This window comes from Gopherus evgoodei, chromosome 7 (genome assembly GCF_007399415.2).
Source record: "Gopherus evgoodei ecotype Sinaloan lineage chromosome 7, rGopEvg1_v1.p, whole genome shotgun sequence".
Lineage (NCBI taxonomy): Eukaryota > Metazoa > Chordata > Testudines > Testudinidae > Gopherus > Gopherus evgoodei.
This window is the reverse complement of record NC_044328.1, coordinates 70,617,057-70,905,414: the sequence shown is the minus strand read 5'-3', so window position 1 is coordinate 70,905,414 and position 288,358 is coordinate 70,617,057. Positions and strand designations below refer to the sequence as shown.

The 288,358-nt window shown below is 47.2% G+C and overlaps 5 protein-coding genes across 8 annotated transcripts; 2 read left to right on the top strand and 3 right to left on the bottom strand.

Moving 5' to 3' along the window:
* The first annotated feature begins 18,006 nt into the window (after window positions 1-18,006).
* Window positions 18,007-29,948, top strand: LOC115655498 (neuropeptide Y receptor type 4-like). The gene is given in 3 exon segments (XM_030571005.1): window positions 18,007-18,106; window positions 24,880-26,097; window positions 26,099-29,948. Coding segments are annotated over 2 exon segments (1,128 nt in total). The 5' UTR covers window positions 18,007-18,106; window positions 24,880-24,990; the 3' UTR covers window positions 26,120-29,948.
* Window positions 29,949-81,657: 51,709 nt separating this feature from the next.
* Window positions 81,658-118,589, bottom strand: ANXA8L1 (annexin A8 like 1). 3 transcript variants are annotated; one of them, XM_030569430.1, is made up of 14 exons: window positions 118,560-118,589; window positions 108,657-108,724; window positions 99,192-99,238; window positions 93,866-93,956; window positions 93,499-93,593; window positions 92,472-92,585; window positions 90,143-90,233; window positions 89,339-89,418; window positions 88,645-88,704; window positions 88,241-88,334; window positions 85,829-85,924; window positions 85,556-85,614; window positions 84,475-84,597; window positions 81,658-81,841 (listed from the first exon to the last, which is right to left on the bottom strand). In XM_030569430.1, the coding sequence occupies exons 3-14, from the start codon at window positions 99,210-99,212 to the stop codon at window positions 81,782-81,784; spliced, it is 984 nt and encodes a 327-aa protein (XP_030425290.1). In that variant the 5' UTR covers window positions 99,213-99,238; window positions 108,657-108,724; window positions 118,560-118,589; the 3' UTR covers window positions 81,658-81,781. The 3 variants fall into 3 exon arrangements, with proteins under 3 accessions (XP_030425290.1, XP_030425288.1, XP_030425289.1); XM_030569428.1 differs by lacking the exons at window positions 108,657-108,724; window positions 118,560-118,589 and adding an exon at window positions 101,281-101,601; XM_030569429.1 differs by lacking the exons at window positions 108,657-108,724; window positions 118,560-118,589 and adding an exon at window positions 99,335-99,457.
* Window positions 118,590-120,656: 2,067 nt separating this feature from the next.
* Window positions 120,657-200,457, bottom strand: ANTXRL (ANTXR like). Its single transcript, XM_030570681.1, has 18 exons — window positions 199,975-200,457; window positions 182,810-182,881; window positions 181,628-181,699; window positions 179,255-179,336; window positions 179,114-179,147; window positions 176,867-176,946; window positions 175,521-175,589; window positions 175,257-175,337; window positions 175,092-175,152; window positions 163,752-163,850; window positions 161,726-161,795; window positions 158,218-158,296; window positions 153,956-154,051; window positions 152,325-152,363; window positions 150,482-150,580; window positions 148,702-148,869; window positions 147,506-147,586; window positions 120,657-125,847 (listed from the first exon to the last, which is right to left on the bottom strand). Exons 1-18 carry the CDS (start codon window positions 200,136-200,138, stop codon window positions 125,626-125,628), a joined length of 1,668 nt encoding a protein of 555 aa, XP_030426541.1. The 5' UTR covers window positions 200,139-200,457; the 3' UTR covers window positions 120,657-125,625.
* Window positions 200,458-210,778: 10,321 nt separating this feature from the next.
* On the top strand, window positions 210,779-254,631 carry ZNF488 (zinc finger protein 488). 2 transcript variants are annotated; one of them, XM_030570123.1, is made up of 4 exons: window positions 210,779-210,860; window positions 235,857-236,079; window positions 250,360-250,588; window positions 253,437-254,631. In XM_030570123.1, the coding sequence occupies exons 2-4, from the start codon at window positions 235,864-235,866 to the stop codon at window positions 254,600-254,602; spliced, it is 1,611 nt and encodes a 536-aa protein (XP_030425983.1). In that variant the 5' UTR covers window positions 210,779-210,860; window positions 235,857-235,863; the 3' UTR covers window positions 254,603-254,631. The 2 variants fall into 2 exon arrangements, with proteins under 2 accessions (XP_030425983.1, XP_030425984.1); XM_030570124.1 differs by lacking the exon at window positions 210,779-210,860 and having other exon boundaries at window positions 236,041-236,079; window positions 250,364-250,588.
* A 9,127-nt stretch (window positions 254,632-263,758) lies between these two features.
* Window positions 263,759-285,567, bottom strand: RBP3 (retinol binding protein 3). The gene is made up of 4 exons (XM_030570589.1): window positions 282,520-285,567; window positions 274,905-275,095; window positions 266,034-266,176; window positions 263,759-264,442 (listed from the first exon to the last, which is right to left on the bottom strand). The coding sequence occupies exons 1-4, from the start codon at window positions 285,565-285,567 to the stop codon at window positions 264,114-264,116; spliced, it is 3,711 nt and encodes a 1,236-aa protein (XP_030426449.1). The 3' UTR covers window positions 263,759-264,113.
* Between the last annotated feature and the right edge of the window lie 2,791 nt (window positions 285,568-288,358).

The following is a 288,358-nucleotide window of genomic DNA, read 5'->3' as shown; positions in this document are numbered from 1 at the left end:
CCGAGGACCACGATGGACAGTTCAGAGCAGGGAGAGGAGGGGAGGTACAAGGGGGGGAGGAAACTGAGAGTGAAGGTACTGGGGTCGGGAGAGACACCCTGGAGTCCCAGGAGCCATGCAGCCAGGAGCTCTTCTCAAGCCAGGAGGAAGCTAGCTAGTCGCAGCAGTTGGAACTTGTTGGTGAAGAAGCAGAAGAGCGGGTTCCCGGTAAGCAGCTTTAATTTTCAGGATGGAAATGTTTCGGGAGAGGAGAGGGGGTTATGGCTGCATGCATGCATGCCTAGATGCGGAATAGCCCATTGATGTGGTCTATCACATTGCGGTAATCGGCCTCGGTAATCTCTTCAAAAGTTTCTGCCAGAGCATGGGCAACGCGCTTGCGCAAGTTTACAGGGAGAGCCACTGTGGTCCTTGTCCCAGTCAGGCTAACGTTCCACGCCACTGTGCCGTGAGGTGTGGGGGGACCACTGCTGTACACAGGCAAGCTGCATAGGGGCCAGGGCGGAATCCGCATTGCTGTGGAAGACCCTCCCTTGCTTCCCAGGTGACCCGCAGCAGTGAGATATCTTCCAGGATTAACTCCTGTGGAAAATGTAGGGATAGTGTTCGGTGCAGGTCCCCCCGCAGCTCTCTGTTTTCCCCAACGCACAGAAACCCCATTGCAGCCCTGAACCAATCAGTTCCCCTTCCCAGGTGAGCCACGGCAGCAAGACGGCTTCCAGGATTAATTAACTCCTGCACTCATTACCCCTTACTCACCATGTCTTCGCTGCTGTGGGCTCTCTGTGCTGTGTTTGGTATGTGGAAATTATGCTAAAGTGAGACTGTGAACTCCTTCACTGTGATTATACATAATGCTGCCTTTCTGTTAAATGTTTCAATTTTTGTCTTTTTTCTAATAACAGTGTCCTTGACTACTGCTAGAAATGGACTGGCCTTATCACGGACTGCTGAAAAGCTACAAAACCTGAGGAAAAAGCCACGAAAAAGCAAAGAAGATATGGTGAAAGCAGTTATGAATCAGTCTGCCAGAGAGAGTAAGAAGCTGCAGGACTGGAGGGAGAAAATGCAGCACTGGAGGGAAAGAGAAAACAGGAGAAAGGAACTGGCTATGAAGAAAAGCACAAAGCAGCTGATAAGCCTTCTGGCACGCCAAACAGACTGTATCCAGTCGCTCGTGGCCATGCAGGCAGAGCACTACCGTGCTGCCCCCCCGCACCCGTCACAAAGCTCTCTCCCTTGTGCCCCAATGTCAGCTCAAAACCCCCTTCGCCAACATCCAGGTTCTTACCACCACCAGCTGCCCCCAACACCTGTATGTTCACCCACCAGCCCTGAGAACTACGACCCTTACCTTCTGCACTCAACCCCCATCACCATGCAGCATTTTCATCCTGAAGTGCAGCAGTCATTGCACAGCACTCCAGGCAGGACATATTCAAACTCTGACTGTACAGTTCACCACCCTACCCCCCTGCCCTTTTACTTACTTGCTTTTCAATAAATGATTTCTTGGCTTTTAAAACAGTTTTTATTATTGCAGAAAGTGAAAGATACCATACCCCAAGCTAAAAACAGGCACTGCAAATCATTGTAACCATTGCACTTCAGTCCTGTGCAAGGCACCAAACATTACTGTTGGCTTTCAGCCTCAAATTCCTCCCTCAAGGCATCCCTAATCCTTGTAGCCCTGTGCTGGGCCTCTCTAGTAGCCCTGCTCTCTGGCTGTGCAAATTCAGCCTCCAGGCGTTGAACCTCGGAGGTCCATTCCTGACTGAATGTTTCACTCTTCCCTTCACAAATATTATGGAGGGTACAGCACGCGGATATAACCGCAGGGATGCTGCTTTCCCCCAAGTCTAGCTTCCCATAAAGAGAATGCCAGCGCCCTTTTAAATGGCCAAAAGCACACTCCACAGTCATTTGGCACCGGCTCAGCCTGTAGTTGAACCAGTCCTTGCTCCTGTCAAGCTTCCCTGTATACGGTTTCATGAGCCAAGGCATTAACGGGTAAGCGGGGTCTCCAAGGATCACAATGGACATTTCAACATCCCCTACTGGGATCTTTCGGTCTGGGAAAAAAGTCCTGGCCTGCAGCTTCCTGAACAGGCCACTGTTCCGAAGGATGCGTGCATCATGCACCTTTCCAGGCCAGCCTGTGTAAATGTCAATGAAATGCTCACGGTGATCCACAAGCTCCTGGAGAACCATAGAGAAATACCCCTTCCGATTAATGTACTCGGATGCTAGGTGGGGTGGTACCAGAATAGGCATATGCGTCCCATCTATCGCCCCTCCACAGTTAGGGAAACCCATTTGTACAAACCCATCCAGAATGTCCTGCACGTTCCCCAGAGTCATGGTTCTTCTTAGCAGGATGCGATTAATGGCCCTGCAAACTTGCATCAACACAATTCCAATGGTCAACTTTCCCACTCCAAACTGGTTCCCGACCGATTGGTAGCTGTCTGGAGTTGCCAGCTTCCAGATTGCAATAGCCACCCACTTCTCCACTGGCAGGGCAGCTCTCATTCCCATGGCCTTGTGCCGCAGGGTGGGGGCGAGCTCCTCACACAGTCCCACGAAAGTGGCTTTTCTCATTCGAAAGTTCTGCAGCCACTGCTCATCATCCCAGACTTCCATGACGATGTGATCCCACCACTCAGGGCTTGTTTCCCGAGCCCAAAAGCGGCGTTCCACAGTGCTGAGCATGTCCGTTACTGCCACAAGCAATTTAGTGTCACACGCGTCAGGTGACTTGATATCGTCGGACTCCTCAATGTCACTTTGGAGCTGAAGGAATAGCTCAACTGCCAAACGTGATGTGCTGGCGACACTCATCAGCAAAGTCCTCAGCAGCTCGGGCTCCATTTCCCACAGAAATCGCGCTGCACACAAATGGTTGGGAGACTCACGATGGCACCAAATGTGGACAGAAAAACAGTGACTGATGGGATGTGAAGCGTTGCACCACAGGGCGTTGGGACAGGAAGCAGAATGAACCGCACCCTTCCATCCCCTTCCCACAACCCACGGCGCAAAAATGGGACTACGTGCTCTGTGGGATAGCTGCCCACAATGCACCACTCCCAATAGCGCTGCAAATGCTGCTAATGTGGCCACACTGCAGCGCTGTCCCTACACAGCTGTACGAAGACAGCTGTAACTCCCAGCGCTGCACAACTCCAAGTGTAGCCAAGCCCTAAAACTCCATGAAAAAGCCGTGCATGCAATATCAGCTTTGGTGTTTCCTGACTTGTGTTTCACCCACAGTGCTCTGTACGAGATATTACTTCTGAAGTAGAGGGTGACTTGAACTAACTTGGGTTCCAGAGTGTGGAGGGAAGCAATACTAAGAAATTATAGATAAGAGCAAGTTATTTCTGCTAGCACCTGGCATTGTTCCACTAACATGACATTACTGTGATTGCAGAGGCAGAGGCATTAGGAAGCCCATGGCATGGTTCATTATTGCAGGGTCTCAGAGCACTCGGAAAACAACAACAGGAGGAGTGGTAGCATATAGTGGTTAAATCACAGAACTAGGAGTTGTAAGAGCTGGGTTCTAGAGCAGTATCTGCCACTGACTCCATGTGACCTTGAGCACGTCATTTCCACTCTCTGTGCCTCAGTTTCCTCATTAGCAAAATGGGAGTAATGATACTTGTCCCCCTTGTAAAGTGTGTTGAGATTTCTGATGAAAAACCCAGGAAGCATTATGGTATTGTCACCAACATGGACTAAGCCTCTGGATGACTGGGATGATCTTCCCCAGCATTACAAAGAACTGCTCTGGATAAGTGCCACAAACCAGTCTCGGTACATTTTAGACGACACTGGCAGAAGTCCTGGAGAATATGCTGAGGGAGAATTCTGCACTGGTGGGGCTGTGAGACAGATTAGGAACCCTGTTCAACTCCCCCGACATCAACAGGAGTCTTTCCATTGACTTCAGTGCAAGAGCTGAGCTGACCAAATAATGCTCACTGAGACAGAACAAAGTCAACAATAAAAGGCTCAAGCTGCATTTGGGCTGGACTCACAAATCATTTAGGATTTTCATTAAAGACAATTGTTCTGTTTCAGTGACAGCCTATTGAATGTTAGCAATGTTGGCATGGCCTGGCCCATTTGTTCCAACCCCCTGCATCCAGTGGAGTATGGAGAAATTACACATGTTGTACAATGTCAGGAGCAACAAGGTGGAGCACCCTCGACTCAGAAGTTCTTTGCTGTTATGGGTTGGTGCTGCTTCTCTCATATTAATATGCTGACTTGGGACGCAATCAAACGCTATAACATTGTTCCCCAGTATGCTCCATATCTAACTGCAGCAGACTTGCCACCCTTGCTTTCCAACAACCTGCTTGGAAGCCTGGACTAGCAGTGGTTTGAACAAAAGTTTTGGGAGCCAGAAGTGGCCAATCACACATTTAAGGATCCAGGCACATCACTAGATCAGGCCCTAGGCCAAAACATTTTCCTACAAACTTTTTGCTGCAACTGTTGCTTTGATAATTTGCTCTTAGTTTCTTTCTCATTTCTCAGAGAATCGCATTTGCGCGAGTCTCCTTTCTTTATCAGCAAACAAAATATCACTGGTATGAATGTCCATGGGAAAATTCCAGGTTTTTAGTGGAACAAATGTTCTCAGGGGTTTTCTCCCTGCCTCCCAGTATCTGCCCATCTCTAGTTTGGAATGAGAGGAGATCCTCACCCAGAAAGCCCAACCCCCTTTCCTCCCAGGCATGGGAGAAGCGATCCTGCCTCGAGGAGCCCAAATCATAGGCAGAGGCAAAGTGAGGGCCTTCCCCTATTACTCTGTATGGAGAGTCTTTTCTATCTTCAGGTGTGGAGCCCAGGCTCATCATGCTCCTCCTTTAGCCTTGGCCTCAGCCCAGACCCAACATGCTTCTTCTTTAGACCAGGGTCCTCTTCTCTCCTCCCCTCACAGCCAGGCCCCTCTGTTTACCCAGAAAGGTGAGGAAAGCCATACCATTCTCATAGGACGCCGATGGGGCACACACCACTGGAGGAGGTTGGGGGTGTAGCTTTGGTTTGAAAAAAGTTTGTGAAGCTCACATGGCCTCAGATATCTGCAAGTTCCCTGGTCTTCATCACCAACAAGAGGTGTGACCTGGAATAGCACCGCAGGCCTTGGCAAGATCCTGCTGCCCCAGGGAACAAGAGATATGATACTTTTCTACGAGAGAACAGTTTGGCAGCTGTTTCATTTGCTCAGCACTGGTTTTCATAGGAGCTTTGGCTTTAGGCTGTATATAAGCCTTCCCCACCCCAGGAGCAATGTTATTCCACGCAATGATCAGTTGAAGCATATTCTGTGTTTTCTACTGCCAAGGTAGTGGATGCAGCTGATAACTGATTCCATGTTTCCATCTTGTTTGATTTTAATTAAGGAAAGCTGACCAGCTATGGTATATGGCCCCTGTGAACAGGGGCAGCTCTAGGTATTTTGCTACCTCAAGCAGGGCAGGCAGGCTGCCTTCAGCTGCTGGCCTGCGGGAGGTCCCTGGTCCCGCAGATTCAGTGGCACGCCTGCGGGAGGTCCACCGAAGCTGCGGGACTATGCTGCCTAAGGCAACCTGCCTGCCGTCCTCGTGGCGACCGGCAGAGCACCCCCTGTGGCTTGCTTGGTGTGCTGGTGCCTGGAGTCGCACCTGCCTGTGAAATATCTCCCATTCGATTAGTCTATTGCCTAGGACAGAGGTCTCCAAAGTGTGGAGTGTGCCCCCCAGGGGGCTCAGAGGAATGCTAGGGGAGTGCAGCAGGGCTGGGACAACCCTCATGGGAGGTGGGGAGGAAACACCATCCATCCCCTCCCCACCCCCAACTCTGCTCCAGTCCCACCCCCAGCTGCATCCCTGGCTCCCGGCCCCACACCCCAGCCTTGGTGTGGCTCCACTCCTGGCCCCACACCAGACCCCACCCTCAGCTGCTGGCCATGGCTCTGTTTCCAGCTAAGGCTAGGAGTGGGGGTGGGGCCGGGAGCAGAGTTGCATCTGGCCTGGGGCCCAGCTGCTGGCCTCCACCACAGCCCGGCTGCAGCTCTGCTCCTGGTCTCTGTCCACAGCCTAAGCCCATGGCTGCAGCTTAATCCCTGGCCTGATCCCAGTCTGAGACCCACCCCCAGTTGTGGTCCCACCCTTGGCACCCTTACCCCTGCCTGTATCATCCTGCTCCTCTCCTGCCCTCCAAGCTGCAGCCCCACTCCGAGCCCCAGCTCCAGGAAGTGGGGGGCATGGACAGAGTTATGAGGAGGCATGTGTGACGGATTGGATCAAAGAAATTCCCTTGGGAACTGTCAACTGCTGTGCCAAGACTACTTCTGCCCCTGTTTTCCCTGCCAGTTCAGGATTCCAGCACCCTGTCCTGCTGAGCCAGACACGCCCGTCTGCTCCAACAGACCCAGGGTCTGAACCACATGCCCCAAAGCTGCAGGCTTAACTGAAAGCAGCTTACAGAAGTGTTCCTGTCTTTAACACTCAGATGCCCAACTCCCAATGGGGTCTAAACCCAAATAAATCTGTTTTACCCTGTATAAAGCTTATACAAGGTAAAACACTCAAATTGTTCACCTTCTATAACACTGATAGAGAGATGCACAGCTGTTTGCCCTCCCCCCAAGTATTTATACATACTCTGGGTTAATTAATAAGTAAAAAGTGAATTTATTAAATACTGAAAATAGGATTTAAGTGGTTAAGTAATAGCAGACAGAACAAAGTGAATTATCAAATAAAATAAAACATGCAAGTCTAATACAGTAAGAAAAACTGAGTACAGATAAAAACCTCACCTTTAGAGGAATTCCAGTAAGCTTCCTTTTACAAACTAGTCTCCTTCTAACCTGGGTCCAGCAATTACTCACACACCCTGTAATTACTGTCCTTTGTTCCAGTTTCTTTCAGGTATCCTTGGGGGTGGAGAGGCTCTCTCTTTAGCCAGCTGAAGACAAAATGGAGGTCTCCCACAGGCTTAAATAGACTCTCTTGTGGGTGGAGACCCCCTCCTCTCTCTTATGCAAAGTCCAGCTCCAAGATGGAGTTTTGGAGTCACATGTCCATGCATCACTCAGGGCTTGGCTACACTGGCACTTTACAGCACTGCAACTTTCACGCTCAGGGATGTGAAAAAACACCCCCCTGAGCGCTGCAAGATACAGCGCTGTAAAGCCTCAGTGTAATCAGTGCCGCAGTGTGGCTCCCAGCGCTGCAAGCTACACCTGTAAGGGATGTGGTTTACGTGCAGCGCTGGGAGAGCTCTCTCCCAGCGCTGGCGCTCCGACCACACTCACACTTCAAAGCGCTGCCGTAGCAGCGCTTTGAAATTTCAAGTGTAGCCATACCCTCAGTTTTTACAGGCAGCAGCCACTGCTTACCTGCTACCTCGAACATCCTCATGTAGACTTATGTGGATTGGAGCCTTCCAAGATCCATTGTCCCTTAAGTGCTTCTTGATTGGGCACTTAATTTGCACATTCCTTTCTCAAGAAGCTGACCAAATGCTTTACAAAGGCTGCTTAAAAGTCAAGCCAGTACACAGCCAATATTAATAACTTCAAATACAAAAATGATATATGCATACACGTAGGATTAATAGATTCAGTAGATCATAACCTTTATAAAGATGTGTTACATGGCATATGTAGCATAAAACATATTCTGGTTATGTCATATATACATTCACAAGCATATTTCCAGAAAGCCGTACAGGGGAACATCATCACAGCATGACACTCAAAAGTTTGGGGGACCACTGGCCTAGGGTCTACAGCACACCAAAAAAACACCACCATAACTGGCAGTATAGGCCATATAACAAGGACAAGACCTGAGTGGATTATGGAGCCCAAATTCCACATCCTCCCTTATGCAGTTTCTTTCCAAGTAAGTGAGGAGCTATATTGGCAGGAAAGAGGGGAGTGATGGCCAGTGCTGCTGTGTTTCATCTGTGGATCACAGCAGAATTATTATTAATCTAAAAGAAGAGGATACAGAGGGAAGGGGAGCACAAGAAAACAACAAGACCACTATGGAGATGACAACAATGGGGTTGTTACTTTTGCTTTTGAAACATAACAAGGAACATGTGGTTGTTTTGGAGCAGATTTATAGCATATGAAGAAATGGCTAGTTAAGATCAGTTTCAGCGCGGGAATTAAGTATCAGAGGGGTAGCCATATTAGACTGGATCTGTAAAAGCAGCAAAGAATCCTGTGGCACCTTATAGACTAACACACGTTTTGGAGCATGGGCTTTCGTGGGTGAATAACCACTTCGTCGGATGCTTTGTCATGCATCTGAAGAAGTGGGTATTCACCCACAAAAGCCCATGCTTCAAAACATCTGTTAGTCTATAAGGTGCCACAGGATTCTTTGCTGCTTTTAATGTGGGAATTATTCTTCTGAGATGTAGAGAAGAAACCCACAGGATGACTTCAGGCTGGCTCCTGGCCGACTACATATCTACTGGAGAGTAGTGAATATTTTTTTAAAACTCTAAAATGTCAACAATTTTTTGAATAAGAAGGTGGGTGAGGTAAGAACTTCTGGTCAACAAACTTCCATTAGTGAGAGAGACAAGCTTTTGTGCCACACAGAGCTGTTCTTCGGGTCTGGGCAAGGTACTCAAAGGGTATGCCTGCCAGCAAAGAAAAACCCGCAGCTGACCCGTACCAGCCGACTCGGGGGAGCAGGGCTTGGGTTATTTAATTGCAGTGTAGAAGTCTGGGCTGGAGCCTGGGCTCTAGGACTCTGCGAGGTGAGAGGGCCCAAGAAATGGGATGCAACACAGGCTTTTCTTTGCTGTGTAAACATACCCAGAGTGTCAGAAGGTGGAACAGTTTCTTTAGCATAAACAGCTGACACGTATTTCAAGGGACCATTCAAGGTGAAGTGGCTCATTACCACCTTTCAGTCAGAGGGGGTGCACTCACCTCTCATGAGCACCTCCCATTGGCTAAGTGCAATCCTGCACTCTTTTCCTTTCCTGGTGCCCCCTGTCGACTCTTGCCCTTGTCAGGCAGGTGTTCAGTGACCCAGCCCTCCAGTCAAGTCACACACAGTCTCTATGCATGAACAAACAAAGAGTCCAACAGGGCCTATCACTTCACCCTGATTGATACCTGCAGCCCTGTTTCTGGGCTCAGTTCTCAGCCTCTTCTGGGCCAGCTTTAAGTCCACCCCTGCCCTGCAATGGAGCAGTGTCCCCAGGACTTTAGTGGCGCTGTGATGTCCCCAGCTCTCCACCTGAGTCACTCCTTCACTTTAGTCCCCTTCTGGGGGAGAGGGTAACAAAGTTCAGTGAACAGTTGGCCCTCTCTAAGGTCTTCAGCCCCATCCCTGAGCCCTTTAAACTCCAGCCCTAGCCCTGGGCTTCTAAATTAAACTTGTCCCTTTCCTGGGGTTTGGCCACCCTGCCAATGGCTGGTAGGGGGGACCTGGGCATGCCCTCTACTCCAGGTCCTGACCCAGGGACCCTACAAATAGCAGCCCCCTGCTGCTTCCTTTAACTCCATCTACTGCTGCTATTCCCTGGGTTGCTTCCCACCTAGCCCCTTCCTCCTCACCCATGTCACAGGGTTCTCTGTCTACTCCCTGCTTGAGCAGAGTCTCTCCCAGGCCTCCTCTCCTGGAGAGTCCCACGGTCCTTCCTCACCCTTCTGGTCCCAGCCAGCAACTGACCTGCTCAAACCCCTGCAGCACCTTTAAAGTGAACCTGCTGTGCTCTGATAGGCTTCTTCCCTGTAGCCTTTCTAGGCAGGCCTGGAGGACCCACCTGCACTGCTCCTTTTCCCAGGGCAAGGTGTGGCAGGACTGGAAGGCCTCCAGCATGGGACCTCAAAGGGTCTGGCACACCTGCTCACAGGGGGGAAAGGAAGAGAGGGAGAAAGAAAAGGCATCTGGGGTGGGGTGGTTAGTGGGTTACAGATTGTTGTAATAAACCATAAATCCAGTGTCTCTGTTCAGTTTTAGTATCTGGCAAGGTTGTGAATTGAAGCTTCCAGGCTCATCTTTTGGAGGTGTTGTGCAGGTTTCCTTTGAGAATGAGGCCTGAGAGGTCAGATCTAAAATGATTGCTTTGTGAGAAGTGTTCACTCACATGTGACAGGGTGTTTTTGTCTTTTATCATTTTCCTTGTGAGTTCATGGGAGTGTGGTGATTGTCTGGTTTCACCCACATAGCTGTTGTTGGGGCATTTAGTGCACTAGATGAGGTAATCACATGTTATGATGGGCATGTGTAGGACCAAGAGATCGTGAAAAGTGTGTTGGGGCAAGGTGTTGATCATTATAGCAGTAGAGATATGTTTACAGGTTTTGCATCTGTTGTTCTGGCAGGGCCTGCTTCCACTTTGAGTTAGTGTGTCCTAGTCTGTGGGGAGCTTGCTTCTGATAATGAGCTTGGAGAAAGATTGGGAGGTTGAAGGTCCAGGAAAGATTTCTTTCATGATGTGGTCCCCACTGAATATGCATTATGATTGAGTAATGATATCCCATAGGGGTTCCAGTGCAGGGTGGGAGGTGATAACTCAGGATGTGCAGTCAGAGAGGGGTTAATTTCCAGATTGAAACAGGTTCTTTTGGGTAGCCTCTTCCATGATATCAGGAATGGGTCTGGAAGCTTGCCTGGTTTGGCTATGTGTAACCATTCCCACTCGCTTGGCCCGCTTCACCTGGTTGGCCAAGTCTTCCCCCAATAGCATGGGGATAGGATAATTGCCATAGACTGCAAAAGTCCACATTCCTGACCAGCCTTTGTACTGGACAGGCAGTTGAGCTGTAGGCAAGTCTACAGCTTGTGACATGAAGGGGTAAATTGTCACTTGGGCCTTTGGGTTGATGAATTTGGGGTCTACGAAGGATTGGTGGATAGCTGACACTTGTGCCCCCGTGTCTCTCCACGCAGTAACCTTCTTTCCACCCACTCTCAAATTTTTCCTTCGCTCCAAGGGTATTTGAGAGGCATCCGGGCCTGGGGATTTTTTGGGTGATGGTGGTGTAATGAACTGCACTCGGATGGCGTTCTTTGGACAGTTGGCCTTGATATGTCCCAGTTCGTTACACTTAAAGCATCTTCCATCTGATGGGTCACTGGGTCGAGGTGAGTTACTGGAGACTGGTGAGGTGGAAGAATAGGGCATCTGGGGCTTTACTTGGGTTGTATGTGGGGTCTTTGGCTGTCCTCGGTTGTAGGGTTTATGTTCGGTGTGCCCCCTGGGGTATTCGTTCCCCTTGACAGTAGCTTTCTTGCTTTCTGCCACTTCCATCCATCTGGCTCCAATCTCCCCCGCCTCGGTGAGATTTTTGGGGTTTCCATCTTGTATGTACTGTGTTATGTCCTCAGGAACACCATCCAAGAACTGCTCCATTTGTATGAGGAGGTGCAGTTCTTCCAAGGATTTAACATTGTGTCCTGATATCCAGGCCTCATAATTTTTCCCAACGTAGTAGGCGTGTTTGGGAAATGACACATCTGGTTTCCACTTTTGGGTTCTGAAACGCCAACGGGCATGATTCGGGGTTATCCCCATTCTGTATCTGGCCTTGGTTTGAAAAAGTTTATAGTCATTCATGTTCTCCTTAGGCATTTCAGCTGCCACCTCTGCTAAAGGTCCACTGAGCTGTGGCCTCAATTCTACCATGTATTGGTCTTCAGAGATGCGGTACCCAAGACAAGCTCTTTCAAAATTTTCCAAGAAGGCCTCGGTGTCATCACCTGCCTTGTAGGTGGGAAATTTCCTGTGCTGTGGAACCATAATTGGCAAAGGGTTGTTAGGATTGGCTGGCGCATGCAGCCCAGCTTGCGCTAAGTCCAGTTCATGTTTTCTCTGTTTTTCCTTCTCTTCACTTTCTTTTTGTTGTTTTTCCATTTCTCGGCAGTGGGCCATGTCTTCTTCTTCTTGTTTCCTTCTGTGGGCCACCTCTTCTTCTTCTTGTTTACGTCGGTGGGCCACCTCTTCTTCCTCTAGTTTTCTTTTGTGGGCTTCCTCTTTTGGCTGCTTGTTCTCTTTTGTAGGCTGCCAGTTTGATGCTTTCTTCCTTTTCTTTCAGCTCCACCTCTTTTTGTCTTTTTTCCAGTTGTCGCCTGTGTTCAGCCTCTTTGATTTGTTCTTCTGCCTCCCTTTTTTCCTTGGAAGTCATGGTTCCTGTTTTCTTGTGTTGGGGTGCCCTCCAGTGTTTATCTTCTGAACTGCAGGTTCTCTGTTGCCTCCTGGGGTCTGCCTAGCAACAGTGCCTTTTTCCCTTTCTTCCTCTAGCTAATCTTTTCAATGTAAAGGAAACCAGAAAAACCACTTTATTTGCATGTGTATAGTGCTGGTATTTGACTCCTAATGGGAGTGCTATTGTGTGACAAAAGACCCGTAATAGTCCCTTAATGGTTCCTTGCTTAATATGCAAGCCAAAAACTGCCAGAGAGAGCAGAAAAAAAATTCTCTCTGGTTCCTTTTAAAACCAAACCGTTCCTCTCTGCTTAAAAGCCCCTAGCAGAGAAAAGAAAAATATAATATTCCTACTGGCTTCTGGATTCTATCTTTCCCACAAACGCTGCCACTCATATCATAACCTAGTCCCAGATTTGGACCTTAGCATCCAAAATATGGGGGTTAGCATGAAAACCTCCAAGCTTAGTTACCAGCTTGGACCTGGTAAAGTTGCCACAACCCAAAAAATTACAGTCTTTTGGGGCACTCTGGTCCCCCAAAAAACCTTCCCTGGGGACCCCAAGACCCAAATCCCTTGAGTCTCACAACAACGGGAAATAAACCTTTTCCCTTCCCCCCTCCAGGTGTTCCTGGAGAGATACACAGAAGCAAACTCTGTGAATCTAAACAGAGGGATTTCACCCTCCCCGTTTCCAGCCTTGGAAAACAGAAGTACTGAGAGCTAATCTCTCTTCCCCCCTCACCCAGAGGGAATGCAAAGTCAGGCTAGTAAATCTAACACACACAGATTTCCCCCTGACTTCTTCCTCCCACCAATTCCCTGGTGAGCACAGACTCAATTCCCTGGAGTTCCCCACTAAAGAAAAACTCCAACAGGTCTTAAAAAGAAAGCTTTATGTAAAAAGAAAGAAAAATACATAAGAAATGGTCTCTCTGTATTAAGGTGACAAATACAGGGTCAATTGCTTAAAATAAATATGAATAAACAGCCTTATTAAAAAAGAATACAATTCAAAACACTCCAGTAACTATATTCATGTAAATACAAAAGAAAAAAACAATAACCGCTATTGTATTATGATCTCTGTACTCACAACTTGGAAACAGAAGATTAGAAAGCAGGAAATAGAGAAATCCTTCCCATAGCCGAGAGGGAGATAGGCACAAGACCAAGAACAAAGGACTCACACACAAACTTCCCTCCACCCAGATTTGAAAAAGTCCTGTTTCCTGATTGGTCCTCTGGTCAGGTGTTTCAGATTACTTCTTTCCAGGTGAAAGAGACGTTAACCCTTAGCTATCTGTTTATGACATATCCCATAGGGGTTCCAGTGTGGGGTGGGAGGTGATAACTCAGGGTGTGCAGTCAGAGATGGGTTAATTTTCAGACTGAAACAAGTTCTTTTGGGTAGCCTGTTCCATGATATCATTCTCTGCTTGAGTGTCCTTGTTTGGTGAAAGCAGTTTTAAGTGGATTAAGGTGTATATCCAGGACTTTCTCCTCAGAGAATATTCTGTGGTATCTGAATGCCTGGCTGTAGAGAACAGATTTCATAGTGTATTTGGGTGGTTACTGGATGTGCAAGATTGGTGTGGTGATCCGGGGGTTTCTTGTATAAAGTTGTCTGTAGCGTTCCATTACTGAAGTTGATTGTGGTGTCCAGGAAGTTGATGCTAGTGTGGGAGTGTTCCAGAGAGAGTTTAATGAATGGATGATGGTTGTGGGGGAGGATGAAAATATCACTGATGTATCTCAGGTATCGTTGTTTTCACGGTGCATTTATCCATAAATTCTTTCTTGAGGTGGCCTAAGAAGAGGCTGACATACTAGAGCCGTCCTAATATCCAGGGCTGTTCCCATGGTTTGGACAAAGTGTTTGTTGTTGAATGTAAAATTGTTATGGGTGAAGATGAAAGGGATGAGTTTGGTGATGTGTTTGGGATGGAGAGCTGAGGATTGTCTATTGTCTTGTAGATAGCTGAGGCAGGCAGCAGTACTGTCATTGTGAGGGATGTTGGTGTGTAGGGAGGTGACACCCACGGTGGCAAGGATGGCGTTCTGAAGAAGGTTGTTAACGTTGTGGTATTTATGGAGGAAGTAGGTTGTGTCCTGGAGGAAGCTGGTTCTGTGTGTGGTGAGTGGTTTAAGGAGGGTTTCTATGAGTCCTGATATTGCTTCAGTAAGATTGCTGTGGACAGATATGGTGAGTCTTTCTGGGTTCCCTTGTTTGTGTATCTTGGGAAGCATGTAGAAGGTCCCAGGGTGGGTTCATGTGGTTGAGGTTGTAAAGTTTCTCTTTGAGTCATTGTATTTAGCTGTGACACTCTGAGTCCATTTCCCAGACCTGAAAAGCTCTATGTAAGCTCAAAAGCGTCTCTCTCTCACCAATAGAAGTTGCTACAATAAAAGATATCACCTAACACACCTCGTCTCTCTAATATCTTGGGAACAACGTGGCTACAAGAACGCAGCACACAACATTTTTCCAGCATTTTCCTCACCAGCTCTAGCTACTATCCAGACTGTGTATTTGAAGGTATAACATGCTCATAGCTATAGAATGTGAGCACTGCCAAAGTTACCAAAAGGCCAAGCTCTCATCCTTATCTTCCAGGGAGTTGGTAGATGTCAGCAAATGCACATTTGGTTCGGGAGGTATAAGACCCATGACCATGCTAACATCTTGCGGAAGGAAGTTCCAAACCCAGTGCCAAGAAGGCTTGATTCCCCATAACATGCAAATTGTACCCCAGGACAGTGTCTGGGGAATGCAGCTGTCATACAGAGGAAATCACAGAGAAAGAGGGTCTGTTTCTGAATTCTCAGGTTCCAGAAACTCATGCAGTGTGCAGAGGACCAGGGTGATGTGTTCTCATTGCCTTGTGTTGGCTTCTTTTTCACATTCACCATCAGCTGCAACTAGGGCTGATCCATTACCCATTGAAGTTGATGAGAATCTTTCCAGTGATTTCAGTGAGGTTTGGATCAAGCCCAGGGCATGCATTGTAACAGCCAAGTCTATGGTACTTTCACTGTGCATCACAACAATGGTAGTCTGCAAACATTATTACGCTTGTAGTAACATACAAAATGGGAAATGACTGCCTAGGAAGGAGTACTGTGGAAAGGGATCTGGGGATCATCGTAGACCACAAGCTAAATGTGAGTCAACAGTTCAACACTGTTGCAAAACAAGCAAATATCATTCTTGGATGTATTAGCAGGAGTGTTATAAGCAAGACACAAGAAATAATTCTTCCACTCTACTTTGCACTGACTAGGCCTCAACTGGAGTATTGTGTCCAGTTCTGGGCACCATATTTCAGGAAAGATTAGGACAAATTGGAGAAGTCCAGAAAAGAGCAACAAAAATGATGAAAGGTCTAGAAAACATGACCTATGAGGGAAGATTGAAAAAACTGGGTTTGTTTAGTCTGGAAAAGAGAAGACTGAGAGGGGACACGATAACAGTTTTCAGTTACATAAAATGTTGTAACAAGGAGGAGGGAGAAGAATTGTACTTCTTAACCACTGAGGATAGGACAAGAAGCAATGGGGTTAAATTGCAGCAAGGGTGGTTTAGGTTGGACATTAGGAATAACTTCTTGGCAGGGTGGTTAAGCACTGGAATAAATTGCTTAGGGAGGTTGTAGAATCGCATCACTGGAGATTTTTAAGAGCAGGTTAGACAAACACGTGTCAGGGATAGTCTAGATAATACTTAGTCCTGCCATGAGTGCAAGGGATTGGACCAGACAACCTCATTGTCCCTCCAGTCCTATGATTCTTACACTGTCTGTACAAGGTCAGACTGTATAAACGATATACAGTGTAGGAATAATTTCATTCTCCACTCAAGCACAGCCCTGCATCAGCTGCTTAACGCACACTGCCACCCTATGCAGCAGGAAGTGGAGAAAATGCCATATTCCACTGAAAGGCGCAAGGGAGTGTGTGAGGAGGTTGGATGTATTACCCCAGTGAGAATGTGGCCAGGACACCAGGGTTAACACAACTGGCCTCACCAATAAGTGGTCAGGAGATGGACCTTGATTCTGCTAAGAGTTAAGTCCCCTGCAGCTGACTTTAAGAAGAGAGCAGATGCTAATGGCAGAGAATACAGGCAACATGGCAAACACCTTGCCAGGTGTGGACCCGGGGTGAGATATGATTAGTTAAGGAATAACTCAAGCAGACGGGGATAGAAAGAGAAGAACAAGTCAAAGAAACCCTCATGTCTGAAGACCAGCTTCCAAAGTCTCTTTTTACTCCCATAACAGGACAGCCTGTGCTCTAGAAGTGTTTCTCAAGGACCAGTCCCTGGACTGGCACTGGTCCCAGAGATCTCCCTAACACAGTTTAGGAAGGCAGCAAGCCAGTCCTGGGTTGCAAGAAGATTGAGAACTGCTCTAGAATATCTCCACTTTATTTATGGCTCTGATCAATAGCACAGATAAACAAACTGACAGTGAATAAATAAGGGCAGAAGTGAACAAGCCAGTTAAATAAACCATCTCATATTCTCTGGCTTCAGTATCTTTGGACAGGGCAAACAGGAAACCTCAGCTTTTTTAAAAGCCTGAAGGAGAGTCAGTATCTATCTGTCTATCACTGTGCCCAAACTACAGCACAGTGACAAGTGACTAAACCAGTGACAAGATCCTAGGACATTTTTATCATGACTCTACAGCTGCTAGACCTGAATTCACAACCGTGGCATTACTGTATTTGAATTGGCCTGGCTTAGAAGATTCGAGGATACTCCCTTTATTGTACATTGATTTGATCCAAAGCCCATTGAAGTCAACCGGCAGACTTCAGTGGTTTTGGATCAGACCCTATTTGCAACCATTGGACTCGAACCCATGAACTTCAGATATTCAGGGCTGGCTTATGTCGTGAAGAAGAATGTAATGTGATGGTCTGGTGTAAATGGTCCTGCCCCCTGCTAATGGCCAGTCCCAGAAAGCATAAGACCCTGCAACTTAATAACAGTTCCCATAGTTATCCTGTTAGCTCAAATAACAGAACCTTGTGTTTTTTTGCTGCTGAAAGTCTGTAGTTCACTCCCTGGTGCAAAACTACAGGGTCTGTATATGGAAACACAGAATAGCTACAATTCCTGTAATGTTCATTTATGAGGGTTGCCAGGTTAGTTGGCAGCCATAATGCCTGAGCTCTGATGGCCCAAACTACGCTGCTCTGGATGTAGTACCACCTCTGGCACTGGTTTTTGGTCAGAAGATGAAAAGAAGTCAGTGGAATCCGTGCTCTCAGTCCCTAAGGTGCTCTGAATCCCCATAATTTGCAATTCCTCAGGCCCCAAACCTACAGATACTTTACCTAAACAATCCCCTTTATACACACTGAATCATGTAGGCTTTGAAGCTTGGGTTTCTCTGTAGTCTGAATACACAGCCAGGCAGTAGCGGATTGTGAAATTGGAATGTGTCCAATACCTGGGGCCTAATCATGCACATTAGGCAAAATCCCCATCGAATCCAAAGAGAGGCTTGCCTCAGTAAGGAACACAGCATCAGGTTCCATAGCTTAATTTTTATTTCTTGTGTGTTAATATATCTGCCACTCATCGTGCAGGAGCCTGTATAGCGCACTTCAAATAGTTTCATATCTCTTTCGCACAGCTGCTGTTTGTCTTAACTATCAGTAGAATGCATACATTTCTAAATCAACAGAGGGAGCTAGCACTTCAAAGCTGGGCTGTCAGCAAAGAACAAAACTCATTGGCTAAGTTCCCTTTGCAGAGGGGGAGAGAGAGAGAGAGAGATGCCTTCCAAATCTCCCATCCCAACAGAGGGAGGACAGCAAATCTCTGCTGCTCTGGAGTTCCTCTATTCTGCTGTGGCACAGATACCCAGCACAAGCAGCAACCTTCTTAATCAGTGTGGATGTTACCAGGTGAGAATTTTCTGAATACTTTGTTTCAACTTTGCAGGAGGTCAGACTAGATATGGAGTTGGTAACCTTTCAGAAGTGTTGTGCTGATTCTTCATTTATTCACTCTAATTTAAGGTTTTGTGTGCCAGTAATACATTTTAATGGTTTTAGAAGGTCTCTTTCTATAAGTCTATAATATGTAACTAAACTATTGTTGTACATAACGTAAATAAGGTTTTTAAAATGTTTAAGAAGCTTCATTTAAACTTAAATTAAAATGCAGAGCCCCCCGGACCAGTGGCCAAGACCTGGGCAGTGTGAGTGCCACTGAAAATCAGCTCGCGTGCCGCCTTTGACACGCGTGCCATAGGTTGCCTACCCCTGGACTAGATGATCATACTGATCCCTGCTGGCCTTAGAATCGATGGATCTATTAAACTGCCACTCGGGAGGCTGTCAGTTTATGCTGTAATTATGATTTTGTTACTTGTGCTGATCTTCCTCTTTGTACTAGGTATTTCTGTCTGATTTCTTATCAGAAAACACTAACCAAGAGATCTAAACTCAAGTCCACGGGCAAGTGGTATTGTGTACGAGCATTATGATCTCTCTACCTGAGCGAAACGATTGGATTAGAAGTAGGAGTTGTTGCCATATTGGGCTATTGTTTTATTAGAGGCTTTTAAGAAAGAAAAAGTTTTAAAACAGGAGAATCCAATGGAAAATGTTAGAGTCTAGACTGCTTTGCAATACAGTGCTCCAGTGAGTGGCGTTTTTACCAGTCCAAGTGTACCTCTATGCCAGTTTGCTCCAGTTGTCTAATTCAATTTGTATTTCAGTTAGAAACAGAGCCGTGTTTGCTGGCTGGGGCGTGCAGCCTGAAATCAAGAGATGCTTGGGGAACGCAGGGTTTACTATGTCAGATTCCCAGAAACAAAAGATCCTTATGAAGCCCTTTAGTCCCTTGTGTATATGTTACAGGTTTTTTTAGGATTCAACTCCAATCCAGAGGCAAAGGTGAAAACCACTGGTGGTGCATGAACTACTGGCTCAGAGGGGCTAGCCTCTAGTCCTGCCCCTTCTGCCCGAGTCCCCACCCCTTCCATACCCACCGCTGGAGCCCAGAGCCATCCCCCTACCATGGCCACTGGCCCCTTCCCCAGCCCAGCCCCAGAGCACTGGGAGGGCAGGCAGCATGGCCCTAGCTTCCCCTATAGCAGCACTCCCCAGCCCCGGAGCACCGGGTAGGTGGACAGCGTGGCCCCAACCCCAGAGTGCCGGGAGGGCAGGCAGTGTAACCCCAGCCCCTCCCGCAGCCCCAGAAGGGCAAGCAGTGTGGCCCCAGCTCTGGAGCACCGGGTGGCCAAGTAGCACAGCCCCAGCCCCAGAGTGCCCAGAAGGCAGGTGGCCGGCCCAGTCCTGGAGCACCCAGAGGATGGGCGGTGCCGCACCGGGGAAAACGAGCAGCAGAGCTGGGACGGGAAGGAGGACTAGTGGGGTGGAATGTGGACCATGCTTGAAAAAATCTTCCAACACTAGAAGTAAATATTAGAATAAAAACAGACACAGTTAAAAGACAATGCCATGAAGAGTAAGCTTCTCATTTACCAAACATGCTTAAAAAATAGAAAACAAGGTTAAGCAGAAGTTTGGGGAGGCTCAGCCTTCCCCAGCCTATGATACCAGACACCCATGGTGAAAACACTCCTAGAGCCTGATCCAAAGCCCATTGCAGTCATTGGAAATACCCCCATTGGCTTCAGTTGGCTGTGAATCAGGTCGCAAGAGAGTGACATGAGTGGCAAAATGGCAGTAGATCTTCTTCTTCTATGTTACATCCCTTTCCTCTGGCCTTTGTCTGTCTTGCTCATTAGATGGTAAGGTCTTGGCAGTATGGACTATCTGTTACTCTCTATTTGAGCAACTTTTGAGCAATAGGGATATGTTCTTGGATGATCCCTAGGCACTACCGTAATAAACACGGATTATTAACACGAAGAAATAATGGTCCAAGCAGGCTTCTGATAGCACGGGAGTGCTTAGTTATAATTCTATGTGTGGTGCATGAAGCAAAGCTTGTGACTAGGTGATAGAGGTTTGAGATCCTTTGTGGGAGAAGGTAGGATATAAATATAAGGTCACCATATTATCCCTTATTTTCCTTGAACTACTTTTACATCATGGTCAGTGGAGGAAGATTGGAACAGAACAGTGAACGCAAGAGATACGGGTTTTATTCCTGGCTCTACTACACACGTCAGGCTGATGGGCATGTGAACCTGGATAGAATGAAACTGATGCCCTCTGGATAGTGGACAAATAATTTCTCACCTCCCTGTGCCTGAGTTCCCACCTCTGTGGAATGAGGGTAACAATTCCTCCTACCTCAAAGGAGTGTCGTGAGAGTAAATGTCTTGGAAGCGCTTTGATCCTCCAGAGGAAGGTGCTGTAGAAATGCAAAGTATTAAGAATATTGGACTTTTAACACAATAGACTGCGCTGCAGAGCCTTCTGATACACTCCATGATAACGTTCATTATCCCCATCTTACAGGCTCTCTGTCACAGATCTACAGGAGGTGCTTCGTCTCTGACCTTTGAATAGCCCCTCTGGGAGCATCCCACTCATAGGGTATGTCTGCATTGCAGTCAGAAGGTGCAAATGCAGCATGTATACACACATCTGAGCTAGTTTTAATCTAGCTAGTTCAAAGCTAGCTTGAGTAACAATAGCAGTGAAGCTGCAGCAGCTCAGTCAGTGGCATGGGCCAGCCCTGGATATGTATCTGAGTAAGTAACTCAGAAGTGTCTACACATGCTCCAATCACAAAGCTAACTAGGGTGTATCTACATGTGCTGCTATCACACTTCCCAATTGCTTTGCAAACATACCCTTAATCCTAGTCCTGGGCCTTCACTTTTTACAAGGGGAAGCCCTGTGTCCCAGCTATTCTAAAATTGGGGCCTTAGCTCCAACAATCCTGTTTCTCAACATATCTCTTTCAGCCTGTCCAGATAAACCTGGACCCCCACTGAAAACTTACCCTTTTGGGAGCTATGCAACCAGCAGATGGCTGCAGTGACACAGGACAGCCTTCTCAAAAATGAGACGTCATCTATTAGTCACCTGGAATACAGTATTTAGGGTCATTAGGTTAGAATGATAATGCAAGGCCTACAGACTCACGTGCATGCTGGAAGCATGACCTGCCTGTCTTGCTCAGACATCCACGATTGCATCCCTGCCCTGGTACGGCAGGATCTTCCATTCTATGATCTCAAGTCCTAGTCATGCTGTTTTCACATGTCCTGCTCCCCGTGGCCAATAGTTGTTAAAAATCAGTGGTCTGATGGTTGGCCTCCATTGCATCCACAAGGGAGCTGCATTCACAGGCTGTTTGCAGTGCTGTTGTAGCATGCTGGTCCCAGGATATTAGAGACAAGGTGGGTGAGGTCATATCTTTAATTGGACCAGCTTCTGTTGGTGAAAGAAAAGCTTTTGAGATACACAGAGCCCTTCTTCAGGTCGTGACTCGCACCCAATCACTGCCTTCCTTTATCCACGATCCCTGAAAGGAAATTAACCCATTCATACAAGTGGTAACAATACAGAGGGTAACAATACAAAAGTGAATGGGGGGAAACTGAGCCATATGTGTTCTTCCTAGAAAGAATATGGATATTTTCCATATTCTCCACTCACTCCAAGACTGAATTATCCAAACACCTAATATGTCAAAGAAAAGAAAGGGAGAGAGAGAGAAGGAAAAGGAGAGCGGGGAGGAGGGGAATCTAGATCAACCGTTAACATCGCTTTTAAGCCAAATCAGAATCAAGAACACCAACTCCTACATGTGTGATTGAATATCGCAGTTAGACACTCTTGCGTGCTTGTCTTATAGACCATTCTACTTTTTTGCTGCTTTAATTTTCTCGTATGAAGCGGAGAAAAGAGAATGAAGCTCCTTTTACTTTTAGATTGGTTTAGATTTTAGATCAAAACTTTTCTTTTGGGTTCTTGAGAGCAGCAACTTCTGACACAACTGATGCAATGAATAAAGATGAAAAAACCCAGCCCTCCTCTACACCACAGTGGGGCACCTGTGCACACGCTGTTCCTCAGCAATAAAAGCTACTCAAACAATGTGATAAGCTTGCAAAACCATTTTATTTACATGGTAATATTCCGATGATTGCTTTTTTGCAGGTGTAAAAAGTTTATCTCAGACTCACAAGCCTGTTTGGGTAGCAGTTATTGCAGAGTAAAGATTTATGCAATCAGTAAATACTGGTTTTCAGTGAGTATATATTTACCTTGCATGTTGCGAGCCTCAGTACTCCATGTAGCAGCCTGCTTGTTCAGGCGAGCTCCCTGAGGGGGTGATGTCTGCTCCTTCCCTGCCTGGATGCATCAGAAGTTTTGGACTCCAGTACAGGACATGGCACTGGCTCTGTGGAGAATAGGAGTAAATGCCTGCAGAAATGGAATGCACAGCCCTGTGCAAAGCCAGGGTAAATGGGCCTTGCTCTGGGGTTGTGGGGGGAAGGGCTGCGAGTGGAGTATCAGCAGAGATGGGCTACGGACACAACTGGAGCCTATGGCTGGGATTTCCATTGACTCTTAATGAGTGTTGTGTGCCCAGCTCCCCTTTGACAATAGGTTTCAGTAGTAGTCAAGAACCACAGTGCTCTGTCTATGCAATTATTACAATGTTGGGCCACCCTTGATTAGGGACTTCCCATTGTGCCAAATTATGTGGTCGTTTCAAAATGGGAACTAATATAAACCTCTGGAGCTGGGTAGGAAATTCCAAGATCTCGAAAACTGTTGTCATTCCAAATCAGGATGAAAAGTCAAAATACCATTTTTTTTCACATAATGGAAGGTCAGGTCAACACTGAACTTCAACTGCCTGAGTAGCTGCATTGCATCATGGGAGTTCTAGTTTGAGTTACACATACCCCTATTTTTCTTCTATAGGCAGAGCTCCCCAGCTAGAATTTATTTCCCATGATGCACCCTGATGGGATCATCCATCATGGGGGGGGAGACTGCTGTGCATCATGGGATATGCAGTGCAGCCATGGAGCCTAACTCATTGAGGAGAGTGGGGGCATAATGCACTTGAACTTAAACTCCCAGGAGGCACTGCAACAGCTCTAGAAGAAAAAGGTTAATGTAGAATTGCCCCAAAATAAAATGTTTGCATTTGATTGGACAAAGGAATGCTTCAGTTTGAGTTGGCCCATCCTGAAACAAGACATTTTATTTTGGTTTTCCTAATGGAACATTGAAAAATTCTGGCAAAATTGAAATTTTCCCACAGAAATTTGCAAAGGACAGAATGAAATCAGCTATGCAGCTCTTATTACTACAGACAAGAGTCCAATTACCTATGCAACTCACTGAAAAATATACCTTGATTGGCTTCTTTCTATTCTCTAAATAACAATGGGAAAGACAAGGAAAATCTAATGTATATTATTCCTTCAAATGAACAAATCTGATGGGAACTCCAGCTGTGCCAAAAATTAATTCCACCTTTGAATAAAAGATTTAGGGTCTGATTTTCAGAAGTACCAAGCAGCCAAACTCTTGCTGGAGTCAATAGGAGCAATGCATACTCAGTACCTCTGAAAATCGGGTCTTTATTGTCCACCTTTATTTGAAAATAAAATATTGATTGGATTAATAATAAAAAAATCCCTTCAGCATCCATTAGTTCATTAATCCCCTCTCTCTTTCTGACTTCAGTTGTGGTCAATTTTCCTTTGCAGCATCCAAAACTGACTAAGAACCTTTTACCAAGCTGCGTGAAAAAATATTCATAATTTCATTTGGATTTTGTGACTCAACAATTTCAGTCTTTGTGAAACTCTCACAAAATGGATGATTTGATACTAGACCCTGCACAAATTAAGGGCCATTTCCGCAGTCAGAGTAAATCACATAGTCCTTTTGACTTTGGTGGAGCAAGGCCAGTTTACACCAGGTGAGGATTTGGGTGTGAATATTTGTAAGGTGCTACTGTCCAGTTCACACCGGAGATAGGGGCCTTTAAGAATGTAATGGTGTGCTCCATTCATGTACAATTCATACCACATGATTTTTGACTACGCTTGATGGAGTTTGCACCCAGGGCCAGCTCCAGGCACCAGCTTATCAAGCAGGTGCTTGGGGCGGCAACTCCGGAGTGGGGTGGCACTTTAAAGTATTCGGTGGCAATTCGGCGGAGGCCCCTCACTCCCGCTTGGAGTGAAGGACTTCCTGCTAAATTGCCGCATATCCTGATCATGGCGATTTTTTTTTATTTTGGCTGCTTGGGGTGGCAAAATCCCTCGAGCTGGCCCTGTTTGCACCTCTTGGTTTTCACTTCAACTACTAGAGGTGAAATATGGCCAAAACCAACTAATTCAGCCTACTTTGGCATCAGAACTTTGCAACTCCAATGAGTTTCATGTGGTTTTCACCCCAAACCATCATTTGACCCTGGCTTACTTGAAGTGAAACTCTGCAGTTTTAATGACTTTCAGGAAATTATTTTGGTTAGCTGCCCTATTGGCCCATTCAGTCACAATACTACTGACTCCAGTGGAGTTGAACCTGCTTACTCCAGTAGTGCATTTGGTCCATTTCACTGTCCAGCAAGCTACTCCAGTTTATGGTCTAATTCAGTGAGCCAAAGGAAGATGGAAAAGTGTTCATCAGGGAAGAAAACACTCATCACCCCCAGAAAATTCTGTTTGTTTAATTTTGCTAGAAGAGATTAACTAATCTCTCTCTTTCCTTTGCAGGCATTTCCAGACTCTCTACATGACTGAACAGAAGAACTTATGGTAGGGCCCTGAAGACCCAGATCCTACTCATTTCCCTGCATATTTCTGGGCTCTCTTTCTGATTCCAGCATGAGCAAGACAGAAGATCTTAACATGGTCCTTCCTTTTCCATTCAATAAGAATTTGAGTTTAGAGCGAGGCGTCCTCACACATATCACAGGTTATTGCAGAAACACAACTGACCTTACTGTCTTTCTAGTTACCTCATATAGCTTAGAAACCATCCTAGGCATCATGGGAAATGTTTGCCTGATTAGTGTCATAGTCAGGCAGAAGGAGAGGACCAATGTCACCAGCATACTCATTACCAACTTGATAGTCTCTGACTTGTTCATGAGCATCGTCTGCCTGCCTTTCACCATCGTCTACACCCTGATGGACTACTGGATATTTGGTGAAGTCATGTGCAAAATGACTTCCTTCATCCAGTGTACTTCTGTGAGTGTGTCAATTCTCTCTCTTGTCCTCATTGGTCTGGAAAGACACCAGCTCATCATAAACCCAACTGGTTGGAGGCCAAGCATCCCCCAAGCCTATCTAGGGATTGTAGTCATTTGGACATTAGCTTGCCTCATGTCTCTGCCCTTTCTGATGACCTCCATCTTGACACATGACTTGTACAGGCAGTTCTCCTATATTACGGATTCTTCTGCCGACAAGGCCATATGCATGGACTTATGGCCATCTGACCAGCACCGACTCATCTACACCACCACCTTGCTGCTGTTCCAGTACTGCATCCCGCTTTTCGTCATCCTGGTTTGCTACCTGCGTATCTATTTACGCCTGCAGAAGAGAAAGGACATGTTTGAGAAGAGTGCATACAATGGCCGGGTGGTTCAGCTGAGGAGGATAAACATTTTATTAGTATCCATGGTGATCGCCTTTGCTGTTTGCTGGTTACCATTGCACGTTTTCAATAGCATTGAGGACTGGGATTACAAAGCCATTTCCCCTTGCCACCACAACCTGATCTTCTCATTGTGCCATCTAGTAGCCATGGCTTCCACCTGTGTCAACCCTGTTATCTATGGGTTCCTAAACAATAATTTCAAAAACGAAGTGAAGTTGCTGATACTGAGCTGCCAGCATAATTCATCTAGCTACCAGGGAACAGCTTCTGAAGTCTTCACTGAAGAGACTTCAGGAAGGTTATTATACATGGATGCTAAAAGCAACAGATGGCTCCATAGTCTGACTCCAACATATACACCATAGCTTGCTGCTGTCCAATTTTTGGAAGAACAGTCATTGACTGCAAGGAAAGATAATCAGTATAGATAAGTGAGGAAGATCAAAGGAGATACTATGTTGTATGTATCGATGAGGTGGCACAGCTCTGAAAACAGACTTCACGCAAACATGACATAGGCACAAGAAGTTGCTTTGTTTCTAACTACTTAATAGACATCTATGGTTGCACACGGACAGCAGAGTCATCAATTAAACTGCACACCGTTATCACTGAGGATAGAACCCAGGAATTCCAACTCAAACACTTGAGTTAGTGGAAATTCTCCTCTGTCAGTATTAGTAGGATACTTACATGCTATAGGCTGAGCACTAAGTTTACGAACAGAATTACAAGATGGTTGCCTGCAATAGCAGGGAACTGGACTCAGTGACCAGGAGGTTCCTTCCAGCCCTAGGTCCATTACCAACCCTCTCTCACTTACTATTAGGTAACACTCATCTTCTCAGCTGATGGGGTACACAGTAGTTCATATCCAGTAGATCTGTGACACATCTGTAACTACTCACATACAGATACTGGGGGTGGCAGTTCAACCTACCCATGCAGCATGAGGATACAACCATGAACCTGTCACTTCAAAACCCCCACAGGCTTCTACTGCTTGAGCTTCAAGGAAATCTCTGTTCATGCCAGGGCTTCTCGTGTACCCTCTTTTGGCCAGCTTCTTGATGGCAATATTCCAGAAAACTACACCACATGGCACACTAACCTAGCACAAACCAGAACCATGGTTCACTAACAAGGTGCATCGAGACCTAGCGCCATCTATGGATGACAGACAACAGTTGGAGGTGTTACTCTATTCGTTGCCTCTGTTACTCCTCTCAGAGACTATGCAGATCACTTCCCTTTTCAGATGATGCAAAACCAACAATCTCAGATTTACATGGGAACTTGGTCAGATTGACTTGACTGTCCTTCTCCTAAGCCTCTATGCTACTAAAGGTACAGTCACAAATGCTGGTGCTTTAAGATGTTTGCATCATTGGAGTCTTTGACAGATCTCAGATGGGGGACTGAGGTGAAACTTAGCCAGTGTCACACCCGTTCTTTGTTTAGCATCTCACTCTGCTCACAGGATCTCTCATGTGGAAGGACCAAATGGCTGGGGAGAAAAGCTTCTGATATAGAAATGCCAGCTGTAATGAGCCATGACACTTCCAGAGAAGTGAAGCACATTTTGAAAATAGGCACCAAGACTTCAGTTTTCCTCAAGAAGAGAAAGGACCTTGATGGAAGGAGTGATGCCAAAACTGTGAAAAGTCTATGGAAGAGCAATGAAAATACATGAAGGAGATTGAGTCACACACATTAAATCCAAGCCACATGTAAATCAAGTGGGTTGTCAATTGTGTCATGGAAGCGAGCTTTGTGCTTTCTCATGTCAGTGATATTTTTTACCCTTTGTCTGGGCAACTTACCTGCAAACCATAAGAAACATAATACTCATTCTTCATTAGAAAAGAACAGTACATCATACTTCTGGAGTCTAAGTTATTCTCTTTATCAAGACATTGCTCTGCAGATACTGCTGGGAAACCAAGAACCGGGTACTGACAAGATGAAAGCCAATATTAGGCACTGCTGAAAGTAAAAGGCAAATCAGAAAGGAGACCAATACTTTCATATAAAAGATACTAGGTCAATTTAAAAGACCTATATGGGGTCATGTTTTGTCATGACTTGACATCCTGTGAAATCTCATCCAAGTCAATGGGCTTGCACATGGTGGAAGGTATTCAGTGCAGAGTCCTAGAAATACAATAGCTAGGTAGATACCTCCCTAGACAAAGCGGTAGGTCCGGGCAGAATTTGACCCATGCATGTTTTCCCTCAGACCACAGCATGTGGGACAGATTTTGTGACTGCAGTGTACCTGTAGCCATGTCAGTCCAGGGTATTAGGGAGACAAGGTGGGTGAGGTCATAGCTTTGGTGGGACCAACTTCTGTTGGTGATAGAGACAAGTTCTGGAGCCACAGAACTCTTCTCCAGGTCAGATTTTGTGAAGACAGGAGCTAAACTATCTCATGCTACAAAATAGCAAGATCCATTAATATCCAGTGGGCTAGATCCTCAGGTGATGTAAATGGGAGCAGCCCATTGAGTTCAATGGAGCCAAGTTACGTCAGCTGAGAATCTCACTCATTGACGTCAGTGGAAGTTGAGGATGCTCCTCACCTTACGGGATTAGCCCCCAAATTCTTAACCATGCCTGAACTATCTGTCTGGCGGCAGCTATCCTTTCGATTCCATTCAGAATTCTGCGTGCTGCAGTCAGATGATCTGTGCATGATTTCATTTTGTATCTTTACCTATTGATCTGGCAATCTGTGAAAGACATACATTTCTGCTCCTTCCCGATGAGCTTTCTGCAATATTCTTCTGATGTAAGTTGACATGACAATGAGGGGAATTTGTTTCTTTTGATTAGCGTGTAGAAGATGCCACTTCTGGGCTAGAGGTTGAGTCCACTAGAAGACTTGGTACCCTTATAAACCAAGTGGGCTCTAGGCCACATCCCTAGATCAACCTCGGTACAGTAACTGAAACCAGAATGGTCCTATCAATCAGTGCTGAGAAGCACAAAATATATTCATTCTGACTGATCTCCTTGACTTACCGGAACTTTGCATAAACTGTGTTTTATTCAAGGGCTTAAGTGGGATTTGAGTAGTGGACTGGGCTTCTTCCTAGAGGTGAGTTTCTCCCAATTAGCCTTGAGTAATTCTGCTTCTTTCCTGCACTTGTTAGAATCCTAATATTTAATTAACAGCTGCATGTCAAGCTCTGATCACACATCAGCACAGAAGATATCTGATCTGTAACCGTTTGTAAATAGGTGATCTTGTGCTCACCAGTCTGTTAAAGGGAACACCACAATTAGTCATGGAAGTTTTGCTACCAAGCAGAGTGCATGTACATAAGGCTTGTGTTTGTCACTGATTAGCATGAAAAGCTCCAAGAACATAATGCTAAGTGAAGCCTATTTGACAGAGAACTTATTATATGGCTGTAACTGTGATACATCAGCTCAGCTATTTACATTGTACAGTATCATCAAGTTCAAGCTGTATTCTTAATGGGTGGAGTTAGCTGTTGGGTCTGATTCTCCTTTGCCCTGCACTTTGTTCAATCATTTACACCTGTGAGTGCAAAGCGTATGCAAAGGCTAACAGATTAGAGGGAGTAGCACAAGCCATGCTAACACACACTGGCTTTGTCCCACTCTAGTGGATAGATGAAGCATAGAGGTCTATGAGTCTGCTCTGAGCTAATGGACTTGGACTCAGATTCTCAAATGTATTTAGGCTCCTAGCTTCCTTGGTCCTTTAGCTCAGCCAGTAGCAGGGAATGCTTTTTGCTGCAGATGTCCTGGGTTCAGTTCTCAAAACCACCCTCTTGGGGTGTCATTACAGTAGTGTTTTAACTGACTCTGCACAGGTGTAAATGACTAATGAGGTTCAGGGTAATGGAGCATGGGGCCCTATTATGTTTGCTGAGTATTCTAGTGATGCTTTGGGAAATTATTACCAGCTTTATTACTGTGAGAATGGGGATGACGTGTGTACATGCCTTACTAAGTAACCATGAGCTATTATTGTCACCATTGTCCATCCTGTCCCTTGCCCCATTTGTCATTTTATGGCCCCGCTTATTGTGACACAATGAATATAAATAGTAAGCCCTTCAAGGAAAGGATAATATCTTTACATGTGTCTGAGAGATGCCTGGCACACTTTGGGGACCCCAAAATAACAAATAAAATAATAAGATTGGCTAAATCCCTTGCTCTCTGTGTGCCTCAGTTTGTCCATCTGTAAAAAGAGGATAATACTACTTACTTCATTAGCTTTTTGCTGCAGATGTCCTGGATTCAGTTCTCAAAACCACCCTCTTGGGGTGTCATTACAGTAGTGTTTTAACTGACTCTGCACAGGTGTAAATGACTAATGAGGTTCAGGGTAATGGAGCATGGGGCCCTATTATGTTTGCTGAGTATTCTAGTGATGCTTTGGGAAATTATTACCAGCTTTATTACTGTGAGAATGGGGATGACGTGTGTACATGCCTTACTAAGTAACCATGAGCTATTATTGTCACCATTGTCCATCCTGTCCCTTGCCCCATTTGTCATTTTATGGCCCCGCTTATTGTGACACAATGAATATAAATAGTAAGCCCTTCAAGGAAAGGATAATATCTTTACATGTGTCTGAGAGATGCCTGGCACACTTTGGGGACCCCAAAATAACAAATAAAATAATAAGATTGGCTAAATCCCTTGCTCTCTGTGTGCCTCAGTTTGTCCATCTGTAAAAAGAGGATAATACTACTTACTTCATTAGCTTAATTAGTGACAAACACCTGACTTGAGATCCTTGTATTAGTTAAGGGGGAATGTTATATATGGAAAGTGCCATTCACGTGCAGAGTATTCTGACTGATTCATTATAGCTAACTGCAAACAGTGTGCTTGACGCTGTATGAGACACCTCAGAAGGATGGTCCCTGCACCATCTCTGCAGTCTAGTGTCCCACTGCTAATGCTGGAAAAGTGGGAGTATCAGCTATTCAAAAGGTTTGCACACAGTGGCACTGACACAGATCACAGGCTGCTGGCTTCATCAAGGCCTTAATAGAAAATCAGTGAGGGGAGAAGCTAAGTAAGTTCAGGGGAAGAATACACCCAAAAGTCAGGGTGCTGGAACAGGTGGATGTGCCAGGGGGGAACTCACCAGTGTGCCCCCTCCATCCAAGAGGCAAACGCTATTTGCTGCTGTTGTGGTTTTCCAGCAGTGTGCAGCTTGCGTGGCCCAGGTTCTCTCTCAAGTTCAGTCCCTAGTAACAAGAGTCCAGTCAAAAGATCATCTAAACAAACGGTTCTTTTACTCCTGTTCAGCCTGCCATCTGGGCTCAGTTCTCAGCTCTTTCTGGGCTACCTTTAGGTCCTCCCCTGCCCTGCTACAGAGTACCAACTCCATGGCTGCTTTCCCTGACGTCCCTCTCGCAGTCCATCGCTTGCTGAAGTTCCCTTCTCTTCACCTTACTTGTGGGCCTCACCTGTTCTTCTTTGTTTCTTTAGCTGAGCACTGCCCCACTGCCCTCTGGACACTCTTTATCTTCCCAGATTTTCACTGCTTCCCCTCCCAGGGGACTCTAGCAGCTTCTCCCAGAGGCTTTTCTACAACTCCTGCCTTTGGGCCTCCTTCAGGAGCCCAGCCTACTCCCTGTTAGTTCTTCTCCTTTTACTGAGTGCTCGCAACCCTTTCTATGAGGCCCAGGTGTTCATCAGACTATGACCTGACCCTGCTAGTCCCGCCTCCTCAGGCTGGGAGGCAGCTAATTATGGCACAATGGGCCTGACTCCATTTTCCCTTCAGGGGGCTGGTCACCTTGTGGCCAGGAGGAATAGGCAAAGGTAGCTGTAAGTCGCTTTTCTGACTTTTCAGAACCTGCAGTAGCTCAGGCTCGGTTCAGTCCTCAGTGCAACTTAGAGCAGCCTTAGGGTTGCTACGTTGCATCTAGCTGCTTATGGCTGTTGGGGTCATTCTAGCAGCCAGGGATTGCCACATCTTGAGCACTCACCCCTATTCTGCTACACCAGCCAAGCAGTGTAATCCTCTGGGAGCCTGTGAAACTGGTAGCACAAAGAGGTTTGAAATCTATCCTAGGATGGTCATCTGAACCTCTTTGAGCCTCATGATGTGTCTGTGCTACTTCTTCTGGCTCTGTCTGGATCCTGGGAGCACAGAAATAGCCGTGACCCAAATTTTATTGAATGTTTTGTTTCTGGTTGTGCCTGAAGGGCTGGTGAAATTTTAGCCTGGTCTGTTTATCCCAACTAAGTCACCCATCCCTATTTGAAATACAACAAGGTGCTTCTAAAGGACTGCAGAGCCAAGCTGTCAATGGTTCTTGCTTCTTACAATGACACTGAGGAAGCCAGTGGCAGAGCTGTCTTGCCATGGATAGACCCTTGCAACTGCTGGGTAGCCTCTTGCCTACAGGCACTATGTCATCACTGTAGGCTGGTGGGAGTAATGTCAGAATGGGATCCAATCAGCATCTGCAATGTAATGCCATCTCCAGCGGCACTATGTTCCAGAGTTTGCAATTTCAAGAGGGACCTAGCATGGTCCTTACTGCAGGTAGGTAACTGGCAGAGATGGAAAATGAGGGGCTGTCTGATGGCTTTTAATGCCATGATACACACTTTGGGTTGGAGGAGGAGCAATGGGTTCTATACCAATAGTACATACCTGAATTCAGGGCATGCTAGGTGAGCACAGACCAAAGCAGAGTTGTTAGGATGCTCGTGTGCTCACCCATGCCACTCCCATGACCAGTGTGGTCATATCTGCCTCATCCTTTCCCGAGGCAACCTCCCACTGATATGACTCCCTCTGTCTCTCATCCTGTCTTTCCTCCCCTTGTGCATCCATGCAGGGCCAGACACAATTTCACCCTACACATTTACCATGGACTTATGGGCCCTCACGTTGTATTAGGAGGGACTTGAATGTACAGTTGTGATCATAGGGTGTGGTTGTCCGTTTCACCTGGAGCTCCATATTTCTCTGCTAGCTCCATTTTATGGGGTGGAGAAGTCAAGGATTGCCATGAGTCAGTCGCGCATCTGGGGCCAGCTGCCAAGTAAAGCAGAATGCTGCTGCACTGCTCCTTGGTTGAGATGGAAAGCCCAAATTCCATCAGGGAGGAGAGTCCCTTAGGAATGTGTTTAGACCCAGTAGCCCTGTGGCCACCATTTCCTCTTCACATTCCTGAAAGCGTTGAACAAGGCAGCTGGGTCTAAGGTGAATGTACAAGAGCAAAGCTACTTCCTTTCTGCACTTGCTTTAGTTTGGGGCTCACAGTTTCATCACAGCCCCAAGCGTATCTATAGCAAGGGAATCACGGGCAATTCAGGCCTTGGCCTATCTGTTCCATCTGCCAGGGTGGTGAGTTTGTGACGGACGAGCTGGAACTGAGACCCACCAAACTCATCTCCTCTGGGGCCACCAGATGTTCATTACATGGGAATCCCTGCTGAGCTGGTCTGGATTCCAACTAGTGACCTAGAGGTGAAAAGCTCATTAGCCCAGTCCAGAGGCAGCCAGTCCCAATAAGAGTTAAGGCTGCCTCCTTCGAGAATGAGGCCGCTTTCTGGTAAGGCGAACTTGTTGATTCAAGTTCTGAGCTTACCCAGACAGAAGGGCTTCCATTCTCTGCACATGAGAAATATCTGGAGAACAAAACTGCCCCAAGTACAGTCATCATCTATGAGCAAGGTAAGCTCCCTACACTCACTGGGATTTGGTCTACATCAAGAAGACATATGCTGAAGACCCACCAGAGAGATGATCTAAGACAGAGGTTCTCAAACAGTGGTCTTTGGACCACCAGTGGTCAGTGAGCTCCTTTCAGGTGGTCTGCAGATAGTTCCCTCTAAGGTGTGTGCCTGGGTGGCTGCACATGAGAGAATGAAGGGCCACCAACCTAATTAGTGGAGCCGCGCAGGCGTGGCTCCACTAATTAGGTGCCTGGACCCTGGAGAAGACGCACATGTAAGGTGAAGTGGTGGCCTTGCAGGGGGGAATAGGGGATAGGTGGGAGGGGGCAGTGGGGTAAGAAGAGGGGGTGTGGGGAATTTGGGATGTGCAGGGCTGCAGCGGCCAGAGAATGAGGCGACTTTCCCCAGCTCCAGGGCTGTGGCTGCTGGGGAGAAATGACCCTTCTTCCCAACCTCAGCTCAGGGGCAGCCATGGCAGGGGAGACCCCCCCTCCTTCCCAGCCCCAGCTTGGGGGCTGCCATGGCAGGGGGAAGAGGGCACATCCATTGCATTAGAAAGGTAAGACTACAGATATTAAAATATGAGTTATGCGCTTTTATTTGTAGAACAAAAATGTTAATTATTATTAAGGTTTTTTTATATAGCACTTTTATCCAAAGCGCTTTACAATAGTTAGTTAATGGTATAAACAATATTTGGAAAGATCATTAAGTGGTCCACCGAGACCCTCAGCAATTTTCAAGTGGTCCATGAAAAAAAAAAATTTGAGAACCACTGATCTAAGAGGCCTCTTCTATCCCCAGGACTGCTATGAAATATCTTCTCACATGTTCTGCAGTGATGTCCCTTCCCCAGAGCTTTCCAGTTCATGTAGTATTGGCCTGATTTTCAAAAGTGTCAAGCACCTGCAGCTTCCATGGACTTCAGTGGAAGCTGTTGCTCACCCCCTTTGAAAATCTGGTCCTAGATCTTTGTAAACCAACATCCATGTAACTTTTATTACTTTCCCCGCCGCTCTATCATAGTTTGTTTTCTAAAGGTGGTGGTTTGAATACCCTAATTCATAAAGAGGATAAGGTTGAGATTTGCACGTTGGTATGTTATGTTTTTCTGCTAGGCAATACCCACTAGGTCTATGAATCATAACTGTTTTGCTGTGTTCCTAATAGTCAGCAATCATGCAGTCCAGTCACAGTGCAGAGATTATTTGGTGGTTGCCTGGAATGGAACTAACCCTCAGTGTTTTCTGCTGGACTAAAATCGATAAAACTCTACAGGCCAATCTGAATGTTTACAAAAGTTGTCCAGCTGAATGATTTATATTATTAGCCACATACAATAGGAAATGTGTGGTTCCCTGACTATAACAACACAGGATAATAGTCTTAGTAACAACAAGTAAGCCACAGGATATATACACATGTGTAGTCCTACACACGTACTGTACTTATATGCAAAAAGTAGTGTGTTAAGTCACTTAAGCAGAAGTGTAGAAATAATAATAATATGAATGCAGATCTTTTGCATATGATTATGAATAAAGATCTGCTATCTTGTACTGGGCTAGATGGACCTTTGGTCTGACTCAGTGTATCCGTTCTCAGGTTCTTATGTACATTCATAGCCTGTTTCTACTAGGTTCAAGATTAAATGTCTGGCAGCAGACACACATCCTTCGTTATGTGAAAGCAAATGGAATGCAAAACTCTAAAGTTTAATATTTGAAAATCAGAATAATCTCTTGCAGCTTGAATTCCAGGTAAACGTCTCTGTATCCTTAGAATACACCAGCTTTAGTTCAAGTCTAATTAACTCCCTTGGCCAGAACATGGTGATAAGAAGCCTTCCTGCCAACTAGAGCTGAGTTAATGGTGTCCACAATCATTCATGACCATTTGTGTTGGTTACACTTTCTAATACAGTAGTTGTAATGACAGTGTAATTACACTGTTTATGATTTTTTTACAGCAATTACCATTAATTAATGTACCTGGAAGGTTAACTACATTCTTTCAGGTAACTGCAGAGAAAATTAACATACTGGGATTTTTTAATTCTGGACTTTGGTGTCCAAATCAGTACACTTTAAAAGGAGGCACTGGTTAAAATTCACTGGTCTGTGCTAGATGATCCCGATGGTCCCTTCTGGTCTTAAAATGTATAGATTTACGAAAATCTCTTGTTCCAAACTGAATCTTTCTTTCTTTTTTAGTAAACACAGAAATAGGTCCATACCTTGCAAGAAATCCCCAGGTGTATTTACACTCAAATACTGGGTCAAGTTCAGGTTTCAGTTACATGGAGGAAATCCAGAGTAACTCCAAAAAGTCAGTGGAACTACTGCAACGTCCTGGCACTGTAAAGAGAGCATTTGACCTGCAGTAGCAACCACTGCAGAGATCTAGCAAGAATATGTGTAAAGTGATCATGACCATTTATTAGAACAATATGGCTGAGACTGCCTAAGGGATTCAGAGCTGCCTAAGGGATTTGGATACTCATTTCCCTTTAAATCTCAGCCTACATCAAATTCCACATTAGACAGACAGCTAGACTGTTGCAATTATAAAAAAAGGTGTTGTCACATAATAAGTAAAAATTCCACAATGTTAATGTCTCATAAATCCCATCATGGCACAGACACCAGATATGTCAGAATGAGTACACATGTCCTATGAAGTACAACAATATCACTCCAGACAACATAAATTAATCTTCTGGATTCTTCTGGTTTATTAAGGTTGCAACTGGCAAATCTACTTCCTCTTTCTCAGGGATCCCCAATGGGCCATGGTATTACTGAGATGGTTTAGGGGCAACTTGATTACAGTCTGGGAAAAAATATTTAATAATGGGCTCTTCAGTCTAGTAGAGAAAGGTCTAACAAGAGCCAATGGCTGGAAGTTGAAGCTAGAAAAATTCAGAAAGGAAATAAGACCTACATTTTTAGTGGTGAGTGTAAATAACCACTCGAACAATTTACCAAGGGTTTGCTGGATTCTCTATCATTGACAATTTTAAAATCAAGACTGGATGTTTTCCTACAAGGTCTGCTCTACGAATTATTGTGCGGCAGTTCTCTGGCCCGCGTTAAACAGGAGAGGTCAGATTAGATGTTCGAATTAGCCCTAAGGCCTTTGAATCTATGCATCTAGGAGATGATTGTGTCCTCTATGCAAATGCCTGTATGGAAAGCTTTGCATTAACGTAATTGTGTTCTATATCTGAGTGAGTGACTGCTGCTGGCCAGACAGAGGATTACTAGCAATAGAGCTCACCTATGAGTATTCCCTTGTGCTCTGGAGGGAACCCACCATGAGCAGAATCAGAAGGCAGGTGCTTTGCCACTGTAATAAATAAATAATAATTATTAATAATAAATAATTAATAGTAATAAGCACCATGTCCAGAAGTAAGGCCCTCATTCTGCAGATGCTTAATTCTATGCACTGTGAGTAGGTCCATTGATTTCAATGTCTTTACAGGATCGGGCCCGCAGTGTTTCCTGGATTGAGTCCCTAGATGGCAAGCTTGTCTGGCAGAACATTATTCACTTCTATAGTTTTCTATAAATTACAAGTGGAACAACAACAATAAATAGGTTACTCTTATTATTACAAATCTAGCCAAGTTTTGAGTTTCTCTCACTATTTGGCCCAATAAATAGTATTTTAGAAATATTTATGTTTTTTATTTTGACTGTCCCCCAGGGATAAGTAGTAAGGAAGAAACAAAGTCCATCATTCAGCGAAAAGGTTGGACAGACTCAATCAAGTGTTCCCTAGAAAATAATGATGTGACACACAAACAACCTACCTCAATTTCAGCCAACCGACTGTACTGTAGTTTGTATGTTTAAAATGGTAAACATTTGCTTTCACTGGAAACAAAATCACAAAGACATTGGGAGACATTTATAATATTGTAGGATAAAAGGGATCTAAATGCATCATGTGCCTGGATTTTAAGTAAATGGTATGGTTTGGCGCACTGTAGCACAGCTAATCCGCATTCCCTTTACTACAATAAGATGGAATTTGCTTTTTGATTATTGCTATCTTAAGTAAATATCCATTTTACAAACACAAGTCATTACAAAAGCAATAGTTGAAAAAAAAAGTCACATTTGGTTACAGTTTTCTTTAGGATTAGTTAAGTGTAAGACACCGATTTAAGATCCTGTAAAAGACTCTCCTGTATCCAGGAGATTACACGGGTGCTTATTAGCTTTTAAGACCTGGAAACGAATTGATGCGGTTGCTATGATTCTGCCATCAGCTGGGCTGGCTGTGTTTGTGTTGATCTCAATAGTCTATTATTGCTAATAGGGAATGGAAATTTGCGCTGGCCTGGTTACCTCGAATATCCTTGTGACAAATCCCCATTTAACACTGAGAATAAAAAGGTGAAAGACTGCAAGTCATCTACACCGTAGGCTGCAATTCCCACCATCTCTTGCAGACAAAAGGATGCCAACAATGAAAAAGGTGAAGAACATTTATTTTTGCAGCTAAATAAATACCACAAATATTGCTACCAATACTTATTAATAAATATCAATAAATCCAAGAAATAATAGCAAATAATAAATAATAATATTCACTCTTCATAGACCATTTTTAATCCGTAGATATTATCTTGGTTTTAAAAGTGGAGAGCTATTATCTCCATTTTACAGATGGGGAAACTGAGGAACAAGAAGGCCAGGTCAAAGCTGCATAATCAAATTCAGGTGTCTGTTTTTCTGTGTTAGTCTCTACAGGGATGCACCTCTGCAGTCAGTTCTGTTTCACTGTCAGTCAAGAGGGACCCTTTGGATAACATTCTGGGGTGCATGGTCAGCTAGGGCACTGAGACCCAGCATGACTGGATTCTGTTCCCAGCTGTCACTGTGCCCTTGGTCAGTCCCTCAGGCCCAGATCCTTGTTGTTGCTCTGTGCAGTGCTGCAATGCCTAACCCCTCTGACCCCTCAGCCCCAAGCGAGGCGCCCCATACAATGCATAAAGAGTTAGGTGCCTAAGGAAGGGATCCCCAGAAGCCAGCAAATTGAGTGGGGAGCCACTGAAACAAGCCAAGAATGAAAAGCTGAGGAGAGGCACTTAGGTGCCTAAGTGGCTCACCTGGTTTGCCTGGCTGATGGGTCAGAGGGAAGTCACCTCAGCAGTGAGGAGTTTGGGTCCTAAGTGGCTGACCTGGCTTATGCAGTCCACGTCCTAGCAGCTGAAACAGTCTCTGTCTATCTCCTGCTTGCATTTGAGACCTCTCATGTTCACCTTACTTTTCCTTGTGCCCCCAGCTCTCCTTTGTGCAAGTGTTGTGCAGTTTCCTGGTGCCCCCATGCTTCCTGGTGACCAGCATCTGGCCCTCCTGCTGCAGGATCTGACGGGTACCAAACCCTAGGCCTGCCCAAAGCACACTTACAGGATAGGGCACCATTGGGGAGCTAGGCATTCCCCTGCCACATTTACAATTCTTGCGTCAGGGTCTCTTGGGCTTGCCCTGGAGCAAGGGCTCTGAGTAGCTCATTAGCTATAGGGTAGCATAGCTTGCTTTGAAAATTCTGACTGGTGAAAGCTTATTACACATCTACACTGCAATAAAAGACCCACAGCATGGCCGTGGCTGGCCTGGGGCAGCTGATTCAGGCTTACTGGGCTCAAGCTGCAGGACTATGAAATTGCAGGGTAGATGTTCAGGCTTGATCTGGAACCTGGGGTTTGAGACTTCACAAGAGGAGTGGGTTTCAGAGGCTGAGATCCAGCCTGAGCCCAAACATCCACACTGCAATTGTTAACCCCGTGAGGTTGAGTCAATTGATCTTGGCTTTGAGACATTGTGCCACAGGTTTTCTATTGCAGTGTAGACATACCCCAAGTACAGAGTTAGGCAGTAGCTTAGTGCTGGCTTTGAAAATATCAGGGGAGCCTAAACAGTGGACTTAGGTGCCTAAGGAGCCAGATAGGCACCTAAATACCTTTAAGGCTCTAAACCTTCACATCTCTCCATTTTAGTTTCCCCAGTTGTATAACCGGTACTGGAAAGAGGAGACAATTAATTGAATGCACATTTTGGGTTTTCAAATCAATGACCTGTTTGGAATGAACCTTATTATGCTAGCTCTTGCCTCCTCATGGCATTGCAAAGTGAAAATGCTTCAGCTTCAATAATTCCCAGACACTGATTCTCCCTAGCCACTTTAAAGATCGGACAATCCTTCATTTCTCTGTTGCTTGCTCTACTCTCTCAAAATAAAACCAGACAAGGACCATCTTGAAATTAAAAGAAAAAATACCAAACACCTTCCCCCTCCCCATACACGCTCTACTGAATAACTCCAAGCTGGACAAAACGCTAAGGAACAGCATGACAATGTCTTGTGTATCTTAGCAACTGGAAACTGTCCTGTTGGCTAAAAACCCATCCCACTTAGAGCAGGTAAAGAAAGTTGCAAAAATGTCACTGATCTTTTTCACCCTTCACTTCTCATTCATCAAAATTTCAAAAGATTTGCAAATTTCTGGCCAGTTGAATTCCCATCCAAGGTGCATTCTGATGCTAGATGGACCTTTCCCCTGCCTCTTGTTCCCTCTGTGTTTCAGGTGTGCGCTCTGCTCTTTGGACCAGCTGTCTCACCCACTTCACACCACAGAGCAAGGCACTGAGAGCCCAGATCTTTGGCTGGTGTCAGCCTGTTTAGCTCCTGTGGAGTCAACGGAGGTCTGATACTAGCATTTTCCTTGTGGGGTGGAGTCTTGGCCATATGTCGCCCTTGAGTCTGTGGTGCAGATTCTCTTGTGGAGTGGTCTCTTCTCCTGCCCCAATGAAATAGATCTCCCTCTCCACTGCATGGGCTCCTGCTAAGCGCATGTGCAGACCCCCAGCACTGATGCCGGATTCACTGACTAGTCAGTTCATCTGCTCATGATCTCCACCTCCACTCCAGCACCTACCACAGCATCAGGACTCAAAGGGGAATGGAGGAGCTGGAAAGAAAAGGACTGATCCAAAGTCCACTGAAATCAATGCAAAGACTCCCATTGATGTCAATGGGCTTTGGATCAGAGATGTTCAGAGCAGAGCTGTGCAGGGAATGGGGATGGAAGATCAGTAGGCACAATGCTGGGTCAAGGGGTAATGCCCCATGGGAGCTGCGGCAGGGATAGAGTGGGGAGCAAGAGCACTTGCTCCATGGCTAACAAGATGCAGCAAGCTGCCTGCCCTGCCTCATCCTTTCCTTCCTGCCCAGTGCTTGCTGTAACTTTCTCAGCCTGGTCAGCTGCCTAGGACTACAGGCTGAGTAGCTCTTTCAGGAAGATTCCCAGAGTCTCACAGCAAGGCAGAGAAGTCTCAGGGGAAGATTGTTGCTGTCCAAAGGCCTGGTACCCAAGTGACCTAGGACACACAGTTTGGGGTCTGTGGCTCAGTAATGTTCAGAAGAGAGACCAGGGCCAAACCGACAGCCCCAATCCAAACTTGGGCACAGTGCAGATCTGGATTCCAGTGTTGCAGATGGAAGCCATGGAAGGATGCTACTGATCTTTCCAATAATTCCACCCCCACCTTCCTGCCCCCTGGGTAATCCCATATCCCCCTGGTTGGAATCACCTTGACTGGAGACTGCTGCAGGCTCTACACTGGCTCTCAGTAGACTCTCCTCTTTTCAGCAAATTCAGAGTTCACACCCCTATGAATTCTTCTTATTTCAATTACTTTAGTGCCTAGAGACCCCTCTTCGGAATCAGGCCACCATTATACTAGGTGTTGTACAGTGATAGAATGAAAAGATGGTTCCACCCCCAAGAGAGTTTAAATATTTTAATCCCATCTGATTTCCGAGTTGGTTTGAGCCAGCCCTCCTGGGATCTCCCTTCTTTCAAAACCCTGAAGATCCAGGAACCATGGTTCTTCCTCCTCCCTCCACCCCCAATCCATGAGAGCAAGTGGGGTTCATGACCTTGAAATACAGTGGGTACTAGACTGTAAGTTTTTCCCAGTCATTCACTACTATCCATCTACACAATGGAGAGGCAGTGTGATCTAGTGGATAGGGCACTGCATGGAACTTGGCAGGAGGAGCACAGGTTGCAGGAGGGAAGGCTTTGGAAATGGGACCAGAAGGCCAGTCCGTGTGCACATGGCTGGAATGCCAACTGCAGTTGCAGCATCTCTGTAAATAGTTCTCCTCATACAGCCACAGTTTAATTTGACAAGCATGGAGTCATTTCACATTCTCCCCCAGCATACAGGATATAAAACACTACATTGGCGGTCTGAAGACATGGGTTCCATGCCTCTGACTTACTTGCTGTGTGACCTTGAGCAAAACACTTAGTTGTGCCTCACTTTCCTTTCCCTCTTTGCATCTGTCTTGCCTATGCAGATTGTAAACTCATCTGGGCAGTTGCTGTCCCTTCCTCTGCGAGGAAGACGGTGAGGGGGAAAAAAAAGACACAAAATCTTCAGCATATAGGGTCAGACCCTCAGTCAGCATCAAGCAACATTATAGCATTGAAGCCAATGGGACTATGCTAATTTACACCAGTTGAGGATCTGAGCCATGCTTGTTATGTCTCTGCACAAACAAAAGGGAAGGATGTAGAAAGCCCAGAGAGACACACTGTGAATGGGAGCCAACAGGGAGCTATAGAAATGTTAGCCCACGGTTTATATTTAGCTTTATTCTTAGCCCTGCAATTTCCCCCTCATTACTCATTAAAACCTGCCAGAAGCACAAACACAGTACAAAAAAACAACAGCGTTGAGTGACTTGAGCCTGCCTGGGATCTCTGGCAGCATGGAGGGCAGTGGAGCTGTAGAAGAATAGAACTGGAAAGGAAAGCATGTCCGCCTGCGAAGGCCTGGGACACTAATGCCTGAATTAGCTGCACGTTTTGTCCCATCGAGAGAGATCTGAGTGAAAAATACAAGGGAGAAGACATGGCGTGTGCCCATCATTCTGCAGCCCTGGCCTCAAAGTGCACCCCTGATACCAATAGTAAATAATAAGGAGGGTAAGAGAGAAGACGTGTTGGGGGAAAAGGAGGAAAAGATGACAAAATGAATGTCCATGTGGCTAGAGGGCCAGGCCCCCAGCTGGTGTGAATTGGCATAGCATCATTGACTTCAATGGAGCTACATGGAGTTGCTCCGGTTGAAGATCTGACCCGGATGGTTTAAATCAATGGAGACGGGCATCCATCTGGCCATCCATTTGCAGGGGACTGTCCGACCTGCTCTAAATGCAGCCCACACACCCTGATCTTTAAAGTCTAACAGATTTATTTGGGCATAAGCTTTCATGCATAAAAAACCCACTTCTTCAGATGCATGGCATGAAAATTACAGATTCAGCATAAATATACTGGCACATGAAGAGAAGGGAGCTACCTTACAAGTGGAGAACCAGGGTTGACAAGGCCAATTCAGGCAAGGTGGATGTGGTCCACTCCCAATAACTGATGAGGGAGAGGGAAAACTGCTTTTGCAGTGAGCCAGCCACAAGCCCAAATTAATGATGTTAAGCTTGCAAATGAATTGTAGCTCTGCAGCTTCTCTTTGAAATTTGTTTCTGAAGTTTGTTTGTTGAAGAATAGCTACTTTTAAATCTGTTATAGAATGTCCAGGGAGATTGAAGTGTTCTCCTACTGGCTTTTGTATGTTACCATTCCTGATGTCTGATTTGTGTCCATTTATTCTTTCACGTAGAAACTGTCCAGTTTGGCCAATGTACATAGCAGAGGGGCATGGCTGACACATGATGGCATATATCACATTAGTAGATGTGCAGGTGAATGAACCCCTGATGGGTGTGGCTGATGTGGTTGGGTCCTATAATGGTGTCCCTTTAATAGATATGGGGACAGAGTAGGCACCAGGGTTTGTTACAGGGATTGGTTTCTGGGGTAGTGTTTATGTTGTATGGTGTGCGGTTGCTGGTGAGTATTTGCTTCAGGTTAGGGGCCTATCTATAAGCGAGAACTGGCCTGTCTCCCATGGTCTGTGAGAGTGAGGGATCATTTTCCAGGATAGGTTGTAGATTGTTGATGATGTGCTGGAAAGGTTTTAGCTTGGGGCTGTATGTGATGGCCAGTGGTGTTCTGTTATTTTCCTTGTGGGCCCTGTCCTGTAGTAGGTGACTTCTGGGTACCTGTCTCGCTCTATCAATCTGTTTCATCACTTCCTCAGGTCGGTGTTGTAGTTTTAAGAATCCTTGATAAAGGTCTTGTAGGTGTTTGTCTCTGTCTGAGGGATTAGAGCAAATGTAGTTGTATTTTAGGGCTTGGCTGTTGACAATGGATTATGTGATGTGTCCCGGAAGGAAGCTGGAGGCATGTAGTTAAGTATAGCGGTCAGTAGGTTTCTGGTACAGGGTAGTGTTTATGTGACCATCACTTATTTGCATTGTAGTGTCCAGGAAGTGGCTCTCTTGCATGGAATTCTTCAAGGGCCTCAAATTCTTCAAGGGTTTTTTACCCATGAAATCTTATGCCCAAATAAATCTATTAGTCTTTAAGGTCCCACTGGACTCCTTGTTGTTTTTGTGGATACAGGCTAACACGGCTACCCCTCTGATACCCTGGGCTTACTTCACAAAAGGACTCAGTGCCTGCCACTTTAGGAACCTAAATCCCAGAATCAGGCCCTGCTGGGATTCAGCCACTGCCAAACCCTGTAGATGCCTGACGTCCCTTAGTGCCATGTTTCTGCCTCTGTGCACATGCACTGCAGCCCCACTAGAAGCGTCCAGACTCCAAAGCCTCAGAGCAATTCCTGAACTAGAGGAAGATAAGCATTCCTCTGCCTAGCTCACCTGATCCAGTAAGCCTGCTCAGAGCTCACCTCCTGGACCAGGCCTTGTAGACAAACTCAAACATAACATGGTGGTGGAGATGATTTCTAGCCCCGTGGTGAGGGTAATCACATGGGATGGGATGTGATGTGGCCCATCCTCATTCTCTCCTGTTAGAGCTGTTTTCACTGTGGATAAGCAACTTGAAGTGTCATTGGAGCAGGGGCCTATACCCCAGGTCTCCCACCTCTCAACAAGTGCTCTAACCACCAGCCACAGAGTCAGTCTCACACTTGCTTTCTCGACAGCTCTCTCCAGCCCAGTGATTCTTTCATTATTGATCCTGTATGGGATCCACAGTTGTGGGCTGTTTATTAGCAAAGAAATGGGATGTGAGGTGGGAGGGGTTTCACCCAGGAATCCTAACTAGCCCCCTCCTCCCAGTTGCCAGAGATACTTCTCACCACCCCCACGAAGCATCCATGTGTGCTCCCCTGACCCTCTTCCAAACTGCCAGTCCTAATGATGGAAGAAAATGAAAATGACCAGCAGTGGCAATGGGTAATCAAGGGGAACCCTTTTAGTGACCCTGAATGACGCTGGCTTGACAGTCCTGGAGACAGGATGCTTTTGTTTACTGGTCTGTGGTATTCCTCTGGCCCTCATTATTACCATATTAGCTCAACACCTCCAATCTCTAAGGTAGTTCTCTTTCCAACACCATCACCTTTTTCCACCCTTAGGAGTGGCTGGGAGGTGCTATTGTCTCCAAAGTACAGATGGGAAACTGAGGCACAGAGGTGATAACCCAAGAAGCCTGTAGCAGATTGGAGACTTGAACTCCAGTCCTAGGCTAGTGCTTTAACTACTTGAACCAGCCGGCCTCTACCTTACCCACAGACTGGTGCCTGCCAGTTTACAAACCAGAATTCAGCCTAGACACCAGGAGTGCGAGGATTACAAAGACAAGGCGGCAGTACAAGGTGACATTAATGAGCTCATGCAGTGACACAATTAGCCCAGGTGCATTTCTCGGGGAGTCATCTGATTTTGTAATTAACTTAGTTGGAGTTAGTTCACATCTTGTAGGCTTTGTAGCAGTAATGAGCCATCCAGTCCCCAAACAATGCATTCCTGTGCAATGCTTGCTGGTTATATTTCCAGTATGATTATTCCTATTCTGTTAACTACTAGACCTCCTTTACCTAACCGGGAAAGGCAGAGTTTTACATGCACTGTCTAGATCCATAGGAACAGTACTTAAGAAGTACTATTGAATAGCAATAATTGGCTGCATCTTTTAATTAAAAACAGGGTGCAGTTATTTTTGCTATTAATGGGCCATATTCTGACCTCAGCTCCACCAGTGTGAATCAATGCAAGGAAGTTGATAGAGTTACACTGGTGTAAATGAGATCAGATTCTTGCTCAAGTGAAGTATTACTGATTCACTTTACTGGCTAAGGGCCAGTGGTGTAAATCAGTGAACCTACACTGATTTCAATGGAACTACACTGATTTACATCAGCTGAAGTTTTGTCCCCAATTCAGACTCGTTGGCTCCAAATCTCTCAAAGATCTTTGAAATTCCAACCTGAATGGTAGCTCTGGTGCTGGTCAAAATATGGCATGTGCTGGGTAATAACATGGACTCCATGTTTCTAAAACTAATCTGACCCTTTATTAAGAGAACTACTTAACGAAGGTGCTGCAACTGCAGCTAATGTTCCAGCCATATGCACACAGACTGGCTTTCTGGTTCCTCCTCCAAACTCTGCCCTCTTGCCACCTGTGCTTCTCCCTCCTAGTTCCATGCAGGTTGTTCCAGCTATTGTTACCCATTTGGATTGTGTTAGCTCACTGGATCATACGGGCCATGATTCAGCAAGGTATTTAAGCATGTTCCTAACTTAAAGAATGTGAATAGTCCCATTGAAGTCAGTGCTTAAAGTTAGGCACATATTGAAGTACCTTGTTGAACTGAGACTAAGTGATAACATTTCATACTTTTTCATAGTGTCAAAAACAATACTAGTTAGATGGCTGCAGCTGAAGTGCCTAGCAAATAGAGATAATGGGATAAACAAAATGATTTGGAGAGAGATTTTTCAAAGGCACAATGAGAGATTGGTGCCCAACTCCCACTGGCTTTCAGTGAGAAAGGGCCATCTAACTGCCCTCTGTGCCTTTGAAATCTCCCCCTTTATGTCTTCATTCTCACCTGCAATTTTGTTCCTGAGCCTCATGAATATTTTTGTGGTTGAAACATGACTGTGTTTACAACTGTCATTTATATTGTTAGTGGAGACTTTTTCTCTTGGACTTAATATGAAGAATGGGCTGGATTCACCAGTTTTACCCTGGCAGAACTCCACTGAAATCAATACGTACAGATCAGGTGGCACTTGGCATATGAGCAGGTACACGAGGGGGAATGGATACAAATTTGTCCTGTGACTTCTTGGTGTGCACTGAACCCTGAATGGCCCGGGGCTGATTCTGGCAGGAGCTTGGGTGAACCTTTCCTCGGCCAGGACTTGATTTCCCCACTCCCCCATGTTAATAGTTTTAAAAAGCAGATTTTTTTCTAAGCTGTTCTGATTAAACAGCGCTATATAATTAGTTAACTCAGGTTCCTTGGGAAATGTCCCACTTAAATGACTATCCTGAGAAAACACATCCTCATTAAACAGAGGATGCTATAATTATAATAATAGCTTGTAATAAATACTTGCCCACTGTGTTTTTCAGCTAAAAACATTTTGAAACTTTAATTACAGGAATCACTGTACTCGTCACTGACATGCAGCCAACTCTGGGGTGACACACTGCAGCTGTTTAACAGAGCTCAGCAAAGCTGCACAAAAGTTTAGGGCAGGAACTGAAGAATATTGTATCCTACTGAAAATGCAGGGGGGATTATAGATAGGCAGAATGTAACCGCCCGGGTTGAAATTTGGACCAAACACAAGGACTAGTAAATCTAATTTGGGGGGAGCAGGGAATGATGTGGAATCTTTAATTGTTACAAATGGATAAGACCTCTCCAAAAAGAAGGCACCCACAGCAGCCTCTGAATCAATCCTCTTGCATTGATGCAACACTAAATGGTGGAAAAGCACCCGCTGCTGAATTCCCTTAGAATCCTTTTAGAGGTTTCCCATCCCACTACTAGCACAGGCAGCTTCTGCTCAGCAGGTTATAAAAGCCTCATAGCACCAGGTGGTATAAGGGTACATATACATGGCTTGCAATAGCTTTAATGTCACAGCTGGCCAGTCCTTCTTTCCAACAAGCTATAGACCTGAGGTCCCGCTCCCTTGTCGTCATTTTTTTGCCAGCTGTGTGTCTGGCAATCTGGTCATATTCCAGCTCAGCTAATCATGGAGCACTGACCTCAATTCCTCCATGGAGTGTCAGTGGGATTGGAGAGTGTTCTTTTTAACCTTCCCTCCTAAACTGTTGGGGAGATTTTAAACAGCTGCTACTGTCCATGAGGAGCTGGGGGGACAATTCAGAACAAGAAAATAAAGCTGGTGAAACTAGCCTTGTTTTCTGTTAACGAATCCTCTGCAAAGAGTTCACACTAAGCTCATGTTTCTTACTCATGAGGACTTGAATGAACTATGGAAGTATTTGTCATCAGGGCCTTTTATAAAACTATTAATGAACAGAAAAGTTAGCAAAGTTCACCTCAGTTTTCCCAAGCAATAACTCCATGAGCTCTACACATCTCTATCCAAGATCTGTAGTATCCTAGTACCTCAAACTTCTATCGTATTTATCCTTCAACATCCAGTGAAGCAGAGCAGTGCTAGTATCTCTGTTTTACAGGTGGAGAACTGAAGCACAGAGAGCCTAAGGCACAGATCTTCCGAATTGTTTTAGGTGCTTAACTCCCATTGAATTCAGTGACAGTTCAGAATTTACGTATCTGGGCCTAAATATCTCATCTACATTCATACAGGAATCTGGGGCACATCAGGGGCCTGAACTTAGGCCTCTACACCACCAACCCAACCACTGGATCATACTTTCTTCATTGTAAGCTGGTATTCACTGACTGGAGAGTAGCCCTCCAGCTGTGGCTATTGTTCACTAACCCCTACTGTTGCTTTCCCACATGGCTTGCTTTATTCGCACACCCATGGGATTCCTTCAGATGTGGGAATGCACAGATCCTGCCTTAGTTTACACTACTCATGACCCTTCTAACTTTTTTTAGTCCCTGCAGGAAGCCCTACCATTTAAAATGTCATTCAGTTGAACAGATTTGGAAGCTGTCAGTCCCAGGAAACCGGTCAATGGAAATGGCACTCGTACAGAACACAGATAAAAGTTATGAACCTTTAGCATATTGGAAAAAACAGGGCAGATCCAGTGAGCAGGCTTTGCATAGCAGATGAGCTCTACGGTATGTTGTCATTTGGTTAAGACTGAGAGCTGAAAGATCTGTGTGACATTCCCAGCCCTACCACTTTTAATCCTGTCCTTTAATCCTCTGTGCTTCAGTTCCTCCATTTGTATCATGTGGGTGATAAAATCAGCCCCTTCCCAGAGGTGCACAGACAACCAAGTTTTCAGAAGCATGCACTGACTGGGGGCGCCTTTGTGATCACGTTCCCTGCATGAGAAACCTCAGACCTGGTTTTCAGCAGTGCAGAGCAGCAGCAGCAGGAATCTTTTTCCATTCACAGAAACCATGGGAAATTTACTTGCTCAAAGAAAATACACCATCAGGCAGAGAGACCAGGCCATCATGTTTCCAGACCAACAGGTGAACGTCTCTAAAAGAAATAAGTTGCTGCAAATAAGGGGGTTAGAATTACTCAGGAATCCTGGGTTCTGGCTTGGTTTCCCATGATGAAAGAGAGAAAGCAGCAACCGATTATGCCAGTCCCACTCCTGTGGCTCCAGACCTTTCCTACTTTCAAAGATAGCTTCCCTGGAGCCTAAATTCTCTCTCTGCAGCAACTAAGTCAGAGGAGAAATCTTCAGGGATCTTCCTCAGCAATAATCACTCACGAGGGTCTCATTGCCTCATATGGGAACAATATCTGCGCTTTGTTATCCCATTCCCTACACTCCAACCTCAGAGCTGATGATTCTATGGCCACGTCTTACCACTGAGCCACTTCCTCATTTATGATGTTTGTGTCTTAAAAGTAGTAACAGTGTGTCATACTTATGTAGCAACTTCATAGAGGATCACCAGGTGTGTTGCAAATGTTAATGATGCCACACAACAGCCCTAGGAGCAAGGCCAAGACTATTATGGGGAAGCAGGACTGACCCCTGTAGGGAAGCTTGGAGTAGCATTTTCATTTGAAACTCTGGGCAAGTCACTTAGTCTCTTTGTGCCTCAGTTTCCCATCTATGCTGCCCTACCTCACAGGGGTGCTGTGAGGCTAAATACATTAAGACTGTGAAGACCTTTGAGATCTACCACTGAAAAACTCTATATACAAATCTAGGCATTATTATTTCAGTCACTCATAATTTTCCTAATCTTGGGTGCTGAAATTTTGTGGTGGTAGAGCCAGATCCATAGCCGGGGCAAATCAGCAGAGCTCCCCTGTAGTCAGTTAAATACTCCTCATCTGGCCTCAGCAGAGCCACCCTGATTCATAACAGTTGAAGATTTAGCCCTTAGGGCCTGTCTTCATTATAAAGTTGCTGGCACCGGGCAGTGTGGATGCAAGCTAGCACCACTCGAGTGCTGCTGGTCCTCTGCTGCCTTCCCACAATCTTCCCCCACTATGTGCCCTGCAAGGACAGGCAAGTTCTCCCACTATTCCCTGGGAAAGCAGTCAGAGCCACTCAGCCTGCTGCAGTGCAAAGACCAATGGGCTGTGTCCACAGAAATTGTAATGCCAGATGTGAGTGAGTGAGTGAGTGAAGTGTTAGTCTAGACACAGCAGCTCAAGGGTTATTTTGCAGTGGATCTGTCTACACTGCACAATAAGCCTGGGCTCTGACTCAGTTTTGAACCCTAGCCCATACTCCATTCTGCCTACACACAAATTAGTCTGACTCAGGTCAGCAAGCCTTCAGGATCCAGGTCCACGGACCCTGTTAGTGGGGTGGGTCAGAGCCCAAGTCTTGCTTAGACTCAGGTCCAAGCCCTGTCATTTTGCAGGGTGGACACAGCTCAAGCCACAGACTCTAGTCAGAAGGTCTGAGCAGTGCAGTCTGAGCGCGTTAGCACAGCTGTGAGACCCAAAATGGCTGGTTTGCAATACAGTGTGGCTGCTCAAGCATGGGCTTGGAACCAGTGAGGCCAGGAGCCTGGGTCCCACAGACCCGGTTTACAGTGCCCAGTGTGACTGCTCTCACTTGAGCTAGGCTAACTTCAGAGGAGTAACTGGAGCGTCAATACCTTGAGTGTGTCTTCCCATGCTTTTTATATCACTGAGCAAAATAAGGCCCCGATCCCTGACATGCCTTGACACTAATAATTAATAAGAGCTAACTCTACATAATGTGGAGAGCAGTGACGGTCACATGGGCTGCACACAGCTTCTCTCTCCCCTTCTGCTGCAGAGTTTAGGAGGGGTCCACAAGAGAGGGCCATCTTAGTCTACCTTACCCTGACCCAATGTTTAGTCTGTCCAGGTGGGGTTACTGTTAGGAAAAGGAAGAGAGATGGGGAGTGGGGGAAAAGGGTGTGTTTGTGAACCTGAGCCCGAGATTGTGAGCTTGAGCTGACGTTCATTCATGAACATGAACCCTGAATCCAGACTTATTTAATGGATTTGCAAAATCCCACATAACATACCCTCAAGTCACATGTTCAGAAAACATAGGGGGCTGGCGGCCAGCTAACCCGGGCTGTGTCAATGCAGCAGGGGAAGCAAATTCCAGGTCTGATGGCCAGAGGGTCTGTCTCTGGCTCTGTAAAGCTACAAGGCAGGGACTGTTAGGAAAAGCAGCTCTGCTCCCAGGACAGTCTGTTGGTGGGCAGAACAGCTCAAGGGCTTCAGACGATCCTTGCATTGCATGTGTATAACGTGATCTACAGGGCAACTGTCACTCAGTGAGCAATCAATCAGGTTCTGCACTTTCAAGGTGCTGAGCTCCCACCGCTCTCCCTGATGTCAGCAGGAACCACAGATGCTCGGCACCCCTTGGAATCAGACCCATAAGCCCCGATGCTACAAGCTGTCCCATGGCTGGACCCCTGCATGGCCCGATTAAAGTTACAGGGTCTCAGTGTGGTTGCAAGGTCTATCTGGGCAGAACGACTTGCAGGATCAGGGCCTATGCTCAATCCTTTTAAAGCCCATTGCTTGTATGATGGGCTTCAATTCCTGCTCTCCCTGACAAGCGTGTGCTAAAATAAGCATGGAATTCCAAGTTGTTCCAACAGGCTCAGCCCATAGGGAAATGGGGCATATTTTTAAGAGCTATGTGCCCAAGTTGGCCTCAATACCCTAGTTCTTGGCATGAGTCAGGCTTCAGCCCAGTTCCAAGAACTTGACCTTGTCCCACCACAGCAAAGCTCTTGTACTTGGCTGAATGCCCAAGTCAAAGTTCAAGCTTTGCAGCCATTGCAAGAAGCCACTAGCAGTGTTCCTGAGGTGGGGGCTTTCTGTTGATCATTTTTTCCGCTGCTGCAAAGGGAAGTTGAACTGACCCCGCAATAAACATTCTTGGAGATTTGTTTGCCTGACCTTTATAGGGCTCGGGCAACATGGGAGCTGCAGCATCATTAACATCTCAGCTTCTTGACTGGACGACCTCCAGACCCAGCAGGCTCATAGGCAGGCATGTGGCTTTGATGAACTGCCAGACTGTGCAGTCCTTCCTGCTCCATTTTGCAGGAGCCGTTTTGCAGAGCCAGAGAAGGGGTTGAGTTGGGAGAATCTGGTGGGTTATTTCTTAAGTTGCCTCTTTACCAAGCAATGGGTTATGTCAGGGCCAAAAAACAGTAGCACCAAATCTGAGCATATTTTTAGTGTAATTTGTATTATTTGCATTTTACACACGAGACCTTGAACAGAAGTGGTTACAAGCAGCACACGGGCAAATCCCTCTAAGGGATCTCAGCCCAGATACCAATTCCATTCCCAGGGAGAAACTTGTGACAAGAACTAGAGAGATTAAGGCAGGCAGCTAATGCCCTTGCTGCTTGCCACAGCTCCCCTGAAGAGAAGCACAGAAGAAACCCACCAATGATACAGCATTTTCTTCAAAGACTGAACACTGCTCGCTTGCTAAGAAAAAGAATCATAGAAATGGAAGACTGGAAGGGATCTCCAGAGGTCATCTAATTCAACCCCCTGTGCTGAAGTTGGACCAAGTAAATGTAGACTATCCCTGAAAGATATCTGTCCACCTGTACTTAATCTCCTGTGATAGGGATTCCACAACCTCCCATGTTAGCTTTTTCTAGTGTTTAACTATCCTTATACAGTACACCCTCGCTTTAACATCCAAGTCATTTGTTCAGTATAGCCAGGGGTTCGTTAAAGCAAGGGGGAAGAGACAGATCCTCCAGCCCCAGGGACACTGCAAGAGCTGACAGCCCTCTCCCAGACCCAGGGCTGCTGCAGGAGAAGACAGTGCTCCCCCTGGCAGTGGCCACAGAAGACCTGTCAGTCCTCCGCTTCATCCCCAGGCTGGAGGAGCTGTCAGCCCGCTCCCCCTTGCAGCCCTGGGATCGGAGAAGCTCTCAGCCACCTGCTGGAGCCCCAGGGCAGAGGGAGTTCTCAGCCCCCCCGCCACAGCAGGTGGGACTGGAGGTGGGATCCAGGGACCACATTTGCTATAGCCCAAGGTTTGCTATTGCAAAGGGTGTTATAGCAAGGGTCTACTGTAGTTAGAAGGATTTTCCTAAATCTCCCTTGCTGCAAATGTTTACTTCTTCTCCATACCTACCATGGCCAGGACAACAGTTGATCATGATTATTTTTATCAGAGGGGTAGCCGTGTTAGTCTGTATCCACAAAAACAACAAGGGACTCCAGTGGCACCCTAAAGACTAACCAATTTACTTGGGCATAAGCTTCTGTGGGTAAAAAACCCACTTCTTCAGATGCATGGAGTGAAAATTATGCCTGCATCTGTAATTTTCACTCGATGCATCTGAAGAAGTGAGTTTTTACCCACAAAAGCTTATGCCCAAATAAATTGGTTAGTCTTTAAGGTGCCACCAGACTCCTCGTTATTGTATTATATTTAGTTTTCAATATTTGAAGACTTACCATCTCCTCTCTCAGCCTTCTCTTCTGCAGACTAAACATGCCCACTTCTCTCAACCTTTCCTCATAGGTCATGTTTTCTAAGCCTCTTGTCATTCTTGTTGCTCTTCTCTGGACTTGCTCTAATTTGTTCCTGAAGTGTGCTGCCCCAGACTGGACACAGCACTCCAGCAGAGGCCTCATCAGTGCCAGTTACAGCAGAGCAGTTACCTTCTGTGTCTTACACATGACACGCCTGATGATAAACCCCAGAATATTAGTCTTTTTCACAGCTGCCCATTCATAGATTCATAGTTTAAGGCTAGAAGGGACCACTGTGATCATCTAGTCTGACTTCCTGTGTAATACAGACCAGACAACTCCCCCACAATAATTCTTCTTGATTTAAAAATTGCTAGTGATGGAGAATCCACCATGATCTGTGGTAAGTTGTTCCACTGGCTAGTTGTTGGTAAAATGTTAATTGCTGGCTCATACTCAGTTTGTGTTCCACTATTAGCCCCAGCTACTTTTTGGCAGTACTATCACCTAGCCAGTTAGTCCCCAATTTGTAGAATTTGATTTTTTCCATCCTAAGTGAAGTACTTTGCATCTGTCTTTACTGAATTTCATCTTAGTGCTTCAGACCAATTCTCCAATTTGTCAGGGTCATTTTGAATTCTTGCAACCCCTCCCAGCTTCAAGTCATCGACAGTTTTTATAAGCATACACTCCATTTGCAATACTACATGTAACCACGCTATCTGGGGACGTCGGCCATAATGGCTAGTTTTAAAAAGCATATTTACCTTTTACCTCACTTGGTGCTGGTAAGTGGTGCCAGAGAGATGGCTCTAGAACAGCAGTTTTCAAACTTTAGCAACTGGAGGATCCCCATTGCATGCAGGAGGCACTGGGAGGGAAGGGGAGGAGTGGCTGGCAGCCCCCCAGATATGACTCATGGACCCCCTGGAGTAGCCTTGCAGACCCCAGCTTGAGAAACCCTGCTCTAGAGAATAAAGCTCTCCATTTAGCCTCAGTTCAGATACAACATAGGCAGTGGCAGTGCAAGCTTCTGCCATACTGCCCTGTAACTGTCTCAGCCCTGACATGGGGAGACCACCTCTGCGTGCGTGCGTGTGTGTGTGTGTGGTGGTCTCTTCATCCTGTTCTATTTACTCCTTGACCTTTATTCTCTGTTCTGATGAAGAGATGCTTGGGAAATAGAAACTTTTAGCTGGAGTCATGAAAAGTGAGGATGGACCTTTGTGACCTGGGGTAGTCACATAGCCTCAAAGCCACACTGAATTCAATGGCAAAAACTTCCCCAAGAGGGAATGAATTTAATCTTCTGTGCCTCAGTTTCCCCATCTGTAACATGGGGATAATGCCTCAGAAGGGTATTGAGAAGATAATAAATGGCAGGCTGAGAGGTGCTCAGATGCTATGGTAATGGGGATCATGCAAGTACCTTAGATTGACAAAGGAGAGGGCTGTGTTCAGTGAATATGCTCATGACTTCCGAAACACCTTACTGCAGACTTACTTATCACCAAGACACAATCATAAATACACGATGCCTTTGGGGCACTATGACATTCCCTTCCTGCAGATGGCTGGAAATGTTCTGAGATGCAATAGTTGCAATTAGCTTGCTGATGAAATTAGTGCCCTGAAATGGTGGTTTTTTTAATGGATATTGATGTCATTCAATTTGTGGCTATTACAACTTTAACCTCTTTGTGAAAGCACTTTCCTACAGCTGCATTAGGAAAACAGCATGTTGTAAAGAAAAGAAAATGGTGTCATAAACAGAGGCAGCGTACTGGACAGGGAACCAGCAGACCGGAGTTCTCTAGCCTGCTGGGTCATCTTCTGTAAGTCATGTCCCTCAGTTTCCTCATATGTAAAATGGGGCTAATGAGCTTACTGTGCTTAAAGTGCTGAGAGAGCTACAGGTGAAAAGCTCTATTTAAAACCAAGTTGTTATCGTAGAGCCAAATTTTGTACCCCTCCTCCCACTCACAAAGTTTGGGGGTGTCTGGGTCCAAAATGTTGGCTCAACCCCATCAGAACATTTCCCTCCAGCTACAGCCCCTATACACTGTACTCAGGAGAATCCTCCTGGAACAAGTAGGGCTCAGGACAGCTGCAACTAGCCCCAGAATTCCAGGGATAGAAAAGGACCTGTTAGGGGTGGGAGGAGATAGGCTGCATAAGTTACACCAGGGAACATTTTAGCACCAATAACAGGCCAGAACTAGAAGGGCACAAAGGGACTCAAAACCACCATAGCTTCGCCGCTCCCTGGATGGCAAGCCCTGTACTGTGCCTCTGCGATGCCCAGAATCTCACTCACTGGGACCAGCTATGAAATTCAGATCTGAATAAGGGTTCAGATCCCAAACTCCTGGTCCCAAAAGTCTGGGGCTATCCCATTGCAAAGATTTAGTTTGGGCCTATTAGTAGCAAGAATGTTTACAGTAAAGGAATCTACTCACAAGAAACAGCATCCAGGATGGGCAACTCACTTAGGTGCTTTGTACAGCCCATCAGGTACCTGTCTGCATCATCAGGTGCCTAACAAGGTCTGTGCCTAAATACTTTAATAAATCTCACCCTTGGGTCCTGTGTCACACAGCTGCTTTTGAAATGTCTAGTCTCACTCTCCCTTAAGTCCAGCTGTAAACTGTGGATAATTATACTGTCTTGTTTCCCCCTTTACCTGCCTTGCTTATTTAGATGTAAGTTGTCCAAGGCAGGGGCTGTCTCATACCATTTGTGCATGTAGCTCCCAGCACAACTTGGCCCTAATCTTGGTTGGGGCAACTTTAATAATAATTGCTCTTTAAACTGCCCTGCAAAAAAGCACTCAGCTGGTGCCAGCAATCCTAGCCAGCCAGTAGCCCTGTTATTATTGCCATATTTACATTAAATGTTTCTGTCTTCTCCTGTTTCCTGCTGGGATATTATCTGTGCTCATGAGGATTTAATTAATGCCATCCGTGCAGCATGCTGACCCATTCACCACCAGTGTCTGCCTCTAATGAATAGGATAATTTCATTCTCCCCAAATGAATAGGACACCAAATTAAAAGGTACCACAGGCAGGGCCATCAATGGACTGATTTTGTTTCAATTTAGTACCTTTTAAATTACATTGGATCCCTCAAGTAGCAGTCCAGATGCTGGCAATGGAGTAATAACACTTGAGGGTTTATTATTGCTGATAGTGACCTCTGTTTAGACTAGAGTCTAGTATTAGGATCAGCTGGAGGAACAGCAAGAGGAAGGTCATCCAAATGCCACCAGTTTTTAGCCACAATATTTCTTAGCTAATGGGAGAGCTTTAAGACACAATGTCCTCGAGACAATTATTTTTTGCCCTGTTTGCTGCTGCTGTAACATTTTACAGAGGGATTTGGAGTTATGGCTAGAGCTGGCTGAAAAGTTTTACCCTAACTTTCTATCCAACCCTGGCTAGCCTGAAGCATGTTTGTAGGTAGATTGAATCATGGCTGTACCTATTCGCTGCATGCGGGATGGACTTCAGTCCCCTCAGTTGTCAGGCCAGAACCTTTCCCAGAAGAACAATGAGGTAGAAAAATATAAAGGCAAAGGAGAAAGGTTGCAGGTTCAGAACGGGATGATCAAGGTAAAACAGGGGGAGCTGCCCCTTAGTAACTTAGTTACAAGGCCTTGTGCCACAGGAACAGAGGATTTACATTACTGACCCACAAAGGTACACAGGCCCCCACACCCCAGATTGAAGTGCCCAGGTCCCAGTTTTAGGATCCACAATACTCCCACTTGGCTGCTGCCTAATCCTCTAGGTGCCTAAGTTTCTGCAGTGAAAGGTCCCTCAGTGCTTCCATTTCTGCTTCTGGGCATGAGAACTGCTGTCTCCCTAGGCACCCTAGCCCCAGAGTGATTCATGAACCAGGGCAAGAGAGGTGTTTCTCCACCGAACGTCCCTGTGAAACCCAATCTGGTAGGATCCCATTCTAAATCCAGGGGGTGCCCACCCTATAACTTTTAGTCCACTAGTTAGTGCACTCACCCCAGCCATGAGGCCCAGGTTCACTTCCCTGCTCTACCTAAAGGGAAGAAGGGATTTGATCAGGAGTCTCAAGCCCCTCAGGCAAGGACTCTAACCACAAGTCTGTGGGGTACTCTGAGGTGGGGATCCCTCAGTCTCTCCTGCTGAAGCCATTCCATGGTGAATAACTAATTAAAGAATGATTGGAGCAGGGGGACTGCACCCAGGGTCTCACCTCCTAGGGACAGGATGCCCTAGCTCCTGGACTACAGTCATTCTCACACACTTGCTCTCTGGCCCACTGCCTTGTTGGCTTAAGGCTTGTCTACACTACAAAGTTAAGCTGACATAAGGCAGCTTACATCGACCTAACTATGGAGGTGTGCACCCTACAATGCTCCTCCCACCACTTAACTCACCTCTTAGGGGACGTAGTTAGAGTGACGCAGCATCAGTGTAGACATGACATGGCTTATGTCGACGTAACTGGCCTCCAGGAGGTGTCCCACAATGCCCACCAAGACCACTGTTTTGAACTCCACTGCCCTGCAGCCACGTACACAGGTGAACGCCCCTCCTCAGGAAGGGTTAAAACCCCAGGAAGTTTTGAACTTGCCTTATCTCAGTGTGGAGAGCCCACATAGAACTGCCCAGCTGAGCATGCCAGGTCCGTGCAGCAAATATGGTCCTTTATGGGAGGTGGTAGATCTCCTGGGTGTATGGGCAGAAGAAGCTGTGCAGGCACAGATCCGCTCCAGCCTCAAGAACTTGCTTGGGGCATGGAGGGAAAGGGCTATGCTAGGGACACACAGCCGTGCCCTGTAAAATGATCAAAGACCTGGTACAGGCATAGCAGAAGGCAAGGGAGGCAAATACTCACTCTGGTGCAGAGCCCGTAGACCTGCTGCTTCTACAAGGAGAGGGCTGGGGTCACATGGTGTATAGGTGGGAGACTGGTGGGGGTGCAGTCAGGGTGGAGGCTGGGGTCAGGTGGTGGTATATGGGTTGGGGAGGGGGACCAGTTAAGATGGGGGTGAGGGTCCTTAGCCTTCAGCTGTGGGAAGAGAGGGCATGGTTTTAAGGAAGAATGAAAAGAAACAGAATTAAAACTTTTCTTAGACAAGTAAAAGCAGATATCACTAACTTTCACTTTTTCATATAGATGTAAACTGTGCATGGTTAAATTACTGATGGAAGGAGGGAAATGGGTACAAGTTTTGAAGAAAGGAGATTTAATTCTCCTGCGGTAAGCTTTGTGTGTTTAAAAAAAAAAAAGTTTCATTACAGCTTTACCTTCTCCAGTCATACAAAGTTTAATTAGAAAAGAAACAACCTTCCAGGACCTTCCTACATTCTCTCCCTCTCCTCTCTTTCCACATATCTTCCAGGGTCACAGCAGTACCCAAGGCACTCCTTCCCTGGAGATTGAACACAGTGACAGCCGCACATACACCCAGCTGAGAGAGTCTCTTTAGTGTATGTTCTTGTAAATTCCCTGTTCCATCCCCCATCTTCAAGGTTACTTTCCCCTGCATGTATGAAGTTTCCCTCAGCATTACATAGGTATGTCTGCATGGGTGTGGAATACAAATCTACTTTGGAAACTGAATTTATCTTCATTATTCTCCATCACACAGTGGCTGCTGCTAAGGATCCCCAACATATCTAGCTCAGTTGGTAGCGCATCAGGCTCTTAATTTGTGGGTCCAAGGTTCAAGTCCCTGTGTGGGCACTTCACTTTTGGGGGGAGGGATAGCTCAGTGGTTTGAGCATTAGCCTGCTAAACCCAGGGTTGTGAATTTAATCCTTCAGAGTGCCGCTTAAGGATCTGGGGGCAAAAATCTGTCTGGAGATTGGCCCTATCTTGAGCAAGGTGTTGGACTATATGACCTCCTGAGGTCCCTTCCAACTCCGAGACTCTATGCTGAATAGCAATAGATGTGTGTGCATTGTACAGTGGAGCCCTCAGAGCAATCATTACAAGGGTGATAGCAGGATGCAGACAAACAATGCCAGGGTCAGTATGCTACAGCAATAAACATTCCTGTAGCTCAGTGTTAAAATGCTTTTTCTAGGCCACAATACTCAATAGGGGACATGCTTCTTGACATAGACGGATGGCTTGCAGGTTACCAGGCCAGTAGAAAAGTGGCTGGCAATCTAGTAGGATGCCCATGGAACAATGGGATTGAGAAACCTGCATCATGTGATGCTGTACCCGCCCCCAGGAAGCATTCCAAAGCACCCTGTGAGACCAGTAGGACAGCTACCCACAGTGCACTGCTCTGTGTCCATTCAAGAGCTGCTATTGTGGATGCCCTAAGTCAGGAGTGTCCAACCTGAGAAGGAGCTAGAATGTACCAATGCACATTGCTAAAGAGCCACAGTAATACATCAGCAGCCCCCCATCAGTTCCTTCCCCCTGCTGCCAGCACCTTCCCCACACCTCCTGATCAGCTGTTTCATAGCATGTAGGAGGCTTGGGGGCAGGAGGGGGTGGAGTGGGGGCAGGGCCTGTGGCAGAGCCGGGGGTTGAACAGTGAGTACTCCCCAGCACATTGGAAAGTTGGCATCTGTAGCTCCAGCCTTGGAGTTGGTGCCTATACAAGAAGCTTCATCTTAACTTCTGAAGAGCCGCATGTGGCTCCGGAGCCACAGGTTGGCCATCCCTGCCCTAAGTAATTTGCCCAAGCATACCCTGGGAGCCAGTTCCAGTGCTGCGAAATGACTCCAGCCTTCCTGCACTGCAAACCAATGACTTCACCGCAAGCACCTCCTTGCTCTGAGAGTGGAGCCTGATTGTCAAAGGGCTGAGCAAGCTCCCATTGAAGTCAGTGGGAACTGGGGGTTCTCAGCTCCCCTAAAAATCCAGCCCAATATTGGCTTTATATTAATGCCCTGATTCACCAAAGCATGCGATTAACTAGGAGCCAGTGCTCAAGTCTTATTGAAGGCAAATTGGGGGTAGGGGGTGGAATAGCCAAGCAAAAAGAGCAGGATAGCGAGATATCTATTTAGATACAACAGAGTTGAACACCTTCACCATATCAACCCCACAGCTCCAAGGATTAACTGTTTGGTTTGTTGAGGTCCAAAACTTAGTCACACAACAGTCTCCTCACCCCTACCTTAAACCCCACTCACTGGTCCAGTTCGACTGGCAGCCGTCAGGAGGTGATTTGCCTCCCCATCTGCCTAGACCAGAGAAATCCACCAGGTTCCAGAGTCGCTCCAATGGGTCTCTCCCTGGGCCAGTTCCCTGACCACACCTCTGCTTGCAGCTGCTCTGATTGGTTCCCACAGTGAAGTCAGCTCAGCACCATCACTGCCTGTCAGGGCACTGGGCAGTCAGCTCTGTCTTCCAGCTGGAACTCACTATAAAGCCAGCTCTGTATTACCATCATTGCTCCATGCAGGCCTGGTACAAAGGAAGCTTTGTGCCAATGCTGCCAGTCTGGTCCCCCAAAATCACTCCACATGGGACTCAGAACTTCCAAGCAGGAATCTGGAGCAAAGCAGGGCCCCAAGCCAAAGTCCCTGCTCCTTGGAATAGCACTCCCTGGCTTATCAACAGAATTCTCCAACCTCTCATGTTGAATTTGAATCCTGTTCCCAAAACAGAGCCCACCTCATGTATGCTCAGGGTGACCCACTTTCTCCAGGGCGTGTCTTGCCCAATTCCTATGCCCTCTCATGCAAACAATAACAATAACAATCTGTTAGTATTGATACAATCAGACCATAGACAAATTCCAGCTAAGTCACCAAAACACAATGTGCGGAACTAGGGGCGAGCAACACAATCATTCATGTAGATGAGGCTGGCCCCAGCTGGCTTTTCCCCTGTAGAGGGAGCAGAGATCTAAGTCTTCTTGCTCTGGGACTTCCCCCAGCCTTCCCAATTCACTCGCAAAACAAGTTCCCTCACGCTCACTCACTCATTGACCCATCTCCTGTCCTACCACTTCCCCGGGTCATACATCCACTCACTAGCTAACATTCCTCATGTAACCTGCCAGCCCCATTGTCAAGGGGTACACTCAGGTCTAGGGTCCCTCCTTCTGGTTTCTTGGGGGAGTAGCTCCCTCCAGGTCTGATGCCCCCTTCTGCCACTTGTTCATGTGCCCTGTCCCCGCTCTACAGTGTGCTCTATTTTCATGACAGCCCTCTAGCCAGGTCACTCTAGTCCTTCCCTTCCAGAGGTATCAAAATCTCTCTGTACACACTGCCTCTGGCCATCTTCCCATACACTGCCCAGACTGTGCCACTGCCACAGTGGCTAAAAGCAAAACCAGGGCCCACCCTCTACTCCAGATTTCAGCTCAGGGACCTTCTAATCAACAGCCAACATCTACGCCATCTTACCCTTTCTGCCATCTTCCCAAACCTTTTCCTACACCCTCTCCCCAAGGTTTTCCTCCTTCCCCCTCTAATGTCTAAAGTGTGGCTGTAGGCTCCCTCACTGCAGTCTCCTTTCTGCTGTCAGTTTCCTGGCTTTATCCTAGCCCTGCCAGCTCCACCATCAGTGAGGGCAGAGGTTCTCAGACTGTGACCTGCAGACCTCTGGTGGACCATGAGCACCATTCAGGTGGTCCACAGATAGTTCCCTCTAAGGTGCGCACCTGGGCAGCCACACACGAGCCACACACTAATTAGGTGTCTGGACCCTGGAGAAGACTATATGTAAGGTGAGGTGGTGGCTTTGGGGGGGGAATAGGGGTAGGTGTCAGGAGGCAGTGGAGTGAGAAGAAGGGGTAGCAGATTTGGGACGTGCAGGGCTGTGGCGGCCAAAGAAAGTGGCGACTTTCCCCAGCTCCAAGGCTGCGGCTGCCGGGGAGAGATGGCCCTCCTTCCCAGCCCCAGCTCCAGGGCTGCCGTGGTGGGGGAGAGAGGGCACATCGATAGCCTTAGAAAGGTAATATTAAAATATGAGTTGTATGCTTTTATTTGTAGAACAAAAAAATTTATTATTAAAAAATTGTATATAGTGATTTTATCCAAAATGCTTTATAACAGTTAGCTAACAGTACAAACAACATTTGGAAAGATCATTAGGTGGTCCACTGAGACCATCAGCAATTTTCAAGCGATCTGGGGAAAGAAAAAGTTTGAGAACCACTGATTCAAGAGATTACTTAGGCCACCTAACTCCTCTCAGCTGCAGCCTATCCAGTTAACTGTCAGCCTCACTAACTCCTTCTGGGCTAGTGTGGAGATGAACACCCTATCACACCCACCCATCCCCCTCCTGGCTCTGAGCATGGTCCCACCAGTCCCTGGGTGCTATCCAATCCACCCACACCCCTTTTTCAGAACCTTCCCACTTCCTCCCATCCATCCCCCCCCCAACCACTAACAACCACCTCCCAGCAGTCTCTGATCCACCCATCCCTGAACCTTCTCCCTTCCCCTTTCCAGGCTCAGAATCCATCTCCCATTCCTGCTGCTCCTCACAGCTCAGAACTTCTCCACCGCTCAGAATCCCCTCACTTTTCCTCATGACCCTCCATGGGCCTGAGAAAACCAATCTCAGAGCAAGCTGAGAAAAGGGCTACACCTGTCTGATCATTTATTCACCATGAACAACTAGCCCAGCTGTAATTAAAATGCTCTCCTGCCTTTGTCAGTGCTGTCTGATGCATTTGCCCAAAGCCAGACTTAAATATGCCAGTCCTTAGTGTTCCATCCCTTCCTGGCATCAGGACATCAAACAAACTATTGTTGTCTCTTTGCCATGTAATAGCAGAGGGGTAGGCCTTGCTGACTGGCACCTCATTGGATGAGAAATCAGTGATGTGAACTGTGGGTATTTTACTACTGAACTTATTATGTACATTACATACATAAGCCCTGGAACAGAGGTGGTCACAAACCACATCAGGCAATCTCCTCTTTAAGGGACATCAGCCAAACTCCAATGCCCAGTTCCCAGGGAGCAACTCTGCCTCAAGAACTGTTGCAGAGGTTCACTAGTTAGATTAAGGCAAGGGGCAAACTCTCCTGCTATTTGCAACAGCTCCCCTCAAAATCAACTGGATCACAAAACTAATAATTCAAGCTTTGATTCAAAGACTGACCTATGCTCCCACAGTAAGGAAAAGAACTGGTAAGATTGCGTGTAACAGCTCCACCTCTTGATTCCTGCCATCACACTAGTCATAAGAACCTGGGGCTGTTGTACAATTCCACTCACAGGTGGCACAAGCAATTCCTACATCCGTTCCCACTCATTCTTTGGACACTTCAACATTATTCCTGAATTGATGGGGCTAGTTCTTGCCTTTAAAGCACAGCCCTTGGCTGGGGGAAGTGGAGACTCTCCTGGCTGCCGGAGGCACAGTCCTTCCCTCTGTTCCCTGTTGCATGCAGAGGAGATGCATGTTGCCTCTTCAAAAAGAATGGTCAGCCCTGTGTCACAGACCTTGGGCAACATTGAGGAAAGGTGCAAAGCTGTAGTCCTGTCTCCTTCTCACCTGCTCTGAGCCATGCCACAGCAGGGCCACCCCAATGGGTGTTAGGCATTGAGTGACCTTTAGTTCCTGCCAGCCTAGAGCATCTATAGATTTCCCATAATGCCCTCTGGTAGCCCATCTAAACAATGGCTCTTGGCTGTCACCCATGACCACTACATCCATCTCTAGCGTGGGCACGAACACTACAACATGACTCCCACCCAGGGAGCAGAGGGTCTCTCTAGGGGTGGTTGGTGGTGCTTGAGTAAAGAAATGCTTGAGAATAGCTGTGCTGTGCTCAGCTAAAGGGTTGATGTCTTCCCCCAGATTCACCTCTGGGTCGCTGACCCCTTGGAAGCCCCCCGGGGAAGAGGACAGCAGCTTTAAGGCTCCATTGCCAGAGAACTGCTCTGTATCTGGCAGCCTGACACACGTGTGGACTAAAGCACTCAGCAGAGTCCTTCCCATCTGCTGGCTGGGCTGCAGCCCATGCATTGCCCCAGCTGAGACCCTGCAGCCAGCTGTACCAGATGAGCCCAAAACAAGCCAAGTAGCTTGGCCAAGCCCAAGAAGCCCAGCTGAGCTCATCTCAGTTGTTCTCTACAGGCTGTAGAGACTCATTCTGGATCCCCCATCCCACCCCTGTACTAGCTGCAAACCAGAATCCAGTGCTGCAGACAGGGCCTGCTGGAAGCTTAGGGACCACCACAAGAGCTCTGCAGAGACCTGGGCAGCATTCTGCCGCATCAGTGAGAGTGGGATTTGCGTGTGCTTAGCTAAGTCCCCAAGCCTTGGATTTGCTCCCCCTTTAAAAAGATGTCAGCAGTGCTTCTCCCCCGGTGGCCTTATGGTGTTTGCTGGTCTGCAGGGATAGTCCCACCTTAGCCCTGCCCCCATTCAAGGGTCCTGACTGCCTTAGGCAGATCTGATTCACACCGCCAGCTTGCGCACTCGCTGGTGCCTGCAGCCAAATTACAGCTGCCTTGTGCACACTCTTCTCTCCCCTACTCCCATTACAACTACATAGGAACAGGGATAATTTGGTTCATTCAGTTGGAATGGGAGCCTGCTCACAGCCACACACACAAAGACAAAACAACTCGTGACCCAGGAAAAGCCGGATGCTCATGTGCTTGTATTACAGATGGTGCCAAATCCAGAGTAGTGGCAACAGTGGAAAGGGACCCAGCCTGCCTCCGAGCCTGCTCATGCTAGTGTCTCACAGTGACACCTACTTGGGCTTTGGTATGCTCCAGCTCAGGAGGTTTTGCAGGGGAAAGATTATCCAGTATGATGCTACGAATGAGGCATGATGGGGCATGGTAGCTGCACCCTAGAATTCAAGTTACTAGGGATAAGGTAAACTAGGGCATGAGTTTGTTGCTTGGGACGTTCCTGGTTCAATCTCCAGTGTGTTGGCGAAGAGGACATCCATCCCAATTTCAGCTGCAGAGTGATTTGTTATATGGTGTTCTCATCTAGGGTTTGGCACCTTTGGGGCTCACTTTGGTCCCTAGCCCCACACGTTTGTTGGGATATAAGGCCTAAAGCTGGGCAGGAAATGGTTTTCCCTTCCTGGGAATATTTTCAAGAATTCAAAAAATTTTCCCATCCCAGATTGGGAGGGAAAAGTCAAAGGCTCAAAAATTGTCTCACATGGAAAAAAGTGATTTTTTTCTTCAATTCAGGTCAATCAAAACATCTGGTTTCACTCCTCAGATGCACAACAGTAACAAAACCAGGGCCCAGTGACTATATGCGGTCTGGCGTGATGGAGTACTACCCCTCGGGATGTAATCAAGGACACCCTGCGCCACCCTAGGGATGGGCTGGATACACAGGAAAAGGAAGTTGCATGAGAGAGCGAGGAGTAGAAGCCATGCGGACCGCAATGGGTTCTCCGAGGCTCCTATAAACTCAAAGACATGGTGTTATGTTTGGGAGCTCTGAACCAGGGTCCTGTGCTGAGGACCTTGTTTGCTGTAATTGAGTCTGTCCTCAAGCCTTATTAAAAGAGAACATGGTCTTTTGTTAGTGCACATTGGCTTCTCCTCCTCCCCACCTGCCTCAGCTGTTAAAGTGAACCTATCCCTGCCCTAGTCAGGGGAAATCAAGAGGCACACCTGCAGTGCCAATCTCAATCACAAGGGGCCATGCAGGTACTATCCCCACCTTTACATCTTGTAGCTAGAAAAGGGGAAAAGAACCAGCATTCTCTGGGTACACTTCCCATTTCTGCTAATGAATAACCAACCTTGTCTAGTCCAGGAATATTTGTGCTAAGAATGCTCTGGCAGACATGTTGAAAAGCTCTTTTATTATTTGCCTGAAAGGTCCATCAAAGAATTACTAGTAAGTAATCAAAGATGTGATCAGAACTAGAGACAAGACTCCCCTTTACAAAGCTGAGGTTGTCCAATCAGAAAATAGAAACAACGCCATCTGACTCAGGTGGCCAATCACACTACATGAAGAGTGAATCAGGAATAGCAAATAATCATATAAAGCCAGTTTGCAAACAATGTAGGCCCAGATCCTCAAAGTTAAAAATGAGCCTAAATACCTTCAAGGATCTGGGCCATACAGACTAATATTTTCATTTACAGTAAGGCCTCTGGATCCTATCCTGGCTGCACAAAGTGACCTCAATGTACATGAGAATCAGTCCTTATGTGTGCAAATGATCAGCACGAATCATGAACACATTCCCAGCAATCACAGCTGCTTTAGGGATGATTTACAAACAAACAAAACACAAGGAGCTACATATGTTGGGTAAAATACCTGCAAAAAATGATCCAACCAGCTTTAATGGGGAAGACTGTATCCGCTGTGCTTTGCAGAAGCTTAATTATTAATAATTGCAAAGTGCTTTTGAGGCAGCCACGTGGAAAGCAGTAAACTCAGTGTTTTTATTGCAGTTGATCCTAATAAAATAATGGATCAGAGAATAAGGTGAAAAAAGCTGTCAATGTCTAGACCATAAACAACAAAGCAAGCTAGATTAACTATGTGGGGAGTTTCTAAAGTGTTTTAAGATCTTTGGTTGGAAAACATTGGAAAAGTAAAAAGTTGAAGTGAATTTTATGTTTCCTTCCCCTCCCCGCTTTCTCTTGACACTTGTTTTTGCAGAGTGGATTTAAACTCCCACAAAATTGTGTGGACTCATTGTTCAGGGAGGGGAAAACGTCATGCAAAGTTTAAGCCAAAGAAGCCTTCTTGCACCTGTAACCAATACCCATCTTTACTCAGGAGAATGAGCTCATTCATAAGTCAGCTCCTGGCAAGGCTTTAACTTGATTTGAAGGCTCATTGTCATTTGTCACCCCAAAGAGCAATTTCATCTGAAACCCCGCATCCAATTACAGACTCACAATGCAGTGCTCACTCATTATTAATAGTGTGCTTACAACACATCCTGGGCTTCATCATCACCTGGGGACTGGCACTGGTTCCTCCGAGTGACTGTAAGCTAGTTATTTGCCCAAAGGTTAGATTCCTTCCCTTTTGTTGTTTCACTTACAGAAATTAGGGAAATCTGCATCCATTTCGCAATAGCTGTTTTCATCCAGCTGGAAATGCAGAAGCAGATTCCCAGGGCCTGCAAAGTCCTTTTAATGTAGCAGGGTCATGGCCAGCCCACCAATCTACAGCGCTCCAGGTGCTATAGGTTTCCTAGAGGAACTGATAACGATGCTAAATGTTGTTCATGTTGAAGTCCCCAGGGTTTATTGTAGATTAACTCTTGTAAGCATCTGGGAAGCATTACAGCCTGTACACATCTGAAAGTTGTCCTGCCATATTTATCTTGCATAACAAATGATTGCAAGATTTGTGTATAATTTTAACTGTAGGAAGCAGAAAGGAATATCAATGTGCAGGAATGCTACCACTTTGGTTTGGGATCATCCCCTAACTCTCGGTTTCCGGATCAGTGCACCAACTAAACCTAGGGTTTGTAAGTGGAGGTAGGATGACACACACACTGTCTGGATCTTGGTGATAATTAAATTAATGAATGCATTTTGTTTATTTTGGACAGGACCAGAGACCTGATATTCATTCCACTAACACATGCTGCTATGGCCCAAAATCTTCTATCAGAATTGCCCACTCTGAGTCTCCAACGGGTGATAGCTAGTCCTTGGCACAATGCAGACACACATTGGAGCTGAACTTTGGAACAGGAGTGAGAATAAGGAACACAAAATCCCACCCACTCTTCCTGAACAGACTAGTATCTCCTCCAAAGAGAGAGAAGAGCCCATCCAAGCAGCATGCTTATCATTATGAGGCTGTCATAAACAGATAGCTAAGGGTTAATGTCTCTTTCACCTGAAACACCTGACCAGAGAACCAATCAGGAAACCGGATTTTTTCAACTTTGGGTGGAGGGAAGTTTGTGTAAGAGGTCTTTTTGTCTGTCTGCCTGTTTCCTCTGAGCTTGGGAGAAGTAGTTCTATTTTCTAGTCTTCTGTTTCTAAGTGTAAGGACAAAGAGATCAGATAGTAAGTTCTATGGTTTCTTTTCTTTGGTATTTGCATGAATATAAGTGCTGAAGTGCTTTGATTTGTGTTCTTTTTGAATAAGGCTGTTTATTCAATATTCTTTTAAGCAATTGACCCTGTGTTGTATCATCTTAATACAGAGAGAACATTTGTATTTTTTCTTTCTTTTTTATATAAAGTTTTCTTTTAAGACCTGTTGGAGTTTTTCTTTACTTCAGGGAAATTAAGTCTGTACTCACCAGGGAATTGGTGGGAGGAAGAAATCAAGGGGAGAGCTGTGTGTTGGATTGCTAGCCTGATTTGGCATTTCCCCGGGGTGAAGAGGAAAGTGCTTTTGTTCCAGGATTGGGAACGGAGAGGGGGAATCACTCCGCGTAGTTTCACAGAGCTTGTGTCTGGGTATCTCTCCAGGAGCATCTGGAGGGGGGAAGGGAAACAGGATTATTTCCCTTTGTTGTGAGACTCAAGGGATTTGGGTCTTGGGGTCCCCAGGGAAGGTTTTTCAGTGGGACCAGAGTGCCCCAAAACACTCTAATTTTTTGGGTGGTGGCAGCAGGTACCAGGTCCAAGCTGGTGACTAAGCTTGGAGGTTTTCATGCTAACCCCCATATTTTGGACGCTAAGGTCCAAATCTGGGAATAAGGTTATAACATGGTGTAGCAGTGGTGGGATCTAGACAGAATCCAGAAGCTAGTAGGAATATTATATTTTTCTTTTCTCTGCTAAGGGCTTTTTAGCAGAGAGAAACAGTTGGTTTTAATAGGGAACCAGAGAGAATTTTTTTTTTCTGCTCTCTCTAGCAGTTTGTGGTTTGCATGTTAAGCGAGAAGACTGTTGAGGGTCTTTTGTCATGCAATAGCCCTCCCATTAGCAGGCAAGTACCAGCACTTATATGCATGCAAATAAAGTGGTTTTTCTGGTTTCCCTTCATTGAACATTAGCTAGAGAGAAAAAGGGAAAAAAGCACTGTTGCTAGGCAGACTTCAGGAGGCAACAGAGAACCTGCAGTTCAAAGGATAAACACCGGAGGGCACCCCAACACAAGAAAACAGGAACCATGACTTCCAAGGCAAAAATGGAGGCCGAAGACCAATTGAGAGAGGCTGAACACAGGCAACAACTGGAAATAAAACAAGCAGAGATGGAAATAAGAGAGAGAGAAAGAGAGGCGGCCCACCGCCGAGAAATGGAAAAACAACAAAAAGAGAATGAAGAGAAGGAAAAACAGAGAAAACATGAACTGGACTTGGCAAAAGCTGGGCTGCATGTGCCAGCCAACCCTAACAACCCGGCGCCAATTATTGCTCCACAGCACAGGAAATTTCCCATCTACAAGGCAGGTGATGACACCGAGGCCTTCTTGGAAAATTTTGAAAGAGCCTGTCTTGGGTACAGCATCCCCGAAGACCAGTACATGGTAGAATTAAGGCCACACCTCAGTGGACCTTTAGCAGAGGTGGCAGCTGAAATGCCCAAGCCGCAAATGAATGACTATAAACTTTTTCAAACCAAGGCCAGATACAGGATGGGGATAACCCCAGATCATGCCCGTCGGCGCTTCAGAACCCAAAAATGGAAACCAGAGGTGTCATTTCCCAAACACGCCTACTACATTGCAAAAAACTATGAGGCCTGGTTAACAGGAAACAACATTCAAACCTTGGAAGAAGTGAACCTTCTCATACAAATGGAGCAGTTCTTGGATGGTGTTCCTGAAGACATCACACGGTACATACAAGATAGAAATCCCAAAACTATCGCTGAGGCGGGGGAGATTGGAGCCAAATGGATGGAACTGGCAGAAAGCAAAAAAGCTACTGTCAAGGGGAACGATTACCCCAGGGGGCACACAGACCATAAACCCTACAACCGAGGACAGCCAAAGACCCTCCATACCACCCAAGTAAAGCCACAGATACCCTACTCTTCAACCTCACCAGTCTCCAGTAACTCACCTCGGCCCAGTGACCCATCAGATGGAAGATGCTTTAAGTGTAATGAACCGGGACATATCAAGGCCAACTGTCCCAAGAACACCATGCGAGTGCAATTCATTACACCACCATCACACCAAAGATCCCCAGGCCCGGATGCCTCTCAAATACCCTTGGAGCAAAGGGAAAATTTGAGAGTGGGCGGAAAGAAGGTTACTGCGTGGAGAGACACGGGGGCACAAGTGTCAGCTATCCACCAATCCTTCGTTGACCCCAAATTCATCAACCCAAAGGCCAAAGTTACAATTTACCCTTTCATGTCACAAGCTGTAGACTTGCCTACAGCTCAACTGCCTGTCCAGTACAAAGGCTGGTCAGGAATGTGGACTTTTGCAGTCTATGACAATTATCCTATCCCCATGCTACTGGGGGAAGACTTGGCCAACCAGGTGAGGCGGGCCAAGAGAGTGGGAATGGTTACCCGTAGCCAAACCAGGCAAGCTTCCAGACCCATTCCTGTTCCTGAGCCGTCCACAGAAGCCCCGTCTGTGTTACCAGAGACCCAGACAGAGGCAGTGGACCCGGATTCCATGCCTACCACTGAAACAGCCACAGCATCTCCAGTCCCAGGCCCGGAACTGGAACAGCAACCAGCACCAGCAAGTGCAACCACATCTTCAAACTCAACGCCAGAGGGCGCCAGCGAGCCAAAACTGGCAGAAGCACACGACAGCCATACCCAAAAGGCTCAGCCAGAGCCTGAAATACCCTCAGGTGCACCAGCGGAGAGCGATTCACCAGCAACGGAAACAACCCCATCACCTACATCGCTTCCAGAGGGACCAAGCCCAAGTCCACAGTCTGAGAAAGAACTGGTGACCCCAGCCTCAAGGGAACAGTTCCAGGCTGAGCAGGAAGCAGATGACAGCCTTCAGAAAGCGTGGGCGGCGGCACGGAGCACCCCACCACCTCTCAGCTCTTCAAATCGATCCCGGTTTGTTATAGACCAAGGACTTTTATACAAGGAAATTCTTTCTGGTGGACACCGGGAAGAATGGCAGCCGCAAAAACAGTTGGTGGTTCCAACTAAGTACCGGGAGAAGCTCTTAAGCTTAGCCCATGATCATCCCAGTGGCCATGCTGGGGTGAACAGAACCAAGGATCGGTTGGGGAAGTCCTTCCACTGGGAGGGGATGGGCAAGGACGTTGCCAAGTATGTCCAGTCTTGTGAGGTATGCCAAAGAGTGGGAAAGCCTCAAGACCAGGTCAAGGCCCCTCTCCAGCCACTCCCCATAATTGAGGTCCCATTTCAGCGAGTAGCTGTGGATATTCTGGGCCCTTTCCCAAAAAAGACGCCCAGAGGAAAGCAGTACGTACTGACTTTAGTGGACTTTGCTACCCGATGGCCAGAAGCAGTAGCTCTAGGCAACACCAGGGCTAACACTGTGTGCTTGGCCCTAACAGACGTCTTTGCCAGGGTAGGTTGGCCCTCTGACATCCTTACAGATTCAGGGTCTACTTTCCTGGCAGGGACCATGGAAAAACTGTGGGAAACTCATGGGGTGAATCACTTGGTTGCCACCCCGTACCACCATCAAACCAATGGCCTGGTGGAAAGGTTCAATGGAACTTTGGGGGCCATGATAAGAAAATTCATCAACGAATTCTCCAATAATTGGGACCTAGTGTTGCAGCAGTTGCTGTTTGCCTACAGGGCTGTACCACATCCCAGTTTAGGGTTTTCACCATTTGAACTTGTGTATGGTCACGAGGTTAATGGGCCATTACAGTTGGTGAAGCAGCAATGGGAGGGGTTTACGCCTTCTCCAGGAACTAACATTCTGGACTTTGTAAGCAACCTACAAAGCACCCTCCGACACTCTTTAGCCCTTGCTAGAGAGAACCTAAAGGATGCTCAAGAAGAGCAAAAGGCCTGGTATGACAGACATGCCAGAGAACGTTCCTTCAAGGTAGGAGACCAGGTTATGGTCTTGAAGGCGCAACAGGCCCATAAGATGGAAGCATCATGGGAAGGGCCATTCACGGTCCAAGAGCGCCTGGGAGCTGTGAACTACCTCATAGCATTTCCCAATTCCTCACTAAAGCCTAAAGTGTACCATGTTAATTCTCTCAAGCCTTTCTATTCCAGAGACTTACAGGTTTGTCAGTTTACAGTCCAGGGAGATGATGCTGAGTGGCCTGACGGTGTCTACTACGACGGGAAAAAAGACGGTGGCGTGGAAGAGGTGAACCTCTCAACCACCCTGGAACGTCTGCAGCGGCAACAAATCAAGGAGCTGTGCACTAGCTTCGCCCCATTGTTCTCAGCCACCCCAGGACGGACTGAACGGGCATACCACTCCATTGATACAGGTAATGCTCACCCAATCAGAACCCCACCCTACCGGGTGTCTCCTCATGCCCAAGCTGCTATAGAACGGGAGATCCAGAACATGCTACAGATGGGTATAATCCGCCCATCTACCAGTGCATGGGCATCTCCAGTGGTTCTGGTACCCAAACCAGATGGGGAAATACGCTTTTGCGTGGACTACCGTAAGCTAAATGCTGTAACTCGTCCGGACAACTATCCAATGCCACGTACTGATGAGCTATTGGAAAAGTTGGGACGTGCCCAGTTCATCTCTACCATAGACTTAACCAAGGGGTACTGGCAAGTACCGCTAGATGAACCTGCCAAGGAGAGGTCAGCATTCGTCACCCATACGGGGGTGTATGAATTCAATGTCCTTCCTTTCGGCCTTCAAAATGCACCCGCCACCTTCCAGAGGCTGGTAGACGGTCTACTAGCTGGACTGGGAGAATTTGCAGTTGCCTACCTCGATGATGTGGCCATTTTTTCAGACTCCTGGCCCGAACACCTACTCCACCTGGAAAAGGTCTTTGAGCGCATCAGGCAGGCAGGACTAACTGTTAAGGCCAAAAAGTGTCAAATAGGCCAAAACAGAGTGACTTACCTGGGGCACCAGGTGGGTCGAGGAACCATAAACCCCCTACAGGCCAAGGTGGATGCTATCCAAAAGTGGCCTGTCCCAAGGTCAAAGAAACAGGTCCAATCCTTCTTAGGCTTGGCCGGATACTACAGGCGATTTGTACCACACTACAGCCAAATCGCTGCCCCATTGACCGACCTAACCAAAAAGACCCAGCCAAATGCCGTTAAGTGGACTAATGAGTGTCAAAAAGCCTTTACCCAGCTTAAGGCAACGCTCATGTCTGACCCTGTACTCAGGGCCCCGGATTTTGACAAACCATTCCTAGTAACCACAGATGCATCTGAGCGTGGTATAGGAGCCGTGCTCATGCAGGAAGCAACAGATCACAACTTCCATCCTGTCGTGTTTCTCAGCAAGAAACTGTCTGAGAGGGAAAGTCACTGGTCAGTCAGTGAAAAGGAATGCTATGCCATTGTGTACGCTCTGGAAAAGCTACGCCCATATGTTTGGGGACGGCGGTTCCAACTACAAACTGACCATGCTGCACTAAAGTGGCTTCATACTGCCAAGGGGAACAACAAGAAACTTCTTCGTTGGAGTTTAGCTCTCCAAGATTTTGATTTTGAAATTCAACACATCACAGGAGCTTCTAACAAAGTTGCTGATGCACTCTCCCGTGAGAGTTTCCCAGAATCCAGTAGTTAAAAAGTGTTCTTAAAATGTAAAAGTCTGTTAGTTATATACTTAGTAGTATATGTAAAGGTGCATGTGTTGTATTAATCTGTTTATTTTCAAGTTCTAGAAGGAAATTGCCGCCAGTGAGCTTCCCCACTGTCTGCAATTTGGGGGGGCGTGTCATAAACAGATAGCTAAGGGTTAATGTCTCTTTCACCTGAAACACCTGACCAGAGAACCAATCAGGAAACCGGATTTTTTCAACTTTGGGTGGAGGGAAGTTTGTGTAAGAGGTCTTTTTGTCTGTCTGCCTGTTTCCTCTGAGCTTGGGAGAAGTAGTTCTATTTTCTAGTCTTCTGTTTCTAAGTGTAAGGACAAAGAGATCAGATAGTAAGTTCTATGGTTTCTTTTCTTTGGTATTTGCATGAATATAAGTGCTGAAGTGCTTTGATTTGTGTTCTTTTTGAATAAGGCTGTTTATTCAATATTCTTTTAAGCAATTGACCCTGTGTTGTATCATCTTAATACAGAGAGAACATTTGTATTTTTTCTTTCTTTTTTATATAAAGTTTTCTTTTAAGACCTGTTGGAGTTTTTCTTTACTTCAGGGAAATTAAGTCTGTACTCACCAGGGAATTGGTGGGAGGAAGAAATCAAGGGGAGAGCTGTGTGTTGGATTGCTAGCCTGATTTGGCATTTCCTCGGGGTGAAGAGGAAAGTGCTTTTGTTCCAGGATTGGGAACGGAGAGGGGGAATCACTCCGCGTAGTTTCACAGAGCTTGTGTCTGGGTATCTCTCCAGGAGCATCTGGAGGGGGGAAGGGAAACAGGATTATTTCCCTTTGTTGTGAGACTCAAGGGATTTGGGTCTTGGGGTCCCCAGGGAAGGTTTTTCAGTGGGACCAGAGTGCCCCAAAACACTCTAATTTTTTGGGTGGTGGCAGCAGGTACCAGGTCCAAGCTGGTGACTAAGCTTGGAGGTTTTCATGCTAACCCCCATATTTTGGACGCTAAGGTCCAAATCTGGGAATGAGCTCATGGATCTGATCAAACTTGAGAGAGAAAATCACGCTGAACCAATGGGTCTGAGAGGCGAAGATTAGTAAAGTGTCATGATCATACACTGAATGCAACCAGACTCATTAACAGCTTCTCCCTCAGGAGCACCCTGACAGCTCACTGTGGCTCGCAGGTGACCTGAGAAGGATGAAGTGGGATGCCCTGCTAGCCCTGCCAGCAAAGGGCTGGGAGTCCTGCTGTGTGCAACTGTCGCATTAAGAGGGCACCTGCCCTAGCCCACCTCCATCTGTATTAGCTGGGTGAACTTGTGGATATTTTCCCCCGCTGATGGCACTTAGAGGTTGGTTGGGAGGCTGGTGACCAGGGGATTGGGGGTGGCGGGGGGAGTGTCTGAAGTTCTAAAAGTAGGGGAATCACTGTGAAGAACATGGTGAAAGTCTATCCTTCCCCTTCGTTTGGTTCACTGGGATGTGTTTCCTTCCCTGGGCCAGATGCAGGTTAATCCCAGGTGGGAATGTAGGGTGAGTCTTGGTGCCATTGGTAGGGAGGAGGAGAAGGTGCCCTCGGTGTGTGCTGCTTAATGCAAGGCCAGCAGTGAATAACATAAACCATTCCTGATCTCCTGAGAGACAAGGGTCCTGGGTTTGCATGTACGATTCTGCAGGACCGGGCCCAGTTGCTTCCATCCAGGAATTGGATACAGCATGAACCAAGTGGTGGGAAGGTGCCGGCCTGAAGGCTCTGAGGTCTGGGCACAGCGAAGCCTCTGCCTAGGCAACAGAGCTCCTCAATGCCGTGATGTTGAAGGCTCCAAGGTGCCTAGTGCATGGTGATGATAACCCCCACGTGGATGACAAGTTGCCTGAGTCGGCTCAGCATTTCATGGCCACTATGACATCTGAGGGCTCATCCAGGAGTCTGAAGGCCCAGTCGATCAAGCCACCACACTCTGGATCAGGTGTTTGGATTCATACAAGATGCTGGAGGAATGGCTGTTACACTCCAGCATGGTCCCATCACTGACTCTTGCATTTTGAGGTTGAGGTTCATCTTCCCCATCGAGCTGGAGACCTGTTTTGGTGGGCTACCCTTGGTGTCTAACAGGACCTGAGGGCAACTACCATATCAGCAACAGGCCATTTGCTCAGTGCTCCGGTAGCTTTTTAGATTAATTGGTTATCCCCTGGACACCCTCTTCTCTGGTTCCATGGTCCCAGGTCACCATATTCTACAGATAGCCAAGCGAGTGGGGCCAGCCAACATACTGGTTAGTGGAAGGACCACATCACAGTTGAGCATTCACCGAGGTTCTCGTGCTGCAGGCTACTTTGCCTTTTGTTTTTCCTGCCGTTTATCTCAAGCTTGTCCTATTAATTAAATGGTAAGTGAAATGAAAGGCCCCTGTGTAAATATTTGCAGTTTGAAAAGGCCAGCTCGAAGAGGTAGGAATTGATTCCTCTTTATTAAAACACCTTTTGTCTAGTGAATGTTCTACCAGCAATCGATACATAATTAAATCCTTATTGATGTCTTACAGTCATGCTGCTTCCCAGTGCTTGCGCTTTTGAGCCAGGCTTTCCTCTGTTGTTCTGTTACCAACCTCATTTCCCAGCTCTGACCCTGATCCCTTGTGGGACCTCGGCAAGTCACTTTCTCTCTCCCCCCGCCCCCATATTGTGGTAGCACCTAGGAGCCCCCAATCATGGAGCAGGACCCCAGTGTGCCAGGTGCTGTACAAACCCAGAACAAAAAGACAGTCCCTGCCCTGGAGAGTTTAGTCTGTCTTGGTTACTTAGACTGTAAGGTCTAGATGCTCAAAGGTATTTAGGCACCTAATTCAATGGAAGTTAAGTGCCTAAATGCCTCTGAGGCACTGATCTTTGTGGCAGGGACTGTGACTGAGAGCCTGGGACCATGGCTGAGATGTCTAAGCACTACCACACTCTGAATAATAATAATAGTTGGGGTAACGTGGTTGCTGCTTCCCCATTTTCGGGGTTTCTAGCACAGGATTTGTGTTCACATTCTTTTAGCGAACACAGGTAGGATTTTCAGCATCTCTTGGGGGATTTGGGTGTTCAGTTCCCATTAAGTTTGTTGGACATCAGGGAGTCCAGGTCCCTTTGAAGATTTCACCCCACATCTCTGGTTCTTTCTAACTTGGGCCATTCCCCCACCCCCAGTGATCCACAAGGTGGTGCTGCAAGCCCAGTTTTGTTTGGTAGCATCCAGCATTCTGGACCTGCTTGGCTCTCTGGCTCATTCCGAGAAATAGATCAGTTTTTCACTCATTTATTTGAAAGTGAAGGGCCTGATCCTGCCCTCATAGCAGTCACTGGGAGGTTTGGCATCGACTTCAATGATAGCAGGATTATCTCTTAAAAACCAGCAGCTGATTCTGCCACAGCACAAGATATGCATTGTCCTGCGTAGTCTGATGTGTGTAGCCCTGTGGTGGTGGCACTGGGGTGACCAGACAGCAAATGTGAAAATTCAGGGTGGGGTGGGGGGTAATAGGAGCTTATATAAGAAAAAGATCCTAAAATCGAGACTGACCCTATAAAATGAGGACATTTGGTCACCCTTGGTGGCACATGCATGATACAGCCCCTCACTCCAGAGCTGAGCCCATCAGCTATTGGGGCATCAGAGCTCGGAGCCAGTGAAAGTGGGGATAGGTTACTGCTACACCCCTAGGCCCTGATTTTGCAGCCTGGACCGCTGCACTGAGATCCAGTGCGGGGCCGCATGAATCCAACTGCAAGAGTAGGACCTGAATTTTAAACCCTGCAGCTAGAGAGCACCACATTTGCCTAAACTGGCCCTGTCCATCCTTCCTTCCTAACCGCTGCTGTTGTGCAGTGCTTTGGTTTAAAGGGACCGAGTACAAAGGTTATCATTTTGGGGCTAGATTATTGCGCCTTTAGTCACAACCCCTGAGCGAGGGATGGTGCATAAGCTGCCATGGCAGGGGTGGGGAGGGTCTGTTGCTCAGTCCCTCTCTCTGATTGTCCCTTGCTCCAGTAACATGTTGCTGGCTTATACCAGGGACAAATTAGGACAGGCCCTGAGTGGTCAGCAAGCAGGTGGGGCTGAAGCCAAGACTCCACTCATTCTCCACCCCATCCTGCTGAGGAGGGACCGTGTATGCTCAGCACCTGCTTACCCCTCTCCAGTCGGACCCCAGCTCCAGGCAGCCAGTGCAAAGTGAGGGGTGGGGAGTGGGGGAGTTCTCACTCCCCTGTCCTGCAGAAGTGTGTAGTTAAAGCTCCCCTCCTGATTTGGTACCAGCAGCGGGGGAAGAGGAGATTGTCCTTGCTTTGCTTACTTTAATGGAGTGACTACATTGAGCAGTCCAGATAGTGGAACATGGCTGGGATGGCTGGTGCTGATCCTAGCTGGAGCACAGACAGATGTGACCCCGACAGCACACGTGCCCATTGGAAAAGATTCCAGCTGGCCACACAAATGGGAAGAGATGAGCTTGTGCTGGTAATAGGCCCCCAGCCCTTGCTTGTTTATCAGCAGGGGAAGTGCCTCTGGTGGAACAGCCCCATTCACCTGCATCAGGCAAGCCTGGCATTGTTGCAGGGCCCTGTTCTCTTTTATCTGGTTCTTTGTCTCTCCCCTGCTTGGCAGAATACTACAGGGCATGAACCCTGACAGCACAGTCTGATCTACACTGCTTTGCCCTCCACCTCAGAAGAGATTCTTCTGAGCATGTCACAGAACGATACAGAGAGGAGTTAGGTCCCACAGCACCGATAAGTGTAATTACCTCCCTTGAACAAATGGGGAAACTGAGGCACAAAGCAGCAACATGGGTCACAACATGAGTCAGTGGCAAAGCGAGGGCTAGAGCACAGGGCTCTTGGTCTAACAACCTCCTTCCCCCACCTCTGACCTCTAGACCAGGAGAGCAGAGTAGAAGCAATGGGTTACCAACGGCTTTATAGCACTGCACAGCTAATTGCAGAGCTGTGTAACATGGTCACTTCCCTGTTGCCATGGAGGAAAAGTTTCACACTGAGAGGCCTACGAAGGCTGGGTAACATTTCTGCATCCACGACCCCTCTAGATTTTTCCATTCATCCCCCTGAAAGCAAGCCCAAGAAAGCAAGGTTTTTGTATATAATATCTGAAAAACCTGCAGGAGAACACTTCAACCTCCCTGGCCACACAATAGCAGATCTTAAGGTGGCCATACTGCAGCAAAAAAACTTCAGGACCAGACTTCAAAGAGAAACTGCTGAGCTTCAGTTCACCTGCAAATTTGACACCATCAGCTCAGGATTAAACAAATACTGTGAATGGCTTGCCAACTACAAAACCAGTTTCTCCTCCCTTGGTTTTCACACCTGAACTGCTAGAAGAGGGCCTCATCCTCCCTGACTGAACTAACTTCGTTATCTCTAGCTTGCTTCTTGCTTGCATATATATACCTGCCCCTGGAAATTTCCACTACATGCATCCGACGAAGTGGGTATTCATCCACGAAACCTCATGCTCCAAAACATCTGTTAGTCTATCTAGTGCCACAGGATTCTTTGCTGCTTTTTCAGATCCAGACTAACATGGTTACCCCTCTGATACAATGGCTTTTGGTAATTACACATTAATTTGCCTGCACGGAACAAGGCACGAGCCATGGGGTGAACTGCTGGTCAGAGGAGAACAGAGTTTGCAGGAACATTTAATCTTGTTCTCCCTGTGCCACTGTCTGGCTCCTGAGCCAGATTTTTTATTCTCTGTCACAGCAGAGTAAAGGCAGAAAAGCTTCACCGAGATAAATGGATTGATTCTGTACCGGGGAGCAGAAGGAGGCCTAATAAGACCAGAATGAGGCTAAACATATGTGTTCATAAAAAACAACATATTGGGCCCAATTCTGATCTCACACTAGTTTGATGTAACTCCATTGTCTTCAGCTGAGTTATCCCGGCTTCCATTGGTGTCAGTGTCATAAACAGATGGTTAAGGGTTAATGTCTCTTTGACCTGTAAAGGGTTAAGAAGCTCAGTGAACCTGGCTGACACCTGACCAGAGGACCAATAGGGGACAAGATACATTCAAATCTTGGTGGAGGGAAGTCTTTGTTTGTGCTTTTTGTTTGGTTTGTTGTTCATTCTTGGGGCTAAGAGAGACCAGATGCGCACCCAGGTTTTCCCAATCTTTCTGAATCAGTCTTTCATGTTTCAAAATTGTAAGCATAGCCAGGCAAGGCAGATTAGTCTTATGTTTGTTTTCTTAACTTGTAAATGTGTCTTTTTGCTGGAAGGATTTTTACCTCTGTTTGCTGTAACTTTGAATCTCAGGCTGGGGGGTGGGGGCAGTCCCTCTAGTCTATATGAATCTGAGTACCCTGTAAAGCATTTTCCATCCTGATTTTACAGAGATCATTTTTACCTTTTCTTTCTTTAATTAAAAGCTTTCTTTGTAAGAACCTGATTGATTTTTCCTTGTTTTAGAATCCAAGAGATTGAGTCTAAACTCACCAGGGATTGGTGGGGGGGAAAAGGAAGGGGGGATGGTTAATTCATCTTTGTTTTAAGATCCAAGGAGTTTGGATCTTGGGTTCCCCAGGGAAGGGTTTGGGGAAACAGAAGTGTGCCAGACACAGACTTCTGGCTGGTGGCAGCATACCAAATTTAAGCTAGTAATTAAGCTTAAAAGTGATCATGCAGGTCCCCACTTCTTGAACCCTAAAGTTCAAAGTGGGGAAAAAATCTTGTCAGTCAGCAAGAGGGGAATCAACTCCATTGGTTTTGTAACTATGCATTCAGTACCCCCCTGCTCTGGCACTCCCTATTCCTGGGAGATGTCCCGCTGAAACCTTAGGGCCTCCTCCTTCAAATAAAAGCTGTGAGACCCAGTCCCCTAGCATTGAATTCTCAAAGCCAATCTCTGATGCCCCCTTGCAGGTTTGGGATTCACTGTGGGTCTTATCCTGCAAGAGCTAATGGGTGGATTATGCCTAACCCTGTCCTATTGAAGCCAGTGGGATTGCTGCATGCTTGGCAACATGTATGATTATGGCCTGAGCATCCACACACCCACTTGAAGTCCAGGGGAGTGAAGGGCTCCCAGTAGAAGAGAAGGGAAGCTAAAGCATTAGAAGACTAACGGTAAGATCTCTAAAGGTGCCTAGGGAAGGTTGTTTTTTATGGATATAGGGCTTTAGATGGGCAGAAAATGAAGCTCCTGACCTGTGAGTATTTGAGAATTTGAAAATTTTCCTATCCTGAATGAGAACAAAGTTAAAATCTCAAAAACGTTCATGAAGCGACAAAGTGGGGGGAAATGGTTCAGGTCAATTGCAGCCTTCCAAGATGTTTCATTTTGATTTCAAACCTGCTTTTAGTCTAAATTTACCCCAACTTCAAAATTAAAAAAAAGCAATATCAAGTCAAAACACCAGAACTTTTGTTTTGAAAGAGTCAAAATGGGATGTTTTGATAACTTTGAAATTAAAAAATAATTGAGTTGAAATGGACACTGTTTTGTGAACAGTTTCAATTCTGATCAATTGGCATTTTCCTGTGAAAAAATGTTTTGTTGAAAAATTCCTGACTAGCTCTTTATTGGGCACCCAGATCACATAGATTTCTTTAAAAATCTTAGCCTCTAAGCAGATTTTCCATTTTCTCTTTATTCAGTGCTAGGGATTTTCTAGACATCCATTCCCAGACACTTATTCATTGCCAATGTTTTCCATGCCTCCATTTCAATATCTTGCCTTTTCCCTTCAGATTTCTTCATTTATCACTGCCACAGAGATTCAGCAAAGCTGTCTTGTAATCGCCACTCGTGTCCTCCTGACAGGGGGAAGAACAAAAATAGAATGGAACATGGAGGACCATGCTAGCATTCTTACTCCATAGGATAAACTCACATCTGACAAGGGCTTTGAGAAAGCCAGACTCCATTGACTTCAATGGATTTATTCCTGATTTACACTCCATTGTAAGTGAGAGGAGAAACAGCCCTCATAGGTTTTCCCCTCAGTGTATTATACTGAGCCCAATTCTCCTCTCATTTATACTGGTTTGCAACCAAAGAGGACTAACTCCACTAAGTCAATGGCAGGGCCGCCCAGAGGGGGAGGCAAGTGGGGCAATTTGCCCCAGACCCCCATGAGAGTTTTTTGGGGCCCCTGGAGCAGGGTCCTTCACTCACTCCAGGGGGCCCGGAAAACTCTCACAGGGCCTGGGCCCCCGGAGCTTCTTCCGCTCCGAGTCTTCGGCTGCAATTCGGTGGCGGGGAGTCCTTCCACCCCGGGATCTGCCACCGAATTGCCAGGTCTTCGGCAGTGGGGGCCCCCTGCCACCGAAGACTCCAGGCCCCCTGAATCCTCCGAGTGGCCTTGGTCAATGGAGTAACTCAGGAGTAAAAAATCATGCAAATGAAAAGTAGACTCAAGTCCGTTGTACTCAAGGTTCAAACTGCCTGAGCATTTACGCACCATTCTCCTCACTCACTGGCAGAGAAAGGGTGGAGCACTTAGTTGTGAAATATCAAATTTGTATCATCGCCACTGCAAATCCCAAAGGGGCATAGAGCATTGCTGCTTACAGATCAAAGGGCCTACAGAGCATCCTTAAAATGGTCTGGCTGGCTGCTCAATCTAAGTCCATCACTTATTATCACATTGCACCACCAAAGTTTTAGTGCCCCCATGATCGCTGGCAGCGTAGAACTCTTCCTTGGTCAACGTACTTCGTAAGTCAAGTTTTTAGGAAACAGACAATCTCTCAGTCTCTGTCGAGGGGAGTGTTAAAGAGAAAGTGATGAAATGCTCATTTCATCCTCTCTGGGTATTTTGCGGGACCTACTGCAACGTCTCAGCAGGAATTATTATTCAGTCAGGACCCTCGACGACCGATCATTAATCAACATGACAGATACTGACAATGTAGATTAGAAGAAGGGACCGTAATTACAGAAAGATTTCCCAGGAGACTGCTTGTGGGGACCTTTGTGCTATTTGCACAGGGGAAGGGAACAAACCATAAAGATAGGATGGGAGAACGCTGGGATTTCAACCCCAATGTGGAATGGGGCTTTTTACTAGGCATGAGCAACAAGCTTGGAAACCAAAATAATCCAACTCCAAAGCATTTGGTGGGTGGATGGGGGGTTGGAAAATGTTCAGTTTCTAGATCTGTCACAAGCAGTATGTGGGCCAGATCCCCAGTTAGTGTATATCACCATAGTTATTTTAACTCCAGTCCACCCAGAAGGCCTCTGGACAATGCAAGGCTCTCTCCCCCAGCCCAAAGGACACCCTAGAATGGAAAGGAAACAGGCAGAGACTGGTACCTGGTGTTTATTGTTTTATATGATCTGTGCTCTCTTGTGCTTTACATGATTAAGGAGAAGAGCGTTAATGCGTTAGACTCTGTGCAAAGTGTGTTCATAGCTGCCACGTGCCCCTTGAGCGAGTTAAGCCAAACACCTTTGGGGTGGAGTTCTGGGACGGGTGTGTCTAAACACACCGGAGTCTGAAGAGTCACCGTTGTGCCCAGGGGCGAGGAATGGGACAGCTGGTTTCAGCTCCCCACAGGAGGTGCCAGAGAGATCTGTGTTCTGAGAGTGTGCCTAGGGAACCCAGCATTGGGGCAATGGTTGGACTCTATTTAGGCTCCAGGGGCTTAAAACTCTGGGCAATCCAGAGCCTGGAATTCCCTTTGCTGCAGCCCTAGGGAGCGGCTGGATGGGGCGCTTGCTAGGATCTATGACAGAGCGACATGGATTTAATCCCCCTGGAGAAGTTGGTCCAAGAGATTTCCATCCCCCTTGGCTCTGCGTGGGAGAGGACAGGCAGAAAGCTCTGCCTGCAACATTTCTGACCAATCCAAACAGGGCCACGGCCCTCTGCAAAACCCCACCCTTGGCACCATCTCCCCTGGCTGCAAAACCACAGAGATTAAATGAGTGACTGTTTTGCCCCTGCTGGCTCCAAACTGCTCTGCTAGGCCAGCTGGTGGTGTTCAGCGTGACAGAGGAACTAGGGCAGAATGGGCAATATGCGCTGAACCACACAGGGGCTGGGAAGGGAGCTAGGACTGCGGACAGCAGCTGTGTTCAACCACAGTGCTTCAGCTGGCGGAGCTCAAAGCACGTGGGAGCAGAGCTTGGTTGGTGCAGAACCCGTGGCAGTAGAACTAGCTTCCATATGCAACTAGTCTAAGCACAAGTCCTATCACCTGCAGGTGACATTCCATGACTCACCTGCTCAGGCAGATGTTTCCTTAATGGACAAGGAGGGATCCCCAATTCCCTCTTGGTGTTTGACTCTTTTTGGAGGACTTATGGAGGGGAGAGTCACAATCTTACTGGGGGATAGTCCTTCACCCAGAACAATTATGACAGCACCCAGACACCATGGTGATGGACATACCAGAAAGGCATGTCAGTTATTCATAACAACAAGAAAGCTGCTGCTTACCAGAATCATGGTGGAGAGGGATTTGCCTGCAATCTTTAGGAACTCAGCCTTGATGAGGTTTAAGTCAATTTCGCTCCTGGAAACGATGACCCTTATGATGGTCCCATCACAAGTGCCTGCCCCCTGCAATGACACATTTATCACTTTGGCAGTGCTGCCGGGTATTAGCATGATCAAATTTTCTCTCTTTTTGGGGATGGGCGTGGGGAGAAGAGAAGGCAGATTTAGTGTTTGCAAGCTGGTCCAAGATGGAGGAGACCAGGTTTCAGATGCTGCTGGGAACGAATTTAGCACATCTCTGCCTCTCACCCTGGTGGCCCACTATACATGTCACAAAACCCATCCTGCAGTTTGGTGTGACTGCCAATCTTTGTGCATGAAAAACTCAGGAGCCAGAGACCTGCAGGGTTGCAAGAAAGAACGGAGGTTTATTGATGCATACAGCACAGCTAAGCATGATATCTTTACAGAGCATCTGCCCAGGGCTCCAGCCAATCTGTTTAGTCCTTTACCCTTATGAAGGTGATATTTATCAGTAGCAAAAATCTTGGGGGAAGCCTCTCTCATCTGCAGTCTTCCACTGAGTGGGACTGCATAGGCCCCACATTTCTTTGTTACATCTATGATCAGTGGGCTAAAGAGCCCCATTAGCACTGACACATTCAGCTCCAAAGGCTTCAGGGATTTTCATGTACTTCCCCCTATACTTCTTTTGTTTGTTTTAATGTCACTGAGAAAAATGCATCCTAAAACCCAGCAAACTTATTGGTACGAGAACAATTTAATCACCACTAGGGGCAAAACCCAGCCCAAATGTATACCAAGTGCAAATCCAATGACCTGTGTGGGGGTTGCACTTATGCAGCTGAGGGTGGAACTGGACTCCTTGTGCCAGTCTCAACTCCACAGAAGCAAGCTCCTGCAGGACTTCAACTCTACATGTCCTTCTTCTTCCAAAGGGGCCAGGCCTGACTGTGCTCTCATTTGCACCAGTTTTACCCCACTGCCCCTTCAGTGCTTCAGACTGAAGCCAGAGAAGAAGTAGGCCTGCTCTGAACAGCCTTTGCTATAACAGTCTTACCTTCAAGGCATGGTACAGCCGCTCTGCAAAGTAATTGTGGATGTTCCTCGTGCATTTCACTAGATACAGGAGAACGTTCAGTTAGTGCTCGGGATCGGTCTAACCCAGGGACAGCAAATGACAATAATTCAACTCCCTATCACCTTCTCTAAACAGCCCCATGGGATCATGGCAGCTAAGAAGTGCCCCGGTATTATGGGATGGATGTGCTTAGCCCACTACCGCTGTAGAATAGAAGTATAGACAAGAGTAAGGGAGTCCTGTGTTTCTTACCAATAGCCAGCATGGCATCTTCTAGCGAGCCATGGGTTTCACTCCGGATGCTGTCTTCTAGGCTTTTACTGGCGAGCTTCTGGTATTCATCAAAGACTGTGGGAAACAGCAAACAAAGGACTTTTAAATCCAGGCCAAACAATTCCCCAGGCATTTTGTGCCTTGTTTCCACTGGTTGCGTTTCTGAGGGGCCTGACTCAAAGCCCATAGAAGTGGATGGCCTGATTCCCACTGATTTCAGTGACTTTAGATCAGGTCCAAAAATGAGAGATAAAAATGCTGGCACCACATAAACCCAAGTAAGTATCTGCATGTGCATATGATGGGTAAGAATGCACGAAGATGAGCACTGGTGTATGTAATTACTGGATTGCATTTGGAAATACAGATTCGCTTATTGCATGTTCATTTGGAAATCTGGCCCTTAATCTCTGTCTTTGGCTATTGATCTAAATCAGGTTCCAAAGGGATGTGCCTGGCTCTAGCATTCAGTTTGTGTTTGCTGCTGTCACTGGCTCAGGGAGCCAAAGGAACACTGAAATAACACAAGATCTGGGTTGCTTGTGGGCCTTCAGTTTTTGGATGGGGAAAAACACCAGGGGAAACTTGGAACTTCTTGTTTTCCTCCATGCAAAAAGAAACAAACCACTAAGTGAGAAAACCATAAGCAAAAATATAGAGGTAAATTCCAAGATCTTTGGGTTTACTCAGATTCCTGCAGAAAGTTCATGTTCAACCACAGCCGTGAAGATTTGTTTTCTCTCTATGTAGAGTGTAGACACTGCAAGTGTGGAATTATTAAGCCTCAAGTTTGACTTCTAGACCTGCATACAGAGCTAGCCATTAAAGAAGAGCTGTGTATTAGGGAAGTCATGGAATTTCCTTCACTGGAAGTTTTCAAATCAAGGCTGGGCAGCCATCTATCTTGGATGGTTGAGACGCAACAAATCCTGCATCTGCAAGGAATTAGACTAGATGACCCTTACAGTCCCTTCTAAGCCTATGGTTCTGCGTAATACAGTGACCTTCAAATTTAAACCTCAGCAGCGTTCAAGCTTATCTCCTCTAAATTCAGTGCTTAGATACTACAGTGAAAGACACTAACAGACTGGAGATGACCTCCTCAGCTCAGGCCTATATCAGAAATAAGTTGAGCTGGAACAGAGTTGAAATAAACTGAATTTTAAACGGATACCTTTACTCAGCTCTCAGAGCGGTGGGGGGAAATCAGGGAAGAGCTGCTTCTTGTAAAAGGCCAAACCAAACCCATATTGTTTTTACTGTGACATTATCACTTATATGAATGATTGATAGAGGTTTAATGTTCTTTAATATGACTTTTAAAAGTAATGTAAGTGCAATGTGTGCATGTGAATCATGACGCATTTAATTAGGTGAGTGGATTTCAGACTATTTACCCTTCAGCCCTTCTTTGATCAACAATTTGATTTTTTTTTGAACTCATGATTTCTGGGGGGTCTGTCTCATGATTTTTGATCTCTTGAGGTCAGCAATACTGAATAGATTCTGTAAGGTTATAATTGGAAATGTAAGAGGGAGTTGGCCTCAGATTCCTAGCAAGAGGCCACAGAAGCTAAGTTCAGGTTCACCTGCTGTAGGCACATGGTCTAAATTTGCACCGGGTGACTGGCCTATTATGAACCTGGGCACAACAGCCAATGTAACAAAGCCTGTTTGGCTGAACGGTCTGTGGTCACTGGCAGCTCTACGCTGCTCAGGGGATGGTCTTAAGTCTTATTTCCCTCTGTCACTAATATCTATCATGTTCGTAGGAGCATGGTGCAGAGATTCCACCTGGGTGTGTTGTGATTCTTCAACACAGAACAATGCCACAGGTATGAACAGCATATTGTAATGCATTTTAGAAAGTGACACACTCTCTCTCTGATGTGATATCTTTTATTAGACCAACTTCTGTTGGTGGAAGGGACAAGGGTTTGAGCGTCACAGAGCTCTTCCTCGGGTCTGGAGAAGGTGACAAGGCGAATACCATCTCCAGACCTGAGAAAGAACTCCATGAAACTCAAAAACTTGTACCTTCCAGCAGAAGTTGGTCCAATAAAATATATTACCTCGCCCACCTGCTCTCTCTCTCCAGCCATCTTTGTCTAATACACCAGTCTCTATAGTATCTGAATCTTCAGTAAATGGCCTGATTTGCAGATGTGTTGAGTGCTCAGATCACCCACCAAAGTGAATGGGAGCTTCTGGATGCTCCACACCTCTGAAAAAAGGTCAGGGCATGTATTTTGGGCTTAAATGTGGATTTAGCTGCCTAACTTTGGGTGTCCCGGTTGGCCTGGGCTGGCCTCGCCTCTGCTTTCTGTGGGGGTTGCTTTCTTATTTTGGAAGCTGCTGCTGTGCGTGGGAATGCATCCCCCTGCTCTGTACCTCTCAGCAAGTGGGTGGCGCTCCTGGTGCACAGGATGGTGATGAACTGGATTTCGTCAGTACCCCGTATCTTCTCCCCAGCAGCGTAAAGAGCCTATGATTGAAATACAACAATTACAGCTCCCAGTGATGTTTGAGGCATGGATCTCACAGAGGAGGGGTTCATGCGGCTTGGTGCAAAGCAGCAATTCCGCTCCCGCTGGATGTATCCTGGGGCACTGCTTGGATAACCGATTTTACCGTGCCAATTCCTGCCAGGCAAGCTAGACCCTTTCACACCGCTGCCTTTGTTTAAACTGGGACAGTAACTAATTGTTACAGCAGGGTGAGTAATTCCATTCCCTACCAGGTCACACCATATGAATCAGCGTTATGGTAAAGGGCTGGTCACTTTATAGAAATACCTGTGCGTCCTGAAGCACCATCGCTGAATCCACATAGCATCTTGGATCATCCCTCTCACCCTAGGAGGGTACAATAGAAACGCAGTTATTTGTTTTCCTACAATGCTGCCCGCATGAGGATCTCAAAGCACTTTATAGATGGATTAATTCATCCTCCCAGCCCTTCATGCCTGCAAGGTAGGGAAGCCATATTGTTACGTACAATACAAGAGAAAAATCCTGGTTGGTGATTGGCTAAAACCATTCATATGATAAGGAGCCAATCTGTTGCTACTGCTAACTCAGGTCAATAATTCTGGTTTGTGGAGATGCTCTATGAAGATTGTGGGGCAGGATATGGAAAGGGGGCACAATGCAATTGGGGTACATCACTTCTGAAACTAGCTGGAGATCAATGCCCTGGTTGCTGTATAGGAATGGATGGTGTGTAGGACGGTGCCCCCAGTGGCTGAGTTGACAAAAGCAACTTTGGAGGCTAACTACTAGTGCCTAAAGGAACTCTCGACTCTGCATCAGCTTTTATAGCAGAGATCTAGATCAGGGGGTCTATCTGTGCGGGTGATTTATCTAGTAATTCTGATGGATACCTGCAGCAGGTGGGCTTGCAATAAAAGGCCTGTACTCACTGCTAACCTCAGTTGGAAGAAGGGGAGATGAAGAGTCCTGGCTCCCTATTCTTTCATCACAACCTTACCTGAAGGAGGCAAACCAATATCCGCTCAAAGTAGCCACTTGTGTCTGATTTGATGTCCTCTTCCAGGTTAGAACCATATTCTGCAAGGGAAAGAGGATCAAAAAGAGGCGGGGGTGATGTGTGCTCACTGAAAGGCACAGTGAATCACTGAAGTGTCACCATGCCTTCCAGAGACAAATAAATGCTTGACAGGCTCCAAGAAGGTAACCTGAGGGAAAGACATATCTGTGAGCAGCTCACTTAGCCCCGACTCAGGAATGCGCATCAGCAGGGTGTCTAATTTTAAAACATCAGTAGTTCCATGAAGTCAAGGGGCCAAGCGCATGCTCAAAAGCCAAGCATATATTTAATTAAGTACCTTACAGAATCCAGGCCTTATTTTCTGAAACCCTCTCTCAAGGCCAGATGCTGCCCTGGAGCCTTGAGGGACTGAAGGATGGGCATGGATATAAATTTGACAAGTTCCCAACTGGGGCATGTCCAACTAAAGTGGACACCGGTGAACAAATAACACTCCATAGGCAAGAAGATTCCATAACACCAACATTGGTTTGCTTGCTACCCACATGAACTAAACCCATGACACATTTGAGGTTTGCCTGTTACTAGATGGGACATTTAAATGTGGGATTTTTTCAGAAGCAGCCAGCATTGGCTCAACTGCCGTTGACTCCTTTGGGAAGTCAACACTGAGCTCTTTTAAAGATCCCGCCTTACTACACAAAATGTTAGCAATTAATTCAATTTGCACAAAACCCCCTACCAGTGCTCCCATCACACACAGTGTAGCAAAAGCTGCTTTACCTTCTTTGTAAGCTTTGATTATTTCTTTAATTTGCACTTTTGTCCGTGATGCCAGGATCTCTATAATGACACCTTCGCTTGTTCCTAGACCCTTTAAGTGGAGAAGAAAAAAAGAGTGGGAGAAAATATTTTGCCATGCAATTAAAGCTATCTTTAGAAACTAGGCCTCAAGTTAAAGTGTCTGAGGGTTGCCATAGGCTGTGTACTGAGCTGTGATAAATTGTCAATGTGAAACCAGGAACCACATGCAACTTGTTCGGTTTCAGTACAGATTTGTTTGCTAAGGCTCACCCCTCCTCTGAGTAATCCTAGAGCTGAAGTTGATTTTATGAGGCTCTGCCCATGTACAATGCATTCATCAAGGCTTTCGATAAGTGGCATTAGAAGGGTGTGAGGAGAGTGATGCAATCAAATCTAGCCACCTACATACAATTTTCATAAGATGCTCTCCACTGGTAATTTTGCAAATTATTAGAAGTAGAGAAATAAAGTCCCACATCACAACTTTGGGATGCAAACATCCCAAACCAACCTCTTCTGATCTGGAAAAAGACATTACCCTATCCTGCCCCTCCAGTCAACATGACTGGCTGATTTCTTATGGACTTCATGCCAGAAGTTAGGGATTTGAAAGAGGACAGGGGAGCAGCCTTATGCGTTGGTCCAAGGAGGGCATCCCATGCACAAAGGACAAGCTGGGAGGAGGTGCAGGGATGTTGGTGTTAGAAACTGATGACTGAGCGGCTGATGATGGCCTCTCTTGCAGAGCAGATTTGATGAGTAGGCTGCAGTAGACAACAGGGGACAAGCAGGGAAGGGATGTGTTGTGAGTCCCAAGCAGACTGCAAAGAATTACAAAGGGATCTCACAAAACTGGGTGACTTGGCAATAAAATGGCAGATGAAATTCAGTGTGGATGAATGCAAAGTAATGCACATTGAAAAACACAATCTCAACTATACATATAAAATGATGGGGTCTTAAATTAGCTGTTACCACTCAACAAAGAGATCTTGGAGTCATGTGGATAGTTCTCTGAAAACATCCACTCAATGTGCAGCAGCAGTCAAAAAAGCAAACAGAATATTGGGAATCATTAAGAAAGGGATAGATAATAAGACAGAAAATACTGCATTGCATCTATATAAATCCATGGTATGCCCATATCTTGAATACTGCATGCAGATGTGGTCACCTTATCTCAAAAAGAGATATATTGGAATTGGAAAAGGTTCAGAAAAGGGCAACAAAAATTATTAGAGGGTATGGAACGGCTTCTGTATGAGGACAGATTAATAAGACTGGGAAAAGAGACTACTAAGGATGGGATATGATAATCATGATTGGTGTGGAGAAAGTAAGCAAGGAAGTGTTATTTACTCCTTCTCAAAACACAAGAACTAGGGGTCACCAAATGAAATTAATAGGCAGCAGGATTAAAACAAACAAAAGAAAGTATTTTTTCACACAACACACAATCAACCTGTGGAACTCTTTACCAGAGGATGTTGTGAAGGCCAAGACTATAACAGGTTTCAAAAAAGAACTGTATAAGTTCATAGAGAATAGATCCATCAGTGGCTACTAGCCAGGACAGACAGTGATGGTGTCCCTAGCCTCCGTTTGCCAGAAGTATGGGAATGGGTGACAGGGGATGGGTCACTCGATGATTGCCTGCTCTGTTCATTCCCTCTGGGGCACCTGGCATTGGCCAGTGTTGGAAGACAGGATGCTGGGCTAGATGGAACTTTGTGTGACCCAGTATATCCATTCCTATGTGATGGGCCTGGAAGGGGATGACAAGAATTTCAAACTTGAGCCATTGGAGGGATTCAAAGAATATGGTGATGCGGTCACTGATGGTGAGGATGATGACATTACCAGCTGTTTTGTGGGGACCTGACATTGTTGGGAAGGCCCGAGAGAGAAGGAGGTTATGGTTGTCAAGACAGCAGAGGAGGGCCTAGATCAGAGCCATGGCTATCTGGACAGAAAGAAGAGGATCTTTGGAATTTTATAGACCAAGAAGTGGCAATAAACCAGAGATCTGTAATTTTCAGCAATCATTCTTCATCAGAAATAGGGAGTTTTGCACAGTTCTGCTGTTGGCCTCAAGTCAAAGGCATAAATAATATTTTAAAGGGTGCCCTTTCCACCAAAGATGTGCTGTAATAGCGTATCCAACCAAATATTTGCTATAAACATTGGCCTGCTGAGAAACGATACCATGGAAAGGGTTCATCCAGTTCAGTTACTAAGCACTTGTATTAGCACAGGAAATTAGCAGTGTTCCTGCTACCACTTAATAAGCAGCATGTCACTGATTTACCTTCAGGGCATCATGTAATTCCTTGGCGTCGTATTTGAATGGTGAGTACATAAGGGCAACGATGAGCCTCTCAAACTTGCCACTCAGTTCAGATTTCAAGCTGGCAATAAGATCCTGTTAAACACGAAAGATCTAATTAAGGGAAGGGTGCATCCAATGCTTACTGCGTTGCACATCATTTTCCCTGAATCTTCATTTGTAACCCTCATGACGAGCTACAGCAATGAAGCTGATGCACAGTGTCATGCTGACTGGCCTATTATAAAAGCACCTATGGGCTGATCAGGAGGCCACCCTTGTGAGTGGACTCTGTCTAGGTATTTCTCTGGTGCCCCCACCAATAACTGCAATATCTGGGCACTTCACAAACATTCTAGAATTCATCCCCAGAACCCTTCCACAAACCCAAACCCTTGAAATTTCCCATAGGGAAGTTTGTGGCTTTCCAATTGGTTCTGCTCTTCATGCACACATGCTCTGGCCAGGTAATAAATCAGGCCTGGTAATAAATCAGGGGACTGGTGTTGGACAAGAAATCTGGATGCTGCAGAACATCATGGCCATTAATTATACACATATCTGCTGTAGATAGAACTTTTGATCCCAAGAACACAGGCCTCATTAAGAAGGTAGACTTGCACTGCTGTAGTAGTGTCAGTATCCGTCACCTCTGCGCCCTTCCATAAAATACCTAGAGAGAGACAAGGTGAGTGAGGGAATATTTTATTGGACCAGCTTCTGTTGGTGAGAGACAAGAGGTCTGCGTAAGCTTGGAAGCTAGTCCCTGTTGCCAACAGAAGTTGGTCCAATAAAAGATATTACCACTCCCACCTTGTCTCTCTAATATCCTGGGATGAACACGGCTACAACACCAGTGCCAATAGACCAATGGTGACACAAACACACAACATCTGACATTCCATCCAGCAGCGGGCAGCGCTCTCATGGTCTCTGACACCTCCCTTTCCAGGAAAAGCATCATGCAGTGCAAAGAGAAAATTTATCAGATGTCCTTTCTCTGGATAACCTTTCCAAACTGTTCCTTGAATGATCTGGCAATCTGATGACGCTGTGCATTACTCCTTTTGGTGAGGACGTCAATTATAGCCTGTTCATCCGTCCCTGGAAATGAACAATGATGGGATGTAAACATACTGTGCAGGAGACTAAGGCAAGATATGTCTAAAACTCCCAAGGGTATTACCCATCTGACCTTCTCAAACTCACTGCTCTGACAATGAGGGAATTTAGGCACACTTTGGAGCAGCTTGGCTTCTGAATCCCCACGTGATGGCATAAACAGCTGTGCTTTTCTGTAGGGAATTGTGCTAATGCTATAACTGAAGTGTAGAATGTTTTAAACACATGGCTGGTAATAGATAGAGTCAACTTACCCAGTCCTTTCATGGCTTTATACAGAACTTGGGCATCGGGTGTGGGGTCAAAGCTCAGAGCACCTCTCACTGAGCTGCCATCTTCATCACGCTGTAAGACAAGGCAACTATGTATCCCATGTGAAATCAGTTTGAAGGGGCTCAGTCCAGGTCCCAGTGGACCTAGAGCACAAATTACACTATTGCAAAAGCTGCTCAGTAACTCCTTAATGGCAGTCCCAGCAGAAAGACCTGACTATCAAAACAGGACTTTCCTGTTGCCTTGAAAGGAGGTATCTTGTTATGTTCACAGCATATACATGCACAAGTTAGATAAACACACAAAATACTCTTGCTGGAAAGGCTGCAATGTAACACAACTTTATTTCTTAGAATCCAGAATCTTAGAATGATAACACACAAGACCCCAAACAGAAAGACACAAAACAGGCTGCTCCCTAAAATAACAGCACAACTCACCCCCACCTTCTTCTAGGTTGCCTTTCTGCAGACTGACTCTGCAAGCCCAGATCACAAGCTTCCCTGCTGAGCCCCTATGCTGCAAGTAGCACCTGGAAACCCTTCGATCTTAAAGTGATAGCTTGCCATTTTACGCACAGTTTTCCAGACACCACGTAAATCATGAGCAGGGTTGAGTATTTGTGTGTGATACTATACCGCTGCTATAACCAGAGTGTTATCATTCAGGATAGTTTCATACATAACTTCATCTGTTCCATGGCATATCCCTGTTGAAAACATGGGCTCTTCTGTGCCATAGCTTTACTTGGCTGCCTCCTGACTGAGGTGGAGTTCGGCATGACTGGCTTCACAGGGTGTGGCATACCAAAGGAGCGCTACAGGCCAAGCAAGAGGAACCAGTGTACTTTGCAAGGGTGAATGAAACTGGAGAAGTTCAGGTTTAGCAAATTTGAGCCAGAATCTCTTTCCTTCGTGCACGGCCTGGGGTCCAGGCTTAGAGGAGGTCTCTGGGCAAGCTGCAGGGGAATGGCCAGCCCTCTCCTCCCTGTACTCTTTATTAAGTGGTAGCATTTTAACACATCCCAACCTTGTGATGCAAACATCCCAAACCCAGCCTTGCAGCGTAGAGTTCACCTAATGCAGCTAGTTGGGGACAGGTTTTGATTTACCCACCAACTCCAGATAATTTGGGGCTTTAGGACTTGTCTACCTGGGAAAGATTTTTGATGTAAACTAAAAGTGTGAACTTACACCAATATAGTTGTTCTGGTATTACCCCCGGTGGACAGCTTCCAGTATAAGAGGGCCTTTTCCGGTTAGTTTATGTGGCTTGGGAAAGGGTTGAAGTTAAACCTGAAAGAGGCACTTGTGTCAGACTAGGAGTCCATATGGGATAGCCATTTCAATATAACTGGTGAAACTTGCCCACATAGATGACCCCAAAGTCTCCAGATCAGCTGGACTCAGGTCTTGGAGACTGCTTTTGTGAAAGCAACGACATATCTTGCTAGAATTTCAGACCATCTGCCTCCAAGCCTATCCCGAACCTTACAAGGGAAGTCAGTGGTCTTCTTTGACTAGTCAGATGTGTTTATTTACATTCTTTTTCTCCATGAAAGGCAATTGCCCACCTTGGACTCAGTTTTCCAATGCAGAGCTAATGGAACCAATAGTCACCCCTACTTGGCTTTTGTTAGCGCTATCTGCCAGGCAGGAGACTGGGAACCATGCCCATAGTAATGCTAGGGTGGAGCTGCATGCTGGTGACCTTGCAAAATCTCACTGGAAACCAGGCATGTGAGTCCTGGAGGAATCTTTCTCAAGCTCTTCTACCTGGCAAGGCTCACTTGGAGACGGCCATGGGCTGGAAGAATGTGGGCAGCAGAGAGATTGTGTGTGGGAAGAACTTGGACTGCTCAGTAAATCTCTAGGAAAAGAGGTGTGGAGGCCGAGGCTGCACCAGTGGTAATAGCAGAAGGGATTCATACTTAAGCAGGAATCATGGGGTGAAATGCTATGGTCCATGTCACGCAGGAGGAGGTCAGACTCACTAGGTGATCATAATGGTCCTTTATGGCCTTATTCTCTATGAATTGAAGGTTCCAGCCAGCTGACTACATCTGCCTGAAAGCAGCTGTTGGGGTGACCTAGCTTTATGCAGAAGAAACAAAGGAAAACATCTGTGTGGATGGAAAGTTATCTGTGTACATCCATGCTACTGTATCTAGCTCACTCTGAGACACAGGCTAGGACTGTAAGCAGTTGGAATAGTGAGAGTTACCTGCATAATTTTCCTTGTATGCGAAGCTTGGTTCCTTCTATATTAGGGGCCAAGGGGGTTCCTCTGTCTAGATTTAGTTAACTGTGGTTAGGTTTACTTAGCCCATAGTTTGACTATTAGGTTTATTGCTGTTTCTCTGTCTTTATTTATCCTCATCCTCATATCTACATCATCCCCCCATGGGCACCCAAAGTTAGCTGCCCTGCTAAACATCTTCCTCCCTGTTGTTGATTGCATTGTCTCCTCAGCCCTGCCACTCCCACTTCACCATTGCATGAAATTCAAATTCATTGTCCTCCTTTCCACCGCCTTCCAGAGCCAGGCAAAGGGCCAGATCCTCAAGTGAGGGGCTGCCACTTTGTGCTATATTTCTGGTGGAAGGTGGCAGTCCAGCTGGCATTCCTGACCCTGGATTGAAGGATCACCGCACTGTTCCTTATAACCAACATCAAGATGCCCCTTGCTCCTTGCTATTAGCAGAGGTGATGTGGGCAAAGAAAAAAGGCAAGATTGGGATGCTCCACTGTTGGCTGCAGCTTCAGTCCCTGTGGGCTGTTAGCAGCCTGGGTGTGAGTTAGAACAGCCTGGGGAGTGCTCCAGGTTGGTGCACCATGACTCCAAGATTGGGGGAGTGCAAAGGAGAGTTTTAATTTTTAGGGGTTTGGTGGCAAGGTAGACAAATTTAAATGACCCTTTTTAAAAAAAATCCCAATCAGGGATTTGAGTCAGTTCTGGCTAGAAGGAATCAGGCATGACTCACAACCAGCCAGGTCCTCTATTTGTGTTCTCTGGCTGTCATGGCCTCTGGAGGGAGAAAGGTGTGGCCATATCAGGTTAGGACAAGAATCCGTCTGAGACTCATCTGACCGCCTGTTTCTAGGTGACTCCACATAGCTAGCTGACTGAAATGAGTAAATGTATGTGTCACTGCCATAATGAGCAAGACCATTAGACAGGCAAGCAGAGGAATCTACTCCACCTGACATGCTCCTAATTTAGGTTTTTTTACTTGTGACCATCTCTAGTTACAATTTTCCAAACTAATTTTCTTCTAACTGAAAAGTGGCGTTTTGTCCAAGAACCTAAGTTTTTCATGGGAAAATGTGGGTTTTGCCTGGATTTTTTTAAATGGAAAGTTTCTAAAAACAAACAAACAAACAAAAACATTTTGTATTTTGAATTGAAATTTTTAACTCTGTTTTTCAAAAACTAAAAGAAAATTCAAACTTTGTTTCCCTCCCTCACTTTTTTATTGATTAGAAAGAACAATCTCCAGGGCTCTGGAGTGGTTGTAGTTCTGTGCTTTGCTTCCTCTTTCCATTTTCATTTTTCAAAGGGCTTCCAACTTTGGAAGAGTGACAGAGCAGCAAAATTAAAAAAAAAAAAGAAACAAAGGGAAAAAAAGGAAAAAGTCATGTCCCTCCCCCCACATTATTCAACTTCTTGGACCTGGTGGTGAAAGAGAGGGAGAGGAATGTTGATATTTCAATTGTTTCATGGAGAAATATGAGGGGGGCAAAATGAGAAAACATTAAAAAAACACACAGAAAATTGTTGCATTTGGACGCTGTGAAATGGAAACAAATTCGCAATTTTTCCATGAAATTGTTTGTCCATTTTCCAATCAACTCTACCAGTAACAATCATAGTCAAAAACCAGAGCAAATGTTTTGTCCATTTGAAGTAGAATCCTGACCCTAACTGTTCTCCATATTTTATACCGGATAGAGTAAAAGCACCAGGAGATGCATGATCTGAGGTGTACACGGATCTGTATTACATGAGAACCATAGAGGCCAGTTACTGGGCAATACAGAGAGGAGGCGGCCTTGGGACAAAACAGTTAATGGAAGACAGCTAAACAAACCCCATAAGGATAATGACAGTTTGGCGCTGGTGTTTGGAACATGGTGAGCCATTGCTGGATGGAGAACTGGACCACCATTCTGTGGAGGATTTTGAGATTTCAGAATCTGGTTTCATTCCAGTTTGGAACAAAAGCCAAAGCTCTGAAGTTCTCTGCAGAAGGGAATTATGCTCTGCCCTGCTGTGGGGCAGTTTGCCTGATGGGCTGCCCTAGAGCCAGAGACCCTGGAAAGTGCAAGAACCTAAGCTGCCTAAGAGCCATGTGCCTTAGAATCTGGGGAGCTGGATCTCCCTGACTCCCCATTAGCCTGTTAGGTGAGCTCTGGAGGAGCTGAATGGCCCAGCTGGCAGGAAGCTTCCAATGGAATAAATGAAAATGTGTCATCAAACTGTTTCTGACCCGCTCTACAGCGGACAGGGCTCCTGATAACTCTGGTGGCTGGTAGGTGACTGTTCAGGGTGAGCAATTCCATTCCCTACTGATTGCCTTCAGGTCATACCATAATTTCAGTGGGGCCTAGATTACACACACTATCAGTTGCTGTCCTCCACTTTTGACCTTAGGTACAGGATGAGTCTGCCTCAGTGAAAGCCATTCAGACATTCGACCAGATTTGAAACATACATTTCAAAGTAATATGAACTTTAAAGGAACATTGTAATCTGGCTCCCCATTGAGTCCAGCTCCCTGTACTGATATTCAAAACCCTCCATGGCAATGGCATAGCTACTTGAGACCACATCTCCTTCCAGGACCAGGACCTACCACCACACCTGGAACAATCAGCCTGGTGGCCAGTCGAGAGGCTGATGACAACGGGTGGTTGAATGTTTGCAGGCGCTGGACCTAGAATATATAACTCACTCCCACAAGGGAGAAGACAGACCAGATTGTTCACGGTTCTCAGAACTAAATGCAAAACTCACTTCCTCAGCTTAGCTATCCTTCAGTAAATTCTCCACACACCTAAGCCCTCTCATAAGCAACCAGCTAATAAAAGTGCCAGCCTGTTGCTTAAAAACCAGCAAACATGTTTAACAAATTCCTAAATCAAACACACGCACACAGAGTGATCATGCAGCAGGTGTGGTCAGTTTGTAAGTGGAAGGATTTTACTGTGTCTCTACACATAGAATTTATATATTGTCTGAGGCATGACAATATGCCTCTAAAATCATGTACAGAGAGTTTCACACTCCAGTATTTCCTCTACTTACCCAGCCCTTCCACCACGCCATGGTACACTTGGTAGCAATTCTTTTTCCTGTAAATAAAGGAAGTTACACGTTAGATCTTTTGAAAGTTAAAGGTCTTGAGCACATGTGAATCGGAAAGACAAAAAAGTTTCCTGCAAACTCACCACTAGAAAATAAGAAAAAATAATTCTTCTGCTCTCTGGAGGGCTATTCACACTGATCGCTGCAGGGTCTAACTGGCACCTCCGCACCAAAAATGTACAAATGTGCACCTTCCTTTCCTATAAACCTCACAAGGCAACACCCTAAAGACATGGTTCGACAGGTTTTTGTACAGATGATCTCACTGGCAGAGATGCGGTTGCTTAGTAACAGGTCTTCACTGGTTAAAAGCCTCACATGCAAACTTGGTTGATTAAAGTTTGAATTTCCCTTTCTGATTTTTACAATGTGCCTGTCTTAGCCCCAGGGGCTTGTGCAACATGGAAATTACAGCCAGATAAATGTCAAGATCCCAGTGTGGCCCAGAGCACCCTACAACACTCGGATCAATTGCTCTCTAATTATGAAAAGACTATCTGTACCCTAACAAAACATGACACTTATTCCCTCAGCTAATCCCCACCCAGTGCCCCATCCCTCCCAGCAAAGCCTAGGAGAAAAAAAGAAGGCCTACAACTTGCACCGAAGCTCACTACATTGAGGCTATGAAGACCCAGGAGGGAAGGGTGTTCCAGAGCCCCCTGTGGAGAAGGCACTGTGAGACGTACCCTTTCTGCTGGAGCAAGGTCTGGGAACTCAAGGGCCTCTGACAATCACAGCAGCACCAGAATGATGCGAGGAGGGAAGTGGTCTGTTAGCCAGGCCCAAACCAACTAGATGTAGCCCAGTGGAGATTCCATTTCTATCACCCACTCTCAAGGTGATGGACTCATGACCCCCCCACCCCCACCCCCACCGCCACACACACACACACACACACTAAAGCTGGCCAAACAAGGCTGCTTTGTGGCTTTTCCGAATCCCTCAGTGGGATACACAGACCTGGTCATAAGTGCCTTCCTGGGGGAAGTGGGAGGGAATCAGCCCATCCTGAGCAAGATGGATACAAGTGTAATGGGCCTATGGCTCTCAAATGCCAGGCAGCCCAATGAAAATCAGGGACTGGACTACTATGAATTGTAAGGCCCCTTTAGTGAGTGACTGGCTGCTCCTCCCAGCCCTCTTACTACCATAGCCTAGGCCAGCTTAACTTAGGCAGACCAGCCCAACCTGGAGAGACCGATCTCTGCTTTAGACTCTGTTCCCCTTCAGAGACTGAGTCCAGGCACTGTGTACTCAAGCCACCCTAGGGGATTTGCAGTTATTGCAAGGCTTTGGAAAACAGATTTTAAGGGGGTGGTTCCTCCTATGCCCCAGAGTGGTGCCCAGCTTTCCGGGGCCAATAACTGTCTCAGTAACATTCCTTTCTGAAGAGCAACATCCACACCCTGAGGTAGCAAACAACGCAGCCAGCTGCAGCTCCACCCCTCACATTGTTTTCCCATGATGATCACAGGATCACGCAGAAGTTTCCAGAGTCTGGCCTATTGTGCAAGCCGTCCCAGATTTTCGGGGGTCTCTGGAGTTCTGGACCACCCCTGACATTAGCTCTGTGCTCAGGTTTTCTCAGTTCTGCTGTCGGGACTACCAGAGGTTTGGAGTTGTGGTGTTTAATCTCTGTGCTGATTTCCTTACTGGCAACTTTGGGGAATTCAAGAATGACTGACAAGAGTTTGCTCAAACTTCAACAGATTTGAAATATGTTTTTAAAAGGTGGGGCCTCAGGAGAGGAAGATGCTAAGGCTTCTTTAAGAGATCTTTGCCTTCTCAAACTTAGGGCTGCTCTGTTTGACCTGGTCCAGCCTGCTACAATCTGAAGGATACCAAGGCCAGTGAAGAATCACTAGGGTGTAGGGACAGCACAGTCATGCCCCCTTCCACCAGCCACATCCCCTTTACCAGCAGGTAGCCCTACCTGCCCATTTAGCCATCTGGCTACATGGGAAGATGTGACCCCACATGTCATTCGCTTAAAAAAAACCCACATTATTAAACAACATTTCCTTACCTCTGATATTAAGAGCACCTGAGATCATCGGGTGGGGTAGCTGTCGTTGCTATGTAAGGATGTGGGTGTGTCTGCGCAAAGTAAAGAGGGATTTGGCTTGCAGAAAGCAGAACGGACAGTGCTGGCTGTAGCTTGCAGAAGACTGTCATTGCTGTTATGTTTTAAATTTTTCAGTTGTAATGAATTTTTTAATCTCAGATTACCTCCGTTCCACCATCCATGCTGTTCACTTCCCTGCTGCCATTGTTCACAGTAAAGATCTCCATGGCCTATCTCTAGTCACTCATTTTCCTGCTCTCCCGCGCTACTGCAACAGGCTAGTCAGACCCTGCTGTGTTAGGGCAGCAAACAGGATAGAAGAAAGTTCAGAAAGCATAGAAACAAAAGGCTTAGTAAAAACCTGACACCCAATTACACTCTCACATTGGTGAGAATTAGGAGCGAGTCAATGGCTAGCCATGAATATAAACTGACGAAAGTGGGAGGCGAATTAGCCCCCATGTTTCTACAAAACCCAAATGTAATCTAGCAGCATCGCTTTAACATTTGCACCGATCCATCTAAAGAAAGAACCTTTGAAAAAAGGAACTGGAAATGAAATAATAATGTATTAATACATAGTAAATGATCATGGGGAAGCAAGTTACTGTTACGCATAGTAATGAGCCAGGAGATCTATGACGCTATCAGTAACAATCTATAATAAAGAAGATGAGAGGAGAAACAAAGACTATGTGGTCACTGAGGATCCCTTTGGCAAAAATAGGGGCTAACTCCAGCATTGTAGTGCTAGCCACTACCAAAGGGACAGAAGTTGGAGTACTTACGTTCAATAGCCCAGGATAATGGTGAACTCAATTACAAACTTATAAGCAGAACAGGAAAGGTGCTAGGTGCTGTACAAACACAGAACAAAAAGACAGTCTCTGCCCCAGAGAGCCGACAATCTAAGAAGATGCTATATAAATTCATGTCTTCAGCAGAAGAAACAGGCCTTTTTAAATATTACAGACAGATTCTTTAATCAGTTGTTTTAGCAACTACTTCTTCATGTTCCCTGACTCTGAGGACCTGATCCAATCCCCCCTGGAAGTCAAGAGAGGCACTGACTTCAAGGGCTGTTGGACCAGACCCTAAGCTCTGGGGGTCAGATTTTCATTACTTGCATTGCTAGAAACCCAGATCGACTTCATCAAAGTCAGTGCAGTTATGCCCCATTTACATGGAAATCAGAAGCCAGCCTCAAGTTTTATACATTTAGATGTTCTGCTGATCAAGGCAATAGCATTTCCCTGATAAATGATTCTCAGAAGCCTTTCGCAATGGGAGACAGGAATAAATAGACACACGCTGCTGCTTTCTCTCTGATGCTGAATCTGCAACCCTCAAGTCACTCAGATTGATCTTTGTCCACTGACACTTTGCAAGAGTACTCATTAACATGAACCAGGCTTGGAGAACTAGACCCTGCAAGGTAATGGCTCATTTTCTACCTCGTAGGCCCAGCACAGCAGTACTGTGAGCTCAAGCTGCAGTTCAAAGGTATGGCTGGTTCTCCACAGTTTATCTCTAGATAATGTGGAAGCTTACTTGTAGAACAAACAAATCTAGACAGTCCTGTTCAAGGCAACTCTTGAGTACTGGTTTTCATCTGGACAAATGCAAAACTACTTGAAATACAGGGTTTTTCATGTTTTATAGTGAACTTGCAAAAAAACCAAAAAGCAAAAATAAAACCCCAAAAAAACAAAAAGGGGGAGGCTGATGGGGGTGGGGAATTGCCATGGGGCACAAATAATTTGTACACTAGTGAGAAGGGAAAATAGGCCCAAAAAATGCAATTAATAAAGTGAAGTTTTTTTAAAGTCTTCTGCAAGAGCAAAGAGTGGCTTTGTTGCTTTAAAAAGAAATCCAGTTTACCATAAATTGTGTGTCCTTATATAACCCTATCACCATAATATCTGAACACCTTGCAAACATTAATCCTCACAATGTCCGTGGGCAAGCTAAGAATCAGAGCCAGATCTCCTGGGTTCCAGATCTCCTGGGTTCCAGTCCACTGCCTTAGCTACAATACCCTCAGCCTTCCTCAGTTTGAAAGGGTTGCAAAAATTGCACCAATTGCAAAAGTAAGTAATGGGAAATGAAAAAAAACAACAACAAAAGTTGTAAATTTCTCTCTGATCTAAATGTTTCAAACTTGGAAGCCTAAAATTAAGCGAAACTATATTTAGGCATCCAAATAAAAGTGGCCTGAGATTCGGGGCTTATCTATATGGGGAAAGCTGACCAGCAGAACTAAATTGGGATAGTTCTATTGCTGAAATTATACTGGTATAGCTCCCTATGATGTGGACACTCTTATTCTGTACTGAATGTCCACCTCGGGAGTCATATGGTACAACTCTACTGGTATAATCCCACTACAGGAGTTCTGCTGGTGAATTTCCCCATGCAGATCATCAGAAATACCGAGTGCCTCCCATTTCATTAGCTTAGAGAAAAAAATCAGACCAATTTGATTGAGGTGTCTTGTATGCCCACACGTGGGCACCCACATTTGAAAATGTTGCCCAATGATAAGGAGATAGTGGCTTTCTTTTTCATTGCCTAGTCACTGCAGTGACTGTAGAAGAGCAGCATACTCTTGGTATTTGCATCTGTAAAGTCTGCTATTATTAATGGAAAGTATTGGTGAGGCAATATGTTATTTGCAAGGGCCAAGAGTTTTAAAAACATCGAGGAGTCACAGTTGTTTGTGGATTCCCCAAACACCCTTGACACTATCTCGTTAAATGCTTGCCTCGGGGAAGGGGGCAGGTCATTATTAGTGTCTGGAAACCCTATTCAGAGGGCAATTTCAAAATTAAAAAAAAACCATTTTGTTCTGAAATGGAACCAAAAAGAAAAGAAATCCCAAGATTTTGTTTAAAAAAACCTGGCAATTAATTTTCTTTCTGTAGAAATGTTTCCAAGGCTTCCTGAGAGATGCCTGGAACCCTGGCAGCCTACTAGGCAAAAAGTTGGACAGTTCATGGGTTTGGGAACAGGCTCTTGGGGCTTCTGGACTGCTGAGGAGTCAGGAAGCCCTGGGAGAACAAGGCTGCTGAGGATCTGGAAGGCGAGCTTATGAGAAACCAGGTAGGTTTGCAAACCTGTCTGGCAGGCAGGAGTCTGTCAGAAATTTGCCTGGCTTCCAGAGGAATTTCACTGAAATCGACACATGCCTGCAGCATGTGTCCATTTAATCAAATCCACATTTTCCAACAGAAAAACTTTATTGGAAACTTTCTACCCAGCTGTACTCATTCTAGCAAGGCACAACACAGCCGATAGCAAAATATCAGTGAGGCACTTTTAGAGGGTGCTGTGGCTTAGTTGGTTAAGGTGCCTGCCTAATAAACAGGAAATCCAGGATTCAGATCCCTGTGGTGCCTCCGGCAGGTCAGACTAGATATTTAGGTCAGACTAGATGATCACAGTGGTCCCTTCTGGCCTTGGAATCTATGAACTACAACATCAGGGCTTTGGTGTGTGTGTTTGATGGAAAAACATTGTCATGTACTGGCCTCCAGTGGCTAATCTAAAAATAGCACTGTTTCAGTCATCAGTGTCCCAGATGTAAGAGGCCCATTTTTTGTCCTTATTGAAAGGAGTGGAACTTCCACTGAAGGTCATAGGAATTGCACTTATGTATTTATTAGCGGAGGGAAGAATTTGCCATGTAGCCAGAGGTGGTTTAGGGCTGGAAAGTATTTCTGATGCTAGGCCAACGTCTGCTGAAATTCAGGGAAAGGAACACAGGTAAGAAACAGAGACATCCCCAGCCCATTCCACAGGGGAAGAGACCAGGGCTGCCAAGAGTGGGTTCTGGCCAGGCTGAAAAACATTTTTCGGGCCCCCCAGCAAGGGTGGACCAGCTAAACAGGGCCAACAAAGCCAGGGAAGCCGGCCCCCGGCCCCATTCCAGACCGCTGGGCTCCAGTAATTTGTACCGGTTTCCCCGCCTCTCATCGGCCCTGGGAGAGACTCATTGTTAGAAAGAGGGGGAACACACAGCTTTGATCGTAAGATGAGCCTGAGCCACAGAGATGCCTGATGGTCAGAGCTAGGATTTTGGGTCAGTCCATGATGGCCACAGGGGCCAAAGGTTCATCACCACAGTTATGCTCAGATGGGGGCCTTTGCTCAGAGCCCTCTCTACTCTATCCCTTGCTAGCACTGAGACAACTGAAACAGCCACTCACCTGCATCATTTATAGGGATAACAAGAATATCCAGAGTAAGGACTAAAATGTACTGAAGAATTCTGGAAGGGATAAATCCACCTGCTTCAGGGCATAAGTGGACATCTGGCTATTGTGGGTCAGGAAGGAATTTTCCAGGGATGGGGAGATCATCCCTTAACTCCCTGCTACAAGACTTCTTGCTCCTTCCTCTGAAGCTGCTAGCATTGGTGACTGTCAGAGACAGAATAGCAAGTGTGAAAAATCAGGACAAGGGGTGGGGAGTAATAGGCACCTATATAAGACAAACTTCCAAATATCTGGACTGTCCCTATAAAATTGGGACATCTGATCACCCTAAGGACACTGGACTAGATGCCCCTAATCCTGCAATTCCTGGATTCTGAAGCTTGGCCCCTTGCCAGACTGCAGCCTGGGTGAAACCATCCCCTCGCATGTCAGATGGCACAGCCCTGCTTTGCTTCTGAGACAGTGGGAAGAGGAGATCAACTATAGGGCACAGAAAGCCTCCCATGAGAGCTGGGCTACATCAGCCCCACAGAATCTATTGCAGGGAGGGTTCGGCAGGAGGGATGGGACAAGGGTCTGACCACTGAATCAGCGATTAATCCGAGCCAGCCACGTGAGAGGTGTGAAAGGCTACGGCCCCTTTCCCAGCTGAGGGCCTGGAAGAGCAGTCATGGAGGGTGTGGAGAGCCACCCCAAGTCCCTGTTTGGGTGGGGTTTCAGTCTCCTCCATCTCCTTTGGAGCTAAATAACATTCCAAACCAGCGTGCCCAGCCCAGAGCTCAGGGCCAAAAAACCCAGAGGCAGCAGTTTGCAGTGACAGGGTGACATTCACCCCTCTGCAGCAGGGACAGGGAAGACAGAACAGCAGGATCGTGGGTGGCAGTGTTTCTCCCCAGCGTGTTACTCCCATGTTTTCCAGACCACTGCAGCCTCCTGCTGCGTAAAGCAACACTGGGGTTGGATGGTGAAGCCGAGGAGAGCAGATGGACACCAGGCTCTTTCCTTAGCTTCAAACACACATAAAGGTACGCTTTCATTTCATTTCGGTCCCTGCTGTAGTTCATTCCAAGGTACCTGGATGCTACCACCACACGAGTTACCCCCAGGGCAGCTCAGGGAACCCAGCCTTGCCCCTTAGTGAACCTCAAGAGCTGCTGCTGCCCACAGAGCACTGTTTGGGATAGACAGCAATGTCTAGTGCTGAGCACTGAGAACCAGGGCCCAAAGGTTCAGGCTGGGGTGCTCAGCATTTCAGATGGATAAACTGAGGCACACAAAAAAACAACTTGACCAAGGCCATGAAGTACATTACTGCCAAAACTGGGATCAGCATTCAGCAATCCCCCCGCCCCCCAGGTCACTGCAGTGAGGCACCTAAATCCCCATTCAGATGCCCAAATTAAAGGGACCTGGTGATCAGGGTGCTGAGCTGACACAGCCCCTGCTGGCTGGAGTGGAAGTTGTGAGGGTTGATGAGTGTGTGCAGTGCATTGATAATACAAAGCCCTGACTCCCTATAACCTGGTCCTTCTCATGATTCATGCAGGGTGTGAGCCAGGCCCTGCTGCTCAGAACTGCCCCACCCATGGGACTGAGGCAACAGCAAGTGGGTAGGAACAGATGGGCTCCTGATCCAGCATGAGTGGCCATCTGTCAGTCAGCTCTAATGGGTTTTGGATCAGGCCCTTACAGAACAGGAAGCCTGTGCAAATGTCTCTAATAAAGGAAAACAAAGGAATTCATCCAGGGACCCAGAGCAAACACCACCCAAGCAGGATCACCTCAAACTGATCATCCTTCAGGGGGCACTGCCCGCCCCATAACCTGGGGTCACTATCCTGCTGGGAGCTCCCCATATAATAGGAGCAGTTGCTCCTCAGTGCCAAGTGTAGAGGGAAATGGGCTTGTAAGAGGGTTACCACATTCAGAGCACCCCCTGCATGGCCTGGAGCAGTCCTACAGCCCCCCACCTCAGCTTCCCTCCAAGGGTCCCAGAAATAATCTACTCATAGCAAAGAAGCTTTAACACAATATTCCCCCACAAGTGTACAGGGTAGAGGAAGGAAGGTGTAATTTACTTAATCTAATCCAGCTCCTAGAATAAATCCCCTTGAAGCAGGGTTTCCACAGCCCCCGCATCTTTATACAGACTGCACTCTTCATCTCAACAGCTTTTCTGAAGGAGGCCCTGCTGTACCTCCCCACAGCCTCAACCATGTCTACCTGCAGTCTGATTGGGGCCCATGAATTTCATTTTTCCCACCTGAGGAGGAGAATAGGCTGTGTCACAGATGGGGCTGAAGCCACTTTCCTCTTAAAGAGCCAGCTATACAGCAACAGAGCCTATTCCCATCTGTGTTCAATGGGTTACTTCAGGGAGGGACAGCTGCAATCAGCAAGAGCAGAGAGGGGGCTGGGAACACACCACAGCCTGTTGGAGGCAGAGGCATCTCAGTGGTCACTTGCCCCCAAGTCTGCTCTAGAGTAGGTTCTGTGATAGGAGTCAGGAGTGTAATGCCTGGTTTTACCTGTTAGGGGGCAGCAGACCTTCTGATAGGGGTCTCTAGCCTTCCTGGCTGGTGTGTCTCTCCTTGTCACCATCACACTGAGAAATCAGACAGCACCTTCCACCTGCAGATCTCACTTCACCTTCTACAGGAGTATCAGGAGCATTATCCTCATTTCACGGATGGGGAAACTGAGGCACAGAGCATTTGCAGACCTAGTCTTCAGAGAGGCTGCTCACCACTGGGATTTTCTCAGGCTTTCTGGTACAAAATGTGTCTTAAAAGACTGAGGTCTCAGTAACCGTAAAGAGCAGAGAATGAAATCAATTCCCCTGCACTCAGTATGCTCTGAGTAACCATGACAGGCGAGAAGATGCAGGGTTTATGGTTTGTGGCACACAAGCTGCTTTCAGGCCATGGACTTTCTGTCTCTATATTTTGCCATGACCCCCTTAACGTGTTCACAAATAGGCTTTTGGTCTCGACATTCTCCTGGGAAACAGCAGATCAGAGGTGGCAGCCTTAGCACCTTTTGGCTGCAGGAAAGCAGTAGGATATCTACCGTGGTGAGACAGTAAGTCACCCTCCTTCCCTCCGCTGCACTGATACTCACCTTCCTCCTTTGATATATATCCCACAACTGTGACCCACAGTGGCTCAGTTGCCAGCTGGGCTTTTGATCTACGAGGACAAAAGTGACCACATCAGAGCCTGGACTTGCAAGCTGCCTGTGCGGCTGAAGCATTTGAATAATAGAATATCAGGGTTGGAAGAGACCTCAGGAGGTCATGTAGTCCAATCCCCTGCTCAAAGCAGGACCAACACCAACTAAATCATCCCATCCAAAGCTTTGTCACGCTGGGCCTTAAAAACCTCTAAGGATGGAGATTCCACCACTCCGTAGGGAACCCATTCCAGTGCTTCCCCACTCTCCTAGTGAAATAGTGTTTCCTAATATCCAACCTAGACCTTCCCCACTGCAACTTCAGACCATTGCTCCTTGTTCTGTCATCTGCCACCACTGAGAACAGCCTAGCTCCATCCCCTTCAGATAATTGAAGGCTGCTATCAAAACCCCCCTCACTCTTCTCTTCTGCAGCGTAAATAACCCCCAGATCCCTCAGCCTCTCCTCGTAAATCATGTGCTCCAGCACCCTAATCATTTTTGTTGCCCATCTCTTCTGTAGTGGGGGGACCAAAACTGGACGCAATACTCCAGGTGTGGCCTCGCCAATGCTGAATAGGGAAGAATAATTATTTCCCTCAATCTGCTGGCAATGTTCCTACTAATACAGCCCAATATGCCATTGGCCTTCTTTGCAACAAGGGCACACTGCTGACTCAGATCCAGCTTCTCATCCACTGTAATCCCCAGGTCCTTTTCTGCAGAACTGCCACTTAGCCAGTCAGTCCCCAGCCTGTAGCAGTGCATGGAATTCTTCCATCCTAAGTGCAAGATTCTGCACTTGCTCTTGTTGAACCTCATCAGATTTCTTTTGGCCCGATCCTCCAATTTGTCTAGGTCACTCTGGACCCTATCCCTACCCTCCAGTGTATCTACCTCTCCCCTCATTTTAGTGTCATCTGCGAACTTGCTGAGGGTGCAGTTAATCCCATCATCCAGATCATTAATAAAGATGTTGAACAAAACTGGCCCCAGGATCGACCCCTGGGGCACTCCGCTTGATACCGGCACCAACTAGACATCGAGCCATTGATCGCTATCCGTAGAGCCTGACAATCTAGCCAGCTTTCTATTCACCTTATAGTCCATGCATCCAATCCATACTTTAACTTGCTGGCAAGAATACTGTGAGAGACTGTATCAAAAACTCTGCATGGAGCTAGAGCAGAGGTGGGCAAACTATGGCCCGCAGGCCACATCCAGCCTGGGGGACTGTCCTGCCCGGCCCTTGATCTCTCGACCGGGGAGGCTAGGCCCCAGCCCCTATCATAACCTTAGTCCCAGATTTGGACCTTAGCGTCCAAAATATGGGGGTTAGCATGAAAACCTCCAAGCTTAGTTACCAGCTTGGACCTGGAACTTGCTGCCACCACCCAAAAAATTAGAGTGTTTTGGGGCACTCTGGTCCCCCTGAAAAACCTTCCCTGGGGACCCCAAGACCCAAATCCCTTGAGTCTCACAACCAAGGGAAATAATCCTTTTTCCCTTCCCCCCTCCAGGTGCTCCTGGAGAGATACACAGACACAAGCTCTGTGAAACTACACAGAGAGACTCCCCCTCTCTGTTCCCAATCCTGAAAACAGGAATGCAAAGTCAGGCTAGCAATCCAACACACAGATCTCCCCTTGATTTCTTCCTCCCACCAATTCCCTGGTGAGTACAGACTCAATTTCCCTGAAGTAAAGAAAAACTCCAACAGGTCTTAAAAGAAAGCTTTATATAAAAAGAAAGAAAAAATACAAATAGTCTCTCTGTATTAAGATAACACAATACAGGGCAATTTCTTAAAAGAATATTGAATAAACAGCCTTATTCAAAAAGAATACACATCAAAGCACTCCAGCACTTATATTCATGCAAATACCAAAGAAAAGAAAACCATAGAACTTACTATCTGATCTCTTTGTCCTTACACTTAGAAACAGAAGATTAGAAAGTAGAACTACTTCTCCAAAGCTCAGAGAAAGCAGGCAGGCAGACAAAAGACTCAGAGACCCAATTCCCTCCACCCAAAGTTGAAAAAATCCGGTTTCCTGATTGGTCTAAAAATTCGGTTTCCTGATTGGTCCTCTGGTCAGGTGCTTCAGGTGAAAGAGACATTAACCCTTAGCTATCTGTTTATGACACGCCCCCCAAATTGCAGACAGTGGGGAAGCTCACTGGCGGCGATTTCCTTTTAGAACTTGAAAATAAACAGATTAATACAACACATAGATCTTTACATATACTCCTAAGTATATAACTAACAGACTCCTACATTTTAAGAACACTTTTTAACTACTGAATTTTGGGAAACTCTCACGGGAGAGTGCATCAGCAACTTTGTTAGAAGCTCCTGTGATGTGTTGAATTTCAAAATCAAAATCTTGGAGAGCTAAACTCCAACGAAGAAGTTTCTTGTTGTTCCCCTTGGCAGTATGAAGCCACTTTAGTGCAGCATGGTCAGTTTGTAGTTTGAACCGCCGTCCCCAAACATATGGGCGTAGCTTTTCCAGGGCGTACACAATGGCATAGCATTCCTTTTCACTGACTGACCAGGGACTTTCCCTCTCAGACAGTTTCTTGCTGAGGAACACGACAGGATGGAAGTTGTGATCTGTTGCTTCCTGCATGAGCACTGCTCCTATACCACGCTCAGATGCATCTGTGGTTACTAGGAATGGCTTGTCAAAGTCCGGGGCCCTGAGCACAGGGTCAGACATGAGTGTTGCCTTAAGTTGGGTAAAGGCCTTCTGACACTCATCAGTCCACTTAACTGCATTTGGCTGGGTCTTTTTGGTCAGGTCGGTCAATGGGGCAGCGATTTGGCTGTAGTGTGGTACAAATCGCCTGTAGTATCCGGCCAAGCCTAAGAAGGATTGGACCTGTTTCTTTGACCTTGGGACAGGCCACTTTTGGATAGCATCCACCTTGGCCTGTAGGGGGTTTATGGTTCCGCGACCCACCTGGTGCCCCAGGTAAGTCACTCTGTTTTGGCCTATTTGACACTTTTTGGCCTTAACAGTTAGTCCTGCCTGCCTGATGCGCTCAAAGACCTTTTCCAGGTGGAGTAGGTGTTTGGGCCAGGAGTCTGAAAAAATGGCCACATCATCGAGGTAGGCAACTGCAAATTCTCCCAGTCCAGCTAGTAGACCATCTACCAGCCTCTGGAAGGTAGCGGGTGCATTTCGAAGGCAGAAAGGAAGGACATTGAATTCATACACCCCCGCATGGGTGACGAATGCTGACCTCTCCTTGGCAGGTTCATCTAGCGGTACTTGCCAGTACCCCTTGGTTAAGTCTATTGTAGAGATGAACTGGGCACGTCCCAACTTTTCCAATAGCTTATCAGTACGTGGCATTGGATAGTTGTCCGGATGAGTTACAGCATTTAGCTTACGGTAGTCCATGCAAAAGCGTATTTCCCCATCTGGTTTGGGTACCAGAACCACTGGAGATACCCATGCACTGGTAGATGAACGGATTATACCCATCTGTAGCATGTTCTGGATCTCCCGTTCTATAGCAGCTTGGGCATGAGGAGACACTCGGTAGGGTGGGGTTCTGATTGGGTGAGCATTACCTGTATCAATGGAGTGGTATGCCCGTTCAGTCCGTCCTGGGGTGGCTGAGAACAATGCGGCGAAGCTAGTGCACAGCTCCTTGATTTGTTGCCGCTGCAGACGTTCCAGGGTGGTTGAGAGGTTCACCTCTTCCACGCCACCGTCTTTTTTTCCGTCGTAGTAGACACCGTCAGGCCACTCAGCATCATCTCCCTGGACTGTAAACTGACAAACCTGTAAGTCTCTGGAATAGAAAGGCTTGAGAGAATTAACATGGTACACTTTAGGCTTTAGTGAGGAATTGGGAAATGCTATGAGGTAGTTTACAGCTCCCAGGCGCTCTTGGACCGTGAATGGCCCTTCCCATGATGCTTCCATCTTATGGGCCTGTTGCGCCTTCAAGACCATAACCTGGTCTCCTACCTTGAAGGACCGATCTCTGGCATGTCTGTCATACCAGGCCTTTTGCTCTTCCTGAGCATTCTTTAGGTTCTCTCTAGCAAGGGCTAAAGAGTGTTGGAGGGTGCTTTGTAGGTTGCTTACAAAGTCCAGAATGTTAGTTCCTGGAGAAGGCGTAAACCCCTCCCATTGCTGCTTCACCAACTGTAATGGCCCCTTAAGCTCGTGACCATACACAAGTTCAAACGGTGAAAACCCTAAACTGGGATGTGGTACAGCCCTGTAGGCAAACAGCAACTGCTGCAACACTAGGTCCCAATTATTGGAGAATTCGTTGATGAATTTTCGTATCATGGCCCCCAAAGTTCCATTGAACCTTTCCACCAGGCCATTGGTTTGATGGTGGTACGGGGTGGCAACCAAGTGATTCACCCCATGGGTTTCCCACAGTTTTTCCATGGTCCCTGCCAGGAAATTAGACCCTGAATCTGTAAGGATGTCAGAGGGCCACCCTACCCTGGCAAAGATGTCTGTTAGGGCCAGGCACACAGTGTTAGCTCTGGTGTTGCCTAGAGCTACTGCTTCTGGCCATCGGGTAGCAAAGTCCACTAAAGTCAGTACGTACTGCTTTCCTCTGGGCGTCTTTTTTGGGAAAGGGCCCAGAATATCCACAGCTACTCGCTGAAATGGGACCTCAATTATGGGGAGTGGCTGGAGAGGGGCCTTGACCTTGTCTTGAGGCTTTCCCACTCTTTGGCATACCTCACAAGACCGGACATACTTGGCAACGTCCTTGCCCATCCCCTCCCAGTGGAAGGACTTCCCCAACCGGTCCTTGGTTCTGTTCACCCCAGCATGGCCACTGGGATGATCATGGGCTAAGCTTAAGAGCTTCCCCCGGTACTTAGTTGGAACCACCAACTGTTTTTGCGGCTGCCATTCTTCCCAGTGTCCACCAGAAAGAATTTCCTTGTATAAAAGTCCTTGGTCTATAACAAACCGGGATCGATTAGAAGAGCTGAGAGGCGGTGGGGTGCTCCGTGCCGCCGCCCACGCTTTCTGAAGGCTGTCATCTGCTTCCTGCTCAGTCTGGAACTGTTCCCTTGAGGCTGGGGTCACCAGTTCTTCCTCAGACTGTGGACTTGGGCTTGGTCCCTCTGGAAGCGATGTAGGTGATGGGGTTGTTTCCGTTGCTGGTGAACCGCTCTCCGCTGGTGCACCTGAGGGTATTTCAGGCTCTGGCTGAGCCTTTTGGGTATGGCTGTCTTTTGCTTCTGCCAGTTCTGGCTCGCTGGCGCCCTCTGGCGTTGAGTTTGAAGATGTGGTTGCACTTGCTGGTTGCTGTTCCAGTTCCGGGCCTGGGACTGGAGATGCTGTGGCTGTTTCAGTGGTTGGCATGGAATCCGGGTCCACTACCTCTGTCTGGGTCTCTGGTAACACAGACGGGGCCTCTGTGGACGGCTCAGGAACAGGAATGGGTCTGGAAGCTTGCCTGGTTTGGCTACGGGTAACCATTCCCACTCTCTTGGCCCGCCTCACCTGGTTGGCCAAGTCTTCCCCCAGTAGCATGGGGATAGGATAATTGTCATAGACTGCAAAAGTCCACATTCCTGACCAGCCTTTGTACTGGACAGGCAGTTGAGCTGTAGGCAAGTCTACAGCTTGTGACATGAAGGGGTAAATTGTAACTTTGGCCTTTGGGTTGATGAATTTGGGGTCAACGAAGGATTGGTGGATAGCTGACACTTGTGCCCCCGTGTCTCTCCACGCAGTAACCTTCTTTCCGCCCACTCTCAAATTTTCCCTTTGCTCCAAGGGTATTTGAGAGGCATCCGGGCCTGGGGATCTTTGGTGTGATGGTGGTGTAATGAATTGCACTCGCATGGTGTTCTTGGGACAGTTGGCCTTGATATGTCCCAGTTCATTACACTTAAAGCATCTTCCATCTGATGGGTCACTGGGCCGAGGTGAGTTACTGGAGACCGGTGAGGTTGAAGGGTAGGGTATCTGTGGCTTTACTTGGGTGGTATGTGGGGTCTTTGGCTGTCCTCGGTTGTAGGGTTTATGGTCTGTGTGCCCCCTGTGGTAATCGTTCCCCTTGACAGTAGCTTTCTTGCTTTCTGCCAGTTCCATCCATTTGGCTCCAATCTCCCCCGCCTCAGCGATATCTTTGGGATTTCTATCTTGTATGTACCGTGTGATGTCTTCAGGAACACCATCCAAGAACTGCTCCATTTGTATGAGGAGGTTCAGTTCTTCCAAGGTTTGAATGTTGTTTCCTGTTAGCCAGGCCTCATAGTTTTTTGCAATGTAGTAGGCGTGTTTGGGAAATGACACCTCTGGTTTCCACTTTTGGGTTCTGAAGCGCCGACGGGCATGATCTGGGGTTATCCCTATCCTGTATCTGGCCTTGGTTTGAAAAAGTTTATAGTCATTCATTTGCAGCTTAGGCATTTCAGCTGCCACCTCTGCTAAAGGTCCACTGAGCTGTGACCTCAATTCTACCATGTACTGGTCTTCGGGGATGTTGTACCCAAGACAGGCTCTTTCAAAATTTTCCAAGAAGGCCTCGGTGTCATCACCTGCCTTGTAGGTGGGAAATTTCCTGGGCTGTGGAGCAATAGTTGGCGCCGGGTTGTTAGGGTTGGCTGGCACATGCAGCCCAGCTTTTGCCAAGTCCAGTTCATGTTTTCTCTGTTTTTCCTTCTCTTCATTCTCTTTTTGTTGTTTTTCCATTTCTTTTTGTTGTTTTTCCATGTCTCGGCAGTGGGCCAACTCATCTTCTGCTTGTTTCCTTCGGTAGGCCACCTCTTCTTCTTCTAGTTTTCTTTTGTGTGCTGCCTCTTGGGCTGCCTGTTCTCTTTGGAAGGCTGCCAGTTTGATGCTTTCTTCCTTTTCTTTTATCTCCATCTCTTTTTGTTTTATTTCCAGTTGTCGCCTGTGTTCAGCTTCTTTGATTTGTTCTTCGGCGCCAATTTTTGCCTTAGAAGTCATGGTTCCTGTTTTCTTGTGTTGGGGTGCCCTCCGGTGTTTATCTTCTGAACTGCAGGCTCTGTTCCCTCCTGGAGTCTGCCTAGCAACAGTGCTTTTTTCCCTTTCTCTCTTTAGCTAATGTTCAATGAAGGGAAACCAGAAAAACCACTTTATTTGCATGCATATAAGTGCTGGTACTTGCCTCCTAATGGGAGGGCTATTGCATGACAAAAGACCCTCAACAGTCTCTTAATGGCTTCTCGCTTAACATGCAAGCCACAAACTGCCAGAGAGAGCAGAAAAAAAATTCTCTCTGGTTCCCTTTTAAAACCAAACTGTTTCTCTCTGCTAAAAAGCCCTTAGCAGAGAAAAGAAAAATATAATATTCCTACTGGCTTCTGGATTCTGTCTATATCCCACCGCTACCACCATATCATAACCTTAGTCCCAGATTTGGACCTTAGCGTCCAAAATATGGGGGTTAGCATGAAAACCTCCAAGCTTAGTTACCAGCTTGGACCTGGTACTTGCTGCCACCACCCAAAAAATTAGAGTGTTTTGGGGCACTCTGGTCCCCCTGAAAAACCTTCCCTGGGGACCCCAAGACCCAAATCCCTTGAGTCTCACAACCAAGGGAAATAATCCTTTTTCCCTTCCCCCCTCCAGGTGCTCCTGGAGAGATACACAGACACAAGCTCTGTGAAACTACACAGAGAGACTCCCCCTCTCTGTTCCCAATCCTGAAAACAGGAATGCAAAGTCAGGCTAGCAATCCAACACACAGATCTCCCCTTGATTTCTTCCTCCCACCAATTCCCTGGTGAGTACAGACTCAATTTCCCTGAAGTAAAGAAAAACTCCAACAGGTCTTAAAAGAAAGCTTTATATAAAAAGAAAGAAAAAATACAAATAGTCTCTCTGTATTAAGATAACACAATACAGGGCAATTTCTTAAAAGAATATTGAATAAACAGCCTTATTCAAAAAGAATACACATCAAAGCACTCCAGCACTTATATTCATGCAAATACCAAAGAAAAGAAAACCATAGAACTTACTATCTGATCTCTTTGTCCTTACACTTAGAAACAGAAGATTAGAAAGTAGAACTACTCCAAAGCTCAGAGAAAGCAGGCAGGCAGACAAAAGACTCAGAGACCCAATTCCCTCCACCCAAAGTTGAAAAAATCCGGTTTCCTGATTGGTCTAAAAATTCGGTTTCCTGATTGGTCCTCTGGTCAGGTGCTTCAGGTGAAAGAGACATTAACCCTTAGCTATCTGTTTATGACAGCCCCTCCCCTGCAGCCTCAGCTCACTGTGCCTGTGTTCTGGGCAGCGGGGCTGCGAGCTCCTGCCAGGCAGTGTGGCTGTGAGACCCCTCGTGTGTAGTGTATTAAATTGCTCCCTGTAGGAATGTGCTATGTACAGCGTATTACTTACAGCTACCAATCCTGGTGCACTGTAAGTAGCACATTCCTACAGGGATCAATTTAATACACTACAGCCAGCCCTCCATACAGTTTCAGAACCGCAAGTTTGCCCACTCCTGAGCTAGAGGGACTGTGCTGCTTAGCTGCTGAGATTCGGATGAGTTATAATTCACAATGGTCAGAGCACTGTGCTCATTCAAGATCACAGCACAGGGTTTTTCAAGCTGCCAGAGTCGGTAGTTTCCAGCTGGCCTGTCATTCCATCAGGAGCAGGAAGTCTTTTTCACTTCCTGGCCCCAAATGCTGCAGCCCATAGGATCCTGCCATTGATTTCAGGGGCAGCAGGCTAGGGTATATAGGTATAGTCTATAATATAGCTTGTACTTCTGAGCCAGCATGTTGGGCTGGAAGGTGCTAAATCAGCATAACTGGCTATTTATAGAGAGGCTGGAACCAGAACCCTGGAGCCAAACATTCTTGATGGTTAGAGGAGTTCAGGTCAGAGCTGAATTCTGTGTCTCAGGCCTGTAGCTAGTGTTATGAGAATATTAACCAGCAACAGCTGTAGTGAGCATCTGGTGTTTGTTACTGGCTCCCAGAGAGCTTTTGTGCATCTGAACCCTTTCAAGAGCTCAGGATTGCCTTTCCCGTAACACCCCAATGGCACAACGTTAGTTAGAACTGTGCAAAACAGTGGAGGCCACGCAGCCCAACTGGGTGAATTGTGTCCTGTGCCAGGCTGTTTGTCAGAAACAACAATGCTGATGATGAAGGCATGCAGCTCCTGGGGCAAAAGCTCTCAGCTCAGGTTAAAGGATGAGCAGAATAACAGCCCCCACACTCGGCCACAGCACAGGTTCTGCCTGCCTGAGCCTGCCACCGGTTTGGTCCAATGACTTAATGCTGCACCCAGATCCACTAAGCCAACTCCTGGTGCTTTCCTGGGGAGCAGGATTGGGCTCGGTCATGATACAATTCCCTGAGCCTGACTGACCCTTAGCCTGTAGCCCCTTTACAGAGCAAAGGGGTCCTAGGTCAGGTGTCCAGCCCTGCCCGGGGTTACAGAGCCCTTACACCAGGGGCAGGCAAACTTTTTGGCCTGAGGGCCACATCAGGTTTCTGAAATTGTATGGAGGGCCAGTTAGCGGGGGTGGTGTCTCCCCAAACAACCAGGCCTGGCCCAGCCCCTGCCCTCTATCCAACCCCCCCCCCCCGCTTCTTGCCCCCTGATAGCCCCCCGGGACTCCTGCCCCATCCACCTCTCCCTGTCCCCTGACCGCCCCTGGACCCTCCACCTCTGACTGACCCCTGCTGCCCTATCCAACCCCTTCTCTCTTTCCTGACTGTCCCCAGGGACCCCTGCCCCCATTCAACCCCCCCGTCCATGATCTCTGATCACTCTACCCCTATCCACACCCCTGCCCCCTAACCACCACTCCAAACTCCCCAGCCCTCTATCCAAACCCCCCTGCTCCCTGCCCCCTTACCATGCTGCCTGGAGCGCTGGTGGCTGGCGGCGCTACAGCCGCGCCGCCCAGAGCACCGGGTCAGGCTGGTTCTGCAGCTGCTCTGCTGGGCAGGAGCTCAGAGCCCCACCGCCCAGAGGATTGCGCCGGTGGCACAGTGAGCTGAGGCTGTGGGGGAAGGAGAACAGCAGGGGAGGGGCCGGGGGCTAGCCTCTTGGACCAGGAGCTCAGGGGCTGGGCAGGAGGGTCCCATGGGCCAGATGTGGCCCACGGGCTGTAGTTTGCTCACCTCTGCCCTACACCCTGTTGTTCTGCAGAAGCGTTGGGAGGGCCAGAGTAGTCAGTGAGTGATGGGGATAGAAGGGGCAGGAAGAGAGTGTGGTCAGGGCATCCCCCACCAGGATTCTGTGCCTCAGCAAAGCCCTGTTCAGACTGTGAAGCAAGAAAGCCCCTCTACAGTCCCTGAATAGGGAAGGTACAGGCAGCTTTCCAGGCCAGCACAGGGATGAATCGCTCTCTGCGCTGCCTGGCTTTCCCTCCCTGTGGCCTCCCCTCCCTGTAGTCTCCGCATTGTCTAGCTGGCTGTGTGCTTGCATCTGCCCACTCAGATCTGCATGCATCAGCTTCCTGGCCGCTCTCCTCCCCCTTCTCATTCCATACGGGGCTGTGGCTGACATGCCGTGCAGACCGTGTGCAGCTTTGCCACAGCCTTGATTGCTAGTCATTGTGGCCTGCCTGGCTTGAGGATTTTTGTGGCCTATCCCCATGACCTCTCCACTTCCGCTGCGTCTCTGCTAAAGCCCGTCTCTATCCCCATGGGGACACAAAGAGATTCAGAGGAAATGCTCCCAGCAAGAAAATAAAGGGCTTGCTAGGCTGCGTGGGATGGGAAATTACAGGGCCAATCCCTCCGTCATTACACAGGCAAGATTCCCAAAATCAGTGGGAGCTTTGCTTGAGCAAGATCTCCCCCACAGGAAGAGCCCTGCGCATCCTGTGATCCAACAGCTGTAGAATTTGCCCTAGAGTTCGCTCCATGCTGCAGAATTATGCTCCAGAATCTCAGCTTTCTTTTTTGTTAAAAATATACCTCAAGCCCTCAAGGTAGCAAAATACCCTTGCAGTTGTGACCTGAGTGTGAACTGCTGTGGCGGTTGACTTCAGTGGAATTACTCTGAATTTTCAGTCATGCACATGAGATCAGAACATGCTCCTAAGTAATTAAGCCCTGCAAGATAGGCAAGGGTTGTCACTCCCATTCAGGAATGGGAAAAGAGGGTCACAGAACAAGCAGCTGGCACACAGCTGCCCATTGGGTCAGTATGTAAAGGTGTGGGCCTTTCCTGCATACTCCCATGGGATCAGGTGTGGCACTGCAGGCGAACCCCACCTTATTTTCCAGTTAGTGCAAAAATTATTCCCTCTGTAAAGGATCAGGGCCAAGGGAAGCCAAAAACAACCAACCAAAATAGACGTGTGTCCTTTTAAAGTCTCGTGGCAGCAGCATTTTTAATCCAAGCTCGGAGGCCTCAGTTTCAAAGCTACTTGCCCAAGTCCTCAGAGAAAGTCTCTGCTTGCTCAGGTTAGTCTCTTGTAGCCAGGGAGAGGGAGATCACACACACCTGACAACCTGGATAGCTTCTAGCTCCCTGGTTTTGTTTAAATAAGTCAGCCCTAGGGTGAAGCGGGGAATCTTCTGCTGTGATTGTGAGCACCTGGCTGTCCCTTCAGAGACAGGACACTCCTTTGCACAGCAGCAGAGCACCGGCTGGCACTCAGGAGCCCTGACTCCCAGTTTCTTGCTCTACCCATAACATGAGTGAACTAATGAGGAACAAGTATCAAAGGGGTAGCATGTTAGTCTGGATCTGTGAAAGCAGCAAAGAGTCCTGTGGCACCTTATAGACTAACAGACGTATTGGAGCATGAGCTTTCGTGGGTGGATACCCACTTCATCGGATGCATCCCACGAAAGCTCCAATAGGTTTGTTAGTCTATAAGGTGCCACAGGATTCTTTGCTGCTTAGTGAGGAACAGTATATTAAAGGGTCAGATAATCTTGTGGCTACTTAAAAAGTCCCTTGGAGTGAAATCATTCGCTCTAATGTGTAACCGTTAAGCACTTTTATTGCTGATTTAAAATCCATTAAGACTACATTACGTTGGATTATGAGATTTTGGCTACATTTCCCACATTTGCATGTAGATATTATTGTTGCAGAGTTTTTCAGAGAAATGGAGCAGGTGCACAAAATGCATAAGGTTATACAATTATAACATGGAAGCAGCATGTTAGTTACAGAAAGTTGTACCACATGTACTGGCAACAAACTCCCATGAAGAACCCCTTTAAACTTTAGCAATAAGAAATCCAACACGTTCCATCAACTTCCTCTGTCCCCAACGTTTTATGGCTGTCATGTCAGCCCACATCCCCTACTTCTGAGAGCGTACATCTTTCTAGAAAATATTTGTACAGTACATTGTTTTCACTTATAAACCAAGCAATTTCTCTCTTCCCCAAAATGTAAATCTATCATTATCTACATATCTGTTCAAGCATTGTTAAAAGTTAGAAATCTCCTGGTTCTCCTACATTTTGCATTACTCAAAAGCATCAGATCAGTAACAAATGTCTAAATGTACTACCAGTACCCAATAATTCCTGTTTCCCAAAGCTACAGAGAACAATTTAAGAATACCAGACTGTATTACCACACTCCCATGCATAGCATCCTGGGCCACCTGTATTTATTCACCTTAAGCCCCTTTTAATAAATTACTCTAACTGTCCAGCAGTAAAGTCCAGAAGTGTCCTGTCTCCTCTGTGTTAAACTCTCTATATTTACAGAAGCTGGGCTGCTTTCTCAGGAAAATGCTTTTTTTAAATGAAAAAGTCAAAGAATGGTGCGGATCACATTGACAAAAGCCATGACAAGAATATAAAGGCTTAGAGAACAACAGGTGCATGTGCATCTGAACTGGTACAGTTCATGAATCAATCCATCACTGAGCTCACTCACTGATAGGAGCTGACCTTTTTAGATTTAGGACTGTTTGACCCACAGCCTTGATCTTGATGTATCATGAACTGAGGTTGGTACACAGCCCTTAATAGCCTAAACCACAATGGTCTTGGATGAATCCTGATAACTTGGAGTCTGATTCTCCACTGCTTTGCATTTTGCATTACTGTTTACACCAGTGTTAAGTGTGTGCCAGATGCTCCCAAATCCAGATTCTCCAATCATGCCAGGGAAAGCATTAGACACTCACGGTGCACGGGTAAAAATGAGACTGGAGGCTCCAAGTACTGGCAAATCGTTCCCTTTGAAACACTTCCTTACAGTGTTTGCTATGGAGCACTGTAATCACAAATGGCCAGACATACAGACGAAAACAGCAATAGCATATTTAACTGTCAGGCCGGTGAAAGGGACACCGTCAGGTTAAAAATCCTGGGCCAGATCCACAGCTGGTGCAAAGTGGCACAGCTCCATTGAAGTCTATGGAGCAACAACAATTTAAATCAGCCGAGGCTCTGACCCAATAGACTACAAAAAAGCCAAATTGCTTCACCTGTGTTATTGTAACTCCTGAAATAATAAAAATGGAAAAGATTTGTCCAAGACCAAATGTCCTTTCTGCAGCCAGTGCCCTAGGTTTACATTTAGTGCTGCATTCAGCTTGAACAAATGAAAATACACTGGTCAGTTTCCCTTTTGCTTCTCACCAATTTCACTGTCCAGCTCACACAATGCTGTAATGCATGGGTTGCAGACACTGCAGGGGCAGGTTTGCAATACAAACGAAAAGCGATTTCCTGGGAATTTAACTCTCTAGCCATAGATACTAATGGAAACACCCTGCCCTCTTCCAGTTGTATGCTGGGGTAGTTTTAGAAGAGAAGGAGTCAGAGCAGTGTGAAGCTTGAGTAATGCAGAGGTGAATTTAGCACAGCTGTGCACATGAGTTTACTGAAGATGGATTCCTTGCACAGCCAAGACTAGACACATTTTTGCAAAGATAAAAGAGTTGTTATACCTGTCAATCTGCAGATGAGTCAGCTGTTTGAATAGCTTGTGAAAAACCTTTAGGCACTGACATATGTAACACAGATCCCTGGGCCAAACTCCGCTGGCATTTACACTGGGTGTACATCTGCAGTGATCCCATAAAAGTCGTTGGAGCTACTCTGGATTTACACAGGAGTAAGTGATGACAGAATTTGGCTGCTTTTCTCACTGGCTAACAGTAGTCCTGGCCCATCAAGAAAAACTTTATAAATAGAACCAATTTTTGTAGGTTAAGTTCCCCTGCTTGTTATTTGCTCCCAGCATGGTGGGTCTCAATAGTACCTCAGTCCCCCCTAGTGGTGAATTAAGTGTTGGTGAAAGGTCTGACAACACTAATGTCCTTTCTATATGCATAGGCAGTAGCCGCACAAGCTTCGCCACCAATGTGCCAGATCTCAATGACAGCACTTGAGGCTGGGAGGGATGTTCGGTATCCTTTGTCATTTCAATTATCGGCCTCTGCTGAGATTGCCAACAACAGGGGCAGTTAATGCCAACTGTTTATTGTGATGTAGACACCTGTCCGCTAGGGGCTGGGCTGAGACCCACCAACTCATTTCAGAGAGACCTCCAAAGAGATATCAGGCAACACCAACTTCCAGTCACTACCAGTCTGGGCTAAATGGATGGTCTTGCCATGAAAGAGTTGGCAGCCCATGCCCACTCTCCCCCAGCTCATCCAGTCCCCTTCGCTGAAGGCAATGGAGTTTCGCCATAACTGAAATGGAGAATAAGACACATTATTTTTGCCTTTCAACTCAAAGCAGTGAGAACAACTGCTGACTAATTAGATGTCACATTGGCTGCAGATATGGCACTGTTGCTCTCAAAGCAAATGCTTTAAATGGAGGGGGAGTAATCCAGATAGGAGATGTTAACCCACACAAGCCATTCCCTCTGTGTCTGCCACATAGGGGCCAACTCGGCAGATCGCACTCATGTGGAGTAAGAGAGGTAGGACTGGACCGAGCTATAAGTAATGTACCTGATTCTCCTCTCAGTGCACTGTGAGGCCCCAGTTTGAGCATGCAAATAATCCTATTGACTTCAATGGAATTTAATCACAGACCTAAAGTTAACCACATTCTTCAGTGCTTTGCTGTCTCAGGTCTAAACCAGGAGCAATTCCAATGTAGTCAATGGGACCAGATCCGCAGCTGGTGTAAATGGGTGCTGCTCCTCTGACTTCAGTAGAGTTACCCTGATTCCTGTGAGATGAGTTTATGGCCCAACAGCATGCCATAGCGCTGCGTGTCTTTACCAATTAGGCCTTGTTGGGCCCTTTATCATCCCTGTTCTGTACACACAGCCTGTAATGATGATCAGCATAGAATGGTGGGAGCTAGTTATTGGGTTCTGCAATTGGGTGTTTCCACTGGAAAAAACAAGCCTGATTCTGATCTACCCTAAGGCCTCTTTATGTTGCACCAGGAGTGCAGATGCCATAAAGCGAAAGTAAATGCAAGACGTTACTACAGTTTCCTCTTGGGATTATATGGCCAAGAACAGGTGCAAGGTTGTATCTGCTCCCTCATACAAATAGATAGACCATGCCAATAAGACACAATACTTAGTCCTGCCATGAATGCAGGGAACTGGACTAGATGATCTCTCAAGGTCCCTTCCAGTCCTACGATTCTATGATGCAACATGGACATCCTCTCTACGACTCCAGTAATACCATTTACACGTGGATCTGAAGACACCCTTTCTGATGCAGTATAATACAGGATGGGGAGAGTTATATTGCTTCACTAGGGATGAGCTGGGTACAAACCGCTCAGGATTTAGCATTTAGCAAGCCCCAGTCATGAGGCACCCCGTAATCCCACGTCAGATATTCCCCACCTACATGCATGCTTAGTGTCAGACATAACTGAGGCTCCTTAGAGTTTGGGAGTCCCACAGGTTTGGCATGAATAAAAACCAAAAGAAAAGCCCAAGCTGACAGATCAGATTCTGTATGTTTTATACACACAGCTAGTTAGTAATGTTCCATATTGAGGGCAGGGGGATCTCTGATATATAAAAGGACTCAGATGTGTTTTCATCTGAATCATAAAGGAGCTCAATCCTTCGCTCCTGCTAGCAGTGAAGTCTATGGGAAACAGACATGGGATCAATCCCTGTGTGTTCCCACGTATGTCTGATGTATCAAACATGCTACTTATATACAGTAGCAGTCACATATAAGGGACATATATTTCTGTTCCAAGTGGGAGGCCTTTTTATGTAAATGAAAATTAAAAAATGCAAAAAACCTAGAAACTTTCTTCCACATTCCCCTGAACTTTGGAAAGATCTGCCTCACTCTGAGGTTTTCAGAACCCCAAATTAGCCTTTACAGCCTGTGTCTGATGAAATTAAGAACAAAGGCCAAATCTAGTTAAATCAAAGATTTTGGTTTCAAAACTGAGCTTCTCGGAGGTGGGGGGGAAACACAGGGCAGATTCCACACCCTAAATCACTGGAACTGCATGGTGAATAGCTCACCTTGCTCTGTTATCATTATCCAGGGAAATTCCCCTTGCAGAACAAACCAAGGAGAATGATCCCTTGTAATCACAGCTCCCCGTTCACGTTGTGTTTGTGGGGAGAAGAGCAACTTTCAATTCCCTACATTTACCCAACTCATTTGCAGGTGGCACCTTTCGACTGACTGATGCATGTGTATCTGGCTCGGGTTTTCATGTATGATAGGACATATAATGTCATACAAACGTCATGTGTGGATAAATCCAAAGAATGTGTGTGTGTGTATATATAACTATATAAACACTGCTACTGTGACTAGATGATTGTTTCGGTTTTGTTCTACATCCAGTAGCTCCAGAATTATCCACTGAATGTTTACTCAGCACGTGTGGCATAAATATATTTATACAGTAAAACTGACGCTTGGCATTTTTTTTTTGCTGACCAGCAACAAATTTCGCTATCTTTCGACTGTAAACCAAGCCTCAATAAATATGCCATGCTCAGCAGAGAGCAATCTTGGTTTTTGCCGCGCTCTAAGCCAGGGGTTGTGGGGGCGGACGCGCTGGAGGAGGTCCTGGGGGCACTCGGGTTGGGGATGGTCCAGGAGGCGGCTGCCTGGAAGGAGGCTGCAGAGAGGCCGAAGGCGAGGTGTTTCTCGGAGCGTTGTTGAGGGGGGTGGCATCATGCTTCGGCGGTGGGCGGTATGGGGTGGTGCTTCCGTCTGATTTCACCCGAGTGAAGTTTATGCATCGCCCCTAGTTAAAAGAAAAATTGTTATTCGTAAAGCCTCCGTGTGTTTTGCAGCAGCTAGCAAGCCCAGTGCCAAAGGGATTGGAGACAGCAGTGCTGTAACGCTGTTTTTTTCTATGGAAATGCCTATAGATCTTCAGCCACCGGACATTTATTGCACCCCCACCAGCAAAGTTCAGACCTTCGCTTTATCAAACACTCGGGGGTTCGGACATAGGTTTTGCTTGAGCCTATTATTGAGAAAAAGGCCCATTCTGAAATTCAGCTCCTGCGCTGAAGTCTCCCAGGGGCAGGGCTGGTGCAACCATTTAGGCGAACTAGGCGGTTGCCTAGGGCGCCGAGATTTGAGGGTGCCAAAAAGCACCCCCCAATTTTTTTTCAAATGGTTGAGCAGCCGCTGCTGCTGGGACAGAGAGGGAGTCTGAGCTGCCAGCGGCAGCCGGCAGCCCAGGGGGTCCCCTGGGTCAGGGCGCCGCCGCGGCAGCCGGCAGTCCAGGGGCTCCCCTGGGTCAGGGCGCCGCCGCGGCAGCCAGCAGTCCAGGGGGTCCCCTGGGTCAGGGCGCCGCCCCGGCAGCCGGCAGCCCAGGGGCGGGGGTCCCCTGTCCCAGGGAAAGCCCAGGCTGCCGGCTGCCGTGGAGGCACCCTGACTCTGGGTCAGGGAGCAGCCGCGGCAGCCGGCAGCCCAGGGTGTCCGGAGAGGGCGGCAGGCAGCTCCCGAGGAGCTGCCGCAGCCATGCCTGCAGACGGTCGGCTCCTCATGCGCGGCTCTGGTGGACCTCCCGCAGACACCACTGCGGCAGCTCCACCGGAGCCATGGAGCACCGGACCGCCTGCAGGCACCACTGCGGCAGCTCCACCGGAGCCGCGGGACCAGCGCGAGGGGCGGTGAAATTGCCATCTGCCTAGGGCGCTCAAAACCCTAGTGCCAGTCCTGCCCAGGGGTGTTTGGAAAAGGAGTCTCTGAGTGGGTGGCTCTATCACAGTCATGCTACAGTACTTTGAACTTCCACTGCACCTTGTCAGCCACAGATCTCAAAGCTCTTCCTGCAGGTATCACCATTTGACAGCTGGGAAAACAACGGTACAAAGCTGGGGCAGACTTGTCTAAAGCAGAGCAGTGAGCTGGGCGGGGGAGGGGTGGGCAGAAGTGGGAGGAGAAAACAAGATTCATGACTCTCAGGCTCCTGCTCTAACCACTAGACGTCATTATGTCTAAGGACTGGTGATATATACAGAACAAGTCAATGTATGCTCAATGAAGAGGAGTCTCACATCTTGCTTTGCCTCTCCATTTAGAGCTATACTACCATTGCCCCATCTTCTGTGCATACAAGAGACTGCTGGAGAAAGCACAATAGCCCTGACCCAGCAGAAGGCAACATACCTTGCCCCAAAACTAGTCCAAGTCTTGCTTTGGACAAGGCCTAGGGATGCATGCACATCACATGCACTAGCATTCAAAAGCAACGCAGTTCTTGGACCTGAAACCAGCCACTTTAAAGCAGGGTCTGCTGATGGTTTACATGGAAAGGAGGCCCAACTTTGTGATGCTCACTCTAGCCCTGCTGGTAGGGTTATGCAGGGCATGGCCTAGGGTCCTTAGCCCTCTGGTCCCACACCGAGAACACCAGCAAGTCATGTGATAGCGTAACGTGTTTTCCGATTCGGGGGATTTTGAAATGGGTGTGGCCTATCGCATAGTCTGGGCTGTGGGGAGCTGCCTAGGTGGTATTTCCACACCATAGTGGGTGGGGAAACAAAGAGGAAACAGAAAGAAATGTTGAAGGACGTCCTGCTTCTTTAAGGGCTACACACATTTTCAACAGGGCTTCCACCAGCCAAAGCAGAGCTCTGTCAGGCTCTCTTCAGCCAAGCTCCAGGGAGGAAGAGGGAAAGAAGCACCCTGCCAGCACCAGAGCCCACCCAGCAATCCCAGACACACGCCAGTACCCCAGCCGCTCTCTCACCTCCCGACCTATCCAGCTTCACAGCTGCCAAGTCTTGCATGGCTCCCCATCCTACCCCTTGCCGCTGCTTGGGGAAACTCATTACATCCTTTGCAGATTCCCAATGTCCCAAGTCGATCTCCTAAACTTGGCAGCTGCGGATCTGGCCTTGAATCCTCCTGGTTTTGGGAGGAGGGAGAGAGAGTTTTGCAGCAAAGTTGTTGCTTTAAACCCGGCAAGAGTCTGTGCTTTTGAGAGTGAGACAGGCCCCTCACCATCAAACAAAAGGCTAGATATGATGGCTCTCTGAAAATGCAGGATTGACACCGCCCATGATTATGAGAAGCCAGCCCCCCTCCCAGTAGCCAACAGTCAGGACACTCAGCTGGGATGTAGGTGACTCAGGATCTAATCCCTTCAATTCAGGATTTGATGTGGAAGACCCAGGTTCACACCCCAAAAGCTGTCTGATTTGGAGAGGCTTGACTCCAGGTCTCCCATGTGAGGCCACTGGGCTATGTCATTCATTCCGTTTTCTAGCAGAAAAGGTCTCGGTTCCATCCCTCTGCAGCACAGGAATTTGTTTTTTGAAATCTCAGCAATGCTTGTGGGATGGGAAACCCATGTCCTGCCCAGCTCTAGGTTTCAGAACATTCAACCCGGCAGGCTGCGCCCACTGCCCGGCTGTTCGAGAAGCGAAGTGCGCGGCCATGTTGCTGGAGGGGTTTTGAAATCACCCAGGAGAGGCCGGATGGAACTCAAGCATGGAACCGCAGAGATAGGATATAATCGGGTTACTGTCCGGCCGTATTTCCCCGGACGTGTCCGGCTTTAAATAGCCGTCTTGGAGGAATTGGTAATAAGGTAGTAGAAAGGTCTGGGATTTCCCCCCGCTCCCCTCCCCATGCAGAGTGCAGCGCGGCTGATAGGGCAGCTGGGCCTGATTGAGGCCGCTCCCATTGGCCTCCAGCAGCCAGAGCCCCTCCCCAACTGCCTCAGCACTCTGTGGGGGAGGGGCTGTGTGTTCGGCAGTGGGGCAGCCTGTTTGGTTTGGCTCCACATGGAGCCAGTGGCTCGAGCAGCATGGGCATGGTAAGGGGGGCAGTCAGGGAGCAGGGGGAGGGTTGGATGGGTCGGGAGTTCTGGGGGGAGCTGTAGGGGGGCAGAGGTGTGGAGAGGGATTGGAGCAGTGCAGGGACAGGGAGCAGGGGGGATTGGATGGGTCGGGAGTTCTGGGGGGAGCTGTCAGGGGGCAGGGGTGTGGAGAGGGATTGGAGCAGTGCAGGGACAGGGAGCAGGGGGGATTGGATGGGTCGGGAGTTCTGGGGGGAGCTGTCAGGGGGCAGGGGTGTGGAGAGGGATTGGAGCAGTCCAGGGACAGGGAGCAGGGGGGATTGGATGGGTCAGGAGTTCTGGGGGGAGCTGTCAGGGGGCAGGGGTGTGGAGAGGCATTGGAGCAGTCCAGGGACAGGGGGGATTGGATGGGTCGGGAGTTCTGGGGGGAGCTGTCAGGGGGCAGGGGTGTGGAGAGGGATTGGAGCAGTCCAGGGACAGGGAGCAGGGGGGATTGGATGGGTCGGGAGTTCTGGGGGGAGCTGTCAGGGGGCAGGGGTGTGGAGAGGGATTGGAGCAGTCCAGGGACAGGGAGCAGGAGGGATTGGATGGGTCGGGAGTTCTGGGGGTCCTGTCAGGGGACAGGGAGTGGTTGGATGGGGTGTGGGAGTCCCCGGGGATCTGTCTGGGGGTGGGGTTGTGGCTAAGGGTTGGGGCAGTCAGGGGATAGTTAGGGGATAGGATCCTAGGGGGACAGTTAGGGCAGGGGGGTCTCAGGAGGGGGCAGTCAGGGGACAAGGACCAGGGGGGGATTGGGGGTTCTGAGTGGGGCAGTCGGGGTGGGAAGTAGGAGGGAGTGGATGGGGGTGGGGCTCCCCCCTGCCCCCATCCTCTTTTTTGATTGTTGAAATATGGTAACCCTAGGGTATAACTACATTGGAAGTATGTATGTTCCCAGGCTCAAGCCCTGCTGGTGACCCAAACGGGGCAATGTGACACTTGCCTACCTGGTCCCAGGCTTTGCTAATGAAATTCTGAGCCCTGTAATCCAGCCCAGCTCAACAGTGATTAAAAGTTGCCCCCCTCTGAAGGACCCCAGGTAGCCCCTGCATGAGATGAGTTTGGCAGGTCTCAGTTGTCTCCCTTGTCACAAACTCACCACCAGGCTTTGCATTAAGTGGCCAAGGAAATAAAGAGGCCAAGTCCTGAATGGGCTGTGGAGACTGATCTGCACCTGTTATCTTTAGACGAACTCCTTCTCCCAGACCAGGGCTGAGAGCAGGACATGTGGGAAGCCTGCCTGGCTGCTATCCTGTAGCCAGACAAAGGACCAATGCCTTTCACCGGTACTAAAGCTTCCAGTGCTTGAAGCTGAAGTTTAGGGTTCTATGCCAATTAGTTAATTAAGTATCTGAATATCACATCCGGAGCTGCACAAGACTTGGCAGATATGTTTAAACATATATACATACAGTTCTCTGTCCGAGGCCCCATTGCTATAATGTCTGTGCACCTCACAATCATCACTGTGTTTATCCTTGTGAACCTCATGAGGCAGAGTGGGAATATTATGCCCAATGTACAGATGGGGAACTGAGGCACAGAGAGACTAAGGCTATGTCTGCGCTGCAGATTTAACTGAGGGGATCTGCACCCTGGGTGGTCCTGCCTGGGGGTGAGCAGCCACGCTGGCGCTGTGCTCACTCAGAGGAGGTGCTAGGACTTCAGTTGTTTGTGCTGCCCTGAGCTGAGCTGTTCTGTGATTCTTTCCCAGGGAATTGTGGGAGAACTTTCCTGCCCTTCTGGGCACCCAGGGGAATTGTGGGAAGGCACTGGATGGCTATCAGCACTGAGTGGTTTAGCCTGCATCCTCGCTGCAAAGTGGCCAGGTGAAAGCAAGACTCAGGCTTTACTCTATAGCCCCACCAAGACAGGTAGCCAGGTTGAAACACCACCACACTTGTGCCAGAGGTTTCTGTAGATGGCCAGGAGCAACACCCAACAAAGAGCCTGGCTTTACTCTTCAGTGAGAACAAGCCCAAGATCAAACAGGGAGCCTGTAGCAGATCAGGAAATAGAACCCAGGTCTTCTGAGTCCCAGGTTAGCACCCAAACCATTGCATCATCCTTCTTTGTTTCTAGGGGCCACATATCTTCATTTCCACTGGTTTACTTTCTATTCAAAATCTGCTCCCTGCTGCATTAGTAAATGATGCCTGATAAAGCCACCAAAATCTACAGACATGCAGCATGTCCGACAAATCCACTTTAGTACACAAATGCTTTTGCCCTTTTATTTACATGGTTGTGCATTTGCCAGGGGTCCAAAAAAAAAAAAAAAAAAAAAAAGGAAAAAAGAGGGGTTTAGAGGCATCACTTTGTGAGTGAAGTCTATTTACTCAAAAGTCAGATACAAAATGAAACTAAAAAAACCCCTTCTCCTCTGTAAGTGCAAAGCCACAAACGCACATCAGTATTTTTGCTACAAGTCTTCCTTGCCCCGTGCTCTTTGTCACCCCCAAACACCAGTCTCAAAGGTATTCATCATGTATAATCAAAGGGGAGCCCAGAAATCTGTTTGCATTACTTTCACTTCAGTTAAAGTGATACGCAACGTCAAACTGCTGCCAGGTTCTGCCACGTTCTTGGGCCTGGTCTACACTGGAGTGGGGGGGGATAATCGATCTAAGATACGCAACTTCAGCTACGAGAATAGTTTATCTTAGATTCACTTAGATTGGCTCCCCTGTCAACTCCACTTCTGCCTCTTGCCTGGTGGAGTTCCAGAGTCAATAGGGAGCACGTTCGGGGATCAATTTATTGTGTCTAGATGAGACCTGATAAATCGATCCCTGATAGATCGATCACTACCTGATCCAGCCGGTAGTGTAGACATACCCTTGGATTTATCAGACAGCTGTGTAATTTAAAGGCCATGCATCACACTGTGTCATGAAAAATACAGTTGGGTTTGGAGTTTGACAGAGAACGATTGGGATGATCGACGTATATATTGTGACATTTCCTCACAACAGATTATCGGTGCACGCTTCCGATCTCATATGGCAACAAGCAATTGGTTAATACTAAAGCAAATTCTTCCGAGCATCTGCAGCAGCCATTGATAAATCAAAGCTGAATTGATTCCTTGCATTAGGATTACAGAGAAACTAAGAGGAGCAAATAATCGTTACTGATCAATCATGCTTTGCACCTTCCTAATATCTCAAAATGCTTTACCAGTGCTGAGGAATTCGGCCTCGCAATAAGCTACGGGCCACATCCTGCCAGTCGTAATCAAACAAGCGGTGCCAAGAGGGTTACTTCTGTGGGCAAGGATTATGCATGTGAGTAAGGACTGGAGGGCCTTGTGTTTGTTACATGGTCCTATATCAGCCCAGGGTTAGTATACACATTCAATAACAAAAACCCTACTTATTATGAGACAGAAATTATAGGGTTTTTTCATACCTACATTTTATTTAAGTATTCCCCGCCCCCCAACAGCTTGCAATGTGCATTTGAATAAAGATTAAATTAAATACAGCTTTTGCATTCTTTCCTCAGGTTTCTACCCACACACACCTATATTCAAGGTAATGTGATCAACGGGATTGATTAATAGGGATTGACAACCGCAATCACACCAGTGGTGGAATTGGCATTATTTTCCCCTTAAGTATGGCAGCATTAAATCTTTTAAGGGAAGGTATCAGAGCTGTCAAGTGTGGCAATGCCACAATGATCCCAACTTGGACAGCTGTTGGTAGCTGCCTTATTGTTTTCTAAGAAGCAGGTGATCTGAATAAATCCAGTTCTATCTGGTTCCACCCTCACTGCTGGCATGAAATTGCTCAGATGGTCTGACCCGTAAATCTTATCATTCATGGACCAACTGCAGATCAGCAATATGCCATATGGAGTTATGGCCTTACTTCAGTTCACATCTACACAATACTTATAATACACCATTATTTTGCCTTCCCATATGTCCATTCACTTGTTAGTCTCCTGTTACGCTGTTCGCCAAATTGGCTTTTCAAAGGTACAAATACTGAAGCTGCAGGATCTGCCCTCATTTTGACTCTAGCCAGATCAATCAGGGCAATTCAAAGCAGCTTTTATCCCAGTGTAACAATCATGTGTAATTCAATTGCTTTGCCTCTTTGACCACCTAGGATGTGTTTTTGTCTGTGGTTTATGGGGCGGGGGGGGGGGAGGGGCGGGAAAGACTTTTGAAAGCAACCAAGACTTGTTTCTTGGTCATTCTCAGCATAGTGCTGAGTGTTTAGATTCCCACTGTTTGCTTCTTTCATCTGCTACTCAACAAGTCTTCAAGAAAACGGGAAGCACTGTTTAAAGGAACACCAACAACTTAAAAATCATGCGTTGTACAGAAACAAATGCCTTTCCCTATGGTACTAACAGCATCTTTCATCATTAAAAAGGGAAGTTTAAAAGTCTGCTCCATTTGCCATTTTGTATACTTTTTGCATTTCTCTCAGTTCACAGAATGAAAAGCAAAGAAAGTCAGTTTAATTTTTATTTATAGTCAATTTCACTTAAAGATTCTTAGTATGCAATTTTGACTTTCGGGAAGGGAATACTCATTGGTTTTAGTTGTTTCCACCAGAATTTTTGTTTGAAGCCCTGAGAACATTTCTTAGGGGCGTAGACTATATAAAATCTTGTTTTGCCCTTCAATTTTAGGGTAAAATTTAAATTGAAAATAACCCTTTAAAGTTTTGTCACTCTAGAATAAAACAATCTGTTGGTATATCTGTATAATCTGTATAAATATAATTAAAAAAAACAACCAAAATGCTACTTTTAAGAAATTAACAACTGAGAGTAATGTAATTTTGTTTGGGTCTCTAAATAAATGGGCCAAATTCATCACTATTTTATCTTCATTGATGTCACTGGGTTTTTACCGAGGGTACATTTATTTTATATGCACAGCATGTCTACATTCATCTTCACTTTCTATAAACTGCTTTTTAACAAATAAAATGTCATTGATATTTCTGTTTGAAAGCACAGATAGGCAGGTCAAAAGAACACAAACGGTGACTCAATATTATCTACCAACCCCAAAGAAAAGGAGAACAGGTAAATGTTAAAAATAAAATGAACACGTCAACTTACAAAGCATGAGATATTTGAGACTGGATGTATAAGCTGAGTCACAGAATCAATGTAAGCCCGAATTCAAAGACCAATGAAATCAATGTGAGGTCTCAACCATTTGACCTTTGTGGGTCCTAAGTTAATGTTAAGAAGTTAATTCTTGGGAAACTTTAGTGAACAGTGATTTAAGGGAACAAGAACCCTCCAGCTGGCAGCATCTGAACCTTGCTCCCTAAAATTTCAAATCAAAATATACAATCAGAGCCTGACCCAAAGTCCATTGAGATGAATGGGTTGCTTTACATTGATTAATTCATGGATCAGACACCAAAACCGTTTTGGGTGTAATCATTTTACAAGGAAGGAGCTGATCCAAAGAGGTGCTGAACATCTGCTGTTCACGTTGCCTAGGCACGGTGTCAGGATCGGGCCGATAGCGTGCGGTTTCAAGGAACCACAATCCATGTGAATCGGTGTTTGCCAAAAGCTTCCTTGCACTGCATCGCTTCATGCTGACTGTGGGCTGAACATGCCACGGCTCATTAAAACGCTCCCCGCTGTCCCTGCAATTGCACTGATTACCCCATAGCGTTAGGGTTAGAAATTAGTGGAGCAGTGAAACTCCTTGTCACTTCAACCAAATACACCTGGATTTCAGGCAGGATTGGAATAACTCTTACTAACGAAAACAGCTACATTCACGGCTGGGGCTTTGCTTCTGTGTTTAAAGGACAGAAAAGCTTATCAAACATAAAGGGAAATGCGAGAGGTTTAAAATAGCTGCAACTTCGTTGCTGATTGCGCTTTTGATCATTTTTTTGCATTTTCAGTTTTTATGTCTCAACTTGGAGCATTAAAAATAATCACCACAAATGGTTTGGGTTTTTTTAACCCTGTCCACCCAGAGGTTGGGTGTTTTAAATACCTCCTAACATTAGAAGTATTTTCTCCTGGATAATGATTTTCTGATGGTTGGGGAGGTGGCTCCAGCCACTGCAATCTGCAAATTATGAAATGGTATGATAAACAGAAGTGGACCGGAGTGAGGGAATTTTAAACACCAACGCTAAAGTACTGCTGATATCTAACAAGGAAGATGTGATTCTTCCACCTGCACCCCCCCCCCCGCCCATTTGAAAAATAAATCCATTTCACCCCTTTCTTAACTGTTTGTTCTCTTCTTGGGCCTCTTCCTAAATGAAGGGAGCTGGTTTCACAGAATGCAAGCAGGGATAATGGCAGGTCCCTATCTCAGAGGGGTGCTGTGAGGATAAGTACCTTAAAGATTGCAAGGAGCTCAGATACTACAGTAAAGGGAAACCATAGAAGCACCAAAGATAGATTCAAATAGAAAAATGAAAGATGGTGAATGCCCAGTGTCTGTCAGCTCGCAAGCGATCTGTAAGGGAATGTGAGCATTTCCACCCAGCACATTATTATTGGTTATCTACATTACAACCGCACCGATTTGCCATGACTGAGAGCAGGGCTCCGGCTAACGCATTTCAAAATACACCCAATCATCCTAGTCTAGACACGCCCTAGATAGTAAGAGGCAGTCCTGCCATATAATTAAGGTGCCGGGTCAGGAAAGCACCCCTGTTCTGGGTAGCACGGCAGCACATGCTTAAGTGCTTTCCCGAATCAGGACCTAAAGAGACAAAGGGTGGGGGAAGAATTATCTCCCATCCTACAGAGATGTAAAATTGACTGGCCCGAGGGCTGTTGCAATGCTGGAAACTGGACCCAGCTCGCCTGAGGCCCACTCCGCAGAACCCAGAGGACAGCTTGGCTTCCCTTTTTGCTGCTCATGGAGCCCTGCTGATGAGGTCACATGCTGCTGCTCCATTTACTAACATCAAAGGAGCATTTTCCTCCTCGCGCCTCACGCCATCAAACAGGATTCTTAAAACACAGGGCTCAGTACTGCCTTCAGTGACTGAGGATCAGGCCCAGTGGGAAGCTCCCTAGTCAATGGAGATCGACAGGAAAGTAAAGCAGCAAAACAGCCAGGAAGAGTCCAAATAAATAAATAAAACGGGGCCCAGGTACAGCTAAGTATCACTTGGAGATTCAGGCCCAGTTTCTCTAGACTCATCATCTGACCTCCTGCACATCACAGGCCCCAGAACCTTGCCCACCCACACCTGTAACAGACCCCTAACCTCTGGCTGAGTTACTGAAGATCTCAAATAATGACTTAAAGACTTCCTGTGACAAAGAATCCACCATTTACTCTAGTAAAGTTCATACCAACAAGTGTCACGTGCCCTGTGCTGCAGAGGAAGGCGAAAAGCCTCCAGCGTCTCTGCCAATCTGACCTGGGGGAAAATTCCTTCCTGATCCCAAATATTGTATGCCAATCAGTTAAACCTGGAGCATGTGGGCCAGACACCTGGGAAAGAATTCTCTGTTGTCACTCAAAGCCCTCCCCCTCTAGAGTCCCATCTCTGGCCACTGGAGATATTTGCTAATAACATTCAAGGATGGGCCATGGGCCATAGTAGGCAACCTCATTTTACTGTCCCCTCCATAAATTTATCAAGCTGTCTTAAAACAAATTAGGTTTTTTGCCCCCACTACTCTGCTTGGAAACATATTCCAGAACTTCACTGCTCTGATGGTTAGAAACCTCTTATCTAGAGCTTTTCACCAATAGATCTCAAACTGCTTCACAAAGGAGGTTGATAGCATTACCCCCATTTTACATACCGGGAAATTGAGGCACGGAGTTGTGAAGTGACTCCCCTGCTCTAGCCACTAGGCCACGTGCACTTTGAAAGCCTTAACTGGAAGGCAACACAGAAATGCAAACAAAAACCAGACAGCATTTGTCACCAACTCAGGCTATAGATACGACCTCAGCTCACATCAGTCTATAAATTTTACACAGCCTGGATGCAAAACTGGCCAGGCAAGTTTTAGGGACTTGCAACTCCAGCAGTGGATTGAAAAAGACACCCACAGGTTAACCTTGCTGATGTAAACAGAGCTCAGTTTCTGCAGGATTGTCATTCTAAACAGAGGGTCTTTTTCGCATTTGAAAATGTATGCACATGAATGCAGGTGTAATTGTGCACCCAATTTGCATGTGCAATTACTATGACTATGCATCTGCGCTGGGTACTTATGTGTGACCAGTGAGATGCATAACTGGCGATATGCCTGTGCCAATACCTGATCTGCATATGGTGCACAGATGCACATGCATTTATAAGTCTAGCTTTGTTAAAAATCAGGCCCCGGCGTGTCTTGATTTATAGGCCCGCTCCAAAGCCCACTGTAGTCAAGTGGTGCGGAGTGGAAGTGTCTTTCTATTCATATCAGTGGGCTCAGAATCAGACCCACTATTGCTGGTGTGTGCTGCACTAAAGAATGTAAGTATTGTTCAGTTGCAGTGCAGGCCTGCTGGGACCCAATGAGCTACTGGGGGCTCTCGATGCTAGCAGACATTTTCAAGTGGGGGGTCTAGTTAATAAGGGGCCGTCCTACTCCACAGCCCAACTGTTTGGGGGCATTCAGAGTCCGGTCTGCAGGTTCATCATAGTAATGCCCGTTGGGTATTATAAAGATCACTGCGCTGGCCGAGATTTAAAAAGACAGACCGCGGTTCCTTGCTGTTTACATGCCCCTTCTGCGAAGTAAGCGAGTGCCTCACAAACATTCTCAATGGGATGATCTTCTCGGCGCTCCTGGGATGTTTTATTATCCCAGTTCCACAAGGTAGGATGGAGGCGTGAAGTGAAGGTCACACAGGGAGTCTGTGGCTGAGCCAGGCACTGAACTGGGGTCTCCAAGCCCACTGCCTCACTCACAAGTTACTCCCTTCTGGCTCACGCTTTGGGGTAGTGTGTACAGAATAGCCATGCTGGGCCTAGCTAGCAGCGTAGATGGCGAGACACGGCCTAGGGGAGTAAGGTGCCCTAAGCCTCTGAATTCGAAGACAAATATCCTCCATGGGCTCTGTACACACCCAAGCAGTGCCTCCCACAGCTACGATGCTATTTGGGAGCTATTCCCTGCTGCCTGCCCCTGGCAGAGCCATTCACTGCCGTGTGTAGCCATACACCGCAATGACAAGTGTGGATGCAGCCTGCCTTTCCCTGGGGCATGCTGCTGTCAGCGTAGATGCAGCCCTGGTTCTGTTCTCTTGCTCTAGAATGCAGGCAGCAGCAGGAGCGGCGCCAGGGTTTTTGGCACCCTAGGCGCAGGGCCGGCTTGCTGGTCCCACGGCTCCGGTGGACCTCCCGCAGGCTTTCCTGCGGACGGTCCACTGGTCCTGCGGCTCCGGTGGACCTGCCGCAGACATTCCTGCAGACGGTCCACTGGTCCCGCGGCTCCGGTGGACCTGCCGCAGACGTTCCTGCGGACGGTCCACTGGTCCCGTGGCTCCGGTGGACCTCCCGCAGGCGTTCCTGCGGACGGTCCGCTGGTCCCGTGGCTCCGGTGGACCTGCCGCAAGCGTTCCTGCGGACGGTCCACTGGTCCCGCGGCTCCGGTGGACCTGCCGCAGGCGTTCCTGCGGACGGTCCGCTGGTCCCGCGGCTCCGGTGGACCTGCCGCAGGCGTTCCTGCGGACGGTCCACTGGTCCCGCGGCTCCGGTGGACCTGCCGCAGGCGTTCCTGCGGATGGTCCGCTGGTCCCGCGGCTCCGGTGGACCTGCCACAGGCGTTCCTGTGGATGCTCCACCGGAGCTGCAGGACCAGTGGACCCTCCGCAGGCACGCCTGCGGGAGGTCTACCGGAGCAGTCTGCCGTCATCCCAAATCCTCGTGCCCTAGGCGATCGCCTAGGTTGCCTAAATGGAAGCACCGGCCCTGGGCAGCAGGCTCAGCCGTGAGCTGTTATTACGAAGAGTGCTTTTCGGCTCTGGAGCTGGCTAGCCCCAGATATGCCCAGGACAGATAGATGCTGCCAAGCCTACTTGTGGATTCCTTTTCCATGTCAGAAGTCATACAAGAGGGCCTGAGACAAGCAGTGCCAGCGTGGGAGCTCCCTGCAGGACAGGAAACTCCTTAGGTCACAGATGAGATGTCTCCAGCTGTGAACGCGGCACATCTGCATAGCTGTGGCAGCACTCAGGCAACTGGCCATGCGCTGTGGATCTTTGTTTCCCACAGTGCCTGTTACAGCTGAGCCCAGCATTACAGACATCAGTCACCACTGCGAAAAGTTACCCGGGCGCCACAGGCTCATTGGAACTGACAATGCGAGATCACTTATCGTGGCAGGCGGCGTCTCCTGTCTCTTGAATTTTTCAGCAGCTTATGAAAGTAATCGGTTCCACAAAGGTAACGGGAAGAAAGCAAGCCCCAGATCCAGGCAAAGATCTCTGATAAATGTGGTCTGAAAGAGGCAAACTCTGCAGTTCCAACACTTTGTGTAGCCCTGCCAATCACTACTGGGGCGGCTACAGCATGTCGCCCAGCAAGGGGCAGGAAATCAGGCTCCAATCCCATTAGAGACTGTTCCTGGGACTTAAAAAGAGCTAATTAGAATGAGCGCTAAACAGCGCTGTCCTGCAGGCAGCCAGCGAGACCTGACTGGCATGTGCTGCCACCAGACATGGGATTGATCCAATCTGCTAACCACCTGTGGGTAGCAACCTGGAAATAATTATTAGCTATTAATAATCCTTTGTCTTTCTAGAGCAGCTGTCACCTGATGGGTCCTAAGTGCCTGACAGCAATTAACTAAATAAGCCTGCCACCATCCCGCAACCATTTTACAGGTGGGGAAACTGAGGCACAGAGCGGTTAAAGCCAGCATTTTAAAAAGCAACTGCCCAATTGCAGAGACACCTGGGGCCTGAGTCCCTGAAATGCTCTGCACCCACTGCTCCATCCAAGCCCCTTTGCAACCCAGCCCTAAGGTGGACAGAGTCAGGGACCCAGCTAGTGACACTCACAAGATCTCAGGTCACTGTTTAAAATACTGGCCTCAGTGATTCACTCAAGTTCACACAGGGAGTCAATGGCTAAGTTCTGAACGGGACCCAGGAGTCCTGGCTGCCAGTTATTATATTCCTAGTCAGCCAGCCTTTGATGCCTGTGAAGCGTTCCTCCGATTTTGAGGAATGAGAAAAACCCAGGCTAAATTCAGCTTTCAGGTTCTCATGTGAAGTCAGTTGCTATCTCCTTTCCCCTTGGATGAACCTTGAACATGCAAACTGCTGGCTAATGCTGGAGAAGGCTCACTGACTCACAGCAGAAGGCACTGGGGTCACCCCAGGTGTAAGTGAGGGCAGGATGCAGCCAGTCTGGTGTAAGATCTCACCTCCTTGCAGGTAATTTTCAGAGACAAAAATAAGATCATTTTCTAAAAGCTTCAAGTAAACCAGAGTCATTCAGCTGGGGGAAAAGAATGCCTCTTTTTTTTCAGCCGAGGTTTTTGATAAACCGAGCCGTAGAGAATTTCCTGGCACAGTATGTGCTGAACTGCAAACCAAAGTGGATTTGCTGAAAGCAGCAACTAAGCCGGCTCTTGGATGGGGCACCTCGTCTTCATCCCAGAGCGAAGCGGGTGGGGAGCCAACATCTGTAACATCCCCAGCTCAGGAACGCAGACCCATGATGCCAGCAAAGGGGTTAAGGGGGTGTGTCTGGCTCCTCCCCTACTCAGGGGCTGCCGGGAGCTGGTGTGACTCCTGGTGCAGGCTAGGGCAGCCCCCAGGGTTGCTCTAATTTACCCCCCTCCTGTAATGACCTGTATGACACCAGATGCGGGAGAGTGGGGGTGAGGAACGGTACTGTGCTCCAACTACTTGCCCCTCCAGCGCCAGCCACTCTGATCTCCATGAGGGGGCGGGGACGTCAGAGTCACCATTGCTGGCTCTGCAGGTCCCATGGGAAGCCGCCTGTAGGGGGACCCCTTTCCACCAGCTGCCCCATCCCAAAGGAGACCAGTGGATTCCTCTCAGGGGACTGGATTCTACCCTAACTTGGGGCATCCTGGACACTTGTGCAAAGCCCATAGGAGATCCCCTCCTCTCCCGCCTTGCACCAGTCGTGATGTTTCACACCCACTTCACACTGGTGTAGACGAGCGCACAAGGAGCAAGAAACATCAGACCCGTGGGGCTGCTCTGAATGATCCTCCCGCAGACCAAACGCAGTATGTGTGAATTTCAGGGGACACAGTGCACTCTGTCTTTGCTGACATTAATGTAACTCCTCCCCACTCATGCTCTTGAAGGGCAGGGGTATCCTTCTTTCCATGCTATAGGTGGGGAAACTGAGGCACAAAGCAAGCTGCCCATGGCCACACAGCACATCAATGACAGTGAGAAACAGGACCCAACCATCCTGATTCTGATGCCCTATCTGCAGGGCCATGTTGCCTCCTCATTGACAAAGCCAGCTGGCACTCCCAGCTGTGTGGATCAGAAGGATCTCCGTCCCCAGGGCTGTCAAGCCAGCACTAAAATAACATAACTACAAACCCAGCAGCAGGGCCTCTCTGTGGCCAGACTGCTGAGGAGAGCCCCCGGAGTGAACCCAAGCCACACACACTCTGTTCCCTCCTCTGCCTCTAGAGAACCACCCACAACCAACAGCCTGCTGGTAATGAGGGGTTAACGCCATGCGTGTGTTTCCCCGTTGCTGTCTGATCCCTAGGGAAGAGGAGCTCCTGGCAGGGAATTCTGGTGAGCAGTGCATTCAGCAACAGATGCTTCAGGCAGAGGGGCCCTCAGTTCCCACCTGTGAAATGGGGATAGTTCTTCCTTTCTGCCACCTCTTTGGCTGCCTCCTCTATATGGAATGTGAACTCCGTGGGGCAGGGGCTCTCTCTCCTTCCGAAGAAGAGGCTAAGCTGGTGGACCCTGCATAGCTCCATTTCGCTATGACCATTCCCACCAGCTGAGGAGCCGCTTCATATTTTCGCACAGCACTTGGCACAATGAGGCCCTGATCTCAGCTGGAGCCTTCAGGTGCTATTGGAATACAGGGATGTGCTATAATCATTCATCTCCCCAAGCAGCAAACTCAGCTTTTTGCCACTGTGGTCACTCCAGGACTGTGCCACTCTGCTCACTGATCTTAGGAGAGGAAGGATAAATTTATCCCCGATCTAAGTCTGTGGAGTTACAGCAGGGATGGGTTTGACTCAGTGCCACTGAATCATCTAGCACCAGGATTTTTCTTAAGAAGATGCTGAGTCCTCTTGGGACGCTTCGAAACCTGTTCAGTACAGAGAGGCCAAGGCTGATTCCCACAGATGTGTTCTGTTGTTACGGCTGCAGAGGGCCAGCCTAGAGCCACCGCTTTGGAACCATATTGAGGAATGGGGCTGTGGGGCGAGGCTCCCACCACCCCAGCGATCCTTGGCAAGGGATCTGAGAGCGCAGGTGGGAGAGGGGCACTGGACTGCTTGAGGAGGGTGCAGGGGAATTGGGGGTGGCAGAAGGAAAGGGTCAGGGGTAGGATACCATGAAAGGAAAGGGAAAATGTGGGGGTGGGTGACTGTAGCGACTCGCCAGATGGGGAGACTGGATAGTGTGGAAGGAGGAGAGTGGAGAGGCAACTGGGTTCTCAGAGGAGGCGGCAAGTCCCCTCCCAGCAGCCAGCAGGGCGCTCTGTATTTCTGCCTTGGCTGTCACCTTGAATTTGTCCCTAAAGATGCTCATGCACGCTTTGATGTGGGCAGCTTTCCCAAGCAAGGCTCAAAGGAGACCAGGCAAATAAATCTACCTCCCGCAGATTTTTAATTTAAAAAAAAATCTCATAGGTGGTAAGCCAATCTCGTGACCCAACTCATGATTTCTGAACGCCTGGGGCAAGCGATCCGGTAATTGCTTGGCGTTTCCGGCATTGCCAGAACAGGGAGGAGAGGAAGAGGGCTACGTGGATGGGACAATGAACAGGCCAACCAGGAGCGATGCCTAATACACTCCCCTCAGGTACGTCTACAAAGGCAGCGGCAGCAAGTCGCCGACCCAGCTCAACAGACTAAGGCTTAAGGGGATCGCACATTGGCACTAAATACAGCTGTGTAGACAGCACTTTTAAGCTGCGGCTCAGGCTGGACCTGGCTCTGAGCCCACCCCGCTCCCTAGGCCTCAGAGCCCAAGCTACAATGTTTACACAGCTAAGCATGAGCCCCACAGGATCAAGTCTGTTGACTCGGGCACCCTCTGTGCCACAGGAGTTGTAAGACAAGCCACAAAAAAGCCATGAACTCATTAAAACATGCAGTGTATTTTGCAGGCCCGGGGGGGGGGGGGCGAGAATCAACGTTTCTTTTTTAAAAGTTTTTGTAGCTTTTCATGAAAATGCCAAAACATTTTTTATGTTTTCAATTTTTCGACAAAAACCTGAAAAATGTGGGTGAAAATGGGAAATTTTCTCAAGAAAATTTCTGTTGAGTCAAAAAGCCATTTTTCATCCCTTTCCCCTCCCCCCACAAAAAAAGAACATTTTTTTACTCTCTCTGCCATGACATTTTATTTCTTGGTCATTTTTTCAACAGTTTTCCAAGAATGGCAATTCCCAACTTGCGCTGATGTACCCACGCTAGCTCTGCCAGAGCTAGCACACTAAAAATAGCAGTGTTGGTGGGATAGTACAGGCAGTGGCTGGGGCTAACCAGCCAAGTACATACCCAGGGGCTCAGGCTGCATTGTACCAAGACCAGGGGCGCCAGAATAGGGGGGCCCAGGGAGTTATGGCCCCATCACTTTTTACCAGTTGTAAGGGCAAGAAACTGGGGGTGGAGGTAGCAAAAAGGACTGAGTGGGGGATGGGGTCTTGGGGGGAAGAGGTGGTGCAGGGCGTCGCCTCAGGGGAAGGGGTGGTGCAAGAGCAGGGACTCAGGAGGAAGGGGTGGCATGGAGGGGCAGGACCACAGTTCAGGCACCAGTGATTTCCCCACTTTTAAGGAGCTTCCATCACCCCAACTCAGACAGCTGGCCCAAGCTGCCGCCTGTGCTCCCCTTAGCTCCATTGCTAGCTTTAGTGCACTAGAAGGAACAATGCTGCCGTGGGTATGTCTACAGGAGCTGGGAATTACACACTCAGCTCCAAGGGCAGACAAAGCCTACAAGGAATAATGGAACTGGAAAATTGGAAAACCACATTTGTTTTGCTCAAGAAAAGAACCACACAAGGTCATCTCACAAAACACCCCCCAACAGAACCCTACATTTTCAATTAAAAAAAGGATTTGGGGGGAGGTGGGGGAAATTTGGATGCTTTTTGAAAATCTAAAACAAAACACACAAAACTTTCCTTTTTTAATTAAAAAATATCCCTGTGTTTCACACACCCCAGTGGCCAGAAACTCACGCCTCATGCATTCCAGTTAAATCTCTGATGGACAGAAACCTTCCATCTTCCTTCAAAGTCCAAGCTGGTTTTGTGCATTTGAATCACAACATCATGATTCAAGCTGCTCACAAAACATAGCATTACCAACCCCAAGCCTCCCAGAATCACAAGGCTGGCTAAAAAAAATCAAAAGATTTTTTTAAACCAATAATCAATGTTGTGTTCTTTTTGCCTGCTGGGTATTGATCTTGTAGGTCTTGTATTTTCAAGCTTTTTTCTGCCACAACAAAGACTAGAAATTTATTCTTTCTTTTTTAAAGCAATAAAACCAAGATTCTCGCATAATCACTTGACTCCAGGAGCTAAGGCTTAAAGAAAAACACCAAATATCGTGAGACTCGGGATAAAGCCATGAGAGTTGGCAACATGGCAAAATGCAGAGAGGGAGGGAGCAGAGATCTGTCAAAATTCTTATGAAAAATTCCAAATTTAGAGAATTCAGACCATCTCTAACCGTGATGCCTGGTAAGCTCATCCTATGAGTTGGGGGAGCATGAAATGAGAAAATCGGTTTAGCTCTGTCAGCGTGCATATGAGTGAGAGAATGACCATGTCTCTCTCTAGAGGCTGGCTCAGGTGAGGTTAAGAGCCTGCTACTGACTCATAACTGTGTCATTCCTTTTGCTTTACACAATGGCTATCAACATGAAAAGTCCTGCAATGCTGTAAGCTCTTCAGGTCAGGGGCTGAGTGTATATTTTTGCATGGGACCCCCATCTCGGTCAGGGGCTTGTAGGAGCTACCGGAATACAAACAATATACAATAATATTGCTCCCTGCAATGTGGCTCTTGAAACGGAAGAAAAGGATTGAGATGCAACTTCCGCCAGTGCCTTTTTCGGAAAACAGAACCGTGCCCAGTCATTTTCTTGTTTCCCTTTCAACATTCTTCAGCGATAGTTAATTTCACAGCTCATAGAACAGAGATGACCCTTATTCTTCCACTGAATGTAACTCAATGAGATTCTTTCCAGCCTATTTCCCCAGATGCACGGTTGATTTTCTAATGTTCCCCCGAATATAACAATCCTTCAGCTCGCTCCATTTTAAATAGTCTCTTTGCTGGTTTCTTTTCCTTCTGCACACAGCAGGGTTGTAGGCAAGTAACTGAGAATCCCTGTTTTGAGTCAGCCCCTGGCATGTTTCTTGACTGCCCTGACAGTGGCAGGACTGTGCTCTGCAAGGATAGAAACCTACCAGCCGCGCAAGTGAAAGGTGGAGGATAGTCTCCTACCATACAATGTGCCTGCTATCAAAATACAGCTGGGCCTCAATGGGCTATTCAGAAGCCCAGGGCCATGCTTAAGAAGTAAATAAGTGACTCTAGTGCAGCTGCCTAAGGAAACGCAGCCTGGTAAACCAGTTAAAAGGCAATTTTACAGAGCAGCGTAGGAAGCTGAGTTTCATTTATGGCACAAAGGAAAAGTGGAGAACCCTGAAGACTAAATACTGATGCAGGAGAGCTCAGCTGTTCCTGGTCCAGGGCACAGCAGAAGCTTGCTATGAGCAGGAGGGATGCACCTAATTGGTTTTAAAAGAAAACCGGAGCCACCTTTTCTGTCGGTTACTAAGGGTGAAATTCACCCATGTGTGGAAGCCCAGCATGAGGCCACTTTAGCCCGTGACAGGCACTTGCGGATTACTATCGCACTGGATGTAACTCTGCTGCAGGGTTCAGCAACTCTCACCCAGACACTCCCACTGAGAGCCGGGGTGCCGGAACCCAGGGCTGCTGGCCCGAGAGGGGCACAGAAATGGGAAGAAATAGCTTCACAGTGTTCTCCTCACAGCCCATCTAAGGGCTTGGCTACACTCAAAACTCCAAAGCGCTGCCGCGGGAGCGCTCCCGTGGCAGCTCTTTGAAGTGTGAGTGTGGTCACGGCGCCAGCGCTGGGAGAGAGCTCTCCCAGCGCTGCACGTACTCCACCTCCCCGTGGAGATTAGCTTGCAGAGCTGGGAGCTGCCCTCCCAGCGCTGGGACACTGTTTACACTGGTGCTTTACAGCGCTGTAACTTGCTGCGCTCAGGGGGGTGTTTTTTCACACCCCTGAGTGAGAAAGTTGCAGCACTGTAAAGCGCCAGTGTAGCCAAGGCCTAAAGCTCCATTGCACAAATCCAGATCAGAGGATAGGAGGGCCCAGGCAAGGAGCAGCCAGTGTCTGGGCAGCGGTTTCCCTCAGAAGATCCCTGCCAGAGCCGGTATTACTGTACCACGGCCTGATGGTGCCTGCATCCTGACTGAACTGCTGCCAAGGAAACCAGGAGGCAGTATGCAGGCACAGGGCACCTATGTCAATAGCCTGGGCTGGTGGCAAGATCTGGGGATGGGAACTCCCTGTCACTTCCACAAGAAGAAAACCCATGAGTGCAAACATCCCGTGTGGATCATTCCTGCAGAGGACTGCTTGCTTTATGGAAAAGTCCTACAGAATGTAACAGAGGTGAAACCAACAGGGTCCTTCAGAAATTACACTCTATAAATACAATAGTGCCAGATCTTCAGCTGGTGCATATTGGCATAGCTGTGATTCACATCCGCTGAGGATCTGGCCCATGGAACTGAACCAAGCAGGAGATCATCTCTCTAGAATTTTAAAGACCACTTATGGGTTGTGGCACAGAACTATAGCCCAGCACTATAATCCCACAGGAAGGTTATTCTCTGTTCAATTCCAGGGAATTTTCCCAGAAGGGTGGGACCCTCTGTGATTTATGATTTCTCTTACCTGTCATTTAATTCTGCTATTGAATGAGTAAAACATTTTGTGAGCCATTGGTATGCAGGATCCAATATCTATTAACACTTACAGCAGCACTAAACTAGGACACAACAATCTAGTGGAGTGCACAAATGAAGAAGTCCAACCCCTGATTCCAATACATCTCTGCTTACGGAAAGGAAGGCAAGAAACAGCATCATGGAGAAGTAACATCAGTCAAAAGATGAACTGGCATCTTCAAATGATCCAATCTCTACCTGCGTCTGCTCAAAGGACAGCACCAGAGAGACAGTGATTGATCATTAGGGGCAATGCTTTTAAACAGATGCCACTGCAAACATTTTAGCTCATCGTTAAACCTCAGGATCTAGTGATGGATTTTAGCCTCAGGGTAATCCAAGAGAGACAAGCTCTCAAGAAGAGGAAAAAAAATGAGCATTACTGCCGACAACAAAGAATCGACATGACAGTGCGTCCATGACAACTTACCTTATCCCCTGGCTGTGGTCTCATAAGAGAGACTTGATCGTAGCCTCGTCGAACCAGAGCCCATAATGCATCAAGTTTGCCCTGGAATCAAACACATGTGACATGACCAACAATGCTTGAGAGAACAACGTGAAATTAAACAACAGTCGACTTGCTGTGATATTACTGTGTGTGTGTTTAACCATCAGCACACAGGCTGGCCCGGAGGCCGCTGCTCTTTGTATACTCATTATTATCTGTCTCCGTATTTATAGCATGCCCATCAATGTAATACCGAGTGCCTAGGGGAACCAGCCATTGCACACAATGGAACAAATCCATCCAACTGGAGTTACAACAAGGATGCATCTGGTTTAATATGAACAATTAACATAGACCAGCAGGTGCAGTTGGGTGAACGGGGTTACATAGCATTAAGAAAAGACTTGACAAAGAAGCTTGTGGAAGTCTAATGATGGGTGGCCCCATAAAGGAGAAGAGAACAGATTTGGCATACATAAGCATCCAAAAGACGGATCGCTTATTCAATTTTCATAACTCTTTGAAATTCACTGGCCGCTCCCGTCGAGGATTTCAGTGTATGACACGGATATCGGTGAATCAACCCTGGGATTAAAGATGCCTTATCATCATCAGTATCAACTGAGATAGGTTAAGATTTCAAAAGTGTTTAGAAACCTAGAGATGCAGATAGGCACCTGACTCCCACTGATTTCAATGGTGCTTTTGAAAAGCCTTCTAGGTATCTTTCTGCAATGTTAGGTGCCTGAAGACCTTTAAAAACCTGACCCTAACTGGCTTTGCCAAGGCACACACTGCATCTTTGGCACAGCTGGGCAGGAAGAGAGCTGAAATCTATGAGTCCCAATCCAGGGCCATAACTACGCTCCTCCTTCCCACCTCCTCTACATTGTCTGCCCCTCTTGGGTGTGCATCGCTGAGACGGTGCTGTCCTGAGAAGAGATTCTGGGATTTCTTGCTGGAATCCAATCAGTGCAGAGGGACAGGAAAACAGTGAAAGACGTTACCCAAGCCTTTGTTGCCTATGAGAAGTCTAGTCCCAGAAATGGGGACCCCCCCAATAGTTCTCCCACCCCACGGCCAACCATGAGAAATGTTGTGCTCAGGAACCTGTCTGTGGTAACATGCCTGGCATAAACGACCCATGTTTTAAAGCTGATGTGCAGATTCATTACCTTGATTGGAGTGTACCACTTCCTCTGGGAAGGTGGCTTCCTCACATTGTATTTCTTTGGCTTGGGCTCCCACGGCTCATACTCCTGCTCTGGCAATTTGATGACAGCGTTTTTGGGCTTCTCTAATTTGGCCCCTTCCTCCGTTGATCCTTTGTCTCCCCACCTCACCTGAAGTTGTAAGGGCACATCATGGATGCAGAAGCTTCAGTGAGCAGTGCTGGCATACATCTTAACTAGACATGCCTATTATTTAATCTAGTTTCTATCAGTGTTTGTGAAACATTCACCCATTGCTCATGCATCTGGGAGAACTGACCTTCTTGGAAGCAAAATTACTGTCAGAACAATCCATCATGACATGCAGCCACTAACTAGCGAGGAAGGAAAATCCCCTAATTCATTACCAACAATCAACGTAAAGAGGAAACTCTGAAAAATAAATTCCCCACTCAATTTCCCAGCCAGCTGTTTAGCCAGCAGGCGCCTCCCATCCAAATCTTTACTTGGGTGAAACCTAGGGTAGTCAGATGCATCTTGCACTAGACCCTGAAGATCATCAGACATGGTCTATCAAGGTTCCAGAGTCAAAGATCCTGCACTGAAAACAGCACGGCAGCAATCTGCCAGAGTCTGCATCTTCTGTCAACACAAATGCCACGAATGGTCTCCCATGGCAGGGGAGTAGCTAACATTCCTGAGTGGTCTCCACCAATAGCCCCAAGAACAGGGCACTGCAGCCCTCCAACTCAGAGGTGACAAAAGTATTCAGGAATGAGGAAGAGCCCTGAAGGGTTCTTTTGAGCAGTGGCTCTCAGACTTAGTGGGTAGTTAGTCCTGGTTCACTAGACTAGGTTCCTCAGCAAAGGACTCTCCATAGGTGCGTAGGAGAGGGCTGGATTTCCCCTAATAATGCATCTCAATTCATGTCAAAAATGGAAGATTATCAGGAAAAGCTTCCTAACTGTATGAACAGTAGTCTAGTGGAACAGACTGCCTAGGGAGGTCGTGGAAGCTTCTCCACTGGACGTTTTCAAAAGGAGGATGAAGTCCTTAAATCATGATTTAAAGACTTCAAGTTGCAGAGAATCCACCATGTACACTAGTTTAAACCTGCAAGTTTGTTTAGACACAACAAATCCCACATCTTGGCAGGTGGTTAGACCAGATGACTCCTGCAGTCCCTTCTAACCCTATAGTTTTATGATTCTGCCCTTGGGTTTCAACTGACCTCAATGGGAGTGTGTGAATGCATCCCAGGGCAAGATTTGCCCTATGCAGCTGCTTAGCCACTTGGTTTCAAGAGTCAGAATCTCCCATGGCAAACTGATAGTGCATCAGGTTTCAGTGCCTGATGGTAAAATCCTAATCCGTGCACTAAGGAGCAATTACTTCTATTCAATTTGGCCAATTAACGCTAGACCCTCAGCTGCTATAAATTGGCCTCACTCCATTGAAGTTATAGGACGAGACCCATTTACACCAATGAGGATCTGATCCAATAAAGTGAAACTGTTTGGTCCTCATCCCATTCCTCAACCTGCAAATTTGCACTCACTAATACTTCCAGACACAATTAATTGCATGATGCAAACGATGGCACTTGATGGCTGACTCCTGGGCTGGCAGGTGTGATTAGGTAGATGGGTCCTAATTAAAAACCAGCCTCCCTATTCCATCATGATAACTCTGTAAAAAGCATTTTTAAAATGTCTTGCCGTGATTTTCAATTAAAAAGGTTCTGATTGTTTACTGCGACTCAGGAAACAAAAGCGCCTGATACCTCCATCCTCTTAATTCCACCAACACCTCTGCCTCCGTAATAAGATGCATCCACGGTTGGCCACTTTTTCTTTGGCAATCCATCTTCATCATCCGATTCCTGCGGGAAAGAAGGAGAGTGATCGCTGTTGTTTTCATGCACACAGCATGGGATGTAAACAAGTGAACATCCTACGGCCCTATCCCTGGCTATCTGGCTTTGTATGTTATATTTATGTGCTGACAGCAAACAAAAGCCTCTTGTCTCTGCAGCTGCAATTTCTCCTAGAGAAGTCAAAGCCGACTGTCTGTTCCCTTCTTCTCGTCTCTTCAGGCTGCTTTTATATACGGTCAAATATGCGTAAAGCTTCAAAAATCACAACTGCCTTTTAAGGGTGTAGAAGGCACAGTGGAGATGAATTGCACATTATACTGGCCTCACTGCTATGTTCACCAAATGAAACCAGTTCTTCGCTGTGCTTTGGGAACTGTACATTGCTAACAGGAGAAAAGGCAATCCCTGTGAGCTCACTAACGCGCACTACAGACCATTCTTTTCTCCCAGCAGTACACAGCTCCTCTGCCCTGTTTGGTTCTTTGCAGCGACGGGCTCAGGCTGCAACCATTCAAATCAGGCACTGGATTTTGTACCTTTGGGGGGATTGGATCTGGTGTTTGATCTGGCCCATCATAAAGACTGGGGCTGTTTTTTTAGCAAACCCAAAATGCGATGGAGTCCAGATCTGGGTTCTCTTTCAGAGCCATTGTTCTTTCCTCACTTAACCTAATTCAGTGCTGGTGAATGATCCTGCACTGACATCCTAGGAGACATGTTGCAGGGTCCTCAGCTGAGGTACATTAGTGGAGCTTAATTGCCTCCAATTCAATTTACCCCACCTGCGGAGCACTGAACTGATTTCAGTGGAGCTGGGCCAATTTCTACCAGCTGAAAGTCTGACCCCGACACCTGCTGCTGGTGCACAGAATGCGTATGACGCAGAGAAGGGCTCAGCAAGGTCTCTCCACAGTACCCCCTCCCCAACCCTCAGGCCTCCTGTTAAATTGCCACAGAATTGCTGCTCGGGAAAAATCACAGGCTCACAGAGACAATAATGGCGGTCTTTGGCAACCTCAAAATGGCAGCTGTGGCTCCCTCCTCAGATGGATGCCAAGTTAAAGCAATTTGGCAGCCAACTGCAGCCTGCTTGTATGAGTTAGGCAGTTATTTTTGCCACGGATTAACTGTGTGTGTGCATGCAAGGAGTGGAAACAGGCAGGACGCTCCCCTTCACCTGAGATCAGGGCCCCATTGTGCACACACCCAGTGAGGCACCCTGCGCTAAAGAGCTTCCAATCAAAACACACAAAGGACGAGAGAGGAAGTGACATCAGTAGCAGAACCAGGCACAGAGTCTCTAGGTCTCCCGAGTCCTGGGCCAGTGACCTTGCCACTAGACAACAGTCTCCACACTGCCTTGTACCTGATGATGGACTCTAAGCTTTACTCCTTCCTCAGGTTAAATTCCCATTGAGAACAATGGCAATTTTGCCTGAGCCAGGACTGGAGCACTGAGCACAGCATCTGGCAATATGATTTTTCATGCATGCGTGATGCGCAGCAGCATGGAACAAAATATAGGTCTGACCGAAAGAGTGATTCTGTAGGCATCTTGCTGGGGGTTATGCAGCTACTTTTCCATGGAGGAAGAGCATCTGTGTGCATATGGACCTAAAGGCACAGATAACCCTATCCCAGGAGACAGACTTAGAGTTGTCATTATGACTCCCACCAACTTCCTAGTCAATGGGCTACATTGCAGTGGCTGCAGAAAGTAGTATTATGGTTTGAAAAATAAAATACTTACAGGCTCTGGGGGTGGTGGTGGTGGAGGCTCCTTGATGACCTATGACATGTAGGCAATGGAAAGAATCGGAGTTAAAGATACACTTTATATTCCTGTCACTGCCTGTGTCCCCCTGGGCTCAGTCCTTCTCTGTCCCCCCCCGGGCTCACATTACAGGTCAGCGCAGAAGGATTTTAGTATGATCAGTAAACGTTGATTTCACCGTGTACACACAAACCGGTGAAAAAATATTTCCATTGATAATCATTGAAACATACAGATAGACAAAGTGAGAACAATGCTGCCTGAGAGTTTGATTTAAGGATATTTACTTTGTATATTTTGACTTGTGATGTTGACAAGTTGTGCTTTAGTGATTATAAAGCTTTAACTATTTGAATCTCAATGTCTACTGTCATTAAAGGATTATTGTCTGGCCCCTGCCCTTTGTTCTCCTCCCCTTCATTGTCTGTCCCCCCGCCCACTGTGAAAAGTTTCCTGCAACGGTGAAAAGTTAAATTGATAAAAACAAAAGCTTAAAAATAAACATCGATATCCATTGTCATTATAAAAAATAAAAACTGAATTCTGCCAAGCCTAATTTTAGGTGAGCACCCAGCTTTGTACCTGGGGTTGTCCTCTCTCTCCCAGCAGTGATGCCACAGTATTCAGCAGACAGGGCTGGCACCCTGGCCAGTGACCTTTAGTGCCACTGGACAGATCAGCTGGCAGGAGACAGCTGACAGAACAGGATAGCTGGCACCTTTCCTTTGGGACAATAGCTAGCAAGCAGTGTGGTATGTGTGATCTCCGCCAGCTGGTAGAGATGGGATCACAGAGATTCTCCTGCCTGCTGATGAACTATCACCAGCCAGCCCTATCCATCTAGACTGGCACATTACTGGGCCTGACTTGCTTCTCGCTCCCAACAGTCAGGAATAATGACATTGAAGACAGTGCAGTGGCACTGGGGTCAAACTGGCGTAGATGAGTCACCAATGCTTATACACCAGATTGACTCACCCATAATATAGACTCAGATTTTGTGAGTTCAAACTTTCTCTTAACTGAACAGGTCATCTGAGTCCAACGCTACTGCGAAACATTAACCCATGAGTTGAAATATCCATCATATGAAATGCATTTCCAATGGAAGTAAGAGCATACACTCACACATCCTCATCATATCTAGCACTTTCCATCGCTAGATCTCACAGCACTCTACCAGGAAAATCAGTTTCTTCAACCCCATTCCGTACAGGTGGGAAATGGAGGCACGGAAAGAGGAAGTGACTTGCCCAAGTCACCCTGCAGCGTGGTGGCAGAGCTAGAGATGCAATTCACATCTTCTGGTTCCTAGTCCTATACTCTAACAAACCGACACTGCTGTCTCACTTGGATTCAGCAAAGCTCTTAATCACCTGCTTAACTTTCAGCATGTACTTGAGTCCCACTGACGTCAATGGGACAGGCATAGGTTTAGGTGCTTTGCTGAATCGAGGCCATACCGATACATCAATTTATATCCTAAGATGAAGAAGATTCATGCCTGCTCCGCTCATTGTCTATTGAGCATGTCTCCAGGCTTTTAACCCCAGCTTCTGGCAGAAAGCAGAGGAAACTAAGCCATGGAGATCACAGTCCATACTCACCACTGTGCAGCACAAAGGCCAGAACCACCAAAGCAGCGCCAAGGCCAGCAACAGGAACAGAATTAAGAGTGCGATGAAAAGGATCGTCCCACTGAGCTGCAAACAAGACAGTTGTTTCCAGGTTACCTTAATACACCACAAGCTTGGCAGGCTAACACCAGCAGGAGACCCTATGGCTGTACTGTTACACCTGGAGAAGAGGAGCTGGTTTGCTTCATTACAGGTTTTAATCAGATTATACAAAGCATAGAGAATTAGTGATTATTGTCAATTGGGATTGGATTCTACGCTCAGGGACATGGGTTAATATTTCAAGCCCTGATACAGGAACGCAGCCCTGTTCAGCAAGGGCATTTATGCACATGCTTGTGTCTCATTGGCTTCAATGTCATTCAAGCACGTGATTAAATGCTTTGCTGAATCGGAGCCTAAGGATGTGATCCTGAAGACAACATTCCCCAGCGTCTCTGGTGGGGTGTTTTGCCTGATTTCCAACTGCAGGATCGTTCTATGGATACTCAGGCATTCAGCAAGACATGACTGACTGTATCTTCCGACTCCTTAACTGTGCAAATGGGTCATTTTGCTACAATACTCTCATTCATGGCAATAAAATAGGTGCAGGTGACATGTTTGACATCTATGTTTGACATCCATACTATGTCAGTCTTTGGAACAAAGAGTTTACGTTCTTGCCTCTTGTATTCAAAGTGCTTCCTGATGTAGACAACGTTCTAACCTGGTAGGCATTTAATGCCACATTGTCAAGGGCTAAGCACCCAGCGGCTCTCACTGTGACATTTGTGCAGACATGCACCCAAAGCCACTGGGCACTTCTGAAAAAACGGCTGCTGGTTTTGGTGTCTATATCAGAGCCAAGCTCTTTGGACTGAGTTCTGAGCCCTTCTGAAAATTCTGGTCTTCATGGGTTAATCTGGAAAGTCTTGCAAAACCAATCACTAGCTGTATCCCTCTGCAGATTTTCTGTAATAAAACACTCACCCTAAGTGACACCACACAGGCCTCTGTGCACTCATGGCAGCCCAACACAACATCTTCAAGGAACAAAGAGACTTTTTGACAAAAAATAAACCTTGCTACAAAATGGAATGTTGCATGCTGGGATCTGTAATTTCCATGGGCTGCATCAGGCTAGCTCAGGGGTAGGCAACCTATGGCACGCATGCCAAAGACGGCACGCAAGCTGATTTTCAGTGGCACTCACACTGCCCAGGTCCTGTCCACCAGCCCGGCAGTGTAGCGGGGTGCTTACCTCACTCCTGCCCTGAAGGGCTTAAAACAGCTCTGGGAGAGGGCTGTGGCAGGGAAAAGCTGGTCTGATTAGGGGAAGCAGCCTCAGCTGGGCCACACCCCAATCAGGCCTCAGCTGGCCCTACATAAGAGGCTGGGAGCCAGGCGCTCAAGAGTCTCTCTCTGCCTTTAGAGGGAGAAGGGCCTGGCTGCTGGGGAGCGTACCTGGGTACCTAAAGTGGAGCAGGGCTGGGGGAAAGCAAGAGGAGCTGGGGAGCTCTGGCCTGGAAACCCCCAGGCTGCAGGCCTAGGGTAAGGCCAACTGGGTACTGGGGTTGCAAAGGGGCAGCCCATGGGTAGGCAGAGGCAGCTCGTCCAAACCCCTTTGCCTGTGATGAGTGGCTGATATACTGCAGTCAGCCCCAGTGAACGGGGGCTAAGTGATGACTGGCAGTAGCCAAGACTAAGGCAAAGTGGGGATAGTGGGTGGGGGGTCCCTTAGGAGGGAGAGACCCAGAACTGTGAGGGTACTGCCAGGGGGCAATACCGAGTTAAAGGGGCACTGGGATCCTGGGAGGGACATGGCGGCCCAGCAGCAGCAGATCATGGGCCTGTAGAGGGTGCTCCAACAGCTAGAGAGCTAATTCCCGGAGACGACCAGCAGGAGAAGCCACAGGGGTGAGTCCCGCATGTTTACAGGGGAGCTCTGCATTTTAATTTAATTTTAAATGAAGCTTCTTAAACATTTTTAAAACCTTGTTTACTTTACATACACTAGATTAGTTATGTATTATTGACTTATAGAAAGAGACCGTCTAAAAACGTAAAAATGTATTACTGACACGCGAAAGCTTAAATTAGAGTGAATAAATGAAGACTTGGCACAACACTTCTGAAAGGTTGCTGACCCCTGGGCTAGCTAGTGATGGTAAGAGCATGCAGTAAAACTTTAGCACTGCTGCCCTAGTGATCCTATTATCCATGCTAATGGAAACCTTCTCAGAGTCAGTTACATTATATCAAAGTTTGTGTTGGATGATCTCAGTGTCATAAGGGCAACAGGGTCAGCCTGCTGAAAAGATGCAAAACCTGGGAGTGAAATGGAGGAGGGGCTAGGAGCAGATTAGATAAGATTGTTAGGAAATAGGTAAAATAAGACTGGAAATAGGTTGGTGGAGGGGCTGGAGAGGAAACCTCAGGAGGAAAGGGAAGAAAAGACACTTACTGTACAGAAAAGGACAGAGGTGCCAGCTGAGAATGAGGGCCGAGGAGGCCAGCTTGCTGCGATTCACAGCAAAGGAAACGGGAGAGAAGGGAAGTGGAAGGATCCTCTAAAATGATAAAGAAAGAACTGAATGCATGAGATTCCGCGCAAGCCTGAAAACATATTTGCAAAGGGTGGGCCAGACCCTCCGCGGTGCGATTCGATTTTAATGGAGCTAGGCTGCTGCTCATCAGCTGAGAATTGGGCCCCTGGTCTTGCTCGTTTTTAAGCTACAAGTGACTTGAAGTGCTGGTGAAAAGTGGCAGATTGACAGCCTTGGAGATTGCAGTCCTCTGTTTACCCCAAGGCAATGGCAATGCATGCCTTCCCCAGCAGCCTGGCCGAGCTCTGACCTGCAGGGACCCCCGCTAGGGCTGAGTTCAATCTCCATTAGAAGCGCATGAAGCACTGGTAACCAAATGTACAGTGAGTTAAAATTCATGGCCCATAACCGACTCTTAACTGGGCCTATCATTGCAAAAGGTTTTGCTGCAGCAGCCTGAGATGGCTTTGAAGGGGATGTAGGTATAAAATGCGTGCTGTGTGGGTGTAAAATCCCCATCTCATCGCAATTCTTGCAAAGTTTGGAGGGGGTTTTGAAACCAGGAGAAATGGAAAAACTGTTCCTGCTCAATTCCAAGTAACTAAACACTGTGACTTTCCCACATTTCTGGGATTTAATTTCCCAGCATGGTTGCTGAAAAAGTCAGACACCTCTGCCATGTGGATTTCAGCACCCATGGCTTCTGCGCTGATGCTGCCACAAAGGGGCCCAGTGAAGGAATACCACGTGTGATGACAGCTTTGTGACATAGCCTGAGCCCATCAACTCCTTCCAATAGCTGTCAGGTGGCACTGACAATGAGCAGAACTAAGCTCACCTTGACACCCATGACCTTGGTGTAAAATGCTTGTTATCCAGCTATTATGGCAAACCTCCTGTCATCTCAACTCAGGGGTCCAGATCCTAGGCTGGTGTAAACTGATGTAGCTCCACTGCCTCTCTGCTGATTTACGCCAGCTGGGAACGTGGCCTATTCTCTCCCTGGAGGTGCAGTGAGCTGATCACCCATCATAACTGGCTTCTTAGCTTGGATTATTTGATTGCTTCTAAAATGAATCTTCCCTAAAAGGTCATTTGGGGCTTTTGAGTCCTGTCGTGCTCCCGCATGGCAGACAGACGCCAGGCTAACATCAGCTACAAAGCCATTGCGTAGCCCAGCCATTTCTCTCCCTGTCTCCCATCAGTATCAGCGGCACAGAAAGCTCTTCCTTGGCTGGGTGACAGAACAGCCCCTCCAGGGAAAGCTCATCCCAGCACTTGGGGCTACTGTCCCTTTATGCTCCTCTGCATGCCAGGAAGGCCAACCCTCACCCCATTTCAGTGGCAACCCTCCCCCCCCAATGAATGGGAATGAAACAGGGGAACAGACAATGAATAGCGGTGGACTGCCAATACTTTCGGGGGGGGGTGGCTTCCTCTGGGGGTCCATGGGCCCCTCCCAGTCCAGGTCTGAGATCTGCAGTTCTCTCTCTTTCCTGGGGTGGGGGAGGATATTCTTGCACTTATTTATCAGTCGTGATCCAGGCATGGGTTGCAATCACTAATGAACTGCTCTTAGCCAGCCCTCTCTGCTTTTTAGTGCACTGCCAGGATCGGCTCTGCAATTGTGACGGAGAAGAGTCCTTCCCCGGAAAGCAGCCCTTTCTTTTCAAGGTGCTTCTGGTGGCTGTATCCCATACTTACACACTGTGTGCTGGTGATGCTGACAGAGCTGGAGATGAACGTTAGTCCGCTGTTCATGCTGACTTGGAGGAAAACCACCCTAAAGCACAAACAGATACAGTTATTTTTAGTGTCATCTTTATACCCACTGTTCCCCTTCTTCCTGGCCATTGGCTCCTGAGTGCATGTCCTCCCTAGTCAATACAGTTATGTGACGGCAGGTGCTCACCTGCATCTGACTGTTTGCTTGCCCAAAAGCCAACATTATAATGTTGGCTAAACTGAGTTGGGGCATATGTTCTTTATTAAGAGATTCCATTCTCCCTGGGGGTATAGGGCACTAGCTCAGTGACTTAGAATGCTACGGCTTAGATGTTTGCAATACGACCTGTGCTAGAATGGGAAGCTACAGGTTTAAGCTGCAGCAGGGACACTGGGCTCTCCTTTTCATGGGGATGAACCCTGAGAATCACCACCAAAGTTAACAGACTTCGTCTGGATTTACACCAGGGTAGCTGGGAGCAGAATCTGGCCTTAGGTTGGAGGGCATGTTCTCAGCTGGAGTACATTGTCACTGTCCTACATTAGTTTAGCACCTGTCCTTAAGAGCCTAATTCTGCCCTGGCTTAAACCCCACCTAGCTATTTAAATACTTATCTAGTCTCCCTCACTATATTATCTGAGCACACAATGGGATTGCATGGGGGTAAGACGGGGAACAATTCAACCCTTTAACTTTAACAGGGGGTTGGGTCATGAAACAAGTTGCTGAAGCGGGTGGAGGAGTCACCATCATTGGTGAGAGCAGAGAATATGCAAACACAGGAAACTAAATTTGATTAATAAATAAAGACACTTGAAATCATAGATTCATAGACTTAAGGTCAGAAGGGACCACTATGGTCAACTCGTCTGACCTCCTGCACAATGCAGGCCACAGAATCTCACCCACCCACTCCTGTAACAAACCCCTAACCTATGTCCGAGTTATTGAAGTCCTCAAATCATGGTTTAAAGACCTCAAGGTGCAGAGAATCCTCCAGTAAGTGACCTGTGCCCCATGCTGCAGAGGAAGGCGAAAAACCTCCAGGGCCTCTGCCAATCTTCCCTGGAGGAAAATTCCTTCCCGACTCCAAAATCCATCCCCCCTCTTTTTTCGGGGGGGGTGTCAAAATGTGAAATGTGCTTAAAATTCAATACAATCTCAATCCGCTCTAGAGTTAGATGCAAAATGTGGGGAGGAGGGGACATCACGTACATTCAGAATTGTCGATATTCAAAATTGATAGAGCACGTCCTCAACATTCAAAGCAATTCTCCTTCGCTGCTCAGTAGTCTAGTTCACACAGATTAGTCTCTCGGCTTCAAATTAAACCTCCCATGAAACAGGAAGACAGACGAAATGCCTGACTAGAGCTCTGGGAGATGAAACCCGAAACCACGTGAAGTTTGCCTAGCGCCAGCTTTGTTGCAGATTTGAAGCCGAGCCCAGGATGTGCTAAAAGGTTTACAGATGTTGAGTGAATTTATGTGGTTCCCATAGTACCTTGTGTAATGTGCAGTTTCAGAGTCAAACAAGGTAATATTGGGGAGTTTTCTGCTTTCGGATTTTACAGTTGTTTGAACCAACCCAAAGAAAAGCGGAAGGAAATGTCTGTACAGGCCCCTGTGAAGCGAACCTCTGAGATCCGCAGCTTTGCATCCTGCTTAGTTAACTTGGAACTAAACTCACATGTCCTGGTGCAGCATCACTAACATCAATAGCATTGCACTGAGGAGAATGTGGCCATTTGCCAGTGTAGTCAGAGGGCCAGATTCTGTCCTTAGTTAGGCTGGTGTGAATTTGTCAGGATTTTATTTACAATGCATAAAAAGGATCAATGGGCCCAATTCCTCCCTTACCCTGCACCTTGTATAGTCCTTTCTGCCTAGGCAGAGTGGATGTAACATGCCACCAGCTAAGAATGGCTGCATTTCACACCCACTCTTTGCCCTGGTGAAACTCACTATGAGGCATTGATCAGAGCTCCTGAATGCAACTATTCTACACCCTACTGCACTGATTCCAAACGAGTGTGAGACTTCATTTGTTACTCCTGATTTACACCACCGTACATGAGAGCAGAAGGATGCCCAGAAATTCAGCCCTCTCATGCATCCCTACTATTCCGCATGCCCACGAACAGCAGGAAGTTGTGTGCGGTGATGGAAATGTGCCCCAGGCGATTATGGTAGGATTGATGTGGAAGCCGTAGCTTTCAAACCCAACGTAATGAAGTGGGAATTTTTTTGGAATATTTGTAAGAAGAAGTTGTATGGCCTCAGTTTCTCCTATATGCGGCATTGCTTCCTAGTGGGTGAAAAGGGCATGTTTGCTCTCAGATCAAGCTAAGTCACAGGTAGGCATGGGGCCTAGCTGTCTGTGGCTTCAGGTCCCATATCAATGGAGCTCTTAAGGAGACAATGGCAAAGTCAATTGCCTGGGCATGGAAACCTAGCAACCAAGGGCCCAGAGAGATATGGACTTCCCTGCCTCTCAGCAGGGAGGCCCGAGCCACCTCTCCTCAGGTCAGGAACAAAGGACTGTGGGGGAGCGGGGAATGAGGGGGACATTAAGCATTGACTGCGGGGGCACATGTCAGACAGATGGGGAGACAGAGCTTGAACAGTGGGGCTCATTGCAGCTTGGCTGGGCTCTGGACTGCGCTTAAACTTCATTCCTCTGGGCCAACCAAGGCCTTCCTATGTGCGTTCCCGCTGACTAATAAACCTGGCAGTGTGATAACGCTGGATGTGTCTCTGCAGGTGCTAGCAGAGGAGGTGTGTTGCTCCCTAAGACTGCACAAGCTCCCTCAGGGGTCTGTCCCAGTGGGACTCGCTGAGCTCCCAGTGTGAAGCAGGAGTGCTGAAGGCCCACAGGTCCAATCTAAGGAGGTGGTGAAGCCACGTGGCTTACCCTGGGGGAAGAGTGAGACCCCCTAGAGGGTCTGGCATGCTGCAGGACTCCTCCCAGTAACTGTTCCAAAGCTGGGGCTGCAGCACTGGCCCTGTGGAACTGTGACACCCAATATGTTGTTTTCAACTCTCTTTTTACCAGCAGACCCAGATGCAATGCTCTGCCCATGTGTTTGATCCCTGTCCCTCCTGCAAGATGCACTGCAGGGCCCAGCTCCTCAAGGAGGCATCACGACGACTGAGTGCACTGGCAAGTTATGGAATATAGACCAAAGGGGCAGGCTGCAGCCCCTACCACCACCACCACCACTTCAAATGGCGGCAGGGCTATGAGGGGCCCCATGCTGAAGTGTGCCCAGGGTCCCGCGCTGCCTGAGCCCAGCCTGGAATGGAGCCATGCTGACATACCCCAGGGGAGGGTCTGGTCCATCAGGATGGTGCTGAACCTGCCAATGAACATCTGAAAAGCTTCACATGCCTGAGCTCCTTGCTTAGTCCTTTTTAGGCAAAACACCTGCTGATCCCATAGCCAGCACCCCCGCTCCTTCAGCCCAGGCTGCAGAGCTGTACTTACTGTCCAATGTCTTCTATTACTGGTGCAGGGCAAAGCAAATAGGTGTCTTGCACAATAGTTGGTTTTTCGTCTAAAAGAAAACAAGACAGACAGTAACGTACGGAAAGGGCGGTGTCTCCTGAACGGGCTCAACCCGGAGGGGTGCTGGTGACTTCAAGGAGAGCTGCAGGTGAAGGATCAGGCCCAGTGTGAACATGGCTCAGAGCAGGTCCTTATCTTTAGGGGCTTTATTTGTCATTCCAAATCACAGCTGTGATATCCAGCTGTGACATCGCCCAGCTCAAAACATTCAAAGGGCACCCTCAGGATGGGTCACCTAGATGTTTGGCTTAGTATTGTGCATCTTGGACGCAGTGTTGTTGTAGTTGGGTTGGTCCCAGGATACTAGAGGGACAAAGTGGGTGAGGTCCCATCTTTTACTGGGCAATCTCATGACTGTTTCTCTCATTGAGAAGTTGGTCCAATAAAAGATGTGACCTCACCCCCCTTGTCACTCTATTGAGCTTGCAAAGTCCGTAGAGGCTGTCCAGTTTGGCCGATGTACATAGCAGAGGGGCACTGCTGGCATCATATCCTCTACAGAAAAGGATAAATGGACACAAATCAGATATTAGGAATGGCAATATACAAAAACCTGTAGGAGAACACTTCAACCTCCCTGGCCACACTGTAGCAGATCTTAAGGTGGCCATCCTGCAGCAAAAAAAACTTCAGGACCAGACTTCAAAGAGAAACTGCTGAGCTTCAGTTCATCTGTAAATTTGACACCATCAGCTCAGGATTAAACAAAGATTGTGAATGGCTTGCCAACTACAAAACCAGTTTCTCCTCCCTTGGTTTTCACACCTCAACTGCTAGAACAGGGCCTCATCCTCCCTGACTGAACTAATCTTGTTATCTCTAGCTTGCTTGCATATATATACCTGCCCCTGGAAATTTCCACTACATGCATCCGACGAAGTGGGTATTCACCCATGAAAGCTCATGCTCTAAAACGTCTGTTAGTCTATAAGGTGCCACAGGATTCTTTGCTGCTTTTACAGATCCATACTAACACGGCTACCCTTCCGATACTAAACAGGTGCAGTGCTTCATGAATAGAGGGAATGGTCAGAAAGGCCAAGAGATGTTGACATCTGGCTATCTGCACCACCTGGAACCCCACAGGAAACAGACTGCCTCAGGCCCAGGGTATCTGAAAGTGGACTGGGAGGAAGACCACCAGTCTCCTGAACCGCCACGTCCAGGCATGCAGCCAGAAGAGGAAAAGAAGCAGCAATCCATGTGTTTTTTCTTGCTGGAGAAAAGCAGCCACCTGATTGACAGCCACAGAGTATAAAAGTCCCTACTGGATTCAGCCAGTAATGATGGTATGAGCAGAAGTGGGCAAACTCCCCACTCATGTGCATCACTCATGACGGACCCAGGCAACTTCCAGATGTGGTGGGGAGGGGGTATCTCTTTGGCCCATTCAAGCCTTAGCTTGTGTGCCGAGACTGCCTGCAAGGGGCCCAATTTAACACAGTTGTGCTGGGTTTTGTTTTATGATACTTTAGACCAACTCATTTCACTGAGTGACTGAACAGGCCTCCAATGGCACCAACCCTTGGTCACTCCTCCTGAGCCAGTGAAACTGACGTGTGACTGAGCACAGCATCCCAGGATCAGGACAGCATCCGTCTGTGTTATTAACGGACACGAGAGCGGAGGGCAATTTCACGTCTTCCCGCCTCCCCCACCCAGTACCAGACGGGCTGTATCTGAATGGACAGCAAGTCAAACCATCTCCACTGTTGCAGTGAGGATGAAAGACCCAGTGCAAAGCCTGGGCACCATTTTCAGAGTATGACTTAAATGATTCCCAGGTCTTGGGATTGCACAGGGATGAATTTGACCCATAGGATGGGACTAGGGCCCTAAAGAACGCCCACCAAAGTCCGTGCAAAGACTCGCATTGACTCTGAGAGGAGCTACGTCAGGATCCTTGTGCAACTTATGGCATAAAATCGCCAGCCCATCAACTTACTGATTGTTATGGTGTCATTGATCTTGAAGCTGCAGAGAACTTGATCGATGTTTCTTGCGTGATAAAAGCCATTTCCTCTTACCACAACTTGAAAGGATTCTGCAATGGTAAATAGAACGAATGATGACAAGTGACTGACCTTTTTCCTCTCCCCTCTCAAAGACTGCATTTCAGTCTAATCCCAGTGGGATCTGAAGTAGGACACGACAGCAGCTGATTCTTGCTCTGTCTGAATCAAATGATTAACTCTGACCCTGCTGTTATAAATGACTACACTACTCCGTAGTAATAACCCAAAGCATTGTAGGGTCGCTAGTGCAAACTAGTGGTTTAGGCACCATTGTTGTATAATAGTGGAAGACTTCTTTTAGTCCCCTAAGGGATATTTACTTGTAATGTTCACAACAGTGTCATGTTTTGCCTCCTGTGAATTCATTTCCCCAGGGTTTGTTCCTCTCCAGTATTCAAGATCAAAATAATATGTCAGTCCAAACACAGGCCCAGATCCTCAGTTGGGGTCAGTTGCTACAGCTCCATTGAAATCAACAGAGCTACCCTGATTTACACCAGCTGGGAAGCCAGCCTATAATATATTCATCCAAAGTGTGGGCTTTGCATCCAGATCCTTTTTAGCTAAGCACCCACAAAGCCTGAGCCCCATTTACACTGAGGCCCCTGCGTGCTGCTGGAGTGGTGGGAAGTGGCCTTGGTGTACATAAGAGTCAGGGCCGGTGCATGTGACTTTGTACAAGACAAGCTCCAAGGATGCCAAGCCAGCGGATGCTAATTGGACTCAGAATGCCTGGGGACACCTGGAGGATAGTTCTGTCCCACAGCAGAGGAGGGCTGAGTATTTCATTTAGTGGTTGGATGTATATAACTTGTTCTCTTTTCACAGCAGAAGGTGGCCATGGGCCATTAGATCCTCCTGAGTCAGGGAAGATGGAGGCTCCTCACCTAGTTCATCTTTTGAGTGTCATGAATCACGGGCCTCAAACCTGGGGCCAGAGGAGCAGCCACGCCTCAACCCTCCACTTGGCAGCCTCCTGACCCAGGACACATGAAGCCCAGCACCAGTCTGAGGCTCCACCTCTGACGTCCTGTTAGCAAAGTCCCAGAGCAGCCGATTGGCCAATCAGCCCTACTTAAGCCAGCAACAGGAAGCTGTCCAAACACCTGAGATTCACCCTGTTCTGGACTATGTACCTGGAGCCTCCTGCTTTTCCTCCCCCAGCTTGGTTTCCAGGCATCCTGAACTGGCTTGGCTCCTGACCTCTGACTTGTGGTTCTGATCTCTGGTTTGCCTCCTGCCTCTGACCCCTGATATCCTGACCCAGCTGACTCTTGACGGCTAACAGTGGACTCTGTCAACTAGGACTACAACCAGGACAGAGGGTCCTTCTACAGGATCTCAGTTCTATGCAATGGAGTTTACCCCGCAAGGCAAGAGGGTGATCTTTAAAGGGCCAGGACTCTAGCAGGCCAGTCCCAGGTACCAAGACTAACTGTTTGGCATTTAGTGACTTTTGAAAATGTGCCTCTGCCACATACCTAGACGAAAGGTGCTGAGATAACATCACGGATCTGATTCGGATCGCACTAGTCCTGGTTTCCTCCCGAGTGACTTCACTTTGGTTGACACTCATGTGAATGAGGGAGGCACCAGGCCCTACTTGTGACAACCCAGGGCACAATGCTCCTCCCAGACCCACATGGGAGATCTCCTTGCCAATACACTTCTATCCCAGCAGCAGCTCCATTCCCAGAGAGATGGCAGAATGGAGACTCTTCCCTCCCCGCCCCCAATGCTGATTAGAGAGGAGAGTTTTGCCTTGGTACAAACCCTGGTGAATAATGGAATAAGAACATAAGAATGGCCATGCTGGGTCAGACCAAAGGTCCATCTAGCCCAGTATCCTGTCTACCAATAGTGGCCAATGCCAAGTGCCCCAGAGGGAGTGAACCTAACAGGTAATGATCAAGTGATCTCTCTCCTGCCATCCATCTCCACTCTCTGACAAACAGGTTACCCTTACATTCCTTACCCATCCTGGCTAATAGCCATTAACAGACTTAACCTCCATGAGTTTATCCGGTTCTCTTTTAAACGCTGTTCTAGTCCTAGCCTTCACACCTCCTCAGGCAAGGAGTTCCACAAGTTGACTGTGCACTGTGTGAAGAACTTCTTTTTGTTTTAAACCTGCTGCCTATTAATTTCATTTGGTGGCCCCTAGTTCTTGTATTGTGGGAACAAGTAAATAACTTCTCTTTATTTACTTTCTCCACATCACTCATGATTTTATATACCTCTATCATATCCCCTCTTAGTCTCCTTTTTTCAAAGCTGAAAAGTTGTAGCCTCTTTAATCTCTCCTCATATGAGACCGTTCCAAACCCCTAATCATTTTAGTTGCCCTTCTCTGAACCTTTTCTAACCTATGACCTTTCTAGCCACACAAGGACCAACCTGTGCGAGCATCGTGGGAGTTACTAATAAATTGGCAGCTGCCATTTTCCTTCACACTCTCTCTCCCTCCCTCCCGCACCCTGTCCCCAGAAGAAACAAACTATGGTCCAGGAAAAGGCCAGCCACATGAGACGTACTCCAGCTGCCCTGGAGCTGCTGCTCTGGTTTGTGCAGCTTCTGTTGTGAAGGGGGAAGAAAACAACCTGTGATATTTTTCCTTCATAAGTAACTGTTTACTAGGGACTGCTATTAGCCAAGATGAGCAGGGATGGTGTCCCTAGCCTCTGTTTGCCAGAGGCTGAGAGTGGGCTGCAGGGGATGGATCACTTGATGATTACCTGTTCTGTTCATTCCCTTTGGGGCACCTGGCATTGGCCGCTGTCAGAAAACAGGATACTGGGCTAGATCAGGGTTAGAAACCTTTCAGAAGTGGTGTGCTGAGTCTACATTTATTCACTCTAATTTAAGGTTTTGTGTGCCAGTAATACATTTTAACATTCTTAGAAGGTCTCTCTATAAGTCTATAATATATAACTAAACTATTGTTGTATGTAAAGTAAATAAGTTTTTTAAAATGTTTAAGAAGCTTCATTTAAAATTAAATTAAAATTCAGAGCCCTCCGGACCGGTGGCCAGGACCCAGGCAGTGTGAGTGCCACTGAAAATCAGCTTGCGTGCTGCCTTTGGCACATGTGCCATAGGTTGCCTACTCCTGGGCTAGATAGACCTTTGGTCTGACCCAGTATGGCCATTCTTAGGAGTATGGAAACTGACTTTGGAGCTAAAATCCCAAACTTGTCACCAAAGATTCTTCCTGCAGCTAAATCTGAGGCAGGGTACGCCAGGGGAAAGAGAATTAGCCAAAATGCTGATTTTTTTTTTAATGGAGTCAAGCAGTTTAGCCCTAAAACACAGGGGATTATTTTATATTTTTTAAATAAGTTTTTACAAAACCTAGTGAGAGCAGTTCACTTTTCCTGCATGAAATCCAAGGAACTGGGCTTTTATGCAGGTGATGTGCAGGAGGGAAGGTCTTAGTAACCATGGGAACCATTTACCCAGAGATCTGGCAGATTCTCTCTCACTTGAAGTTTTTACATTAAGATGAGATGTTTCTTTCTAAAAAAAATAAGCTCTAGCTCAATCACCAAGATATGGCATCTATGACCCGATGAATATGGGCTTGGGCAGGAATCACTGGGTGAAATTCCCTGGCCTGTATTATCTTCTGGCTTTAAAATCTATGAGGTTCAAGGGGTGCAATGCAACTCCCAGAGAAGGAGCAGGGTTGTAGCGCAATTCCCTGTGCCATTACCATGGGGTGTTAGGGACCCTTGATCCTTTTAATTGTGGATTCCATAGCTCCTTCAGTGGCCCACCGCTGGCATTGCCCTCCACACTAGCTGAAGTGGTGTGCACTTAAACATTCCCTTGTAGGGCTGAGAAACCCAGCAGGGTAACATGGTGCTACTGCCTGCGAACCAGGTAGGGTGACCAGATGTCCTGATTTTATAGGGACAGTCCCAATTTTTGAGTCTTTTTCTTATATAAGCTCCTATTACCCCCCACCCCGTCCTGATTTTTCACACTTGCTGTCTGGTCACCCTAAAACCAGGACATGAAACTGACAAGGACGGCTTCAGTGTCTGAGCTGCAATCAGCTTCCGTAGTGAAAAAACACACCAGTTTGCTACAATTTCTTTCAGAGCCACAGCTGGTGTAAATCAGCATTGCACCACCGACTTAATTGGAGTGATGCTGGTTTACCCCAGCTGAGGTTCTTCCCCAATGGTTGCAAATGAGTGATTTTGGGTTTCCTGTGACACATCCAGCACAGGCCATTGCTAGAGGCAGAAGCCCAGTGCTAAGACCCAATATGGCAAATACTCCTCATCCATACAACAAACAAGCAAAAGGCCCCAGCTCCACATTATACTCCCCTGTCCATGTAGCAGGTTGGCATGGGCATCAACCTGGATGAGATGGGAATTACGCTTTTACTAGTCTATGCTCCTGCTGGAATTGCAATGGCTGGAGATCTGAGGAGCCATCAGTTGTGACAGGGAGGACACAGTGCACAGGGGCTATGGATCGAATACAAACACAGCCAAACGGACATGGATGAGACCGTTCCCTAGAGACTCCAACCAATCCCTTTGCAACACCATGGTTTGCCCTTCACTCCTACACACCGAACAGAGGTGAAGTCTGACCCAGGAGCTCCAATCCCCAACCCATCACGAGCTCATCCCCCTCTCAGGTACACTCCTCGGAGGCAGCGGTACCATGCCACGATGGACAAGCATGGTCCAGGGGATGCCACGGTGGGGGGTGAGGATGGAATCTGCCTGCCAGGCTCCGGGTGCTCCATAGCCTCTAGGGTAGAATTCCATTGACATCAGTGGGCCTGATTCTCCTGTGACACTGGCATAAATCAGGGCTAAATTCATGGGACCCAATAGTCACCCTGGGACAGAACACTGTAAATGAGATGAGAATCAGGCTGACTGACTTCAGTGGAGTTGTACTTGATTTACACCAGTCTGAGTGAGATCAGAATCAGGCCTAAGATATCTTTGTTTGACACATTTAATAATGGATTAAACAATTTCCTCAGGACATTTATGTCAGCAACTGCAAACCTGTGTACATGCTCCAAGCCATTCTCCTTATTCAGCCCAGACTCACAGGGCCTCATCCTGATGCTGCTCTCACTTGCCCTGAAGTAAATCAAGAGTGACTCCTCTGAAGTTAATGATGAAGTGACCCCAGCACAAACAAGAGCAGGATCAGGCCTTCCTATCCTCATTTAAGGCTTTGCAACATGTCCAGGGGCGGCTCCAGGCACCAGCACACCAAGCACGTGCCTGGGGTGGCAAGCCGCGGGGGGCAGCCTGCCGGTCGCCGTGAGGGCGACAGTCAAGCTGCCTTCAGTGGCATGCCTGTGGGAGGTCCACCGGTCCCGCGGCTTCGGCGGCAATTCAGCAGCGGGTACGCTGAAGGCGCAGGACCGGCAGACCTCCCGCAGGCATGCTGCCGAATCCGCGTTACCAGTGGACCTGCCACAGGCATGCTGCCAAAAGCCATGCTTGGGGCGGCAAAATACATAGAGCTGCCCCTGAATGTGGCAATTGGCCGCCGGTGTCTCATATAAAATATATTTCAAATGTGGTATCGTACGAAGTTCTTAAGAACTACAGATGCAAATGGTCCTCAGCTAGGGCAGCAAGTTTGCCCTGCAACCAAAAGGTTAAGTCCCAAAGAGACACTTCCTTATGGACATATATGGTATCCTGTTGGATCTGCAAAAGCAGTGGCTCAGGTGACTGCTAGGAATTGTGTGGATCAGAACTCCATGATCTAAAACTGCATGCTAGGAGAGGACACTAGTTTTCTGCTCTGGTGTTCTACAGAGACAATGCAAGATTTAGAGGAACGTGAAGAGCTGGAAAGAGATTTTGGAGAGAAAAGGGAGCTCCTGTAATGAACAGCCCATCCGCAAAAGCAGAGCTGCACACGGTAAATACCTGTAGTAGCCCATATTCTACCATCAGTTACTCACTTTCTGCTCCCAGCAAAGTCATTCAAGGCAAAGTTTTCAAAAGGTATCTAAGTGTCTTAGGAGTCCAAATCCCATTCAAAGTCAATGGGATAGGCCTCTAAGTCACTTAGGCACCTTTGAAAGTTGTACTTTAAGGCCCCAGTTTAAGCATGTGCTTAAACCCATCCCACTCAGCAAAGCACTTAGAGAGAGGATTTCCAGTGTCTACAGGATTTAGATGCAGAAGTCCAATGAGACGGATGCACCTAAATCCCTTTGGCACGTTGGAAAACCTCCCCCGTAAATACATGCTGAAACTTAAACTGGTGCTTCAGACAATGGGGCTCAAACACATGTCTAAAGGTAAGCATGTGCTTTACTGCAGAAGGATGGTTTGAATCAGGGAGTTGAATGCACAGAACTGGGCCTATTTTTTATGTCATGATTCGCATCAGCAACCAATGCTCCTTAAAATAAATTAGTTGAATTTGGCCCTCAGTCTGCTCTGTTTCCCCAGTATAAACCTGCAGTAACTCCAGTGATGATAATCGAGTTACTCCAAGCCTGATTCATATTGTGCACCAGTTTACACTGATGTAAACCAATTTACTTCACTGCAGTTATTCTTGATCAGAATCAGAACCTTCTCCTTGACACCAAGGTAACCGACAGCAGCATGAATGTGGGTTACATTCCCCTCTCGGCGCACGGCCCTCTCTAGTGGCAGCTGTACATGTGTATCCTTGTGTACCAAGTCTTGCACTCTGACGTTTCTTCACCTGCTAACTCCAAAATGATCTCGCCATCTGGGCAAGATGATATTTTTGTTGTCCGTACATAAAAGCAACACGTTAAAATGAAACGGCTGTTTGCTTTTCTGAAGGAACAGGCTTTCAAATACAGCAGCCACAAAGGTGTACTTACTATTAATATCAGTGGGTTTTTTTATCGCTGTGAATACAGAGGACTCTAACTGCAAAATGTTCCCAGTAACGACCTCATCTGGAAGTTTAAATCTTGTCAAGGCAGTTTATCCATCCTGCCCTTCTTCTCACTGTCACTGCAACTTTGCACAGATGCTTGCTAAAGCAGCCCAGAGCCCCTATAATAACCTGTCTACACGAGCACAAGGGAACAGTATAGTTTCAGTAACAGTCTTGCATGGAAATGGAAACAGTTGAGGCTAGATTGTGTGGTTGCTATTGAGCAGTCCCCTCGTCAGATGCTATGGAGCATTAATACATTCAGGCTGATGGCCTGTTGAAATGGCTAATTCTATTTAATTTTGGGCCCTGGCTCTGGCTGCGTCCTTTTCTTTCTTAGTTACTGTCAGATTCTAGATTGTAGCTTTTGACAAGACAGCGAAGGGAAAAAGGTCAGCAGTGAAATAACTGGGCAGCGCTGGCAGCGAGATGGTGGGTTGAAGCTGGTGCGCGGTGGCTGTGCTGTCGGCTCCGCTTCTCTGACTCTGATGAGGAGCTGACTCCTTGCATCCACACCTGGGAGTTGACGGGGCCAGTAGGATGCCACATCCAGCAAAACCTTTCAATCACATCTGTGTACCGAGCGCCTAATCAAAGCAATGATGCTGTCAAACAGCAGACCCTGCACCTCCATTCCACACTGCTCGCCTGTTTACAGGCTGCATGTCTTGGTCACTTTCAATCAGCGGGAACAGAAAGACCTAAGTACATTTCCCCACATAAGGAACTATAAATTTGCAGGGTCAAAAAGCATTAAGCATCAGAGAGCTGTCATAACCCAGCTAGATCAATTTGTAAATAAATGTACCAGCCAGCTCCACCTCAGACATACCACCCCCAGACTGGAACTAGTCAAAATTCAGCTAACGCCACATAGAAGTCATTTCCTTAGCAATTTATTAAGCCACTGGCAACTCAAAAGTGAAGCTGAGAGCGTTGTTAAATAGTAAATACACATATAATGGTAATTATTATTCATAATGAACAGGCCAAAACCTGCTGCGGTCCCTATTCAAGCAAAAGTCCCATTGATTTAGTAACACATAATCTGGCATTATAGAATAAAGATTAAAATTGTCACTAAGAATTATTAATAAGCCCCCAATTAACCACAACGCCCCCACTTTGGTGAATTTCATGCAAAATGCATGGCTGGCTCCAGGATGTGCATATTTCAGAGCCAAAAGCAAACAGGCTTCACTGTTGGTTTAAGGAAACTTCCAAAAGAGCTAGAGATAGGAATTAATATGTACACATCTGTGTGTGTGTGTGTGTGTGTGTGTGTGTCTCTATATATCAGACTGACTGTACTATATCTCTGTGTGTGTGTGTGTGTGTGTGTGTGTGTGTGTGTGTGTGTGTGTGTGTGTAAATGAGTTAGACCTTAACAAAGATGAAGTAATGAACTGTATAAATCACACTGCATTTAAACTAAACAACAACTGTATATTGTTGTCCAGAGATATTGATGTAAGTACGGATGTGCCACTTTATCAAGATTTTTGGATCCTCCAAATATTTATTAATAGGCACAGAGCTCATATAGAACCACAAGCAGTGCCCCCTATTTCAGAGAAATGACTCTCCAGCACTGTGCAAATAACTGATTATTTTGCTGACAATTTTAAAAAGTGTGTCAGGCTGACCCAAAAACAACATTTTTCAAAATGTTCAGAAAATCAAAAAGTTTAAAAAGAATCATTTTAGCTCCATTAAACATTTTGCTCATCTCGAAAGTCACATATATATTTCAGTTCATCTTTTAATCTATTTCCATCAGCAAAAAGGGGAAAGTTTTAGAACTAATAAACCAGGAAGGAGAGCTGGAAGAAATTTTTCTTGAAATATGGCTTAAAAAAAAAAAAAAAAAAAAGACAGAGAGAGAGAGAGAGAGAGAGAAAACTTATTCAAGAAAAAATATCAACTCTGCAAAATCTTTCAGTTTTCATGAAATTTTCAAAACTTTTATCAAAATGTATAAAAGCATGTTATTGAAATGGTTACTGAAATTTTTCATTTGACAAAAAACTGGTTATCAGATTTGTTTTCTTGCTGAAAACCTTTTCCATATATTTATATTGAAAATATTTGCAAAATAAATAAAACAAAAGATGGGTCCATTTCAAACCCTTATGAATTGAAAACAGTTCTGAAATGTGATTTTTCACTAAGTTGTTTCCCTGTTCTTTAACCAGCTCTACCAGGACTTTTTTTTTTAATCAGTAAGCTTCCATTTTTAGTAATTCATGGATAATGTCTTGTGGCAAATATCTTCTCCGCCTTTTCTCCTTTGGGAATATTCAGAAGACAGTGGAAGCGCCAGAGGATGTTTTAAAATGAGATACATAATGCAGCATCCTCCAGCAATTCACATGTGGGAATGAAGACTGAACAAAAATTTCTCTTCTCTGCAATATTTACTAGATTTTCCTCAAATTACATCTTTGGTCTAGCTTTCATGCACCATTGCTATTTTGAGTGTGCACATTTTTGTAATGTATAAGCAAATGAATGGAAGACAATACCATAAGCTCTAAATAACCATGCTGTAAATTATACCTTACAGCAAGCTTATGGTGTCATTATTACTCTGCTGCAATAGTCTTCTAAACAGACAAAAACACAGCAAATGAATTGCTAACACAAACCAGAAGGGTTACATGTTCAAAATATACTAAACACGAAAGGCATGTCATTAGCACCAGCTCCCCTGGGGATACTTTGCATTTACCAAATACACTAGCTGTTCTTTCATTATGAATATGCAAAATGCTAACACTTTACAAATCACCAAGTATCTTGGTCTATGCAGTTCATTATTTCTGTTTCAGTACAGCTCCGATCACCTTTCCTTAAACCTGAAACATCCATGTGTGTTTTATAAAATCATCACTTTGACTGCTTGCAATTTCGAATAAAGCCAAACATGCTAATATTTCCTGAAAATTGTGACACAGGTTGCAATCTATTGGTACAGTAAGTGGGTATTTTGTTCAGAAAGTAAGCAGCAGTTGGTATTCTTCAGATGAAAGGAAAGATATGAGGTGTCTTCATTTTATTTTCATTATTATCAGAACTGGTCACATTTTTTGACGTTTGAAATTTTGACAATATTTCAATATGCTGGGAAAAGGTCAGGAAAAATGTAAACAAAATTGCCATTAAATCTCCCTATGTTAATTGACCAGTTATACTGCTGGTCAAAAATTTTTGAATTTTAAAAAATAATGAATTAAGAAAATTTTGGAAAATGGTTCATAATCTTTTGACCTTCGTAACCAGCTTAATACATTCTGGAGTCCTTAGCCAAGTGTAACACCTACTGATTTCAAGGGAGATTTTTCCTGAGTAATGACTATAGGATTTAAGCCACATGATACCATCATTTCATGCAAAGTACTTTCCAAAATCTTTTTATGAGTGTAACACTTGAGCACGCCCTCTTTCTGCAAACCCTTCCTTGTGTAAATAGCAGCCCTGGACACATACAAAATCATATCACCTTGTGCTTTACTCATGCTTCATTTTCAAGCTAAGCAAGGCTAGGCCTATGTCAGTCTGTGGATGGGAGGCAACCAGAACCGGGCTAGCAGGAACAAGCAGCCTGAAAACTACTCAGCTAGTACAGTGATGGGTGTGGCTTCTAGGCCTAGACAGAGCAATCTTTACTCATTTGAGTAGTCCAATGTAAGTCACTAGGATTACTCACGTGAGTAAAGATTGCTTATGTATATGAGGGCTATAAGAGCAGATCCTAATATTGTAATAAATGGCTGAAATTTTCAAAGTCGGCTCGGGGATATAGGAATCTAGGTCCCAAAAATTATGTAACCACCCGGAAGCCTAAATCCCTTTGCCTTTCTCTTAGAATTCGGTTCCTAAGGACCAGATCCTCAAAACTATATAGGTGCCTAAAGATACAAACAGGCATCTAGTGGGGTTTTCAAAAGCACTTATGCAGGTGGGATGCCAATAGGAGTAAAGAGCCTAAAACCCTTTGAGGATCTGTGCCTAGGTGCCTCTCTGCAGACACCTTTGAAAATCTGACCATGAGTCACTTTGGAAAAAGGGACTTAGCCTCCTAAGTCACTTGGATGCTTTTGAAAACACTACCCCAATTCCTGCTAATTTCAGTTCCCTTTGGTGCCTTTGAAAAGCTGAGCCTATCTTTACATTGGTAGTTTCCTTCTTGTGCTGAGCACAGACTCACTGGGCCTTTTCTAAAGCCCAGTGGGAGACTTTCCATTGACTTCCATGGGTTTTGGATCTGCTTTTTGTAGGGAGCTATCAGACATTTTTTGTAATTCCACTCTCCTTTGCTATATCATTTGATTTCAATATAAGCTCACCTCCTGCACAGACACTGGATGGTTCAGCTGCCAGGATCTCAATACAGGATTTCTTCAGAATCTAAGAGATGAAGATAATGGGATTTTTGATCATCTATGTTCTTTTGCCACTTAACAAATGTGGGAAAGGGCGCATTTCTCTTGATTTTGCAGTATCCCACTCACCGAATCAATAGTGCCTCTTAGGGCATAAAAGCCGCCCGTTACCGGGAAAACGTGATCAATGCTGTCAGCAATTGTAGACAGCTGCAAAGAAAGACCATCATAAATGCACAAGGCAAACAAAATTGGAGCATCTAAAACTGAGCCTATCTGCTGACAGGCAAAGCTCTGACAGGTATGGATTTATTTACTGGTAATTAAGTAAATGACCTCATCTGATGCTGTTAATGGGTGCGGAGAACAAAAAAAAGAAAGTCCCAAAATTACCTGAGTTTCATTAAAGTCTTTCACTCCAACGCAATAAACGATAGCTCCGAGGCTTCTGGCTCTGTCGGCCTACATGAAAGACATCATTACATGCAAAGCCAGGTGTCATAACCTAGTCCCAGATTTGGACCTTAGCGTCCAAAATATGGGGGTTAGCATGAAAACCTCCAAGCTTAGTTACCAGCTTGGACCTGGTACTGCTGCCACCACCCAAAAAATTAGAGTGTTTTGGGGCACTCTGGTCCCCCCGAAAACCTTCCCTGGGGACCCCAAGACCCAAACCCTTGAGTCTACAACAAAGGGAAATAACCCTTTTTCCCTTCCCCCCTCCAGGTGCTCCTGGAGAGCTACACAGAAGCAACCTCCGTGAATCTAAGCAGAAGGACTCCACCCTTCCCGTTCCCAGTCCTGGAAAACAGAATTACTTCCCTCTTCACCCAGAGGGAATGCAAAATCAAGCTAGTAAATTTAACACACACAGAGTTCCCTCTGACTTTTTCCTCCCACCAATTTTCTGGTGAGTACAGACTTAATTCCCTGGAATTTCCCACTAAAGAAAAACTCCAACAGGTCTTAAAAAGAAAGCTTTATACAAAAAGAAAGAAAAATACATAAAAATGGTTTTTTTGTATTAAGGTGACAAATACAGGGTCAATTGCCTAAAAGAATATTGAATAAACAGCCTTATTCAAACAGAATACAATTTAAGCACTTTAGCAACTATATTCATGTAAATACAAAAAAAAACCATATAAATCCTATCTGATTTTTTTGTACTTACAACTGGGAAACAGAAGATTAGAAAGCAGGAAATAGAAATTACTTCTCATCTGAGAGAGCATACAGGCAGACAGACAAAGAACTTAGACACACAATTCCCTCCACCCAGAGTTGAAAAAAATTTTGTTTTCTGATTGGTCCTCTGGTCAGGTGGTTCATATTACTTTTTTCCAGGTAAAAGAGACATTAACCCTTAGCTATTGTTTATGACACCAGGTACACTGGAACCAAGAGCAGATGCTCCCAAGTTTGACATGAACCACTTAGTGTACGTCTGCACTGCAATTAAAAACCCGCTGCTAGCCCGTGCCAGCTGACTTGGGCTCGGGCGAAGGGCTGTTTAATTGCAGTGGAGACATTCAGGCTCAGGCATGAGCCTGGTTTCTAGGACCCTGCAAGGTGGGAGGGTCCCACAGCTGAAGATGCAGCCTGAGCCCAAATGTCTATGCCACAGTTAAATAGCTCCGGGAACACAAGGCCAGGTAGCTGGTATGGGCCAGCCATGGGTGTCTAATTGCACTGTAGACATACCCTTAGCTACTTGGGTAAATTCGATGAGGACTTACTTCTTTTTCTGCATAATAAAACTGAACCTCTTGCAACTCCCCATCTGTCAGAGCAATAATCACACTAGCTGTCCGGAGTCCTACAGGGGCAAGAGTGAAAATGGCTGGGGTTAGGTATGAATGATACAGAAGCTTTGGCAATGGATAAATAAGCTTAGGCAATGCATCCTTTGCTGACAAATGAATACAGAGCTCTAAGGCTCAGCTGATCTAAAATGACCACAGTGGAGTTATGACAATCTATACCAGCTGAAGATCTGACCCAGAACAGCGTGTTATGAGCCAAATCCTACTCGTCTTTATCACACAAGCAGCACCGGGGGGGAATCAGTGCGAGTCAGGAGAGTACTGCTCCAGCAGCATCCATGCACAGACCTCCCTGGAGCCTGCTGCCTCATGTCAGTCCTCTTTCCTGCTTGGATCCCACTGAGGATTCTGCAGTGAACCTTGTGGTAGGTCAGAGGGAGGCCAGAGGGAGAAGGGAGGGGGGAATCGCCCCTTGACAAGCATTTCTGAGTGTGGCCATTGCAGAGAAAGGCAGCAGGGGTCTGTGGGTTCAGGGGGTTCATTCATTGAAGGGGATGCCAATTCCTGCGCCATGACAGAGCAAGCTGGGGTGATCTCCCTAACGCATCCTGCCATCCCAACACCTTCTCCTGCAGGTCAGAAAAGGAGCAATTCTCCCCAACAAGGTGAGTATAGTGAGCAGGATTTGTGTGAGAACTCCTGCATTCCTTGCGTAAGAATGCTCCCTGAAGTCAGTGGGGATTACAGGTGTGCAAAGACTGCAGGAACAGGCCACAGGGAAAAAATTCACGCATGCGTGGAGATCCAGCACATGGCTGACGCACCTCTTACATCCCACCTAAATCTTCAAAATAGGCCTTAAAGGTTGTGCCGGCTTTATTCCAGGCAAGTTTTAGCAACAGCGAGTAGCCCAGTATACAGCAGAGCAATATACAGCCAAATATAGCGCTCTAGCAAAATTACTCCCAACTAGTACGTAAATTGTGGCTCAGTCTATTACACACATCTGATGTAACTTCTTAAGCCCAGCAGTTAAAATACAAGCATTTGTTTTCTGGGCAATGGGGGAGACCAGGAATGTTGGTTTTTAAAGTAATTTCTTTCTGTTTCAAATGTCTTTCTAGTATTACTGGAAATTAAAGAGCCTGATGAGTTTTGACAGGTTTCTTATGCCATGCAGTCCTTGCCATGTCATGTCATAGGCACAAACATGAAGCCTTAAAGGTGACCTGCAGGTGGGAAAAATGGGTCTTGACCTCGCTTTTTTTTTTTTTTTTTTTTAATAGTTGAAGAAGGTTGGAAAGATCATTGCTGTTATTTTATGTTTTACATTTTTTCTTCTTCATGGTATTTTACTTTAGCTATTGTGTTGACACTTTTTTTTCCTGGAAAACTAGTAGGTTCATTGACTGAGAGGAGAGGCCATTTTTATGCAGACTCTTTAGATTTTTGTTTTTCTAAACACCTGCTTAACTCAAATACTAGATAAACACTTGGGAGAAGGGCACTTTTGTTAAAACCCACCACTAATTCAATTAGGAGCCTAGCAAGCCCCTAACCCAGATCTCTGCGTCCTCCCAGGAGAACTCCAACAACATAGAGAAGAAAAGTCTTGACACTCCTGATATAGCCAAGGTAAAATACAAGCAGGAAAAATACATTATTTAAATGTTAAGCCACCTTTATGCATAGAATCAAAAAAGGACAAAAACATACTCCCCCACCCGCACGTTAGGTTACTTTTAAGTTCAGAAGGACAGAGAACCTGATCCAAGCCCAGTGAAATCAATGGGACATCTCTGACTGAATGCAATGAGTGTCAGATCGCACTCACAGCAATGCTGAAAGTCAAATGAGAGTTTAGGGTACATCAGGCAGATAGGACTGGGTGCTTCAAAATGGAATGATACATGTAAAGCCCAATACTTCTAGACTGTGTCCAATCAGCTGAACAATTACTAGGCTCACTGCCTGGAGTGCTGGGTGCAATCCTGTGTCATGCAGGAAGTCAAGACTAGAAGATCACAGTGGTGCCTTCCGGCCTTAGAATCTATGAATTTGAAAGCAGGTCTTTAATCAAACTGGAATGGAAAGACAGTGTAATACTAGCTCCTCCCCGACATTTCTTTCTCTCACGGGTTAATTACAGGTCATGCTGACAGCCCCATCCTCCCCAACTTCTCAATGAAAATAAATGATGGCAGTGAGAAGTGTCCCTACCTCCATAGTTTTCATGATAAATCTGTTCATTTGCCTGCAACAAAGAGTAAAAAGTTATTATCTCTTTTTAGGTCCAACAGGGGCAAGAGAAGCAGAAGTTAAGGAGTATAAATCAAAGCGAGAAGGTTTCATAGCGTGTACCCTTTTAAATCCTTCATGCATGAATGTATCTCCTCCAGGCATTTCAGACTGAAGAATCTCAAGCCCCCGTCTTATGGCTTCCCTTGAAAAGAGAAGAATTAAAAAAAAAAAAAATCTCATTTTTCTGCGTTGAGACATTCCTGAAACTCAGCAAGAGATGCAGCCCCCGAGAGCACTTGATCAGAACAGAACAATGCACCACCACAGATACATGAGCCAAAGGGTCAGTAAAAACAGCATCACTACAACCCAACATGCTGAAAGCTGCCCTGCACCCAATGGCATGTAGAAATGGAGCCAGGATATAACGTCATGGCAAACGCATTTGAAGGATCCTGTTCCATAGTTGCAATGGGGGTATATTAATAATTAGGGATCAGACCACATTAAAAAGAAAAAACAGATATAAATTCTAGCAAATTTCACTCAGGGTTGAAATCTTCATTCCAATGGCCCCAAACACTATAAAGTGCAAACCAAAACTCATGATTCGGACAGCCCTTAGAGCTGGTTAAATCTTGAGTTATGGTCTGACCCAAAATAACTACAAGAGGCCAAAGTGTATGGAAAAAGCGTCCGAATGTTGTGGGCTTCCTAATCTGGCGCAGTGAAAAGTGATCAACCCTCTTTCCCCCGATAAACATCTGGGGGCATAAACTGTTCCTTATCCTGGGACAGATTCTGATACTGTCACTCATCTTGAATAGCACTTTATTCCATGAAGGTTTCACTCAAAGTCCACTCATGGAAGGTGCCACTCAATATGAGGGTATCAGAATCATAGCTGTCTGTGTATGTACAGCGCCTAGCGCAATGGGGCCCTGAGCCTGTCTTGAGGCCACTCATAACAGCAGTAGGTCCCCAAAGGAAGAACCTAGGAAGTCCAAAAGTCAGATGCTGCAGAGAAACATTCATAAACACCTGGGACATTCTCCCCAGCCTTCGTTTGGTGATCCAGCCATTTGGGCAGCACAGTAATAAACAGCGAGGCAGTGTGAGTTTTTGTGGGACAGAGGAGAAATCTGAGGCTCTGAGGAGCGATGCCCCTGGGGCAAGGAGCACATTCTGCCCTTTCAAAGTGTAAGGCGAGCTGAAATGGCACTCCGGGAATAGCATATGGCAGGGGGGGTAGATCAGGGAACATTTTAATGCCAGTTTCCAACATCGCCACAGGGTTAGCATCGACCTTTCACCTTGCAAAGGGCAAATCCACCTGAGCAAGGTAAATACAAGCTAGCTCCGGGCCCTAGACACCCACTTGGGGCCTGATCCGAAGCCCAGTAAAGTCAATGGAAACACTCCAGTAGGTTTCAGGGCCAGGCCCCGGAAGATGCAGAAGGAGGATCTGGGAGGCTGTCTCTGGATGTCGGTTAGACACTATTCCAATTCCCCTCTCCTCCCTTTAAGAAGTGCTTCAGACTGACGTAGGCACACAGCACTACCAACACCAGACACATAGGGAGAGATGGCCAGTGTGATAGATATAGCAGAAAGGAGAGGGAAACAGACTATGTGAAGACAAAGTTCAGCCCTAACTCAATCAATGGAGAGTGAATTTGGTTGCAAAGGGTGGCAGAAAAAGAGGGTTTGCTGCAGTCTCAGATTCTCCTCTTTCTCTCACTGGAGCACAGGATGCAATTCTCTTCTGGCTGGCTTTGCAGCAGCATGGCATTCAAAGCAGATGGTGTGAGTAGAAAGCACTTCTTGCAAAACAATACCCAGCCATGTTGGGTGGGGGGCAGGGATAGCTCAGTGGTTTGAACATTAGTCTGCTAAACCTAGGGTTGTGAGTTCAATCCTTAAGAAGGCCATTTAGGGAACTGGGGTAAAAATCTGTTTGGAGGTTCGTCCTGCTTTGAGCAGGGGTTGGACTAGATGACTTTTTGAGGTCTCTTCCAACCCTAATCTTCTATGATCTTTTAGCAGTGGTCCAGGACCATGCAGGATTGATTGCTGAAATGCTTTGGACCGCTCCTGGAGAACACTGCAGCACTTTATCACACAGCGTCTTCTGCAGGCAGCACCAGGGCCTGCTCTCTCTTACCCCAGAACTGCCCTTCTGAAATCAGTGGGGTGGAGCTGGTGTACCTAGATCAGGCAACTGGCTCCCGGATTACAAGCGCTGGACTTGCCTTAGAAATGCAGCTTGATAGAGCACCTGCACACTGAGCTATCTGCTTGCCACAAGGCTGCAAATGGGATACCAAAGGGCTGCATATGGCCTTCGATTCTGCTCCCAAGGGAAGCACCGCAATGTAGTCCAATAGGCGCAGGAGTGGATCCACACTAAAGACTAACGTTAGCCAGTCCTGAGCTCTTGCAGTTGTTAAGGAGTCCCTAGTTCTATTGGTCTGAAGGAAGTGAAGTATTTACCTGTCTTCTGTTAGCTTCATGATCGTAGTGCCTCGTGAGGAAAAGACAATGAAGGACATGCGCAGCATTGGACTGAAACAGAACAAATCCACATCACACACAAGATTATCTCAGTATATTCAGCAGCCTCTAAGAAAGCAGCAGGTGAAACACTATGTATATTCACAAAAAGAACAGGAGTACTTGTGGCATCTTCAAGACTAACAAATTTATTTCAGCATAAGCTTTCGTGGGCTACAGCCCACTTCATCAGATGCATAGACTGGAACACACAAACAGAAGATAAATATACATACATATAACATACATATTAATTCAAGATATTTATAACATACATATTAATTCAAGTTTAGCAGTCTCTCTTTGGAGTCTGTTTTTGAAGTTTTTTTGTTGTAAAATTTGCATAGAGACTGTCCGGTTTGGCCAACGTACATGGCAGAGGGGCATTGCTGGCACATGATGGTGTGGCCATGCCATCAGGGGCTAGTTCACCTGCATATCTACCGTGATATATGCCATCATATGCCAGCAATGCCCCTCTGCATGTACATTGGCCAAACCAGACAGTCTATGTAAAAGAATAAATGGACACAAATCTGACATCAGGAATCATAACATTCAAAAACCAGTGGGAGAACACTTTAGCCTCTCTAACCATTCAGTGATAGACTTGAAGGTGGCAATTTTACAACAAAAAAACTTCAAAAACAGACTCCAAAGAGAGACTGCTGAACTTGAATTAATATGCAGATTAGATACAATTAACTTAGGTTTGAACAGAGACTGGGAATGATTGGGCCATTACACTAATTTAATCTGTTTTCCCCATGTTAAGTATCCTCACACCTTCTATGGGTCATCTCAATTATCACTTCAAAAGTTTTTTTTTCCTCCTGCTGATGATAGCTCATCTCAATTGATTGGCCTCTTACAGTTGGTATGGCTATTCCCACCTTTTCATGTTCTCTGTATGTATAAATATCTTCTGTTTGTGCGTTCCAGTCTATGCATCAGATGAAGTGGGCTGTAGCCCACGAAAGCTTATGCTCAAATAAATGTGTTAGTCTAGAAGGTGCCACAAGTACTCCTGTTCTTTTTGCGGATACAGACAAACACGGCTGCTACTCTGAAACCTGTCACTATGTATATTGTAACTGAAGTTTCCTCTTGCGAAAACTATACCTTATAAACTTCTCAGCCAGGCTTTCGACAAAAGAGTAGATCTCTGTCCAGTGGTTTCTGACGCTTCCAGACCTAAATGCAAATTATAACCAGTTAGGTTAATTTCCCCCTGCAGTGGAATTGACTGCAACCTACTGAATATTTAGGATGGGATTTTCTAAGGCAGTTAGAAACAAATCAACAGGAGTTTGACAACTATAACTCTCTGAAGCTCCTTTGAAATACCACCCGTCTACAACAATTCCATTCTAAAGGTTAACAATGGGCCCAGTCATGTTCCCACTGAAATCAACGGCAAACTCCCACTCACTTAAAGGGAAGCAGGATTGGGTCATAATTATTCTACTGTACACAGCGTATTTTTAAGCCACATGAAGAGAGCGTTCTGCCAGTTGTTTTTATTCATTTTTACAGTGTAAAATTCCCTGTCCTTTTTTAAACTGTAATTTCTTTTTATTTTATTTTGCTAAGACTTGTGATGAGATGAAGGATTTGCTTTCCCAGGGTGCAATTCTGCTCTCAGAGCTGCACTGAACAATCTCAGCTCTAATTTTCTCCTCTCTCAGCATGTATGGGAGAAAATATCCATGGATTCCTGCTCATTTAGGTAGAGTGGACTTTCAAAGTAATCCAGAGAGGAAGGCTAATATTGTGGCTAATGTACAGGGCTAAACCTCAGGAGATCTGAGTTCAATTCCTGGATCTACCCCAGATTTCTTATATGACCTTGAGCAAGTCACTTAAGTCTTTGTGCTTCAGCTTCCCATCTGTAAAATGGGAATAATATCACCTCCAGTGTCTCATCCATTTAGACTGTAAACTCTTTGGGGCAAAAACTGTCTCTTACTAAATGTATGTACAGCACCTAGCGCAGTGGGACTTCTAGGTGTTACTGTAAAGCAAATAAGAAGTACATTTCCACTATATGGGTTAGAGAGGAGTATTTTGCCCTTACGTTGTAGCAATGAACATTTTCAGACCATTATAAAGTCTCTGAAGGGTGAGAGATCGGAGTGTTTAGGAGCCCTGCCTTGGACTCTACTGTCTATCACACTTGGATTCACTCTCTTTGCCGGGCAAATTCATGTATTCCATGTCCCAGGCACTGAATCACAAGCAGAGGAGATGCAAACCATAGGCAGAAAGTTACATAAACAAACAACAACATCCGCTGAAAGATCATAGAGCGAGGGCTTATTACACCATGTGAATTCTTCTGCTATGCAATGGGGAAATACAAGGAGGTAACCAAATTAAAGCATAACCACCACCAAGCAAGACATGATAAACTGCTCTCTGCCTTAAGTGCCAATTTTATTGACCTTAGCCATTGTGCTCTGCCAGAACATGGAAAAAGCAGGCATTGACAGAGGAAGCATGGTCCAGTGGTTAGGGTGCACGCCTAGGATTTAGGGTTCAATTCCCCACTTCACCACAGACTTTCTGCATGATCTTGAGCAAGTTTTTAGTCTTTCCATGCCTCAGTTCCCCCTCTGTAAAATTGGGCTAATAGACTGGTCCTATCTCACAGGGCTGATGTGAAGACAAATCCATTATCAAGGTAATGGGGCCATATAACTACCTAAGATAGACAGAACAGGCCTCCTTATGTAGCCCTGCCCCTATGATCACATGCTATTGTTTTCTGGGGGACCCCTGCCTCATTCACTGCACAAATCTGATGCCATGTAGTAAACGAAACAGCAGGCATCATGTTGGACAGTGGGGATTGTCATAAACAGATAGCTAAGGGTTAAAGTCTCTTTCACCTGGAAAGAAGTATCTGAAGCACCTGATCAGAGGACCAATCAGGAAACAGGATTTTTTCAACTCTGGGTGGAGGGAAGTTTGTGTGCGAGTCCTTTGTTCTTGGTCTTCTGCCTGTATGCTCTCTCGGCTATGAGAAGTGATTTCTGTTTCCTGCTTTCTAATCTTCTGTTTCCCAGTTGTAAGTATCAAAGATCAGATAGGGATTTATATGTTCTTTTGTATTTACATGAATATAGTTGCTGGAGGGCTTTGAATTGTATTCTTTTTGAATAAGGCTGTTTATTCATTTTTTTTTAAGCAATTGACCCTGTATTTGTCACCTTAATACAGAGAGACCATTTGTATGTATTTTTTTTCTTTTTATATAAAGCTTTCTTTTAAGACCTGTTGGAGTTTTTTTTTTAGTGAGGAACTCCAGGGAATTGAGTCTGTACTCACCAGGGAATTGGTGGGAGGAAGAAGTCAGGGGGAAATCTGTGTGTGTTAGATTTACTAGCCTGACTTTACATTCCCTCTGGGTGAAGAGGGAAGTGCTTGTGTTTCCAGGATTGGAAATAGAGAGGGTGGACTCCCTCTGTTTAGATTCACGGAGTTTGCTTCTGTGTATCTCTCCAGGAACACCTGGAGGGGGGAAGGGAAAAGGTTTATTTCCCTTTGTTGTGAGACTCAAGGGATTTGGGTCTTGGGGTCCCCAGGGAAGGTTTTTGGGGGGACCAGAGTGCCCCAAAACACTCTAATTTTTGGGTGGTGGCAGCTTTACCAGGTCCAAGCTGGTAATTAAGCTTGGAGGTTTTCATGCTAACCCCCATATTTTGGACACTAAGGTCCAAATCTGGGACTAGGATTATGATAGGGATAGAAATAAATGTTGCAATAAGGAACGCCGTCCCAAGCTAGAAGCTCTGCCTCGGCGCACCCTCAAGATCAGATTCCACACGGGACCTACATGCTGAAAGAGAAATTCCACTCCACCCCCGCCCCACACGCACGTGCAGTGTCACCAGAACAGTGGGGTGGTGCTAGTGGAGGAACCTTTTCCTGTGAATTAGAAAATGTATGTTCTTCTGACTCCATTAGGCTACTTTGAAAATCCACTCTGAGTGATGATAACTCAGCTAAATCCAAAAAAGATTTCCAATGGGTCTTTGCAAGGAACAAGCGTACTCGTGCCTCAGTTTCCTCATCTGCACAATGGGTACAATGATTCTGCCTCCCTTTGTAAAGTGCTCAGAGAACTGCTAATGAAAAGTGCTATCTAGGAGCTAGATATGATCCCTGCTATTACTAGTATGTCCAATTTAGAGACTATTTCAGGCTGGATTTCAAGTTTCTACCCCCAAACCGCTGCAGGGTTAGCGCGATTTGAAAAGAATGATCGCAACAGATTTTCTTTATCATGCCAAAAATGTATCTTTTTCACCCACTGCCTACTCAAAAATAGCTGAACTGTTTTTGCTCAGTCTAAAAATAAATAAATAAATAAAAAATCACCCCCTGGTAGAGAACAGACCTATAAATATCAGCCTGGAAGGTGAAAGCTGGAGAAATTTTTCAGCTACTGAAAACAGTCCATTAGAATAGAAATGCTTAAGCAAGGAAACCTTAGTGCTAGGCATTGCTATGTGCTGTGCCTGTAGTGAAGACCCTAGTTCTGGAATTCATATGAGCATGTAACTCCAGTTGGAGTTTTGCACACCTAGGGGCATGTGAATGGAAATGACTGATCAGATTCACGCGCGGGGAAGGGGGATTAATGCTGAAAAGCAAGTGAGATCTGTCGTGGGCTGGAGTCCTTATATTTGACGCTCCCAGGGAATCAGCAATGCTCCGAAAGGGGGTTGCACCAGATCCCTGTGCTTTGCCACCCTTCGGCCGAGGCGCTTCAAAAAGGCAGCAGGTGTGATTTGCCACTGTGGGGCATCATCCATACAGTGTGTTCCTTACTCCATCCCTCCCACCTCGAAAGCACCCCGGCTGGCTGCAAATAGGTTTCAGGAAATCCAGCTGCTTGAAAATCAGCTGGTGGATGCTCCAAATAAACAGTGCCAGAGGAGTGCTCAGCACGAAGTTAACATCAAAGGACCTGCCCCACTCCACCCCTCATAGTTCAGACTTGTCATCTCTTGCTGTGTGTGATGCCGCAGTATGGGCTACATTGGTGATGCCAGACCCACCAAAATCCGACTGGAGCAGATGGCTGGGCTAGGTAAGAACCTGTTTGTTTCCTATATAGCACTATTTTTGCCATGTCTTTTGGCTTGCTTTTTCATATGTAAGTCTATACAGATTGTGTGTGTGTGTGTGTATATCCTTATTTGTTATCCTAAAGGCCTGATCCTGCACCATTTTCATCAACAACAGTTTTAATACAACTAAGAACAGGGCTTACAATGGTAAAACATTTGCTAGACTATGCACTAAGGCCCCACTCTGCAAGGTGCTGAGTGCTTCCTATGAGGACCTGAGCACCCTCAACTCCAGCTGAAATCACTGTGGTACTCAGCAGCTGCTAGAGGTGGGTCCTTAGTTCTGAAGAATCAGTTTTTCTATTAGCATCTAACAATTGCAAGGCAAGTCTTAGCTAAAGTGTCTGTCTGAGGCCAGCAAAACCCATTCTGAACCCATTTCCTGATGCCCAAGGATAGTGAAGGTGGCAGGCCTTTGAGAGATGCTTTGAATCACAAAGTAAGTGTATGTTTTTAACAGTGAGAGTGCTAGATTTTCCATCACTGACAACTTTTAAATCAAGACTGGACGTGTTTCTAAAAGCTCTGCTCTAGGAATTATAATGCGGCAGTTCTATGGCCTGTGCTATATGGGAGGACAGATGAGATGATCACAGTGGTTCTTTCTGGCCTTGGGATCTATGAATCTATGAGAGTACTGCAGGTATAAACATAGGTCCAGGAAGTAGGGGTGCACAGTGTGCAGCAGCCCCAGGTTTTATGCAGGGCCACTGGCCCCGCGCCCAGGGCTCCACTCCCTGGTTCGGGTCCCGGGGGTTGGTCCCAGGCCCCACTCCCCAGCTGCTGGCTCCACGCCCAGGGCCCTGCTACTGGCCCCTCACCCAGGACTCCGGTCCCAAGGCACCGGCCCTGGCCGCTGGCCCCACTCCCTGGCCCTGTGCTTGGCCCCACTCCCAGGCTTCCGCTCCCAAGGCCCCGTGCCCAGCCCCCCACTCCCAGGGCTCTGCTCCCAGGGCCCCAAACCTGGCCCCATGGCCGGGGCTCTGCTCCTGGCCCCACACATGGGGTCTCAATTGCTGGCCCTTGCCCAGCTCCGCTCCTGGCCCTACACCCACTTCCAGCTCTGGTCACAACCTTGGCCCTCTTACTTCTGTCTGGATCTCCCCTCTCCGAGAGACACAGCCCTGCTCCCAGCCCCAGCTCGGGAGGTCAGGGGGGCAGACAGGGGAAAGGGGGCTGGCTTTCAACACTCACTGCTAAAAATGTTCCAGCACCACTGGGTATAAATGGACATTTGCACATCGGGACCTACACTGGAACGTTGTTGCTTTAAGCTGTTTTTGCAAGTCCCTTAAAATCACTCAGGCCAGGATCAGAGTCTGTTAAATGAGCAGCAAATGAACATTGGATAACTGCCGCTGACGAGGCTGGATTATTGTCTTGTGATGCCTGAGCCACGATCGCCTCATAGAAAAGTGGAGCTCCTGGCAGGGCCACCCAGAGGATTCAGGGGGCCTGGGGTCTTCAGCAGCGGGGGGCCCCCACTTCGGCGGTAGTTTGGCGGTGGGGGCCTCCGCCGCTAAATTACTGCCGAAGACCTGGGACTTTGGTGGCAGGTCCTGCTTCGGCGGTAATTCAGTGACGGGGGGTCCTTCCGCCCCGGAGTGGAAGGACCCCTCACCGCCGAAGACCCGGAGTGGAAGAAGCTCTGTGGGCCAGGGCCCCGTGAGACTTTTCTGGGGCCCCAGAGCAAGTGAAGGACCCCGCTCCAGGAGCCCAAAAAAACTCTTGTGGAGGCCCCTGTGGGCCCAGGGCAAATTGCCCCCTCCCGGGCGGCCCTGACACCCCCAGAGATGGCTCCTTGGTATTCTCCACCCCACAGCTCCCCCCAGAGATGGCTTCTGGGCCTCCCTTCCATGGTGCTCCCAGAGATAGTTGTTGGGCCTTCCAACCCCTCAGCGCCAACTCCTGGGCCTCCCCCCGCCCCGAGCCAGCACCTGTGTCTCCCCACACACACCGTGGTGCCCCCACAGACAGCTTCTCAGCATCCCCCACTCCATGGTGCCCCCAGAGCAGGCTCCTTGGTGTGCCCCCTCCCCTACAGCATGCCCAAAGCATCCACTCTCCCTCACATGCAGCACATGGAGATCCCCAGGGAGGCAGCAGTGCCTCCCCCACCCCCCCCCCAGCTGGTAGCAGTAGCAACCAGAGCTCCTATGTTGCTGCCTTTCTGGGCAGGGGAGGAGACTCGCCCACAACCGCAGCAGCAGCCTATCAGCCAGGAGGCAACATTTTACCCAATGTGTCGAGCACAGGGGGTGCCTTGTCCCCCCACATCCATCCCATCCATGGCTGAGGCTCATGGGGGAGCAGAAGAAGAGGCAGCAAGCAGCTGCTGTGGGCAGTGATGTGCCGAAGGAGACATTCTGGGTCAGGCTCTGGTGTAAATCCAGAGTGATCCCAATGAAATCACAGGCTGATGCAGCCGGGACCAGATTAGGATCAGGCCCAAGAAATGCAAAACCCACAAAAGCCATGCACTGTGAGTGAGCTCCCCATGCTGGGAGCGCTGTTCTGTTACACAAGACACAAAAAGAAGAGTCAGCAAACCACAGCCTAGCAAAGAATGCACTCCCTGTCCCATCCGGGAGCCCCGAGCAGCAGCTGCCTGCCTGAATTTCCTGCTGATGCCTCTCTGGGGCAATGGCGCTGAGGTGAATCAGCATCTGAGAGTGGGGAAAGAAAGAGCTGTGACAACCAGGACCTAATTCTGCTCCTGCTTCCACCGCAGTAAATCAGGAGTGACTCCTTTTAAGTCAATGTAGTTTTTATATCCCTGTCACAGCTGAGGTGACAGTTATCACAGTCAGGCCCACCTGTCCTTAGAGATGTCTGTGAGACAATCAGGTGCAAGACTGGGTGGATCATAACAAGAGCGCGACTCCTCAAGGGGTGGTGTTAGCCAATACCCACTGAAACCAGGTGGGCAAAACTGGCACAGAAGAGGTATCATTCATGGCCAATTTACAGCAAGATGCAGAAAACAGAGGGGCTGACCTCTGGTCCAGCCCCCATACCCTTCTCAATAAAGCCATCTTTGCCCCCCTCTATCTCTGCTTCTCCTGAGAGGTGCAGCATAGAATCTGCGCTGGAACATGTGTGACTCAAGATATAGGCAGGGGCTGCCCTGAAGAGACCGAGTAGATCAACAGGGTACAGGGCATACAAGCTCCATAGTTTAGCAGTGAAAGTGGATGCCCTGGCTCTTGCTAGCTAGTAAATATTTCCAATACTATCTGATCATCTATGACGAATAGGACACACTTAGGAACAGGGACTGTTTCTGCAGATCATCCATCCCATCCCCAATCCTGCTGCCGTTAAAATCCATTGCTAATCTGCTTTTGACATAAGTAAATGCAGCATCAGGCATGTAATTCCCAGTGCTTCATGGAGGCTAATTTTAAACATCCCAAGCAATGGACTTCCATGTGGAGTTCATTCCACTGCAAAATAGATGTCAATGCCGGAAAGATTGTGCCTGAAGTTTCCTTTGATTCGTTTCATCCCATTGCTCCTAATTACACCCACTCTTGTGCTACTTTAAAGGGTCCCTCTTCCTGCTGCATTTACTGCCAACAGATACATATAAATGGCAGTGCCAAAACCCTACTCTCCCCTACTGAGGTTGAAAACAGGACGGTGGGGTGGGGGGGTGAAGCAAGTTTTTTGCCAAGTTTCTGCCTATTTGCCTATATCTGATATGGAGGCTCTCCAGGCTGAAGGCAGCATTCCAGGATGGTCTCAAAGCAAGAACAGACTCCACTGTTCTAACCCATTGTTCTATAGACATGCTGCTGGGCTTAGCTTGGGCCACTGTACTCCCAGAGCGCAGTACTTGCTTATCCTGGGGCTAAAGCTGGCCCCGCCCGTCACAGGGATGGACATGTGTCTGAGTAGGGCCCCTTGCTCTGAAATCTGGAGCTTGGTTGTTATTTGGTGAGAGCTAATTGCAGCCACAACCACATTCTAGACAGCAGGGAAATTCTGCACATCGGTATTAGTGGCTCTGGAATTAAAGCAAAGCCTCAGGGCACTGAGTTTGTTGTGGTTTCAGACATGCACATGCACATCCATCCATCTCACGGCTCTGTTCTCCTGAGCCAGCAGAGTATCGGAAGTGACAAGACTCCTCCTCTCCTGAGCACTGGCCTGGAAAGGACTTTTTGTGGATGGATCACCCAGGTAAAAGGGACCAGCATTTGTATTCCAATAATATCTAGACACCCCAGCTGACATCCGACTGCACTATTCTGTCCACTGTCCAAACATATCATAAGAGACAGGCCCTGCCCCAAAGAGCTTACAACGTAAATAGACAAGACAAAGGATAGGAAGGGGAACAAAGAAAGGCACAGAAAAGCAACTTGCCGAGAGTCAGGATTCAAACCCATATCTTCTAGGTCCCACTCCAACAGGCTAGCTGCTGATGCACACTGCCTCTCAAGGTAGCTGCATCCAAAAGGTTTTAAGAGTGGGACCAGTGCTAGGCTAGAACACTATCCCCTCACTAAGAGCTTTTCTCCCATGAAATAAAATGGCTGTAAAATTACCTAACTCCACACTGTTATCTACTCTGTGTGCCTCCCTCAAAACGCTGCCACTGGTCTGATCACTATCAATCTGACCATGTGGCCAAGCCAGCTCCCTCCTGCGACTTCCCCAACACCTAGCCACAGAAATGGGCAGCGCACAGGGAAAGGAAACCCAAAGCCAGACACGGAATTTAGCCCGTCAGCCCACTACTCATCTTAGAACTTTTCCTATTACCAGTACAGGTCCTTGGACACACAGCTAAGCAGTTCTGGTTATATTCAGCAAAGCCAAGGCCCTTACTCCTCGCTGCTCTCTGTCACTCAGCAGGCACTGCTACTGGCCAGGAGGCAGCAAAATGAGGCACTTCTGCTGAGTGTAATGTGCAAGAGCCATGCTGCTGTTCTCCATTTGTGCATCAAGGACCCAGTCCTTGCATGCCTTGTGCAAATTCACGTTGTGAGAGTCAGGCATGCAAGCTCACACCCAGAAACAATAACTCACTCCCTACAACTATATGCTTATGGAGCATGACCCAAAACCCACTGAAATCAGTCAGGGTCTTTCAATTTACTTCCTTGGCTACGGCTCAGGCTCTTACTATATAAAACGCAGTTCCATACAGATATATGCCTTTATTTAAACATTGCATATGAGATGCTTTTTTCTTCACCCTTTTAGTTATACACGTGCCATCTAACAAACTCACTGTTCATTGGTTCACTTTGTACTGTCTTTAAGCTTTTTCCTTTTTGGATTTAATTGTTTTTTTCTTTTTTGCCAAAAGGCAGCTCTGCTTATGTAATATTGGACAAAGTACAAATAAACACAACCTGCTTCCAATAACAAAGTTATGTCCACAACAAAGCAAGCATTTGGCAGAATTTGCCAGCTATTGTACATGGCTACATAAAATCTAAACATCAGCTACATTATACCCCAGTGAAGAAAGACAGACAGGAAAAAAATACCAGCAGATCAGGGTTTGATGATAATACATATTGACTGTGGGCACTCAGATTCCTTGAGTCATGGATTTTTAACACCAGACAGGACCACTGTGATCATCTAATCTGACCTCAAACATAGTGATATATTTGGTATAAATGACTAGGTTAGATTATGAGAATCAGAGACGGGCAGGGATAGATAGATAGATGGATGATCGGATGTATGTGAACAGATGATGGATGAGGTGTATGGAGATAGAAAGATGGACAGATGGGGGTCTATGGGGATGGATAGATGGATACATGGGCTGTATGGGGATACATAGATGGATATATAGGGTTCCTGGGGATAGATAGATGGAAGGGGTATATGGGGATAGAGAGATGGATGGATGAGGTGCATATAGATGGAAGGGGTATATGGGGATAGAGAGATGGATGGATGAGGTGCATATAGATAGATGGGGCATATGGGGATAGACAGATGGATAGATGGGGTTTATGGGAATAGATTGGGACACCTTAGGGGGTCGCAAGGTTATTACCTGGGGGGTCACGAGGTGTCAGCCTCCATCCCAAGCCCCGCTTTGCCTCCAGCATTTATAATGATGTTAAATATATTAAGAGGGGGTCACACTCAGAGGCTTGCTATGTGAAAGGGGTCACCAGTACAAAAGTTTAACAATCACTAGGCTAGATAGATGGATAGATGGGGTGTGTGGGGATAGATAGATAGGGTGTATGTGGATGGATAGATGGTGGTATACGGATACGTAGATGGATATATAGGGTGTATGGGGATAGATAAATAGATAGCTAGATAGATAAGATGTATGGGGATGCACAGATTTACATATAGGGTGTATGGGGATAGATAGACGGATGAGGTATATCGGGATACAAAGATGGGTGGGATTGATAGATGGACAGACGGGTGTATGGGGATACATAGATGTGGTGGATGGGATAGATAGATGGGGTGTATTGGGATAATAGATGGGGTGTATGGGAATGGGTAGATTGATGGATGGGGTGTATGGGGATAGATGAATGGATGGGATGAATAGGGATAGATAGATGACTATACAGGATAAATGGTGATAGATAGATAGATGAATGTTTGGCTGTTTGGGGACAGATAGATGGGGTATATGGGAATGGGTAGATGGATGGATTGGGTTTTTGGGCTAGATAGATGGATATAGTGTATGGGGATAGATAGATGGGTGCATGGGGATACAGAGATGGATAGATGCGGTGTATGGGGATAGATAGATGGGGTGTTTCAGGATGGATATATGGAGTGTATGGAGACGGATGGATGGGATAGATGAGGATAGATAGATGGATAGAATGGGGTTTATGGGGATAGATAGATAAATAGATAGATAGGTGAAGGTGTAGACAGATGGAGAGATGGGGTATATATGGAGAGATGGGGTGTATGGTGATCAATAAATAGATAGATGGATGGGGTGTATGGGGATAGACTGATGAATAGATGGGGTGTATGGGGATGGATAGATGAATGGATGCAGTGTATGGGGATCCACAGATGGATATATAGGATGTATGGGGATAAGATCAATCACTAGATGGGGTTTCTGGGGACAGACAGAGAGAGAGAGAGAGATGGGATGGATGGGGGTACACAGATGCATATATAGGGTGTATGGGGATAATTAGATGGATGGGGTGTATGGGGATAGATAGAATGGATGGGCTGTGTAGGAATAGATAGATATATAGATGGGGCATATGGGGATGGATAGATGGATGGATGCACTGTATGTGGATACATAGATACACAGAGTGAATTGGTAGATGGATGGATGGGGGTGTATGGGGATAAGGTAAATGGATATATAGGGTATATGGGGATAAGATAAATCAATAGATGAGGTTAATGGGGATAGATAGATGGATGGATGGCTGTATGGGAATAGATAGATGGGTGAATGGGGTGGGTGGGGATTGAAAGATGAATGGAACAGTGTATGGAGATATTTCTATGGATGGATGGGGTTGATGGAGACGGATAGATGGGTTTTTTGGAGATAGATGAATAGATTGGGTTTATGGGGAGAGATTGATAGATGGATACATGAGATGTATGGGGATAGATACATGGATATATTGGGTGTGTGAGGATAGATAGATCGATCGATCTGTTGGATGGGGATGGATTGATGGATGGGGTGCATGGGGATTGATAGATGGGGTGTTTGGGGATGGATAGATGGGATGGATGGGGTGTAAGGGGTGGATAGATAGATATTTACAACCATATTCAGAAATTTAGACCTGCTATAATCAATTACATTTACGGGGCAAACTCAGTTCTCCTTATTTACATGAACTCCCATAGATTTCAGTGGAATCTTTCTGCATCAGGGCCTCATGATCAGATCCCAGATGTACTGATGAATCAGGATTAGGCGGTACACCACATGAATGCTTGGTCTTCCAGACAGGTTGGTCCCCATCTTGACATAGGCCACGAGTGAAATGAGCCCAATATTTTCAAAAATGGGGGTCCAAAGTTAGGTGACTGAGTCCATAGTGGGGCACCTAAAATAGTGGTGTGATTTTCAAATGTGCTGAGATCCCAGCATCTCCAATTAGCCGCTGTCCTAAGTGTCCAAGGCTGGATTTAGCCATCCATTTTTAAATAATTTTGACCTAAATCTAGTGGGTTTCCCTCTGATCCAGTGCACACAATCAGCACACAGAACAGCAGTCAGTGCTGAGACCCCCTGCAGAGAGATGCTGCAGAAGTACCTGAGACAAATCAATATCCTGTGCTTAAGTCAAGTCCTTGGACTGGAACAGTGGGAATGTTGCAAGATGGGCAAAGATTCTTAGAAAGGACTGGGGGGTGGAAACCTGCACAGTTCCTATTTGCTCTAGCCAGTGCCTGTATTCCATCTATTTTGCGAGTACTATATTCACTCGGAACGTTTGAAACAAAACAATGGGGTTTTTTTGGCTTCCCTGGAACATACAATGTCCTTGCCAACCAGGGCTTTTGAAAATAAAGCACACGGTGCGTAGAGACTGGGTGACTCTGGGGACTGGCAATAGCTTGCAGCAACCTTTAGGTCATCAGTTCAAAACCAGTCCGGGGCAATAATTACGGAAAGACCTTCCCATCTGGTGACTGTGTGGCCTGGATGTAATGAGTCTTAATCACTTCCCCAGAGGACTAATTGGTCTCCTTGTTGGAAGTGCCAGCAGAGAGGCCAAGGAGGGAATGGGCCATGAAGGCCAATCTCCCATCTCACCCACAGAGATGAGACACTTCCAGAGCAGGGTTGATGCATGCTGGCAAGGACACTGCGGGGGAAGCCTGCACAGCCATTGTCTGTCCTGTGGATAAACAGAAGTCTGCAACTCCAACGTCTGCCCAACTCAATTTTGCTTAAAATATAAATGATTTTTGTGAAACGCCCCATTTTAGAGGAATGCAGAAATATATCCGAACATCTCAAGGTCCTTCTTTCTCCGGCCTCACAGTTCAGAAATAAGAAAAAGGATTTCTTCACATTCAGTAAACAAAAATACACATATGTGGCTCAGATCTGTCATGTCAAGCACTAGCCAGGAGCAGATGTTCATGGCAGAGTTAGAAACCCCTTTAAACTAAGGACTTATAATTGCTGCACTGATAGACAATTAAAATGATGCTACCAGGCGCTGCTATAATTAGAAAACACTAGAGGTCAGTTGTTTTTTTTGCAAGTGCATTTGGACACAGTGGCAAACAAGAGCTGGATGTCAACAGCAATGTAGCAGAGGAGAGAGAGATAACTCGACATAAGGATGTCACCACGTGATCTGAACAGAGCCAAGCGAGCAAACCCCTGAGCAGAGGATGTAGCACAGAGACAGGCAGCTGGATTCTTATGCAGCCTGAGGGCTGTCAGCAGCAGCCAGGAGGCCACTACCACAAGAAGCTGTGAATTAGTAAACTTGAGGGACCTGTGGCAATGGGTTCAGCAGAAGCTAAGCACTAGTCCAGTGTCAACTCCTGAGCACACATAGCTCCCATGGCCTATGGCAGGAACTGTGGGTGCTCAGCATCTCTGAAAACCAGGACATTACTATATAAACATCAATGCAATTGGAGATCAGCCCTCTGATTTCTGAGTCACCTCACCCCCTGTACCCAGCACACTGGAGTAAGGGAGCCCTACACTTACAACATTCCCCCTAGCATCAGTCTGAACCAGAAGAGCCCTACCTTCTGAATCACCAGAGCCACTTTCCTTAACTTTAAGGTGTCCCCTCCAAGTACCGACAAAGGCTAATGCTGCTCCAGCACAATATACCATGGTTAAGGGTACGTCCAGACTACCCGCTGGATCGGCGGGTAGCAATCTATCTATCGGGGGTCAATATATCGCATCTCGTCTAAATGCGATATATCAATCCCCGAACGTGCTCCCGTCAACTCTGGAACTCCACCAGGGAAGGCGGAGGAAGCAGAGTCGATGGGGGAGCCATGGCCATTGATCCCACACAGTGAGGACGGGAGGTAAGACGAAATAAGATATGTCGACTTCGGCTACGCTATTCCCGTAGCTGAAGTTGTGCATCTTACATCAACACCCCCTGCCCCCAGTGTAGACCAAGAATACAGAACCCAGAGGGCAGAATGTATCTACCTGTGGTAGCTTCAAGAGGTTTGCCCACAGGGATAAGAGCTTTGCCCTGACCTTTTGCTTTGTGTGGAATGATACCCTGTAGGAGCTCTGAGATAGGTCTTTGCTTTTTTCCCCATGTCAGGCCTTCATATACCCCTGGTTCCTTTGCTCTGAAGCTGCCTATCCCATAGAGTTAATACAGGAAGATGTAATCTACATCAGAAGGAGAAAAACTGCACAAACTCAGCAAGTTTCTCTTTCTAATTGGCACCATATATTATACCAATAACTTCACCAGCGCATGATCTTTCCCCCTCTGCCGGCTGATGTCTTGAGGATCAGATCCCTGCAGACGCCAGCTGGCAGGATGAAAAAGAAAATCAGGCCCTGACAAAGTCATTGTGGTAATGTACAGTGCCTGCACCAATAAGGGAAGAAACTTCTTGTATTCCTTCAGTCTGGCTGCTTTTGATATGAGATAACATCTTCCCACAAGGGAGCAAAGTAACAGAGAGGACTTATTAAAGTCATTCTGGTTCACCCAGACTGACTTCTCAGACACACCGTCATTCATTCATAGAGGGCCTCACAGGGCCATAGGACTCAAGCCTGGACATTTCATTGGGGGGAGGGATAGCTCAGTGGTTTGAGCATTGGCCTGCTAAACCCAGAGTTGTAAACTCAGTCCTTGAGGGGGCTGTTTAGGGATCTGGGGCAAAATCAGTACTTGGTCCTGCCTTGTGAAGACAGGGGACTGGACTCAATGGCCTTTCAAAGTCCCTTCCAGCTCTATGAGATATGTATATCTCTATATATAATTGCAACATTTCAACCCCATTGTTATCCATCTAATTAAGACTGAATGTCTCTAATTCCAAACTGGCCAGGCACAATGGAGGAAGGCAATCCACAATATCACTTGGTGGCATACAATGTCTAGTACTGCATATTGTTGGGGGTTATCCCATTAGAAGTTGGACCCAGAAATGCTCCCTGATTCACATCTGAATAAATGTGATTCCAAAAATGTGTATGTTACAGTCTCAGTTTTGCCCATCCTCCCTTCCAACACTCACAGATTCCCTCCACCTTGTCAACTCTTACTTATTATCTGTCTCCGTCCTGCTAAACTGTTCCAAGAGCCAGAGTCCATCCATCCATGAGATCTGTCCTCAGAAACCCCCTTGCTGCCATACCACCAGTCATGTAGAAAAGCAGGAAGGGTCAAATACAACTTCAGTTTGTACGCACAGCTCCCACCAACATTCCTGGACATTCTGCTGCAGCACATAGACCACAGACTGGGGGTCTTTCACATAATCCTTGCAGATTTCTTTCTTGTAACAGTCCTACTCCCGAAAGGCCAACAGGAATTTCACCATTGGTTTCAGTGGGAGCAAGTTCAGACCTTAAAACCACAAGAAACTCTTTCAACTTAAATCACCAAATTACCTCCTTTGCATTTTTCATTTGAAACAGTTCGGCTTTTATTCTCTTGCAGACTTTCATGGCCTGATCTTGCTATGATTGAAGTGGATGGGAGTTTTGCCATTGACTTTAATGGCAGCAGGACTGGATCCTACACATGGATCATCTATACCACAGTCACAATCAAGTCAGAGAATCAAGTTACATCACAATTTCAATGTAGAGGTTTGACAGTACCTTAACCAATATCTAAAGCCTTAGATTTGACTAGGCATATAATAATGACTTTTTAAGGCAAGGAAATTACATTGTATGAAGTTATATACATGTCCTATCCTGCCAATCTCAAACACCAATATCCATTTTTACTGATTTTTTTATTACATTCTGGAGAACAGCATGATAATATTGATAACAACAATTCAAAATCTTGATACAAGTGCATTTGATGCTGGAGTCAGAAAGCCCTGTAATAAACCTTAGGAGGCAGGAGGGTATTTTGTGATGCAGGTTCCTGGAAAATAACAACTGCCATAGGAAGTCTTTGCATCCTTTTGCTTTCAGAGCAAACCAAAAAGTCACTATCTTTCTTTGAGAAGGTGCTTTTTGGCCCAAAGCTCAGCAGAAGGCCTGACAGACTGAACAATTCCCCCTCTAGACACACACATAGCCATCTGGTCAGATGCACATTGAGAAAAAGCTCCAATCTTTAGTCATGTTTTAACATGTGCTAACTAAGCATCTTGACTAGCACAACTGTAAATTCTACTGTAGGCAGGACACAAACATTTCTTTCTTGTCATGTTGAGCCCAGGGTTCACACTAGAGTTAAACACAACTAGAAATGAGCACCTATGCCCTCTAACACTTGCATAGTGTCTACACTAGAATTTACAGTTGACTTGAGTACCACATGTTAAAACACATCTACAAATTCCGGTGTACAAATAGCCTAGGCCATGTTTAAACTAGGATAATAGGTAGTATCTAAAAATTCATTAGACAATATGTATGAACTAATATATTTTAAACACTAGTGTAGACAACCCCTCAAAGATTAACCATGACCAGCTAACACATTTTTAAATAAGTGAAACCACGCCTGTAAACAATTGGGACAAACAACTGTTGGAGTCTTAAAATTAACCAGAATGCACAGGCTGTACTGTGTCCTAGAATTAACCAAATCCCGTGGGTGATAGCTTAGAACTAAGCAAATTCTTTGGATTTAAGCCTAGAACTAAGTAAATGCAAATGGTTACAGCCTAGAACCGACCAAATCCCTCAACATCCCAGAAGTAACGCAAGTTGCGTATTATGCGCTACTACCCGCGTATTAGCGGGCTCTCCCGAGCGTGGCTGCCTTTGCTGGGCCACCGAGTCCCCGAAAAGCCCTGTGGCCCCCGTGTGTGTGACCTGAGCTTCCCTAGCTGGGGGTGCCTTTGCTTTGCACAGTGCTCTCTTTGTGTGCAGGGCGCGGGCAGCGTGGGAGGGCGGCATGCCCAGGCGATCCGCCCAGAGATCCCCGCTGCAGCAGCAGGGCAAAGGCAGTGAAGGGTCAATAACCGCTTTGAAAAGGGACTGTCACTTACTTATCTAGGACGAAGTAGAGATCGAAGGCCCCGTGACAGGAGCGCTGGTCGTCTCTCCCCTCCTCCTCCGGCTCCGCTTGGGCGCAGGACGCCAGGCTCCAAGTGGCCAGCAGGAAGGCGCAGAGGAAAGCCGCTTTCTCCACGCAACTCCCACGACTCGCCATTTTCTTCCTCAATCTCTGCCCCCCCTCCTCCGCCCCGCGGCCCTTGGAGGCTGTTCAGAAGCAAAGAAAAAGTTTCCGATCTCCTCTCAAACATGCGCAGAACCAGCTCTCGGCTCCCCCACCCCACTGGTCCATGCAAGGGCAGAGGTGATGCTGGGGGTGGGGGAGACTTCTGGGTGGAAGGGGGTCTTGGCTCGGAGTCCGGATGGACTGTACCTAAAGCCCCATCCCCCCGCCCCTCGCTAACAGGCTGGGTTGAGTTGCTAGAGTAGCAACTCAGCCCCAATTTCCTGCGTGCCTCCTCCCGCAGAGAGCGAACAGATTCGTAGGGAGGAGGGGACAGGATCTTATGGTGGGGAAGCTGAGCTGGGATTTTCCTGTTCCGGGCTCCAGAGCTGGGAAGGGAGAGCACGGCTGCAAACTAGCACGAGGTGCATCCCTCCTTCCCCCACAAACACACCCAGAACACCAGAGCTATACCCAGGGTACAGCTCGGGGCTGCCTGCTCTCCCTCCCCGAGAGTCAGCTCTGGATTCGTTTGCTGGCAAAACTGTTTTAAGTCTCTCACTCTCGTCTTCTTGCATCCTCCCTGTTCCCATCGGAGGCAGCTGGTTTTACAATCCCGCTCAGAGTTTAGGGATCCTAAAGTAACTACGACCAGTCACCGCTTTGCTATGTATTGAGTGTATTTCATGGGCACGGCCGGGGAGCAGTTCTGGAATAACGCGACAGGCAAAGAAGGGCCAGGAGGAAGAATTGCAGCGAATCGATGTGTCTTGACCCCAGGCGAACGAATTGTAGCGATCTGTTTGGACCGCATCACTGGGAACGAGTCGTGCAAAGGGGCTGTTGGCTTCACGGGTGTTTATTCAGCTGCTGCCTTTTTGTTTCAAGAGGAATCGATTTAACCCACTCTCACAAGTGTCATGAAAACAGTTCGGGCTCCTACCGAGTTAGCCATTGTTTTTAAAGCGCTGCTTTTAGAAGAGGGTAATGAGCAGCTAGGGAGCGGATTGACCGGAGGCATTTGGGCGACTAATAGATCTGAGGGCTAGCTGGATTGTTTTAAAGCGCTGCTTTTAAAACAATCCAGCTAGCCCTCAGATCTATTAGTCGCCCAAATGCCTCCGGTCAATCCGCTCCCTAGCTGCTCATTACCCTCTGTGCCTCGCAATTTCCAGCCGGGAGGGCGAACATTTTATATCGGAGAGGCAGCCTTGCAATTTCCCAAACAACGAATTGGTGCTTCTTTCAACCGCTGTTATCGATTCACCTTGCCCCTGTCACACGCCTTTTCGATCCACGTGCAAAAGAAAATGCCCGGTTGCTGTAGTACAGGTTGCTGCTCTCTCCCCTTTTTTACCCCACGATTAAATGTTTTCTTCTAATGATGAAAACGAACACACACCGAGAGACTTATGTATTGTGGGTGTCATATACGTGGATGGATGTACAGTGCAGGTAAGGTTAAAATAAATCACTGAATTGAGGTTTTAAAAAATAACAGATACCTGGACCTCCAACCCCCTCATCATCACCACCACCACCCACACACAAAATCCCCCTTAAAGGACTGACCAAAGCCCGCATTCATCCGGATGCTGTATATGAAATCTGAATAATTAGTAGTTTCCAGCCGCCCATCTCCACGCTAGGATCTCCCCCGGCCCCCCTTCACCCACCAGTCACAGTTCCTGAGAAGGGACTGCGATTATATGACCTGATTAACGCCTAGAGCCACAGGGAGGGATGAGAATGGTCACTTTGGATGAGAGAGTTGGGAACGGACGTTGCTCTTTCTTTGGGGGGCGGTTCATTGTCAGAGAATGAATCCATGGGGGTTGGAAGGCAAATTGCTCCGTTTATATTGTCCCAAAGACTCCTAACCTGCTTCTTATCACAACCCCAAGAGAGAGATCCCTCCCCGTCCTCAGAAAGAACTTTGTTCTCAGCAAGGGGAGTGTGTCCGGTTGTTTCTCTGCTCTCAATGACAAAGAGGAGCCTGGATCTGGAAAAAGAGTAAACAGCGGAGGTGGCAAAATTTGCAGATGATACAAAATTACTTAAGGTAGTTAAGTCCCAAGCAGACTGCAAAGAGTTCCAAAGGGATCTCACAAAACTGAGTGACTGGGCAATAAAATGGCAGACTAAATTCACTGTTAATAAATGCAAAGTAACGCATGTTGGAAAACATAATCCCAACTGTACATGTAAAGTGATGAGGTCTAAATTAGCTGTTACCACTCAAGAAAGATCTTGGAGTCATTGTGGATAGTTCTCTGAAAACATCCACTCAATGTGCAGTGGCAGTCAAAAAAGCGAACAGAATGTTGGGAGTCATTAGGAAAGGGACAGATAATAGGACAGAAAATATCACATTGCCTCTATATTAATCCATGGTATGCCCACATCTTGAATACTGCATGTAGATCTGGTCGCCCCATCTCAAAAAAATCATATTGGAATTGGGAAAAATATAGAAAAAGCTAACAAAAATAATTAGGGGTATGGAACAGCTTCCATATGATGAGAGATTTAAAAGACTAGGACTTCTCAACTTTGAAAAGAGAGGACTAAGAGGGGATATGATAGAGGTCTATAAAATCATGACTGGTGTGGAGGAAGTAAATAATGAAGTGTTAAGTATCAGAGGGGTAGCCGTGTTAGTCTGGATCTGTAAAAGCAGCAAAGAATCCTGTGGCACCTTATAGACTAACATGTTTTGGAGCATGAGCTTTCGTGGGTGAATACCCACTTCGTGAATGGAGCGTGAGCTTTCGTGGGTGAATACTCACTTCGTCAGATGCATAAGTGGGTATTCACCCACGAAAGCTCATGCACCAAAACGTCTGTCAGTCTATAAGGTGCCGCAGGATTCTTTGCTACTTTTAATGAAGTGTTATTTACTCTGTCTCATAACAGAAGAACTAGGGGTCACCAAATGAAATCAATAGGCAGCAGTTTTAAAACAAACAAAAGGAAGTATTTCTCCATGCAATACATAGTCAGCCTATGGAACTCCTTGCCAGAGGACGTTGTGAAGGCCAAGACTATAACAGGGTTCAAAAAAGAGCTAGATAAATTCATGGAGGATAGGTCCATCAATGGCTATTAGCCAGGATTGGGAGAGATGGTGTCCCTAGCCTCTGTTTGCCAGGAGCTGGGAATGGGCAATAGGAAATGGGTCACTTGAGGATTACATGTTCTGTTCATTCCCTCTGGGGTACTTGGCATTGACCAGTGTCAAAAGACAGGATACTGGGCTAGATGGACCATTGGTCTGATCCAGTATGGCCGTTCTTAAAGTCCAAAGCAATCCTTTCACAGTGTCACATCAGCATCTCCTGTCCTGTCCTGTCACAACAGATAGCGCCAGAGGCAAAGTTTTGAGCTGAAGTGTGCATTGGGGTGGGAATTAAATCCTTCTTGCTGTTATAAACTGATCACCTGATAGTTTCACTACTAAAGAGGCAAGTATCAGGTGATCAGTTTGGTCCTCCCACCTCCAGTCCTGTGGGATCCAAGCTCTGATCTAGTGGGTTTTCAAACCTTTTTCATTTGCAGGCCCCTAAACATTTTCAAATGGAGGTGTTGACCCCTTTGGAAATCTTTGACATAGTCTGTGGAACCCCAGGGGGCCACGTGGACCTCAGGTCAAAATCCACTGCTATAGTGAAGCTGCAGGGCATGTTCCCTCTGTGTTGTTGCTTGCCGTCTCAATACCCCTCCGTGTGTGGTGGAGGTCAGATTTGCCAGTGACTATATGAACCTGATGTATATCTATGGTGTGTGAATTTGTATGGATGTGTTGTGTTTCTTTGTGTACCTATGAGTGCCGCCTCTATGCACCATGGTGTGTATTTCTGTGTGAGGTGCATGGGTGCGACAGAGTGTGCATGTTTGCAGCTGACTTTGCCTATGGATAGGAAGCAGAAGATGTTTGGTATGACCATGTGGAAGCATGCACGGGTGTATTGAGTATATATATTCGGTGTGTATGTATAGGGGCGTGTGCTCTGTGTGAGAGGAGTGTGTGTTGTGTGCATATGTGGGATGTGCATGCAGAACTGTTGTGTATGGTGTGTGTAGGAGTGTGTGTTGTGTCTGTAGCTGGGACTCGGAGGGTGTATAGATGTGGTGTAGGAGTGGGCATTGTGTGTGTATGTGGGGTGTGTGCAGGAAGGTGTGTTGTGTGTGTACAGGACTCTGTGTTGTGTACCTGTGCTGTGTGACTGTGTCCGCATGTGGAGCGTGTTATGCGCAGGAGGGTGTGTTGTATGAGTGCAGGACTCTGTGCATATCTTGTGGTACATATGTTGTGCGTGTTGTGTGTCTGTATGTGGGGTGTAGCAGTATGTGTGTGTTCACATACTAGCGGCCCCGCCTGCCCCAGGCCGCGCCACCCGCCCCTGCCGCCGGGTCCCGGCACCACAGCACTAGTTCTGTGCCGGGACTGGCAGCCCACACCCTCCCTCCCGCTTCCCGGCGGGCTGGCGCGGTCCGGCTCGGCAGAGGGAGAGCGAGCTAAGACCCCGGGCGCCAGGCCCCTTTGCCAGCAGCCGCAGCCAGACCAAGCTGGGAGACCCGGCCAGCGAGTCTCCGCACCGCGCAAATACAGGCGGGGCTCGGAAACGTACCGCCCCCGGCTCTGTTACAGCCCCTCCCCCCTACATACACAACTGTACCTACACAACCCCCTCACACAGCCCTCTCCATATACACACAGCCTTCTCACACACAAAAAATACACACACAGCCCTCCCACCAACACACACACCAATACACGCACAGCCCTCCCACCAACACACACACAGCCTTCTCACCTACACCATCCACCTACACACACAGCCCCCCCCACCAACACACACAACACCCACACAGCCCCCCCACCAACACCCACACCATCCACCTATACACACAACCCTCCCACCAACACACATACAGTGACAGTCCTCACACCTACACATACACACTGCCTTTCTGCCTACACACAACTCTCCCATCTACACCCACCCAACTACACCGGGGCGGTTCTAGACATTTCGCCACCCCAAGTACGGCGGCATGCCGCGGGGTGGGGGGGGGTCGCTCTGCCGGTCGCGGGTCCCGCGGGACCAGCTGACCCTCCGCAGGCTCGCGGAAGGCTGCCTGCCTGCCGCCTCCGGATCTGCAGAGCGCCCCCCGCGGCATGCCGCCCCAAGCGCTGGCTTGGCGTGCTAGGGCCTGGAGCTGCCCCTGCGTACAGCCCTTCCACCTTTACACAAACACTGACGGTCCTCACACCCACCGAGACTTTCTACCTACACACACACACAGCCCTCCCCATATACACATACACACACAGCCTTTCCACCTACACACTCAGCCCTTTCACACCTGCAGTCCTCCCGCGCCTACACACAGCTCTCATACTCACAGGCTTAGCTCTCCCATACACAAATATCCACACACAGCCCTCCCACGTGACCTACATACACAAATGCACTCACCGCTCACTCAAACACACACACTAATAACACACTCACACAGCCCCTCACATCAGCACATACAAATACACACACACACACCTGTAACAATCACACGCACATATGGGCGCAGACACACACACCCCTCTGCTGTGTAAGTTACTGCTAGAAAATCTTGAGCCAACGCTAAAGCTGCAAGCAAACCGGCTCTGATTTCGTTTTACGTTTCCTCGCTGGACCCAGTTCAGAAAATCAGACCGCCCTGGCTGTAGGTGGGTCAGCAAGAAAGAGGACCAAATGGTTTTAGCAGACAATTTGCCCCCTATAAACCATGCCCATCTGAAGTTGAATGCACTGCTTGTATTAACCACTTTTTCTGCCCTGGCTATTTCAGCCCCAATTGTTAACTTAGATCACGGAGATGGAGATAAAAACAAACCACATCCTATATGTTGACACACACAAAAAATGAACAAGTGACTTCAGGGCAGTGAAAATCCCCTCTCCCAGGCTGAGAGCTCAGTGCTGCCCACTAGACGTCCTTTCCCGGGGAAATGTCTCTTTCCCGGGCTGCTGCAGACGTGTCCGAGGCGCAAATGTGCCAAGAGCAGATCAGAAACAGATTTCCACCCCTCTACATGCATTAAAATCAATCCAGTAAATTGCCTTTTAAAATAAAAGCCAAATGCTCATCGCTTCAGATCCCTTTGGTGCTCGACAAAGATCTGGTTCCTGTCAATCTTGCAGGTATAATTACCCCACAAGTGCTTTTCAACCTGAAATAAACTATAGTACGCATCGCGTATCTTTTGACTTTTAAGTGGCTAGTACACATTCACCATTTTTCATACCCGTTCTGCGGCGTATCACTTTTTCATTCCGGATCCCTCGTAAACAATCGATTGCATTGTTCCTTTATATGCACGGGGCACACGTGCAGACAATAAACAGAACACTCCAGTGATTAGCTATTAATGCCCATTGGGACCTGTAGCACATCAGTGGGGCAAACTTGAAGGCTTGTATAAAATTGGGAATAGTATAATAATCACGCAATCATAATTATTGAACTGAGAATCAAGAAAATTCTGAATTAAAAGTCTGTTATCACCCCCCCACACACACACACACACCCCTTTGCTGTGTCTAGATATTATAGAACTACTCGGTAATGATTTCTTCAGACTTTAAATACCAACGTGTGCCAGGGCACAGCACAGTGGTTAGAGGAGATTTTGACTTAATTCTTGCTACACTCCAGCTCTGAAGAGCTATATCTTTGTTTCACATTTTGATATTTCCAGGGTTCAAGTTCTCAGGGTATAAAATCAGCATCAGCATGAAGAGATGCCCAGTTAATTGCTTCATGCCCTGTGCAAACTTGACAACTGCTACTGGTGGGTAAGGGAGATGGCGTCTAACCCCTTTGTCTAATCAAAGGGGGGGGGGGCTAGCGCGGGCGGGAGGGGACAGGGAGTGGGGTGGGGTTGGGGAGCTGCACGATTGAAAATGACAAGAACGCCTATGTTCATTTACTCATGCATTGCTCAAAATAAAGACCAAACTAACTGCATCCAGTCCCATCAGCTGATCTAGCACTAACCTCTAGATCCTGTTTCCATTAGGGAATCGATACAAATAATCTTGGCACATTTTCTTGTAATGGTTCACGCGCCCTAATGCAAAGGGTGGGGTCTTTAAAAAAATCCATTCCCTGTATATTATTAACCTATTTGCATGTAAATTGCGAAATATAAACGAACAGCTCCGGCAACGGGAATTCGCTGATCTCATTTATCTGCCACCTACATCCAATTTCAGAAAATGTATCCAAAGAGATATTAAAAGGCCCCAGCATCGGATAAACCCCTCCCTTGATTGGTGATTAGCCACTGGAATAATCGCTGTATCCGATGCTTGGACCCGTTACCAGATTATCTATGTTCCTTTCTGCATGATCGGAATTTTTAAAGAAAGTTAAAATCCCTGCTCTATCCTCTCTTTAATCCCTTCAATTTCGCGTAGTGTAGTTTTCACTTCCTTTGTTGGTATAAGATCACTCTTGAATTGCAGCGAAAATCCCTCCTTTCAAAAGCATTACAAAGTTGACATTTCCTTTCTCAATACAAGCCAATATTTAGATTACATGGACGTTAATCAAATAACCCGGGTTATTTCATTTGTCAACATGTTCACAAGAATTTTCTACCAGGCGTTAAAGGCATTTATAGGGAACGACATCTTTCAAAAGCAATGTTGCTAGCCCAGATATAGGGAATATTTGATCATGACAAGGCAGCTGATGGGTATATTTTACATAACAGCTGTTTCAGAAATCGCTTGATACCCCAAATAGATCCATAATTTCTTTCCTGCGAGTGCCTCCTATGAGGTAAAGACTGTTTTATTGTAAAACATTTTTTACCATCAGATCCGAAGTGTCCACAGTTCGTAGCACAGCCCTGTAAATCAGAGCATTCAGTCAGAGATTGAGGGTGACTGATTCATAGGAAATTTTTAAGAAACACCCAAACGGAACCCGTTTTCCAAGTCCCATCCGGAGGAATTGAGCAGAGTTTTTAGTATCTAGTATCCCACGAAAGTTAACTATTTAATAAACACCTGCTTTCTAACCCCTTTAATCTTCTGCAGACTGGAAGCGGTGTGTGCCTAGGACCCAGTCTAACCAGTGCAGGACTGGGAAAAGCAATGGCACCAGGGGAGATGTGACAGCACATGCCAGAGCTGCTCTAGAAGGCTGGGTATGCTGGCATCCTGTAATATGCAAAGGCTGCTCCTGAAGGCATTCTGTGCAAAACACCTAAAAAATCTTCAAATAATATTTTGAAATTCTGCAAATTGTATTTGTCAAATAAATGTGGAGGCTCCAGCGTGACATTGGGGAGCACAGGCCACTGGCTGCACAGAGGTGGGAGATCACTGTGCAGCTCCCCCCGGGGATGCGGACTCAGTGGTGAAGCTGCACCCAACCCTGACACAGTGCAAGGAGTGGGCCTGCCTCAGAAACACCCCAAGGCCCTGCCCCTCTGTACCAGGTGCACCAGGTGTGGTCAGGCAGGCTCAGCAAGGCAGGATCCAAGTGTGGGGGGATCCAGGTGTGGGCTGAGAGAGTTCTGTGTGGGGCAATCTCAGTGCAGGAGGCTCAGGGGGGATCTGGGTGCAGGGAGGATCTGGATGCACGGGGGCTTGTTGTGGGGTCCTGGATGCAACAGTAATGGGACTCTACAGGGGGCTCTGAGTGAAGGTGGTTGGGGCTCAGCAGAGGGTCATCTGGGTGTGGGGGAGATAGAGCTCAGCAGGGGTATGGGTGTGGGGGGCTCAGTGGGGGGGTCCAGATGCAGCTGGTTGGGGCTTGGTAGGGTGGGGATCCAGGTGCGGGTAGCTCGTCGGGGTGGTCCAGGTGCAGGGGGCGGGTGGTGATGGGGAAGTTTGCAGAGCTGTCTTCAGCTGAGGAAGAAATTGAGGGGGAGTCTGACCTGGCCCTGGATGCTGTGCAAGAGAGGAGGAAGTCCTGTCCTCCCCAGATCAGCTAGGACTAGCAGCTGAGCATGGCGCAGGATAGGAACCATCAGCTGGGTCTTCCCCAGTCCCACCTTCTGCACCATAGTGATTTATCTCTTTGGCAGCTGCCCTGGGCCCCCAAAACATACTGCTGAGGAGGGTTGCATGATTGCTCTTGTGGTTTCTCTTTGGTTCTCCAACAGAAAGTCATTTTTTCTGCAGGGAAGCAAAGAAATCTGTGAGGGACATAAATTCTGTGCATGTGCAGTGGTGCAGAATTCCCCCAGAAGTAAAAGGGTCTTGGGCAGGGGCGGCTCCAGGCCCCAGCAGGCCAAGCGTGTGCTTGGGGCGGCATGCTGCGGGGGGTGCTCTGCTGGTCGCCAGGAGGGTGGCAGGCGGCTCCGGTGGACCTCCCGCAGGCTTGCCTGCTGAGGGTCCGCTGGTCCCGCGGCTCCGGTGGACCTTCCACAGGCGTGCTGCCGTGCTTGGGGCAGTGAAATGTCTAGAGCCGCCCCTGCTCTTGGGGGAGCGTTTCCTTGGACAAGGGGGGTGGGTAGGAGAGTCTAGTTCTTGTGGGGGAGAGGTGGGTCTCCAGGGGGTGTCTCTTGGGGGGGGGGACCTGAGGGAAGGCATTTCTGGGGAAAAGGCAGCAGTGCTCCTTGGAAGGGACATAAGGGGGAGAAATCCCTAGCTCGTGGGAGTGTTTCCGGGGCAGGGATTCTCAGTGGGGTGTGGTGTTGGGGAGAACCTCCATGCTTATCAAACTCCTTGAGATGATGATAGTGCCAGGCTACCAGCTGCAGCGATCACTCGTTGGGAAGCATCTGTCTGTCCCTGATGGCCCTGTGTCTGTCCTGAGACTGTAAAGGGGACCTCGCCTCCTGCACAAAGACAATCAGAGAGGGCCGGGGGGAATTGAGGCAGGGAGGGGCTGTGATGGGTGAGGGTGGTTCAGGGGGCGAGGGCGGGATGCAGTGGGAGTGGAAATGGGGTGCAGGGAAGGGGCAAAGGTGGTGATGGGGAGCACAGTGACTGGGTCATGGGGATGAGGGGGGCAACGCGGCAGGAGGAGGTTGGGAGCACGGCAGAGGGGAAGATGGAAACCACAGATGGGGGTAGGAAAAGATTTAGGGAAGCAGGAGATGGGACCCGTGGCGTGGGGGCGAGATGACAGGGAGCTGTGTCCTCGGAGTGGGGAGGTGGGGACCATGAGGAGGGTGGGTGATGTGCTAGGGGAAGGCGGGTGGGAACAGGGGGAAAGTGGGACGTGCGCCTGGGGGGCGGGGCTGCGCTGTGCCGTGTGTGTGCAGGGGAGTGGAGTGCAGGGGGCTGATGCAGTAAAGGGAGGGGGAGAGGGGTTGTGCCGTAGAGGGGCGGGTGCAGAGGACTCGTGGGTGGAGCTGTGTGGTGGGGGGCAGGTCCCAGGAGGGAGGGGGAGCAGGTGATGTGCAGTAGGAGGGGCGGGTGCAGGAGAGGCGCTGGAACCGGGGCGGGCAGGACTGGTGCTGTCACGCCGCTGAATGCCGCCAGCCCGGCGCAGGGCGAGCGAGGGGCAGGCACCGCAGGCTGCAGCCGCCGCCCGGAGCGCAAGGCGCTGGCTCTGGCCCTTCGCCCGGCAGCCCGGCTCCGGCCAGCTCCCCGCTCCGGCCGGGACTGCAGCCGGGATGCGCTGCTGAGTGGCAGCCCTGCGAGGGCAGCGCCTGCCCGCTCCCCCTCGGAACTGCAGCGGCAGCCGGTAAGCGAGCGGCCGGAGGGGGCAGGTGGGTGAGCGGCAGCCTCCGGCCGGGCGCTGGGCTCCGGGCTCCCCGCCGGGCATGGCAGCGTGTGTCCGTGCGTGACGGGGTCCGCGGGGATCCGGGTCCCTTCCCGCCCCCCCCCCCCCACCAGCTGGCCGTGCCACATGGGATCGGCGGGTGCAGGCGGGCGGCAGGGATCAGCGTCCGCAGCCTGCCCCTGGGACACCTGGGGAAGCTGTTCGCTCGGGCCGGGGGTGGTCTCACCGGCGCTGGAGGGGGCAGCTGGCCGAGGCTAGCATGGCTGGAGACAGCGGCCCTGCTGAGCAGCCAGAGCATCAGGGAATCTAGGGCGAACTCCCCTCGCACCTGGGACTGCGGGATCAGGAGGGGTTTGGTGCCCCTTCCTCGAGGGACTGACCCTGGTCTTCTGGGCAGCTTGGAAAGGGCTGTGAGCAGCGTGTAAACGAGCCCTGCCTCCGTGCACTGAGCAGGGGCAGGGAAGGAAAGGGCCAGAGGGCTGCTCTGCTGAAACATTCCTGGACCCAGGCTTTTCCCTTCGCTTGGCCTTTCCTTGTAATTGCCTGTTTAAGTCAACTAAGGAAAGGAAAGGGGGGAACTCCTCGCATCTCAGATAAGATCTCAACGGGGCCGATGTGTGTGACTTGTGAGGAGCAGGGGAAATGATCAGAGAAGGACGATCAGCTTAGCTCGCCTCCCTAACACTTGGGAGTGTTTTTTCAGAGCTTCGTGCTTCTTTTATAGCACGTCTCTCTGTGCAAACAAGATCTCCTCTCTCCTCCCGCAGGGCAGAAAGAAGGCACCTTGGGAAAGTTACCCACAAAGATAACCTATCTTAACTCCCTCCCCCCAGGAATCTTTAGCCAACTCTCATTCTCTCTTGCCTCCACCCCGCAGTAGGCTGACTGTTTTCTAGTCGAGACGTTTAAGTAATCATTTCCCCTTGTTTTTTCTTGCCACCCTTACAACCACAATAGCTTATCAAACACTTTCTGGAGACCTTCAGAACAAAAGGATCACGGTTAGATACTTTTGTCTAGGGACTAATTGCCATTTAATGTTGGTGAACTTTCTTTGGCATAGGTTTCAGAGTGGTAGCCCTGTTAGTCTGTGTCAGCAAAAACAATAAGGAGTCCTTGTGGCACCTTAGAGATTAACAAATGTATTTGGGCATAAGCTTTCCTGGGCTAGAACCCACTTCATTGGATGCATGAAGTGAAAAATACAGGAACAATTATAAATACATGAAAGGCTGGGGGTTGCTTTACCAAGCCTGAGGTCAGTCTAACAAGATAAATCTCTTACCACTTCAAAAGTTATTTTTCCTCCCTTGGTATCCTGCTGTTAATTGATTTATCTGGTTAGACTGACCTCACACTTTGTAAAGCAACCCCCAGTCTTGCGTGTATTTATACCTGCTCCTGTATTTTTCACTTCATGCATCCAATGAAGTGGGCTGTAGCCTACAAAAGCTTATGCCCAAATACATTTGTTAATCTCTGGTGCCACAAGGACTCCTTGTCATTTTCTTTGGCATAGGTCAAGTATACTTCCTATTGACATCTAAATCTGATTCAATCCATTTAGCAAAAATCTCTTGTCCAACTAAATAAGAATCTGTTTCCATTGTCAATTAAAAAAAACACATTAAATCTGCCAATCTTTCCATGGAACAGTTTACTTGGTAGAAAACAGTATGATATGGGTGTTTGAAATATTTGAATAATGGCTTTAGTTATCAAACATGTACTGCTTGAAACAGATGTCAACAGACATTTGATAGAGAGAATTTAAAGCTGATTCTTACTGTCTCAGTTGTCCCAAAAAACCAAACAAACAATCAGTTACAACTGTAGTTAATGCAGTATTTGAATGTGAGCTATCATTCAGGAAATATCCCTTATGTTCAGTCTTTTTTTCACAAAAATTGCTAAATATGGTGCTTGACAGCGTTTGTCACCATTTAATAAAGATAATTGGTACCAGAGAAGGCGAGAGTGGGAGGGAGATTTTTCTCTAGGCAATATGAAGACTGTAAGAATAATATTGAGATTTTTTAGGTCAGTCTTGTGTGTGTGCAACTAAATCAATTTAAAAACTGGATCATTAAGAGAAAATAGATTGGATTTAAGTGACTGACAGTATTTCAAGGCAATTAATATATGTTGCAAAATGAAACCAAAATCCAATAGAAAAAGAAAATTGAGCATTATTGCTATTAAATAATTGCAAAGTCAAAATATACTCTATTCTGATAATTGAATGTAATATATTTTAAAAAGAGACTAGGAAAACATTAATTTTTAAAGAAAATGGCTAGCTAAAATCTTAGCATATTATATGTAGATGTTTTATGTTTGCAATTATACTTTTGTTAATACAAATACAATTATGTCCCCATGACACCGTGATACACTGCTTATTTTACAAGTTATATCATGAGGGAATATCATGAGGGAAAAAGCTAATGTTGTATCATAAGTTATTTTAAGTGATATTCATAGCTTCTTGCAAAGAAATCTTTCATAGGAAAATAGAAGTTGTGCATCATAGTATTTTAAACTCAGTATTTATCTTGTTCACCAAATCTTCACATTACATAGTAGTATTCACCTCAGCCATCGGTTCAGTATTAGACATCTTAAAGTGAGTGATGTGAGCTTTCAGATATCCCCCATCATAATGGGAAAATGAGACTCATTTATAATATTCAAAGTACATATGTATGCTGAGGAGATAATACCTATGTATAGAACTTTCAAAAAGGAACAGATGCACAGCCAACCCAATATTAATCCTGGTATATTTGGTAGCTCTTTGTTATTAAAAATATTGTTCAACACAAATGTGGCTTAAAAATCTTGTAAACCGATAGGATGAAATTGCTTTTCATGTAAAAAAAGATGATTATATAGTGGATTATAATTGCACAAATAGTGAAAGGAAATGATTTGTAAACATTTTCACCAGTTACAAATTTGGGTTGAATCTCACCTTGTTAGCGCCGTTTTTGTTCATTTTTTTCTCTGAATAGTCATGAAACTGATTTTTGTTGGTGTGGATGTTTGTGTGCATCTAGCTATTCATAGATTTCAAGGCTAGAAGGAACCATTGTGATTCTAGTCTGACATCCTGTATAAGGCAGGCCAGAGAAGATCCCCAAAATAATTCCTGGCACAGACTAGATCGTTTAGAAAAATGCCCAATCTTGATTTAAAAATTGTCAGCGATAATCCTCCACCACAGTTGGTAAATTGTTCCAATGGTTAATTACTCTCACTATTAAAAATGTACATGTTCGTTTCAGTCTCAGTTTGTCTAGTGAGTGAACGCACTTATCTGTGTGAGAGCAACGATCTTGGTCCTGGAAGGAAGCGCTCACCTTGCCCGCCCAGTATATACTGATTGTATTTGTTTGGGAGCAGGAGAATGAGAAAATCAGTGATCTTTTTCCTGCAAACAACTGAGCAATCCTTCAGCATGAGTAGCAATGAGAGGGGGAGTAGGGTGGGTGGTGGCAGGATGCGCATACAGCAGACAAGTCCTTTTCCTGCAGACGCTCTGCACTTCTTCCTGGCACAACCCATATATATGGGCCAGTTAGACAGAGGAGAGTCAATGTTTGAGGAAAACCACTCTGTGGAATCGTGCAGCTGGTCCTGGGACCATACAGTCATCTCCCTGATAGAACGCAAGCTACAAATAATGGTGGTGCAGAGTAGTGAATTCACTCTGTGCAGCTGGCAAGTATACAAAGTGACTTGTGTTGCTGTATGTAGCTTTCCAAACCATGCTGGCCAGAGCCGAGACTCTCAATTAAGAGACTCAAGGAACTGTCTGTAACTTTCTCTCTCCCTCACCCCCTCCCCTCTTTCTGCCTGGGAATAAATCAAGACGATAGCTTTCTCTTTCCCGCAGCCAGAGAACTCTATAATTTTAAAAGCTAAGGTCCATCTATTCAGCCAGGTATTTTTTTTTCATGTAAAAGGGGACAGAAAAGATTTAAAATGTTAACAGACAATTCTTAGACCTGCTGTTTCCCCTCCCCAATTGATCCACCACCGAAAGGATGTGGTCAGGCAGTTGTGTTCATAAAGGTTGGGTTATCCCAGCTTAACAGGGTAACCAGAAACAAGACCAGGCAACTGAGGTGGCCAGGTACACAGCTCAAATATTGAATTTCAGATACTCTGGACTACTTGCTTTGAATAGTTTTCAAACTACCAGAGACTCAAATATGTGCACAAAAAGCCTTCATCCTACACTTAGAAATAACAAACCAATTCGTAAAATTCAAGATCTGTTAATAGACAATTCATGAAGGGTAACACTCAGCCCCATGCATGGGGCCAGCACAAAGCCAATGTGAAATCCCAATTAAGCTCCATTTTGAGGTCTTAGGTGGTGCATAGGCCTTGGAATGAAAAGGGCCAAACCCAGTGAATAAATTGTTCCCATTTAATAGTTCAGTCAGTTCTTGCAGTAGTTGGCGGTCGGGGAAGAGATAACTGTTCTGTACGCTGTGCTGGGTCACTGAATTCACTCTTTAAAAAGGCTGACCCTCTTCTTAAACCATGTAAAGATTCTGCCTGCGGTTTTCTAAGGAACCAGAGGAAGTTCGGTGCCCAATTCCATTTGAAAGCCAATAGGAGTTGGGTGGCTTGCTCCTTAGGCTCTTTTCAAATCACAGCTTTTCAAATTTATGGGTACGGTTCGCTATTTATACAGCGTCACAGGCAGTTCACCCAGGCGCATGTCAGTGCTGAGTCTCAGAAACGTCACTTGTGGGCTTCAGTGAGGGAGTTGCCCAGGTCTGATGCAGCAGATGAAATTGCTCCTTTGCGGTGATCCATGAGATCACCTCCATACTCTGCTCCAGGGTGGCGGCCCCTGCACCCTTTCCTGGGGAGATTCTACTTGACTGTGGGTCACTGTGCTGGGTATCTAGCCAAGATCTGATGGCTCATCCTAATCCAACTGCCTGTATGGTGTGTACTGCAGCATACAGGGAGTAGAGACAGACTAAAAAGTGGGGGAGTCTACAATCCTCAGTTGCTCCAGGGCTGGATGTTGATGACATCAAAGCTCTAAAAAAGTCTGAACCCCCCGAGGCTTGGAGATGTTTGGATCTGGAATAAGAGATCCAGACTGGATCTCATCCCCTCCAAACAGGCCAGTTTCTGTCCAGTCAATTTCCATTCCCGAGGTTCTGAAGTGCAAACTGGGCCCCTACTCAAAGCCTTCCATGTCTCACCTGGCTGCACCAGCCAGCTGCTACCTCCACTGCCGTTTTTAGGGAAGCTGCCAGGTCAGTGATGAGTGGTTGCAGCTGGGGAGACAGGAATAGTGGAGATCCCATGGGAACAGCTGTTCTTGTGAGCAGGGCTGGTTCAGTCACATTTTGCTCCCCACCTGCCCCCAGAGGGGATTATCACATAGGCAAACTAGGGACATGCCTAGGCCTCAAATGCATGTGGGGAGAATGGGGTGGGGGGAGGGTCTGGGACCCAACAAACAATACAGTCACTACAGCTGGGCTGGCTGGGCTGTGGATCTGCCACCACTGTCTGCTCATCAGGGCACTTCTCACTATGATGGGGACATAAAAGAGGCCCATTGAAATCAATGGAAAGACTTCAGTTGACTCTAATGTGATTTGGGTCAGGCCGAAAGATTGGATTCTAAGGATAGGATTAGGATTCACACCTGTGCAATGGGGCCAGCAAAAACAGACACAGCACTCAAATCCCACTTAGCTCTGTTGTGGATTTAACATGCCAGGGCACAGGCCTTTAGCTGGGTGGTGGCCAAATGGAATGTATTACCAGTACATTTAAGTATAGAGGAATAAGTTCAAAGGCTAAGAAATGAAGATTCCACTACATAAAGTGCTTTTCTGGCCTTGCTCAGAACATCAGATGCAGGGCTCGGCTGGTAAAGAACCATCAGGCACTGGAGAAAGTCCGGAGCACACAGAAGAATGCTTAGGGTGAGACAGCGAGGTTGTATGTATTTTGGGACATATGCTGCCAATGGTTTTTAAGCATAATTTCCAATTTATATCAATGGGGAGTTATTCTTAAAAACTGATGGCACAATATGTACCCATTTACTTCAGTGCATGGCAAGTAAAGTTGAGGGTCAAGTAGTTTAGACCCAAATTTAAGGATTTGCTAAAAGTTTTTATAAAATCTACAGTAAGTTTTCATGAGTCTCCGCTTCCTCGTAAATGTTAATGGGAACAGTAGAGCTATTTGAAACATTTGACCAACGTTTTTTCTCATCAGAAAATGTGATATAGTTGAAGTTGAAATTTTCTACAGGAAAATGTTGATGATGTTTTTAATCTAAATGAAAATTTTTGTTTCAGATCAATATTGACAGTCATTTTAAGTCAAAATAACAATTCAAAATGAAAGACATAGTGGAGGAGGTAATATCTTTTATTGGACCAACTTCTGTTGGCGAGAGAGACAAGCTTTCGAGCTACACAGAGCTCTTCTCCAGGTCTGGGAAAGTACTCAGAGGGCATGTCAACACTGCAGTTAGACACCTCTGGCTGGCCTGGGTCAGCTGACTCAAGCTCACGGAGTTCGGACTGCTGAGCTGTTTAACTGCAGCAGTAGACTTTCAGGTTCAGGCAGAGGTCCGGGCTCTAGGCCCCTGCAAGGTGGGAGCTTCCCAGAGCTCAGACTGCAGCCTCAGCTTGGAAGGCTACATTGCAACGAACAGCCCTGCAGCCCAAGTCAGCGGGCACGGACCAGCCTCTGTTTTTTATTTGCAGTGTAGACATACCCAGAGTGTCACAGCTAAAAACAAGGTGGAACAGATTGTTAAGCATAAGGAGTTAACTTAACACATGTTGCAAGAGACCATTCAAGGGAAAAGTGGGCAGTTAATAACTTTACAATTGTAGTAGGACAATATCCTGGGACCAACAACGGTTTAAATTCAAAATGAATTCTTTTGTTTAATTGACATTTTGAAATGAAATATTTTGTTTTGAAATGTCAAAACATTTAGTTTGATTAATAAGGTCCACTATTTTAGACATTTCTAAATAGATTTTTTTCAGAACTTTTCATTCTATGCAAGTTTGATATTTCAAGTTTTTTGTCCCAGTTCAGGATGAAAACAAGTATCAACAATTCAGAATTTCCTGTAAGACAGAAATGCCCTTTTCCAGCAAGCTTTGAAGAAATAGTTATTTCCATATAAACATTTCCCCCACAGTATCTGAAACATCTAGTAACACTCGATAAACACACACAAATTATTTGCAAACAATCAAAATCATCTGATGAATCGGTGCAAATAATCAAGTTTTCAAAATGACTGCAGAAGGTGCAGCCAGTGTAAATATATGAGCAATAATTTATCCAGGATGACTTTGCTTTCCATTGCACCTTCTTGCAAACAAAATTTGCTCACCTGTTTATGAATGGGAATTAATGTGTTTGTGAATATTAGCAAAGTTAACTGGCAAGTTTCATCCTCAAGGATAAATTTAAATACTCGTGGCGGGATTTGCCCGATATTAGTTGGGATCATGGGTCACAGGGGTATTTCCTAGAGCTGGTTGAAAAAAAGGAAGAGAACTGAGAGTTTTCCTCCTCCAATTTCAATCAAATTTCTATACAACTGGATGGAAAAAAAGAAATATTTGGGAAAACTTAGTAATATGCTTTCTACCCCCTCTTTTTTGCTGACATTTCAGTAATCTTTGGCATTTTCTGACCAGTTCTAGGGATTTATAATTTCTTTAATACAGCCACTGCTCATCTGGGCCCTAACAGTGCATGTTTCTTGTAACAGGTTAATAAGCCACATTTCAGCAAAGCACTTTAAGTAACTTTAAACATGTGATCACCACTTGTTGAACTTCAGCGTGACTACTCATGGGCTTCAATTTAAGCATGTGCTTAAGTGCTTCAGTGATTTTGAATCTTAATTTATTACAGTGAGAAAGTAACCAGTTAGATCAATCAGTTCATCTTTACCCTTTTTGTCCGCTTTCCAAATCCTGTTCTTTTCACTATTATTGTCCTCTAAGAGTTTTACTAGTGGTTAGAGAATGGGGGTAGCCAACTGTTAACATCTGTTAATAAAAAACAAAAAAATCAGGTGGCAGATTTTCATAGTTTTATATACAGTCAAACAAACTCTCAGAAGCCTGTTCCTTCCTATTTTAAATTTATGCTTACTAAAACCCCAACGTGAAGAGACAATTATATTCATTTATATGGAGCAGATACTGCCTGTTACATACTATATATATACAAAACCTAAGCTTAAAAAACGTTATCAAGGTTACACAGCCAAGAACTCAAACATTAGGCAATATTCATTCTGGCATTTCCCATGTAACCTTAATTTGGAAAAAATCATACATAATCATGTAATTAAAGACTGCCTCATATTGCACATGCACAAGGGGGCTGAATTAAGGTTGCATACACAACTTTAATTCTGGCATTTGCTAGCTTTTCAGCGTTTGACTGCTCAACCTTTAACATAGACTTGTGTGTGAGAGATCTTCTACGTTTTTAAAAAAGCGAACTTAAAAGACAGAATGTGGCATCATATTGACACGCACGTGCATCATCAGCAAGGTTGAGACCTTTCAATCCACCACACAGACCTCTGTCACATGAGCTAACAAAGTAATTGGTAGCAGTAGTAGGTTGTCATCCTTTATGTGGACCATCACTGGCAGAGGATAGGACATTTTGCCCATGGGTTTCACAGATATTTGCTGACAGCAGATGAATGGTGAGACTCAGGGCAGATCTACACCACCGTTTAAGTTGATCTAACTTACATTGCTCAGGGTGTGAAAAAGCCCCCTCCTCGAATGACGCAAGTTCTGTGCTGTCTATACTGACGCTGTGTCAGTGGGAGACGCTCTCCTGCTGACATAGCTTCTGCTTCTCACCAAGGTGGAGTAATTATGCCGATGGGAGAGCCCTGTCATATCGGCATAGTGCGTCTTCACCAGACATGCTACTCACTCTGACCCCACTGCAGATCTGGCTCTTGTCCCATCCACTTTCAAATCAGGCAGCTCCTTCCTCTGCGCTGCATGGGCCCAGCAGAGGGGTCATTAAGAGCAGAGGAGAGCCAGTCTCCCTGTTCTCTGTTCAGGTGCCTGACCCTGGACCCAGCAAGGCCCTCAGCAGCCTAGAACTGCAATTGCAGCCCTCTGCTGGAGCTTGCCCAGTGCAGATGGAATCTTGGGGGAATTTACCTACTAAAAATCTAATAAGTCTATTGAACATGTGAAAACTATATTTTTCCCCTCCCCCAGGCTTGTAACTCGGCCAAATTTGGGCAGACATTCACAGTGACAGCAAAAGGCCTGGCCCTGACACAAATGTCGCCTTCTACCAAACGTCAGGTCTCTGCTCCAAAGTACAGGGATGCTAGAGCTTTTCAAAGAAAAAGTCACCAGAAGATTATAGCACGGGTGAAACAATGTATTTTTCCTTAGCTTCATTTTTGGCAACAGCAGAAGCATTTTGGCTGAAATTATTCAAAACAATTCAGCCTGAGGTAGACACCTGGCATGGAAAACTTCAGCCCAAATGGTTAAAGTTTGAAAAAGTTATAAGCAACTGAAAACAGGGTCTTATAACACTGGTCTACAATTTTTGAGAAGTCGTCTGCTTCAGAGATAAAAATGTGATAATTTATTATGTATTTTGATGTGCTGAATTCAAATATGACAATTAAAACAACTGATTGGCTACTGTTTAAGATATTTAAGTTTTTACATTTTATGTCTATGTATATTGTGTAGATAGTAGAGTTTTAATCATAAATTGTAAATCTAGGTCTTTTCATGTGTTTATGGTTGCTTTACATGATAATATTTCACCTGTCCTGTTTATGTAACACTTTAAAAATCAGCAAAAGGGTTATATAAATAAAATTTATTATGAAACAAAAGGCAAAAAACTATTATGTACATAGTTTAGTCCTAGTCAGTGTCTACTCGGTGCTTCTTGGCTTGTCTCTTGTATTCATTAAATGGAGCATCTCTTGTCACTGTCCAGCAATAGTCTGCAAGCATTGATGGGCTCCATTTGCCCTGATAGCCTACCAGGAGATTCCACTGCTGTAGTCTGGAGCCCAACAGCTCTGCCTTACTCTTGGGTAGTTCCAAATCCCTGGCAAGGTCATTCAGTTCACCTTGTGTTATGAGGTGTGGTTCAGAGCAGGAGGATGGGAGAAAATGTGGGTCCTGTGACATTGATGGTTCAGGACCAGAGTTTCATCCTCTTCCTCTTCCTCGTCTGACTCAAGTGAGAATGATTCTGGTGCATCAGGAACCAGCAGTCCTTCTCCGTGGGGTACTGGGCGGATAGCTGATGGAATGTTTGGATAATGCACAGTCCACTTTTTCTTCTTTGACACACCTTTCCCAACTGGAGGCACCATGCAGAAGTAACAATTGCTGGTATGATCTGTTGGCTCTCTCCAAATCATTGGCACTGCAAAAGCATTGATTTCCTTTTCCTGTTCAACCACTGGTGAAGATTTGTTGCACAAGTGTTGCAGCATATGTGTGGGGCCCACCTCTTGTCCTGATCTCCAATTTTGCAACCAAAATAAAGGTGATAGGCTTTCTTAACCATAGTGGTTATACTGCGCTTTTGTGATGCAAAAGTCACTTCACCACAAACATAGCAGAAGTTATCTGCACTGTTCACACAAGTACAAGGCATCTCTGCTCACTTTGGCTAAACAGATATGTGTCCCTTTGCAAAATCAAACACTGACAAATAAGAGAGCACGACACTGTATGATTTCTAGAGCTGATATACGGCAATGTGTTCAGCAGAGTGACGTAAGCTTCGTTATGATTGCATCATCCATGACTTCTAGGAATAACATGATGCAATTCATATCATGTATGATGCAATACCAGCTTCAGATTGCATCATTCGTTGTTTTGCCTAAAAAGCAAGTACTGTCCAAACCCAGTCATAGATTTATTCATAGATCCAGTCAAAGATGTATTTTAGTCATTTCTGGTTTAAATTGAGATCCCTTCCCTTTATAACTCACTTATCCTCCGCCATTCCCAAGTCAAGGGTCGTATATACTGATCCAATAGCATATCTTGAAAACTAGAGCCAATCAACAATTTTAAGCATCATTTTCGTTCTCAGTGACCCAGAATTAGTAAAGTTGGACTACATTTATTTCAGAAGCATTTTGGCTGTAGAGCAGTGTAATGGGAAGCGTCAAGCAAACTTAATAGGTGGTGCTATCAGCCCTGCCTATAATAAATGAGTAAACTGCCCCTATTCTCTTTTTCATGGTGACAAGTCCTATGAGGGCCGGAGGATGGGGGAGTGTCCGTTAGGATTGCCTCTAATTTGCTATTTCACTAAGCCCACAAATGGAATGTAGGCAGACAGGCTGTTTCCAAGAGCTAGCAGCGACATCTTAAGGTCAAACACTGGAAAGTCAGGGATCTAGACAATGAATTCGCTGTTTTGTTTTTTCTCTTTTCTGGGAAAAAAAAAAGTGTTTGCTCTCATCTCTCAGAGAACAACCTGAAAAATTCCCAGGCCACACCAAGATGTTCTCCTAGCAAATGGGGGTAAATGAAGTGCAAGAACTGGGAAGTTTAGACATTTACAAGAGAGAGAAGAACTATCTGCACTAGTGTTCTGCCTTGGGAGAGGGGCTGGCCTACCTGGATTGGGATCTAAATTATGAGAGAAGTCAAGAAAATATGATGACTTTAAAATGTTTCAGTGGCAGGGCTATGTCTTAACACAGACAAATTGCTCTTGGGCTTCATATAAAATCATTTCCCCCCACCAACTGAGCCTAGAATTAGAAAAAACATCAAGCAAAACCAAAACCCTGTAGATTGTGAGTTTGCTTTTGACCTGTGCAAAGGATTGAAAATCAGGGGGAAGCATGCAATTGACTTCCCAGCTCTAGGCTGGGTTTCAAATCTTGGATTCCATTCCCAGTTCTGCCACTGACTCTCTGGGAAATCCTGGGCAGGTCACGACTCCCTCAGTTTCCTCCACCTGTAAAATGGGGGTGGTAATGCTGATCTATTCCATAGGGCTGTAGTGGGTCTTAAGTAATTGCCTCAAAAGTTTAATGAGATCCTTGCAAGAAATTTGCCTTGCAAACTGAAGTATTGTCTTAGTTCTGGGCTTAACATTTTGTCTTCTCTTCTGTCCTTTTCTCTCCTTCTCAAAGGAGATCTGCCAACTTCTCCTGCCCCCTGAACACTTCAAATGTAACCCACACCTGCTCCATGTGGTGCTCTGTCTCTGGAAGGCCAAAAGTGTTTACAGTGCTCATAATTGCCGTGGTGATCTGAGCGGGCTCCATCTTCCCAGTGCTATGGCGTCTGTGCTGAAAAAAGGCGTGAAACAATTGTCTGCCATTGCTCTGATGGAGGGAGGGGCAACTGACAACATGGCTTACAGGGAATTAAAATCAACAAAGGGGTGGCTTTGCATAAGGAGAAACACAAACAACTGTCACACAGAATGGCCCCCTTAAAGATTGAACTCAAAACCCTGGGTTTAGCAAGCCATTGATTTCATGGAGGGAGGAGCAAATGAATGCAAAACAAATCTGGTCTGTTTCTTGTTTTGATCCACTCCATCTGTCTTACACATTTTAGGCTGGCAGCAGACGGTGCAGTCAACTACTAGCCATTGTCGTCTCCTGGCTGCTCACCAGAAGACAGTGCAATACGACTGCTGGCAGGATTGAGTCTCCAGGAGACGAAACTTAAAAAAGAAATGACCTGGCTGAGTCACTCCCATGTCTGCCCAGGTGCCCCTGACCAACCTCACCTAGGTTGGCTAAAGGAGCACCCAGGAGTACGATGACAATGGCTACCAATCGTAATGCACCATCTGCTGCCAAAAGGCAATGAGCTGCTGCTGTGTAGCAATGCAGGGTCACGTCTGCCAGCACCCAAGAGACGTATGGTGACGGTGAGCTGAGCGGGCTCCATGCTTGCCGTGGTACGGCATCTGCACAGGTAACCCAGGAAAAAAGGTGTGAAACAATTGTCTGCCGTTGCTTTCATGGAGGGAGGGAGAGGGGCAGGGCTGGTGCAAGGATGTTTCGCGCCCTAGGCGAAACTTCCACCTTATGCCCTTCCCCGTCCCCCCGAGTCCCTACCCTGAGCCCCCCCATGGCAGCTCCCCCTCTCTGCCCTGAGGCATCCCCCGGCCCCAACTCACCCCTGCTCTGCCTCCACCCCGAGCACGCCGTCGCTGCTTCGCTTCTCCCGCCTCCCAGGCTTGCGGCGCCTAAGCTGATTGGCACCGCAAGCCTGGGAGGCGGGAGAAGCGAAGCAGTGACGGTGTGCTCGGGGAGGAGGCGGGGCAGGGGTGAGCTGGGGCGGGGAGTTCCCCTGCATGCCGCCCCCTCCTTACTTGCTGCAGTTGGTCTTCCCCGTGCTCCCCTGCCCCAGCTCCCTCCGCCTAAATGCCAGCGGCGACTGGGGTGGCCGAAGATCCAGCCACCACGGTTGCTGCCGAAGAAAATGGCGCCCCCCAAATCCTAGCACCCTAGGCGACCACCTAGGTCGCTTAAATGGTTGCACTGACCCTGGAGAGGGAGGGCTGACAACATGTACTCAGAACCACCCGCGACACTGTTTTTGCCCCATAAGGCATTGGGATCTCAACCCAGAATTCCAAGGGGTGGCGGAGACTGCGGGAACTGTGGGATAGCTACCCACAGCTACCCACAGTGCAACACTCCGGAACTCGACGCTAGCCTCGGTACTGTGGACACAGTCCATCGACTTAATGCACTTAGAGCATTTTGTGTGGGGACACGCACGATTGACTGTATAAAAACGATTTCTAAAAAACGACTTCTGTAAATTCGACCTAATTTCGTAGTGTAGACATACCCCCATTCTTGTCTTTAAAGCCCTTTGGGATGATTTATGATCAAAAATGCCAAATCAATGTACAGTATTATTAATTTATAAATAGATGATGTGTGCAGGGGCTCCGGTCCTGGGATGATGAGGGCAGTCAGATACAGGGCAACACAGTCAGGTGCTTTGATCTGGGCTCTGTTTCCAACTCTGCCACCCTGACTAGCTGTACAACCTCAGGCCAACCACTTTGTCTGTGTGCACCCCCACTCTCCTGTGTGTCCAATAGTGACATCCCCTTGTAAATCACTGCGGTCTTCGTGGAAAGTACTAGCTCCATGAGTGCCAGCTATAGTTTCATCCATGTCAAACACGACTGTACTAGATCACCTCAGACTGCTCAGAGTAGCGTCACCTGGGACACTCGTGGAACCTCATATCCATGGCAGACTGAGATGGCATAGATGAAAGGCAATTCCACTGAGTAGATACAGCCAGAGCTTGGCTCTGGGGGCTGGCCTCTGCCACACTTACTCACTGAGGAGTATCTTCCACTTACCCTGCTATAGCCCCACTGATTCCAATGAGGCTACTATGTCTTGTGAATGAAGATAGCAGAACTGGACCCACAAGAAAGAAAAAAGCTCCTGGGGGTGTGAGCAAGCAGCTGTCTTGGTTCTGCACCATCTATTTCATGCACTGTCTAGTGAAGAATTCACGGGGACGTCCCCAGATGCACATGCCATCGAGAGCTGCCTGCCTACTCCAAAAATCAAGATGCAAAATCTGTCACTCAGGGACATTATGCGGGGGTATCAGATACTCTCTGGGGGGCAAGGAATCCATAAAGCTATGAGCCCCTATGCTCATCCACATGAAGAGCTTTCAACTGTGACATAGTATGGAGAGTACCCATCATTTAACAGATGATCCAAGCCTAATGTGTTACTAATACCTTATTGATATTCATTTTGTCCTGCCAGTGGAGAAGCCCATGTGAAAGGAGAGCCCAGGGGAGTGGGAGCTGCTTATACAAAGAGGGCAAGGGGCTGGCAGGGTGCGGTGTAGTTGCACCGGGGCAGGTTCTCCACGAGGTGAGGGCATTCCCAACGGTGGCATTTGGATGGAAACACGTCACTGGCGAGCTGGCAAGAGGCATGCCACAAGGGTCTGTAAACGTAACTGCATCGAAGGGGCATGCGTCAGGACTGCTGGGGAGACTGCGATTCATGCCTGCAGCAGGAGAAGAGGGGGCACAACAGGCTTTAATGCTGGTGCCTCTTTGGCCTGTGTGTGGGGCCTTGCAGGGTTGTTTCCTTCCCCCACTGCCCAAGGCTGGGGAGGGGCATCACCATGGCCTTAATAGAACTCATGGTCAGGAAGTTTGTCCTGCTATTCAGTCTCTAGTCTCCTCTTGCAGGCCTGCAGGCACATTGTCCTTAGTGCCCTGCCAGCCAGCCAGACCTGCTTAGTTCAGAACATCTGTCCCCTGGGGGAGTGGGGGTAGGGGCTGGTTTATCAACTTCTCTACAGAGCTTCACTCACTGCTTACTTGCTCCAGTTCCTGCCCTCTCTAGGTCCATACCAAAGCCCTGATAAGTGTACTTGCCCCTGTTCCTCCAGGAGTCAACTCCAGCCTTCCTCCCTGGGGCTGGGTTATAATTCAGACCAGCTACAGGGCCTTAGCCAACTTCTCCTTCAGCAGGTCCCTTTCCCCAATTAGTCCTCAGACTCAGAGTGTTCAGCAGGAAGTCATCTCCTGTGGGTGTTTTTGATGCTCTGAGGCAGGAAGCAGCGTATATGCCCGCCCCCTTCTCCCAGCTTAGTGCTCTGCAAGGCTCCTAGCCCCAGGACCTTAAAGAAACAGGACCTGACTTTCTCCACAAGCTACTTATTCCCAGGACTGCTTCCTCTCCACCAATACCTCTTATTTCCTAGGTCTTTGATACATCAAAACCTCCCAGAATCTTAAAGGGCCATGCCATGTTACTGGGATAGGCTGACCTCTAGGCACACTACCCCATCACAGGGAGGCAGTGTTACCTAGTGGTTAGTGCCCTGTCCTGGGACTCAGCACACCTGGGTTTGAGTCCTGGCTTTGCCACTGGGATGCTGGATGATGACAGGAAAGTCATTTCACCCTCTGTGACTCAGTTTCCCCATCTGTGAAAGGGGATAACAATACTGACCTTCTTTGTAAAGTGCTTTGAGATCTATTGATGAAGTGTGCTGTGTAGGAGGTAGATACTATTTTGCAATTTACCTCTCAGTTTCATCTGGTGGCTGCTGCTTGTGTCCCTGGCTACCACCTTAGATAATTCTCCTTCATTTTTGGTGTCCATGCCTTCAGCTATTTGGAGACTTAACATGTCACCTCTTGGCTGTCACTTCACTAAATGAGCCACATTGCCTTTCCTTATAAATCACTCCTCCTGGCTGCCTGCTCAATTGTGTTCTTCTTTCCTGAACTCCTTCCCATCTGTCACAGATCTGGCAATGCAGTATCTAGGTCTGAGCATAGTCAGAAAAAACTGTGTGCAGCTGTAGGCACTTCTGTCCCAGAGGGACTTCACAGAAAGGCAAGCAGACTGATTTACGGGCTGGAAGCTTTGGCTTCTGAGAAACTAATGATAAGAAGGAGATGTGTTTACCTTTGGCAAACAAAGAGTAAGGTAGACACTGATAATCATCAGCAAGTACTTGATAGGTGTAAGTGCCTAGTAAGCAAGAGAGGAATAGTTCAGTATATTCTAAGGAGGTGTATCTGGCAATAATGGGATAGTAGTGAGTGTAGGGAAGAGAAGGTTCATTATCAGGAAATAGCTTCCATGTAAAGAAGGTGGTGGTGGTCCCAGCATTTGAGTCAGCTGAGACTAGATTAGACAAAGCCATGAAGAACAAGATCTCTCTCTTTCCTGTGTTCATGACTGTACTGTCTGAACAATACACCTACTTTGGTTTTCAAGAGAAGTTAGGTGTCTGAATAGGGCTTCTCCTTCACTAATTATGGACCTATGCAAAATGCTCAATTAATAATGATGGGGCTTTCCTCAATCAGTATTGACTCTATTGCTGAGGACACCAGGTTTGGATCAGGACTCAAATGAAGTTTAGGCTGGTTCAGAATTTGGGATTGTGGTTGATTCAGTTCCAGGTTGAGGTTTGAGATTATTGCAAGATCATGAGCTGTTCTAAGAAAATTCTGCTAACTTGGATGTTGGAAATTTTGCAAGATCAGGTGTCTCCTTTGGCTTTGGATCCAAACTCAAATCAGACCCACAGAGGTTCAGATCCAGGAACTTAATTTTGGTGGAAGGTTAGATTTGAAGGCATTTATATTTCAGCTCTGTATTTTGACCCAATCTTAACAATGAACTTTGTTCTACAACCTTACTGTTAGGCTCCTTTCTTTCTGGTGTGCATGCAAAATGAGGTTTGGTGTGTATATGCAATGTTAAGCTGTCACATTGCATTGCATCTCTTAGTCTGCAGCTTTTTTGTATTAGATCATCACACTCTGACTAGTCACATACCTGCTGAAAACCCCTCCAGAGAATTTAGCAGATCTCTATGTGACAGCAATCAGTTCTGACCTTGCAGACATCCTGTCCTTAGGTGTTTGTATTTTTTTGGACTTGCAAGGAATGGTGGGAGAACAGCAAAAGTGTTGGGCTGATTAGGTCCTGAGCAGTCCAGTGTTCGTACTCCAAGGACAGTTATTCTGTCGCTTCATTGGGGCGGCACTGGGCTAGTTGAGGCAGAATTGACTCGAGGCTTAGTTTCCTTCAACCAGGATGGAGTTTTGTCCTTCTTTCTCTATGCTTCAGTGTCTTCCACCCTAGCCCTCTTCCTCCTTTCCCCTTCAATGCTAGAGCTGCTCAGATAATGGAAACAAAAGTTTATGAAACATATTGAAGTTATTTGTGTTTCACAGGGCTTGAAATGACCCCAATTTGGGAATTTCATGAATTTTTGTGTGGGTTTTTAAAAAAAGCCCACACAATTGTTGATTTGGAAGGGTTATCAGAAAGCAAAACATGACTTTTTGTACACGACAAATGGCACTAACCGTTTAACTTATGAAAAATGCCACCAAAAAGTTTCAATAATAGCCACACATTTTGCAAAAAAAATTGGTTTAGAAAAAAAAGCCAGTTTTTAATTAAAGTGTAACTTTGTCCTTCTATTCACCTCCATTCTCCCACCAGATAAACCCTGTCCCACCTCCTGTCCACGATGCCTGATAAGCTTCCATAGAGATCTGACTCCTCTCCATCACTCAACACTATTCCTCTAGCCCTCTTTTCTCTCTCTAATTCCTCTGCAGAGGCTCCTTTACCTTTATCTCTCAACGGGAGGGGGGTCTAAAGGTCAAGGAAGAGACAGTCTCTCACTATCAACTCAAGTTCAAGGTCTCGGTCCTTATCTTCAAGGCCTACCAGGTCTCTAAAAGCCTATAGCCCTGGCATAAGTTCATGGTTGATAATGCTGCTCCTCAGGCATACTGGAACTTTCTACCACAAGAGTAAAGCTCGCCTGGGCAGGAGACAGAGCCTTCTCAGGGGCCAGTCCCAGACTGCGGAATGGGCTGTCCCAGGAATGAAGGACCATCCCAGATCTCCCCACCTTCTTCAACAAGTGCCTGGTGTACATCTTCCACATGCCTTTTCTCACATAAACCCAGAGCCACACAGACATTTAAAATACCCTCTCCCCACAAACCAAAACCCTACCCCAATAAGCCACCCCACTGCACACACAATTCTCCCTGCAGGGAGAGGTTGAGAGGGAACAAACCACATGGGACAGATGTTAGACACGTTGCTTAATGCACTACTAGGAGGAGGTCCGGCCCAGATCCACAAAGGTATGTAGGCACCCAAGTCCCAATTTAGGCATCACTGCAATGCACAAAGCTCCCACCTAACTCTATAGGCGCCTAAACTCACTCTGTGCTTGCATTTTCAGGATAAGAGTTTCCTGGGTGCCTAAATGCGTGCCACTGGGCTGCATGCTGCTGGCTCCCTGTAGGCGCCCAGATGCCCATCTCCTGCCTAAGCCCCAGAGCAATCCATGAAACAGGAGAAGATAGGTGGAGGAACATCTATCTTCTCTGCAGGTCGGATCCAGTGGGTATGCTCAGGGGCCACCCACAGAATCATGCCCTACAAATCAGTTAGGCGGAAGGGCACCTATCTTCCCCAGATTCATGGATCTACCCACCGTTGTGGATCTGGGCTTCAGATACCATGGCGATGAGGGCAGGATAAGAACCTTTATACTACAGAAACTAGAAGGTTGCCCTGCTGTGACTATCTCAGAGTATGGTGTTATGCTGAGACAAAACACTAGGTGGTGCATTTAATCAATTATTCAACTTAAGAGTTTCACTTGCTGGATGCTTTCACCACCAGCAGGCAGTACAAGACTTACCACAACAAGCCTATTTCCTATATACAGACAGTACCCTTCCCAAATTTCACATAATCATCTTTTCTGTACAGTGTATGAATACAGCCATAGCTGTCACTCACAAGCTTTGGCATCCACTCCTGCAGGATATGGGGATTTTGTCTGCCACTGATCTTTGAATATTTCAGTCACTGAGCAACAAGCAAACAAGGCTGACGTGTTGCACTGGATAGATGCTAGAGGTGAGATAGTGTGAAAATGGGCTAATGAGATACTAGCTGAGATTCCCAATCAATCCCCATTCCCTGATGATCCCTCACATAGAGAGAGTGCAGTGTTACTTCCTGGCATGACTGTCATCTGTAACAGAAGAGCACTACAGCAACCTTCCCTATAGCTGTGTGTGTGTGACAATGCAGTCCCTTTAACAAGGACCCAGATCTTCCCTTCTCCTCCATGGCCAGAGATGTTTGGGAGAAAGCAAGCAGGTTCTGCTGGGCAGTGGGCACAGAAATAAGGATCGTGCGCTCTGTGACATAGTTCCCTTCCCTGACCCAAAACCTCTGGAAACCCTCTGTGGTTGGTTGGGATCTGTTGGAGGGGAGGTGATGGGCTGGGCCTGTGGCAGAAGTTGGATCACACACACACACACACACACACAGAGTGGAGCTGTCAGTACTAGCATCCCCACTTTCCCTATGCAGTTTGGAAAGGCCCTTTTTGGGGGTACCCTGAGGGCATTACTCAGGGTGCCCCAGTAGCATGGCTGCTGGTGGAGGGTCAAAGAGGATGCTGGGCAGCACTGCTAAGGCTTTGAGCCTTCATGTGACTGACTTGTGCCTCTGTGGAGCACTCCAGATATGCACAGGTCTTGGGGCAGCTATCACCAGAGGCACTGTTACACATAGCCTCACATGCTCTCTTTCTTAGCATGTGAGCAAGTTTTCAGTCTTTGGCAGACAGGCTTGCAGGTTGTTGGTTTTGTGATGCAGTCCTTGAAGAAAAGTTAAGCAAAGAGAAGTGGCAGATAGCAGACAGTTTACACTTTGCTCTAGCTACCATATTTGGAGGCAATTCTCAGGACAGAGAAGCTTCCTGGGAACTAGGCATTGGTGCATGGGCTGAGATTTCCAGAAGTGGGGATTATCTGGGTGCAGTTTGCAACCACCTCTGTTCCAGGACCTGTGTGTGTGTGTGTGTAAGTAAAGCAAGTTACACTTCAAATAGACCCAGGTTCAGTGGTTCTTCCTTATAAGATAGGGGTCCTTGTCTCCAGGGCCTCCTGCATCTCGCCAGGTCTTCAGTAGCTCAGCCCTCCAGCCAAGCCACACAAAGTTCAGTTCCCTTCCAGGATAAGGAAAGATCAAACTGAAAGTCCAAGCTAAACATCCAGCTAGTAGTTCTCCCCCACACCCCACCCAGGTTCCATTGAGGTGCTGTTACTGACCCTATGTCAGGGCCTTTCCCACAGGAGCCTGACCTGCTCCTGCAGAGCTCTCCCTCTATGCTTCTTGTCCTAGCAGGGCTTCCCTCACTGACACTCTCCCGCTGGGGATCCCCCTGCTCCTTGCAGGCCCTCACCCAGGTCTTCCTGCACAGGATCCAAACCGATACTCTGTGGGTCCTCTTGCCTGCCTGTTTAGGCCTGTCAGAGCACCCACTTACGTGCACCAGTGCAACCTGTGAGTCCTCCTGTCTTCTCTACAAGCCCCTCCCCCAGCTGGTTGCTCTCTCAGCTTGTATTGTCTCATCCTGCCCTTTCACACCTGGGCTCACTAATTATCATTTAGTTGCCACATTACCATCAGCTGGGGGTGGAACTGGGGTAGCTGCTAGGCTATGGGTGTCATAGTATAATTCCCAAATCTGGACCTTAGCATCCAGGATATGGGTACTAGCATAAAGTCCTCTAAGCTTAATTACCAGCTTACATTCTGTAGCGCTGCCACCAATCAGGAATTCCAGGGCCTGATACCCTCTGGTCCCCCCAAACCCTTCCCTGGGGACCCCCAAGTCCAGATTCCTTGAGTCTCACAACAAAGGGGAATGAACCATTTCCCTTCCCCCTCCTTTTCTTCCTCCCAGCTCTTTCTTGCCCTGGGTACACTAGGAGACCACCGTGATTCAATTCCTTGAATCACCCCTTCTCCCTCCCTCCTTCCCCGGAGAGAGATACAGAGATAAACGCAGAGACCAGGTTTTTCTTCCCTCCTCCCTTTCCTTTCTCCCAGCAATTCCCTGGTGAATGCAGACTCCCTTCCCTGGAGTCTTACAAAAGATAACCCAAAAAAAATCAATTAGATTCTAAAGAAAAATTGGAAAACTTTAATAAAGAAGGAAAAACATAAAAATTGTCTCTGTAATCAAGATGGTAAATATACAGGGTTTTTATAGCTATTAGACAATAGAAAGAAGCTTTCTCCAGCAGAAACACAATTTAAGCTACTTCCAGCAAGTACACATCTGCAAATAAGAAAAACAAGTTAAAAGACTATAACTGCCTTTTTACTTACTAACTATTCTGAATAGATAAGAGACTGTAGCAGGGAGATTGGCAGAAACCTGGTTGCACCTCTAGTCCCATCCAGGACCCAGAGAGAACAACGCCCAAACCCACAAACAAAGGCTTCCCTCCACCTAGATTTGAAAGTATCTTGTTTCCTGATTGGTCCTCTGGTCATGTGTTTGGGTCCCTGTTTGTTAACCCTTTACAGATAAAAGAGACATTAACCCTTAACTATCTGTTTATGACAATGGGCCAAGCTGAGCATCTCTTGCCTTAAAGGACTAGTCAGCCTGTTTCAGAGTAGCAGCCGTGTTAGTCTGTATCCGCAAAAAGAACAGGAATACTTGTGTCACCTTAGAGACTAACAAATTTATTTCAGCATGAGCTTTCGTGAGCTACAGCTCACTTCTTCGGATGCATCCGTACAAGTACTCCTGTTCTTTTTAGTCAGTCTGTGACATTCCTCCACTGCGGAGCCGGCCTGCCCTGGAATGCCACCACTCCTCAGTAGGGGGTTACTCTGCTATCTGCGATGCAAGGGAAACAACATTGTGTTAGTCAGGCCAGTTCACTGGTCTGGCCAGTCACAGGGAGGGGAACTATTTTCTAGGAACTTAGGTAGGTAGATAGAATAATACCAGGAAGACAACTCCATTCCCAGTTTTTGGCATTTACCTGCTTTGCTAAGGGAGTAGTATAGGGTGACCAGATGTCCCAATTTTATAGGGACAGTCCTGATTTTTGGCCTTTTTCTTATATAGGCTTCTATAGCCCCCCAGCCCCCCAATCTTGATTTTTCACACTTGCCGTCTGGTCACCCTAGAGTAGTAACCTTCCTAGACAAAGGATCTGGGCCATGGCCCATAATTTATTCGTATAGATTTTTTTTTTAGTAATTTAGGCCAACATCTTTATGCTCTGTTGTTTTCTTTTGAAGTGCTTTATAAAAACGAATGGGAACAGAATGTTTTCATTAAGTAAATCCTGTCTTCCCACACATTTAAATGAAAACAGTGTTTAAAGAAATTCTATAGCTATATAGTATCCCAGTGGTGGTGTTGTAGCAGCACTGGGCATGGGATAGTACTTGAGAGCCAGGAAGTGAAACTGATCAACTGAAAGCACAACTACCCAGTCTAGTTCTACCACCAGCTGTCAGGAGCATAATGCAGCCAGAGGTAGGGTGACCAGACAGCAAGTGTGAAAAATCAGGATGGGGGTGGGGGGGTAATATATAAGGCGCCTGTATAAGACAAAGCCCAGAGTATCAGAACTGTCCCTATAAAATCAGAACACCTGGTCACCCTAGCCAGAGGCAGCATGCACCACTATGAGTTGTCTCTGGCGCTGGGGGTCAGGAGACTTAGGATCTGGTCCCATCTTGCCACTGACCTGCCCTATGACCTTGGACACTTGATATTTTACCGCCTTGTCCCTTGTTTCCTCTCCCGTCTTCTGTCTGTCTTAGCATCTTGTCTGTTTAGACCATGATCTTGCAAATACTTACTCACAGTGCATTACATTAAGCATGTATTGGAATCTTTACAGGACAGGGACGCAGACCTTGCCTATATCAGAAAACTGTTCTGATTTGACTAAATCGAGGTAGAACCAGAATTGGGTCAGTGCCACTCTCCAACACATTGAGTGCTTTACATCCCATTAGCTTAAGCTCTAAGTCACATTGTAACAAAACAATCCCATTGGCACAAAGTGAGAAAGGTTAGATTGGCTCTTCTGTCCTTCCATCTTGGCATTTCTAAGGCCAAGAGCTCTTCAGGGCTTGTTACTGTTCTCTTTCAGTCTCTCTGCTTCATGAACCTGATCCAGTACTCACTGGAGTGAATGAGGATCTTTGCTCTGCCTTCAGTGGGAGCTTGATGGAGCCGTGTCTCCATAAACAACCCACAGGACACTGAAATGGCAAAGGGCCTGATCCTGCAACCTAACCATGTGTGGAATTCCCAGGTTTGGCCCCAAGGTGCTGGAGAGAGCGTATGAGTTCTGATTAATTTAATAGCATTACCCACTATTCACTGACAAATACCTTCATGCCAGCTGAACTGCCAGAACATACTGCCCCGGCTATATTGTTAGCAATGTCTGAGATCACCATGTCGGGACGCAGATAGCAGAGTCACGGTCTGTCTGGTCCTTCATAACTGTCACAAATGATATTGATATTAAAATGGGACAAAAATGACCCTTTTATCCAACCCTCATGGATTCTAGGTGTTCAGATTGAATGCAATTTGGATCCAAACCATCCTTAGTTTGGTTCTCCAAAACCCAAACCTGGATTGAGGAGGTTCTGTCAAACCAGAACCCACTGCTGCTTCTCTACCTCTAATTTATACTGTGCCTTTCACCCTAACTGAGTAGGATCTCAAATCACTTTATTTAGTAGCTAATCTAATGTCAGTTGAAATGCAACAACCTCAGGGGTGCAACACAGCAGCCATTTAACAGCACACAGCATCAAGGCTCAACAAAGCTGGCAAGGAAAGAAAAGGGGCATTTTAGGTAGTGGACTGTAATTTCCCCATCTGGAATCTGGCCAGGACACCAGGGCTCACACCCTACAAAAGTACAAACAAGACATAAAAGGCAGCATGCACAGTGGGAGAAGTCTTCAGTTGATGAAGAAAAGCCACAAGCATTTGGAAAAATCCCAGCATTTCCATTCTGGGGCTGAAGTGGACAATGACTGTGTCTTGAGAAAGTCCGGCAACCTGTGATCCTGTAATAGACAGGACTGAGATTAGAGTGGACTAGTTTGGCTTTCTTTTAATCAACTGGAGATTTTCCCTACTGAGCCCAAAGCTTCATGGTCCTGAGTATAAGTGGTCAGCATCGTGGGAGCTACTGGGCCAGGGGACCAGCTGACTGAGTGCCCTGGAAAAGTCTGATTTATTCACAAGATTAAGATTGATGCTTTAGTGCAGAATAGCTTGTCTCCTTCTGGGCTGGACATCAATAAAGCCACGAGCTCCTATGTGCCAGGAAAACTCCACCAATGCCAATGTGTTGGTCCCTGGTAGCTTTAAAGCTCTCATCCAGTTATAATTCAATTCCAATTCCTTACAGCCTTTTTGGTATAAATCATGATCAGATTTATCCCTCACCCTCTCAACTTCCTATCCCCAATGTAAGTGATTCCTTGCTTTGTTGCAGGTTGAGGATGGAACTGACATCTTTGCCTAAACTCCTCTGGACGAGTGACAACAAGCTCCTGCATCATCATTTCCCAGATGTGTTTGCAACTGTCCATACCACTCAAGACATCCCAGAGGAAGCCAGTTTTGGACCGTGTATGCTGCAGAACACCTTGTTAGACACTGTTGCTTTTATTGCCCTGAAATGCTCTGAGAGAAGAAATATCCATTATGTATTTAAGGTAGGAGAGCCTGGTATTTTATATTATATTGGAAAAGCTGTCCCCTCTCCCTGCTCGCCCCAGATTGCTCTTCTCGGCTGGTGGCATTGGCATGGGATATAGTTTTATCCCCAGGTTGGCATAGCTAATAGCTCCGCCAAGAGGGGAAACTGGCCCAGGGCGATGCTGACCTGGAGGCTGGATTCTGAGGGGATCCCAGCCATTCCCTTGGGGGAAAGAGCCCAAAGCATGAGTTCCGTCCTACGCCAAGACACCCTTGACCTGCCACTGAACTGATCCAGGATGTGGGGGAATGAGGGGCATGTCTTCACTTGGAGATGAACATCCAAGAGGGCTTGGCATGGGGCATACTGGCCCTTCAGGGCCATGGAGGGGTCTGTTATAACCTTATTCCCAGATTCTGGACCTTAGCGTCCAAAATATGGGGGTTAGCATGAAAACCTCCAAGCTTAGTTACCAGCTTGGACCTGGTACTGCTGCCACCACCCAAAAAATTAGAGTGTTTTGGGGCACTCTGGTCCCACTGAAAAACCTTCCCTGGGGACCCAAGACCCAAATCCCTTGAGTCTCACAACAAAGGGAAATAATCCTTTTTCCCTTCCCCCCTCCAGATGCTCCTGGAGAGATACCCAGACACAAGCTCTGTGAAACTACGCAGAGTGATTCCCCCTCTCCGTTCCCAATCCTGGAACAAAAGCACTTTCCTCTTCACCCAGAGGAAATGCCAAATCAGGCTAGCAATCCAACACACAGCTCTCCCCTTGATTTCTTCCTCCCACCAATTCCCTGGTGAGTACAGACTTAATTTCCCTGAAGTAAAGAAAAACTCCAACAGGTCTTAAAAGAAAACTTTATATAAAAAAGAAAGAAAAAATACAAATGTTCTCTCTGTATTAAGATGATACAACACAGGGTCAATTGCTTAAAAGAATATTGAATAAACAGCCTTATTCAAAAAGAATACAAATCAAAGCATTCCAGCACTTATATTCATGCAAATACCAAAGAAAAGAAACCATAGAACTTACTATCTGATCTCTTTGTCCTTACACTTAGAAACAGAAGACTAGAAAATAGAACTACTTCTCCAAAGCTCAGAGGAAAACAGGCAGACAGACAAAAGACCTCTTACACAAACTTCCCTCCACCCAAAGTTGAAAAAATCCGGTTTCCTGATTGGTTCTCTGGTCAGGTGTTTCAGGTGAAAGAGACATTAACCCTTAGCTATCTGTTTATGACACGCCCCCCAAATTGCAGACAGTGGGGAAGCTCACTGGCGGCAATTTCTTCTAGAACTTGAAAATAAACAGATTAATACAACACATGCACCTTTACATATACTACTAAGTATATAACTAACAGACTTTAGATTTTAAGAACACTTTTTAACTACTGGATTCTGGGAAACTTTCACGGGAGAGTGCATCAGCAACTTTGTTAGAAGCTCCTGTGATGTGTTGAATTTCAAAATCAAAATCTTGGAGAGCTAAACTCCAACGAAGAAGTTTCTTGTTGTTCCCCTTGGCAGTATGAAGCCACTTTAGTGCAGCATGGTCAGTTTGTAGTTGGAACCGCCGTCCCCAAACATATGGGCGTAGCTTTTCCAGGGCGTACACAATGGCATAGCATTCCTTTTCACTGACTGACCAGTGACTTTCCCTCTCAGACAGTTTCTTGCTGAGAAACACGACAGGATGGAAGTTGTGATCTGTTGCTTCCTGCATGAGCACTGCTCCTATACCACGCTCAGATGCATCTGTGGTTACTAGGAATGGTTTGTCAAAATCCGGGGCCCTGAGTACAGGGTCAGACATGAGCGTTGCCTTAAGCTGGGTAAAGGCTTTTTGACACTCATTAGTCCACTTAACGGCATTTGGCTGGGTCTTTTTGGTTAGGTCGGTCAATGGGGCAGCGATTTGGCTGTAGTGTGGTACAAATCGCCTGTAGTATCCGGCCAAGCCTAAGAAGGATTGGACCTGTTTTTTTGACCTTGGGACAGGCCACTTTTGGATAGCATCCACCTTGGCCTGTAGGGGGTTTATGGTTCCTCGACCCACCTGGTGCCCCAGGTAAGTCACTCTGTTTTGGCCTATTTGACACTTTTTGGCCTTAACAGTTAGTCCTGCCTGCCTGATGCGCTCAAAGACCTTTTCCAGGTGTAGTAGGTGTTCGGGCCAGGAGTCTGAAAAAATGGCCACATCATCGAGGTAGGCAACTGCGAATTCTCCCAGTCCAGCTAGTAGACCATCTACCAGCCTCTGGAAGGTGGCGGGTGCATTTCGAAGGCCGAAAGGAAGGACATTGAATTCATACACCCCCGCATGGGTGACGAATGCTGACCTCTCCTTGGCAGGTTCATCTAGCGGTACTTGCCAGTACCCCTTGGTTAAGTCTATTGTAGAGATGAACTGGGCACGTCCCAACTTTTCCAATAGCTCATCGGTACGTGGCATTGGATAGTTGTCCGGACGAGTTACAGCATTTAGCTTACGGTAGTCCACGCAAAAGCGTATTTCCCCATCTGGTTTGGGTACCAGAACCACTGGAGATGCCCATGCACTGGTAGATGGGCGGATTATACCCATCTGTAGCATGTTCTGGATCTCCCGTTCTATAGCAGCTTGGGCATGAGGAGACACCCGGTAGGGTGGGGTTCTGATTGGGTGAGCATTACCTGTATCAATGGAGTGGTATGCCCGTTCAGTCCGTCCTGGGGTGGCTGAGAACAATGGGGCGAAGCTAGTGCACAGCTCCTTGATTTGTTGCCGCTGCAGACGTTCCAGGGTGGTTGAGAGGTTCACCTCTTCCACGCCACCGTCTTTTTTCCCGTCGTAGTAGACACCGTCAGGCCACTCAGCATCATCTCCCTGGACTGTAAACTGACAAACCTGTAAGTCTCTGGAATAGAAAGGCTTGAGAGAATTAACATGGTACACTTTAGGCTTTAGTGAGGAATTGGGAAATGCTATGAGGTAGTTTACAGCTCCCAGGCGCTCTTGGACCGTGAATGGCCCTTCCCATGATGCTTCCATCTTATGGGCCTGTTGCGCCTTCAAGACCATAACCTGGTCTCCTACCTTGAAGGAACGTTCTCTGGCATGTCTGTCATACCAGGCCTTTTGCTCTTCTTGAGCATCCTTTAGGTTCTCTCTAGCAAGGGCTAAAGAGTGTCGGAGGGTGCTTTGTAGGTTGCTTACAAAGTCCAGAATGTTAGTTCCTGGAGAAGGCGTAAACCCCTCCCATTGCTGCTTCACCAACTGTAATGGCCCCTTAACCTCGTGACCATACACAAGTTCAAATGGTGAAAACCCTAAACTGGGATGTGGTACAGCCCTGTAGGCAAACAGCAACTGCTGCAACACTAGGTCCCAATTATTGGAGAATTCGTTGATGAATTTTCTTATCATGGCCCCCAAAGTTCCATTGAACCTTTCCACCAGGCCATTGGTTTGATGGTGGTACGGGGTGGCAACCAAGTGATTCACCCCATGAGTTTCCCACAGTTTTTCCATGGTCCCTGCCAGGAAATTAGACCCTGAATCTGTAAGGATGTCAGAGGGCCAACCTACCCTGGCAAAGATGTCTGTTAGGGCCAGGCATACAGTGTTAGCCCTGGTGTTGCCTAGAGCTACTGCTTCTGGCCATCGGGTAGCAAAGTCCACTAAAGTCAGTACATACTGCTTTCCTCTGGGCGTCTTTTTTGGGAAAGGGCCCAGAATATCCACAGCTACTCGCTGAAATGGGACCTCAATTAAGGGGAGTGGCTGGAGAGGGGCCTTGACCTGGTCTTGAGGCTTACCCACTCTTTGGCATACCTCACAAGACCGGACATACTTGGCAACATCCTTGCCCATCCCCTCCCAGTGGAAGGACTTCCCCAACCGGTCCTTGGTTCTGTTCACCCCAGCATGGCCACTGGGATGATCATGGGCTAAGCTTAAGAGCTTCTCCCGGTACTTAGTTGGAACCACCAACTGTTTTTGCGGCTGCCATTCTTCCCGGTGTCCACCAGAAAGAATTTCCTTGTATAAAAGTCCTTGGTCTATAACAAACCGGGATCGATTTGAAGAGCTGAGAGGCGGTGGGGTGCTCCGTGCCGCCGCCCACGCTTTCTGAAGGCTGTCATCTGCTTCCTGCTCAGCCTGGAACTGTTCCCTTGAGGCTGGGGTCACCAGTTTTTCCTCAGACTGTGGACTTGGGCTTGGTCCCTCTGGAAGCGATGTAGGTGATGGGGTTGTTTCCGTTGCTGGTGAACCGCTCTCCGCTGGTGCACCTGAGGGTATTTCAGGCTCTGGCTGAGCCTTTTGGGTATGGCTGTCTTTTGCTTCTGCCAGTTCTGGCTTGCTGGCGCCCTCTGGCGTTGAGTTTGAAGATGTGGTTGCACTTGCTGGTGCTGGTTGCTGTTCCAGTTCCGGGCCTGGGACTGGAGATGCTGTGGCTGTTTCAGTGGTAGGCATGGAATCCGGGTCCACTACCTCTGTCTGGGTCTCTGGTAACACAGACAGGGCCTCTGTGGACGGCTCAGGAACAGGAATGGGTCTGGAAGCTTGCCTGGTTTGGCTACGGGTAACCATTCCCACTCTCTTGGCCCGCCTCACCTGGTTGGCCAAGTCTTCCCCCAGTAGCATGGGGATAGGATAATTGTCATAGACTGCAAAAGTCCACATTCCTGACCAGCCTTTGTACTGGACAGGCAGTTGAGCTGTAGGCAAGTCTACAGCTTGTGACATGAAAGGGTAAATTGTAACTTTGGCCTTTGGGTTGATGAATTTGGGGTCAACGAAGGATTGGTGGATAGCTGACACTTGTGCCCCCGTGTCTCTCCACGCAGTAACCTTCTTTCCGCCCACTCTCAAATTTTCCCTTCGCTCCAAGGGTATTTGAGAGGCATCTGGGCCTGGGGATCTTTGGTGTGATGGTGGTGTAATGAATTGCACTCGCATGGTGTTCTTGGGACAGTTGGCCTTGATATGTCCCAGTTCATTACACTTAAAGCATCTTCCATCTGATGGGTCACTGGGCCGAGGTGAGTTACTGGAGACTGGTGAGGTTGAAGAGTAGGGTATCTGTGGCTTTACTTGGGTGGTATGGAGGGTCTTTGGCTGTCCTCGGTTGTAGGGTTTATGGTTTGTGTGCCCCCTGGGGTAATCGTTCCCCTTGACAGTAGCTTTTTTGCTTTCTGCCAGTTCCATCCATTTGGCTCCAATCTCCCCCGCCTCAGCGATAGTTTTGGGATTTCTATCTTGTATGTACCGTGTGATGTCTTCAGGAACACCATCCAAGAACTGCTCCATTTGTATGAGGAGGTTCACTTCTTCCAAGGTTTGAATGTTGTTTCCTGTTAACCAGGCCTCATAGTTTTTTGCAATGTAGTAGGCGTGTTTGGGAAATGACACCTCTGGTTTCCATTTTTGGGTTCTGAAGCGCCGACGGGCATGATCTGGGGTTATCCCCATCCTGTATCTGGCCTTGGTTTGAAAAAGTTTATAGTCGTTCATTTGCAGCTTAGGCATTTCAGCTGCCACCTCTGCTAAAGGTCCACTGAGTTGTGGCCTTAATTCTACCATGTACTGGTCTTCGGGGATGCTGTACCCAAGACAGGCTCTTTCAAAATTTTCCAAGAAGGCCTCGGTGTCATCACCTGCCTTGTAGGTGGGAAATTTCCTGTGCTGTGGAGCAATAATTGGCGCCGGGTTGTTAGGGTTGGCTGGCACATGCAGCCCAGCTTTTGCCATCTCCAGTTCATGTTTTCTCTGTTTTTCCTTCTCTTCATTCTCTTTTTGTTGTTTTTCCATTTCTTTTTGTTGTTTTTCCATTTCTCGGCGGTGGGCCACCTCTTCTTCTTCTAGTTTTCTTTTGTGTGCTGCCTCTTGGGCTGCCTGTTCTCTTTGGAAGGCTGCCAGTTTGAGGCTTTCTTCCTTTTCTTTCATCTCCATCTGTCGCCTGTGTTCAGCGTCTTTGATTTGTTCTTCGGCGTCAATCTTTGCCTTAGAAGTCATGGTTCCTGTTTTCTTGTGTTGGGGTGCCCTCCGGTGTTTATTTTCTGAACTGCAGGCTCTCTGTTGCCTCCTGAAGTCTGCCTAGCAACAGTGCTTTTTTCCTTTTCTCTCTCTAGCTAATGTTCAATGAAGGGAAACCAGAAAAACCACTTAATTTGCATGCATATAAGTGCTGCTACTTGCCTCCTAATGGGAGGGCTATTGCATGACAAAAGACCCTTAACAGTCTTCTCGCTTAATATGCAAACCACAAACTGCTAGAGAGCAGAAAAAAAAATTCTCTCTGGTTCCCTTTTAAAACCAAACTGTTTCTCTCTGCTAAAAAGCCCTTAGCAGAGAAAAGAAAAATATAATATTCCTACTGGCTTCTGGATTCTGTCTATATCCCGCCGCTGCTACACCATGTTATAACCTTATTCCCAGATTCTGGACCTTAGCGTCCAAAATATGGGGGTTAGCATGAAAACCTCCAAGCTTAGTTACCAGCTTGGACCTGGTACTGCTGCCACCACCCAAAAAATTAGAGTGTTTTGGGGCACTCTGGTCCCACTGAAAAACCTTCCCTGGGGACCCAAGACCCAAATCCCTTGAGTCTCACAACAAAGGGAAATAATCCTTTTTCCCTTCCCCCCTCCAGATGCTCCTGGAGAGATACCCAGACACAAGCTCTGTGAAACTACGCAGAGTGATTCCCCCTCTCCGTTCCCAATCCTGGAACAAAAGCACTTTCCTCTTCACCCAGAGGAAATGCCAAATCAGGCTAGCAATCCAACACACAGCTCTCCCCTTGATTTCTTCCTCCCACCAATTCCCTGGTGAGTACAGACTTAATTTCCCTGAAGTAAAGAAAAACTCCAACAGGTCTTAAAAGAAAACTTTATATAAAAAAGAAAGAAAAAATACAAATGTTCTCTCTGTATTAAGATGATACAACACAGGGTCAATTGCTTAAAAGAATATTGAATAAACAGCCTTATTCAAAAAGAATACAAATCAAAGCATTCCAGCACTTATATTCATGCAAATACCAAAGAAAAGAAACCATAGAACTTACTATCTGATCTCTTTGTCCTTACACTTAGAAACAGAAGACTAGAAAATAGAACTACTTCTCCAAAGCTCAGAGGAAAACAGGCAGACAGACAAAAGACCTCTTACACAAACTTCCCTCCACCCAAAGTTGAAAAAATCCAGTTTCCTGATTGGTTCTCTGGTCAGGTGTTTCAGGTGAAAGAGACATTAACCCTTAGCTATCTGTTTATGACAGGGTCACACTATCCCATTGCAGCGACTGCCTGGCATCCCCGAGGGAAAGCGAGTGGCTTTGGGGCAGCATTTTGAAGTCTAAGAATGGGCCCAGGCTGCTCCAGTCTAGACAGAGCGTAGGAGTATGAACAGAGCACACTTCTCCACCCTGTCTCTTCCTGCACCATGGGGGTAGCTGCAGCCCCTGGGGCGGGGAGTCACCTCCCCTTTGCTCTTGCCTCTAGCGGCCAGATCAGATCTCTGGAGGGGGCCTGGACGCAAGGAGGGAGGAGTCAAGGCTGTTTGCGTGTGTTTGGACTCTAGCACCAGACTCTCAGGCTGCTTTTTGGGACTTTGCCACCAGAGCCCTGGCGGTAGTCTGGGCGGTCTGGAGAAAGATGTCCTTGGAGTGTGCTGGGGCTCACAGGGTGAGGCTTAGCTCTGGGTTGTACAGCCAGAGCAGCGTCTTAAAGCCCTACTGTCTCTTAGAAACCACGTCAGCTGACATACCTGGGCTGAACACATCTCCCTTTCCATGTGTAACCATGGTGTTCCCCGTTGCGTAACCAGCCCCTTTCGTGCTGTTGGGGGGTGGGGGGCAGGTTGAACCTGGCACCTTCAGTCCCCAGAATGCAAGCTGCTAATGCTTGAGCTGAACAAGTCCCTCCCTTAGCAACTAGCTCATAGATTTGAAGGCCAGAAGGGACCACCATGCTCATCTACTCTGACCTCCGGCACATTGCAGGCCACAGATCTCATTCACTCACTCCCGTAATGCACCCACAGCCTCTGGCTGAGTTCCTGACAACGTGGAGTAGGCTCTTAAGTTCCATAGACCAGCTATTAGAGGGTGGCACAGCCACATAGTGCTAGCAGGGGTTACACTTCGTGGGCATTTTGACTGGAAGTTGTGACAGGTACTGGTTGAAGAAGGGATTTATTGTTTCGCTGGCAGTTTAGAAAAATAACAAATCATTTGGGGTCAAACCAAAACCAGTGTTTTATGAAATATTCTGGCGAAGCGAGAAGTCAAAACAAAATTGCAGCTCAGCCCGAATCGGAATGTTGCAGCGTCACAAAACCCAAACCCCTGGAGTTGAGACATTTCCACTTTTGTACATTTGGACAAACGCAAAAAGAAACAAGGAGTGGACGAGACCTGGCTTTAATTCTTCCCTCTGCCTGGGGAGAAGGGATTCGAACTAGGCTCTGTCACCTCTCACATGAGTGCCCTATCACTGAGTGATAGGGTATTCCAATGTGAGGGCTTCCTCACTCTCTCCTCTTGAAGGTGCTCCACTGTGTCTAAAGAATTAAATAGTTATTGGAGCAGGAGGCCTGTGTCGTGGGTCTCCTATACCCGAGGGGAGTGCCCTACCCATCAGGCTATGAAGTCACTCTCATGCTCAGTCTCTGGCCTAGTGACTATCCAACTGGAGAGTCTTTAACTCTGAGTACCAAAGGGAATCTGCTTTTCTTCTCCCCTTGCTGTTTTTTTCAGTGGGTCACCCCCATGGAGTCCCAGAACCCTCAATTTAACAAGCTCCCTTAATGTTTTCTGCACTCCAGACCTAAGAAATAACAAGGCTTCCCCAGCTTGATCTATACCGTCTCCCCCTCCGACAAAGCAAGCCAGTCATCTGTAAATCAGTCGGGTCTGCTAAACCCAAGCTGCCCCATGCCCTGCCACTTACAGCATCCTGTACTGTCTCCTTCTCCCTAAAGGTCCCTTCTCTCCCCTCCCCGAGGTGCCTTGAAAGCCAAGCCTCTTTATAGTGGAGTTGTGATTGAGCCCCTCCGGGTCACTGAGGCCTTCCCTGCTCTGTAGACACAAGGGAAGTACACAACTGTCCAAGGGACCCATAAGCAGAGGAGCTGGGCTTTGGGCACAGCAGTACATCCACATGCAGAGCCAAACACCCTGAGCTAGGCTTTGATGTCTCTTCTGCTCTGCCCCGTGCTCTCACTTATTCCCTGTCCCCTTTCCATGTGTTCAGCCCTCTCTCTTAGGGCCTAATTTCCAGAGATCCTGAGCATCCCTTGACTGTGCTCAGAGCTGTGAGTCAGTGCTGGGCACTTCTGAAAACCAGGCCTTAATTAGTGACAGTCTTTGTCTTAGCTATTAGTTACAACCACTGGGGGCATCAGACTTCCGTATTTGTCAAGCATCATTAAGTACCATATAGTTAAAGGGAGCCAGCTGCAGGGCATGCTAATTTATTCTCTCCCTTACACTAATTAACTCTTACACTAATTGTCTCTTAACAGTTCATTCTTCTGGCTGAGCTGCTAATGTGTGCATACTTCTGCATGCATTCCAGGGGTAAAAACAGAGCAGCGATGTCCAAAACCCTGTTTCTCCTACAAAATCCCATGGCATAGCTGCAAGGCCCTTAGTGGAGAAACAGAGAAAGAAGTCACTGGGGGTGAAATTTAAAATCATACTTATTACTAAATATGCTTCATTTCCAAACTTCTCTCTTTCAGAACAATCACTGAGGCACTCAAAAATTAGCAGACTTTTTTTTTCCAAATGTCCTTAATCACTTTGTGTCTCAGTTTCCAAGCTGTGGAAACCCTCCTCGTTCTTTTTGCTGATACAGACTAACACGGCTATCACTCTGAAACCTCTCTGCCTTGCAGTTAATATTTGTTAGGCTTAGATACTGCTGTGACGATTCCCAAAGGAAAGCTAAACTAATAATTCCCTATTCAGTACAAGTTTAGAAGAGCATGTAGTGAATAACGCAGGGACCGCACATTGAACGATGAGGATAAAAGTAATATTGAGTAGCTGTACCATTCTCAGAGCATCACCCATCTTGTGCACTGAATGAGCTGGAGTATTGCGGAAAAAATAGTATGGGATCATGTAATTAAAGAGCGTATCATAATGCAGATGTGCAAGGGGGCAGAGTTAAGATTGCACAGGTAACCTGAAATATCTTAAATTCTGGCATTTTTTAACTTTTGAGTGCTTGACTCTGTAGCCTAAATATAATTCTTTCAATATGGGGGGGGGTTGAATGTAATATTGCACATATATTATAATTAGCTATTACCGACTATACCTGAGGTTGTCAATCTTTTTCTTTCTGAGGCTCCCCCGATATGCCATAAAAACTCCACAGCTCCCCTACGCCACTACAATTGTTTTTCTGCATATAAAAGGCAGGGCTGGTGTTAGCTAGTAGTAAGCAGGGCAATTGCCTGGGGCCCCATGGCACAGGGGGCACTGCAAAGCTAAGTTGCTCAGGCTCCTGCTTCAGCCCCAGGGGTTGGGCCTCAGGGCCCCAGGTGTCAGCCCCATGCAGTGGGGTTTCGGTTTTCTGCCCTTGGCCCTGGCAAGTCTAACACTGGCCCTGCTTGATGGACCCCCTGAAAGCTGCTCGCAGCCCCCCAAGGGTCCCCAGACCTCTGGTTGAGAACCACTTGGCTATACCACATTATTTCAGAAATAATTGAGTCTGCAGCGTTCGGTTGTTGAGAGCTTGTCCTTTATGGATACCTTAATAAATTCAAATTTATTTCACTTGATGCAAAAATATGAATAAACTACACTATTTCTGAAGCAGGAGAGCAAAGTGTAAGTGTTTATTAGTTGTATTTAATAATATCCTGTATGGAAAAGCTCTGTAGGCATTAGTAGAGATGAAATCCAAAGGACTCTACAGATGCTTAATAGGGTTCTGCTGTAATAATTCTAAAGCCCTCCATAATTTAATGGAGAATGAGATAATTTCTGTAGGGGTTTTGAACTATCCTATAGGATTCAGGTGCAGGGATCTAGTTCTTTATTAAATTCTATAGCATTGTTCATTATAGCCTAGGGAGAGGTTATCTTTTTACATTAAATTCTCTAAGACATGCCCATCTGGAGTGAACTGACAATGGAGAACAATGTAATGGAGTTTCTCGTTTCTATCTGGTGTACTATACTCATGCTTTCCGGATCAAGACTTATTGAGTAGAGCGCAGACCAGGAATCTTGAGTTCTCAGCTCTGCCACTGACTCAATGGGTGACCCTGGGCAAGTCACCTCTTCTCCCTCAGCTTCCCCATCTGTACCACAAGGATAACGGTCCTGACCTATCTTGGAGTGGGCAGGTGTGGCATGAGTGAGGCTGAATGACTGGGCAGTGAGGTGATCTGAAAGCCTCTCAGGGAAGGAGCTCTGCAGGGGCAGGGAGCTCTGCATTTCTGGTAGTGGAGGGAATCTGAATGCTGCCAGGGGATTGGGCGCTGGAGAGTGGCCAGGCAGGCAGGCAGCCCAGTGGGGAACAGGAAGCATGGGGAGCTCTGAGTAAAATGGCCAAGGCTGGCTGGGAGAGGTTGAAGGGCTGGATGGACAGAGAAAGCTGGAAGCTGGGCTGGCAGGGGGACTGCAGGGCTCCCAGGGGAGGAGAAGGAACTGGCAGCTGCTCTGGGCAGCTCTTCGCACATCACAGGGCCTGGAGGGCTGATGTTCTGGGGGGCAACCCACACCAGTGAAGGGGAGTGTCACTGCCAGCCCTGTAACCCTAGGTGCCTTCAGTGCTCAGCTGCAGGGGCTCAGAGCCTGGATGCCAACAGCTAGCAGACAAGCGTGCAGTCCCCGAATATCTGTGTGCCATGCAGCCCTGGTTCAGCTCTCTCACCCCAGCAGCCTGTCTACAGCACAACAGCCCTGCTCTGCTCTCCTCCAGCCTGGGTTACTACTTGCTGGGGGACCCCAACATCCGCCAGTCCTGAATTTTCCCCAGACCATCTGCCCTGCAATGGCCAGCTCTGTCCTGGAGCACTAAGAGAAAGAATAGAGTTTGTTGCTCCTTTAAAGCGACAGAAGTACATTACAGCTGGGGGTAATACACCCTGCCCTGCTAGCACACCACTGAGTTGGGTTCCAGTAAAAATAAAAGACATTTATTAACAAAAGGGCTTAGGTTAAGTGATAGCAAGTTTTGCAGAGACTTCAACCTCCTGTCTTTCTCTGCTTGCAAGAGGTCTGGCACCTTGTGGATACCAAGATGGCTTCTTCTCTTTCCTTATGTTCTCTCAAGCTCCCTGTTTTGTCCCCAGACTTAGTGCTTCCCTTCCTGTGAACTTCTCATGTCCCTGCTGATTTGTATGGAAATGAGGCTTGCTTAATTTCACTGGAGACAGGTAGATAGCTGCCTTCTCTGCCTCCTGTCTGGGAGAAAGCTTTATTTCTCCCTGTGTTTGGTCACAGACTTTGAAGCGTAATATCAGTGAGTAGCCATATTTCCTCATGTAGTGTTAATACAGACATTTCACAGTGATATTAATCACCAGTGTGTCATTAGTGTTGAGAAAAGACCTGACTCGATGCACTTTTATAATACAATAATATGTGTAATCAGTGGTAGCAGATGATAGAACAAGGAGCAATGGTCTCAAGTTGCAGTGGGGGAGGTTTAGGTTGGATATTAGGAAAAACTTTTTCACTAGGAGGGTGGTGAAGCACTGGAATGGGTTCCCTAAGGAGGTGGTGGAATCTCCATCCTTAGAGGTTTTTAAAGCCTGGCTTGACAAAGCCCTGGCTGGAATGATTTAATTGGGGATTGGTCCTGCTTTGAGCAGGGGGTTGGACTAGATGACCTCTTGAGGTCCCTTCCAACTCTGATATTCTATGATTCTATTAATTAGTTCTCAGCTGAGGTTCAGCCCCCCTGACTTTATAATCCGGAGGCTATTTTCCCCACTCATGAGGCTGATGGCTTTGTTTAAATGTAAGTTTGTGTTCCCTGCCTGACAACCAGGCTGGTCAGCTAAGCAAATACTCATTCTTTTGTCTAGGGCAGGCTACACTTACACACTGCTTGCCAAACACATTTTAATAACATAATCTGAGCACATATCCATAACTCTTTGTACAGACCCTCTACACACACCGTGCAAGACTGTTAATGATCTGTGAGTTGTTAGTTGTCCAGTGATATATTACATGCCACCCTGTGGGTATATAGCATGACAATGGTGTGTTACGTGCAGTGAGTGTGTCAGATCTGGAAAGAACTCCTGTCACGGAGCAGCAAACCAATAGCAGGCCACTGTGTCACAACCCCTTGAAGATAGCCCTGCCCTGACATGGCCTGTTGGAGACGGGGTGATATTGAAATGATGGAGGAAGAACCTTGTGCGTGTGTATTTGTGTGTATTGGGGAGGCTCCTTCTCTTTGCAGCCCACGGAAAGATGTAAGTAAGCAGGAGAGATTTCACAAATGACTGTGTCAGGACTAAGGGTATGTATGCTGCGTGCAGAGGAAGATTGGGGAGAGGCGGAGGGGGAGGAGCAGGGCAGGGAGAGAGGGTGGGTATCAGGGGGCTGTCACTCTTTGAGCAGGACGGCACAAGATGCGCCGTCATTTAAGAGCAGGGCCAGCTCCAGGCACCAGCATTCCAAGCTGGTGCTTGGGGTGGCATTCTGCAAGGGGCGCAGTCCCTGTTGTTTTGCCCCCAAGCAGTGCGCCGAATTGCCTGCTGCGGACAGCAGAGGCAGTCCATGTGCCCTTGGGCAGCAGGCGCGTTTCCGCGGTGAGGGCAATTCCGCAGCAGCTTCTATCTTTAGCTGTCTGGGGCGGCTTCAGCTAAACATAGAAGCTGCTGCTGAATTGCTGCCGCTGCGGAAACACACCTCCTGCCCTAAGGGCACACGGACTGCCCCCGCCGCCTGCAGCGGCAATTCGGCGTGCTACTTGGGGTGGCGAAAACTGTAGAGCCGGCCCTGTTTAAGAGGGTGCCGCCTGCTGCGTTCTGGCGTCCCTGTCCTGCTCCATGGGCTGATACAGATGGCTCCACCATCTCGCCAGCCTTCCCACGGCTGCAGGCTCTGTGGTCCCATGGGCATGGGGTGCAGTTCAGGAAGGCTGCAGATACTGTGTTCAGGCCCCTTGTGTAAGCGTTTGCTGTGTCGAGGCCACAGCCCTTACATATTGGATCACGTGTAAGACAGGAAAGGACAGGCTTTGCCGAGAGAGTTGATGAATTTATGCATCCCGGGTCCCTATTGTCTCCCTTTTTGCCTTGTGTCTAACAGGTAGATGTCACCTCAGTGCATAGCCCCGCTGGACTGCCCTGGATGAGGCTCGTTCAAGCAGCTGCCAATAGCAAGGAACAGAACTTGGAAGCCTACTTAAAGAACAGCCAGTTGTACTATCGATCTACTAGGAAAATAGGCAAAAATGAGGAGCTCCTTGTGTGGTACGATGAGGAGCTTTCCAGCCTCCTGGGTTTCAGCGCAATCAAAGCCAGGACTCTCCAAACCGGTGAGTACCGAAGGGAAAATTGCCAGATGCTGAGATTGTGCGGGTATCACTGAAGGCAATATCTTTGTTACTGGCGGTGCTGGGCAAGCGTGGGAAAGACCAGCTTGACTCTCAGATCTCAAGCTGAGCTTTCAAGACTGGGCAGTTAGAAGCAAATCTTTGTATTGGTGCACTGAGTTGGCGTCAATGAAGGGAGTCTCCCAACCATGGTAGACAGTCTTGTGTTAACTGGGCTTAAGCTAGCTCACTCATAGCTGTGTGAACGTTGCTGCTCCAGCAGAGACTTGGGCTTGCTCAGGGGCAACCTTTCAGAAGTGGAGTGCTGAGTCTTCATTTATTCACTTTAATTTAAGGTTTTGCGTGCCAGTAATACACTTTTAACGTTTTTAGAAAGTCTCTTTCTATAAGTCTATAATATGTAACTAAACTATTATTGTATGTGAAGTAAAGAAGGTTTTAAAAAAATTTAAGAAGCCTAATTTAAAATTAAATTAAAACGCAGAGCACCCCGAACTGGTGGGCAGGACCCAGGCAGTGTGAGTGCCACTGAAAATCAGCTTGTGTGCCGCCTTTGGCACACGTGCCATAGGTTGCCTACCCCTGGGCTAGCTGCTCTAACCTACAGGTTTGCGTATGCTGCCCCTGGGGTTAGAGGTTAGCTCAAATGATGCAACTGAACTGGGCTACAGAAAACAACTCATGGTCTGACACTTCTTGATACAGCTCAATCTGCTTAAATTAGTTGAGACCTGGGTAAGTGTAAATGGTCCTGATTCTCAGGCTCTTGGGAACACGTTTGGCTGGGACAGATTCACTCATACTCAGTGAATTGCTTTGAAAATGAGTAACACCGAATCTTTTAAAGAAACACTGCACATTAGGGAAACATTGACAGCTTCACAACACATCTACTAAAAAGGCTGTGGTGTAACTTATGGTGTGATTTTTAAATGGACTTTGTCAAATTGGTGCTAAACCCAGTGTGAACGGTCTTGAACTGATTTAAATCTGGCTTGTAGCAGGGTAGCTTGTGTTAGCAAATTTGCTGTCTGCTATAACCCATTTTAAACCAATAGAAATGTGTCCACACAGGAGTCTGCACCTAGTCTGCTTTCAAACTGATTTTAGTGAAACCAGTGCAACTTGTGTGTGTGGACACACTTAGTTTGGTTTAAAATTGGTTATAGTGGCCTGGAAATTTACCAACTTTGAAGGAGAAGAGAGACAGCTGCTAGGCACAGCAGGGGTTAAAGAAAACCTCTGGGTTCAGGTAGCCCCGCCCCATTATACTTGCAGCCAATGCCAGGCCTGGAGTAGGGAGAAAAGAAGGGAGCCTAGCTCAGTGAAGGCCATTTTGGTGCCCTATGCAGCCCCTCCCTTGGGGGGTGGGGTGGGGCCCCAGGCCTCCCTGGGGGGGCGCTGGCTTGGGGGGCAGGGGGGAAATGACCCTCCAGCACCAGCCGGCAGAGCAGAACCGGTTGGGGCTGGGTTGCTCCACTTCCAGCTGCCCGGTGAGTGCAGGGCAGGCCTGAGCCCGCACTCACAGGGTGGCGGGAAGTGGAGTGACCTGTTCCCAACCTGCTCTGCTCTGCTCCCCTGGCTCCCAGCCTTGGGACTTGGTGGGTGGGGAACCAGTGGTGCATCTGGGTGCCGGTGGTGCAGAGCAGGCTGGGAGCTGGGTCGCTGCACTTACCACCATCGGTGAGTGCAGGCCCATCCCCTGCTGCAGTCCTTGGGGGGATAGGGGCATGGCTGGGGTGGGAAGAGGTGAGGCTGGTGCAGAGCAGGAGCGGGGCCATGAGGAAGAGGTAGAGCAGGGGCCAGAGCAGCACGCAGCTGCATAGGGCACCAGGAAATTTGGTGCCCCAAATTTCCTAGTGCCCTATGCAGCTGCATACTTTGCATATGGGTAAGGACGGCCCTGGGCAACTGGGCTAGTGGGGCCACTCCCCAAACTAAAGGACTTGCATAGGGAGCAGGCCAGGAAAACAGGCCCTGAACCCCTCACTCACAGCTGAGGAAAAGATCCATCCCTGCTGTTTAGGGGTTGAATGACAAAGGACCCTCCCTGGGCCAGGACCTGAGGGAGAAGGAGGGCTCAGGACTCCCTACAGCCCACCTAACCAATGATCTAGCCACTAGGCTGCCTGGCCACTGAGGGCCCTATCACACCAACTCAAGGTGGGAATGTTTTTTTGGTATAACCTAAGGTGTTAATTTAAATCAGTAGAGTTATATTGGTATAGCTCTCCTCTCACATAGACATGTGGTATAAGACAGCCTTTTTATCAGTTTAGCTCATGTCGCTTTGGAGGGGATGTAAATGAAACAGAAAAAAGGCCTCTTATCCCAGAATAGGTGTGTTCTAAGAATACTGGCGTAACTCTGTCGGTGTAACTGGTAGGGCTGTTCCCTGTACGCAGGCTTCCCGAGTGATCTATGGAGTAGAGAGAGGTGCATGCCACATTTGGATTCTGCTTTTGGATGCACAGGGGTGCTTGAAGCTGGGTTTCTCATTGAGACCATTGTAAAGATGATTTGCCTGTTGGCAAGATCAGGCGCAGATCTGGGTTTTGGGCTTTGAGCTGCCACAGAGTTTAGAGGGTCGATTCAGGCCAGTGTCTGCTGTGAGCACTTGACTCAGCCGCCAGCATCGGGGTGCGGAGCGTATGGAAGGAAATGTATGCGAGGTGCCTCCTGTAGCAAGATGGCACCTGACCCTGCTCTCCAGTGACCCAGCTGTGGAGTTGCTTCTGGTTTAGACCAGTGTCAGCGAGAGCAACCAGGCCTTAAGAGCAGCTGGGACTCTGGCTATGCAAAACTCAATGGCTATTTTCTGTTTCCACAGAACTCAGGTGCCCGGAATGCCAGCAGGTCTTTAAAGCCTGGCACTCCTATCTGGCCCACGTTCGCTTCCTCTGTGTCCCAGAGAAGAATGCCCTACCGTGGAGAAATCTCCAGGAGCAGAAGACTGGGAAGGGCCACTTGCCTGAGCAGGCCACCAACTTCCACAGCCTGGCAAGGGATCTGGAGGTCAAAATAGCCACACGGAGAGACGACCTCCATGGGCTGTCAGGGGAGAAGAGAACAAAGTCAGAAGAGGCAGAGAGCAACAGGAGCAGGAAAACAGTGTTGTTGGAGAAGACAAATAACCTGGGGGAAGCTCACAGCTATGGGGGCAAGGAGGAGGTGGTGGGGGAACACGCCTTGGCTGGCTCTGTCTGGAAGCTCAGCTCAGGGAAGCTCTCGGTGAAGAAGGATGCCTTGGAGCAGAAACAGAGTGCTTTCACTGAGGTCAGGAGGATGAAGGACCGGCTGAGGAATGAGAGAGTGAAGGAGGTGGAGCAAGGGGGTGGGCTGGGCCAGTTTGGCAAAGAGCAGATGCCCAAGGACATGGCGCTGAATTCCTCAGGTAGCGCGTTCTCCTTCGTGTGGCCCACCCGAGCCCGAGGGGAGCAGAAAAGTGCTTTTAGCAAGCCAGTCAAGTGTCTGGTGGACAGGGCTGCCGGGAATTCCTCCCATTCCATGAACGAGCTACCGAAGAGCCTGGGGGAGCTGTCTGGCTTCATCACCACAGCGGACATCATGTGCTACAGCAGCCTTTTGAATTCCAAGTTCTTTGTCGGTGACTTGTGTAATTCTCAGGTGCTGCAGACGAGCACTGGCAGGAGCAACGCTTTCCCTTATACCTCAGAACCGTGGCCAAAACAAGCCGGGGGGCAGCTGCAAACTGCCACCACCACCTCCTCCTCTTCCTCTTCTTCCTTGACTCTGCTGCCACCCACCTTCACGTCCTTTGGGGTGGCCGCCCAGAACTGGTGCGCAAAATGCAACCTCTCCTTCCGTATGACGTCTGACTTAGTCTTCCATATGCGGTCCCATCACAAAAAGGACTACTCCTCGGCCGAGTCTCAGTGCAAGAGGAGACGGGAGGAGAAGCTAACGTGTCCAATCTGCCACGAGTACTTTCGGGAACGGCACCATTTATCCCGACACATGACCTCTCATAATTAAAGCTGGGTAGGCTGATCCCACCACAGGACTGGGTTGGAGGAAGGGGGACGGGGAGGGAAAACATTAGTTTGTATCATTTTTTTTTCAGTGTTTAAATTAATTTCTTATAGGAAACAGCTGTTTACAATAATTTATAATTGATGCTTCACAAAAATATATGTTTACATGAGACCAAGTGGGTCCTCAGTTTTGAAAATGCAGCCAAGCCCTTGTTGGTATATTTTTGAGGAAATAAAATGATGAAATGAATGGAAATGTTTTATTAATTTGGGCTCAAAGCTGCTGCTTTACGACAGCAATCTGTTGTAGCCACGTGTGAGATATGCTGTTCTGTGCATACGTAACAATTAGAGCTGAGCCAATAATTGATTTTATCATCTGAAAAAAAAAATCAATTAGTTTTATACCAAAATTGACTTTTTTTCCTGTTTTTCTCTCCAAAACAAAAAAAATGACAATGCTTTCTTCGGGTCGAACAAAACGTTCCAACATTGGTTTGAAATGACGTCTCAACTTTTTTGAAAAAAATGGTTCCTCATTTTTTATTTGGCCAAAATTATTAATTGAATTCAACCCAAATTTGTGAAGTGTTTTGGTTGCCCTGAAACTCCATTTTGCAGTCAATTTAGTGTTTGACAGAAAATTTTCCCCCAGCTCTAGTAACGGGCTGGTTGAGTGCCTGCAGGCTTGAATCTGGGACCTTCAGCATTAAAAAGTTTCAGACTGAAATACTTAAACTAAAGGAATAATGCCATTTGCTGACAGATGTAGTAGACTCTTATCCGGACCAGACTCTAGAGAGGGCCTCTTTCCTAGCTTGGGCTATGCATGCGCTAAAGGGAATAGACATACTTGATTACAGTGATCGGCTTGAAACAAAACCTTGACTCTAGCCTGCCCCATGGCTGTAGAAGGGAGCTGTGATCCACGGTCCGATCTGAGTTGTGTAAGCAACCCTCCTCTGTAATGGGCCAAACCAAACTCACAAGAGGATGTGATTGAACATCAGCAGATCTGGGTTCTGGTCATATTCTGCAGACTCTGAAACATTTTTCTTTAAACTGAGATCCGGATGTCTATGTTGTGGCTTGTGCTCACTGTTACCAAATAGACACAGGCTCAAATTTTGCCATCTGTTATACCCATGAAATCCCAATAACTTCACTGGGTTTGTACAGATACAGTGGAGGCAGAATTTGGTTCATTGTTCACTACTGGCCATGTTAATGCCCTGGCCACGGTGAATGTGTCACCGATGCCCACTGCTAGATGGAATCAGAACTGCTCAGGTCTGAGTTACAGGCCCTCTACTGCTAGCATTTCTTTTGCAAAGTAATAAGGAAATACAGCAATTGTTGTAGTGGATCAGAATATCTTGTCCAATAGCCCATTTCCGACATGGGACAGCTGTTTGTAAGAAGGTGTTAAACTCCCAGTAATGGACAGTTATGGAAAAACCTGCTGCTGGGGAAATTGATTCCAGCCCCCATCAGTTAGTGCTCAGTTCATTCCTTGAAACATGAGGTCCCTTATGAAAAGAAATGCTATCTTGAGGTATTGTGGCTGGTCTCACTATAGGCTGTCAATGTTTAGTTCTGCTCAGCTCTTGACCTTTATCTTGTGGCAATGAGCTCCATGGGCCAATGCTATGTTTGTTTTAAAAATAAGCGTTTTCTTTGATCAGTTTTTACATTTGTCATCTTTTAGCTTCACAGAGTGGTCCCTTGCCCTTGTGTTATGCCAAAGGTAAAAATAGGTACTCAATCCATGATGTTGACTCCCTTTATCGCATCCCCTCTTACTCATTTCCTGTCTATGACAAACTGTTCCAGCTTATTCAGTGTCTTCAGATGGTGACTTTTCCAGGCCACTAATTCTGGCTGCCTGTCTCTGAACCCTTTCTGTTTGTACTGTAGCCTGCGGGAGCCAGGGGACCAGAGCTGCACCTGGTGTCTTAACTGAAGGAATCCCACTGAAGTGTATAGGGCAAATGGCGCAGCAGTCGATTTCACCTGTTGTCACTGGGAAATTCGGAGTAGTCAGAAGCACACCCGTGAAGGCCCAGGTGGCTGGCAGTTGGATCCAATGTGCTATTACACTTCCTGTCAGCTCTTCAGAGAGTTCCATGAATCGAGGGTGTCTTTTTCCCAGTGTTCATAGGTGGAAGTTTCCCATCTGTATAAATGCAGGCCAAAAACCAAGCTAGACGGTCCCAGGCTTTACCCAAGATAAGGCAAGGGAGTGATTACATGTGACAGCTTGTGGCTTATTCTCTAGAACTGAGAGGAAGCAACCTGAGGCTGGGAGGTCTGTTGGACTGTAGAGCTATCTTCCAAGGGATGTGATGGAAGCTCTGTTCCTGGAGTCATTTAAAACTGAACGTTTAGTGCAAGAAATAATCCTGCATCAGGCAGGGCGAGATGTGATTCCCTCCCCCCCATCTTTTCCACCTCTAATGTCTGCGTCCAATGAAATATATCACATAAGGAATTTATTCATGTCCAAGTTTTCTGGGCCAAACTTAGCTCTGTCTGGCTTTAGCTGGGAGCTGGCCTGTTAAGGAGAAGTCGAAATCCATAAAACGTAATGAAGAACTCAGTACTGTAGAAGCATTCATATATGATGAGGATTGTGGCTTCTGGGGGTCAGACTCTGATCTCATTTACTCCAGTACAAATCCAGGAATAACTCCTCTGAAATCCAAGATGCTATTCCTGATTGACATCTGTGTCTTTGAGATCAGAGTCAGCCCAGGATAAGTAAGACAAAGGCCGTTTGGTGCAGTTGTGGCATAACATATTTTCTCACGCTCTTGTAAAAATATATCCTGGATCTTCAATGACCATGCGGTTAGGGCCTTGGTCTTGCATGTCACATGGAAGTCAGCACCTCCAGCTGCACGCTGCTCTCTACTCCTGTGTTGGGGAATTGCTTCAATACCAGTTCAAAGGGCCAGATTCTGTAAGGCCCTGCATCTTGGGTGCCCAGCAGACTTTTCGTCATAGGTTATGCAATGCCATTGTTTTCTTCGAGGAGAAAAATCATATTTTAGCTAACCTGTTTGTGGAATCCCTTGCCCATAGGAACTCAGCCATTAGCACTGCTTAAATACCTTAGGTATTTGGGGGAAGGGGGGCGGGCAGAAGTTCCACTTTATGAAGGATTTTGAAGTTTTGCAATTTGGCTTTGTTCCAAATCAGAACAAAAACCGGCAATTTCAAAATTCCAGGGGGAAAAAATCATTTGGAGTCGTTCAAAATATTTAATGGCCATGTTAACTTAAAGTGTTGCATATTGCAGTACAATATGCAATATGATCCAACGGAAAAACAACTGAAGTGACAAGTCATTTCTAAATAAAAACCTGAAACGGTTCATTTAGAAGATGTTGAACTGAGATGTTGGAAATTTTCCCCCCTTCAATGGAATTCCAGTGAAATTGACCTAATTTCACAAAGCTGTTAGATTAAAACAGAACTGCTCAGTCTGGTGCAATATGGCTCGATTGAAGTTCCTTCTATTAGACACACTGATAGGAAATAGAACCAGATCTGAACAGTGGCAGAAGCAGCTTGCAATCCAGAATTTAAAACCAACCAGTGCTAGGGTGATTTTGGTCAGCATTTATTCCTCTTGTCCCTCTTCCCCTGTGAAAGGGTGAGTGAAAGCAGCCCCCTGGCATGTGAGGATTGCAAATTTTCCTCTTGCACATAGGGAGGACCCAGACTGCAGATCTCTGCTCTGTTGCCCTTATTTATTGGCAGCTAGAGTAAATAGTGATCAATATCTCAGACATTGAGTCAACCAAAGCACATGCTTGTTTTCAAGCACAAGCATCAGTGCTCTCCTGAGCAGGGCTGGAGTACACACAAACTGTTGACCGATGGGACACTTGGTGGTCCCAGCTCAATTGTCAGTCACACCTGTGCTAATGTCAGCGTAAGAGAGAACACTGGTGAAGCACCAGTATGCACAGTACACGTAAAGCTCACAGTGCAAGGAGGGATCATGTCTTTCCTCATGCATCCATGCTTAAAGAGCCACTGATCTCAGCCTGGTTCATAATCCAGTGTGTCCTCCCAAGAATGGAGGGATTTGATTTCTTGCAGAACCAGCTGTTGCTGGGGAAGGAGAAAGCCAAATGGGACAAAGAAAAACAAACTTCCTACAACTGCATCACCCAGAAAATGTTTTCAGTCCATGTCTAGGAGTCCAAACGTTTAACTTGGTGCAGATGAAAGGAAATCCAGCTGGCACTCCGGAGAGCAGAGAGGGGGCTGGGGAGATGGAGGGATTTAACACAGGGGTTAAGGACTAACTCCAGTGCAGCTCTGTGCATCCCCCTCAGGCCCGAGTGAAGGAGGAAAGGAGTGAGATTTTTAAGCTGGAGAAGAAAGGCTGTGACTGTAGGTCCCGCAGATCTGCGTTCTGCCCCAGCTCTGCTGCAAACTCCCTGGGTGACTTTGGGCTGGTCTGCTTCAGCGTCTCAATCAGTCAGTTGGGAGATGCGAGTAGCAGGGGAGTTGGGAGGCTTAGAGAATTAGCTGGTGTTTGGCTGGGAGGTGTGGTCCCAGAGCTGTTGTGCTGTGGTCAGGAATGGCTGCACCAATATCACTATCCGGGGAATGAGACTGTCTCTGCCCATAGCAGCAAAGAGCTAATAATTCAAGTGGTGGCCATTCCTTGGTGGAAATTTGTGGCACCCAGAAGGGGGCAAGTAGACCAGTCCCTGTGCTCTGAGCTTCTGACCCCAGCAACATGCTGGGTCTCCTAGCCTTTTTGTGGGTGGCACTAGGGGAGCCCAAAGATGGAGGTCAGTAGACTCAGGCAGAGCTCTCTAAACAAGTAGGGGGAGCTCTTCAGGCCTGAGGGGTCCCCACTGTCAGCTCACAGCTCCATTTCAGAGCTCTCAGATGGCTGCGATGTGGGTAACTGAGGCACCCCAAATTGGAGGCCGCTCTGGCAAATGTGTCCACAAGTGTCAGGATTCTCCAGCCAGTCAATGGCAGAGCTGGGGATGGAGCTTGCGTCTTCTGCCTCCAGCCCAGTGTTCTGTCCACTGCTCCAGGCTGTCCATCCATACATAGTCCCTTGTCCTGTCCGGGCCCACGGAACACAGCTCCTGTCGCCTGCCCTCTGTGCTCGGGCCAGAGAACGTGGGGCCAGCATCCCCGAGCAGTGAGAATCAGATGCACCCGAGAAAAGGGAAAGCAACAAGCTGGGAATTTGAAGGATGGGTGAGAGGGGACCCGTTCCCCGCTGGGAGCAGTGACACAATGATCTCTGCCAGAGTTGCAGGATGCCCCCACCCCGAACTGCAGGGACTGCAGCATGCGTCCTGTCCTGAGCCCTGGCAGCTGTCGGAGCTGAATGCGGCCACCCTGGCTCACGTGCCTTGCCAGCTGTAATCCTTGGCTGAGCTGCATGGGCTTCACAGGAGCAATGCTGATTTACACCATCTGGGGATCTGACGCATGACCTTCAGAGTGCAGGAAAAGAGGAACTTGCAGTGCCCAAGTGAGACAGTGATGGCTGCCCCCATCCTGATCCATCTCCTCTCCTCCCCTCTCCTCCCTTTCCCTTCCCACTGTGTGGCCCCTTTCGCTCCTCTTCCTGCTCCCATTCCCTCCCTTTCCCTCAGCCTCTCTCTCCTGCCCTTCGTTCCCCTCACCCTGTCCCCTTCACCCTTTCTGCTTCTGGTTTGTCTTTTTCTTTCCTCTGAGCCCATCTCCTCAGTGTGTTCACTGCTCCACTTGCTTCATCCATTCCCTCTTTGTCTCTCTCCTTCACCCTTATTTGCCCCTTAGAATCATAGAAGATTAGGGTTGGATGAGACCTCAGGAAGTCATCAAGTCCAACTCTGTGCTCAAAGCAGGACCAACCCCAACTAAATCATCCCAACCAGGGTTTTCTCAAGCCAGGCCTTTAAAACCTCTAAGGATGGAGATTCCACCACCTCCCTAGGTGACCCATTCCAGTGCTTCACCACCCTCCTAGTGAAATAGGGTTTCCTAATATCCAACCTAAACCTCCCCCACTGCAACTTCAGACCATTGCTCCTTGTTATCTCATCTGCCACCACTGAGAACAGTCTAGCTCCATCCTCTTTGGAACCTCCCTTCAGGTAGTTGAAGGCTGCTATCAAATCCCACCTCACTCTTCTCTTCTGCAGACTAGATAAGCCCAGTTTCCTCAGCCTCTCCTCGTCAGTCATGTGCACCAGCCCCCTTATAATTTTCCTTGCCCTCCGCTGGACTCTCCCCAATTTGTCCACATCCCTTCTGTAGTGGGGGGCCCCAAACTGGATACAATACTCCAGGTGTGGCCTCACCAGTGCCGAATAGAGGGGAATAATCACTTCCCTCGATCTGCTGCCAGTGCTCCTACTGATGCAGCCCGATATTCCGTTAGCCTTCTTGGCAACAAGGGCACACTGTTGACTCATATACAGCTTCTCATTCACTGTAACCCCTAGGTCCTTTTCTGCAGAACTGCTGCTTAGCCATTTGGTCCCTAATCTGTAGCAGTGCATGGGATTCTTCCGTCCTAAGTGCAGGACTCTGCACTTGTCTTTGTTGAACCTCATCAGATTTCTTTTGGCCCAATCCTCCAATTTCTGTAGGTCACTCTGAACCCTATCCCTACCTTCCAGCCTGTCTACCTCTCCCCCGCAGCTTAGTGTCATCTGCGAACTTGCTGAGGGTGCAATCCATCCCATCATCCAGATAATTAATGAAGATGTTGAACAAAATCGGTCCCAAGACCAACCCCTGGGGCACTCCGCTTTCCCTTTCCTGCCTCTCCCTCCCACTTTCCACAGAGAACAAACCCCACCTGGGGCATGCACTGCTCAAGATGGGGTTGTGTGCTCTGGGAGACAACCCTGCGCTGTGCCTTTGCACCCAGGGCTCCTCTCTATGAGGAACAGGGCACTTCCTAGACTACCGCAATATCCTGTCTCCAGTACCAGATGCTTCAGAGGAAGGTGCAAGGTCCCCGCAGCAGCCAGTTGTGGGACACCTGCCCCAGGACAAATTTCTTTCTGACTCCCAGACGTTGGAAATTGGATGGGATCTAAACCCTCTGTTTTAGAGTTTACGTCAAAGTTTTTTTAGTATTTGCCATTATAATGCCTGATGTTATCATTGTTTATAGAAATGTTCAGTCCCTTTCTGAATCCTGCTAAGGTCTTGGCCTCAATGGCATCTTGTGGCAATGAGTTCCACAGGCTTCCCTTTCCAAGTATTTCCTTTTTCTCTGTTTTGAATTTTCCTCCTTTCAGTTTCATTGTTTGTGGGTTATGAGATGGGAAACAGGAGCTCCTGGGCTACCTTCTCTTCCCCATGCATTATCTTGACTATTTTTATCATATCCCCTTTTATTCAACTCCTCTCTCTGGTTAATAGCCCCAGCCTTTTCAATCTCTCTTCATACAAATGATTTTCAATGGCCCTCGTTTTTCTTGTTGAGAAATTAGGTCATGTTAGGACACAACCTTGTGGCATTGTATTAACTAAGATGATGATAATCATGACTTAGCAGTCAGTGTAGACAGGGACAAGCCATGTTTAACACCCCATCAGCTGGTCCATTTTAAGTCCTGTAGAGTTTAACCATGATTAGCTGACGTGGTGTTAAACACAATTATACTTGTGTCTATTGCATTTTAAATCATCCTTAACACTGTGTAAGTTAACACAACTCTTCAAGGTCATGTTCTAACATGACCTAACTTTCTAGTGAAGACAAATCCAGTGGGATTCAGCAGAGCTGGCTGAGTTATCCATTGCAAATAACTTAGCTTAGCTTAGAAAATGTAGCTTTTTTGTTTCTTTTCCCAGACTGATGCCATTTTCTATAATATGTCTGTCATTCGTAAATCATCACCATGTAGTTCATGGGAACAAATTTTGGTCTACGGGTGTGTTTTGAAGTATTAACTCTGTTTGCTATTAGTGCTGTCACTTAAGTCACATGGTAGAGTTTCTGGCCCCTGACTGGATGACTGAAATTTTTAAAACAGGAAAATAATTAATAAATAGCCAGTAAGTAACAGCAAATAGGAGCATTCACACACGATGACCCTTGTTCACATGGAAATATAGACTCGTGTTTCAGAAAACAAAAGAAGCAAAGCTAGCTCTTTTAGACTTTAAAGGGACTTTTACAAAACCTAGTATGGATACAAATATTTTCATGGTGTTTTTTATTAAAGCACTGACAACTGTGGGATTGCCAGATGTAGTGTTTTTAATATGTTTCATTTATATAGCGTTTTGACTAGCTAAGGTCCTGTGCAAACTTTTATCCATTTAAACAGTCCCCTGCAGTGTTGAGAAACCCAGACATGAAAAAGAATGGAAAGAAAGGTCTGAACAGTCTAGTTTCACGGAGTGATGCTGAAAAGGGTGAACACATCACAGAAATGATACAAAGTCTATTTGATGGTTAAAACTCTTTCCAGGTCAATCTTTGAAAATATTCTTTGTGATTCAGTGTTGAAAACACAGGATTTTTGTTTTTAAATCTGCACAATGAGTTTCAACAAACCCAATGTGTAACCACTGCATACTGCAGAAAGGCAATGTTTAACTCAACTTTTGCAGAGCAGTTTCCAGACCTGGGCTCCTATGGCTAGCTCATCTACGTTCTTTGGGGCCTTCAAACAAGTATTTAGTGGAGATGGGATTGAGCAACAGAGTTCAGACCCAGATGGCAGTAAGTGGAGGGTATTTACAAATCCCTACACAGGCAGACAAACAATTAGATCGGAGGTTTCCTGAAGTTCAGAGATGTTTTGAGTTGATTGGGGCCAATGTCGATTACCATACTTGGGTGCTATGGGTTTGCTTGTCCCTTAACTAACTTCATGCCAAGAGAAGCATGTAGCTGCGCCATCCCAGGATGGGCCCAGCCTCGGCAAGGTGGGTTCTTCACCGCTTTCCCCCTTGCTCCTGGGCTGGGCGGGTCACAATCTGCTCTTGGCTTTGATTAGAAGCAGGTCACTTTCTTCCTACCCTGATCCGCTAGTTTAGCTATGCTGGCTAGCACACTGGGGGGCAAAGTCACACCATTGCCTTTTCCCCACCCATCTCTCTGGGGGCAGGGCCCAGGAGTGAGTACTAGGAGTGCAACTCCAGAAATACAGGGAGGTTGTTCCAGGGCTGGTGGAGAAGGGTCCTGCTGGAACACGTGAACAAGGAGACTGGCAGGAGATGAACTCAGCTGGGAATTGGGCCCTCGCGTCTATTTCTCACTCCTCTTCAGGACACAGGTGGGGGAACGTACATGTTATTTTCCAAAGCACATGATACATTTTCTATACTCATCACACTCACACAAACCCCACCATAGATGGGTGCATCACACGCCCTTTGAGCCTTGGCTGAGATTTTCAAAGGGGCCAAAGGGCATTAGGAAATCAATGGGATTTGGGCACCTAACCCCCTTAAGCGCCTTTGAAAAGCGCCACCTAGATCCCTCTTGCTGTAAGCTCGCTGCGCCAGCCAGTCTATTTGGAGCTGTGCAGGTGCGTGTTGAGCATTTCCTTTGCTTGGATGAGAGCCATCTCGGTTGGCACCTCCAGGTGTGGAGCCACCCCTGCGCCCTCCCAGGAGGTGCCATCAGCAGAGCTCACAGATCTGGAGGTGGGGATGGTGATGTAGAGGCCAGTGTCATCCACATGATATGTCTGAGGGGGGTGACAGCCGCCGCTGGTCACTTCACCGATGATGAAAGCTCTGCCCAGCCTCTTCATGATATACACAAACTCCTCAGCTGCCCCAGCAGTAACAGCACCGGTGAGGATGATCAAGCCCTTCTGGGAGCCGTACCGCTCACCTGCAAGAGGCAAGAGCAAGTGTCCTTACAAAGTTCCACTTTCAAAAAAGAGCCAAGGCACAATGCATTGTGGGGATTAAAGGTTAACCCTTTTCAATCCCACCTGGCATTAAAGTCCCTGAAAGAATTTTGAAACCTTCACTCACTTCCCAGCTTGAATGGCATGAATTTGCTTTTTGCCCTCAAATGACACATGGTAAGCAAGGCTGGTCAGTTTCACTTGTGGGGCTGAGTCAGTTTCTCTCTCAGGCTCTCCTGCAGTAACAAGACTGCCACTGTGCGTGAGTTGAAAAGTGGGGGGGGGGGAGGGGAGAGCATGTTTTACATTCATGGGGCTTTCCATGGAATTCAAACACAATAAAATAAAAAAAAAAGGCAAAACATTTCTATTGATCAGAGATTTTGCCAAACCCTTCTATAGAAAATCTCTACTTGGGATCTGAACTGACCTGACGTGTCCCTTACATAACCAGACGGGAACAGTAGATTTTTCTCTTGGTGACAGATTTTCAAAATAGTTCAGCACACTGGGTGCTGGTTGGGTGCTAAGCTCTTTGAAAATCTGGCCCTAGGTACCGCAACAGGAGCTGAACACTTGGAAATCTTATCCTAAGCTTCTTTAAAAATCTGGTCTTTTTAAAGCTTTAAAAGCTTCTATAAGTATCTCTCTGTCATAGATGCCCATGGTGTTACAGTTAATGATTAGGTGAGAGCCCGGGCTGTGGCATGGCTCAAATTCAAAAAGTGTAAAAAAAAAAGCAGAGAACCTGCAAATTGGTCGGAAACAGTCACCAATCCCAGTGATGATGGAACCTGGCGATGTTCTGAACAAAAAGCTCTCAGCCATGCTTTTAGCCGCTTCCATCCCTTCACACAGACCGTATAGACATTCTAGGCTTCAGCATGACACACACACAGAGTGACAACCCTGGGATCTTATTAGATAGCCAACTCCGAGTGATAAGAAAGGGGGCCGCCTCATGCTCGAGGCTTCGCTTCGAGAATTCATTTTAAAGACAACTCATGCCACCAACAAATGAACATCTCCCAGAAGATATCCCCAGTAGTCACAGTGGATACGTAGGGCTGGATCGAACTCCCACTGAAGTCAATGGGATTGTGTCCATTCTCGGGGTTTGCAGCATGCTCAAATAATGATTCACGCTGCTCCAGAACGCTAACCATGTCTAATTATGGCCGTCAGTGCAGCACTTTGGGTCAGCACTGTCTGCGATTTCCCCCCCTTAACATTAAAATCAGTATTTAGGGTTATTTAGTGCTCAAAGGCATTCTTGTAATCATGAGGGAGCTGACACTGTCTAATGCTCAGCGCCCTCCCCTCCCAGGGACGACAGAGTGCTCTGCTCTCCTCAGGACAGCGCCCTAGACTGGCTCAGACATTTGGAGTACATAATTTTCCTCTGCTCATTGCTTTTCCATTCTCCGTACAGGCTGGACCATTTGTGGTAGGGGAACATTGTCTCTGATGGATTGCTAGGAAACCAGCATTCCATGTGTGTGGAAAATAGGTAGAGAGTACCCGTCGACACCTGAAAGGAAAAGCTCTTGCAAAGGGCAATTGACATCTCACCTGTGAGCTGCGGCTGGGTCCAGATCTCACTTGTTGTGTCATTGGGTCGGTTGTAGACTTTATCCAGGAGAACTGGGTGCCCTTCATCAAAGAAGTAGGAGCACAGGGCCGCTATGGAGGAAGTGGGGCCTCCGATATTGTACCTTTTTAAAAGCAAACAAAAAAATCCCTCATCCAGAGCATGCAAGACATAACTGAACACTTGTGGCAAATAGTACAACTGCCTGCCTATCTCCCTCTCACGAGCATCTGCTTTGTAGTGCCTTGTCACCGGATGGCTGGCTGGCCCTTTAAGCTACCCCCAAGCTGAGCCTGATCTGGTGGCTTAATTACCATTAGTGACACAGCTGTGACAGGATCAAGACTGACTACAAAGAGAGACAGAATCCAGTCAGCGGGAGGAGATCGAGGATGTTCTCCCTCTCTGGGAAGGGCATAGTGAAGATAAGCTGAAGAGGCTGTAGGGATGGAACTAGTCCCTGTGGTGGGCCCTGGTGAAGGCAGCGGGACAGTCCTGGATATCAGCGTTCCAGGGGAGGCCCATGGAGCCGAGAAGACCCAGGGAGAAGGTCGAGAGGGCTGGGAGCCGGAGGAGAGGCTGTGTGAACCACAGGCTACTGGGAAGCAGTGTAAGGGGCTAAGAGGTAGGATGTGGCCCATGGAAGCAGCAGCACATCTGAAGGAGCAGACCTAGCTGCTCAGCCCAGGGTCAGCACCAAGAGCAGAAGGTGGGTCTGAGTTCCTCTACCAGGATTTTTGCACCCAGGATGGGGCTGAGGACAGAGCCCAGGACAGGTTTTTTGAGGAGTAGCCCCAGAGAGTGAAAGGCTCTCTTGTTGGGATGCTTGGACTCTCTTTGCCTTGGAGGTGACTGAGCCAGACTGAGCTCAGAGGGCTAAGCTGTGAGCAGAAACAGCCAAATAGGTGAGCAACAGGTGGCTAGAAGTGAAGACCCCTGCAGTACCCTGACCTGATGGCAGGGGGTGCTGTGGCAGCGAGTGCAACTGCTTGCACACCTCCAATAATATGGCCTAGACATCATGGCTTCCATTTACATAGTGCATTCTGCCCCGTGGTATTTGCACCCCTAACGCTGCAGAACTGTGCTTCCGCTTGAGAACCTGAAAGGGAACCTGACCAGAAACAAGACATGAAACTAATTAGGTTTATTTTCCTGGCTCACCCTTCCCCCCACACCCCAGCCCCAAAACGCACAGTGTAAACAAGCAGTGTCAATGGGCACATGGCATTCTTATAGTTCGCTGGGTTTATTAACCTAAGGCTCTTACTAGCAGAAGCAAAGGCCTTTAAAAATGAGCCAATACGCTCAAATTTTGCTGTGTAAATCTATACACTGGATTCCATTTTTAGGCACCAGAATAAGGGGCCTGATTTTCAGCCCCTGCACTGCCCATGAAAGCCAATTGGAGCTGTGAATGTTCAGTGCCACATCAAATCAGGCGGCATATTTGGGTCTCTAAATACTGATGCAGGTCCCTAACTTAGGGCACACAAGGCTGAAAATTTTAGCTCAAGATTTTTAAACTAAGAGTCTCCATTTTGATTCTACATCAGCAGCTCAAGATACAAGTCACAGATATGTCACCCCAGATGGAGCTCCTGCTGTGAAGACACACCATTCCTTTTAAACCCATCACTATTAATGACACCTGCCGTTTCGCTTCTGTAAACAAATGCCATATACGCTGTACCTCTGTGACATAAAGTGCCCCCTAGTGGGCAATCCCGAGCATCTCTAACTGTATATCTGATGGTATGCACAGCAGGTGTATATACACATTAATGTAACGTGCTATAGAGATTTAACAAGAGGCTACTACAAGAATTTCCCTTTTGCCCTGCATCCCGGGGCTGATTTCAACATGCTGATGTAGAGGAGGAGTGGGGGCCTGAGAATGAGTTAATTTGTTTTCCCATTTCAATCAGAACACTGTCTGGTGCACTGTATTGGAAATGTTTAGCCCTTGCTCCCCAGCTGTGATGGTAAGGTGTTCCCCTGCTGTAATTTAACATCCAGGGGAAAGCACAGACCTTGTAGTAGGGTCTGGAGGTAACTGATATTTAGTGCAATCCAGCCAAACCCCAAGGAGGAGTTAGTAGAATCCAGGGGATGACTTCATCAGAGACAGGGAAATCACCCCAGCTTCCTACACGGGGTGGGAATGGCCACAGCGGACTCACGCAGGAGTCAGTGATAGCCAAATCAGACTGAGACTCGGTTCTCCTGTGTGCTAGCCGACAGAGCACTAGACTGGGATTCAGAGGAGACCTGGATTCTAGTTCTGGCTCTGCCAGGGGCCCACTGGGTAACCTTGGGCAAGTCACTTTGTGTCACTCCATGCCTCAGTTTTCCCATCTGTAACATGGGGATAATGATACTGACCTCGTTTGTAAAGCATGTGGAGATCTAGGGATAAAAAATGCTGGGGAAGAGTGCAGCGAGGCTCTGCTGCCAGTACATCCAGGGACCTAGCTGTACATGTCAGAGCCCACGCTGACACTGCTGCAGTTGTCACTGTACTGAGGGGTGTGCGCAGTGCTGGAGGGCTCTGAATGAGGTACAGGAGGCAATGCCATGGTTAATGGATGCCAGTGGATAAGCCTGGACCCTTTGCTTTCCACTTGCTATGCAGCATGAACTCCATTGGGCTCCAGTCATAGTCCCTTTCCTGCAGGACTGCCATTACGAGCTCATTTCCAGCTGGGGGCAGGAGATGAGTTCCCCCCTCCCTCCCCCCATAATGAAATGAGAAAGGTCTTGGAAGGGGAATCATGGGCCAAATTCTTCCCTCTGTTACAATGGTGTAAATTCAGAATAACTCTGCTGACTTCTATGCAGATACTCCAGATTTACACCAGCGTAACAGAGAGCAGAACTTTGGTCTATATAAGGCTGGGCTAGGCTGAGGAACTTACACTAAAGAGCATTGTGACTGCAGCAAAGGATACTGGTAATTCAGCACATGCCATTTTCCTTGTTAGTAAGCGTAGAGCAATCCTGAGTGCAGAACTGCGCTGCTAGGGGTGCTGGTGGACAGGGTGAGGCTGATGTACTGATGAGGGCCGATCAGACCATTTCTGACAGAATGAAATGTTGGAACTGAGATGTTTCAGTTTTGCTGAAGACTGTCAGGCTAAGGAGCGAGGGAATCTCTCACATGCTCTAGCGTGGTGGGTAGGGTGCTGCCCTGGGATGTAGGAAACCCAGATTCAAGTTTCTGCTCTGTTGGAATCAGCGTGATCTGGGAATGAAAAATGATACCCTGCATTAGGCAGAGCTGGGATCTGAACCAGGACCTCTCCATGTGCTGGTGTCCGACTGCCCACTCTGAGGCATTTAGACCCAGCTCTGCTTTAATGCAGGCAGGTTTGGTTTTGTTCCAGTGAGGAACCCAGACAAATATGAAACCTCAGAATGTGCTGTCAATGGGAACTGGTGTCCTCTGGTCCCATTGAAGGAAGGGTGAGTGATGGGGTGATTTCCCTGTCTCTGATGGGGGGGAGAGATAGTTCAGTGGTTTGAGCATTGGCTTACTAAACCCCAGGTTGTGAGCTCAATCCTTGAGGGGCCCATTTGGGGATTGGTCCTGCTTCGGGCAGGGGGTTGGACTAGATGATCTCCTGAGGTCCCTTCCAACCCTAATAATCTATGATTCTATTATCTGAATGTTGAGCTTGTCTTGAACATATGAAACTAAAAAAATTAAACACTGAGTGGACTAGGATGGGACAGTTAACCTTAGACACTGCACCTGGAGGGGAAACAGGGATTGCTAAGCATTAATGGCAGGTGAAGCCCAGCTGGGCTAGGAGTGTGAAGCCAGGAAGTGAGAGCAGGGAGGAGGTCTGCAATCACTCCCTAGAGCTGGTCAGGGACAAGGAGAAGATCCAGGGGAAGAGTAAGTGCTGGGTCCTGCCCTGGACTGGGGACCTTGACAAGTGATTGAGAGGGATGAAGTAGCCAAGGGGAGCAGAAGAATCTCCAGTAGTAAACCCAGAGATAGGCCAGTAGAGAGAAGAATGGGGTAGGAAGGAGCACAGGAAAACAGCTACTGTGATAGAGATTGAGCAGACCTGGAGTGCTAGTCATAGGGCTGGAACCGGGTGGGGTGGGCCTGGGTTCCCCTACCAGACACTGGGAAAGTGGCACAGGACCTGGCAACCTGGAACAAAAGACCACCTGCGACAGCTTGTCTGGTGTCACTTTGTTACCCTGGAATGAGGGCACTAGAGTGACCTGGCCAGACAGGGCCGCCCAGAGGATTCCGGGGGCCTGGGACCATCGGTGGCAGGTGGCTCCGGTGGACCTCCCACAGGCGTGCCTGCGGAGGGTCCGCTGGTCCCATGGCTCCGGTGGAGCATCCGCAGGCATGCCTGCGGGAGGTCCACCAGAGCTGCAGGACCGGCAAGCAGCAGGGCGCCCCCCATGCAGCGAAATTCTAGAGCCAGCCCTGTTTGGTGGCTGGGGGCCCTTCCGTTCTGAGACCCACCACCGAAGTGCCCCGAAGACCTGTGGCGGGGGCCCTCTGCCGGCGAATTACTGCCGAAGTGGGACCCGCCGCCAAAGTGCAGCCCGCTCTTCAGCGGTAATTCGGTGGCAGGGGACCCCTGCTGCGGGTCTTTGGGGCACTTCGGCCGTGGGTCCCGGAACGGAAGGGCCCCCCACCGCTGAATTACCACCAAAGACCGGTTTGCACTTCAGTGGCAGGTCCCGTTTCGGCGGTAATTCGCTGGCGGGGGGGGGGGTCCTTCCCCCCGGAGCAGAAGGACGCCCCCGCCAGCAAAGACCGGGAGCGGAAGAAGCTCTGGGGCCCGGCCCCGCAAGAGTTTTCCAGGCCCCGTGGAGCAAGTGAAGGACCCCACTCCAGGGGCCCCGAAAAACTCTCATGGGGGCCCCTGTGGGGCCTGGGGCAAATTGCCCCTCTTGCCCCCCCCCCGCTCTGGGCGGCCCTGTGGCCAGAGGGCTGAATCATGAAGAGAGAGCACCAGAGTCACAGAGAGTGAGAGAGGGGCCACAGCATGAACAACTGACAGGAGAGAGTGAGAGCTAATCCCACACCTAGCCACACGGAGGTGCACCTGCCATGGGTGGAACCCCTTCACTAACATCCCTGGTTCCAGTCTATCTCAAGCAATTATGTTCTGCCTGCCTAAACTCCCTCTACAATTGCAGGAGAATACACAGTTCTTCTTCACTTCCTGTCTTAAACTGCCCCATAGCATTGCTGAGTGTTGTCTAACAGTTACAAGCTTCCCCTCACACACACACCAGACAGCTGCCTTTCAGACAGAGGGGAGGTGATCCTTGAAGCCAGTTTGTAAAGGCCTTTAGTGGAGGAACCTCTCTTTGTAAATGAAAGTGATTATTTTTCACATGCCATCAATCCAAGGCCACTTTAATTCAGCTAACGATCCCTGCCTGTTTCCCTTCCGATCTTTTTGACTATCTGAGTCTTTGAGGTCACTTTCTTTGGGTAGGGAGGATGACAAACGTTTCTCACCAGGATGCTATTAAAGAGAGTCCTCAGAATGCCAATCTAGAGCAGCTGGCTGGAGAAGAGAGAGACAAAGCTACGAAGCCAGGCAGCGAGATGACAGAGCAGTTGCCTGCCCTGCAGTGCGGATTTCACGTGGTGTTGAGTTGATGGAGTCTACAGGACATGGAAGGAGCAGAAAATGTCAAATGCCTCCTGCCTATGAAAATCCGTGGGGAGGCCGCTGCAAATTTTCTAGCCCACTGTGGAGAGCTCTGGGATGATGAGCATTTTGACAAGACAATAATAATATAGTGGCACTAACTATTTTTATGCAATGGTGGTGTAGCCGTGTCAGTTCAGGATATCAGAGAGACAAGGTGGAGGAGGTGATGTCTTTCACTGGACCAACTTGTGGTGGTGAGAGAGACAAGTTTTCTAGCTACTCAGCTTTCTCACCAACAGAGGTTGGGCCAATACAAGATATTACCTCCCCTGCTTTGTCTCTCTTACTGTACATATGTCCTGCTTCTAGGAAAATGATGTGGAAAATCCAGCTTTGAAGAGAAGGATGGCCCAGTGGTTCAAGCACTAGCCTATGACTTTCAAGACCTGGGCACAAGTCTCTACTTGACCATAGACTTCCTGTATGATGGGAAGCGAGCCACTTAGGTCCCAATCAATAGGAGTTAGGCACCTTTGAGGATCTGGGCCTTATTCTCTTTGTGCCTCAGTTCCTCGTCTGACCTATGGCGATAACAGCCCTGCGTTGTGTGGGGATAAATCCATTAAAGGTGGCAAGTGGCTCAGATAGCACAGGGATGGGGGACAGACCTAGATAACAATGTGATTGCCAGTCCCCAGCATTCAAAAATCAGCAGTTGGGCCCCTCAAAAAAACATGAGATTGGCTGAAAAGTTATGAGATTTTAAAACTCTCATAAACGTTGGATCCTTTGTATTGGGTTCTGTGCCCTGACATGTGCTTGTGTCTCCTTTTCCAACTTCTCACTGCGTCAATGAGGGCTAGAAATCTACTTTAAAAAAAAACGAAACCAGAGATGATTCTCATAGAATCACCAGATTCCAGGAACTGGGGCTTTAAGCAAAACACTGACTATGGCAAGACTCTTGACTGTAATCGACGTGTGTGTTTCTGCAGCGTTTGAAGCCGTTTCTGACCCTGGGATTATTTTTTAGGTAAATATTTGCTGGTTGTGTTGGGGCCTTATAAATGGTAGCTCTGGGCTGAGGCAAGAAAACCACCAAGGGGAGTGCTGTATAAAAGAACTATTTGCATCTGTGTAGATGATTGATAAGACAAAGAGCAGCAGCAACTTGCACTTAAGAATATGCAGCATTTTTCATACGTTGGGCAGCTCAGTAAAGTTGTTTAAAATTAGGCATGTGATTAAGTGCTTTGCTACAACTGGGCTTTGGAGGGCTAATGGAGAGTGGGGGGATTGGAACGGTGGCTCTAAGCCACCTCCATGCTCCCCACTCACGGACCAATCTGCACTGATGTAACTTAGTGCAGCCCATAGGAGTATCTATTTTTATACTAGTGAATCACTTGACGATCACCTATAATACAATATATCATTAGCAGGGCCGGCTCCAGGCCACAGCGCGCCAAGCGCATGCTTTGGGGTGGCACGCCGTGGGGGGCGCTCTGCTGGTTGCCAGGAGGCCGGCAGGCGGCTCCGGTGGACCTCCTGCAGGCGTGCCTGCGGAGGGTCCGCTGGTCCCACGGCTCCAGTGGAGCATCTGCAGGCACACCTGCGGGAGGTCCACCGGAGCCGCGGGACCACTGGACCCCCCCACAGGGAAGCCTGCGGGAGGTCCGACGGAGCCGCGGGACCGGCGAACGGCAGAGAGCCCCCCGCGGTGTGCTGCCGTGCTTCAGGCAGCGAAATTGCTAGAGCCGGCCCTGACATTAGCCATACATGCAGGTAAGCAAAGGCACGTACAGTCAATGCTTGTACAGAAATCAGAGGTGGAAAACAGCCGGGAGGTCCCAGCCCTGTGTCAGTTCAGAGTTGTTTCCCATGGTAGTGGTTTTCAAACTTTCCTTCTGGGGACCCAGATGAAGACAATTGTTGATGCCTGCAACCCAATGGAACTGGGGATGAGAGGTTTTAGGTGTGGGAAGGGCTCAGGGCTGGGGCAAAGTGTTGGGATGCAGGGGTGAGGGCTGCACGGTGGGTCTGGGAATGAGGGGTTCAGGGAGTGGGAGGAGGTCTGGGCTGGGGCAGGGGGTTGGGGTGTGGGAGGGGGTCAGGGCTCTGGGCTGGGGGGGTGCAGGCTCTGGGGTGGGGCTGAGAAGTTTGGGGTGCAGGAAGAGGTTTTGGGTTTGGGTAGGCTCAGGGCTGGGTCAGGGACTGGAGGACGGGGATGGGGCATGGATTTACCTCCAGCGGCTCCCGGTCAGCAGCGCAGCCAGGGTGCAGAGGTAGGATTCCTGCCTGTCCTGGCACTGTCGACTGCAGTATGCCTGAAGCGGCCAGCAACAGGTCCGGTTCCTAGGCAGAGGCATGCAAACGGCTCTGTGCTGCTCTCGCCTGCAGGCACTGTCCCCTAGATCCTATTGGCCAGGAACTGGTCAATGGGAGTGCAGAGCCAGTGCTGGGGGCAGCGGCAGCATGCAAAGCCCCCTGGCCCCACTGCCTAGAAGCTGGACCCACTGCTGGCTGCTTCCAGGGCGCAGTGTGGTGTCGGAGCAGGTAGGCAGTAGCCTTTCTTAGCTAGGCAGCACCACCAATGAGACTTCTAACATCCTGGTCGGCAGTGCTGACTAGAGCGACCTAGTGTCCGACATGCTGTGACCCAGTACTGGGTTGCTACCCAAACTTTCAAAAACACTGTCCTATGGTATATTTCCTAGGTTTCTTATCTAGTTTTCAGTGGCCCAAGTGATGGAGCTATTTCCCTTGAAACATCATTCCATATGCTAATAGATCTTACTGTTAGGAAATTTTCCTTGGATATTTACCCTGAATTTTCCTTTTCTTCATTTCATCCCTTCAGCGTTAGCTGACCTGGCATGACAGTGAACCACATAAATCTAGTTCTGAAGAAAATTCAGACTGGAACTAAAGCACACATTTTTAACAATCAGAGTAATTAACCTTTGGAACAACGTACCAAGAGTCGTGGTGGATTCTCCATCACTGGCAATTTTTAAATCAAGATTTGATGTGTTTTTAAAAGATCTTTTCTATGAAATAGTTTGGGGAAATTCTCTGGCCTGTGTTACACAGGAGATCAGACTAGATGATCACAATGATCCCATGTGGCCTTGGAATCTATGAGTTCACTGTTTCAAATAAAATGATACTTAAATAGAATACGTGGTGAATTTTCTGTCCAGAATTTACCTCATGTCTATGATTAATGCATCTGTGTGAACAATCTTCTTCCAAACATGCTCCACCAGCAGCTCAGACACCTGGGTTAGAAGACTGCAGTCTCCAAACATATCGAATCTCAGGTAGCCAATGTTGTTTTCAAATACGTTGGTGCGGAAAGAAAATTTAATCAGATCTTCAAATACTTCTGAAAAAGGGATCTGAAAGAGTTTGCAAAAAAAAAAATCATTATCTGGCACTGCACTCTTGGCATAAGATTGGAGAGAAATTACATGTATCAGGTTTAGCCCATGTTGGGCATATGTTAGGAATCTCATGTTCAGAATGTCATATGGTGGTCATGTGTTAGGAATGTCATGTGGGATACTTGTTTTAAGAGTCTGATATGTTAGCCATGTATAAGGAATATCATGTGGTGGACATGTGCTAAGATGCTTATATGAGGGACATGTGTCAGGAATGACATATGGTGCCCATGTGCTAAGATTCTTTTATGTGAGACATGTGTCTGGAATCTCACATGCGGGGCAGTGATTAACTTTATTTTGTTCATCTGGATGTTCCAGGGCAAACATTGAAAACAAATAATGAAAGACAAAGTGTGGCCAATGAGTAGAAAAATGTATCCATGGATGAGGTCTGCTTGGGCCTAATTTTAGAAGATTCCTTAGCATACTCACAGCACAACTAGGTGGTAATGGCTGGCAGGAGCGGGGCATGCAGCTGCCACCACAACAACCCCACAGGCAGGAGAAGGACAATTGACCTGAGTTGGGTTCAACAGGATCCAGTTGTTCTCCCACTCGGCACAGCCCAGACTCGACATTTGTTGTAGGGTCCTGTCAGGTTCGAGGGCAGGGCTCTAGTCCCTGTAATCCCTGTCTATAGTGGGGCCATGGCTTGCTCCTCCAGTCAGACTTCAGTGCTTTGCCTGCACACTCTATGACTGGAACACACCCTTGGGCTAAGACTCTAGATGCACGTCCCAGCTCTGCTACAATGTCTGTGTGACCTTGGGCAAATCCCTTCATTCCCCCTATTAAATGTCCCCATCCTACAGGAGAGCTGAGAAACTCCGTTTACAAATGCTGATGGGACACTCAGCTATGGCAGTGATAACAAGAACCTGCCCAGACTGAATGCAGCCAACAGTTTGAGGTAAATGCACACAATGGACAGTGTTTTTGCCTCTGCAGGTACAAATGTGCCCTTCCACATGCATCACAAAGGACGGAGTAGCATTATTCCCATATTACAACTGGGGTATAGACTGGAGAAGTAACTCACCCAGGTCTCCCAACTGCTAGTCCACTGTTTGGCCCATTAGACAATGCTACTCGGTGGCCCAGGGCTTTGCTTTCTCTTTGCTCCTGAAGCTGATATCTGCTGCCATGAACCCAGTGCCTTTTGCAAAACCATAACTTTGACTGCTGATCCCAAGTCCCTGCTGGTACCAGCTACTGCCCTAACCAGAAGAGCTGACTTGCAGATTCCCTTTCTGTCCCTCTTTCCTCTCTGCACCCTCTGGAAAATAACCCCGCTGGCTGGGCTGCAGACAGCTCAGTTCAATGCTGCTGACCAGTGACAGCCATGCAACTTGATCTTCCCGGGGTCCTTTGATTAATGAGTCACAGGTTTAAAGAAAAAAGCCAGTGTTCATTGTGTTGTTCTAATGCTGCTGGTGCAGAAATGCTGAACCCCTCCTTGCAATGGAGAGGTCAGAAAAAAAACCCATCTACAGATGTGTTTCTTCTCAGTAAGAATTAACCCACAAATAGTACTTCATCTGTAAGCACAGATCACTGGAATATACCTTCACAATGATCTGGCCCCATTAGAAAATAAGGGTGGGCTCTGGGCCAGCCCACCCTGTTCCTTGACATGGTCCCTTTAAGGAATAAGTGTTTAAGGGAGCAGCGGACCAGCTAATGAATGGGGTTCAGGTGGTAATCAGAGAGATCTCACCTGAGCAGGATCAAAACCTAGCTGTTTGTTCACTTGCTGGAAGGAAAACTCTATAAAGTGGGGCTGGAAGGTGGCTGTTGGGGAAGCTGGCTTGAGCTATATCATAGTCCTGGGAAAGGAGGTTGTGGAATGCCTTAGCTGGGGGAAGGGGTAGAGAAAACTGGATATTTAGAAACTGTAAATTGGAGGCTAGCTAGGGGAATGTTACTGTGAGTACTCTGGGCTGCAAACAAGTTATCTTGGAGAAGTAAGAGGGAGCTGAGAGTGGGGCCCCGCTCTATATCAGGGATGACCCACTGCCCTTAAGCATGTTGGTTAAGAATAAGCTCTGTATTTGTTCACACTTACATGGTATATGATATAGCTTCCTATCCACTCAATGAACACGCTGTAACCAATCTGTGTCCATTTCAGAGCTCCACACTTGTTTGAAGTGTCACCAGCTCTCCTGACTTTATTGTGAGTCTTGTGTTAATTGGTATTTGCCTTAAAGCCCCAGATCATGGAGTCATGTGAACAGGACAGCATCTCAATTTGGCCTTGATGGCTGCAGAGTAAAGCTGGAAAAAATGGGTATCTCAATGGCTCAAAAGCTGAAAGGCAAATAAAAAGCTTTCTTTGTTTCCAAATCTCATGATTTTGAGTGGCCAGATGCCTGGTTTGTTTTTTAAACGTGAGTGATTGACAATAGTGGGTTATTTCCTCTTGCACAATTGGAAATTCATGACAGCCATGGCTAAATTAAAAGGGTTGAATTGTTACATATAAGCTCTCTGGGCCTTAATAAGAACACCAGAAGCAGTGTGGATTAGAATGGCGATTTTTCCTGTGCCAACAGACAAGGCCCATGCCACCTGAGTGACAGAAGAATTGCTATTAACTAACTGGATAGGGTCCATGGGCCCTGTCCTGTAAACAGAGTGCACAAGAATAACACTATGTGAATGAGACTGTGTGGCATGATGCAGGGCTAGGATGTTGGCCTGACCCTCAAAGGAGTGGGTTCAATTCCTGGTTCTGCCACTGATCAGCTCTATGGCCTTGGGCATGTCACTTCCTTACCCCCTCCCTCAGTTTCCTCTCCACTCTTTATCTGTCTTTGGAGCAGGGACTGCCTCTTAATATGTGTTTGTGCAACACCTAGCACAATGGGGCTCTGATCTCAGAGCCTCTAGGTGCTTCTATACTATAAATAAACAGCATTGCCAACTCCAGGCATCCAAAAATGATGGGCCGTACCCCCTTGCAATCCTGAGATGGCTTAAAAATCATGAGATTGTAAAAAAAAAAAAAAGTCCATTTGGGTTCTTTTTCTCTAGTGTGTGGTTTTTAAACCTTGGGAATTACATCCAGGTTGTGTCTTCTCTGCAACCAGCAGGGCTGGAAACATACTTCTTTTTCAAATGAAAACTGAGGTTCTCATGTAATCACAGCACTCTACCAGCCAGAGCGTCCAGAAAAACACATAGTTGGGTAGTTCTAATTCCACCCAGCAGGGAGCAGTGGTGCACAAACTCACTAGCCCGCCGGCCACCACAGAGCTATTTTAACAGGTATCTTGTAAATTAATATTCTGACTGGAGTTACAGTTTGCAACATTTCTATTTCCAGCCAAAGCCAGTGGCCTATTATAACCGAAAGGAAAGCTTGCAAGTACACTGGAGGCACCAAATTTAGGTTTTCGTACAAAATCAGTTTTACCAAACCTCAAAATGAATGGGCACTTTTAAACAGACTGGTTTGGTTTCACTTTTAAAAATATGTCTCTTGCTGCGTTGTTGTAAATCCTACATGTAACTGCATTGTGCTAATGTGTGAGGATCAGAAAGAAGCAAAAGCAAGAGACAGAGAATCCCAGAAGATTAGGGTTGGGAGGGACTTCTGGGGGTCTGGGTCGCCGCGTTACCGTGGTCCAGCCCGAGCGAAATGTCAAAAGGAAATAAACAGCATGAAGAGTGAAGAGTCAAGTAGATGTGTATAGGAGCCAGATTCTAAGATGGTGTAAACTGGCACAGCTCCATTGACTTTAATGGGGTTACACTTATACACACCAGATGAGAACTGGGCCCACAGTTAAATTCTTTCATTTGCTGGTAGTACAATAGGTATTGATTATTTTCCCCGTCTTGACACTGTCCCTTTAAGCAAAGTGCTATGCCTTTATTCATTAGTGTGGCCAAGCAAAAAGACATAAGCATAAGCAACCCTTCACCTCTACCACTGAACTATCCATAAACCCCCTTGTTCCTCCCCAAGCACTGACAATACCCCAGAAAGCACCCCCAGGGTTAGAGACTGTGCATACATAATATTTACCTAGGAAAGGGAAGATTTGATATGCAAGGACAGTTACTGTTTAAAATGAATCCTCTTACCAGAGACTTGCATTGAGGAGGCAACCAGGGGCCCCATTCTCAGCTGGATGCAGGACCGGTGCTAGGGGGTTGAGCGCCCTAGGCGCATGGCAATTTCGCCGCCTTGCGCGCTGGTGCCGCGGTTCTGGTGGAACTGCTGCTGTCCTGCCTGCGGACTGTCGGCTGCTCCCACGGCTCTGGTGGAGCTGCCGCAGTCGTGCCTGCGGGAGGTCCACCGGAGCCGCGCGAGCAGCCGACCGTCCACAGGCACCACTGCGGCAGCTCCACTGGAGCTGCCTGCAGCCCCCTCCAGCAAAATGCCGTCCCCCAATAATTCTGGCAACCTAGGCGATTGCCTAGCCCGCCTAAATGCAAGCGCCGGCCTTGGTTGGATAAGCAGAAAATTAACCCCCAAATTTAGAGGGTTAGTAGGAGCTTAGAGTCGAGGGTCCCATCTGTGACCCTTGTCATTTGAACTTGGGGCATCACATGTGGAAAAATCAAGCAGCATGTCCTTTCTGCCTCAACCCCATGTAACTTACAAGGCCTGGTGTTCATTCACATGGATGTCTCAGTACACAAATGGAAAAGTCCTAGGAGACTTTGTGGTTTGGGGGAGAGAGAGACTGGAGAATCAGCCCAGAGGATAAGCCCGGGGAGCTGGAGCGAGGGTTGCCGAATGGGCATCCGTGAGGATATGGGATGCTGCTTCACAGCAAAATTTTGGGCTATGTTCTGAACAGCAGACGCAAACGTAATGCTAGCCCCTGGGAAACCTGACTGGGCAACTAGCCTTTTGTATATCAGGGAACTCCAGCTAGCACTGACCTTGCTGCTATCACAAAGAAGATCTCTTCACTCGCTAAGCGCTGGTTTAGTGGCTATGCCGGTGGGGTGGGACACACCAGGGCTCCATGCAAGTCACCTGCATCCTTCCCCTTCTTCTGCCCGCACACTGTCACTTTGTTCGGTTTTATTATCAGGGTCAAGCTAAAGGGAACCTCACTTTTGAGGGACTGGCTGGCTCTGAAGATTGGTGCCTCTCATTTTAGGAAGGATGTAGGCAGTAAGCTGGAGGGGTTATTATGGCAGTGAATGAAACTGCCCTGGGAAAGATTCATCTACTACAATTTGCCACTCGGGAATGCAAGCTTCAAGGTGACCTTGAGGTGTGTGCTCTCTGGACAGTGGCACTGGGGTTCTCAGGAAAAATGCATAGACAGCACCCCCTTGTGGCAGCTAGAGCAAGGCAGAGGCCAATTTCCATCCTGCACAGAGGGTCAATAGGGGAGCGAGGCCCCTGTCTCAGAGTTGAGGGAGGCAATGATGTTACTCTGGGCTGAGTCCATTTTCTGCTGGCACTGGGCCAGCTGTTGTAGTTGGCTATGGAAAGAGCAAAGAGGGGACGTTGCTGGAGCTTCATGGGCCTCTTGCTGCCCCAGTGCTCCCCACAATAGCATCCCCAGCCTCTACTGCTCCCTCCCTGTCACCAGGTTGAGGCTTTCGCCTCCAGCTCTTAGTCCACTCCTGCTCTCACCTCTGAAAATTCCCTGAGCCCAGCCTCCCCTTATCCAGCACTTATCGCTCTCCCTGTTCATACTCTACCATAAGAGAGTCTGCTCCCAGACTGCTGCCCACCCTTAGCTGACTGTCAGACCTTCTCTGCTCCTAAGAAACACATTCCCTCTTGGAGGCTCCTGACCCCTTTCCATTCTCCCCCTCTACTCTTATGGAGGAGTCATCTTACCTCTTCCAATCCCTGCCCTTGACAAACAGGACTGAACAGAAGCATTACTGAGTGTGGGGTGAAATCTTCACCCCACTGAAGTCCCACTGGCTTCACCAGGGCTGGAATTTCATCTCTGAGGTGCTAAGTAACATTTTTATTCTATGAATCTGCTTCCAACAATCAGGGTTCACCTCAGGCAATAAAAGCCACTCATAAATAACTATTACACATAGAGGGGAGGACAGGATTGACTTGCTGGATGGCACTTTTAGGGACCTGACAGCAGATCGCCAGTGAGGCATGGCCCATATTTTTGTGGGAGCAAGTAGCTCCCATAAAAGATTCCCTTTAGCCTGGGAACTGGGAGGTGGATGAGCAATGGAACAGAGAATCCATTGATTGGTTTCCCTGTTTTTAGCATAAATTCTTTCTCACAGCCAAGGGAAGGGACAGCACCTCTGGGTGAACAAACCTATAACAAGTACCCTTCCCTGGAAATGCTCAATCGTGATCCCCAGGGCCAGAGACTGAGAGCATGGCACAGGGTCACCCCCCATGATAAATCGTACAAGCCAAAGATCTCATAGGGTGGAAGCCCAAGGATCTCCTTTCTCAGGAAAATGCTCGACCATGTGGTCCGCTCCAAAAGCAAAATAAGGCACTCTTCCAAAGGTGATGTTAAGAGCTCTAGGTGTAAGTTGTCTGGGTCAGAGATGCTATAGCTATAACCAAGGAGGGACTGAGTCCACCTGAGATGTAATTTTAACAAATGACTCCTGGGAGTTCTCTCCAGCACAACATCAAAGAAGAGAGTTTGCTGGGGCATGCCACTGTATGAGAAGCTCTCCCAGGCAAACTGCACAGTGGGGGCAAAAGTGCATTATTAAAAATCAAATTCTCATTGAGGTTATCTAGTGTCTATCCAGCCACATTTCCAAGTCAAAGATCAGCCAAGCTCTCTAATGTTGATTAGGAGGCCAGTAAGGAGTGCATGGTCAATATAAGGGATTTCCCTACAATCCTAGGAGTCAAAGAAAATGAGATGGTGGGTATGGTCATTTTATACATGCAGAAGGGTAGATTACAAAATGCAAGGACATGTCTCTTGTTGAAGACCCTCAGAGCAACCACTTCATCTCAGATCGAAAAATCAATGCCATCAAGGTAGGTCATGCAAGTAATGTACTTACTGAGGCCAACTTAATACAACATGGCAAAACTAGAGCATCTGAGAAGAAGTCAGAAGTCACCTGGTATGTGATATCTTCCATGTAATCAGTGGTATGCTCCCACCCCCCACCCCCAGCAACCCCTTCATGTTCACAGGTGAATTCACTGGTCATGGGAGAGTTCACCTCAGCTGCCCCAGAGCAGTGACCGTGCAAGGTCCCCCTACAAAGCCCTGTATGTTCTCTGCCCCTTTGGGCCTTGGCCTCTGTGCTAGAGCCTGGGAAACCTGGGAGGTTTAGAAATACGGGCCAGGAATGTAGCTGGGGTCCTTAACTCGCTGCACACAGCCCTAGAACCCACGTGACAGATGCTAGTGAGTCCCAAGCTGAGCATGTGAGAGCCTTACCTGCATTGGCACAATCCCTGGGATGTGATCCTTGGAGTGCTCTGGGATGTGGGCTATTTTCAGGTGCGCGTCTCCAGACAGGGCTTGTAGGTCAGCTGCCACCTTCTTGGCCAGCTCCTCTTCAGAGTTAACCATCTTGTAAGTGTCCCTGGAGGCGAGGGCGGTGATCTTGGTTGCCACGTCAGCCCCCACGTCCGCAAAGGCGTAGTTGTCTGCCACCAGCTTCCCCACCGTCTGCAGCACACCGGGCACCTTGGCGCGCAAGGTGGCGATCTGCTGGGCTGCAGCCATGGCTTCGCTCGCCTGGATGGTGATGTGCGGCTCCACCCCTGACACACTCCACACTTTTCTAGTGAGGGGGCTGAGCACCACCTGGCTGGGGATGGAGGCATACAGAGAGCTGTTGCCAATTTGGTAGATGCCCCCTGAGAGCGAGCCGCCCATGGTGGGTTCACCAATGACTGTGGCCCGATGCAGATCCTTCATGGAGTGGGCAAAGGCTTCGGCCGCTGAGCCACTCATGTGGCTGGTCAGGATGTAGATGTCCTTAAGGGAACCGTACCTCTGGCCAGTGACTTGAGAGAGGGTCCATACCTCAATGCTCTGGGAGGTGCTGCGGTCAAAGATAGTGTAGAGGTGCTGCCGGGGCTCGGGCTCAAAGAAGTAGGAGCTGAAGATGGGCACGGCGGTAGAGTAGCCACCCATGTTGTACCTCATGTCGATGATCATTGCGTCAGTGCCTATCAGCTTGTCCCATACCAGGCGCACTAGCTGCGGCCCAATGGCCTTCATCGTCTCTGCTTCAGCCATCATGTCGAAGCGCAGGTAGCCTAGGTTGCCTGGCAACACGTCAACTTTGAAAAGGGCCTCAGTGATGTAGGCCAGCTCCTCTGGAGTGGGGATCTTGTTAGGGGACTGTTCCTCTGGGGTGGGCTCCACGTGGCTGTGGAAGACATGCAGCCGGTGGTCTCCTGAGGCCTCCTGCAGGTCATTGGTGAACTGGGAGGCCAATGTCTCCAAGTCCACAGCTGAGCGGTAGCCACCTTGGGCCCACTTGGTGCTTAACATGGCACTGGCCTTCCCAGCTACCTCTGGGACGGCATAATGAGCCTCTAATAGCTGTCCAGTGCTTTCCACAAGTGCTCCCATGGCCTGATGGAAAGCCAGCACCTCCCTGGCCTTCTCTAGTGCCTCTTCAGCCAGCACGATGGCATCCGGCACCACACCGCCACCCAGCCAGCAGTCTCCATGGTTGTCGACAAAGGTGATGACAGGCACGGTGATGGTGAGGCCCTGGGTGATGTCCTCCACTGGCTGCAGCAGAGGGAAGGTGCGGGTGTGTGAGAGGCTGCCCGCTGTGATCTCACCGATCAGAGTGGCACGGCCCAGGGACTGCATGAGGTAGGCAAATTCCTCAGCGGCAGTGGCTGTACGGTGGCTGATGAGCAAGTAGATGCCACGCTGGGCCCCGTAGGGCTGGCCCAGTAGCCCAGTCTGGCTGTTGTGCTCCTGTGTGCGGTTAGTGCGCCTGTCATAGGTAGTGAAGAGGTGGATAGGGCCGGTGGTGGGGTCCTGGAAGTAAGAGAGCAGCAGGGGCACGGCGCCTGAGGATGGGCCCCCAGGATTGTAGCGCAGGTCCACAATCAGGTTCTCAGTGGCCTGGAGGGGCTCCCACACCTTGTGCACGATGTAGGGGCCAAGTTTAGCCAGCACGGAGGCATCAGCGAACTCATCAAAGCGCATGTAGCCTACATTTCCTGGCAGCACTGACACCTGGAACACGGTGTCCACCAGGGCCCGCTGCAACTCCTCATTATTGGGCAGGTCAGCGGCCACTGGGATCTCCTCCTCCACGGGTGAGATAGCAGCCTCACCTGGAGCAGTGACCCGGAGCAGGAGGCGTGGGTCCTCAGACACAGCCTGCAGTTCAGCGTTGAGCTTGGTGGCCAGGTCCTCGACAGACTGGATGGAGGAGTAGTTGAAGGCAGAGAGGTGCTGCAGCAGCACGGGCACCCGCTCTGCCAAGGTGTAATAGTCCTGCAGTATGCCCATGAGGCGGCTGATCATTCCAGGCACTGCCCTGCGAACTGACAGGATGGCCAGGGCCTTCTCCAGGGCCTGCTCCATCCGGCTGGCTACACATGGCAGCACCCCAGTGACCTCCCAGCTCTGCCCACCCCCACTTAGAGGGCTCACAGACCGCGATACGGGCACTGTCATGTAGAAATTGGAGGCACCAATCCGCAGCTTCTGGACATCAAGCGAGCCCCCAGCTGTCCTCTCCCCCACAATGATGGCTCTGTGCATGTGCTTGAGGATGTAAGCCACATCTTCAGCCACCCCAGTGGTGTGCCGGCTGATCAACACGACAACATCTTTGTCTTTGCCATACCTCTCACCCAGCACCTGGGGCAGGGTCCATATCTCCATGGTGGTGTTGGAGGGCCGGTGGTATACCGTGTCCACATGCAACACCTTGTCAGCTTCGTACAGATAGGAGATGATGAAAGGGATGCCAGTGACCTGCCCCCCAGTGTTGTAGCGCAAGTCTAGTACCAGGGCAGAGGTCCCCATCAACGCCTTCCACACCTTTTCCACCAGGAAAGCCCCAATCTTCTGCACAACCTCTTGGCCGATGATATGATCGATCCTCAGATAGCCCACGTTTCCCCCCAGCTGTTCATGCTTGACCACATGCTGGATAAGATCCAGGAGCTGCTCCCGAGTGAAAGAAGTCTCATCTTCTTGCTTTGGAGCAACAGGAGCCAACGGCTCATAGGAGATCACCAGCCTTGGGTCATTCAAGGCACCTTGCACACCAGCTGTCAAGACATTGGCCAACAATTTGGGATCTGAGATGTCCAGGATCTCCCCACTCTTGATGGCCTGTTCAATAGCATCTTGCATCCCCACCAGGTTTTCGGGGAAGCAATAATTATCCAGAAGGACCTTGGCCATGTCCAGCACCAGATTTGGCTGGAAGATTTCCTCAGTACACACATTGCAGAAAATCAGAGCTGATAACAACAAGAGAGATCCCCCAATCATTTTGAATCATTAGGAGGAGGAAAATAAGTTGCACCTTAATAAGAAATCAGAGATGCTTGTAGATCTAGACAGGTTCAGCTCTCCACTGACCCTCTCTGTCTGTGAATCAGCACTGAAAGTCCAGTGTTAAATCTGGGAGAACTGACTAGATAAGTCTTTTATCTGCATTAAACCTCTAATCTCATTAAACTGGAGTGCATCAGCCAAAGTGCACGAATAGATGAAGGTCAGCATCATGCCACTTTTCAAACCTCTTATGAAACAGTAATGAAGTACAGTCAAGGAGACGTTTATTCCAAGTTGTTGGACTCATAGGTCTCCCTCTGACAGTTAACTGCTTTCAGTATACCACTGCCCATTTTAAACTGGTCCAGACTTATCAACCTCAAATCATTTAAATGCAGAGCCATTTGGTGGAGAACCACAATTAGAAGAGCAATTATCCAACCTATTATTGTCACTTGTGGCAAAATAATACCTGGAGCATTCTGAATTAGCCTAACCTGAATTAGCCTAGGTATTTTTGCCCTGGTGATTAGAATTCTCTGTCCTTGGTATTTTCGAGCCCACTGTCTGCAACAGGCTGTATTTACAGCCTTCAATTACGGCATCTCAATTGGAAACACAGAACATTTGGAAACAGCCTATTCATTTCAGTGGTGACAATTCTCATCATTTTGAATGGGGGCTGTGTAAAATACATTTGCTTCAACATACTGCAGCTAAATCTGAGGTGACTTTAATCTTCATAATTTGCACTCAATGAGGATTTACTGGTAATACCACAGGGTAACATATGGTCGTGTCTGGCGGCAGCTTCCAGCCAATAGACATTCGACTTGATATACTAAAATAGAACTATGTTTGCCAATGTCTTCTGAACCCTATTGTATTAAGGGTTTGAAAGCGGATCAGCACGAGCGGGATGCAGCTGCTGGTGGCATCCATTTGAACTGTCAACATGCCGAGCTACAGGGTGACATAACAAAGACACACGATAGGGCCAGATTCTGGCTTTACCTTTGAGACAAGTGCTGGCTGAGTGATGATTCTCCGAGCCATGAGGCAGATGCAAGAATAGCCCAGGGAGAAGGAGCTGCAGTCTTTTCACACTGCTTCCAAAATGAAGAATGTGCATCAACCTGTTGCCATGTTCCGGTGGGTGCATAGGGGTTCTGGCCATCCCCCCTCAGTGCCGTGGAGTGGTGACTGACTTCTAGACGACCTCTGCTCTGATCAAAGCACTACTTCAAATGGGAATTATTTTGAGGAAGTTCTATGGCTTTTATTACACAGGAGCTCAGACTAAATGATCACACTGGTCTTATCTGACCTTGGGATCTGCTTCACCCATGATTCATATTCTGCCTATGTCCTTTCTGGGCAGTGGTGCAGGCATTTTCCATAGGCTAGTATGACTGTAGTCCACTCCACACACAAGTGTGCATTAGCTATAAAGGTAGCTAATAAGAATAGCTAATTAGCTAATAGAATAACCAGAGCTGATAAAAAAATGCAGAAACATTTCCATGGGGGTTTTTTTGCCACAAATTTGAGTTCTCCACCACTCTATAAGATGTTTGGAGGGGGAAAAGGCAAATCATTTTCATAGACATAGACAAAGATCATTTCTAATAATAGCCTGAGCTAATTAAAAATACCAATAATTTTCTCTCAGGACATTTTTGGGGAAAAAAATCAATGTTGTCATTTTTGTTAGAATTTCCAATGAAATAATTTTTTTGATGAAAAGCTGAAACAAAAAACTGTTTTCAGTAAAAAAAAATCAGTGTTTGGTAACATTTTTTGAGTTTCAGTCTTGAAAATTTCTTCTGAACATTTTTTGCTTTCCATTTTTTTTCAGCAAAAGAATTTCAGCCATGTCTAATCATAGATTCCTAGCTCCCAAGGCCAGAAGGGACCAGTGTGATCATCCAGTCTGACCTCCTGCACAGCACAGGCCAGAGGATCTCTCCTAAATAATTCTGTTTGAGCTAGAGCAGATCTTTTCAAAAAGCTCCAATATTGATTTTAAAATCACCAATGATGTAGAATCCACTATGACCATTGGTAAGTTGGTCCAATTCCCCTCACTGTAAAAAATGTGCACCTGATTTCCAGTCTGACTGTGTCTAGCTTCACTTCTGGTCATTGGAATCTTGGATCTTGGCTCCCTGTTGAACCTTGGCTCATGTTTAGAAATGAATGCATGAGGTCTGGAACTGTTTGGCCATTTTTTTTTTCCATGAGGACTCTGCACTGATAGATTTAACCTGAAACTACTGAAATACAATGAAGAGGCTGTTCCCTTTGAGGGAAGGATGGTCCAGTGGTTTCGGCACTAGAGTGGGAGACCCAGATTAAATTCCTAGCTCTGCCATAGACTTCCTGTGTGTTCGTGGATAAATGATTTGGTCTTTTCATGCCTCAGGTCCCCATCTGTACAATGGGGATAATACCACTGCTCTGCCTCAAAGAGGGACGATGTGGATAAACATATTAAGGGCTGTGTGGTGATCAGATACTGTAGTGATGGGGGGCCAGACAAGAACCTGAGATACAAATAGAATCAGAGTGCCAGAAATCCAGCAAGACAGCATGTTCTTATGAAATTTCCAGTTCAGTTTGGCAGACTCAAGAGGTTGTGACTGACAAGCAGCTGGACCCAGAGGAAGCCTCCCCACCCTGAATCTGCTCTCCAATGGCCAGATCCTCAGCTTTAGTATTGCTACACTGATTTACACCAGCTGGGGATCTGGCTCATTAACTCCAACGGGGTGATGCTAATTTA

What these genes read in the sequence shown, in the direction of transcription:
- ANXA8L1 (XM_030569428.1), bottom strand. Translation starts at nt 101,308, where the DNA reads ATGATCTCAGGTGCTCTTAATATCAGAG. An exon ending in TCAAGGAACAGTTTGGAAAG is followed by an intron (nt 92,586 to 93,498) that starts GTTATCCAGAGA and finishes CGTGTTTAACAG; the next exon opens with GATCTTATTGCCAGCTTGAA. An exon ending in CGCCACCCACTTGCTGAGAG is followed by an intron (nt 85,925 to 88,240) that starts GTACAGAGCAGG and finishes TGTTTCCCACAG; the next exon opens with TCTTTGATGAATACCAGAAG.
- ANTXRL (XM_030570681.1), bottom strand. Translation starts at nt 200,138, where the DNA reads ATGGCGAGTCGTGGGAGTTGCGTGGAGAAAGCGGCTTTCCTCTGCGCC. An exon ending in ATGAAGCTAACAGAAGACAG is followed by an intron (nt 179,337 to 181,627) that starts GTAAATACTTCA and finishes TCTCTTTTCAAG; the next exon opens with GGAAGCCATAAGACGGGGGC. An exon ending in GTGGAATTAAGAGGATGGAG is followed by an intron (nt 148,870 to 150,481) that starts GTATCAGGCGCT and finishes TTACAACTTCAG; the next exon opens with GTGAGGTGGGGAGACAAAGG.
- ZNF488 (XM_030570123.1), top strand. Translation starts at nt 235,864, where the DNA reads ATGGAACTGACATCTTTGCCTAAACTCCTCTGGACGAGTGACAACAAG. An exon ending in ATATCCATTATGTATTTAAG is followed by an intron (nt 236,080 to 250,359) that starts GTAGGAGAGCCT and finishes TGTGTCTAACAG; the next exon opens with GTAGATGTCACCTCAGTGCA. An exon ending in AGCCAGGACTCTCCAAACCG is followed by an intron (nt 250,589 to 253,436) that starts GTGAGTACCGAA and finishes CTGTTTCCACAG; the next exon opens with AACTCAGGTGCCCGGAATGC.
- RBP3 (XM_030570589.1), bottom strand. Translation starts at nt 285,567, where the DNA reads ATGATTGGGGGATCTCTCTTGTTGTTATCAGCTCTGATTTTCTGCAAT. An exon ending in CAGGGATTGTGCCAATGCAG is followed by an intron (nt 275,096 to 282,519) that starts GTAAGGCTCTCA and finishes AAACTCTTTCAG; the next exon opens with ATCCCTTTTTCAGAAGTATT. An exon ending in GACCCAGCCGCAGCTCACAG is followed by an intron (nt 264,443 to 266,033) that starts GTGAGATGTCAA and finishes TGCCTCTTGCAG; the next exon opens with GTGAGCGGTACGGCTCCCAG.